At 41.9% G+C, this 288358-nt stretch overlaps 12 protein-coding genes across 22 annotated transcripts in view; 7 read left to right on the top strand and 5 right to left on the bottom strand.

The window, feature by feature from the left end:
- Positions 1 to 2790, top strand: part of abcg2d (ATP binding cassette subfamily G member 2 (JR blood group)) — a gene marked incomplete at its 5' end in the record, with an annotated part of 11739 nt that extends 8949 nt beyond the window's left edge. Inside the window, 5 exons of the mRNA XM_079279263.1 lie at positions 339 to 460; positions 691 to 845; positions 958 to 1047; positions 1860 to 1951; positions 2169 to 2790. Coding sequence (XP_079135389.1) covers positions 339 to 460; positions 691 to 845; positions 958 to 1047; positions 1860 to 1951; positions 2169 to 2316 — 607 coding nt within the window. The 3' untranslated portion in view covers positions 2317 to 2790. The remainder of the gene's footprint in view (positions 1 to 338; positions 461 to 690; positions 846 to 957; positions 1048 to 1859; positions 1952 to 2168) is intronic.
- Positions 2791 to 3619: 829 nt separating this feature from the next.
- pkd2 (polycystic kidney disease 2) lies at positions 3620 to 11986 on the bottom strand (the record flags this gene model as incomplete). 2 transcript variants are annotated; one of them, XM_079278892.1, is made up of 15 exons in its annotated part: positions 3620 to 4580; positions 5087 to 5234; positions 5739 to 5902; positions 6024 to 6141; positions 6234 to 6355; positions 6750 to 6848; positions 6949 to 7069; positions 7153 to 7334; positions 7436 to 7606; positions 7698 to 7926; positions 8552 to 8776; positions 8895 to 9145; positions 9845 to 9978; positions 11116 to 11229; positions 11563 to 11986. In XM_079278892.1, the coding sequence occupies 15 exons, from the start codon at positions 11984 to 11986 to the stop codon at positions 4371 to 4373; spliced, it is 2712 nt and encodes a 903-aa protein (XP_079135018.1). In that variant the 3' UTR covers positions 3620 to 4370. The 2 variants fall into 2 exon arrangements, with proteins under 2 accessions (XP_079135018.1, XP_079135019.1); XM_079278893.1 differs by having other exon boundaries at positions 5739 to 5899.
- g3bp2a (G3BP stress granule assembly factor 2a) lies at positions 11853 to 24237 on the top strand. Its single transcript, XM_079278894.1, has 13 exons — positions 11853 to 11997; positions 16407 to 16525; positions 16610 to 16691; positions 17157 to 17330; positions 17602 to 17692; positions 17808 to 17913; positions 18036 to 18216; positions 18677 to 18778; positions 19539 to 19641; positions 19744 to 19803; positions 20017 to 20148; positions 20293 to 20411; positions 21079 to 24237. The coding sequence occupies exons 1-13, from the start codon at positions 11977 to 11979 to the stop codon at positions 21355 to 21357; spliced, it is 1569 nt and encodes a 522-aa protein (XP_079135020.1). The 5' UTR covers positions 11853 to 11976; the 3' UTR covers positions 21358 to 24237.
- A 1632-nt stretch (positions 24238 to 25869) lies between these two features.
- Positions 25870 to 40158, top strand: uso1 (USO1 vesicle transport factor). 4 transcript variants are annotated; one of them, XM_079278837.1, is made up of 26 exons: positions 25870 to 26098; positions 27034 to 27120; positions 28052 to 28116; positions 28206 to 28282; positions 28783 to 28836; positions 29588 to 29688; positions 29786 to 29888; positions 29991 to 30046; positions 30572 to 30692; positions 30835 to 31013; positions 31122 to 31262; positions 31360 to 31448; positions 31558 to 31712; positions 32448 to 32653; positions 32804 to 32824; positions 34411 to 34521; positions 34820 to 34938; positions 35688 to 35869; positions 35960 to 36081; positions 36185 to 36323; positions 36501 to 36661; positions 37389 to 37445; positions 37686 to 37784; positions 37879 to 37983; positions 38146 to 38361; positions 39325 to 40158. In XM_079278837.1, exons 1-26 carry the CDS (start codon positions 26033 to 26035, stop codon positions 39388 to 39390), a joined length of 2898 nt encoding a protein of 965 aa, XP_079134963.1. In that variant the 5' UTR covers positions 25870 to 26032; the 3' UTR covers positions 39391 to 40158. The 4 variants fall into 4 exon arrangements, with proteins under 4 accessions (XP_079134963.1, XP_079134965.1, XP_079134964.1 ...); XM_079278839.1 differs by lacking the exon at positions 28783 to 28836; XM_079278838.1 differs by lacking the exon at positions 32804 to 32824.
- Positions 40159 to 42492: 2334 nt separating this feature from the next.
- coro2aa (coronin 2Aa) lies at positions 42493 to 73982 on the top strand. Of its 2 annotated transcripts, none has more exons than XM_079279526.1 (12): positions 42493 to 42671; positions 61492 to 61692; positions 64526 to 64642; positions 65546 to 65695; positions 66247 to 66426; positions 67325 to 67441; positions 68725 to 68829; positions 68917 to 69013; positions 70057 to 70169; positions 70304 to 70394; positions 70869 to 71128; positions 73024 to 73982. In XM_079279526.1, the coding sequence occupies exons 1-12, from the start codon at positions 42657 to 42659 to the stop codon at positions 73162 to 73164; spliced, it is 1587 nt and encodes a 528-aa protein (XP_079135652.1). In that variant the 5' UTR covers positions 42493 to 42656; the 3' UTR covers positions 73165 to 73982. The 2 variants fall into 2 exon arrangements, with proteins under 2 accessions (XP_079135652.1, XP_079135653.1); XM_079279527.1 differs by lacking the exon at positions 42493 to 42671 and adding an exon at positions 55645 to 55909.
- Positions 73983 to 79021: 5039 nt separating this feature from the next.
- On the bottom strand, positions 79022 to 85400 carry anp32b (acidic (leucine-rich) nuclear phosphoprotein 32 family, member B). Of its 4 annotated transcripts, none has more exons than XM_079278340.1 (7): positions 84729 to 85400; positions 82276 to 82425; positions 82066 to 82188; positions 81361 to 81553; positions 81039 to 81178; positions 80881 to 80944; positions 79022 to 79260 (listed from the first exon to the last, which is right to left on the bottom strand). In XM_079278340.1, exons 1-7 carry the CDS (start codon positions 84780 to 84782, stop codon positions 79169 to 79171), a joined length of 816 nt encoding a protein of 271 aa, XP_079134466.1. In that variant the 5' UTR covers positions 84783 to 85400; the 3' UTR covers positions 79022 to 79168. The 4 variants fall into 4 exon arrangements, with proteins under 4 accessions (XP_079134466.1, XP_079134464.1, XP_079134467.1 ...); XM_079278338.1 differs by having other exon boundaries at positions 81054 to 81178; positions 84729 to 84797; XM_079278341.1 differs by having other exon boundaries at positions 79025 to 79257; positions 84729 to 85393.
- A 1312-nt stretch (positions 85401 to 86712) lies between these two features.
- Positions 86713 to 89249, top strand: hemgn (hemogen). 2 transcript variants are annotated; one of them, XM_079278343.1, is made up of 5 exons: positions 86713 to 86969; positions 87081 to 87155; positions 87488 to 87578; positions 88020 to 88633; positions 88748 to 89249. In XM_079278343.1, exons 2-5 carry the CDS (start codon positions 87092 to 87094, stop codon positions 88858 to 88860), a joined length of 882 nt encoding a protein of 293 aa, XP_079134469.1. In that variant the 5' UTR covers positions 86713 to 86969; positions 87081 to 87091; the 3' UTR covers positions 88861 to 89249. The 2 variants fall into 2 exon arrangements, with proteins under 2 accessions (XP_079134469.1, XP_079134470.1); XM_079278344.1 differs by lacking the exon at positions 86713 to 86969 and having other exon boundaries at positions 87054 to 87155; positions 87488 to 87566.
- Positions 89250 to 90806: 1557 nt separating this feature from the next.
- On the top strand, positions 90807 to 94454 carry trmo (tRNA methyltransferase O; the record flags this gene model as incomplete). The annotated part of the gene is made up of 6 exons (XM_079279262.1): positions 90807 to 90895; positions 91140 to 91291; positions 92122 to 92296; positions 92852 to 93009; positions 93236 to 93784; positions 94219 to 94454. 6 exons carry the CDS (start codon positions 90807 to 90809, stop codon positions 94452 to 94454), a joined length of 1359 nt encoding a protein of 452 aa, XP_079135388.1.
- Positions 94455 to 95620: 1166 nt separating this feature from the next.
- spag5 (sperm associated antigen 5) lies at positions 95621 to 106491 on the top strand. 2 transcript variants are annotated; one of them, XM_079279427.1, is made up of 25 exons: positions 95621 to 95660; positions 96200 to 96268; positions 96346 to 96474; positions 96560 to 98730; positions 98848 to 99040; positions 99218 to 99334; positions 99491 to 99583; positions 99670 to 99804; positions 100790 to 100909; positions 101005 to 101097; positions 101366 to 101500; positions 101644 to 101737; positions 101839 to 101986; positions 102105 to 102155; positions 102609 to 102783; positions 103049 to 103182; positions 103449 to 103617; positions 103854 to 103998; positions 104845 to 105079; positions 105188 to 105320; positions 105469 to 105549; positions 105640 to 105789; positions 105882 to 105956; positions 106122 to 106202; positions 106331 to 106491. In XM_079279427.1, the coding sequence occupies exons 2-25, from the start codon at positions 96230 to 96232 to the stop codon at positions 106400 to 106402; spliced, it is 4968 nt and encodes a 1655-aa protein (XP_079135553.1). In that variant the 5' UTR covers positions 95621 to 95660; positions 96200 to 96229; the 3' UTR covers positions 106403 to 106491. The 2 variants fall into 2 exon arrangements, with proteins under 2 accessions (XP_079135553.1, XP_079135554.1); XM_079279428.1 differs by lacking the exon at positions 95621 to 95660 and adding an exon at positions 95785 to 95822.
- A 1598-nt stretch (positions 106492 to 108089) lies between these two features.
- On the bottom strand, positions 108090 to 109979 carry foxe1 (forkhead box E1). Its single transcript, XM_079278054.1, has 2 exons — positions 109861 to 109979; positions 108090 to 109692 (listed from the first exon to the last, which is right to left on the bottom strand). Exon 2 carries the CDS (start codon positions 109671 to 109673, stop codon positions 108570 to 108572), a length of 1104 nt encoding a protein of 367 aa, XP_079134180.1. The 5' UTR covers positions 109674 to 109692; positions 109861 to 109979; the 3' UTR covers positions 108090 to 108569.
- A 29562-nt stretch (positions 109980 to 139541) lies between these two features.
- On the bottom strand, positions 139542 to 178825 carry sh3gl2a (SH3 domain containing GRB2 like 2a, endophilin A1). The gene is made up of 10 exons (XM_079278823.1): positions 178673 to 178825; positions 150293 to 150361; positions 149332 to 149404; positions 148253 to 148396; positions 147840 to 147973; positions 147570 to 147728; positions 146665 to 146768; positions 146363 to 146478; positions 144060 to 144074; positions 139542 to 142184 (listed from the first exon to the last, which is right to left on the bottom strand). Exons 1-10 carry the CDS (start codon positions 178715 to 178717, stop codon positions 141988 to 141990), a joined length of 1056 nt encoding a protein of 351 aa, XP_079134949.1. The 5' UTR covers positions 178718 to 178825; the 3' UTR covers positions 139542 to 141987.
- A 10122-nt stretch (positions 178826 to 188947) lies between these two features.
- cntln (centlein, centrosomal protein) lies at positions 188948 to 269125 on the bottom strand. The gene is made up of 27 exons (XM_079278851.1): positions 268946 to 269125; positions 268565 to 268652; positions 264648 to 264736; positions 261444 to 261528; positions 258351 to 258488; positions 257144 to 257323; positions 254996 to 255129; positions 254233 to 254395; positions 253286 to 253612; positions 244572 to 244712; positions 240768 to 240887; positions 237663 to 237784; positions 234040 to 234156; positions 227183 to 227283; positions 224582 to 224679; positions 223128 to 223657; positions 220279 to 220354; positions 218534 to 218615; positions 217910 to 218181; positions 213576 to 213791; positions 212101 to 212198; positions 209142 to 209268; positions 208690 to 208827; positions 207904 to 208089; positions 203179 to 203373; positions 198733 to 198807; positions 188948 to 189655 (listed from the first exon to the last, which is right to left on the bottom strand). Exons 2-27 carry the CDS (start codon positions 268643 to 268645, stop codon positions 189545 to 189547), a joined length of 4002 nt encoding a protein of 1333 aa, XP_079134977.1. The 5' UTR covers positions 268646 to 268652; positions 268946 to 269125; the 3' UTR covers positions 188948 to 189544.
- Between the last annotated feature and the right edge of the window lie 19233 nt (positions 269126 to 288358).

Raw genomic sequence — 288358 nt, 5'->3', positions numbered from 1 at the left:
ATTTTACAATGTTACGGGACGTGCAACAGAAGTAATCCTGGCCAGTCATAAACCACAGAACAGCCCATCTGCAAATGTAAATAAATAGAACATATTCCAACGGTGTAATCCGCGGCCTCGGTATCGGACAGATTAATCAGTTATCAGCTTTATCCTGCTCCAAACTATAGTTATAATATCAGCCTTTCAAAATCCAATAGTCGGTCGACCTCTAGTATGTATTCTGTCAGGAAGTCGTGCAGGACACTGACATCATGATGACATCTCGGCGGAAAATTCTAACATTTTTGGAATAAGTGGGTTGAGATGGAATTTCTGCTTTTATTTTCTTGTGACAGGCATGAGTACATCAGTGGCTACTACAGAGTGTCTGTCTACTTCCTCTCTAAGATCCTGTCTGAAATCACTCTGCAGACCATCAGCTCTGTTATCTTCAGCTGTATTATCTACTTCATGATCGGTAAGATTGACAGATGTATGAACTAGTTAATGTGTGGAAACTTGATCGAATACTGAATTTAAATGCAGATGGCTCTGTATTTCAGTCTAGAAACTAGAAAAGTGCTCTCAGTAGAGTGCAGATCTCCGCCAGGTGCCTCTACCTCTGTGTGTGTGTGTGTGTGTGTGTGTGTGTGTGTGTGTGTGTGTGTGTGTGTGTGTGTGTGTGTGTGTTTCCGTCCGTCCACTCAGGGTTCAAATTTGCAGCTGCACCCTTTTTCACCTTCATGCTGACCGTGACTCTGGTGGGTTGCACAGCCATGACCATGACCATGGCCATCTCAGCTGACCAGAGCGTCGTGGCTGTCGCCAACATCTACATGACCATCATCTTTGTCTTCATGATGGTGAGAGACACAGAAAATGGGTTTCAAATACAATTACAGCTGTTAGCTTTTCCTTTAGTGATGTCAAAATGTCAGCTGAGAAAAAAAGCTTCAGTTTATGTTGTGTTTGTAGATTTTCGCAGGTCTCCTGGTGAACTTACCCAGCGTACAGGACTGGCTGGCTTGGTTGCGGTTCTTTAGCATTCCTCGCTACGGCTTTGAAGTAAGTCACATTTAAATAAAGGTTTTGACCTGCAATAAAACTAATAGTAAGAACTAAATGTTTATAGTTCATATATACATATAGCTTTGACGTTTCACATCTTCACCGGGTATACTTACACATAATATACACAGACATTTTTGGTAATGATATTAAAAGTAATTCTTCATCTTGTGATCATATTTGACAAACTAATGGTAACTCAAAGTCCACTTGCTGGACTCTTACCGAGCTTTCAGCCCGTGTCACTATTTCCTTCTTTGCTGATGAAGACTGTGAGATGCACTAGCTCTCTGGTCAACAAACTGTTTGTAAATTATCTCATTTATGTTCTCCCATGTCTTGTTAGTTATTGTTCAACAAAAACAAAACACTGATGCACCTGCATTGAGCTGATATCAGTCTATATATTGGCCCTGATTTATCAGGCTATATTACGTTCACTTCTTTCTCCCTGTTCACATGCAAAGTCTACCTGATAATGACAACGTAATATTGTCATACTGATAAAAATGTTGGATTGTGCATACGCTACACTACAGCCGAGTAATATTTATAGCAACATCTCATTTGGCTAGTAGGTTTTGACATCCAGTACAAGCATTGGTGTTTTGGTGCATAACAAACAGAGCAAGAGAGAAATAACAACTACTGCCAAAGACACGTTTTTTGGGCAATGATAATTAATAATTTGATGGCCACATTTTTCCATTGATCAACACAGATCAGCATGCAGTCTCAGTCTAGAGTCGAATCTACTATATTGACTATGATCTGCTCAGCATTTTATTGATTACGTCGTCTATGCTTAGGCCTTCCAGATCACTGAGTTTGTGGGTTTGAAGTTTTGTGACGAGGATGTGATCCGAAACACAAACCGGAGTATGAGCACAGTCGACCTGATGTGAGTAGACCTGCATGCTTTGTATATGCTCTGGTTATATCTCACTGGTTTATACCACCTGTGACAAATTAGGACCAATCAGCTAGTCCACCATGTTTCATGTTAAAAGTGGACATTTTCACAGTCATAAGCATCATTCTAGTTGAAAAACATTTTTTAAATATGCTTAAATATTGATATTTAATGTGTAAGTGACCAGTTGGGATTGTTATTTCAGGTGTACAGGAGAGCAGTTACTGGACTACATGGGAATAGAGTACACCACCTGGGGACTGTGGCAGAATCATGTGGCTCTGATCATTATGATGTCCATATTCCTCATCATCACCTATCTGAATCTCCGCTACCTCAAGAAATTCACTTAAATGTGTGATTATCTTTGCTTTTTTTGCAACTGAAACCACTCTCATATCTAGATCTGGGAGTATTGATCTTCTCATCCAACTCAAAGTGAATCACCAAATTTTTCCCAAAAATGTCAAACTATTTCTTTGAGTGTGTCTGCTTTGCACGGTATAGCTTTGGATTAAAGCGTCTGCTAAATGACTGTAATGTAATGTATTGCGGCAGCAGGGTGGTAAGTTTACGGTTTCATGGGGGAGATTGTCTTGAATGCTGAGCTGAAATCAGCAAACTTCATTCTGATGTACTTGTTGTTATTTTCAAGATGAGTGAGGGCCGAGTGGAGAGCAGTGGAGACGGCATCCTCTGTGGATCTGCTGGCTCTGTGTGCAAACTGGTAAAGGGTCCAGACTGGCTGACCGCTTGTAGGCGGGGCAGACTTGACAGCGGACTCTTTGTTGAGGAGATCAAAGCGAGTATGAAAGACCTCACACATGATGGGGGTGCTTCTGCTTTTGTAACCTGTAACATTCTGGATCGCCTGCCAAATATCTTTAGTGTTGTTGGTGTTGAGGTTTCTCTTTTGACGCCTCCCCTTTGCCTCTTTGATACCAATCAATCTTGTTCCCGGCGATGCTTTATGCTTCGTTGTCACCTGAACAAAAATCAGCTTTGGATAGTGTCCTCACCTCTCCATTCAACAAGGCTTTCTGGTTGGGGACAGATTTAGTTGTCTTTTTGATCACCACATCATCAACACATTTGCTGATATGTGATGTCACCGTGGATGTATATTCCTTAAGATTGATGTTGTTTTCCTGGGTGACGGCGTCCCTGAACATGTGCCAGTCTGTACAGTCTGTAGCTTCATCTGTCAACAATTAAACTGGGCTTTTTTCTGATGGTTTTGCCCATTTATTCAGCTGGGAGTGTAGGCAGGCAGCAGAAAGAGGGAAACATTTTTCAACGGATTCCTCTGGTGTACATTTACAGTCATATTTAATTGTTGCATTACTTAGTTTTCGGTATCTTGGGGCATGCATTAGCATATGAAAGGAAGGAAATGTGATCATAAGATTAAAGAACATTTCCATTCAATAAACTGCAGATGTAGTCTGAAGAAAATCAAAGAACAATATTGATTTTGCACTACTATAATCTAATGTTATCATTTATGAGTACCTTATCCGTAACATTATTTATATCACATGCTTTATATATTAACATTTTTGATAAAATTTGGTTTATGGTTGTTTTCTTGTCACTTAAAATGAATCGTAATCCAAGTCAGAGAAACTGCAACAAATAAAACAAATGTATATTTTAATAACACTTTATTTGGCATAACAGATTACAAAAAGAAATATATTGTAAAAAATGTAAGGCACAGAGGAAAATAATAAATGCATGGGTTTCCCATGAACACTAGATGCACTCCAAATCGAAGTTTGTTTTAAGTTACAATATGTATCATAAAATGATAAGCTATTTAATTTGAAGCTTAATTGATGTACAGAGGATAAGTAAATATGACAGAGTGTGCCACACTTGTACCTACTGTGTATTAAAATTATGAAAACAATAATCAGCATAATTAACAGAAATGCATTTTTGGTATTTGTGTAAATGCAAAGATGTGTGGATACAGTAATCAAAAGCAGGTGAGCATATTCCTCATGGAATACTAAAATCATACGCTGTGCATTCAGAGTACAACTGAGTATGGCTGCAGGCTGGTGTATTATATCCAATACTGTATCTAATACTGTGATAAAACACTTTACTCTAAATCCTTTGTTATTCTTCAACCTCTTTCCACATCTGTACATTTCCTTTCATCATCCTGTTAAAGTAATACTTGACAATAGCTTTAGTGAATACATTTAGATGTCTCGCAGGAGAACCTCACTCACTTTCAGTGCATTAAAGTATTGGAGGTAAAGTGCGTTTGATTTTGTCACTTCCTTTTGTAATACCTCATGAAATATTATCTTGGTTACTTGTACCACTGCAGGGATATTTCCAGTAGAGAGGTGTTTTTTGCCAGGGTGGAATATTCTTCACTGGGCCCCGGTCCTCACACATGGCTGCTCCCGTTTGTGCTCATGTCGAGGCCGTCGGTGGACAGGGAAGAGGACGGGCGGGGCCGGGGGCCGACAGGAGTGACAGGCTGTGGGTGGCTGACCTGTGAGACCATATCGTCAGACTCGCAGCGCTCCAGTTCCTCCCTCACTAGCCTCTCCATCAGCTCACTGTGGACGTCTGTGTCCCGTCCCAGACGCTCATCCTGACAGACAACAGTGGATGGCTTGTTTACATGAACATAAGAAACCAGGTCACGTAAGATATCTGACAATGTTCACTGTTGTAACCTGATTAATATAGATCTGCATATACAGTTCCTGCAGCAGGACAGTATTCACATTTCTCGCCGACGGCCAACTTAATTATGCCACATGGCTTATTTATGTTAATTGTGTTAATGATGTAAGATTCACAAAGAAATCTGCTTTCTCCAGGACAAATCGAGATGAGGAAATCAGGTTTTGCTTTTCCTCGATTACAGAAACTGTGTCTTGTAATGCATTTAAGAAATCATTGCAGAAAGGCGGCTGTAACCCAGTTACTTAAACCTATGATAACGGATTTTTCAGCCACTTGGGGGCAGCAAAAACAAGCTGTATAAAGTGTAAACAAACCACAGACATCACCTTTTAAGTTGATATTGCTAACTAGTAATCACTTGCCCATTAACAGATCCAGCAGATACGGAGCAGGATTCATGGATCTCACCTCCATGACTCCGTCCAGCAGTCTGCCCAGCACATCTCTCCTTTTGAGTACAGCTCTCTCCATGGTTTCCAACTTCACGATCACAGCATCTATTTTGGACACTATGCTGCCGATTGAATGCTCCATTCGGTCCACACGTCTCACCAGCCTGAGAAACAGAGAGACGTTAGTTCCCTTTATAATATTACATGAACAGGGATGTTTTGACTAAGAGGGGACCTCAAAGTAGAGCCAACATTATTGCCCATAAGCAACATGGAATCACGGACGCAGGACAGTTGAGGTCATTTCGGAAAAAGAAAAATCTCTGTTACACAGTTCGACTACCATGGAAGCACTGACAAGTTTAAATTGGTAAAGTATAGGCTGTTAAATTTCCTGCTCAATAGGAATCCTTCTCAAAATGTGTTTTTGTTTAAAAATGAAATCAAATAATATATTATATAATATAACATATTATTATCAGACCTTTTAAAGTCAAATGTCAATATTGGTTAAAAAAAGTAATCTAGTAACGGTAGGGCTATACCTCGAAGATAAACACATGTTTTCAAGCTGATGCCACTATTTCTATTATTCATAAGTAATAGTTCAGTATTCATTCACAATTAACCTGCTTGTAAGTTATGGTATAATAGTAAAAGCGCCATACACTTGAAACTCTTCGTAGGAGACACCCCCCGAGCTGCTGCCGCGGCGGCGAGAGCTGTGGCCGCTATCCTCATCATCGTCTTCCTCCGAGTCTTCCTGTGTGCGAGGAAAGTTCCGCCCGCTGCTGGGCCTAGTCAGCGAATTGCGTTCCAGATCCAAGTCCTCCTGGCAAGCGAGCAGAGACACACTGAACATCCGCAGTGTTGTTTTGGCTGAGCGTAAATTTGCGACATACATGCAGGTGTGTTGTGTTTTTCCATGTGTTGCTGTTGGCATCGTCACTCACTCTCTCTTTCTCCAGGTCGTCTCTCATCTGCTGGTGTTCATGCTCCGTCAGCTCCTGGTCGCCATCGTGATCATACTTGGCAAAGATGGCCTGAATCTCTGCGTCTGTGTGGCCCTTTCTGAGGACAGAAAACAATCAAAACACTCTCAGGACACGTCGTATTAAAATAACATCATAATAGTTCATAGCTGTAGTTGAAGTTGTCTTCACCCTTTAAGATCCTGGCGGAGTTCATTAAAGTTGAGTTTGCCCCCGGCCTGACGCAAACTGTCGGAGATGTCGTCTACTGCCGTCTTCTTGAGTCTCAACTTCATCAAAGCTTTGTTACAGCCCTGAGAGAGAAGAATCCTTAAACTTACATTTGGACTTACCTAAACAAATCAGTCACAGCTTAAAGTAATACACAAATTACACACCAACTGGCAAACATGTTCTCAGGATCAGATGACAACCTTTGGTACCATTCTGGTGTGCGATCTGAAACATTCAGGGTTTCCTGTCGTCAACTTGAGGCTTGACTCACATCGGACGAAATTGTTCTAATGTTCTTTTTCTTTTCTGATATATATTCTAATAACATCTTTCCAATATCTGTAATTGTTAGTAGATACAACCAGACCCAAAGGAGTAGCTTCTGGAGCGGCTCTGTCATTGCCATGGCTGCTACTGTTGATTTAACGGATTTAATCTGCCAAGCCAAAAAGAATGATACATGTAGTTCAATACCTTCTTAAGGAGATCTGTCATTTCCATCTCAGACCTCTGCTGGGACATGTCGGCCTTCACCTCGGAGTATGTGTCATTGATGATGGCCAGGAACATGTTCTATACAGAAAGGATGAGAACAGGTGTTCTTGTGTTAGTGAGGGAGGGGATGTATGTAAACAACATGAACAAACACAACAGGCGACTACACCCTACTCACCATGAGGATAAAGACAATGAAGAAGACAAAGGTCATATAGTAGATGGGTCCAAGCACTGGATTTGCTTCCTCTATTTCTGAGAACTCAAAGTCTCCCAGAATGATACGGAACTGTGTAAATCTACAAAAATAAAATGTTAACAGGAAAACAACAGTTGTTTCAGATGTTTTTGTACAGTTTGGAGTTAACTTCCAATTACATACATGCTGGCTTGGAAAGTGCTGAAATCGTTGACTTGGGTTCCAAACACCAGGTAGGCCAGTTGAGCATACGCCAGGAAGATGATGAAGAACATGATGGCAAAACCCACGAGGTCCTTGGCACAGCGAGACATGGTGCCGGACAGCTGGCTCATGGTCTTATTGAAGTTGATGAACTTAAAAAGCTACAAGAATGTGAGAAATGATTAATCGGCAGTACAGTATTCGGGTTCTTCCGCTCTGGTGGTTTACGACTGATTATGAACCAAAGGGGAAATATTTGCACCTTGACCCAGGAAAAAAAGACGATGACCGCAGCCATGTTGTTGAACTGGATCTGCAGGTTGGCCAAAGGCTCAAAACTAGGGTGAGCAGTGTGGTTCTCCAACAGGCCTTTCAGACGGTTCCCAACCATGGCTGTTCTGGTTATGTTCATAATAATCGCAACGACACTCAACTGAAGAAAGAGCAGACAGAGAAAACAACAAACTCAGTCGTCAGTCTTGTTAAAATGATTATCAAATGACTTGAATAACTGTGATACACACCACGACAATGAGGACATCCAGACAGTTCCACAGGCTCTTGAAGTAATGCAAGCGGTGGATGCGGATCTCCAACACTTCCTCCACCATGTAGTAGAGGATGAACAGACAGAATGCCACCTCACACAGACCCACAAAGTAGTCCCAGCTGGACACATATCGTATCAGACGCACTGTTTGGAACTGCCAGGAGGTCACCACCCCGCCAGTAGCAGGAAACTCCACCAACAACCTGACAAATGCATACATTTTAAAAATAAAGCACGGGGATGTAAATCAAAATTGATCAAGGATGAAGTATTCATTTTCCTTCCCTTTTCAGGCTGTAAAGGCTATTGAATATTTGTTTTTGTCAAAATTTTGATAATTAATGAATTATTTGTCAAACAGAAATACCAAACATTCACAAATGTTTTATACCTTTTCTCTGTTTCATATTCTCTTAAATGGAATATCTTTGGATTTAGAAATGTTTGTCAGACAGAAGAAACGATGTGAAGACGACAACTCCGGGAAATTGTCATGTCCATTTTTCGATGTTGAGTTTTTTCTTGAGATTAATCGTAAAATGAATTTAAGCAACTGATTTATGTGTATCAAGGGGCTAGGACGATACCCACTATGAGTTTTTCAACGATTTTAAATGTTTCAACTGCAAATTTTCTGCAGCAAACATAACCTTTTGTCTTTTTTCCAACGTTGGATAAACAGTAAAATTAGGTTCCTCAAATATTTTTTGTTGCATGTCATAACTAGCGGGTGCCAATATTGTACTGTATGTTCTTTGTATTCCGTATCATGTTAACAAATCTGAAACCTAGAGATAACATTGTAAATATGTGGTTGAAGATTCCCACCTGGCGATGCAGAAAAGGTTGATGTTCCCATTGTAGACAGAGAAGTCGAGAAACACCGCTCTGGTGCCTCTGTCCAACCACAGCTGGTCTTTGAGAAACTTCAGTTGGGTTGCTGACTCCTCTTTAGTACGAGACAGGTCTTGGTAGTATCCTCCACCTCCATATTTAGATATGTGGCCCACATAACCGCTCCCGTTCATGTCACTCTCTGCTGTATACATCCACCTAAGAGACAACCGAAAAACAAGATTTCGAATGTAGACATTTGTTACAGACCTAGCCTCCTTGTAAAACTGACAATATAATATAATTGAACGATATCAAATTAAATGCATGGACTTACGCGGTTCCATTCTTGGGGCCATAGGGGGTCGTCTCCTCGTTGGTTGGGGTGTACATGTTGAAGCAGTCCATAACCTCGTCTCGAAGGTCTTCGTGGATGGAGCAGGACTCGTTTCGGACTTTGACTTGCCTGAGCCGTGGCACCCCAAGGAGGAGGTTCTCGTAGTAGATGAGACTCTGATTCTCTGGCAGGCTCTTGTTGTTGTACCACACCTCCCAGTACATGCCATTGAGGAAAGGTCCCTCTGTGAACTATACGTGTAGGAGTGATCAGAATTAGGACACAGAAGAGGTCAGGCTGAGGCATTCAGAAATGAGAGATACACTGAAGGTATATTATTGAGGTTGTTTATTACCAAAAATACCTTTATTGTCAACCTTTCTACAGTACACATTGTGAAGTTTATTATTCAAAATCAAGAAGAAAATGTGTATTGTTCAAAGCTCAGCTGCTGACAGTTCACGGTTGGTGATTTTTCATGTACCGGTATACATAATGTGTACAAGGATTTTGCTATAATCTGACTACAGTCAGACTTTCTTAATGTGTTTGAGGGTTACAGGTGCTGCACCTTTTTCCAATGCTAGAGCAATATTTATTTTACTTGTTTTACTTCTGATATGAATTTTCACTGGAATGTATTTCTACTGAAATATAACTGTGCAGAACCAGGCTAGCTGTTTCCCCATTTCCAGTCTTTATGTTGAGTTAAGCTTGAGTTAAGTTGTAGCTGTATGTTTAAAAGACTGATATGAGAGTGTTATCCAAATTCTCATCTAACTTGCAGCAAGAACGCAAATATGTGTATTTTCTAAAACGTTTAACTGCTCCTTTATATACTTGCATCCAACCTATATGTACAGGGGCTTCTTTTCTCAAGATGTAACACAGTTATACAAATGATATCTAAAATAGAAGACATTTGAGTTTACAAAACGTTTGCATTTTACCTTCCAGAAATCGTCCATGGTTGAGAGGCTTCTAAAAGAGGAAGGGTCCCCGGCAGACAGCGGTGTGTCCAAAAAAAGCTGAGACATGACTTTGGTATAGTAGTACATGTTGGCACTCACCATCCCATAGGTCACTGCAGAGCAAACCACAATATAACATAACCATTACTGCAAGTTATATTCCTATTAGCACTACATTACAAGCCCTTGTTACATTGCAGAATACAAAGACAATAATTAACAGAGAGTGAATGCTTTCTGTGGATATTAATGTACGCTTTACATCTGGTAAGACGTACCACGATGCAAAGAAACAAAAAACTCAACATTTAGTTCAACTTTTTACATTTTGTTTCACCTATGCATTGCTATTCTCTGTAGCATTCAGTAGGGAGCAGCTCTGGAAACTGTGTTTAATGGTCAAGCTCTGCTTGGCAGAATGTGCCTCAATCTAGTCTGCCAAAAAATCATTTCCTGATCCACCCTAAACCATAGTTTGGCAAAAAAAGAGTAGAGAAACGTTACCTCAAGTTTTCTCATCCCACACATCTTAAATTTGGGATTTCCATTACCTTTTTTAACCATCTCAAAATGCGCCATTCAAATTGATGCTGTTGTTGAAATCTAAGTCCCCTGAAGAGTGTCAGAGTTCTGATGTTCAGCTGCCAAAAACATGAAGCATACACTGTGAGCTTGGAAAATAACTTTTCAGCTATAAGAAAGGTGCCCAGGCCGGGATAAGTGCTTGGATCAACTGTCAATTCACTTCAGTCCTGGACTAGCTTTTAGGGCACTGCTTTATATTTTACTTCATAGATATGTCACCAAAACCACATATTTGGTGGCGTGATCCTTAAACAATGTGACCAATCTTAAGCTATGGTTACACCACATTTCCTAATGCCCAGTGTGTGTATACTGTATGTTATTAATTTTTATAGTACACTTATTTCAGTTACTGTACAATAAATCATACTGTCTTGAACTAACAAGAAATTATGTAATGGGTGCAGAGTGACATACTGGTTAATACTGTATTTTTGGATACCCGAGATCTTCCTGTTGACCATGAACAATTTATTAAAATGTTTTGCCACTTTAAAAATCAAGCTGATTTAATATGCATGCTAACTGTTTTGAGAATACCTACTTTTGCAATTTTTCTGGTGTAATTGGGACACAGTTTAAGACTGGAAGGTGGGCTACATGCCGACCAACCGTGTTCAAGAATCTCATGTCATTTTACAGCCGTGTTTAAAGTGGTTACTTACAGATACAAATAGTGATGAGGAATGTGATGTATGTAATCATCTCCCTCAGCACGTTCCTGAGGTACCTCTCTCGACTGCTGTCACTGTCCTCCATCAGCTCTGTGCCCCACAGAACTGCAAAGAAAAAAACAGAAATTCAACATGAACGTGAACTGTACAGTATATAGGGAGACATGAGTACATAAATATTGATGTAAAACAGTATCTAGACTCAGCGATGGAGCTAGAGAGAGCAGAAGTGCATGCTACACTAGGGATTCACACATATCTAAAATATTAGACCACAGACACACAGGGTTGTGATTTATGAAAAATGATTTTGTTCAAAAAAATCACTTCTTAAGGGACACTTTAATGAAAGTCTCTATCTTATTATATTCATCAATTATTAGATAAGTATACACACTATTCTATGAAGTTTACAGAGCATAAAGTAAAGTGACTAACTTCTGATCCTTTGGAGTATCTGCTTCATACAGCTGCGCTGGTCATGCCTGTCCTGCTGCCGGGCATCCACAGTCGGGGTCGGGTAGAGTCCTCCTCGGGGGATCTGGGTGCTGCTGCCCGCTCCGGTGTAGCTGCCCAGGCCGCTGCTGCAGCTGCTGCTGGAGGCCGTGGACACCGACCTCCTCCCAGGACTCGCTGGAGGCCAGTCGGCTTCCATGATCTCGTCCTCAGGCTCAAAACCCGGGTTGTCCCGACTCCACGCTTGTCTCGACGGAGGGGACGGGGTGCCTATCACTCCTCCGAGACCCAGGTCTTGATGCTGGATGTTCTCCATCTCTATCCCTTCGCTTGGGTCGAGTCTGTGCGGGGACCTGTCAGTCTGGCTCTGCGGTAGCTGCTGCGGTCTGACTCGGGATGAAGTCATGGTTCACTTCGGTTGTTTTTTATTTATCTAGCGTGTGCATGTGAGCAAAAAGGTAACCGTGATGTAAAAACGCTAAAACTTCGGATAAATGTTTACAGCGGCTGAAACATTTCGGGCATTCGCTTTAGAGATACTACGTTAAACTCCTAAAAAAACACAAGCAGACAGATGAGTCAAATAACTAAGACAACATTAAAGGTTATGTTGTATGTAAAAGTCACAATCGATACATTTAAATCATGCTCCTAATAGCCAGCTTTAAGTAAGTTTTCACTCTCAACAACCCGTTAAGAAAACTTTCCGATCTTCAATTCCGTCTCAAAAAACGATGTCCTCCGTTATAAAGCGATGCCTTTAAAGCGTTTAAAGTTGTTGCCTAATGAGCTATTAGAGTTATTTACCCAATGAGCTATTTACATGGCGCCGATGGTCGCATTAAAATGCCGTTTTTAATGTGGAAGAAGAAAGATACTTTTCTTGCCCCAGGACAGCCATCTTGTTCTCGAACTCCAAAAAACTCTTTCTCATTTGTCCTGGACTCAGATTAGAAGTCATGGCGTCGCAGTAAAGGATGGAAAACACCTCTGTGGAAAAAAAAAATCATTTCTGACATACTTTGAGTTCATTTATATATATGCACTTGGATTAACGGTTTGCATTTCCATCTTTTAGTTTATTTGCTTGTTTTTTGTTAATTCTTACTGATCAGAATTCTGTTCCCCAAAAGTAATGATTTTCTTTGAAAGCTTTTTTAAAGCCTTCTGAGCCCTTTATCACGACCAATAAGCGTTGCATTTACTTTAAAATGCTTAACACAGTTAGTAAGACGAATGTATAAATTGTAGCATTACGTAACCTCTGTGTGTTTGGGTCAGCGGTTGCCATGTCAACAATGCATTTAGGTCTGCGAAACCAAGGGGGCCACGTGAGAGTGTTTTGCACTTTTTTTGTTGTTGTTTGCACCAACAGTTGTGAGGATGAAAACCACAACTTCACGAGGTTGTGTTTTTATCCTCACAACAAAGTATGGGATTGTTAAGAGTTGAGGTACAATTAATCATTAAATCATATTGTACTCTTCATCAGAGCAGCAAAACAAACTAAAAAACGGTTATATATTTTATTTATTTTGATTTCAGTGGATGTTGTGAGAGTACTTTCGTTTTAAAACTTTGTTTACCAAATGATGTGCAAATGAACGGTCTGCTTCACTGTGTTTTAGTCTATGACGTCAACAAAAGTGTAAGTTATTTTTGACCACTTGATGGCGCTCAATATCCAAACTTGTAAAAGCTGGGACTACACACGTGACTATTAAAAACATCAGGAATATTACCATTTCTTTGCGTGTATGTACATTTTCATCAAAGCACTCTTGTTTAATACAACATTGTCTGCATAGCAAACAGGGCAATGGGGCAGCAGGTTTGAGTGATGTTTCATATTAATTTTCTTTGAATTCATATATTTGCCTATTGAGACATGGAAGCAGCTTTACTGTTCTGGCTGTCTGTCTAATATCCACCAAAATAACATCAGATAAACTCTTGGTCACCATTATTGAAACAGCTTATTCCCCCTCTCCCTCCCCATCTCAATACTGTCAACTTATAACACGCCACGTTGTTGCCTACTTTCTTGTGTGGTCTTAGTGGGTTATGTGTCTTTTCTCTTTCTCTCTCCCCATGCTGATGTTGATTTGTATGCCTGTTGTTGTTTTTTGTTTAGGTTGGCTCAGCATGCTCTTTTAACAACAGAGTCCATTGATAAAACAAGAACTGACAGTTAACAAAGTGCAGACAGAGAAAATTACTTGAGAATGGTCTTGAAGTCATAAATAAAGCTCAGATGAAAGTAACACGAGTGTGATGTTCAATACTACTACTAAGTCTATAAGACTATAACTCTGTTACACTGTCGTTTGTTTGATGTTGGTTAAAAAATCTTTGCACTGCTGTTCAGTTTGTTAATTTAAACCTCGCACTACTGTTTAGTTAGTTCATTAATATTATTTTATTTCATTGTATACATTGTGCATTGTTTACATTTAATATTTTTACTCTATTTTGATGGCTTACCTGTACCTATCTATCTATCTGTCTATCTATCTGTCTATCCATCCATCCATCCATCCATCCATCCATCCATCTACCTATCAATATTCTTTGGGACAACATTAGTAGAAAGTTCGGGGGGCGTGTTATATGTCTGTCGTCATCATTTATGGTGCCTAGTGTAAACAGCCCATTGGCTGAATCTTTGTGATGGGGGTTCCCTGCCCCAGATTGCAGGGGTATAACAATAAATAGAACCTATCGCTTTAAATCTGCAATCTCTGGGACAGCAGAGATCATAAACTGTTAGTTAGTGAAGCGAGGGAAATATCGCTATTACCTCTGGGATATTTCAGAGCAGTTTACAGTCGGTTTACGCGTTGATATTTATTACAAATAATTCTGTCTACATAGATAGGTCTTTCATAAGGTAAGTGAGCCTCCTCTAAGCAACGCTATGAGACGGTTGGCAAGCTAACGTTAGCCGCATTGTCGAGCTAACGTTGGTCTAAACCACGACTAGACAGACAGTAATCGCACAACGTTGCCATCTAATTAGGCATCCCGCTACTGTACAAAGAGCCCACACTCGATATTTAGTTAAATAGCACAAGTGTCAGTTAAATTGGTCAAATCTGCCTTTCCTTTGTTTTCTTTGAGCTAGCATAGCACTCAATTTGTTTCATTGATTATGGTTTGACAGTCGATGTAAGTTGGGGGTCATTTATTCTAAAGTTTGAGGCAACTTTTATATTACCTACGAGTTGTATCTAATATGATTAAATTGATTAGAAATGAGTAACGTTAGTATATGTGAGTTGTTGAGCCTCACTGGTATGACAATACTTTATTGGTGCAGTTACAATGGCTATCACCTCAACGTTGTGTCGCCTTGGTGGTTTTCCCCGCTTGCAATCAGCGTGTAAGTTGTGTCTGTGCGATAGTACAGCAAAGTAACGTCTCGTTATGTGTCACTTTGTCTGTGTTTATCGACACTAACTATGTGTTTCTTGAAATATGTTTCTCTTGCAAAATAAAAAAATGTATATAAACCGGCTGAAGAAAAACCGACGACGCCACAAGTTAGCTTAAGCCAATGTTAGCTAGCCAACTAGCATATCGCAAGCTTCGCGTTGCTTTCCTGTTTGCCGAGCTAACGTTAGCCATTTGAGATGACAGCAAAGAGACCAGTAGTTCAGTCTGTAGTACTTCCGTTGTTTTTGTAGTCTAGAAAACGTTGATCTAACGTTTGCTGACAGTGTAGACGCGCAATTTCTAGGACAGGAACCTACAATACAAAGTATGAATCCGTCATGTAATTTGGCTAATATACATGCGAGAAATGGCTAAATGTTGTTAGCATGGACATGAAAGGCCTAACGTTAACTAACTCATACAGTAGGCCACCTGTCTACAAAGGGATGCACGCATGTGTTTGACTCGTATGTGATGTACTATATATTGTTTAAAAGTTAGATTTATTTGTAGTAAAGTTAGTTCTCCCCGCTGCCAAACTTGAACACCTGCATCAATCGCTTCCCTTTTTTATGTACACCCGGTTTCCTTCTTTGTCTCATTGGATGAACGTGATGGCGCAGTTGTGTGTTAGCTCGTGTTAGCCAGCTAGCTTAACAGTCAAGTGCCTTGCTTCTGCAATAGGATTGATGCGGATCTAATAAAACATAGCCCTAATGAGACAGAAAGTGGAACTTTGTTCTTTAAAAGCTGACGTGATTGACCTTTGTACTTCCTGTAACGTTACTTGCTCCTCAAACCCAACTGTTGTTTACCTGCGGTACAACCAGCTTTCATGAAAACTAAAATGGTCTTCCTTAATAAAATTGCCTGATAACGTTGGCGGTCTAACTAACTAAGCTTGAATAATATCCTACACTCCAATTCGTTAGGTATGCCTAGCTAAATTATTAGAGTCCTGTTCAAAAGCTTTGCAACAAAACTAACTTTTAAGAAAGTTGATTTTTGAAGTGTTTCTTCAACTATATGGTCATTTCTTTAGGCTGTAGTTATTATGTGGTGCACTTAAATTGTCTTATTACTCCAAGTAATAAGATATTAAGATACAATCTTAGAGACCTCAATATAATGCAATACAATTCGTGAGAACCCGTCAGCCTCCAAAATGACCAAAAAGTCCTGTCAATGTCTCTCCTGGGAAACAAAAACTATATAATTCAAATAAAGACTAAATTACCTTTTTGTGAATGTAGTGTTGATGGCAAGGCTGTAGTGTTGGACTGCATAGTTCTTTTTAAATATTGTGCCTTTATAAACTGCCAACTGAGTGTGTGTATTACATCTCTAGATGTCATTTTTACAATGAATTCCTTGTTTATCTTCTGTTTCAGCACTTAATATTGTTTACCAAAGAAATGGTGATGGAGAAGCCAAGTCCCCTGCTTGTAGGGCGGGAGTTTGTGAGGCAGTATTACACACTCTTAAACAAGGCACCAGATTTCCTGCACAGGTAACTACCAAAATGTGATGTGGAAGACACTAAATTTGTAGGTTTTGGTCATGCTGTGTAACCTTCCTATTGTTGTGCCGTTAGGTTTTATGGGAGGAATTCTTCCTATGTTCATGGAGGACTGGATCCAAGTGGGAAGCTGGCGGAAGCGGTGTACGGGCAAGCGGTAGGTGCTATGGACCAATAATGAAGATTCACATTGCAAACACTGTGTAATAGGTATATAGTACGAGATTATTCACTTTGTTGACGAAATAAGTATTCATTTTTAATGAAAATTAATAATTGACACCATTTTAGAAAGGAAGAAACGATGTTGACAGGATTGTCAAATCGTAAACAACTTTCTGCCCTTTTGTGACAACTTTATATTTCCATATATCAGTATTTCTGATGATTGAGTCAGACATACAAAATAAACAGCATCCCCCTGCTTTTGGGGTTGAGCTGAGTAATGACAGTAAACACACTGGCGGACCTCAGACCGTTGCTAACTGCCAAATTCTTGACATTCATGGGAATCAGATTTTACAGCATGTTGATTTACAAAAGGATGTTGATTTTGACGAATTTGTCCTCTACTTTTCTCCATTAATTTTTCTGGTTATCCACGTGTCTCTGCATCTCTTAGGAAATCCACAAGAAGGTCATGTCCCTGCAGTTCAGCGAGTGCCACACAAAGATCCGGCATGTGGATGCCCATGCCACATTGAGCGATGGCGTGGTGGTTCAGGTCCTGGGAGAACTGTCGAACAACGGTCAGCCCATGAGGAAGTTTATGCAAACGTTCGTGCTTGCTCCAGAAGTGAGTACTCGTCTACCTTACAGTACTATTAACATACATAGAGGTTGAGTGGTAATAACAATAGCAAAGATTTCTGGCTCAATGAATGGAAATGGAAATTTTGGACAGTGCTGGTACCTGGAGTTACTGTTGCTACAGTGAAATTACTCCAAAAAATAAGAGATAATTTGAGTCATAAATGTGTGCAAAATATATTTTATGGTCCTTTAATTTAATGTCAATGGCTTTAATTTTTATAATGGACACTGTTTGCATGACGTCTTTGGCTTAGGGTTCGGTGGCGAACAAGTTCTACGTCCACAATGACATCTTCCGTTACGAGGATGAGGTTTTTGGAGACTCTGAAGCTGAGCTTGATGAAGGTAAGATTTGAACAAATATCCCAAACGGTCCTTTTTTTTAGTTGATGTTTACATGGTTAAATGTGAGGGTGATCATTCAATTAATTTCCTAATTGTTTTTCTTTTTCTTATTTAGAATCTGAGGAGGAAGTTGAAGAGGAGCCAGAGGAGAGACATCTATCCCCTGAGCCACTCCAAGACAGCCCCAACAGCACCACTTATTATGAACCTCACCCTGTCGCGTATGTTAAAAACCTCATCATATCATTTTTAGAAGAAATAAAAAGATCGTGCATGAAGGATTTTTCCATTTTTTACTTATTGTATCTGTGTAAGTGACCACATGCAGATTTGTGTTCTATAGTAATGGAGTAGAGGAGCCCATGGAGGAGCCGGCTCCAGAGCCTGAGCCCGAGCCTGAACCAGAGCCCAAAGCAGAGGAGACAAAGCCTGACGTAGATGAGAAGGTTCTGGAAGAGATGGAGGAGAAGGCACCGTCACCTGCCCCTGTGGAGTCCCCACCAAACACCCAGGAGCCTCCCAAGGTAAGCCTGATGTATCTCTATGGTTATCAGGGTTAACAGTTAGAGTTCACTAGATCTTGGTAAGTCTAAACTAAAGAGCCAAAATGACTGTCCCTAACGTCATCCAGCACAAACGGCAGCGCCGGGAGTCACAGCGGGCTGGTGCAGTGCTGGTCTAACTTCTTTATATAATAAAAAGACTTTTTAAATGAATAAAAAGCTGTTTATTATGGATGTTGGGCAACTTGAGGGTTTATTTTTAGTCAATATTTTACATTATGATGAAAAGATATAAATTAGTAAGTACTAGAATCTCAAGTTGCATAAATTATCAAAAGTATTTTGTGATGCACAGTCCAGTACTATATCATCCAATTTAACAGCGTTGATAATAATAACATGCCCAAAGATGCACTGCTAATGTTGGAGTACGGTGTTGAGTAGTTCTTGTTGTAAACCGTGATCACTGCATCCTTCACAGATGTTCTCGTGGGCCTCGGTGACGAGTAAAAACCTGCCTCCTAGTGGCACCGTCCCCTCCTCTGGAATACCACCCCATGTTGTTAAAGCTCCAAGCTCACAGGTAACCTACTATTGAGAATCTTTCTAACGAAATCAAGTCTGAGCCCATTAGAAATGGGTCACTATATAAGAAACTACCACAGTGTTTATTTCAATCATGCATTGAGGATTAGATGATGGTCAACAGCAGCAATAGAGGAAGTTTGTGGCGAGTAGGACTCTTCTTCTGTTGTGAGTTTTGGACCATTAGGGTTTGCACTTTTCAAACCGAGTCCCTAAAGAAAAGAAACAGATGGTATGATTAGAATCTCTGATGGTTGGCAAATTTCTATCATGTGGTTTATACTATGTGGTCATATTGCCCAGCCCTACCTCTCTATAGTCAAACATAAGACCTTGTTTCAAGGACAAAGGACTTTGGCAAAAACCTGAGATTAGAGAAGAAGTCAATCACAGGCTGAGGTATATTAGGACCGCTAACAGACATTGGTCAACACAATGCACAGCAGAGGCAGCCTTAAGTGGTTTAAGTTGTTGGCACACATTTACATACAGACTAGTGAAATACAGAGTGGCTAAAGAGAGTTCAACCTACAGTTTGAATTCTATTGACCAAGATGTCGTATGTATGTTTTAAACCATTAAAAGGGGAAAGATGTCTGTTTTGATTACTCAAAGCTATTATAACTGCAGCAAAACTAGCACAAGTTGGGTGATGTAAACTGATGCTCTGGAGCACCATGTAAAAGCAATGATGAAAAGAATGTGTGGTTGATGTGGCCTTTTTTTGTTTTTTTCTGGGACGCCCCTCCCCCACACAGCCCAGAGTTGACGGCAAGACGGAGACACAGACAGCACCTCTTAGGTCCAGAGACCAGCGCACACGCGACAGACCGGTCTTTACTGCGCGGGGGCCCAGGCCTGGTAATACCAACACTCGCTCCCCAGATTAAGGGTTTCACTTTTTCTTTTCTGGGCTTTCCATTTGTTATATTCTCACGGCTTGTACCTCTCTGTCACTATTAGATGGTGTTGCGTCTTCGGAGTCACAAACAGGGAAACCACACTTGAGTTTTGTTAACAAAGGTAAACATGACCCTTTAAGTCACTTCTCAATCTTCTTAATCTATAATCCTTTTTTTGATTTTCTTCAAGCACTCTGTGAGAATATTGTTCTAGTTGTTGTCGGCTCACGGGTGGTGTGAGTTTCACTTTCTTGATGCGGGGAATTTAGCATTCCTGGATTTAGCTGCAGATTCTGCATGTGAGCGGCTCTGATGTGTTGTTGTGGACCTGCAGGTGGCCGGGGAGATGCTGAACCTGGAGACATGGACAGCAGGCGGATTGTCCGATACCCAGACAGCCACCAGCTTTTTGTTGGCAACCTCCCACATGACATTGATGAGAGCGAGCTCAAAGACTTCTTCATGAGTATGTTTCCTCCAAAAAGCAACACGTCGTTAATACATTTTCCAATGGCGTGTACAATTAGTAAACGCAGTTTTTATTTTTTATGTGAATACATTTTAGTTAAATTACAGTATTTTTTTTTTAAACTTTTTTTTTTTCTTGCAGCATATGGAAATGTTGTGGAGCTGCGGATCAACACCAAGGGCGTTGGTGGGAAGCTGCCCAACTTTGGATTTGTGGTCTTTGACGACTCTGATCCTGTGCAGAGAATCCTGGGGGCCAAGGTAGAAGGGGCATGTATTGAGATTCCATTACCCACTTTTATCTGGTGGTGGTTTTGGTGACACCTTTCTGCAACTAGTCTACAATGTGACTCAGTAGAGGGGGGGGGGACCCCACAGGAAATGCCTAAAGCCATTGTTTGTTATAATACACATATAAGGCTATGTTCAGACCAACTATAGCATTGAGTGAAAAAAACAAAACAACCTGCATTTCATCTTAACCCTGCTGTGGTAGAAACTCACTGGTGTCATTGTTATGAATGAGGTGGATTCATTTTGTCTAAGTTGCAGATAATAACTTTCTTCACAAAATAATCCAGCTTTAAAGGTACCTGACTCTCAAAGTAAATGCCCTTTAATAACCTGGGTATTTAATATGTGAAGAACCAGACTTTGTCTTTTTTCTTGTGACAATCTCAAGTTTTACAAAGTAATCCACCAGCAATGTGTGCTTGCATGTATTTGATGTATGACATTTCATCTTTAGCCAGGATATACTTTTGTGTGAGCAGAACTTGTCTGGTCAGACCAGTGTGACACAGCAGTGCTTACACGGGGTCTGGCACAGATTGACAAACCAGTGAATGAAGTGGGCTGTGAAATGTATCTGGGGAAATAATTCAGTGCTGAAGTTTCTCCGGAATTGACCGTGCTCTTCTCCCTGCAGCCCATCATGTTTCGAGGCGAGGTGCGTCTGAATGTGGAGGAGAAGAAGACGAGGGCGGTGCGTGAGCGAGAGACCCGCGGTGGAGATGATCGCCGGGACATGAGGCGCAACGACCGAGGCCCCGGAGGGTCGAGAGGCATCGTGGGAAGCGGAATGATGCGAGAACGTGACGGCAGGGGACCACCACCTCGGGGCGGCATGGCCCCTAAACCTGGCATGGGCTCCGGAAGAGGCTCCGGAGGCCAGGGAGAGGGTCGCTTCACGACTCAGCGCCGCTGAGAAGAGCACCACCTGCAGTGTGGAAGTAGTACCGTGTTCTTCATCTTCAACCGTTCTCGTTAACGAAAAGAAATCTTCATGTATGAACGTATATATTGGTTTATGTTTTATTTTTTTATTTTTTTGTTCCCTCTTTTGCTTTGGAATGTGACAGCCTGTCAACCTTTTGTTTGTGAAATAGACAAAATAAGCAAACAAAAAAAAAATGCGCTTATTAGTTGTGAGCTGAGCGTCCTTTTCGGGTATCTCAAGAATTCACAAACTTTAATTTGTAAATTTGTGGAAAAAAGGCGAACCAACCAGGAGTAATCTGCCACATTAGGAGGGACTGATAAGACTTTTAACTACGATGGTACAGCCCATCATTTGGAAAAGAGATTATATGCCTTGACTTAACTGGGGCGCTGCTTCACGAAATCCCTCTATTGCACATTTTATATGGTAGTTTTCTGCCCGTTACTGTCTGAAAAGAGTGAGATGCAAAATTTGTGCAGTTCCAGGGGAAAAGCTTGCCTTTTACTTTTTCCTTTTTGAGAGACCACTGCTTCAAAATTGCATAATGCACTCATCAATATGCACTAATGGGTACTTTTCTCGTATTACATTGACGTCCACGCTCGGAACGCAGCTGGACAGACCGGTTTTGTCTCGAAGCGATACGACTTTCCGGGGCAGGCCTTCGCTCACAGCCTGTCTGCTGTGACCAATGTACTTTTCACACTTTTGACCCAAAACAAGCTTCAATTACTGCTGGATGGACAAGATGACGAGCAAATCTACAATATATTTTTCCTCATTTATAAATCCAAGAAAAAGCTAAAATCCTGGACTTTCACCAAATGCGTGGCGGGACAAAGGCTCCACAAAGTTGAACAATAGAAGAGTGGTGGTAATGATGGCGGCTCGCTCAGTTTTTTCTTTTGATTCCAAGTTTGGTTTTCTTCGTTTGTTTTCCCTGCCAGCTAGACCGTGAAACTGGGATGGACAACGCCTTCCCTCCCTTCCTCTCTTAAGTGCGGAGTAACAGAATAAATGTACAGCAGAAATCATAGTTTACTGTATGTTTTGTTTTCATTTCTCTGAGTGGTGCCTTCTACTTCACCTTTTCCAGTCTTACTAGAGTAAAGCGGCTCGAGGCTCTCTGCCTCCTATTATTGAGCTGCTCATTTTGAACTATTGTTTTTGGGATCGGATGGAAAAAGATATTGCAGTATTCACAAGTTTTAGGTTCGGTTTTTCAGGTGCATATTTCATTTTTCCATACTGTTTTACTACCTAAGATGATCTGCTGTGAGTTTTGTACATTTGTTTTGTATCGTGTCTGTTCTGGGTTTTGTAGAGACAATAGGCGCCTCCAGTTCTGTTGTTAAATGGTTAAGAGGTGTATCTGAAGAACAACCCCCCCCCCCCCCCCCCCAAAACAAAAGGTACATTAAAGATTATGCGGGAAAATGCTTGCTTCTTGGTTTAACAAGTCATTGCTCTACACAACAATGATTGTGTGAACTAAGCTTTGGAAAGGACAAATGTCTGTGTGACTCAGATTCTGTTGATACTTTTAGTTTGACCATAGTTTGTGGGACTCATGGTAGCACTTGGGTTCGTCTCTGGACTCACAAGTTGTCAGACTGTTCTTTTTCTCAGCAACAATTTTGTAAAGATCTGTGTTGGTGGGCTGGCCGTAGTTCCGGTCTACCGACAGCAAACAATTGTGCTCTTTTCTAGCCGTTTATGCATTTGTATTTTCATATGCTGATTATTCATTGTGCTTATTTGTGGTCTTATAGTTTTTCCAGTCAAGGCAACTGTGATTTGAAAGCCACACCGGTCGTCTCTTGTCCTCGAATGCGGTTTTCTTTTACCACTCTGTAGAGAGGGAAGGCCTTCTGGTTTCAGCTGAAAAGTGAAAACATATTGTTTTGTTATCTTGCACTGAAAGGGGAATCTGAAATTGATGTAGCAGTTTTCTGGACAAATCTATCTAATGAGGTCTTCCTTGGCTGGTGGTGTTGCACTATTTACAACATTTCTGGGACAATCTGTAATTTTGAACACACTCTAAATTGCTCATCTGGCAGTGGAAAAACGACCATTAAATGCTCATCTTGTTATCCGCATGACATCATATTTGCTTTCCTGCAGTTAAAACCAGATGTACAGACATGGCATATTTAATGTAGTTTTCCACAGTAATGCTCGGCTCTTGTCCTTTTTGTAGTTGAGATTAAATATTTTCAGATGTGAGATTAGTTTTCAATAGACCTTTTCATTTGTTACCATCAGTCTTTGACCTAATATTACAGGAACGCTGCAGCTCTTTGACAGTCAGTGTTTTTATGATTGGTACCTCTACCCCGAATGTTTATTTGTCAGGTAATCGCTTAGCTAAAGCACTTGACTGCAATCATAAGTTTTACAGCGACGGTCAAGGAAGAGGTTTTAAGAAGAAAAGCAATCATGCTTTCCGACCAATTTGGTTTTTTTTGACATCGTAATGGTGGCAAAACTTCCAGTTTGACAGTTCTCTTTTTTCACTGAGGTTTTTAACCCTCTCACCTATTTTCCAAACCAAACCTTTAAAGGATCTTCAAAAGAAAAAACAATTTTCCCGTGGTTGAAAGTAAATTTGAGTGGATCCTCATTGTGAATCATTCCGGTCCCTTTTGAATGGAACTCGAAGTACCTTCTTGGCTTGAGCAGGTGTGGTAAACAGTTGGCTGCCATCTTCATTTCACGGTGTTTACCCTTTACTTGTTGCTAGTACAAAAGTGTTGCAGGTGGAGAATCTTTTTTTTAGTTTTGTTCTTTTTTTTTTCCCCCTCTATTTTGAATGTGTTGGACTTAACATACAATAAACTACTGATATCAGCACCACTCATACCGTTTGTCATGTTTACAGGTTCCTTCTTCAGAGATAATTGAAATAAGCTGTTGGTGCACGTTAATGAGCTCGCCCCTGGTAAGTTTTGCAGTAAAAGCTGTGGTGCAGGTTTGACAGCTGAAGTTTTAGTTATAACCTGATTTATAATTTGCAAGTGTTACACTGATGGTATCTATAACCTATAATAGTCGGTATGTGCCCATAAAGATAAACTCTACAGATGAAGATTTTCATTGTTTGGATTTAGTTTGGACATTTCTTGAATTCAGATACAGGCAGGCAACTACGGGTGTTTTCTGAACTTTACTTTGAGTCATCTAATAAGACCTGACGCCAAGTTTTCAGAGGTTTTAAATGTTAACATTCAGTATCAAGCTCTAAATGCTGCATCAATATTTATACAACATTAATTCAATTTATACATTTTATATATTTAGTCTAAAAATATTGGAGTCAGCCTACAAAATATGTAGAATTTATACTCTGCAGGTTTCAGCCACTCTATCTGAGGGAGGAGTCGGTGATAACATCTCTCTTGAAATGTGCTATTCAAAAAATGTGTTGAGGCTGAAACGAGTCTCACCTGTGCTTTGTATCAGAAGAAGAATCCGAGCTGCTGAAGTTATCAGGTCCATTTTGTTCCAAGAAGCTTTTAAAACAAGGGGTGACTCCTTATTTGTTTCGTTACTTTATTTGTGTATTGACTCGGGCGTTGTATCACACACTGTATATAATGCAATTATCATACAATCACACTGGATTGCATCACTGCATGAACATATTCTCAATTACTTACTGAGTGTGCGTGAATCAGCTTGGCTGTGTGAACAAAGTTCACTGAGAAACTGTCTCAGCCCAACCCAGTGTGTTGGTCCTGTGAGTGACAAAACAGGTACAAGCTGCTCAACGGCCCAATGAGTAACTGGTGAAGTTATTAGAGCAGATGGGGCTGGAGCTCGTTTTGAGACTTTTGACACTGTGGTCATGTTTCCTAAATTTGTTTTACGCTTTTATCAGTACTTAGTTACTTTTTACATAAAAAAATATGTGTTTGTATGATATGATAGATTACTAATCCAGTCAGCAGTATGCAAAGACAATCCAACGAGCTATCGATCTAGCTACATAATCTGGGGTCCACATTGACAAATTACATTAAAATGCTCTTACATGTAAGTGGTAAAAACAGAATAATGCAAAATGAGAAACCAACTGATATTTTTGATACTTTCAGTACATTTTGCTTATAATACTTCTGTACTTTAACAGTCAACTTTTACTTTAGTTAAGGATCTGACACCCACTGCCTTATAAAGGCCTACATATTTATACATCAGTAATAATATTCGAATTGTGTAATACATACTAAAATCGCACTGACTGAGTACTTCTGAATAAAACACCTGTACTAACTCTTTTGCATTATTATGCATCATTCTTGCATTACATACTATTTCTTACAGTGATAAGTGTATGAATTGGTATTTGTTTTGGTGCATGATCTTCCACACGCACTCTAATCAATGACTTTTTCTTGCCCTTTAAATAAGTGAACTCAATTGTCTGCTGATCAGCCACGTATCGCCACGTCTGAGCGCATGCGCAGCGCCCTCACATTTGTGTTCCGGGGTCGACCATTCACTGTACACACAGTACAACAAAAAAAAAACATCACTGTGGAGTTGTTTTCATTTTCTATTCTTATAGTTATCACACGGACCAGTGAGGGGGGAGTCCGGGGTTTCTTCCAGAAGGAGAGACGCTTTGATTACCACCGAGAGGACGTCTGTAGAGATGAACTTCTTCAGAGGAGTGATGGGTGGGCAGGCAGCCGGGCCGCAGCCGTCCGGAGCGGAGACGGTAGGAAACCAGTGCGGCTAGCTAGCTTCGGCTAACTGCAGCTAGCTAGCTGCGGCTAACTGCAGCTAAGCTAACATTTCCACCACTGTGTACCGAGCAAACTGAGACCACGCACACGTCAGCAATAAAACACGTGTGTTCCTTCACTGAAGGTTATTTTTTCTTTCTCGATAAAACATCCAGGATGAATGTTGTGAGGCTCGGGCCTCCCTACATGTGAGCAACGAGCTAGTCAGAAGGCTAATTAGCTAACGTAGCATATCTGTCAGTTGTATGGACATACCAGCTGTTTTCTGTACGATTAGCTGTTTAGTAATGAATGAAAGAAAGACAGACAATAAGGTCTTTTAGGAGTATCGGCTGTCTACAATATAATTATTTTGAAATAACATCTGGCAAAACAGAAGCTAAATATTCACACCCAGTATTTAGCATAAGGGGACCATCCTTATGTTTCCTGTGTTCTTGATATAAACATTGTGAGAGTTATCTTCACTGACTAATGAAGGGAGGACGTTTCAGATGCACGTTGAATGGTAACAATCCATTCAGCCACTGAGAGGTATCAATGTGTTACGAAAGAAAAAGAAAACTCATCTTTTCCACACATTTAGGGTTGTGGGTTTCAAGGAGTATAACATCAGTAGATGGGTGATTTCAACACTTGACGTTGAGAAACATACATTGCTGAGAACATAAAACCCTTTCAAAGGTTTTGTTAATGTGTCATATTAAGATGACATATTAATGTGTACTGTCATGTAGCTCTACAGCTAACGGTTACTGTCAATCTCGATACCCAGTACTCCATGCCTCTGAAATATAAGGGGACATCACATTCACTGACCGTCAACTACTAAGACATGTAAATACAGATATCTTCTCTTAAATGTATATGAGGCATAACGAATAAATAATGATTCTTCTATTGACAGATCCACAAGTTGTGTGACCGGGTGGCCTCATCGACGCTGCTAGAAGACCGCAGAGATGCAGTCCGGGCTCTCAAGTCTCTCTCTAAGGTACAGCAAAGTATAAAGATCAAGTTATTGGAAACGGGTGCCGTAGAAATACACTTAATTGCCAGCTTTTTATTATTTAAAAATAGCAACTGAGTGTACGAAGGGGTTTGTGTTTAGCCACATTAGTGATGCTTCTAGTACTTTTTTATTCAGTGTATTCACTTTTTTAATTTACAGGAGTAGCTGTCAACAAAGGAGGAAATAGCAGTGGAATTCAATTCCTCTTGCTCCGTATTGACATTTAAAATTGGGATATTTGTGAACGATTTCTCCTCTGTCACACTGTCATGGATGAAGCTCTCTTTGGTCAAACTCTACTGATTTAAAATGAACTAATCATTCACGTAAACCTCTGCCAAGCCGCCTCTCAGTTCAGTTCATGGACAGTTTTGTTACTGGCTGCCACATCAACCATGAGTCAGGAGTTTATCAGGCATGAATCAGCAGTTTATCAGGCACAGGGTTGCGCATTAACACGCAGTGGCGTCAGTGTTGGTCAAAAACACAGACACGGATGTGTTTGCTTCCTGTATTGTAAAAGAAAGACGATTCAGAGATAAGGATTCTTATTTTTCTTTGTCAACACGGATTGAAATTCCTTTTATTTTTTTAAATGTCTTGTCCTGTCAACAGTGGATCATTTATCTTGGTTGGTTTATATTATTGGTTTATAAAGCATATTTTAATGCACAACATTTCCAGAATAAACCTCCAAAAAATCTGTTTCTTAATGAAATTCCTTTTGGTAATATTCATTCATATCTTGCACTGTTCCATAGCCAGGCTTTACTATGAAACAGGAGAATACACATTTTTTTAAGTGCCTTTATTGCCTTGTGTTTATTTTATATCTCTTGTATGCAACACTTGCGTTGTTGTTGAATGGTGCTTTACAAATAATCTTGCATTCCCCACCTATTATCTTTTGTAGAAATATCGCATGGAAGTTGGCACACAGGCAATGGATCACTTGATTAACATACTGCAAACTGACAGGTCTGTTGATGTAGTTTTTTGTTTGGTCACGTTGTCCTAAACAGAGCTTTGTGTTTTGGTTTGACTGTGTTTTCTTCCTCCCTAAACAGGTCTGACTCTGAAATCCTTGGCTATGCTTTGGACACGCTGTACAACATCCTCTGCAATGATGAGGAGGAAGAGCAAGGTATTAAACGCTCAAATATATGAAATTCACCTTAAATTAGTTTGAAGATAATTCTTCCTATGTATGTGGCTACTGTGAACGGTGACTGAGCCATTGTTTTGCATCAGTAAACGAGTGATTTTTAATTCCCCTCCCCCTCTGTACACCGATAATGAATGCTTTATGTAAAGATTCTCGTCTCTCTTTTCTCTTCCATGTTTTAACTCTACAGATGAATCAGAAGGTAAAACTCTTTGACTGTGCATGATGCCCCCCCCCCCCCCCCCCCAGCACTTACAAATCATACGTTGTTTTTGGTCGGGTTGTGGACACCTGTTTGTGTTTACACCTGGTGCCGTACACAGATTGTAAATAGCTGATCATGTTCTAGGCTGTGTTTTGGTTGTTATCATATCCTCACATGAATCAGTCGGCTGATTCTACTCTTCTTCAGTGGTTGAAATGACAGCCAAGCTTTTTGGGTGAGGCTTTAAACTCCCTCTCCCTCCTGCCCCTCGCAGACGCAGTAACTCCTATCTCTGCTTCAGGGAAGCATAAGAATGTTTCCATGCCTGGTCAGTACTGAAGCCAAGCTATCGCTGCCGTAGTTATAGTCCTGCTTATTTAACTAACTTCACTAAAAACAGTCGGCAAGTGACTGGCAGCTGTTTGGGTGGTGAATGCTTCACTAATACCCTCACATCCCTAAACCTCTTGTCTGTTAGTATGTACTTTCTCGTCACACTTTTATACCCGATTGTTTTTGCACTCTTGTGGTGAAATTATATGGATTAGTTTTGTTTGATTCAGTTAGTTTGTTGGTTTTTCCCCCAATATCAGTTCACCCAAAATACAAAAAAATCATCATTCCTCTCCTGTGGTGGTATCTAGTATTTTTGTTTTGAGCTCTCTGGATTGTAAGTGCAAAAGTTCAGCTACTCTTATAAGTTGTGGTCGGATTACTAGGTGGGTGTACTCGGTGTGGTGGTGTTTGTCACATTGAAGCTCTCCGCGCTTCCCACATGATGCGTGTTTTCCGCAGTCTTCCATGCAGCTGTCCCTTCGTCTGTGTGTCACCCTTTTATCTTCCCAGAAGGCATGTTCACAAGTATCACCCTGAGCATGTGCACATTTCTCCAATGGCTTCAGATATAAAGTCATTTTTCAACAACCGAAAACCACCAGGGATAAAGACTCTGGTAAAAGTTTGCAGAGAAGTTTGCAGATCCAATTTGTACTGCTTACCAACTCAGGCTGATTGCTGTGAACAAACCAACTGGTTCGCCCAACATAGAACCGAGCTGTAATATTTATTTTCCTCCACAGATGAGGCCGCCCAGAAGCAGTCGGATGACCTGGGAGCCCAGTTCACAGAGCAGTTCGTTCAGCATGCTGAACACGTGACTCTGCTTCTCAGTCTGTTGGAGGTACTGAACTGTTTCTGCTCCAGTGGCAAGACCTCTGTGTTGTTATATTTGTCAAAAACAACTGCCTGATGTCTTTGTCCATTGATGTGATTGTTAGGAGTTTGACTTCCATGTACGTTGGCCCGGGGTGAAGCTGCTGACTGTTCTCCTGAAGAACCAGGGTGTCCAGGTCCAGGGTATCATTCTGGTCAGCCCCATGGGTGAGTTTCTCCTCTCCACATCCGATCACTTGTTTCGTAGTGTCTGGGTTTTTTACTGTCAACCACTTACTTTTTAACAGCGGTTTTCATTTCCATTCTCAGGTGTTTCCAGACTGATGGACCTATTGGCAGACTCTCGAGAAGTAATTCGCAACGATGTGAGTACTCGTCTCCGCTGTCACGTTCAGACCGACTTTAGCACGGTGTGAAGAAACACCGGCCTCTCATTCATGTCGATGAGGTCAGTCAGTCAGTCGGCTGGCAAAAAAGTCGTTCCGGCTCAATATGTGGTGCAGCGATATGTGACTTAATCCGGCAAGGCGCTGTGTTGACCGATCATAGACATGCACCGCACATTCCCGGTGAATTCCGCTGCAATGTGATTATCACATGCGTGCTGTTTACCTCTCGTTCGTTGCAACGAAAGATGAAGTAATTGCAATTTCCAGAGTTGTAAATTTCTTATCTCAATAGTTTTATAAACAGCTGTGCAGTGGTTGGGCGTTTGAGAAGCCTTCAAACTCACAGATTTGTTACTCAAACTGGACTTCCTAGAGCTTATTTCCACCATAAACAATACGCTCACAATCGACGCAGCCCCCTGTTGTGTTTTAAGGCTGATTTTGGTCTGAACCCCCGTCAAGTGTGCATGACGACCTGTTTTTTTTTTTAATCTCCAACAGGGCTTGCTGTTGCTTCAACAGCTGACCAAAAGCAATGCTGCCATTCAGAAGATTGTAGCATTTGAAAGCGCATTTGAGCGTCTTCTCGATATCATCACAGAAGAGGGCAGCAGCGACGGAGGTAAAAGGAGAATCTTCTAATCTTAAACACAGAATTGTCGCTAAAGATGTAAATGCAATCCCTCTTCTTCTCTTCCAATAACATAGAACATTATTTTTCTTGCGAGATCTGTTCTGATGCCGATCCGTTCCCCTCTTTGCAGGTATTGTGGTGGAGGACTGTTTGCTGCTGCTGCTCAACCTGCTCAAGAACAACAGCTCCAATCAGAACTTCTTCAAGGAGGGCTCCTACATTCAGAGAATGAAGCCCTGGTTTGAAATTGGCGACGACAACTCTGGCTGGTCCGCACAGAAGGTCACCAACCTCCACCTCATGCTCCAGGTAATGCAGGACAGTCACGCTGAAGCGTTGCTTTAGAGTATTTACAACATTGAACAAGCAAGAACAATGGGGGTTTTGCTATAATCTCGCACAATGTTCTGTTCCCAGTTGGTGCGAGTGATGGTGTCACCAGTGAACTCTCCTGGAGCTACAGCCAGCTGTCAGAAGTCCATGTACCAGTGTGGTCTGCTGCAGCAGCTGTGCACCATCCTCATGGCCACAGGTGTGCCTGCTGATATCCTCACTGAGGTAATGACAGAAAGTTCTACCTGACGACAAAGGCTCCTTTTGAGACTTATTGCATTGAAGCTTGTGATCTGGACACTTTTTTTCTTTTCTTTTTCAGACCATCAACACCGTGTCAGAGGTGATCAGAGGCTCACAGGTCAACCAGGACTACTTTGCGTCTGTCAACGCTCCTTCAAACCCACCGAGGTGAGACGCAGCCAATGAACCGAAACATTGAATCCCCCCCCCCCCCCATATTTATCCGACGGTAAACCGACCGAACTTTCTCTCTGATCTCTCCTTCTTTTGTCCACAGACCAGCCATCGTGGTGCTGCTCATGTCCATGGTGAATGAGAGGCAACCGTTTGTGCTTCGCTGTGCCGTCCTCTACTGCTTCCAGTGTTTCCTGTACAAAAACCAGAAAGGACAGGGCGAGATTGTGGCTACGCTGCTGCCCTCCACCATTGATGGTCAGTTACACCAAGTCGACATCCTATAAGTGGCATCATCAGTTGATTTGGAATTCATCCTGATGAGTCGTCATGTGTGTCTCTTGTAACAAACAGTTTGTAACACATTTTTTGAAGGCAGCTTTCTGTATAGCACGTTTTGAGAGAAACGTTTAAGTTTGATTAGTACTAAAACTTGGTGTAAAACTTTAGTGATTTAAAACAATCTCCCTCCCACTGTAGAATATTGATGTCCCTGCTTTTAATTATATCATATAAATTAGATTATTTGTATGCCTCCGTGCCGCCGACGGCCATGACCGGGTTGAATGCAGCATGCAGTCATTCTATTTTATGTTATTAGTGATTTTGCGTAACACATTTATAAACACTGACCGGCTGATTTGTAATGTAATGTAGGAAAAAACGAAATACATGATAGAAAATAGCAGCACTTGTGGTTGTAGGAGAAGCATCTTGCTCACAGGTAAAGGTGAAAAATCCAGTGACTCCATCAGCATCATCACTGTAAAGCTCAGTTTTCACATGGCTAGTTAAGTGTAAATCACCAAAAACTTGTATTATATGGAAAGGCAACAGTGTGGACTTGAAACTGAATGAGGTTCAGGAGTTTCTGTCACAATGCAATCACCACACACACTTCGAGATGGATAAACTATTGTATATTCTGCGGTCAGCTTTATATATTAACAACTATTCATGAACTGACTCCTTTTCCTCTTTTTCCTTTTTTAGCCAATTCCATCTCAGCGGGCCAGCTGTTGTGCGGAGGCCTCTTCTCAGTTGACTCTCTGTCCAACTGGTGTGCCGCTGTGGCCTTGGCTCACTCCCTGCAGGACAACCTCACTCAGAAGGAGCAGCTGCTGAGGGTCCAACTGGCCACCAGCCTGGGAAAGCCCCCCGTCTCCCTGCTGCAGCAGTGCACCAACATCCTCTCCCAGGTAGGGCAATAGTGGGGCCACTTAGCTGCTAGAATGAAGATCATTACAGGTCATGTGTGCCTTGGTAGGAAGGATTTTTATTTGGCAAATTTAATTCTGAAGTGTTAACAACAGTGACTAGAACGGTGTCACGTTATTGTGGTTTTGCAGGGAGATAAGATCGTCCGGCGGGTAAGTAACTTGTGTTGTGAGTGTTTGGGCGGCACCTATGCTGGTTATTTTTGGCTTGGCGGCTGTAGTCGAGGTCTCGTTGGCACACATGTTTGGGGATCTTGCTGCCCTTTTTTTAAACTCTTTACTGACACCTCTTTCGTCCTAACTTATAGCCATGACCAGATTCTTCCTCAATAGAGAGGCACTTGTCCCCACAGGTTGACTCTCACTGTGTTCACTGGTGGGGAAGTACACAAGAGAGGTGCAGAGAGAAGGGACACAGTAGCTGTTGTTTTTTGTGGTTTTGTCGTCCTAACACCTGTTTTGAGCTCTGATGTTTGTTTGTGTGCCGCGCTGTAAGCTCTCATCCATGTGTTCAGGAAGTGTGCTGCAGCAGCAGCTTTCGGGCAGTTTCCTGTCCGAGTGAGAGAGCGCCACTCTCGTTTGTCTGGTTCGCTTTCTTAACACGCACCTGCTTACGAATGCACAGTGCAGGCGCAAGAAGCTCCTATAGTTTATACTGTGCAAGGATTATTTAATCTTCACTGTGGATATGTTTTTTAGTGTTCCTAGGAGTTACTCAGTTTGCATTACTCACGCCATGCATCCCCTGGATTCTTCTCTTTCTCACACATTGTGGATTCTTCAATGGTAGTCTTTGTGCTAAAATGCATGAACTTCGGTGCACCTTCCTGGTGAAACTTCCCGCTCTCTGTTGAAAAAACTCCTTGCTTTCGGCTAGCTCGGTCTCAAGTGAGGTGACCGAGGCTGGATCAGGGAAACTGGATCCCTGACCTGTGCACCCACGTTACTTTGTCAAGTTCAGCCAGGAGCCAAGTACTGAAGGGGGAAGCACTGCGGCTCGATGTAGGAGTCTGGTGCATTGACAGTCGGGCAGCAGGGAAAAGCAGAGATCATAGCCAACTAACTCCTGATGATGAAATGTCATTTGGGAAAGTGACAGAGTCTTGAGTAAAAGCAGGACATCAAGCGGTGTTAGAAGGAGAAGTGGCCCCGATGGTAAAGCCCTCACAAATGAGACTGTAGACACGGTGAGGAGCGCAGAATATCACTCCTGCTCCTTGATGTTGAGAGGAGAGAGTGGAGGTGGCTCTGACATCTGAACAGGTTTACCTTCTGGACGCCGTCATGTGAAGGGATTTCCAGTCACGTCCAACTGGGAGGAGACCAGTTAAACCAATCCATAAGTTTGTTTTCGCTTGAGTCTTTCATTTCCCACGTGTCCTTGTTGTTCTGTTTGTGATAACCTTATTAACTACTGATGGTTGATGTGATTGAAGTGCTCCCAATTAAGGGTTGATTGGTTTATTTAACCACTTCGGTGTTTTAGTTGATTGGGAAATCAAATGCATCATGTTACTACCAACATGTCAGGATGGGAAGAAAATGTGTCTTTTTGTTAGAAATGTGGCAACAAAATGAATGCTCGTTTTAACACCGACTCATATTCAAGCACTTTTCCTATTCCTAACGTGGTTATGATCGTGTGCCTTAATGTACATAACTTCCCTACATTTGGTTCTCTAGAATATTACATATTTGGACTCATGTTGACATTTGTTTTCTTGCTTTTTTCCCTACAGGGCAGTAAAGTGCAGACCAGGGTGGGCCTCCTCATGCTGCTGTGTACATGGATCAACAACTGTCCCATCGCTGTCACGCATTTTCTACACAATCAGGAAAACGTTCCTTTTGTATCCTTGAAGCAGCCTCCAAGCCATCAACCAACTTCATTACAGTAAATGTCTGTAGCTAGTGATCGCTTGGTGAACAAACTGTTACTCAATATCCATCTAACTTCTTTTGGACGAATCTTTTTCATTAATCATTTTAATAACTTTTTGAGGAATTCAGTTAAATCCTTTTATTCAGATTGACGGCCGTGTGCTGTATAACAACGTATTCCACTTCCAGGTTTTTAAAATAACGGGCTCTTTGAGTGTGAAAGTGACTGGTGTTGAATGAATCCTTAACGCAGTGTGACTCCTGCAGCTGACTGCTCAGATCTCAGAGAACCTGGGAGAGGATGAGAGGCTGGTGCAGGGCTTGTGTGCACTGCTACTCGGCATCTGCATCTATTACAACGACAACTCGCTCGAAAACTACACCAAGTAAGTGTCGGTTCACACAAACCTTGAAAATAACTCAATAAACACATCCACATGAACTGCTGTTTTCGTATTAGTCTAAAAACCCAGTTGTGCCACAGATTGTTGTTGTTAGTCGCTGGATGTGGAATGAAGCTTTCTCATGGGAACACAGTTTGAGTTGAAACTGACTTGTTAAATGTGTCGGACTTCCTTCTGTAACGAGAGCACGGTTACAAATTATTTTCAAGTCTGTTTGGATTCAACCACTCTGGGACAACTTCGCTGAAAGCACACATGACACATTTTAAATCCCTCTTAAAAACGTATTTTTACAAGTGTTTTCACTTCAATCGGTTAAATCCTTTCTTAAAACCTATTCACTTAAGTTTTATATTGTTTTATTTGACTTATTGTACTTTTCTGTATGTTGCTCTTTTGCTCAATGTTAGCATTGTTTGTTCGCCATTTCTGTTTAGTTTAAAATATTGCGATATAAATAAAGTTGTGTCGGAAAGACAGCTACACGTGAGGATTGTTCTTTTTTTCCTCTACTTTATTACAGTGATATTTCCCTGGGTCTTTGTCATGCAATTATTGTGCACATATCGTACAATAACATATAAAAAAAACACATGTATGGATAAGTGTTTTTTCCAGAAGGGTACTTATGTTCGCCAAAGTTATCAAAATGCTCACACTTGATAAAGCAAATGAAAGATCAGGCGAACAGTGACTGTTAACAAACCTGCCGTGTCGTCTCTTCTCCTCAGGGAGAAGCTAAAGCAGCTAATCGAGAAGCGGATCGGAAAGGAAAACTTTGTGGAGAAACTGGGCTTCATCACCAAACATGAGCTGTACTCGCGGGCGGCTCAGAAGCCGCAGCCGGTGTTCCTGTCTCCGGAGCAGATGCTGTTCGACCACGAGTTCACCAAGCTGGTCAAAGAACTGGAGGGTCAGTCGGAGACCGTCTTCCACATCCAGTGACGGTAAATTTGTCAGTCAAATGTTGTTTTCATGAATTGTTGTTGTCTACTCTAAACAGGTGTGATCACTAAAGCGGTTCACAAATCCAATGAGGAGGAGAAGAAGGAAGAGGAGGTGAAGAAGACATTAGAGCAACACGACAACATTGTAACTCGGTATAAAGATCTGATAAGAGAACAGGTAAACAACACGTGCTTTGTTTTTCATTTCTGTGTATTCGATGGTATTTATATATTCATATCTCCTGTTGACTTTTTTTAAATTGTGATTGTGCGATGTTCAGGATTCTCAGATCCAGGAGCTGAAGGAGCAGGTGGCGTCCATGTCGTCCCAGAGTGAACAGATGCAGACTACAGTCACCCAGCAGCTGTCCCAGATCCAGCAGCACAAGGACCAGTACAACATCCTCAAGCTGAAAATAGGTGGGTCCACCTCATTGGGTGACTAATAACGAGTGTTGAATGAACAACAGTGATTTTGGCAAGGTATGTAATATAATTATATTTGTGTGATTTATTTATTTTTAACAACTCCACCTTCCCTGTTTCTATTTCTATCACTTTCCCACATCCTAACTGAGTGCGTGTTAACCCTTTCAGGTAAGGAGAGTCAGCCGAACAGCCAGGAAGACTCCTCTCAGGTGAACTGTCTGCAGACGGAGGAGCTCACACAGCTCAGAGAGGAGGTGGAGGAGCTACGCAAGCAGCACGCTCTCCTTCAGACACAACTCGGGGACAAAGACACACTCCTCGACACCCTGGTTAGTAGACGTCCACGCGCGGCGTTTGTTTGTTTGTGTATGCTTCAAGTGGAGGTGGAAAAATGACACACACACCCCTCCACACACAACGCCGTGGCACCCCGGGGAGCAACGGTGGTCACTGTTCAAACACCAGAATATAATGGAATGAACAATACATCCACTGAACTTCAAACCACACCTTCACTATCGTGGTAACAGCCAGACAACACAACAGTAATAGTCTCCAACTACAGTTTTCAGGCGAACCGAAACTACTGAAAACAACAAATGCATTCTTCCAACAGAACTCCCAGCTGTATTTGGTTGAGGAACACTTGGGAGACTTGAGGCTCCTGTGTTTGAAAGACGCACTGAGTTAGAGCTGCAACAGTTGGTCGATTACACAGGAAAGTGTTTTCACTTGATTTTGATGAATCATTTAAGACACTTTTTTTAAGCAAAAACTCAAAACTGAAATTGAACATCTTTGTGTTTTGGGCTGTTGGTCTGTCGAAACATTTAAAGACCTTCAGCTCTGGTAAACTTTTATGGACGCAGTTCACAATTTTAGGAATAAGAAAAATAATTTGCAGATTAATCGTCAGTGAAAATGATCGTTAGTTGCAGCCTAAATCCGAATATAATCCTGCAATTTGAACTCGATGTAGAGTTTTACTTTCATCCTGTCACAGTGAAAATGACATTACAGTGCATCACTAATGTATTTTGTTTTCACTGTTTGTAGAAGTCAGAGACGGCAGAAAGTTCAGCCGGAGGATCAGACAACACAGAACTGCTCAAGGTAGGATCATACATACATTTCTCCTTTCACCTTTCATTTACAATGAATATGTGTGTAAAGATGAGGATTTCTCTTCTTGTCAACGAATCACATGAGAAGACAAAAACCAACATAATTGGTCTGCCTGTTAATACTTTTAGACCTTCTGTCACTCCCCTTGTTCCTTGAATTTCACCAGACGTAACCCTAAGACTTCATATGTTCAGGTAATGGTTTTATATATTGCATGTTTTTTTGCAGGAGCTGGAGGCTCTGAGGAGTCAGGTCCAGTCCCAGTCGGCAGAAATCAACCACATGAAGACAGAGAGACAAGAACTGCTCACAAGAACTGAAGCTGGGGTAAATATCAAGCAAATATGATATTTTGTGCCAAATAGATCACATTTGTCTTGATGGATACGAAATGAATCGACCTCCCGCTGGTTTCTCTCAGTCCCAGGACGCAGTCTCCAGCAGTGACTGCTCATTAGACGCTGCCAAGATGGCAGAATTAGAGAGCAGACTGGCAGCACAGTCGTCTGAGACACAGAGACTCAAGGTTTGTAGAATAACTCTTCAGCGGCATGTGAAGCATCACTTCACCCTGATTTACTACCAGTGCTTACACACTACTTTGCTGTGACTTCCCATTATTTGTATTTATGGATCATTCTGTCTCTTCCTCTGCCGCCCTCTCCGTCTCCCCTACGTTGGTTTCCAGGAGGAGGCAAAGAGTTTGTCAGAGAGCCGGGCGGCGCTGGAACAGCAGCTGGCTTCAGCCACCAGCACGGTGGCCATCCTGCAGACGGAGAAGGCGAAGCTGCAAACTGAGGTCCAGGAGTCCAAGAAGGAGCAGGACGACCTGCTGATGCTGCTTGCAGACCAGGACCAGAAGATCAACGCGCTCAAACAGAAACTCAAAGACCTGGGAGAGACGGTAGACAATCAGAATTATACTTTTACATCAGGAGTCCGAACTCATCACCTTATAAGGGCTCCAAACTGGTGGAGAATGGAGCTTTCATAGAGATGGTAAAATAATGACATAACATTTTAAAAAAACCAACATCTAACATAGTATTCATTACTGCTTTAAAAAGTGATATTTTTGTTAGAATTAGGGCTTTTTTATTTACTAAAGGTCAGAACAAGCATAAGGATTAATGTGCAAAACAAAAGCTGCTGCTATGAGCCATGAAAGACACTCATTTCTAATTTAATAATTACAGTGCAGAGGCGGCTCACCTCACTCTGAGGTTCAGTTGCCTCCAGCTGCCATTGCTCTCATCTCTACATCCACCAAAATCAAATATTAGCAAGTCCAGCTGTTTTTGATGGATGTTATCTCTGCTTTGGTACCATCACACACAAGAACTGGTGTTGCTACAGGTTTGCGGAGGCTGCCTACAGCTGGAATTATGCTTTTTTTCGGATCTTCGACGTCATTGCAAAAGAGGCTGTAAGTTATGGGTGAACTGTAGGTTGCAGAGGCTCGATCCAGCCGTGCAAATGTCTCCAAATGACCCCCCCCCTGCACATGTGACTACATGCAGCACAAAGAGGTCCGATTAACAGCTTTCACACCAGCCGAAACAAACCGTACTGACGGGGAAAACGGACCTGAGATTGTTTGAACCAAACCGCTCTATTGTAACCGCGCTCTTGTCTACCTGATGACCAACATGCTGTCCTCTATATTCACTCATTCATTTGACTATCAAGACAAAAACTAGACTTTGAAGCTTTTAGTAATCTAAAGTTCTGCTCTCGGTTTAACCCGTCACCTGTGGTGGTAGTTGTTGGTACTAGAGATGACTTAAGACATCATTTTGTGTCCTGACCACTCAGCTGTATGTTGTGTGTGTTCTGCTTTAGTTAGACTGTGACACTTTCCTTACAGGTGGACGATGAAGACGATCTCGACGGCAGGGACCAGACGGACGACGATTACGAGGATGAAGACTAGAGGACAAAACACTGAAAGAAAAGGAGAGATGGGAATATTTGTCTGCCAACAGGCAAGAAAAACAAACTTTGCAGAAACACACCTGAGAAACTGAAGAATAGGACTAATATATTGATGCAGTTTTTCTCTCTAGCTGCCATGCTGTCTCCATTTTTCTTCACCCTCTGGTCACATCACATGTACATGTTGGTTATTTGGACTTTTCGGTGACAACTTAAAAAAATATTTGAACATAGTCAGTGCATTCATCTCTGCTACTTTTACCGTCAGTTTGTGATGGATTTTTACCAGTCTTGTGTTTATTGTCATGTATTGTCATATAGTTTGTAATCACAAGAATAACTGCTAGGTTAATATTCACACACAAGACATCTTGAAAAAAAAAATGTAGCAAATATGCAACTGTAAACAGATGTGATATTATTATTATATCGTAAACATGACTTATGATGCTTCTGCAGCATTGGGGTCACCTGCAACGTGTCACTGTGCGCTGCACCCTGAATTTATCTTCACACCCGAATGAATTCACGTTTTGAGTATTCCAGTATTTCAACACTCAAGAGTTGTTCCCTTTCACGTTGACGACACAATCCAACCGCTCTTCAATATGCTGCAAAACACTGACAGAAAACATGTAAAGACAAAAAAGATATTTTTGCAACTTTTTGTCCAATACTGGCAACCAGTTTATGAGCCACATTGAAATGAATAAAGAATCTATCAGTCTGTATGCCTGAACAGAGGGATTATTGTAGATAAATTAAATTTTACTAAATCCACATTTTTGTATTTGTCTTTTCAGGATCATTTTTGTCGGAATAACATGTGTAAATGTCAATACATATTGCATATGTTTATCTATGTTCCAGTATCTATCTGGTATTGTCATGTCCTCGCTACAAAACGCATTATGGCAAAAATTGGTGAAGACCTCGGGACAATTTCCGGGATGTGACAACACCAGAAAAAAAACTTGACATAATAATTAGGTCGGCAAAAAGACTGATAAACCTACAGTTAAAATGTCGAAAGTGCTTCACTGGGCGACGTCAACGCTGCAAACCAGAAGAAATTCTCCCCAATTTCTCATTTCCACGCCTCCTGATGAACATAGAAATGAGAGCAGTCATCAAAAATACAAAGTGGCTTTTGTAGAAAAGAAAGTACTGAGAAAAAAAATACAAGGAATAAACTTGCATATTTATCTGCTTAGTTGCAATATGACACTTTCATATGCAGACATTTTTTTTCTAAAACTTAAAAAATAGAGGATTTCTAAGCGTCTTCCAGTTCTTGAGAATTATTATATAGTTCTTTAATTGCTGGAAAACAGATCACACCTTAAAGTCTCCTAAAATACAAAGTGTTGGACGATCTAAAAGACCCAACAGTAAATCTTTAACAGGAATTGTTGGGATTAACCCTCTAATTCCCCAAATGCCAACGAATCTTTCACACCAAGTCATTTGAACATAAATGGAGCCCAAATTAAGAAATATAGGTTTATTATAAAATGTTTCTGGCTCCATCAGTCATAAAAAGCTCATGTTTATGCACATGTGGACGCTGCAGACACAAACCCACAACTGTGTTTAAGAAGACATTTGTCTTCGAACTTTACGAGCCAGACAAGTTGTCGGAACAGTTCAACTATTCGCCCACTTATCCTCTCGGGGACGAGGAGGCTGATTACGTAGTTCACACTTGTTCTGGGTAAACCACGCCTACAAATCTGAAGACTTCTCATGTAGAAAAAAAAAACCACATCTTGTGTGCTGTGTTTCCACACGGCTCTGCCCAGATGAGGAGGCACACTGCTGGAGCTTCACTCCTTCAGCCAGCAGTATGTCTCCATTAAATCCAAGTGACCGAGTTAAAGAGCAACACCTTCACATTACATACCAGCTTCACATCTTCATAACTACCGGTCATTTAAGGAACAAGTCTCATGAATGAAAGAATATGAGCATGTTTATTAGTGTTAATGTGAACACAAGGAGCCTGATGAAGACAAGTCAGCAGTTATTTATTTATACTTGATTATAGTTATTAGCCAATTAGTTGTAAATGAAATGAACCAAAAGGATCATCAACTCAAACGCACCTCTTTCCTCTAACGAACACAACACATTGTTTGCCACACACCAACTGGATCAACACTGTCAGATTATTGTCATCTCTTCTTTGTGATGTAATAAGTCAAATGATTGGCTGTGCAGTCTTCCTCCTGCTGTCGTGAATCCTCTTGTGATGGCGGTGTTTCAACACTGGGAGGCGACAAACGTAAAGGTAAAAATATACCTCACATAAAAAATTTTTTTTTTGGTTATAATTAGGGCTCCAATAGTCAGTATTTAAGCAAAAGACAATGTGCTGAACATCTACTTTTTCTCACCTGAGAGCTGAGAATCTGCATTCGATCAGAACATAAGTATCCCTCTCTAGCTCTAGCATGTTCACAGTGAATGTTGTGTTTATCTTCCATTAAGTTTCCACCACCAGTTACGCCTGCGTCAAGGCCCTGAGGATAAACTAAACCCTGTTGCCTTCAAGCACCAACCAAATACAGCTCACACATCAGGCTCCACACGACAGATGAACCCAGAGGAAGTCACAACACCTTTAAACACTAAACCCTCATTTCGATTATTTTACAACTACTGAAACTGCTAAAGATACACAATAGTCATGTGTATTCTATTAAAACAATGAGTCGATCTAATAGTTTTGTGAATGAAAGCTGTGTATAGTTCACATACACATGATTAACACAAACTGTTATGGAACCATTAAAGACGCAAAACAATCACCAAACACATGAAACATTGACATATTAAAGCAAACTGTCGTGGAACAATGTATGCAAGAAATATAATAGAGGATTTATTTTGTAATCAACCTGGATTTCCTCGCCACACCCTCCTCTCGTGGCATCCTGTGCTCTCATCTCTCCTCTTCCTCCGCCCTCTTCCTCCTCCAGCTCTTGTTTTCTATTTTTTTCTCGTGGTGACGGTGCGGTGTGTTCAGGAGCCACATGCTCTGGATTTGAGCCAATTCAGTCAGCTATATTTCTGGGTTGTGGGGGGGACACACTCAAGGTCGAGCCTGTCATCATGACTTTTCACTGACCACCATGCAACAACCACCGGTGTTTTAACTCGTCTTCGCCCGGGCTGCTCCACCACCACCACCACCACCGCTGCACTTCACCCAGTCCTCTCCAGGGAAAACTAACCACCACCTGCCGACGCCTCTCGCACCATATGACCGTCTCGAAGGTGAGTTCACTCCGGTCGAAACTGCTGCAGCATGTCAGCGGTCGCTTGTCATGTTGCAGACGTTTTGCGTCTGCAGCGCTGCACTATGAACGGATTGTGCTGCTGAGAGTCGGGACAGTTTTATTTCACAGGCTTAACACTTGCAGCGTGCGGCTCTGCCATGCGGCTTCACAGCCTCCTCTGACTGAGCGGAAAAACACAACTCCAGGTCTCGCGCGCGCGCGTGTGTGTGTGTAAAGGTGTTTTAACTGATTGTTTTGTGTCTTTAATGTTGTTGTTTTTTTAAACTGCTGAATCTACAAACTAATTAATATGTAGCACTGAAAAGACGAGACAACTCTGTGTTGATAACTTGATTGAAATGAAAATGAATCTCAAACAATACTGATAATTGATTATTATTATTTCTATAAAAAGGAAATGCTGGTTTCAACAATTTAAATGTGAGGACTTTCTCTATTTTGGGTTTTTGATAATTGGTTGGACAAAACAAACTGGGGCCTGCAACTAATTATCTTTTATTTAATGATTAATCTGCTGATTATTTTACAGATATAATGAAATGAACCACCAAGGAGAAATCTTCAAATGTATTGTTTTATCCCACCAACAGTCGAGAAATCTGAAAAGATCACTTTGGTATCATCTTTGTTGAAAAAAAAGGATTAAATCTTCATGTTTTAGAGGCTAAATCAGAAAATGTTGAATAGTTTTAAGTGATTTTGTTGATTCATCATTTCAGCTCTAAATAAAACAATTCTTCATTTTGTCTGAAGAGTCTTTGAAGTTTCCCCACTGTCATTCACAGGAACTATGATTATTGATTATTTGATTGAAAGAAAAGTTATCCCCAAGAATACTCCATAATTGATGAATGCTTCAGGCCAAGTTTCTTAAAACTTACATCATTGCACATTTGGGTTTTTGACAAAACAAATGATCTGAATTACCTAAAAATTGTAAAATAATGGGTTGCAGCCCCCTGATTCACAGTCTCATCCGCAACATTTTCTTCAAATATATCTAGAATAAAGTGTTTTATACAAATTCAGAGAAAGTCATCTCTATTTCTGCAACACATCATCGGTATAAGTGAAATCTCTGTGGGTGGTTGTACTCCGTCCGTCCACCAGTCCAACAGATGGTTTGGATCCATTGTTTTTGCTCACTTTTGTCTGGACGAACGTAAACAAACTTAAGACAAAATAAAAATCAGTTTGAGAGCTCTGAGTTTAATGACCCGAGTCTAATTGTCACCACATGTGGAAAACAGTGGGATAAATGTATAATTTAGTGCCAACTGGCTCTTCTAGAGTGGCATCCCTTCCCAGATGGGCAAGGTTTAACATTGGTCAGGACAATAATTCAATATGAATGTTATTTCTTATTTTCCATATCATGGCATATGTTGATGTTGGAATATATTCTTTTTGGGATGTTTATATTTTTTTACCAACAACCTGAGGCTCAGCAGGCTCCAGACCCACTAAAATAAGGAATACTATAAATTAACTGTAATTTGAGTGGCTAGACATAAAAAAAACGTTCTCTTTCCATTTATGTTTAGCAAAACTTCGACCACAGATACGTTGAAGTCAGCTTCTACATTTGGTGAGACAATAAACCTCACAGGAGAACAGCACATCTTCACGGCCTTGTACATATTTTTAATGAGGAGTTTGTGGCATTTGAAGAAACTGTACTCCTTTTCTATTTGGTCCTACTTTGTCCTCTTGTGAAATCTGTTGTGCGCTTTCATTTTGGTGCCATAAAACGTGGCCTTTTATCTCTGGCATGTTATCACACAGACTGTTAACACATACCTGAGATTCTCCCACTTTTGTCCAACATGTGACTAGTTCTGTTTGCTATGCGGTTATTCAGAAGCTCAGAAGCAGAGGCTCCATTGCTTTTCTTCTAAGTTATTTACTGTATCTCACCCACGTCAAAGGCAGCAGCTAGAGTTGTGTTCAGGTTTGTGAGGTTGTATTGTACACAAAAGGTTGCAGGTGTCAAAGTCCTACCTGCTGTAATTACTGCCGTCAATTGAAGGCGTGCTTTTAAACAAATATGCCCTTGAGCCTGAGGGCCTTATTGGCCTCTTTGTCTCGGCCAGGCTGCTGTTGTGCAATAAAGTGAACGCCGAACAACATATGGTATAACCTGTATTTGGAAAATCAGTGTGCCTTAATTACCGCAGATCATCATTTCCCTTTATGCCTCTTGGCATGTAGGACAGCAACAAAAGTCTTCCACTCCTGTCTGTCCTGGGCGAGTCGCTGGATGGCGCCCCATGAGTGGTTTAGGCTCTGCATCTCCTTCTCCACAGTTCTTCTCCATGTGTTTCTTGGTCGGCCTCTTTTTCTTTTCCCTTCTGGTGTCCAATGTAAGGCTGTTCTTGTAATATCAGCAGGATCTTTTCTCAACACATGTCCTATCCATCCCCATCTTCTTCTCATTAGGATGGTCTCCATGCATTATTGTTGGCATTTGTCATACAGGTCTTCATTTGAAATGGTGTTTGGCCAGAAAATGTGCAGTATTCGTCTTAAACTGTTGGTGTGGAAGGTTGGTAGTCTGTTGAGGTCTTCTTGTGTCATTAATTAATTACCGCAGATGCCTGTTGATTATCTGCTTAAGATTGCATGCAAGTGTAGAGTTTTTAATCTCATGGGAACATGAGACGGAATGAACAGGACGTGTTGTAGCTACTCGAGCTGAAACGGGTAGCAGTTTAGTTTGATGGACGGAAAATGATCAACAGATAATCAGTTGCGTAAATCAATAACTTGTTTGACATTGTTCCAGGTTCTCAAATGTAAATATGTGCCGTCACCTTTTGAAAGCAGTAAGCACACCTTATGTCTTTGGACCATTAAACAGATGATCTGGCGCTTTTCATTACATCACACTATTTTTGTATTGATAGATTTGGGGGATTTGGGACAGTTAAGCCAACATGGATGAGACGTTCTTAAAGTGCTCAGTAGAAATGGAAATGTCAACGTCCACATTTCCTTGACTTCTGGGCACAGACCGCCTGCTGATGAGGATCATGTGAAATGATAGAAAGCTCTGGAACCGCTACTAAATGGAACTTGAGGTGAGATTGTTTTGTCAAGGCCCAATAATGAACTTTGAAGCGAGACATTTAAAGGCATAGCCTTGGACATTTTTTATGAACAAAAGCTTACTGTAGAACATTCAAATGAGTCAAAGGCATTAGCTGACGAGAGGAAGCCCAACTGAGCTGCAGCTCAGCAGTGTTTGGACTGCAGTATGTGTTGACTTTGTGGCGTTTGATGGGTCATCAGGTGTTACTCCACACTGAGGTGAAGAAACCAATGAAAGGGTGGTTCTTGAAGTCATTATGTAACCAACTGTTGTGTGGGTGTGTGTACGGTAGGTGTGTACAGATTGCTAAATACAAAACAAATGGTAATAACCTGTCGCTTTATGATCACTACAGAGCTCTGTGACTTATTGCTTCAGTATGATCCATTAGTCTTGAGATAATTCCAAAGAGCTTTGAGAAGCTGCAACCAGAGAATATTTCACACGTTTCGGCCCAGCTAGCTTTAGCTGCGCGGATCAATGCAGATGTTGGGCGATTCACCACTTAAGTCTAGACTGAAATATCTCAATAACTGTCGGATTTATGTTGTGATCTTTTTTACAAACATTCATCATCCCAGGAGGATGAAGCCTACTGAATTAACGTTAGGTGTTCTCCTCAGTTGTACTTTGTGTTTAGTGCTAATTAGCACATGTTAGCATGCTAAACCAAGATGGCGACCATGGTAAATCAATCAGCCAGATAGCGTTGTAGTTGTGAGCGTTAAGCACCACTGTGTCTTAAGTGCAGCCTCACAGAACATGACCTGTTTTGTCCAGCTCACCCGTACATATTAAATGACAACAATGTAAAAAAATAAAATAGAACAACATTGTGAGCAGCTGGAACCAGCTAATTGATTATTGAACAGTATTAGCAAAATAAAACTGTGGGCTTGTGTCTTCTTGCAGCAACTAAATCTGTGTGTGCAATGCGCTCCTATTTGCATTTACACTGGATTATATCACTGATTTAGGAACAAGTTAGAAACTGCCTAAAGGTGAACGAGATCACCTCACATGTCCTCTGTTGCGTGACTACCAGAGTCAAACCACACTTTGTGCCTGGAGGTGGTGGAGAACCTGATGTTGCCACTAAATGCCTCATACATGACTTTACCTCCAGAACAAAGCCCCCAGGGGCCGTCCTGTCTCTGACTCCACCATCACCACCACTTCCCATGTGGCTCACTTATCATGAAACCAAGTGAGGGCCTGCCTCTCTGCCCAGCAGGGCCGAGGTGACTTCATGTTGTTGGTGCTCGTTTAAACAGATTTATTCTGCCTCTGTCAGGATTCTTAAACAAATGGAATTATCTAGAAATGTGCGTTGGATTTATGATTTTTGTCTTCAAAAATCCATTAGAACAGGAATAAATGTTTTCATTGCGTTCTTTGAAATGCAGTTGAGTAATTCAACGCTCATCGTGTAACTTTGCTGAACAGTGACGGCTCTAGAAAAAAGACGCAATGATGGTAAACACTGGTAATGTAGTGTAACATTAGAAGAGTGACTTAAAATCAATCAATCAATTCTGCATTATCAACACTAACATAAGCTTACTTGAACCACCATAAGCGAGTGGTCATACTACGAGTGGCAGTTTACATTTTTTATTTCCATTACTGATTATTCTGCCAAGTATTGTTGTGATTTGTCATTTATAAAAAATAAGAAAATTGAATAAGAAGCTCCGTTTTTGTCTGATTCATGTCTTTACCCTCTTTTTAAAAATTGTGCCTCGAGATACAAGTCACTCTTCATCAGGTGGGGCTGATTCATCATCTTTGTCGTAATCTATCGAAATGACAGTGCTGAATTTTAGTGATGAATTTTTATGTTCACTTGATGCGCTCGAGGCAGCAAACCAAACTGATTCAAACAAATCTGCCATATTTGAGTGCTCGGGCTTTATGAAGCAATCTGCTGGTGGATGTTGAGGATGATTACTGTACTCGTCCTGACAATGGTTTCGGAAGTCCTAAAACGCTCTTATGTAACCGGAGAGTCTGCACGTGACCACAGAACCTCTCAGTGCTATTGTCACAAACAGAAAGCCCATCAGCCGACCCCAAAGGAAACCAGCTCCTGCTGTTCTTTGTCGCTGCAGGGCCTGGTCATTTACACAGCGATGCTAAATCACTTTGTAAAAAGACGTGTTTGTATTTCCAGTCTTCTCTTTACATCACTGGTACTCGGATCAGTCGCGGCAGGTTGTCCTGCACGTTTCTGACATGACAGCTGTCCGACTGTTTGAGGATTATCTGCTCCCACGAGGGGATTACTTAAAAAAACGGAGAGCGAGAGAGAGTCTGTGGATTTGTGCAATGTCAAGCTCACTGTGCTCTTGTACCAGTTTTCAGGCAGCAGGGAGGTGACTCTGTGAAGGCTCGTTTTTCATGTCCACCCATTTATGGTAAATACATTTGTCATGGAAATCTTGAAATATGAGCAGGTAGTGGTTCCCAATCTTTACAAAAAAGCAAATTTACATGAGACCTTGAAGAAAGGATTTATTTTTCACCTCAGATTGTTATTTTCAGAAAGTTTTATCGGCCTAAACACGCAAAACTATGCAGTATTTCACACAAAAAAACAAAGATAAGAGAAATGTAGATGCATCATCCTTCCTAACTTATATTAATCACCTTGTATGCTCCTCTGTCCTACAACTGTTATTTCATCAAGGTTCAAATAGATGTTTTGCTCTTCTAGTGATGACGTACATCAGCAGCTATACCGTGTGTGGGTGTGTGTGTGTGTGTGTGTGTGTGTGTGTGTGTGTGTGTGTGTGTGTGTGTGTGTGTGTGTGTGTGCGCTCCTGTTGTTTTCTGGAGTCTGAGGGTTCATCGTGAAGCAGATGGGTCAGCAGAGTCTGATTCATTATTCATCAAGAGAAGTAGATGGCCTCTTACACTGATGTGTGTGTTCACCATATCGATTCCACAGTCCTAAAGTAGCCCTAATGGTTGTTCCTCAGGAAAAATGCTGTCGGAGCAAATGTATGTTTGCTCCCTGACAAGTACTGTGTACATTTTGTTTATTCGACTCAAAAAGAGCAACTGAATGAAGGCTTCAAATCTGCAGTAAATGTACAGGATCCGTAATATTATGTGTAGGTTAAAGCAGCTCATGTTGTAGGTCTATTGTAAAATAGGGATATGACTTTTAAATCCACCACTGGTGCAGACTCGAATATCTCAGCAACCATAGGATGGTCTTTGAAGAAATGTTGCACAGACATCCCCAGAGGGCGAACCCTCATGCGGTGCCAACTTCAAATGATCCAAGTTTATTGTTTTAGGTATTTATTACTTCCACTTCGATGCTCAGTTTAACAGTTGTTGTGGTCCAATTATTAGAAATCCACTACCGGTCGATAGTGGGGCCAGTTTGTAGTGCAATGTCTCTTAACGCGTTTGAATAAATTTCCATGAAATTTGGTTCCAGGCATTGACGTTCCCTCAGGATGATTTGACATAGCTTTTGTAATCCTTTTATTTGAAATCTTTGCACCACTATCAGGGCAAAATGATGTATTTATATCATTTAATTTGTCCATTATTTTTGGATTATTGACCAAATCTGCAACTGATAACATTCTAATCAACCTTAATCTGTGTTTAGTGCTAATTTACAAATGTGTGCATGCTAACACGCTTATCTAAGATGGTAAACACTGCACCCGCTCAACAGCAGCATGTTAGCATTGTCATCGTGAGCGTGTTAGCCTGCTGACGTTATAATTTAGCTGCAGCCTGACTGAGCTGCTGGCGACTCTGCAGAATCTGATCTTCCTACATCGACTGAAGTGCAAATTCCAGTATTTTACTAGGTTTTGTATGTTGTGATTGTACACTCCCCAAAGTATTCTTATTCTGACGTTTAAACTCCTTGGTATGAGATGTCGCAGACAAAAGACTTTGGCATGAGCACGTTAGCGAGCTGCTCATTCTGTGTGTCGAGTATCACAACACGCTAATGCAGTTAGCTCATGGAGGTGATCTCATTAGCGGTGGCCTCCCTCAGCCCGATGGCACGGCGTGCACTGCTGCAGTACGCCGTCTGTGTATTGTTTCTAGAGAGAGGCTGTGCCTATATAAAGGCCAGCTAATCCCCCTGACTCACAGAAAGTGAAACTCACCTTGACTACAGTTACTATGGTTCTGATGGATGCCCTTGTGCGGGCGAGGCTCACTGGCGGTGTATTAATTCAAGTGATCAGGATCCCTGTGACTTCTTTGGTCCGCTCCGAGGAACAAGCTCATCGCCTTTGCTGAATAATTAATCCATTTGTCATTTAATATTCATTGGAAATAGTCAATTCTGCAATAAAATGCATCTCTTTAACATATCAGATCCTTGAGCAGCCCGTCTTGAGCTAATTTTAGAACATCAAACCTTTTCCTTCTCCTCTTTGATGCTGAATATTTTTAATTGTGTCAGGAGCTTTTGCTGCGGAGGCCATTGGCTGTCTGCAGAGCAGCTTGGCTTAGTTGTAATTAATACTAGATAACAGAAACCCTCTGGAGGCTACGACCTGAGACACTCTTTTGCCTCTATGCTACGATGTGACATGATCCATGATTATAATTACCTCATACGAGTGGGGGGTGGGGGGGATATTTTCTTTTTCATTTTAAGTCGCCTGCAATTTCTCAACAGGACAGCGCCACATTCAGTTCAGGCTTCTTTTCGTTTTTTCTCTTCTGTCGAATGAACAGACATGAAAACATTTCTTTACAAACAGTTACCAGTTATCTATGAAAGGATCCGGAAACTACTCGTTTAACGAAGTGTCATTTTAGTTCCAGTTTCATTTAGCAAACAACTCAACAGAAGGGAAGTGCTTGACATACTGCCTGAGGTTTAATTGTGTTTGGTGCTCTCCCTGTCTGTGATTTGATCGAGACTGGACCCTCTTACCGTAAGCCAATAAGGGAATTGATTTGGTTTCCAGCTCGTCAAACCCAGCCGACGTTTGCTGTCGTTGTACTCCTGGATGCCAGACGTTCATGTGTTTGTTTGCAAGATTACATTCTACGTGTCTACAATCATCAAAGTACACACAAATGATTCAATATATAACATATTTGAACCTACACGTGAGTGTTGATCTTTAAAGGTGAAACAAAGTGCAGTTTGATGGAGTGTTTCTTTTGATGTGAATTCAAAAATGATTGGCTGTAGAAACCGTCTTTCACTGCCAAAACTTGATGCAAGCAGGTGAGTGAGGCTGTGATGTCACTGAATGGAAACGGCTGTGTTATTGCAGATATTGGGAGTGAATCAGATATGAAAGAACGAGGTGCGCTGCACAGGCATGCTAAAAATGTGACTCATGCAACGTTCATGCTGTCCTGAGGTGAGATCACTATCGCACTGTGCTTTAGTGGGCCATATGATGAAATGTGGCTTATTTTGAAACCACAGATATTAGCAACACACATTAGCTCATCTTTTTGATTTTCTTTTCGATACACTACATGGAAACAAACTTCGGCTGGCGAAGATATAATTCAATGATTGTTTCAGTGGATTTTAGTCACAGTCTTAACCTGTTGAGACACATGAGTAGATTATGATCTAAAACTTGAGCTTACATGTTGTCTTTATTTTAATTAATGTGTGTTTTTTTAATTTGAGCTTGTTCTCACAGTTGGTAGTTGTTCCTTTTTACACTTAATAATGACATCAGTCTTGTTCCCTCTTAACAGATAAGAAAGGCACTTTTATCAACGATCAAGCTACGCTGAATTTTATTGCAATAAAAGGTTTAAGATCATGAATCGCTTTTTTTATTTTTGTTTCTCTTAAATATCTGTTACACAGACTGCCAGACACCAATGACAATGAGCTCAATGAGTGTAATCTTCCCAATTTGGATTTGACTCACTGGTTTTCTTGTCTTCCCTGAAAAAAACTTGTACTTAAAATGATGTTTTGTTACATGAATATATTTGTTAATTTCCTAGTTTGATGCAACAAGCATAATGTCTGACAGTGCATTCATGTATATTGTCAACCTCGGCGTGAAAATTGATCTCAACAACCAAATACAAAATACATTTGTCTTTCCATTGAAAGAAGTTGCATCTCCATTTAATCACAGTCAACACTGAACAGTTTATTGTACAGTATTTATAACTGTAGATGTTGGAGCAGGAAATTGACATCACCATTTATAATGGAGCACCTTGAAAGTAGGAACATATATTTGTAAAAAATCAATACATTTCCGAGTTCAACATTTACTCTTTAACAGTAATGTTACATACACCTTAAACTGCAGATGATGTTCATATTGGAGTCTCTAAACCACCCTCAATCACAGCATTAATTGAAAATTGAATGATACTAGAATCTCCTAGAAAATTGACTGAATCAGCATCTTTCCGGGCAGGTGTGGCTCCTCATTTGCACTGCAAAGCAACAAGACCAAAGCATAAACAACATGCAAATGAAGGATGAATTGAAAAAGCTTGAAGCTGCCCTTCTCATGTGCTCAGTACTCTCATATCAGTGCCATATGAAGTGATGCAAACGGGTTTTATTTCTAGGCAGGTGCTGCCCCAACCCTGTCATTTAGACATTTATTTGCTTTCTGAGCGACTCGTGTAAATGAATCCGTCTTTAATGGAGTTTTCTGTGGACACAGCATTCAATTATTGACTGCACCTGTTCAGTTAAGTACTTGAATGGGACTGCACTATTTGCTCAGTTGGTGCAAACACTTGAGCATTTAAAGCCCCACATTGAAAAACGTTCGGCGCAAGTGCAGAAAGACTCACTCCAGCAGTTTAGGCTCCAAGCGGAAACATGGGATTGCACTTGGCGGTGAAAGCGGGTGTTTTACAGTCACAACAGAGTCAGGCGGCTAATCGGGAACGACAACGTGAGGAGGCGAAGGTCATTGTGTCTCTGTTGTGTCAAAGGCTCCGGCCTGTTTTCTCACAGCAGCCAGCTATTAGGTTGTCACAGTGTGATCTGTCATTAGCGAGCAAGCCTTTGTGGTTCGAGCTCTTTTGGAAAGAGTCACAAGCTTTTAGGACTCGTGCCCTGTCCTTATTGAAAATCACCACAACACACACCGGGGCTGGGCGATAATTCAATATGGTCATTTATCGTCTTTTAATGGAGTCGTTTTAAGATTAAATCATGTATCAAGATATCGTGATACACCACTAACGTCGTCTGAATTGATAATAAGCAACCAGCACGTAGTAATGCAAATTTGTCAGAAAATCTGATATGAAATATTTCGAGGGAATATCATTTTGAAGATTGTGGTTTTGTTTTTGCAGCACACTTTGACTTTGTATAACCACTCAGTTCGATGCGATGAACACGTGTATATATGGAAATATTGATTTTTTTCTTTGTGATTTTACTTGAAACTGTAATGTTCACTTTGCAATTAAGTTAAAAGAGAAAATACTAAGTACTTTTAATTTGTCAAGCATTTTATTCACTGAAATGCTCTATCATTATAGAAGATTTTGGCCATATCGCCTAGCTCTATATGATATCCATATCGTGATACGAAACTAGATATTTTCTTATCATAATATAATAATGGGCATCTTTTCTTGGTTGTAAAAGATGCATAACATTAAAGTGATGTAATTTTCTGGACTTATCAGACAGTTCTAGCTGTTCTATTATTGGCCTTTACCCACATAGTAATTATATCCACATTACATATGATTATTTATCAAAATCTCATTTTATCCCAACAATATTGTCGCAATAATAATTTTGAGGTATTTGGTCCAAAGTGTGGTGATATTTGTTTTAGTTCAAATCGCCCAGGCCTATCACACGCACTCTTTCAAGAACACACACACACACACACTATAAACGCCACGGTTTAATCCAGAGCCAAGAATTGAATGAGAGGAAATACAGTTTGTAAAGACAAGTGGCGCTTCGCCAGCAAAGTGTTCATAAATCAAAGTGGTCTGTCTGCTTTGATATAAGGAGCAGTTACATGGTGGCATTGGTCAATCACTCCACTGTTTGTCTGTCTGCTTGATATCTTGGACACGCCTCTGGCACAGTGATATGTATGTGTGTGTGTGTGTGTGTGTTTGTGTCCGTGTGCCGTGTTTGATCAGATTATACCAACCTCAGGTTTCTAAGTATCTCTAGTATCTGTATATTCTCACAGATACTTTTAAAGGTCACATTTGTCTTTTGATGTTGGGTGCGCATTAAATGTTCTCCCCCGAAAGGTTGTTGAGTCAAACTCCTGCATTTGATGAGCCAAACTCTTCCCACATCTTTACCAGTTTGTGTCCTGTTTCTGCTTATCTCAGAGACATTTTGTGACCGTTGGACTTTGTTGTGTATTTGGGGGGAGATGTGTTTGTGGCCAGCTCTATCAGCAGTGTCTACGTGTGTGGGTGGGTGTGTGTGTGTGTGATAAGTACATTTTCCTAAGCACTCGGTACAAGTTTGGGCTACAACATGCATGTTTTGAATGTAGATTTTACATAAAAAAAACAGCATCTTACAAAATATGATGCAATGCCATAGATTTAAGTACATCCGCGGTAAAAACAGTAGTTCAAATTAGCTGCTGCTCGCACATAAATTCATCTGTTGTAATAATTCAACAATATATACAACACTCTAAAAGAGGTCATGCTGCATACTGATGATGATTTTACTGATTATATTTCTGTACTTAAATACACGTTGTTTTTCTGATAAGTCTGATCAAACCCCACCGTCAAAGTCCGGCTATTGCAACTAGAAATATGTTGTTTTTACTTTGAATGTGGAAATTTTTGTCACAAATATGTCACTTTAAAAGGATGTACGAAAGTACAATTTTAAATGCAGGATTTTTTTTATTAATGGAGTATTTTACGGTGTAGATAATTAAGTTAATTTAACGTTTATTTACAATGAAATCTAAAAATAAATAAAACTTGACAAATTGGGATAAAAGTTAAGTTAACCTGAAATATGTTCACCTCACTAACCTCTAACATTGTTCGGGAATGAATGAGGATCACTTTAGAACAGGCGTGCGTGCACGTTTATGGCATCGCAACGATTGATCAGCCCCTCAGCTACACCCCCGTTTGACCGAGTGAAGGCCAGCTTTTTTTCAGCTCCTCCTCTTATTGACCCCTTAGCTTCTCCTAGCCTCTAGTGCTAATGTACCATTACATAATGCTTCAGTTTGACTCGCAGTGATGACCACCGCTGTCCAGCGGAAGCGATGTGAATGGCTGAGTGAGTTCAGTAGCACCTGGGCATTTTGTCCAAACAATCCAGCCAATTAAATTTTGAGTGTATGGAACAACAGAGGACCGATGGGTTGAGAGGGACTGCCAAAGATTCTGACTTTAAGTGGAAATATCAGTCTGGTGTGTGTGTAGTGGAGAACGTCTGGCCTGCACACAGTGAAACTTATGAATGGATTAAATGAATAAATCTATAAAACAGCGAATAGTCAGGAGTGCAGAGAAAAACACTGACTTTATCATACTTCCTTCAGAGTTTCTATTGATATTTATGAATGTTAATCAGCTACAAGTTAGTCAAATTACATTTTGTTCTTGAGCAGCAAGGGTGAAGAACAGCGTCTTTGCCTCTTTCTTTCCCTCCTCCTGTCTTCTCTTTAATGATCAAGTGAGAAATCCTGATTGAGCAAACACTGCGGAGGAGAGAGAGGAATTACCTGCTGCTCTCTCTCTCTCTCTCTCTCTCGCCCTCTTTCCTTCCTTGTAGTCACCTCCCTCTCAGGGAGTGTACGCTCTCTCCTCCCTACATGTCCACACATGCACTCGTCTTCATGCTGCACGCACACACCCACCGTCTATTCTGACTTATCTGTGAGGACTGTGCGCATCAAAGAAGAAGCCTGCTTACGACTCTGCTCGGACAGTACTGGAGTGACAGATTTTGGACTGGCTGTTTGTGTGTGTGTGTGTGTGTGTGTGTGTATGTATGTGGGGGGGGAGCTTAGAGGGAAAGTGTTGATCCATGTGCTTGAGATAAAACCAGACACGTCATTTTTTTGTGGTGTTTTTTTGTGGCAGAGACGTAACTTTTTCTCACTCACTTAAGGACCCGCCGCTCCTGTGCCAGTGTCGACTCACTTGACAGGGTGAGTGCTGCTGAACTCCCAGTTTGACTTTCTAACACTACCTCTTGCTTCATTGCACACTCTTTTCTTTCTCTTCCGTGTTGTCTGTCTCTTGATATCTTTCATGTCCTACTCCTGGATCTGCCTCTGCAATTATGTTATTGATCTTTTACTCTTTAGACCTCTGTCCACTGTGTGTGTGTGTGTGGGGGGGGGGGGGGGGGGGGGTTTGTGTGTGTGCTCAGATTTTCCCCTGGGGATTCAAAGTCGCTGTGCATGAAGACAGGCTTGAACAAGATGAAACAAAAGTCTGTCTTCAAACCAGCTCTTTGCCTTGAATATGTGCATATTTGAAAAACTATTTTTAAGAAACTTTCCCTGCACAGCACAGATTTATTTGACGGTACGCTTGTCCTGCACTCCTTTTAGTTTAATTATCCCATTGCTCAAACCTGGACAAGTGTAGCCACTCATTCGCTTCCAGAAGCGTGGAAATATTTCTATTTTTTGCTGACGACAAAAAAAAATGTCAATATGAAACTGAAGTCGTTCCACAACAATGACATCATCCACTGTCCCAGTCGAGTCATCTCCACCACCACAGCTGTCTATTTATGGCGGAGTCCACCATTAGAAACACTGCGATTCACTGAAATATATGCCTTGTGGCTTGAAGTCACAGCTGTGGAAGTGAAGCTTAGACCTCCAACCTCAAGACTTTTGTAGTATTGACCAAACACTGTGAGTGTGTGTGTGTGTGTGTGTGTGTGTGTGGCATCGGTATCGGTGTCAAAAGTTGCCATTGAATGCTCGGTCAGATTTTGCGGCTTGTTTTACTTGATTTTTGCTCTTTTCTAAGTTTGACAAAGTTCTTTATTTAACACTGATGCGTTGAGCAGACTGGCACATTTGTTTTAGTGAAAAAAGGGTTATACATATTTATATTCCCATTGATAAGGAATTGAAAAAGCTGTGTTTGGTTTGTGTAGAAAAATGGTTCCTCGACTGTTGAACGACGCACCTGGGGAACTCCAGCTTGCTACATCACTATCTTCTTTTAAATTACTTTTGAAGACTTATCTTTTATTTATTGTGTGTTTTATTGTTTTGTTTGTGTTAAAGCACTTTGTGATGCTGGTTTCAATTAGTGCCATCAAATCAACTTCATTACATAGTTATTTTAACACACAGCCTTACTGTTGGCCAACGTGTTTGATTGTGTTAGTTTCTGAGTCTTGTGTCGGTTTATAGTGAGACTCTATGCCTTTCTGTGTGTACTATACATGATAGTTTGGAGGTTATTTATATCTGTTAAAACAAGAAATTAAGTAAATTGTTAATTTTATGATTATGTCTTATAAACATCCATGAACGTTACAGACCCATTTTCTGGTTCAGCTTTGACTCACTTGGTGTAGTTGTGCATGCACACAGTTTCCCTGTCCAATGAGGGATCATTACCAAAATTCCAGGTGTACTTTTACTTCCACTTGCAATGGTTTAGAAGATAATCTGTCTGTTGATTGTCTGACGACTTATGTTTCTATGTGACTTTTTAGTCATTTAGTCATTAAGTCATTCGTTTTCATACGCACAATGAACTCTTAAAAACAAGACCCAAGAGATCATACATTTTAATAATCCTTTAATGGCAGTCCAATTCTACCAGATTTTTTCTTTGCTAAAACCTTGTGCCTACATTACCCACAATGCAACTCAAATTGCCAACATATTTAAATGATTCATGTTGTCATATTCAGTTATATTTTGTCCTTGAAATACGCTGAAAGGAAAAAAATATTTAGTTCGATGAGCTATCATACTGACCGTAGATCGTAGAAGCTGATTAAGAATTCATTGGTTCTCCAAAACAACCCAATTGCTGTCAATATTGTGAAAATACATAATGTAGATCCCACAGTTAAGTTTTTTTTATTGTATCCATTCTCACCCTGGCTAGACTCCTGTACACGTTAATCATTAAAAATCAGTTGTAAAACCGCCTTCTACAAGCCAAGACCTTTTTATGTTTGCCTGGGTTTGTGTGCGTGACTGAATATCTCTACAAACTGCGTATAAAATGTGCATAACGTGGATTGTTTTTCGGAACTGATTTACAGCTCATGTCTATGCTGCATGCAAACACAAAGCTAAAAGATTCCCCAGGCAAACAGAGTGACACACTCGGACATAGCCGGTCTTATCCTTTCACACTCATTCACACGTGTGCTCTATAGAAATGAAGCAGCTATTGGATTACCAACGTGGCTGTTATCCTATTACAACACAGAGGTTGAAAGCTGTCATCTGTGTGCGATAGCAGACCGTCTAAACCGAGGGAAGTGTGTCTCACTCACTCCGACGCACACAATGGACATGTGGACACGCTCGTGCTGTTAACACACTGGCATGAGATGTGTTCACACCTGCACATTCCCCATCTTGAATTTCACTTTGGAGCGTTTACAAAACATTGCATCTCCAGCTTCAGAAGGCGAGGTTGGTGTGTTGGTTCTATGAGTAGCGGGTTTTTGGATTCGGTTTGGGGTTGTGTGGCCTTCATTGTTGGGACAGGAGAGGGCTGAACGTCCTTGCAGACAACCAGTTGGAGGTATTGATAGTATATCACTGAGTGTCTTTGAGTCCAAATTGTGTTCCTGCTCGTAGCTTTAGGCCCAACGCTGCCTTAGTCACCGATATCTTGACACCAGTAAGTAAACTTTGAACTCCCCCTCCTGCAACATCGAGCCTTGGCAAGCCAAAGAGAGGAGTGGCTGCTGGTGTACGAGTTTATGAGGTGCTTAAAAGACAGCCTGTAGGTGAGGTATAGGTGCATATGCTTTGCACGTCTATATACAAGTACAGACCCACACAAGAACTCGGGCAGAGCAAACCAGATGTACAATATCTCTTTTTTTTCGAAAGTCATATCTGTGTTTTCAGTTTACTTTTATGACTGTGTTTACAGCCCCCTTAATGCGGTTGCTGCTGTGACTCACTGGTCACGGACTAAAATAAATTTCCCTCTGACAAAAAACAACTGCATTTCTTTGTATTTAGCCAGACACGAAGCCTGTCAAAGAAGCCTTGTGAATAAAACCGTTTTTCAGCTGTCAGTGAAACGTGCCTGACTTGTCTTTTGATCAGCAAGAAGCTGGTGTAAAAATAGCCAGAGTAGTGTTTTCGTCATCAGTTCTGTGAGACGGGCCCGCCCACCATGCAGCCCTGCTGTGTACCTGCTGCAAGACGCAGCTGAGAGGAAGCTGCCACTGGCCTGATTACGACCTGCTTTAGATGGGACACGATGTCTTAGCTGTCTTCCCTGGAAGCCTCTCCCGCTGGTCTTGTAAGCCTCAGCAATACATGAATGCTGATTATATCTCCCTGGATGTGCATTGCATAGCATGTGCTGAAGCAGGAAACTGTTTGTTTCTCTGTGAGGTCAATAGGGATTTCTCACATGCCTTCATGGGTGTCTGCTGGTTTGCATATTAAAGTTGCAATGAGGAAGTTACCTTTTTAAAATATTGGTTTTGTTATTGTAGCAGGTAACATATCTCTTAAACGAACGCACAAAGAGGTGATAATGATCAAGAATGTATTTTGGGTGCTTATGCTTGCAACACATGTGTTATTAGAGATGTTTGAGTTTACAGAAGAGGAATAACTTACTTTCTAAAGCAAATATATATACCATGTTGGTATCCTGACAGGTTAAGTGTGTGAATACTGCAGGGTGAACTGCCAGGATGGATATAGGTAGTCAGACTCTTAAACACCTGAGAGTTTAATGAAGCGTCTCTTCAGGTAGCGAGACATTCCAGTGTGACAGCAGGCTCTCTGTGACGGCCTCGGGGTAGAAGGTGAGAAGAGCAAACCGAGACATAGTCACAATCTCCACCTGTGCATTTCTGTTACTGAGAGATTTATTTTCTTTGACCACATGTTCTCCGTCTGTCAGTTTCATTCCCTGCTCAGCTTCTTTCCAGGCAGCGATCCTGTCGCCACACCTGCATCATGTCAACCAAATGCTGTCATTTTAATTTCATGTAACAATGTTTGCATCTTGGTTGTATTTATTTAGCCATCATCAGGAAGGCCAGCGGGCAGCCCACATAAAACAGGAGAATTATGTCATTGTTTTTAAGGACATGAATTGTTTTTCGGTGCGATTCGTGCTGTTCCTCCTGTTGTCTTACTTTGCCCTATTAAATTTACTCCCTTGCTCTCTCTGTGTTGTTGTTGTTTGGGTCCATTTATTTCCGTTAGCATCTTGTCCATCAGCCTCCTCCACCCCTAATTCATAAGTAATGACCATGCAGCAGGCAGGCAGGGAGCCAGGCAGAGTAGCAGAGCAGACATGCCGACTGGTCAGACCTCGTCCCAGCAGACCAGCGCCACTTATCTCTCAAAATAATGACATATGCATCGACTGGCATCAGGAAAGTGGTTAAAAAGAGACTCAGGATTTGGGAAGTCTCAAAGGTTTATTTCTCCTTATCTGATTAGTTCCATATTTTAAATGCCGGCGTGTCCTAAAAACAACATATTTCATACAGAAATCACAGGAAATATGAATCTCGATGAAGCTCTGAAGTAGCAACATAAAGAGAAAGTCATCATCACAATGACACTATCACTGGTGTTACTTAGTCACGTGTTGACCTTAAAATACAACCGCTATAATTAACAAATATCTGTGCTTGAATGCTTATTCCATTACATCGCACATTTGAACACACTGCACTGACATGCTCAGTATTATTTTGCCATATTATTTTTACTGTGGGACACGAGCAGGTCCGAATAATCAGAATTTAACTTATAGGAGTAGGGATCGAGAAAAAGCTCACATCATTGACAGATAATGGGAATAAAAGTGGGACTAAAATATTACCTTGTGGAGCACCACAAGAAATTGTCATTTTAAAGGAAATTCACTGAGCGTTTAAATACAAATGACATTGTTTGAAACCATTTTAATGTGTATTATGTGTGGAGAATGAGTGGTTAAGGTTTAGTCAAAGGCCTCTTATCCTTTGTTGGTCAAAAGTCGCCTTTTCAGCGCGTTAATACTGGGTTGTACTGTGGCTATTCTGTTTAGATTTTCTCACTATTGTTAAATGGAGGAATTACTGTAGCATGCTTATACTTTACTGGTGTACCAAACCTTCTGTATAGCCAGCTTGCATATGCTCAACCAAGACTATATTGAATTGTTCTCCAGAGATCCCTTAGTAATCCTGCAGAGAGCCAACTGAAACAAAATGATTCAAGGCTTCATCCACTTTCGTGTTATTGTATAATCCTGATTGATTAATGATCAACCCACTCAAATGGTATATTGTTCTTTTTTGTTTTGACAAGTTTTTTTTTTTTGGGGAACAGGGACCAGTGCCCTGTCTAGGTTGCTAATGTTTGGCTAAATTGATCACATCTATAGTTACTTGTGAAAAAGGAACAGGAGTATCCACACCTATATTTAAAAAATAAATAAATAAATTAAAAAAAACATCAAAATAACTGAGAGATGATTCTCCTTGACTGACCTCCTCTCATTCCCCCCCCCCCTCTCTCCCCTCCCTTCCGTCCTCTTCCCTCAGATGACATGGCGTCCTCAGTACCGCAGCTCCAAGTTCCGCCACGTGTTCGGTAAGGCCGCCACCAAGGAGAGCTGCTATGATTGCGTGCCAATCACATGCAGCGTACAGGACAACAACTTCTGTGCCGTCAACCCACGTTTCCTGGCAGTCATCACTGAGTGTGCCGGGGGAGGGGCCTTCCTGGTGCTGCCTATCCATCATGTGAGCATCTCCCATATCATGGCAGATTTTACAGACTGATGTCAGCTTTTTAAAGTGGCATGTGCACTGTTTCTCTCCGGATGTTGTTGGTGGATACTGTGATATGTTTTGTTGATATGTACTCTGAAGAGAGACAATTTCTCTTCCTACAAGGGGGAAAAGGCCTGTCTCCAGACCTCTGAATCGCCATCTTTTTTTTCATTATTTAATGATGTGTACACATCTTACGCATTTTGAGGTTGTGGTGGGGGGCATTGTACTGGACACACATTATTTTGAAAGGTACAGTGGTGAAACATTAGTCAGGCAAGAACTTCTTGCATATAAAATGTATGTAAATGGGGAACTTTGCATCCTTTCCACAGCTCTACACTTGAAATGCCTCTCAAAAGGGTTCTCATCTAAAACACAACTCAACTTTTCTACATTCATAAAAGATTGACATTGTCCTTAATTATATAGCAACATAAATGAAAAATAGCATCAAGAATTAACAACGTGAGATTGAACATGACAACTGCACATGTTGTTGCATGGCTAATAATGAACTCCTAAATCCTCATATCACGGAGATGCATCACTCATGTTAAAGCAAAACGAAACAGAATAATCGGCTGACATCAACATAATGTCAGTCAGACTAATAATTAAGTGAAATAAAATGACAATTCAGTCTGATTATACGGGCCGGAGAAAATCACTGCGGCCACTGTTCAAAAAACATTGTAGAAAGATTTGACCTGAACAATATCTCTGCAAACAAGAGAGAATTACTTATGATCCTTGTAGTTCCTCATAGTTATTATTTTGCTCCACGTAAAAAGATGGTTGATGCTGTTGCCAATGAGCATGATGCTTAATTCAGGTTTCTTCCAGCTAGCTACCTAGCAGGCACACAACAGGAGAAACAGGGAAAATCAACATGACAAATTGGACTCATAACTGAAGTTGGCTTCAACCAAAAAGCTGGACAGTTTTACAAAAGATGTAAATTCACGTCAGAAGTGATTAGGAAGAGCAGATTTTTTTAAATATATTTTTGTTGATTTTATTAGGTTCATCTGCTGACTTCAATGCCTGCCATTGTTTCCCTCTTTGCTCCTGCACACACAGCACACCTGGAAAAGACAGCTCTGCTCTCAGATTATAAATAGGACGTCAGCAGTGGAGCCAAAACAAAATCTCCAAATACCAGGAAACCCCCGGCAGCTTTTTCACTGCAACCTAAACATCACATGTGGTCTTCTTTTCCCTCATTCTATCTTATCTCACTCACAAATTTCACCTTAAATGTGATCAATCAAATACTCTCCCAGACGTTATTTATGCACATTATCACATCCACTGGTGTTATCAGTAACAATAGGGATCTCTCAAGTAAACTGAGCCAGACTTCCTCTCTCGTGTGCCGGTTAGATTTACAGTCCTGCTGTATATCTCTCCTCCAGAGCCATTCATCAAGCTGAACACCTCTCTCACTCCTTTTTCCCTCTCTCCGTCTGTCTCCATCTTTTAAATCGTATCGGTGAGTTATCACCACCCTCCTGGCATGGGCAGAAACTGCATACGAGCTTAGGAATGACATAACTCATCTTTTGACCCCCCTCTTCTCCTCCTTTAACTGTCTCAAGGAGGTGAAACGTCCCACGTCTGGCGCCCTTCACCTCTTATTATATACAGTCTACCTCCCGTCCATGTGTGTGCACTCACAGATAAGGTATTGTTCTGTGGAGAAAGTAGTTAACACGTTGAACAGAAATGCTATGGTTTACTTACTTGTGCATGCGTCAGGTTTGCAGGAAAGCACAGATAATTGTTACATCATTCCCATGTTCCACACACACACACACACACCTTACCTGCACAGTAATCTAGCCTGCAGGTGTGAGTGTGTCAGTAGAGGGATTGTTCTGTTTGTGCAAACAGCATAATTAGCGGTCTTGTTGAGGCAGAAAATCTTCAAGACTGTTGTAACAGGATCGTGGAAAACCAGGGCGTGTGTCCCAAACGTGTTGCGCCATTCCACCTTCAGTTTAGGGGGTTTCATGTTAATGTCAAGAGGAAGTCTGACTGCAAGGCAAGCTGGGACACTTTCACCAACCTGCACAGATCAACCGGACTTGTTGTATATTTCATCCGGCTATCTTTAAAGCTGCTCGAACCAATATTTTTATATGAAAGGGGAAGTTTCAATTTCATTGGTCAGCTTACAGGACTTTAGAAGTACAACTGCATATGTGGAAAAAGTTGTATAAAGCTGTCTGATGCCTTGGTTTGGTCTGAAAACGACAAATCTTTTACCGGACCTCTTTAACCCGCTCCTCATCTTTGCTTGAGGCGAGCAGTTTGAGGCTACATCAGACGCTACCATTATAACACACCCAAATCTCCACCCAAGCTGGTAGTGATTGAGTTGCATTGTGGGTAATGTAGGCAAAGTAAGATATCTCTGTATTTAAAATCCTCTTCTTTTTTAGTTTTTTAAACTGTCCACCGTAAATCTGACAACGTTATAGGAGTGCAATGCTAAATTGATTGAGTTTTATTTTAACAATAAATGACAACATGATCAAACCTCAGATCATTTGCATCAGACTCTGCAGTTCCCCTGATCTCCACGGGACCTTTCAGCATGTTTTATCTCATTGTTGATTTAATGGCCCACAACAAATTAGATGTAACGTGTTCATCGGTAAGCTGTGGAGCTACTTGTAGACAGATTTTGACATGACTTTGAACAGAGCCAGGCTAGCTGTTTCCCCCTGCTTCCAGTCTTTATGCTAAGCTAACTAGCTACATAGTTGACGGTTTTTTTTGTCCGTTTGTATATCAGACGGGTAAAGTGGATCCTCAGCACCCCCGGATATCGGGCCACAGAGGCAACGTGTTAGACGTCAAATGGAATCCCTTCAACGACTACTGCATCGCCTCCTGCTCCGAGGACACCATGGTTTGTACACACACACACACACACACACACACACAGTACATTTTCAAAATGGTTCACTGATGTGCTGTTATTTCCCTGCGTTATGAACATGTAGCAGCAGGGAGATCATTTTATTGCCTCGCTCTTTAGCCTTCAACAACAACTAGAAGTCATTCCACACATTCCTCAGCCCTGAGTTGGCAGATCAATCCCCGTACACAGAAAGACAAAAGGAAGAGTCAACAGGGTCTAAGACTGTTTTTGTAAAGTGTGCCATTTATTTTCCCTATTCAGTTGACCCTGGATTATTTCTGTAAAGGTTATTTTCATCGATTTAGAGGTATTAAGAGCAGAGTGTTTGTTTTGTGTGTGTGTGTGTGTGTTTGCAGAGGTGGAGAAAGTATTCAGAGTCTTTACTCAAGTAAAAGTGCTAATACCACACTGAAACAATTGTTACACCACGCAGCAACCTTTTGTGTCTGAAAAGTGAAGCCATTGAGGAAGTACCTTGAACTTTCATTCTTTCAACCGGCCGTCAGAGGGCGACTCCTCTGGTTGCAAAAGGAACTCAGATTGTACAGAAGTCGATAAGAAAATGACCCAACTTCTCAATTGATTTAGTACCTCAGTAAACATTGTTTGATTATTTTTCAAGCAATAGATTGAATGTTTAGTTGGTAACAATTCAAAAGAATAGTGTGCAATGCAGCCCAGAATCCAAAATTAAAACAATTCAAAGGAAAAGCAGAAGATCTTCACAATTTGAGAATCAGGAACCATGAAATGTTTCATGCATCATGTTGTATAAGTTCTTCATATGTGTTGTATGCACAAATCTTTGTCAAAAAATGTGTTCTTAGATACATTGTGTGTTTTGTTTACCTGGTGTCCTGTGTGTGTGTGTGTGTGTGTGTGTGTCTACAGGTGAAAGTCTGGGAAATCCCTCCTCATGGTGTGCTGAAGAACCTCACAGCAGCGTGGAAGGAGCTTCAGGGTCACAGCCGCAGAGTGGGCCTCATTGAGTGGCACCCGACCGCTAACAACATCCTCTTCAGTACGGGCTATGACTACCAGGTAACACACACACACACACTAACCCTAACCCAGCCACATAAAACGACAAGCTGTTACGTAATATGTATTACCATGCAGCCAAACGGGTCACAGCAGCCCAGTTCTTGTTCATATATCATGATAGAGATTGCTCACTATGACGACGCAACCCGCTGATTGTTGCTGATCTGTATTAAGTATTAAGTATAATTAAAATAATATCAAGTCGCCCCACTTTTCACTGTGTGAACAGCTGTAAACACGTTTACAGATGTAAACGATGTAATCAGACATCAAGATGTAATCAGACATCACTTCATACAAACCAGTTTTGCTTCACATGTACCCAGCTTTTAATAGAGAACTGAGTGAAGTCAGAACCAATAAGAGTCCTGAAAATAAAATAATAAAATCGTCAGTATGAATGTTCGAATCAATACCTTTTTTATTTCCCACAAAATTTCGAAGCCAAGTCTCAAGTACAAAAACTGAGTTTCTTCCCAAACTTGTTGTCGATTGTTGAATTTCTGTATGTGTGTGTATTTACATCGGTGTGTAATTTACACCTCCAGGTGATGATCTGGAACCTGGACTGTCCTGAGCAAGTGATAAAAAACCCCGTACGGACAATCAGCCACCACACAGACGTCGTCCTCTCCATGTCGTTCAACACAGAGGGGAGCCTCTTTGCCACCACCTGCAAGGACAGGAAGGTCCGACTCATAGAGCCGCGCTCAGGAAACCTACTGCAGGTGTGTGTGTGTGTGTGTTGTCTTTACCTGTTTTCAGACAATTCTGTAGTTAAATTTGAGTGCTCTAATTGTAAAGGTAGTTACTATGCTATGTACCAGTTCATCTAAATAACTGTAAAGAAAACCTGTAGTTAGAGATATTATTATTTACGGTATTTATTTTTCAACAAACAGGAATTTATTTGTTTATTTCAGATATTTAAAAAAATGATAAAAAGCACATATAAAAGAGATACAAAAATATATTTTTTAAATATACCATTTTTAGCTGAAGCATTTCTTGTTCTTTAAATAGGTTTTAAGGACTCTGTTGCATTATCAGCAGCTCATTCACCTTTTCTCTCAAACTTTGACTGGAAGCTTTTTTTAGATGCACTCTTCGTAAAAAGAACCTCATGTAGTTTAAACTGCAGTGAAAAAACTGCAGGTATTTTGGGGGGTGAAAACACAATTTTGGATAAATGGTGACATAACATCTGAAGGAAAATCAGTTAAATTAATATGTTCCTCTTGAAAAATCAAGATTTGTTTTTCAGTGAAAATCAATAAAACCTAAATACCACAAGCCTTAGATGTCTTGTACAATAGCATCTCAGCCAATATTGCATAAGTGGGAGTTCCTGCCTCGTTCCCTCTTCCCAGCCCAGGCACTCATCCAGCACCACACAGCCAAAACTGACACCTCTGGCCAGAGCAGGCACCTCTGGCCAGAGCAGGCCCATAGCATAGCTCCACTGACCTCACACACTTTATATCAGTCCACTCGCGCTACTTTGGCCTGCTAAACAAGCTCTCCTGGAAACATAAGAAGCATTACGTCACTGTGCTGTAATGTAATGTAAAGACATCAAATGTTTAGTATGCTTGCTGCTTTGTTTTAAGCCTGTTGTGTTTGCAGGAATCCAACTGCAAGACACACAAAGCCAGCAAGGTGCTGTTCCTGGGCAACATGAAGATGCTCTTCACATCGGGCACTTCACGTTACAACGACCGACAGTTTGCTCTGTGGGATCAGGTGAGATCAAATTACAGCACAGGAAGTATTTTGTGACAGAATCACCTCACCTCAAAGGTCCAAAAACGTTGCTTTTTCTGCACTTTAATGCACATTTCACGGTCTTAATCATGGTCAGCTGGATCTGGTTTCAATATGTGGCGTTTCTATTATGTGATGACGCATGCAATCAATTGTTATCAGGTGACCGGAGTGCCACACTTCGGTCATGTGGTGACACCTGAACCAGCTCCACTCACTGATACAGACCATGTGATGCAGTCTGACGCTCTGAAAAAGATTAAAGTTGGACCTTTGAGTTTGTATTCAAATATCTTGTTGTATTCGATCAACAGTCCAAGATGTTTAGTTTACTGTTGGATAATCAGCGAATGTTTGACATTTTTACTTGAAAAGTAACTGTTTTGATTAATAGACAATCAAAATAGTGGTAATAGTAACAAATAGTTAACTGGATAAAATTATGACATTTTAGAGACAGACATGAATATAAACTGCAACTTCCCTGTTTGGCGGAGAGACTGTAATTCTAGATTGATTAAATTTAACAACAATATGGTGATATACAGAGATGCCTTAACTACAGTGCATATAGACAATCCACATGAGAAAAAAAAGAAAATGTCAATAAAATGATGAGAGCAAAGACCCAGAAATAGGAATAATCCCAATAGTAGAGAATTCATAATATTTCATATTTGGGAGAGATGTCCCCAGTCTAGACGGCCCTATTTCCTGTCTCACGTCATTAAAACCTCAGAGGAGTAAAGATTCAGGATAAAAGAAAAAAAGCACGGTTGAATGTTGAGAGAAGTATAGAAAGGAAATGTTTAGAGAAAAAAGTGAGGAAAGTGGAACCTTTTGGACATAATGAACTTTGGGAAAGGGTTTTCAACAAATCATTGATTTATCATAATTAGTTTCAAATGGCCTTATGTGTGGATCAGATACTTGGAGTGTAAAAAAACCCAAATACGAACGTGTGATCCCTGCGGTTGATGCAGTGAGGCTAATGCAATGCTCAATATCAAGTGGAAACTCTCTCACAAACACAACTCTGCCATCTAGTGGACAAACCGGTGGACTTTGGTGTGTTTTGATTTGTGAGAGTGTATCGTGGGTGGAAGATTATAGCCAAAGCAGGGATTAGGGACTAAGCGCTCAGTTTTTTTTTCTGTGCCGGAGAGTGCTGTCTATGTAGTAGTGTTTTTTTGATATGAGGGAATGTTGTCCATATTGCTGGTGCTGAAGTGTTTGTTTTTGATCCTGGTGTGTGTTTGTAGGACGATCTGTCTGTGCCTTTGTCACAAGAGAACCTGGATGGTTCGTCAGGACTCATCTTTCCGTTCTACGACCCAGACACACACATGCTCTACCTTGCTGGGAAGGTGGGTCTCTGAAAGCAACTAGAACGTCTTTATACACAAAATACTTTTCATATTATTGTGACAAAGTCTTCTCTTGTCTCTTGTCAGGGTGACGGAAATATGAGGTACTATGAGATCAGCTCAGAAAAACCATATATCTACTATCTCACAGAGTACCGGTCAAACCTACCTCAGAAAGGAATGGGTAAGAAATGCACACACACACACACACACACTGGGACTATGTTGTTTTAATCAGTCTCCAAAATGTTGGATTTAACAATTTACTTGCTTAAATGTGTGTAAAATGTGGCGATTTGGAAACTCTGCCTGCCTTCTGGTCTTTCAACTGTAAGCAAAGCTGCTGTGCAAATAAGCCTGCAATATTTGAATAACCAAACCGGCTGATCAAGGTGAAGTCGCAGATCACGTGAAGTGACACGCAGTCACTCTCGTTTAGAGTCAAAACAAGGATATAGTGAAATGGAAGTAGTTGAGATTCTAGTTCAAAATGTTGCCAGGTTCTTACAACCGTGGTTTCTACATGAAACTGCTTCTATTAGACTCATTTTCAGCCTTTGAGGTAATGTTCTGAATTAAAGTCCTGTTTTAACTGAAACTTTAAAAATATAGTGTTTCCCTTAACTTCCACTACTTTGTGTTTTTAGATTATTTAGTTTTTTACTTGCTTGTTTTTTTTCACATGTTTGATGAGCCTGAGATCTAAGATTTTCACTGCCAGTGATGGCTTTTCTGCAGTTTTGGGTATATGACAATGAAGAACTTGAAATTCGAAAGCAGTCCAAAAAATGTCAGGAAATAAATGCCAAAGTCGTCGTAAAGATCTAATGAACAGAAAAGATCCATTTATTTTAATTAAGGTGGGTGTTAAAAAGCCAATCATTTCTTTACTGAACATGGTCCTGTGCTGTGGGCGGGTATGATCCTGCATTGACACTTTTTCCATTGCAATATGAACATACATGTGCGCCGGTTGAAGGGCTTTTGTACACTTTTGCATATTGCAAAGTTAATAGCGTTAATCTCTTTCTTTTCAAGCCATCATGTGATTCCACTACATATTATTTGCAGTTGTGTGTTGTTGACCTTATCTCCGTCAGTCAGCACACTTTCTGTGTAAAGTAATTGTTCTTAACGCTCAATAATATAAGTATATTATAGCACAGTAGTGCTGCAGAAAAAGTGGATTTCCTATATAACAGAGTAAAACTGTGTGTCTTCCTTCAGGTGTGATGCCAAAGAGAGGTCTGGATGTGAGCTCCTGTGAGGTGTTCAGGTTCTACAAACTGGTGACGATCAAGAGTCTTATTGAGCCTCTCTCAATGATCGTGCCCCGCAGGGTGAGAGCGCACCCACTCACACGAACACCAGAGGATATATGTAAAAGAAATGCCTCCAATTTTCAAGCTGATGAGACCTAATTTGGTGTGCGAAAAGTACGTCTGTCTGAAATGTACTGTGCATGCGTTTCTAGTCGGAGTCGTACCAAGAAGACATCTATCCAATGACTGCTGGTAACAAGCCGGCTTTGTCTGCAGAGGAATGGCTCAGCGGCATTGATAAAGGTCAGAACTAATGTGTGTGTGACACATTTATAAATGTTGGCGAGGTCTACAGGTTTGGTGGTAAGCTGCGCCAAAGTGAATCATGATCAGGGTTCAAATATACCAGAAAAGAAAATACAAGTATGGCTCGGTGGAATCAAGATCACATATTCTTGCTTGAGTTCTTGCTTTCATTTAAAAGGTTTTCATGCCATACTAAAGGTGTGTTTTGTGTCGCTACTGTCATAGTTCTGTAGTGTCTAATGTAATTATGATAATTCCTTACTCGTGGTGAAAGTAGTACGAATATCATTTACTTCAGCATTTTAAGTCGAAGTACATGAGCAAACGTTGTAGCTGGTCAAGGTAGGACTGATTTGAACTTCTTTATGTCATGTCTGGTAGTTTTAATTTGTGACAATTCATCAAGGTTAATCTCTGAGAACATTTATTCTGCTTTCAGGATCATTCAGCTCCTCTTTCTTTGTCCTCCAGGTCCGGTGCTAATGTCTCTTAAGCCTGGAAGTCAAGTAGCAGAGTCGTACTCGGAGATGAGCAAGGGATGGGGAAACTCGCTGGACACTCGCAGGTCTCGCAGCAGACCAGGCATGCTGCAGCTGTCTTACATTCAGGACCAAGTGGGAACCAAAGACGGCAGCGAGGACAGCGGCAATACAGAGGACGGCAGGAGTCGGACACCCGTCAGCAACGGAGAAGTCCTCGCACTTTGCACTCCGCCCAGGACAGAGAATGAGGTACCGGATGACTTTTGTCATTCTTCGAGTTTTGTTTTTAAGGGCAGGGGTCTAAAAACCATGCGAATGCTATTTATTTACAACCTGCGTAAATACACTTTATGGTGAAATGATATAGAACTAAGTCCAACGGAAGAATTCAAAATGTGGCTTGAATTTCTATCTTGTTAATTCACTAACCCTGAAAAATATATCGGAGAACCATAAAATTAAGATGGAATGAATTGAATGAAGTATGACAAGACTTTAAAACTTAAATGAGAAAAATCTTCGAGTCGTCACTTTGATTGATGTTTTCATTGGAATAATAAAACTGCACTGTCAGCAGTAAATAAAAATATGAATTTCAAGATGTTTTCCTCAAACACCAGAGGAGGCTGAGTAGGGTCCTGTCAGGCTGCGTAAACAAGCTCCCCCAATCACATTCGACCTGAGAAATGCAAAACCTTGGGTAAAAGAAAAGTCCAATACATACAGCTGCTTCTCAGAAAGGCTGCTGATGTTTGTTGTTGACAATATATCCCATGAACTTACCAAAACCAACATTAAAGTAATCCTACTTCGGTATTGTCTCTGTATCTAGCGACCAACATATTGTATTGCTGTGGCCAATGTAGTCTAAAAACATACAGTATATATAATATATATATGTGTGTGTGTTCCTTCATTATAATAAACACAGACTCTGTAGTGTATTTTGAGTCAAATATTTACTCCTGTTTGAGTGATGTCTGCTAAAGTTTTCAGCAGTTTTAGGAAACAACGTTTATAGAATATACAATACATCTTTGTGAACGGTTTATAAACATATACATCTCAATAGGATTCAATGGCTCGGTGCTAACCAACAAATTGTTGGCTTTGGCTTTTTCACGAGAGATAAAACATATAGAACATCATCAGCCTTACCCTTAAAGGGTCACTTTGGTATTTTTCATCCTGTGTTTTTACGTGTAAGTGACTAATGGGGACAACAGTTTTTGAAAATGGTTCAGTGGACGACAGACGCTAAATGGCTGCAATGTAATCATAGCAGACAATTGCACCCCGTCGATTTATGTCCACTAAAAGTGCTTGTTTTTGCGACTGACATGCTCTGGTTGTTATTATCTGACAGCATTATGGAAAAGGAAATACAGAAAAACACTTTTCTTACCTTTTAGTTTTTGTGTCATGTGACTTGTTGCTGGAGGATAAGGGTGGAAACGTGAGTGGAGTTAGTGAAAGGAGGGGCGAGTTTTGTGTTGCAGTACAAAACTGTCTATTAACAGTGTTAATAGAAATATTTTTCATCAGCTGAATTTGACAATGTGGATGTAACGTGAGATTTAAGAACAAGACTGCTGTGAATAACAAACAGACCGGATCGAGCAAAAGGTAAAGAAAAATGTTTTCTATCTCTGTAGGGTCATTTTTATGATGTTGTCAGACACTTATAAGAACAATCTGAGCCTGTCGGTGGCAAAAACAAGTACTTTTAGTGGACAGAATGGCTGATATGATTACACTGCAGCTCGCTAACACAGATTATTGGGAAAAATAAAAGGAACAGAACAAACTGCAGATTTCTCCGTTAACACTGAACCAATTTCAAAACGCGTTGTCGCTGTTACTCATTTAAACACAGAAACATGCGAAAAGAGGGTCCAGGTTGAAAAATACCAAAGTTACCCTTTCAATATTGCGGCGTACACTATAATAATTAAAGGGGGACCTAGATGAACGTATCAACATCTGGATTATGGCAGCTGGACAGTTAAGAGAAAACAGAGATTTTACCGAGTAAATCAAACTGAATCTGAAGCCTAAAAGTAGCAAAAAAAAGTGTACATGTCTCCCCCCGTCTCTAGTGGAAATGACACCCTTGATATATTCTGCATGTGTTTTGTCCACAGCTGCGACTGAAGTTCCACAAGCAGCAGGAGGAGATCCGACGGTTGAGGGAGCTCCTCAACCAGAGGGACGTGCGCGTCAAACAGCTGGAGCTGGAGATTAAGAACATCAAAAACTCCCAGTCTCACCAGAGCTCCCTCTAAGACTTTCCCCGCCCACGGGGTCCCCTCCACCGCCTCGAGGAACACATGCATCACTGTACAAACTTACTAACCCCATCGTCAAACCACGACACCTGTTCTTAGGATCCCGACTCACCTCTTTACCTTTAATGAGCCCTCCACACTCACTGCACAGGGGTGCTTTAAACCTCAACTTTTGTGTTTTTGTTCATTCTGTCTGTTCCACACACACAGTGCACATATTCTTTGTTCATGCACGTACACTAAAACACGGAGTCTCGCCCAGCTGTAACATGGTTTATTAAAACGATTTGCACCTGTGGACCTTGACCTTTCTTTTGTACGCTTCAAAGCTATGCAAGTTATTGTAATTTTTTGCTTTTTCTGCTCTTTGTAGCTGGCGATGAAACGGGATGTCTGTGCCTGTCTTGACTGGATGATGTGGCTAACTGCGTGTTTGAAAGTTGTTGCAGGGCAGGAGCAGACATCCTGGGTGATTGTGCGATAACGCAGAATTTTTTTATTTTTTTATGGTTGGTGATTGTTTTATTTCCAATATTCAAACTACTGTAAGTGGAGGTGGCTGTGGTGTTTTTAATGTATGCTTGAATGTGTGCTTGAATGAGAGCGATCTAAATGAATGACAATATCATGATCCCAGCTGTGTTCTTGTGTTCCATTAAGCTGCATTTGTTTTTATTTTTTTTAATTGCTGGAAATTTGAAAATGAATCAATGCGTTTCACTGCAGCTATTGTGTAAGCCAATTCTGTAACTGATGCCATGTAGCAGTTCTTCATTTTTTTTGATTTATTTTGAAATACAGGCAAAGAAAATTGACTATTTGTTCAAGTACTTGAATTCCCGATTGTAATTTTGCAACATACAGCATGCAAACATGTTTTTAAAAGGACAAAAAGCGTGCTTTAATTTTTCCTGAGGTCACTGTGATAAAAACAATTCAAAGCCATTGTAGAGCCGTAGTCCTGCACCACTTCTGGGTTAGTTTGTGTTCCACTAGCTTTTAGTCGTGAATGTATTTTCTTTTAAAATGTGTCTTTTATTGCCCTTTGTAAAAATCATGACACTGGGATTTTCTGTTCATATTTTAAGCTGAAAGAGTATCTGCTTCTTCAGTGGTTAGTGAAATATGAGCACGTCATAGCTCTGGTGAGTGACAGCGGGAGTTCAGATGGGAGATATAATATATATTGAGATGATAGAAATGTGTGTACCGTCAGAGATACCATGTAGTATCTCTGCTGTATTATTTAATTTACTGAATTAAACTTCCTATCTAGTTATTTCATTCATATACAGTTCCTCAGAACAGGTACAATGGATTTATGATATATAATGATTTCACTCTATGATTATTGGGTTTCATTTATATTGCCCATTCCTGTGCAGGACTTCTTGAATGCGAACACAAATTATTATTATTTAGCTTGACAGTTGAAAGCAGCACTGGAAAAAATGAAATCTCCATCTCATCTCTTACTCTCATGTTCTGGAGCTTTAAACGGTCTTCATTAGCAGGTCAAGTTTGTGTAAGTGGGTTTCAATGAGTAGATATTGTTTTTTTGGGGGTTTTTTGGAAGATGGACAGAGAGTTACCAGTATGATGTTTCAGCTTTGAAAGAGATCCTCTGTGTTTAAAATGACAAACGTCTAGATGAGGCTACTGGAAGAGAAGTGATCTCGACAGGGAGACGGGTCTTCATCTCATAAAATAATCCGTTTACTTACATGTGACAGGGAAAACATCAATGGTTTCTTTTTAAATGCTTAGCTGTGATGATCTGTTAATTTAAAGACTTAAATAACTAAAATGTACACACAGTCACACTGAGCACTTAGTGAAGTCCATGCTAATGGCATTTAAAAATGCATTTTCCCTCAATGAACTTCTGAATGGTGTTCAGACCACTTTCTTATATTAGTTGCCTTCAGAATTTAAACATTCCCTTGTTCTCGATGTTGAGAGGGACAATTCTCTGCCATGTAAATATGCATAGATGTTACAGAAGTGCTTGCAGATATTAGGCAACACAAACAGCACATACAGACACACTGGCCTCAATACAACTGTGGACCTTTTGACCTCTGGGAGGACCGTTCTAGCACAGCTTCATCTCCAGCTGACTTTTGTCCAGGAGCAGCAACGCACCGGCCGTAGTAAATTCTAACCGCCACTGCTGTTGGTGGATGAGTCTCCACATTCCCACAGTGCACTGCTGTGTTTGCAGCTGACGTGGACTTGCTTAAGGGCTGATTTGGTTATTTGAACACATCACAACAGATTGTAGATTGGACTTCCAGAGCCATTCCAACAAGCTTAAATTGTGTCAATGTTTCCCTCAGAATTTATTCAAAATTTGTTTTTCCCAATCCCAAAAAACTATTTTATTTGTATTTTATGATATTTCTCCTTCTGAAAGGTCTCTCTGGAAATGGACGGATGAACTGTTGTCTACCAAAATTGTGCATTTAAAGAACAGTCATTGGTTAGCTTAGTAATTCAATGCTTGATGCAGTTTATACCACAAATAAATACTGCATACCTCGAGCTAAATAGCATGGCAGCTGTCATTTTTTAGCCAATTTTTTCAGCGCCGTTTTACAGTGACTGAACTGTTAACGGCATAATTTGTCTTCTACAGTCTTTACTGCTGGCCCATTTCATACCTGTGTGACCAAAAACTATGGAAACTTACAATTTTCAACATTTAATAACAACAAAAACATGAAATAATCCTGTTGATAAATGATTTAAACAAAGCGATTATTAAAACTTAACTCATTATTGTGAAAAGAATGTGTCATTCATTTTCATGACTCAATTTTATTCGGACATCCGTTTCATTTGATGAAAGCTTTGATTTAAAAATTTTAATTTTCGTGATGTAATATTCCCTGATAACACTTTTCATGTTGAGTTTTATTTCATAATGTCAAAGAGCAAGGATGGTAATAGTAGCCTACTTCTCAGCCTGTGATACAAGTTGAATAATTCCCTCCGTCTTCTTTAAGCATTAAGCTTGTGGAATAAACTAGTTGTGTGGAAGTTTAAAGATATGGGCGTCGGCTTGTTAGGGAGGGTCAAACAAAAAAGATGCTCTTGGTTGCATCGAGGGAAATGAAGCTGCCGGACTCAGGAACAAAAGTCAGGATATTTTGACCATTCTGTGAGTTCACCAGCTTCATTGAAGTGCAGCACTAAATCGCTGGAGTACTCCTCTAAATTGATGAATGATGGATTTTTGATTTGATGTTTCAAAAGCAACACTATGACACTGAGACAACAGAATGATGAGCTCACTGCCGGCTATCAACAAATATCCACTCATATATTTTAATATTTATGGTGTACCACCCTTGTGCCAGCACAACTAGAGTATCATTTCAATTTCCACTTGTTATACATTAGAATGAATTATTAACAATAAGCATTGGGAGTGGAAAAGCAAAGTTGTTTCTTCACAAATCTTTTTTTCTTGCTGTTTTCTCCAAATCATCTTATGAATTAATCATCACAATGTTCTGCTGAAGTAATGATTACTTTGCTCTACTAAAGATTGTAAGAGATGGATCATCATTCTGTGGTTTTATTATTGATGTGTCCAATACCAAGTCCTCAGAAAAACATCTCAACAAGCCAAGTGACAACAACAATATCAATCTATTCCAGACACTGACAGTCTCTTACTTTATACTGGAACAATAAGCTACAGCGTCGACTGTAGCATTCACCGTCTGAAGACGTCTGATTTAACAGTTCATTAAAGGGTTGTTGCTGGGTGGGTTCATATAAGCCTCACTGTGCCTGGTCTGGATGCATTTTAATGCAGTTATTGTGATTTCCTTCTATTTTTCTGTTAAATGTTATGCCGTTTATTTTTATATTGTTTCGAAATGTAAGAAAAAGAACAATGAATCGCATCAAATCTATTTGTCTTCTCTAATAGGGCATACTACCTTCCTTCACAAAACAATAAATTGAAGTAAAAACATTTAACTCAATGGCTCAACTACATTAACATTTAAGCAGCTAGCTATTTCTGTTACAAAGTCAGCAGTGCTGCTTGCAGGTCCTGCAGTTCCCTCAGTAAACTGCTGACTATTTGGAGTCTCTGAGGCTGCAGCGTGTAGACGGCTAACATTGTTTATCTGTACACGATTGCCTGGCTTGTGTTTGAAATTAAAAAAGGGCTCTAAAAGAAGCAGCAGCCTGGAGAAGATCAGCAGCCATGAACTCTTTTAGAAACAAGTTGTTCCGCACAAGCACAGTCATGAAATTGAGTTGCTATTGCTGAGCTCAATGTTGAAATCTATCACTATCTTGGGGTAACATTGTTTCTGTAGAGCGTATAATTATAATTTTGTTTTAGAATATATTCTACAGGTTACAAGATAGTACGGCATTAACTTTAGTGGGAAAACTCCTTGATGATACGTTCTCAAGTCTGTCTTAAAACAATACTCGCGTGTCCAAATGTCATTCAAATCTACTCTCCAACAAGTCACAAGATGGGGTGAACAAAGATACGAAAGAAGAAACCATTCCATCATTTTGCTGTAAACTAAATGTTTTTTTCTTATCTTTTATTCTTGTGAAAAACAATTTAGCCCCTTCAGCCCCCCCCAAAAAAAAGATATTTAAATGAAACACCCAGCTAGGATTTGACAGCTCAGAGCCACAATGAAGGCTTTGATGAGGAGTCCCCCGAGCAGACATCGCTTTGTCGAGGGCTTATCAAGCCAAACGGGCTGGGAACCACCGCTGTGATCATTTTCCTTGTCCATAATGGTCATGAAATGATCCATTCCTAGTTGAAGTCCAATGTTAGAGTTGGTGGACCAAAATCTGCCGTCCTCATCCTGTGCAAAAATGCATTTAGCCGAAGCTAATATGAGACTTTGGCAGTCTGTTAGTCAAATCAAGTAAATCTTCTTGAGTCTTAAAAAATATATATATATATATCACTTTTGTTTTCACACTAAAAACACAAACTTACTGACACTGTGAAGGCCTCATACAGTATTAGGTATGGGTGAATTTCAGAAAGCATTTTACACAGAATAAGACTGGATTTTGTCTCCATCTCTTACATCGGACTCACTAGAAAAGGTTATCCTTGAGACTAGTATGGTGAGGAGTAATGGTTACAGAGACTAATAGCTATTTCCATTGGCAAAAGAGTATTGTATCAAGGGAGACTCGTTAAAAAAAAATTAAAAACCTGTCTTTTATGACCAGACATAAAGCTTTTCTGTGGACTGTTATCTACAGTCACCATCATAATACACAGAATAACAGCAAGGGGTGGATGGTGGCCGGCATTTTGCCACTTTCCGTTAATTTCGGGACACCAAAAAAACAAGGCAGGAAGAGAGAAAAGCACAAAATGTTAACATTTTATTTACAAAGTTGTTTTTTTGTCATACAGAAAGTAAAAATGTAGCTACAACCTTGATTTGTGCAACAGGCGGCCACACTAAAAATCATGGCTCGCTGGTTGCACAGCTGCTATAGCAATAATTTTATTGGGAAAAATAAAAAGGAACAGAACTAAAATAATAAAAGACAATAAAATTGAGAAATAATAAACCCAACAACAAAAAAAATTATTCATCCAACGAAATATTAAAAGCACAGACCCAAAACTAGATACCAGTCCCAAAGTCCTCACACGGGAATACATAAAGAGGGATCGACAGTGAAATTGTGGAATGCTGAGTGCTGGGCTGCCTGAGAACCTCTGGGCTGTGGGGGTGGGTGAGGTGGAGGGTGGCTCTCAGTTCCATGATAGGGGGGGGGAGGGAAAAAAAAGGGTGTGGCAGCTCCACTCGGCCCGCCCATCCGGTACAGTCTTGCCCCATAAAAAGAGCTCAGAGCTGGGGGGGGGGGGGGGGGGGGGGGGTAGACATGGATGACAAAGGCGGTGTGAGTTGTAGGAGGGCGGACGTTCGGGTTTGTGGGAGAGGAAGGGTAACTCGGTAGGCTCTCGTTTTCAGTTTTGCTCTTAATCGTCGTCTTCATCGTCGTCGTCGTCCTCATCCTCTGGCTCTCGCTTTCTCTTCTCCCCTTTGCCAGCATCCGCTGCTTCCACTGCTTCTGGGGGCAAAGAGACTTCAATTTCAGCAAAACAGTGAAAATGTTATCATCCATTGCAGGCACGACAGCCACTCAGTCTAACCCTTTCATCATACAGGAAATACATAAATATATATACATATATACATATACACATATATATATATACACATACATACATGTATGTGTATATATATATATATATATACACATACATACATGTATGTGTATATATATATATATATATATACACATACATACATGTATGTGTATATGTGTATATATATATATATATATATATATACACATACATACATGTATGTGTATATGTGTATATATATATATATATATATATATATATATATATATATGTGTATATATATATATTTTGTTTTTTAACACATTCTACATATAATATAGTCTTTACGTGTTACACATTGTATACATACACAGGGTTCTTTACATGTATTCAGTGTTAATTGCCCTCCACTTTCAGCGTGATCAATCCTCTAGTAGGATCTTAGAGCGGGTGGGCAGTGCTTAAGAATGGTCACTGTCATGTTTTGCTGTCCCTACATGATATGATGTTACACCATGGGAGCTGAAAATAAACAGTGCCAGATATGCATCTTCAGTATTGACATTTTCCAGGATTTAACCGACCCTCCTGAGATGTTTTACACTGACGAGCTCGTCGTAAGTTTTTATGCCTGAAGATATATTAACATTCTCAAACCGTTTTTTATAATTGATCCAACTATATTATGTTATTTGACTTATATTATGAATGGTCAGTGATGGGCAATTGCTATGGAAGTCATTTGATAATGCCCTGTTCACGCTCCTGCACAGCTCCCTCAGTCAACACAACCACCAGCAGGTGTCATATCATTCCTGATATTCAGTTTTTATTAGTCATTATCAAGTGCACCCACATATGCACATGTACTTACCCTTCTATGCACGCATTGCTTTTATTTAAAGCTGCAGCTTATGTACAAAAATAACATTTTAAATCGAAAGGCCGCTGTCCTTTCTCAGCCATCCCGCCGTCCCATTAATAGCAAAGCGGCTTCATTTCCAAAACTGGATTTCAGCTGTTTCAGTACATTTGACAATTTATTTTCTTTACTTTAATAACATAACAAAAAAGGCAATATGGTACTATGTAGCATTATTTTGCACTTTTATTTTTTAATAATTAAGTAAGAGTACACACAAATATGACAAATTTGTGAAATATTTGACTCAAATCTTAAGGAGTAACTTAACAGTAAATGCACTTTTGACTCACTTTACAGTTCGTACATTTTGTATCCAGTCAGTTATATGCGCATCAGTGGATTACAGTCTCAGTCTGCAGTATTCAGTGTAATAGTTCAGTTCCTTTTTAATGAAGAAACGTCTGTCTAACCTAATCTGGCAGGATAACCAATGTCCCACCTCTCACATTAAAAACACAATCCAGATCTTGGCCTTGTGGAGGGTCTAGAGTTGTGATATGAAGAGAGATGGCCGGAGTGCCGTGTTGTACTTTTACTAACAGTTAACTGTGTTGAAATAAGTTAGCGGTGCTCTGGGGTTTGAATGCATTTTTGATATGTAAAGGGAAGGGTGTCCAACTATGGCAATGGTACATACCGTCTTCGTCCTCATCTTCTTCATCTTCATCATCTACTTCCGCATCCTGAGCAAAGTCTTCCTCCTTGGTAAACAAAAATGTTTTAAAAAGTTAACAGAAATAAAAATGAATCCAAATTCCTTGCAAAAATTATTTTCTGCCAAATAATTTCAATTACGTTTTTGGGGATTACCTCGTCTTCTCCGCTGACCTCATCGTCGTCTTCTTCTCCTTCTACCTCCTCTTCATCTTCCTCGTCGTCTTCTTCCTCATCAAAGTCCTCCTCCTCTCCGTCCTCATCTTCCTCCTCCTCTCCCTCTGCAATTACAAAAGCAACAATTTGAATCAAAAATGGAATCGTGCTGTAATCCAAGTCCAACATTAGCAGACTCCGTGCTCAAAGTGAGAGCGTTGTCATTTCATATTGATATATTTCCAGCTACTGTGGACTTAAGGATCGGTAAAGCAGGAAGACCTGAGATATTGGAAGAACTTCTCACCTTCATCTTCATCGTCATCGACGCCGTCGCCGTCCACCTCTCCGTCAGAGTCGGAGGCTTCCCTGTCCTCCATGTCGTAACCATCCAGGTAGGTGAGCTGTGGCAGCAGCTTGAACACACTCTCTCTGTAGTCATTCAGGTTTGTCACTTCACAGTTGAACAGGTCCAAACTTTTCAGGTGATCCAGCTTTTTCTGTTGATCACATTCAGTGAAGAACTGCGATGAGAAACTGCTGCATGTCATTTTAAGGGTTAAAGCAGATAGTTGCTGAAGTGTCTGTGAGGTTGGCTGCTACTATATGGGCTGTAAAATTTTTGTTCTTATACAAATTCCCATATAAGAATCATATTTGAAATGCATATACTGTAAGTGGATTTTGAATTTGTGCTAAACCCTTTGAAAGGTCAGTTGAAGTGTATGTTGACTAACAACTGAAAGTTTAAATATTTATATCCGCATATACAGAAAGATGTGCACAAATTAGAAATGCATATGTTATTTGTATGCTGTTGGTTGAGAACAGTTCATTACTGTAATCACATCTACATTAATATAGTTGTGTGCATGACAAGATTGTGTATAAATACGTGTGCTTTGTCTAATAATGAATTTGGCATTAACATGATATATAATATACACATTCTGTGTTCATGCAGATAGATATGTATGTTAGTGTTGTCTCTAACGTATCTCAAAACACATACCAACGGTTCCAATGTGCTAATGTCTTTCAATTTGTTGCCACTCAGGTTTAGATGCGTGAGGTTGGGTAGTTTCTCTGCTAAAACATCAAGGCCACCGCTGATTCTGTTGTCACTCAACTCCAGCTGAAAGACAGTAGAGAGACATATTATTCCAGCTGACATTTTGTCACAATTCAGCTTTTACATGGAGGTAAGAAGTCATTTTTTTACCTTTTTGAGTTTTCCTAGTTTGGGCAAGTTGGAGACTGACATTAAGCCAACATTTATCAAACTGAGGAACTCCAGGTTGACAAACTCAGCTGTGAGGCCTTCGATTTTTCCTTCAACTGATCGACAATTGTCAAGGACAAGTTCTCGTACCTGGAATACAGAAAGGTATAATACACCACATAAACAAATATCATCTCCAGTTTAATGCATTTAGTGAAACTACACTAACAATCTATTCTAGAAGGAAAAAATATTATATTTAATTTATAAAATATTTTACAACCTCTTTTCTGAAACAAAATAATGCCATTTTTTTAGGCAAAATCATCGAGAAAACAAGCTGACAGACAACATAACATTAGTTTGTGTTGTTGTTTAGGGAAATGGCCCTTTATTGTGTGTAAAATAATCTAAAATGTATTTTGTAGTTGCTGTGAAACATTACAAAACAAGCCTGAAGGCGGAGTTCATTTGAGTCGGTTAAAGCCAACACTGGTTGCGCAATTCAATGTTGGAGAAAAACGTTGCAAAAAAAGTTAGTGGCAAACGTCAAAGATCACGATTTCTGATGTAAAACACCAAAACGGTTCTTGTGTCTCCATCTAAAAACACGCGTGTATGCTCAATGTACCCGGGCATGACGGGTAATATACAGATTTCATTGACACGATGAAGAGCAAAGCGGTGGTTTCCCGTGGCCTGCTGATGCAGTCACTAATGACAAATGCAATGATTTTTAGTGTGCTACGTTAGCTCGCTACAGGCTAGCCGTTGCCCCTTTTAAACGCTGCCGTGCAGCAGAGGAGCAGTCTGTCTGCCCGCCATTAGCCAACCCAACAGCAACGGAAAGGATTGCGAATACACCCTTAGTACAGATTTTCTTGTTTTCGTTAAACCAGCTTTCATTTGGGAAGTGGAGTATTCCTTATCGTCGAGCGAAAGACCCATATTACCAGTTTGTTACAGGGTACATCGTCGTGTTCAGGTCGAAGGAAATATACTGGGAACGGAAATTTAGTAAAAAAAAAACAAAGATGGAGACGGTTCCTTTCTCCCAGAGCTTCAAAGACGACAGAATGACAACATGGCGATTCCTGAGATACAGTATGCAGTTCTCTGAACACTTCAATGGGCAAAAACAACTGCTTATAAAGAGTAATTATCGTTATTTACACGTTACCTAAGTTATTTTCCGGTGTTAAATCAGTTTTATTTTATGCATGAGTCGATGGGGAAACGCCGACCGTCGAGTTTTTGGCTGCCCACGCATGAAGCGCGGTGCACCGGATCTCCGTGTCATTCAAGGCTCGGTTAATGAAACCAATGGTCAACAAATTAATCAGTTTGGTTGCAAACAACGACACGTTTAGCTCTGCTTAACAACCATCGGACGAAAGAGTAGTTGTGTTTTGACAGTTTTTAAGTTTACAACTGGATATATTTTGTTGTCTTTGTACAGTGGGGGTAATGTGGCGGGAACAAAAACACTAAGTTAGATGGCTGTTGTCTGGATGACTGTATCATCACTATACTTTATTAAATAAGTGCAGTATTGCGATGAAAGGGTAACGTTAACGTAGCTGCTAAACAAGCGTGTAAGCTATTTTTGGGGGAATAAATTGCTGCACACCCTTTGGAAACTTACGAATCGCAGCGTGTCTTTAAAACAACCCACGGTCACACGAATAGGTATTTGCTAGTTTGTGTCAATTTCAACTGGCTTATTGTAACAGTGGCTCAATGTTAAGTGATCAACGTATATGGATGACTCGTGAATCAAGTGACTTTTTTTTTTTTTGTTGTCGCTGCTGAATCGGACCATTTGATATTAACGTACTCTCCGGGAATTTAAAGACGTAACTCGTGATGGCCGATGGCCCGTTTACATGTAACAAAAACTCATTTTGTAGCACGGACGCCTTTGGAGTTGTAAAGAGCATTTGTAACGAAAAAAAGCGCCCCATTTTTAGCAGTTATGCTAGCAGCAAACATGGCTTCCAAGGTCTGTATGAAATGTACCGCTCTGTGAATGCCAACCGCGGCGCAGGATGCAAATCTCCTAATATATCAGCGTAAAAAGAAGTTTACTAATTGTGGTACAACCGGGGGAGTCCTTCTGAACCGTGTGCACCACTGGACAAGGAGGCTGCGAAACGGTTAAAGCACCGCAATAATGCCAGCGAGCGAAATAATCGCCGTTTCAAAGTAACGATTGAATAACGTTCATAGCTTTTCTCCTCTCGTTGCCCCTATACGCCCAATCCAGAGCGGTATAAAGGATTAAGCTTGTTGTGCGAGTGTTTTCCGCCCCATTATAAACCAGAAAACATCATCTAAAGCCCATGTGGTCACCATTACGTTAGCCACACAGGTCACTCGCAAAGCAGAAAAAGTAGCTAGCAAAGGCTAGCCAGAAAACTAAGGGTTGGTTTTTAAAAAAAAGCACGACTCACATCAGACGGTGTCCTGTTTCTTAGCTCCAAGTGGATCCTCTTTTTCATGTCCATCTTGCCCTATGAAAGTGAAACTTTTCTCTCTTGGGTTTTGGTGGGATCTTCAGTCCAAAGGCAGAGATGCCCTAATGGAGGGAGAATATAGGGCTGTATAATGAACTGAGCCAAACGCTAAGTTAGTCGGAGAGAGGAGAAACCATGGAGGGAAACGGGACTGAAACAAAATATATGCTCAACAGCGCCATCTGCGTCCAGAAACGCCCATCGCCTCTATGAAAGGCATTGCAGTCACAAAACATGACGCTGCCCCGAAACAGTGCTCTGGTGCAATTTATTTCTGCAAGGAAAATGCTGTATGTTTAGTGGAGTATAGTTTTTTTTTGTCTTTAAAGCCAATTTCATTAAATGAAGGAAATCAGCATTATGGGCACAGTTTACTGAGAGTACCATTCAACCAATTAGACGTCGATAAAGTAGGTCATATGGTCAACTTTGTTTATCTGCCTAATTTACAGTTTCATGGCTGGACAACATCCCCATGTTGATGTATTACTCGTTATAGTGTTGTGGTTTCACATTGAATGAGTGAACAAGGCGAATATCTAACATAAATAAATCCTGCTTTGATTAGTATGCAAACCTGTTGCCTTCCTTTGTTTGGCAAATGCATGATTGTAATTGTAGCCCAGACAGTGATGACTGTATGCTCCTTGTGACCATTTTGATCAATAAAGTGCAGAATGGATAACTTGTGTTGTACTTTTGGTTCATAAGTTCCTGTAGCCGGTGAGACACACGGCGAGAGAGGAGGGGTGTGTTTGGTTTGCAGTAAAGAGAGCATTGTATATGCACATGGGTGAGGAGGGCAACCCCCCCCCCCCCCCCCCCCATACTACACCCCCCTTTACTTCCGGAGACACCAGACCCCTCAAGTAGAAGTCTACTGAGTAGGAGTTGTTGCCCTTTATACATTAAAATATGAATCCCAAATTATACTCTGCATTTTTGTAGGATTATTGATACAATTCTTAGCTTAATTAGTCGAATAGTAAATATGTATCACAAATAAGCATAGGATCCAGGCTACAATGTTGTGTTTCCACTATATCTACAGGGTGCAATATCCAAACAGTCTTTGGCCTTGTGTAAGTTATTTGTTCAGACTGTTTTTAAATCAGTGTTTAATATAGTAGAAAATGTACACCAGAAGATGGCACTGTACTGTCTGCTTTCACATTCTTCACATTTAAATGGCATTGTCCAACAGTATAGGGCTGTGTGTGAGTGACAACCATTACTGCATGTGGTTGTAATGCTGATAATAATCTGTAATTTGGAAAAGATGTGCACACATGGAAGGAGTCCAGTCGTGTGTCTGTTATCAGCTGAAGAGTTAACTGCAGCCTGTGCTCTTTTTAAACAGCTGGAAGTTGACCGTGATACTGAAGGTACTGCTAAATGTTCAAGGTAGTTTAAATGAGTGAACCAAGGGACCCTCAACATTTCCCCTACAGTGCTGGAGGCAATTGGCAGCCGAGTGTTATTTACTCTGCAGGACAGCTTCTTTCTCTGAGTGGCTCAAACACACGCATCAATGTGCTGGGAGAAGATTGAGAACACGCCCCAACTGAGCAGCTCTCCATCTGTGAGATAAGATGGGTATGCCTCCACTCCGGTTGAAGACAGGATTTCTTGCTTGATGTCGGGCTGTCTAGTGGCTTTTCAACACAGCAGTCTACCCAAAGTACTTCATGATATATTGCTATATTAGAAAAAAGACAGTTTTTAATATGTTTATTGGTGATTATTATTATTTGTGCAAAAAGAAACACGCAGGGATGTGGAATATTGGCTCATTTATTTCCTATTCAGAACTGTGCAACTGTTTTGTGCCTGCCAACGATATTAGGTCATTTAGACATTGAATGATTGTCTATATAAATTCAATCACAATATGCTTTTGCCACAGCTTCACTATCAGCTGCTGGCTTGCACATAAACATGCACGCAAAACTGAATTTATTTTTATGTTCTAGTTTAATTCAGACAACATTTTAGTCTAATAAGCCTAATACTTTATTATTTCCCCCTCTACTTCATACATATTGTATCCCTATCACACACTACATGTCACACAACTTGCTCCAGTCATTTTTCTCTCTCTCTGTCAAAGCTGTGCCAACTCCACCAGCTTTACAAATACGATAAGACCAAAGCTGCAAGAACTCTTCCAGCACTACGGTAATGGTTAACCAGATAATTCATTTAGGGGTGGGAAAAGAAAACAGTCAGAAGTTATTCTGTCTTCATTTCTGTGCTCGCCCGCCTTCAATGAGTTGAATTCATTCATAGCAGGACTCAGAATGGAGGAGACGTTGCAGCAAGAGAAAGAAGTGTTGGAATATAAAAATTTGAATGAAGACCAAGGTAACTTTTACGATTTACTTCTCTTCTTTTTGAAATTAAGTCTATATTTCAGTATTTCCACACTAGAAAGTTGAGTGTGCCAGTTATTCATTTGCATACTGTGTGATACACTTTAATCAACAGCTAAGCTACTGTTAATACTCTTTCTATGTTTTTAAACCCAAGTGTGGAAATGTTTGAGTCGAGCCCGTGTGAAGCTGAAAGAAAAACAGTCTCTGAACCACATCTTTATACGCCATCAGTCACCCGCCACATTCTCTGGTCATGCATAAAAAATACTGCTCTTTGGTTTCATGCTTTCATGCTGCCCTCGTTGTTTCTCTGTTTCACAGGTGGAATCCGTCGCCGATTGCGGGACAGGGATCTTCTCAGGAAGAGAAAAGCTGAAGCAGAAGAAAAGGAGACTAACCAGTGGGTTTTTGGGTAAATTTAAAGAAAGGATTAGCCAATGTTATAGTGCAGTGACCTTACAGCTATCTTTATTTGGAGTAACCATTATAGGTTTAGCAGTGCAGACAAAATCTACAGTACAACCCAGTAATGATACAGTCCATCATCGTTTTAATGCCATGGAGAGAACAAACGTTAGCATCAGAAATGTTTAACAAGGCTTTATTAACAAAACTGCCTTCTATATAACACGATACTTCACAATGCAAGGTTACATCATTATCAGCACTCCAGCTGCTTATCATTCCTCTGCCTTATATTGAATATGGAGCAAGAGGAAACCAAAGGTTGCTCTTGTGTTTCTATTGACGCCCCAGATCCAGGTCAAGGACTTTGTACTATTAGCTTTGCAAAAGTATCACAGAAAGCTGTATTAATGCCAGGAGGTTGATTGAATTTGTTGAACTCTCTCAGGGTGGAGAGTCAGAGGAAAAGACCCAGGGCTGAGAGTGGCACAAAGAGGAGAGGGAGGCCCAGGAAGAGCGAGCCCACGCCGGAGATCTCTGTCATTCAGGAGGAGGCAGCAGTGCCTCAGGAAGCTCCTGCGGTGGTGGTCCCTGAACCTGCTGAGGTCATCCCAGATCAAACACCAGGCTCTCGATCCCCTTTACTTGCTGTGGAATCACAACCTTCATCTGTCCCTGCTGCCCCTGCACCTCGGCCACTGCTTGGATCCATCCAAAGCCCCGTCTTTGCTCCTACTCTGACTTCTCCAGCACTAGTTAACCCGACTCCAGCGCTTTTTTCATTCTCACCTCCTGGTCCATCTCCCGTCAAAGTTCTAGATACGGCTTCAGTCCCTGTTCAAGATTCAGCTCTGGCTCCAGATGCTGTCCCAGTCCCAGTCCCAGTCCTGACTCAAGCCCCTGTTCCAACTGAAGCACCTGGTCCTGCTGCAGCTCTTCCTCAGGTGGAGACCCTTTCCGCAGAGTTACAAGGCAGGGAGGCCCTTGACCAGATCCTGATTAAGGACTTGGGCCCAGATGAGAATGACTTCTCTGCATTTCCAGAAAAAAGAGCCGATGGAGGTATTTAAGAGGAAAATTAGACAGCAAGGAGAATGAATGGTGTGGATTACATTACCTATTGTTGAAGAGTTTTCATTTTGTCCTGATATGAATTGTATCCTGTCTTTTTTTTAGATTTGATTGGGACATCGTCGATCAACGTACCTGAACAAAACGAAATATTCTCAATTCCAACCTTGTCCCCGACACCCCCTCCACAAAAATATTTCCCAGGAAATGTATTGTAATTTTCTAAAACACACTTTTCAGATACTGCCTCGGCTCAGACTTGCTTCTTTTCCGATCACAGTTTGTATCCGAGTGTTATTTTAGTTAGTGTGCAGCCTGTTGGTTAAAGAGAACAAACATACTGAGCATATGTATTGCTTATTTGACAAATGTATCAATTCAAAACAAACATGTATGCTTATTTATTCTGGTTTGTTCTTCACTGCGAAGCTCATTCATTATTTTTTTGTATTTTGTATTCGGTGAACAGCAAATTTTCCTTGCTTTTATTCAAGAGTAAAGGGTATAAAATCACTGGGGATGATGTATTTGTAATTATGGATTTATTTTATATAATTTTGTAAAAAGTTGTTATTCACCTCATAAAATACACTGCTTACAATCATCTGACTGTGGTTATAATTGTCTTTATTATTATGTTAGAAATGATAAATGATACATTGATACAATATATTATATTGTTTTTTTGTACAGGCTCTTATGAAAGTGTCATGGATTTATTTGGATTTATTCAAATTATTGATTTTAAACAAATTTCAAGAATTTGTCATATTTTTTCACTTCGATGGAGAAATTAAATTACAGCGAAAATGTTACAAACATCCTACTCGAACAATACTCTACCCTATCTGATAAATGCAAAAAGTACATTTCATTATTGCTTACAGTGTGAACATACAGAGGTGGAGGATATTTGGATCCTACAGTAACTATAATGTAAAAATACTCCATTGCAACTCAAAGTCCTGCATTCAAAATGAATGAAAAATAAAAGTGTTCATTTTGCAGCAGAATGGCCCCGTCAGTGTAATATTATTATACATAATATTATTTGAATATCATTACTGATGCATATACATAGGCAGGGTTTTAATGTTGTAGCTAGCGAGGTGGAGCCAATGCAACTACTTTATTCTGCTTAATTTATAACAATACACTGTATTATAAGATGATCTTTTCTTTTATATGTTACATTTTAATCTGTAAACAAGCTGTCAGATAAAAGCAGAACAATATTTACGTCTGATATGTAGTATAGTTAGTGTAATACTCAAAGCAGCACTGACTATCCTGTACGATTTTCGGTTGGTTATTCAATTCAATACAATTTATTTTGTGCAGCCCAAAATCACAAATTTACCTCAGAGGGCTTTACAATCTGTAGGCTACACATTCTCGCATCGGAACCGGAAAAAACGGAAAAAACGGAAAAACGCTCCCAGGATGGACAGAAGTGCAATAGATGTAATGTTTATGCTGTAAGATAACAGAGTTACAACACATTCAATTAATATGACAGAAATTATTCATATAATGAAAGTAGTAAGCAGAATAATGATGGAAAAAGTACGACTACTAATAATAACATAACATTACGAATAGTAATATTCGTTCTGTATTCATTAATAAAGCTTATTTAAAAAAATAATAAAAGAAAACGAGGAGGGTGACATTACTCTTGGCTGACCTCTGCTGATATAAAACATGCAGTGGAACCAGCATGTGATGTTTGGTCATGTCGGCTATATTTGAAGAAACTGATGTATTTTTATATAAATTGATTACAAAAATACTGTGCTGTAAAAAACAATAGAAATAAAAGAACAATTAAACATGCAGTGGGCTGCAAAACTGGTGCAAATGTATCAATGACTTCTGCAACATTAATACGTAATTGACATATGTTTGCTGCAAGTCGAGTTTTCTACCTACATTTACATTACAATATACCCAATGTACGGTATCCATAAGCAGTAAATTCCCCTGCTCAGATGATCCGGTATGCTGTCACCTGGAACACTCCTGGTTGGCCAACAGGAAGTCAAACGCGTGCTTCCGCATTGACAAACTCCCACGTGTTTCATGAGCGGTTTGTTGCTGTTTAGCCAGCTAGCTGAAAGCTAACTGATTCTGTTCTTTTTGTCCTCCTTTATATTTGAGTAAGATGAGTCCTCTGTGTGACTGCTGCGGCGAGCATGTTAATAAACTGAATCAGCAGATTTCCGTGATGAGAAAGGAAATCAAGAACTTGAGGTAGAGGGTCCATTTACTAACAGCTGTAACTAACTTTATATATGTCTCTCTTCAGACATGGTGTTAATAAACGTTTTGGCTGTCATCTTCTTGAGACGTGTTATTGATATACACCGCTACTTTATCTTTAAAAATCAAGTTGTATTGCATTTCCTTGTGTTTCCTTGCTCACATGCCATTAATTACATTGTATTTGTTTGTCTTTTGACATGGCATTTACTTTTATCTGATTCTTTTTTGACAGGCAGATGTTGGACAGTGCGGTTCGAGGTCATCGCAAACACATGATATCTATTCAGTCTGCTGTGTCAAAGATTGGACTCTGTGAACCTGATAAAGACCAGACACCACCACCGTCTGCACCAGCAGCATCCCCACAGGCTGCACTAGAGCAAGGTGAATACCATTAGTACAACTGCAAAGTCAACCACAATAAATAAAGAGAAATACAAGTTGTTTTTTCAGAATTTCCTCAGAAAAACATCGACACTATGTCCGGATTTATTATCGCATATACTCAGCATATATCGCATATATATCAGATAAGAAACATTAAAACTTGCTTCGTCCCAAAGGATTTTCTGTTTTTATCGTAAAATAAATATATATGTAAACATTTTTTGTCATGATCTATTCGTCTGTTATTATTGGGATGAGTGTTAAGTGATTAGTACACCAGGATTGATGATCTCGATTAGCGACATCATCACTTTGCTTTTTTTTTTTGTCAGTCCAAAATCTGAAAATATTCAATTTGCAGTGATACGAATCAGAGAAATGCAGCAAATCTGATAGTTTTTATGGCAGTTTTGACATATTTGATAACAAATGGCACAGAAATAAGATGGGAATTGAAAAAGTGGAGCAGTTGTAGTGGAAAGCAGGAAAGAGTGCCAAAATGAAATATCAATAAAGGTGCAAGTATATAAATATCAATAAAGAGATATCCAAAATTCTAAATATATAAATTACCTAAAAAATAAACAAGGTTAATGGTACGCCTGCTTCTTGGTAAGTTGCACAAAGACAATGACTGAGATGTAGATGTCTAGTTCAGTAATACTACAAGTAGAGAAAAAAACCCTCACGTACAATAAATGAATGGTTACTGGTTACTATGTTGTACATAAGCAGTAAACAAAATTGTAAGAAAAGATGCGCTTGTGTTACACATTTATAAAAATGTTATAAATTGAAACAATGTTGTTATCTCTGTAACGCTCCAGGAAACATCCAGACACTCCCGATTGGTTACATCACTTCCTGTTTCTCTGTGAAGAATGGGACACCCAGACAGCCCACCATTTGTGGCCCCTCAAGGGCCGAACTGCGCATCCAGCAGAGTGTCTTCAATAACCCTGAGCACGCTCTGGTGGGTCTGGAGCAATACTCCCATGTCTGGTAGGTCTCATGCATGTGTTTATACTGTATATCTTTCAAAGTCCAGTCTGTTGAAGCGCTGTAAGTTTGGAGTGCGGATTTTTGAGGTGTGCCTCGACACTTTATTTAATTTGGACCTTCGGGAGTTACATATGCAGTTGGTATTAAAAGTCTATATAAAGGCATTCCATTTTATGGTTTGATTGCATCAAAGCACACTGGTTAAAATGCATTTTTAATGGAGCCATTTGAGTCCAATGCTACTGACTTTTCCTTGCTTGAATGAGTTGTCCTTTCACCTGTTTAATAAGAGCGTATGAAGCCATATCAGACTGGTGTTAACGCTGTATAAATAAACTTAGTTGGCACTATTGGCGATATTTAGTAGCTTTTTTATTCCTCTGACAGAAGCAGTCTACGTTTTTGGTTGTCTGCCGATTTATTGCTTGAGATTTATTTTCCCATTTTGTATTATGTTCTTCTGCCAATTTCAACAAAAACGCATCTGCACACATACAGACTTTGTGTATCCTCTGTTTATTTCATATGTGTGTTTTTCCCATTTGGTCTCTTCAGGATCATCTTTCTCTTTCACAAAAATGGGCACTTGAGTTACAAAGCCAAAGTGAAGCCTCCTCGACTCAACGGTCAGAGAGTTGGTGTGTACTCGACACGCAGTCCCCACCGACCAAATGCCTTAGGCCTAACTCTAGCTAGACTTGATAGAATAGTAGGTGAGTGTGATTAACAAAAATGTGTCTTCAATTGTTGATTGCGTGCAAAATGCGTGTTTGTGTCTTTGTGAGGACCTATGTACATATTTGGTGTCAAATCTTAATGCTAGACGACACTAATGTATCGATCATATTTTTTCCTGCGTGCACTTTATTTAAATATACAACAAGTCTAAATGTTCAGCTGTCAAATTGAACCTGCTGCTGTCCTATCTTTATTTTGTAGGGGATACAATACATCTTTCAAACATTGACATGATTGCTGGAACCCCAGTGCTGGACGTCAAACCCTACATCCCAGAGTACGACAACCCCGACTCCAGGATGAGCTCAGATGAGACAACAGATATATTAAACCTACAAAAAGACTGTGATGATCAGTCAGGCCTAAAACTGGAAAGGAGTGATGATGATGACTTTTGTTGTTTCCTCTCAACAGACAAATCTGAAGCTGATATTTCAGTCACAGATTCCTCTCAGTTAGTCAGTGCTCAGTTTTCGCTCCACAAAGATCTAAACGACGTGCTGGAGGAGGTCGAGGCCTATGTGACCCAAAGGGACCTTTGCCGGCTGACTTGTGCAAGAGAGGATGAAGTTTCACACTCTCCCAAAACCAAACCACCAGATGCCACTGTGGACCACCCTTGCTACGGAGAGGAGGCCTACAGTACCATTGCTGGCTGGATCAGACAGCCTCCTGTTAGCAGTTTGGAGGTGCGCTTCACTCCTCAGGCTGAGAGGGAGTTAGCAGACTTCCTTCCCAAACATCTGTCAGGTAAACCGAACTTCCAGGTAATAGGGTGATGTTGTGGTTTTGTCCACAAGAGGGTGCTGTTGTGAAAGAGATGAATATGAAAACAGTCATTCAGAATCTGCTTTGTTGGCCAAGTTTGTGTTCACACATTCATGCTCACAATGACCTTACAGACAACAATTTACAGGAAGATAGAAAAAGACAAACAACTGAAATCAAGGACGACAAAGCTGAACAAAACCATCAACAATAACAACTAGTATTTAGATAAAAGGAGGTGAAAAAATGGGTGTGAAACGCATGGTTCTGCACGGTATATGCATGTATACATGTCTATTTACAGTATATACAGCTTGCAGGATTAATATTCAAAAATAATGGATGCATGATGATTTGTGTGATAAAAGAGTGTTGCCATTGGAGAAAAAAACTCGACCAACCCACATGTCACACAGGGCCTTCTGAAAGTGACAGACCCAGGTTCAAGTTCCTTCGCAGTCCAGAGGAAGCTGCTGCCGCTATCAGAGGGGTGCTGTCAGCAGACCCACGGTCAGTCTACAGGAGGACACGCTGCAGAGACAGACTCTTCTTCTTCACCCTGGACACGGCTGACATCACCTGCTGGTTTGGACAAGGCTTTGCTGAGGTACTGCAGGTCCGACCTGTGGAGCAACACATTGCTTCAATGTGAGAACCCCTTTCAGGGAAAGCTTCACAGCCTGTCAAATGGGCCTCATCTCAACATTTCCAGGTACTTTCTATCCTGACAAATGTTTAGACCTTCTAAAATCAGACACATGGAAGCCAAGGTACATTCAATTGAATGTAAGTCGATCAAATAAAAGATTTTTGAAACATATGCTTATTCTTTTTTTCGTTGTACTTGTTTATTTTTTTATGTTTCTGACAAGAAGCCCCAATGGTGATTAAATGGTTGTACGTGTTCAGTACAAGTGATCTAGAAATACGAGTGATTGTACAAATGTATTAAATTATCAAATGTAGTAAATTATTGAGTTCTTCTCATGAAGTATTAAAAGGTTTGCCCACTTCTCTCATACATCTTCATGATATTGTTTGCACGTTTACCTTTGGTCAAGACTTGTTCTGCACTGCTGTAAAAGTTAATTTGATGTACAATTTTTATTTTCATGTGTTTTTTATATCTGGCCTTCGACCCAACATAATGATCAAGAATAAGTGGACTTTGTTAGGTTAATACTGGTATAACTGCCTAGAGACCAACAGTGACAGTAAATCCCTTTCCAGTTATGGCTTAGTGTGTTTTTGAGTCAGAGAGAGGAAGAGAGTGGTGGTGAAAGGACAAAGGAAATATTTATGATTAATCTGTTAGATGCATGGATTTACATCTTCAAAAAAAATATTGAAATTACTCAGAAAATAATTTACATAACTTGAATGAGGTTTGGCTAAGTTAAGGGTAACAATGACAACAATATTGTGACTCATCTTTGACAAATATTTAGTAACCTTTATATAATGGAGAGGGAATGATTTTGAATGTTAAACCCGGGACTTCAGAAATAATTTAACTAAATGTGTTTAAATTCATTAACAGGTAAAGTAAACAAGTATTAGCAGTTTAGCAGGTTAAATGTCAGCCAGTATTTTGACAGTGACTAATAAGAGTTATTTCTATGTTCATGCATACAATTGTAAAGAAAAACTGTGCCTGTATACCTAAAAGGCAGGGAAGTTGGCTTTAGGAAAAATCACCATAGAGTAATGACAATAACTTCCTGTTGGGGGCAGCAGTGTGTTGTATGGCGCGTTACGTCCGCCCACTGCGTCATACAACAGCAGAAGAAGACAAATGGACCAATAGCAGCGCAGACATTTGTGTTTTGAATGAAACGCGGTTGATGACTGCTTGACGGTAAGGGTTTACCCTATTCGCGTAGCTTTTATAGCGTTTGTTAAAGTTGATTGGTAATCGTTGGAAGTTAATGTGTATAACTTGGGTTCACAGATCATAGTCCATCATTTGTTTAGTTTAAAATGTCCGTTAGCTGCCGATGTTAGCTGTTCGCAAACTAAGGTAACTTACGTTAGCTAACGACTTCGGTAACGCTTTCCTAAATTAGTAGTTTGCTAGCCCTACGCCCTTGCTAACATTACTCTTAGCAATACATTGCTTGATATTTTAGTGCTACGTTTCATCATACATCTAAGCTAGGTTTGTTTAGTAGTTAGCTGACGTTTGTGAATGAGCGAATAAGCCTAAAGTTACTTCTGGCCAACTGCCTGTGACGTTGCTATAACGTTATATCGTTACGTAGCGTAATATTATTGTCTTAGCTAACGGTGGTTAACGGGACTTCTCTGTAGAAACGGACTTAACGTTAGTGTCCCACTAGCAGTTTAATTAAAATTTCAAGCACGTTTTAATAGAAGCGTTTTTGTCGTCCTTTGCAGTTGTAAAACGTTTCCCAGCACTCCAGAGTGATGTCCTCCAGGAAGTCAAGTTTCAGTGGGGAAGCCTTGGTAAGACTTTTGTGCACAATTTGTTGTTACATTATCACTGAACAAGCTAATAATACTTTGACTTCTGTTAATGTTAGCCTCCAAGCAGATGTGGAGAGCGTACCCCTCTGAGAAGTGTGCAGAATGAAATGCTGCATCTGTCAACTCCATCATCGAGGTTGAAATCCAAATCACTGCTCAGTGCTGATGTTGTGAAACCGACAAAGGTGAGGTTATCCTTATATTTTGAAATTCTATTATTGTCAATGTTTTTGTGACTTTTTCTTACCTTTCATTCATTCTAATCAACAGAGCGATGCTCCTCTCTGTGACCCTGAGGCCCCCTTACAATCTCCTCCATCCACCAAAGTGAATCAAATCAATGCTTCCACTATTGATACAACTACCGAGACAGCCGGTGGACTTGGAGATGTAACATTCAAGTCCTTCATCTGTCCCGGTGTTGAGGTTGCAGGCTTCTTGGTGTGTGCAGAAGAGAGTATTGTTTTGCCCAAGGATCAGGCTATGAAAAGCATGCATGAAACGGAAGACACTGTCATCTCTGACAGTACAATAGTTCAGTCCTGCAGTGACCACACTGAACACCCCTATTACAATCCTGCGCTGAAAGATGCCTCCTTGGTTGACTGTCTCTGTGAAGGTTCAAACACTACACTGACCTCTGGAGACTTGGATGATAGACAAGTAACTCAAGATCTCAGAGCTTTTCCGAATGACTACTGTGGAAAGAAAGACATCACTTGGAAATCCTTTGTTTGCGATGGCAGTGAGGTGGAAGTTTCTGATGTCACCAGACTACAGGATGAGACCATTCCTCTGCCCAAGGCACAGCTGGTTGAACCGTTACAAGACAACGGTGTAAATTTAACACATTTCTCTGACTGTGGCCAGCTAAGTCAAGTGGAACATGCAGATCATCCCTACTGTAGCAGTGAAAATGCTGTTTGTGCCATCACCACTTTCTCTGAGACCACAAATGGCTCTGAAAAGCCTGCCGATGGACTGAGTGAGGTGACCTTCAAATCATTTAACTGCGCTGGAGGTGTGATTGAAATTTCCGATGGCACCAAACTTGCAGATGAGACTGTTCCTCTACCAGCCGATCAAAGTGCGACCTGCGCTGAGTCACACAACTATGGTATTGATCCAAGCATCTTGGCTAGTGACCAAGACTGGCAAAACAGTAGTGATCATTTAGATCACCATTACTGTAAAATTGAAAATGACCCATTGAGGGAACCATTACCATTCAGCCTTGATGTTGTGGATGAGGTCAAACAGATATGCTTAGTGGTACCTGATAGCCAGACTGGCAGTCAAGAGGGCATCACGTTCAGCTCTTTCAGCAGTGCCAGAATTGATGCTGAAATATCCGATGGCTTGTCTCAGAAGACGTCACCTCTGCCTGACAAACAGGCCGTGATCTGCCAGCCCCTTGATGACAACAGTGTACCTACTTCTGTTACGCGGCAACACATTCAAGATGACTATGAACAACCTAAGCGCCACGTGGAAAATAAAGCAGTTGTGGTAGATGCTGACCCACCAGCTATCTCTACATCTTCACCGACTAACTCATCTTTGAAGGCATCGGATGATAAATCTGATAACTGTCAAATGCAAGAAATGTCCAAAAAGGACTCAATGCTTCATAGAACAGAGTCTTCTGACTGCTGCCATCTTCTGACTTCGGCAGAGACTCCACCTGTCGAAATGCACGTGGAACATGTATCTCAAGTGCAAATCAGCAATGGACCCCATGAATCCAGTGAGGCAAAAGACAGCGCTCTGGGTTCAACTGGAGATGGACCTGTTTTTTGCAGTTTTTATGAACAGACAAAAAACCTCCCTGATGTTTTGAAAGTGCTGTCAGAGTTTCCCTCAGTAGCGTCAGCTTTTCAGTTTGGCATCCTCAGTCCTGTTGTTCGTAGAGCCTCTGTCGCTGCATTAAAGGCGTTTAGGGGTCGTGCTTTGGACAATTTTGCTCTGGAGGGGGAAAAGAGCGTGTTTGCTCCTTTTACCAACGACCCCGCTGGCTTATGGGCAGAGCCCATGGAGAGCCCCATGCCACAACCTCGGTTTAACTCTACAGCACTAGGTTGCAAGCCTCAGTCAGACCCAGTCACTGAGCCAGTAGGGGATGTGGCGGCAAAGCCTTGTGCGGTGCCTCAGCCTGAAGTGGAGAAGCCGGCTGTGGACATACCTTTGATTCCAGATGGTCCCCTACAGCAGCAGCTTCGGCAGATGGCAGAGTTTCTTTTCTTGGCGTCGGCAAATATGGTTCCTGCTGCCGTCGTGGTCCCATCGGCAAAAGCTACTTCTGCAGAATCCCACAGTGTCTGTTTGGGCACCACTCCTGTTAAATCGTTGGACCGCAGCGTCAATACATCCGGCCAATTTGAGAGAAAGAGGAATGTCTCTGTGGTGGATTCCTGCACGCTAACAGACCCTCTCCTGTGGAAGTAAGTCTAAACTCTGGACTAGTTAGGTTTCCAATGTTTTTTGGAATATGACATGGTTATTACAGATTTCTGTGTGTTTTTGTGTCTCACGGTTTCCTTCTGTCGGTGTGCTCTCAGCCTACCTCCAGGCAGCCTAGAGTGTCTCCCCAGACCAGAGCTGGAGCGGAGGTTAAGGTCTAGCATGATCCTGGTGGAGGCTCTTGTGCAGCAATTATCTGCATCCAGGGCCAATGAAAGTCCTTCTGCAGGCCCTGCACCTTCAGACCTCAGAGAGAAACTGGTGCAGACAGACCACTCTGAACTCAGTCAGGTAAGGACACATTCATCTTTTAAGGGGCTGACGGTGGACACGTGAAGCATTTAGAGTTTGCTCTTTGCAGTTACCGTATATTCTTTTCCGTTGAAGATATCTTAGATGTCATTTAGTTTATGCACAATCTTTTTTTAATTTTTTTATCATTGATTATACATTTTGTGTTTTACGCAGACCACCATGTACAGAGACCTGTATTTGGAGGCTCTGAGCAGGATTGGTGAGTTGGAGTTGGATGGAAGTTCTCTACAGAACCTCATCCAGCGTATGCGGGACATGCAGGTCACCATGGTGAGGCATAACACACATGCGTGTTCATCTATGTTGCAAAATTGTTCGACATAAAAGGCTCTGGTAGATGCTTTTTAATGATTTACATTATTGTGAAAAGAATGCATTGACATTTCTGATTTTGCTTTTTAATACCACTGAATTATTTCCCAACAGACTTCTTTGAGCGATGACACGGATGCTGCTCTCTCTGACATGAGGCGATTAGGAGACGTTGTCAGAGGGGACCGGCAAAGCTTCGTTTCACATGTATGTAAACGTGTTTCGCATGCTTCTGTGGAATTATCTAGTGGGAACAAATTAGTTGATGTGTGTTTTCTTTTGTTGTTGTTTAGTACCGTCAGATGAAGTCTGTATTGGAGAAAACGAAGGACACCCAGACAGCATTGATGCAGAAGGTAAAAGATGCTTTTCGCCAAAGAGATGACATGAGGATGCAGATGGAGGACACCTTCACAGCCAAGGAGGCGGTAAGCACAGGGAGACATCTCTTTCATGAATTAATGTGACTTAAGTACCGGTAGTTCAATGTATGTTTTGTCTCTCGCTCCGTGATTATTCCAATCCTTGTTCAAGTGGCTCCGCTGTAGGCTGAGGATTTTCTTTAGTTTTTAGCTTTGACAAAGCCAGTTATTTTAAAAACCATCATATACTTTGTCATGCTTTTGTTGCGAAAAGATAAGTTACAATAATGTTGAGTTAGGGGCAAAGTGAGGCCTTTAACACATTTTTGCCCACAACTTACTTTTTTTTGTTTTTTTTGTTTTTGAAAGTCAAATACAGACAACAAAAAAATATACATTCATAGTATAACGCCATAAAGATCCATTTGAGACGTGATTAACAGCTGAAAGATGCTACATCTAAGTGTGCATTAAAAGATCTGACTGCTGCTGCAACAAAAGACCTTCTAAGTCGTCAGTAGAGCAGTGAGGCATCAGTAGTTGCTCACTCAATGAGCTTCTAAGTCCGTCAAAAGCATTGTGAGTGTGACTTGCTTTTTTTAATCATACTATATTTTGTCTTTTGGCACATGGGAATACTGCTTTTTTTCCCCCTATAAATAATTATATTTCGGAAGAAATTAGTCTCGTATAGCATGGTCAAAAAATGGCTTTATCTCAGAAACTACAACGTGCACGATCAAGTATTCATCTATGAACTCGTAACAATTTGATTATTGAAGATATGCAAACATATGCAGTGTATATCATTTTTTTAGTTAAAGACATTTTAATAAACACAATGTTAATGTTTTTCTTACTTGCCCAAAGGATGTCTTTACCAGATTTCAAATCTTCAGACCAATCCGAACAAATGTGGCAAAAGACCTAAATAAATGTACTGAAGTTATTATCGAGAATATTCAAACTACATTTAGAATTTCATTTATTAAATCTTTATTGTAAGCAATATGCTGTTTGATTTGAAGTGTGTCTGCTTGTCTGTTTCCAGGCCTTCAGTGCGATGGAACAGCTGCGGACACACTGTGCCACCGAAATCTCTGCGCTGGAGAGGATTGTGGGTTCTCAACAAGAACTGTCCGCTGCCCTACACCAGACCTACCCAGAACAGGTACAGACGACAAAAACAAACAGCTGCTCTAATCTATTCAGCAAAAACGTTCATCAGAAAGTCTTTCATTTGTGTTTCTTTCATTACTAACACAGGTCGCATTAAACCGGGCCCACACTGAGATGCTGAACTCTGCTTCTGATCTTTTGTCCACAACCATGGCTGAACAATCTGCTTTGCTGAAAGAAGTATGTTTGATACACGCACGCACACACGCACACGCGGTATGTAGCAATTCCTAAAAGTGAGCAGAAATGGACAGAAAGTAATGACAAAGTAATAATAACAGCAGTGTTTTGTTTTAAACCATTTAGTTTGATCTCTGACATTTACTCACAATTCCATAGTGACGCCACAGTATCTTCATATCATTTTGCTCTCTTACGCGGTGTTTGAACGGTGGCAGCATGTCCTTTGTCTTAAATGCATTAACGCTTTCGTGTGCTCTTGTCACAGCTCTGCAGAGTCCGAGCCCTTCTGCAGAAAGCGTCTCCCATGCTTCTGAAGCTGAACGAGAAGGCAGCGGCTGCTCTGAGAGAGAGGGACGAACATCTTGCTGCAAGAGACCAAGCTGTTGAAGAGAGAGAGCAGGTCCAGTGACTATGATGTCTTTAAGTTCATGTGGACACTTCCTGTCTGGCAATTCCACTTCCTCAAAGGCACTTTATCTTATATGTATTTTGTTTGTATTAAGATGATTTAAAAAGAAAAGTAAATTAACTTTTACTCAACAGATTGAAGAGGAATTTCAACAAGCTAATATGAATCTCCAAACTGCCACGGAAGAGATTAGTGATTTGAATCTGCAGGTGACGATCCTGACCTCAGGTAAAAACTCTCTTTGGTTACTTAATTTCTTTTCAACAACGTTTTCTTCTTTATCAGCCTATAGAGTTGCTTACATGTCTTTTCTTTTTGTTGAATTTCAGAAATGGGTGTGCTTCGTCAGAAGCTGACGGAAAGAGAGGAAGAGCAGGGTCTGCTGGAGAGGAAGGCGACGGAGCTGTCTGCCACGGTTTCCTCCACTTTGGCCTCCTACACTTTCCTGGAGCAGGCCCTTGCTGCTGAGAGTACAAAGTATGACCCTCCAACATCTCAAATGTGTTGATGAATATAAAAGAAAACGCACACTGAAATGCAAAAAAAAAACCCTCAATGAAATGCAACATGGGGCCTGAAAATGTTGTTGTTTCAGGTTGCAGCAGTCATGGAAGGACATCCAGCTCGCCAAGGACAGAGCAGATGAGTAAGTGGTGACAATAAATATCTCTACTCATCAGAGATGACACAATGACCTTCAGGTTGTAATGGCTAAATGGTGTAATATGAAAAGTTGAGCAAAGACAAACATGATTGAGGGAAAGTGTATTCCAGTGTCACAGACTTCTTCATACCGCTTCTTAACTTCCATAGGCCCATTCAGTAAAATGATGTATTTGCACTTCTTCCTGTTTTCATAAACTCTGTTTCGTATGTAGCGAACCGTCTGCTGCTAAAACGCTGTCCTCACAGTTGTCCATATGCAGTATATAAAGAGACAAGTACTGTATTTTAAATGAAGGCGGAAGGAATCGGCAACATTGTTCTCGGAGAGCAAACCTCGCTAACTGCCACACATCTACAAGTGTCACCTAAAACACTGCAGCTGATGCCCCCCCCCCCCCCCCCCTGCCTGTGTGCTGTCTGTGCTTGTTTGCAGGCTGGAGATGTCACTGGGTCAGTCGGAGCAGCGTGCGTCCGAGTTCAGTCGGGCTCTGGCTCAAAGCGAGGAGCAGCTCGGTCAGCTGCGGGTCCTCTCACAGTCCCAGGAGATGCAGATCCAGCAGCTCCAGGAGGTTTGCACACAGCTCAGCGGTGTGAGCGAGATGAACGAGGTTAGCTTTGGGATTTATATTCTTTACACTCGCATGGTTGGAATGTTTCTGCGATTCAAGACCGTCTTATTTTTTATTGTCTGAGAAGACTGAAGCGTGACATAATTTATTTAAGTTTGTGTACCCGGTCTGCTTGTAGTCTGGTTCTTACTCCTTATACACTTGTGCCATGAGCCAACATGAAGCTGGGTTCCAAGTAAGATGCTGTCGTCATAGTATGTGACTTCATTTTTTTGATTTTCTGTTGGATGTGTGTGTGTGTCAGTTCTTACAGGTGGAGAATGAGTTTGCGAGGGAGCAGATGGCAGAGAGTGAGCATATGCTGAGGGCCAACCTGCAGGGCCTCAGAGAGAGGAACATCCAGTGTGAGGACCTCAAAGGAGAACGTAGCCAACTCCAGTAAGTTCAAGTTAACGACACCCACATAACGATCATATGGAGGAGTGTGGATTAGATGACGGGGGTTGCATTTGTTGGGTTGACAACACTTTCGGTTCAGAACAAAAACCTTTGTATTTGCTTTTGCCTTCGAAGTTATTTGTAACTTAATGTAGGTATCAGCGAATATGTTCAACTTGAACAAAGCTGGTGCTAATCTTACAACAAGCTCAAGTTGTGTCACGGTTTGACTCTGTGCTAAATGATAACTTGTCTGTGCGACGTAGGTTTGAGAACAGGAGTTTGCAGGAGGAGTTGGAAACCACGAGGTCCAGAGCCGATGCAACCCAGCTGGAGCTCGGACAGAAACTGTCTCAGGCGGTCTCTGAAATCACTTTGCTGCATCACACACTGCGAGGACTGACCAATGAACTACATACAGCTCTCAATGACCAGGTAACGCATAAGAACTGCCTGATTCCACCTTTTGTCTCTTTCATACCTTGCAAGGCTATAACTGTACTTCAAGTCGACTGCTGCACTAGTTGTGTTCAAGTTCATTTAAGAGAGAGACTCTTCAGTTCTCTTTACCTTTGGTGTCAAACTTTACGGTTTACAAAATTAAGAAAAATACTGAAAAGAGTTGCAGATAAGTGGTACGTTTTTTTTCATACAGGATTGTGTGTTTTCAGAAACCAGAACCACAGAAGGATTCTCAACTACTCCCCAAAGTGGAACGTCGTCACCCTTCCAGCTCCTTTGTCGACAGCATCATGGTTGCATTAACTGCTGAGAAGGAGGAAGACGACGTCGCAACAGACGCACCTCCTGGATCAGGTACTGTAGCTCACCCCGCATGTGACTTGAAGCGAAGCTCATGCCCGGAAAAAAAATGCTGGCTCGGATCTTTAGAATGAAAGAATGGAACTTCACAGATTTGATTTGCTCATCAAGCAGACAGTTATTTAGCTTCTGTTTGTTTTTTAAACCGTGATCACTATCAACAACTTTCTGACACATTGATGCTGGTTAAACCCATGCTGGGTGGTCAGTCTGACTGGTTCAAGGTGCATCATCCAACCGTGCTCCGTGATCCTCCTCCCAACCTGGGTCCCGAATTGTACTGCTTTGGTAAACTGCATCTGTTTCATTTGGGCACGAGAGCTGATGTAAACATTTTAGTTAATATGGTGCGATGCAGTTTTATTCTTTAGCAGTTGCAAACGAGTGTCTCTGAACAGTGACACTCAGAGATTCCACTGTGACAGCTGTTTGATTTGAATGGCTCAAACATGGTGTTATGAGTCAATTTCAATTTTTTATTTTTTTTTAAGTGACAATGGTGTGTTCTCATGCTGTGAATGGCCTTTTCTTCAATATTATATTGCACTTATTTATTTAGTTTGCTGTTGAAATGATCAGATTTCCCCCACGGATAACAAGCATGGCCACAGATAATCTACAGTTAAAATGACCCACTGAAGTTTGAATTAACATGTCTCAGTCATTTAGAAACTGTTATTGATTTGCAGAGATAGCATCTTAGTTACAGGGACAATAACTGAAGGAAATTCTCAATTGTGCATCTACATTTAATTAAACGACTGGAATACAGTTCAAATGGGGCTTAAATGTCAACTTATGGAAATCAAAAATCGAAGTTGTAGTTCGCTGTCCCCTCAGACTCGCCCGGGCCACAGGGTGGAGCTTTGTTCAGTGAGACGAGCGCCTTCACACGAGCAGCCGTCACCCCGAAAAAGAATTTGAACTCGGTGGAGTTTGAGCCCGAAGAGGACAAGCAGAGCAGCGTGGCCGAGCTGTTCGCTGACCTGGGCAGCACCGTCTCAGAGCTCGTCGGCACCCTGAAGCTGCTGCAACAGCGTAAAGCTGCCCAGCTGGAGGAGCGGCACAACACCATGTAAGTGCTGTGAAATGTGTGGTGATGAAATAAGGATGGCTTTTTTTTTTCACACGGGAATCTGTTTGTTGTCCTTCTATTCCAACATGATCTCATGCATTGTTCCAGCTCTGGCCTGCAGGTGGAGCAGCAGGCTGCAAACAGCAGACACGACGCCGAGGTGTTTGAGCTGAAGAGTCAACTCAGCGGTCTGAACCGCGTGTTTGAGAGAGGAAATCGGGCGCTGCAGCAGAAAGCTCAGGTAACAACTACTGTACATGGTGTTGACTTCATCTATGATACCTAACAAATGCAAAATGGGTTTGAAAAGGGCACCGACTGATGGGAATTATCTTATCGAGCTGAAGGACCACTGATATGTGTCTTTTAAAAAACGTGTCTTTACATAGGATGAGAAAATTGTGACAAAGCTGATGGTGGAAATACAAGAGACCCAGGAATTGCTCAATAAACACAAGATTAACAACAACGTAAGGCACAAAATCCATATCTATGATTTAACAAACAATCCGAATACAGTTGGCCAAATGTAACACTTTTTATTTCTTCATTTTTGACAGAAATTGCAGAAGGAGGTGGTTGAGCTTCGTCGGTCTCTCCATCAGTCGAAGGTGGAGTCTCAATTCCTGCATGAGGAGTTGAGAAAAGCTGGTAGCCAATCGGCTAACCCGGCACATTTCATGGAAGAGAAGATCCAGTCATTGAGAGAGGTATGTTCCAGTCACTTATAGTGTGATAGTATAGCTAAAATACTTTCTTTTTTAAAAATAATTAAGTGATTATCTGTTTGTTTTATCTGTAGGTAGAAAGACTGAAGTTGAGTCTTCAAGAGATGGATCAGACCAGAGTTAAACTCCTTGAAAGAGCAAAAAGACACGTAAGTATCAGCTTGGTATACTGATATTGCTCACTACATACCAGCATCTTTGTTTAACTTCTTGGAATAAATTAAGAGTATCTTCATGTGTTCTAAAAGAGCTGAAGTGTCATAAATATGAGGATGTAATCCAGTGTGTTCATGATGTTGTAATGTCTCTTGCAGCAAATCATCCACCAGACCAACCAGCAGAAAAGTGAGAATGAGCTTCAGATGTTGAACAAACTCCTCAATAAAGTCCGAGAGGTGAGAGACGCTTTATATGTTGCTTCTGTGCCTTCTTCTGTTCACGACGATACTGTGTACTGTCCTATAAATGCTGAATTTATGTGTGAATATTTGAGGTACCGATGGTTTTCATTTCCTCCACACAGACTCTGCTGTCTTTGCCGGTGGTGGTGAAGAGTTGTGAAAAACTCCAACAGCTTGTTGAATACATCGGCTGACATGTTTTGTTGTCACCCGTGTTCATTGTATTTATGTCCGTATTGTTTTACTTTGTCCTCGCTAGGAGTGTTTCTATTTTTAGTATGATTTAAATAAAAGAAAATGATCTATGGATTGTCTTTGCTGCTTATATTTTTGATGTTTTTTGGACACGCTTGCGTTGATGGAATAAAAATAAAAGTTTAACAGTGTTTGTCTACATTGTGCCGGCAAACATTTAAAACTTAAAAGCGCACACAAGACACCTGACACAAGTTTTTTTTTTTTTTTTTTTTTTTTTTTTTTTTTTTTTTTTTTTTTTCTTGTGTCAGGTGTTAAACTTGTGTGTTCTACACCTGGTTTTGTTTTAATTTACTGCATTTGCAGTTGATGAGTTTAATGGCTTGTCCCAGTATTTAATTCCATCAGATGATTGGTTTAACGTAGTACTGATACCGGGACCACTCACCCTTCAGATTATCGTGTTTGGTTCTTGCTTCCAATGAGCAATATGCAAATTACAGAACTTCATTCAGAAGATGGCAACGACCAGTAACCTTTGGCACGGGTGCCTTCATAGTGTTTTCAATGTACTAATGAGTTTATCTTCAAATGTGGATGGATAGGCTGACATCTTAATTTCATTTTCTGTTGCTATTTTTGTTATTATTAATGTCCAGTAGGCCATAGAGTCTACGGCATAGACTATACCTGAGCTTGTTTAAATCTCCTTTGTTTGAGATATTGCTTGTATACCTTTTTATAGTATCAGATAATGGCACTGTGTGAATATCAACCCAATTCTTCCTAGGCTGCCATTAGACCATCACTCAGGCTGGTGTTTATCAAACACATCTGCGTTGCTTATCAGCCTTGTCTCTTTTATCTTGAGTGCAGGTCAATTATATTATTGTCCTTCTGAAATTATAATTTGACACTTGCTGATTACTGCCATCCTCATTTAATCCACATCGATTTTGAGATTCAGTGGCACTCAAGAAAATCTAGGACCCTTTCAACTATGGGAACCCCCCCCCCCCCCCCCCCCCACATCAACAAGGCTTCTTTTCTGATAGGAAAATCAAGTGTCTTCACAATAATGAAGCATTTCCTGACGAGTCTCATCTTGTCAGATATGTAGACTTTGTGTAAGGGAGGTCTCGCTTGTTGAGACAAAGGACTCTCACTACTTCACTTTATAGGCTGAAATATCGAGTTACAAGTCACTTCATTTTCTTGATTAGTGGCTCTGTGTGGTAGATTAACTGTCCGTCTGTCTAAGTGCTGTGTTGACGTCTCGACATGATAATTGAGGCCGGTCACGGTGACCGATAATACTGTGGCTCCAGACAACACTTCAAACCAGCTGAGCTGAAACAGTGAAGAAAACAACGTGAGCACAAAAGAAACAGATGTGTGAGGGCGTTTCTTTTCTGTTCCTGGAGACAAATGTCTTGATCGGTTCGTCCTTTAAAATGTATTTTATTTTTACTATTGCAAATATAACTGATATCGATTAAATATGTGACAAACTACATTTTCCCCAATTCTGGTGTAATATTTTGGCACACATGCTTAAATTGTAACAGCAATAACACATCAATATTTAAAATATTTTATTCTTGAAGAACCAAAGTGCTATATAATTGAATTTATTTCCAAAAAGGCAACCTAATATGCATTACATTACATGCAAATGTGCTGAAGCTGACGTTCTTCATACAAGCCACTTATTGCAAATGACCATGAAGCATAATAATTTATACTAATAATTCAAAGTCTATCATTTAAACTCACTAGTGTTGTAAATATTAAACTTAAACATTTAATTCATGACACAAAAAGAAGCTTGCAGCCACACCAGATATTCGACGATCGTTACACTCACATGCTGCGAGGCGGCCTTGACATTAAAATCCAAATTCATAGCGTGCATCTCAAAGTAAATTACCATCAACAATATAGAAAATGGGCTGTAGTGTGTGTTAATGTGGTGAATCACAGTTGTGTCAGGAGAGGGTTTTTTTTTTTAATCAGTCTTTTCAGTTTTGTCCTCATCAAATGTCATGTACAAAGAAAAACAATCACATTTGCGTGCAGAAATGTCTGGCTCACTGGGTGCCGTCTCAAGTCTCTGATGTCCTGTCAACAAGGTGGTGAGATGCTCGGATCTAGATTCTCAGCAGCTCAGATAGCAGACACAAACCTGTCCATATTCCCTGGGTACGTTGGGTGTCTCAGATAACCCCCAGTGTTGGCGATAGGACCTGCAGCACTGTTATACTGGGAGAAAGAGCCCAACTGCACCGGGGAGACCCTGCCGTAGTGGTCCACGGCCTCCACAGACCCGTGGGCTGAGGAATGGAGGCGTCCCGTCGCTGCATACCCCTGGGTGTGGTGGCCCTGTCCATACGAGCCCTGGTGTGTATGGTGGTGTGGGTGGCCGTGTGGTCCGGGGTAGGTGAACCCGGGATGCGTAGAGGAGCGTGAAGATATGGACCCTCCACATGGTTGGCCCTGGAAAGCTGGGGCTCCCAGGCTGCAGGGACTGGATCCGTTTGGGATCCCCTCGGGACTGAAGCTCCGTCCGGGCTGCTGCATCACCTCTGGTCCTTGACATCCCAGCATGCTGGCTGGAGTCTGGTGTCCTATGAGGTTATTGATGCTGAACATGCGGGTCTGACCAGGTCCAAACCCAGGAGGAGAGGAAGAGGGGTAATATGCAGAGGTCAGCTGCTGCCCGTAGGCCGGACTGACCGTCATGTTGTTGTAGACTGAGTTGGTATATGCGGCTGATCTGGCAATCTGGACTGGAGAGAAAACTGGTGTCTCATGGACATATGCGGTGTAAGTGCTCATGTCACAGCGCTTAAACCTCTTCCTGCGCCTCAGGAAGCTGCCGCTCTCAAACATGTCCTCTGCGTTCGGGTCCAAGGCCCAGTAGTTGCCCTTCCCCGGTCGACCCGGCTCTCTGGGGATCTTGATAAAGCAATCATTGAGAGTCAAGTTGTGACGGATGGAGTTCTGCCATTTTTTTGAATTCTCTCTGTAGAAGGGGAAGCGCTCTGTGATGAACTTGTAGATTCCCCCCAAAGTCAGCTTGCGGTCCGGGTAGTTGGCGATGGCCATGGAAATGAGTGCGATGTAGCTGTAAGGGGGTTTCCCTCGCTGGAGAGGTCTCTTCCTTCTCCGACCTCTGGGCTGCTCCTCTGACTGCAGTGGAGGGTTGGAGGCCGACAAGGTGTTGTCTGCTTGAGAGTCTTTCTCCACTTTGACCACCGGCATTGTCATGAACAGTTCAGAAATGTCCCTTAAAAGACAGAGTATGAAGTGAACTGCAAATGCTGCACTGTATTAGTACTTCCACAGTTTCGATAAAGTTCCCTCTGTTTAAATCCTGGACGGTGGAAATCAAATCAAGAGATCAGCCCAGCACACAATCCCGGTAAAAAGATCACAATTGTAGATAACAACTCACTGTCTTTATGTCCAAAATCCAGCAGTTCTTTCAGCTCATTTAACTTATTCCCAGTTTGTTGTCAGGTGAAGTTGAAGAGTTACGGTTTGAGAGCGCCATGCATGATGTTTAAGGTGTGTGTGAGAATGAGTCATTCAGCGTTGGAGTGTATTATCTCTACGGAGCACTTGAGGGGCCACACCCCCCATAGGCATCACATGCTCTTGACATACCTGAGCTCTGTAAGGGTCTATTGTTCACATTCGACAACGTCGGCATACTCTGTGGTGGAAATTTTTAAAGGATTTTTATGTATTTTAATGGAATAAATTTCTGATGTCCTTAAACGGCAAAACATATCTAGCATCCAAATCAAGTTCTACTTTTCAAATTGGGTTTTACTCAGTTTTAACTGTTGTTCTTTAAAAACTAAAGACAGAATATTCAGTGTTCACTTTTGATTGCATTTGATCTATTTACTTCATATTTATTCTATGCACGGCCTTTTTTAGTTTCATCGACCAGAACTGTCCAAACAAACTTTGTTTCCTCTTGATATTCAAATTTCCCTTTAAAGTCAACCTCAGTTTATTTTAAAAAGTCCAAAATGGTCCATGTTGTTTTGACGTTTAACACTAAAAGATCTCTTTCGTGGTAACTAAACCTACCTGTTGTTTTTCTACCTTGCTTCCTTGTTGTTTTTGCGCCAGTGGTTGGTCGAGCCAGCTGTGTTAAGAGATGTAAATGTTTTCCAGACAAAGGCCGTCCTGTGATTTCAGCATGCAAAATATAGGCCATCATCACAATCCCTGGACGCAACCCGAGAGAGGAGAATAACAAACTCTGAACATTTTGATTCTTAATGTCTTCAAGGAATCGGTGATAATATGTGCTGGACATGTGTTAGACGTTTTTTCTCTCCATTCGTCTTTAAGTGATGATTCATGCGATTTTAATCTACCGAGCCCATTCTTGGACAATCTAATCTGTAAAAGATCTGCTTTTAAGCTGACTTTAAACACTATTAAATTTCACCGGCAGCAGTGATGGAGACAATGCTGACAATCTGAGCAGCTCAGGTGATATGAAGTGCTTAATCTTTTAAACAAACACAGAGGAAAAACACGGCAGCACACTCCCACCGCTCATCACCAGGCTGGGTTAGCACTGCGGGCATGTGTCAGAGCGGGAGCGTGCTTTCGCTCAGACAAACAGCCTGATGAAAGGTTTAGTCCCGTGGCTCTCCTGGGCTTTCCTGGGCTGGACCCGCAGCATCCTGTTATAAGATGGGGTGAGGTGTATGATGGGTTAACATGAGAGAGCACACACCTGTTCGTTTGAATTCAACTTTGTAATTGTACTTGGCAACAACGAAAGAAAGTCTTGTCGTTCCAAGATTGTGCATCTTCCTAAAAACAGGGAAAAACTAAAGAAACAAATGTAAGCCAGTTGTTATAAATATACATAGATGTATAAATAACAGTTAAAGTTGCACGACAATTAAAATTTACACGAGATATCTTTATGATCTGTCCGTATTTATTCCTTTATTTGATTATTATTATATATTATGATGAGAGGGCTGCACGGTGGTGTAGGCACTGTCACCTCACAGCAAGAGGGGCCAGGGTTTGATCCCCGATCCGGGCGGTTCTTCTGTGTGGACGTTTGCACGTTCTCCCCGTGGGTTCCCGCCGGGATCTCCGGCTTCCTCCCACAGTCCAAAGACATGCAGCTTAGGGTATTTGGAGACTCAAAATTGCCCGTAGGTGTGAATGTGAGCGTGAATGTTTGTCTGTTTATCTCCCTGCAATAATGGAATGTAATTATGGTAAGATTACTATCAGATAATGAGAGAGACATTCATGACAAAGTTACAGTTGCAGAATTGTGCAATTATTGATATGATATCTGTCATGGGGGTAAGGCTATAATACACTATGTTTAGCTGACGGTGTAGAGTTATTGGAATTTAGAATATGTTTGTATTACCTTAATCTGTGATTGATACTGATCCTTGCCATCCTGTTTTTATTGTAGATGATCCAGCATGTACTTCTCTTTATAGCGCACAGACAAACTATTTTCTGATTCTTTTGTTACTGCTTGATTTACATTTTTATTGGATCACAAATGTTTAATTGTGGACAACACTATGAGTTTATTACTAACCTATAAGTATACTATGATCTGTCTAAAGGTTGTACTGTACATGTATATATTGTAGCAGGCTTTGTGTGTGCGCGTGTGTGTGTGTGCACACACATAGGGCATGCAAAGCTGCTTGACACCTCTGTCAGTTAAAGGAGTGGCAGATACACAAGCTACTGGATCCAAGAATTATTTTATTATTATACAGCCAAAATGTGAATACATGTACATTAATGCTGATATCATTCGTTGATCAATCAATTAGTCGATGGACAGAAAATGAATCGGTTTTGATAACTGTTTCAGTCTTTTATCAAGCAAAGATTCTGTAGTTTCAGCTTAAATATGAAGATTTTATATCATTGTAAATTTAAAATTTTTGAATTTGGACAAAATGAGCAAAGAGGTCATAATAAGGGATCTGGAAAATTGTGTTGGACATATGTCACCCAAGCAATGAATTAAATGAATAATCAACATATATAAAGAAAATGATCATTAGTTGCAGCACTAATGTTATCTATGTTCATAAGCTGGAATCTTAAAACTTGAATGAAACAATGGGAGTGTGGATTTTCAATTTGGTTCCCTGATCTAAATATTCCTAAAATCTAATTTAAAACGATGTAAATATACTCAAATAAAAAAAAAAGTTTATAAAGTGGTTATTAGATGCACCATGTTTCAAATAATTAACAAGTGTATATGAAATTGATAGAATTAATTAATTACTTAATTAATTCATTAAAATAGATGTTGATTTCTTATATTGTTTCCCCAATGTGTGTGCAGATCTTTATTGCTCTAAAAAAGCTGCAAAGTATCATTAAAACAATGAACATACAGTAAAGACAATAAATCAAAGAAGACAGAAAGTGCAAATATATGACACACAGTACAAAGTATGATGTAAATTAGGAATAATAACAAGTGTTTAAAGGGCCGTTTCTGTTTTATTCGAATAAGTGCATTTATTGCATTTACAATCAATACAAATTCCACTCTGTCTCAAAGAGTATGCTTTTATTTTGTATTCATTTAATTTAATATAGCATTTTAAAAGGAAGACATATATAAGCTTATGCATACAAGCATTGATACATATATGTGCATGGAAATAAATAAAACAAGACTAAGCTCAATTTAGACCCAGAGAATAGGATAAACTGATTTAAAGGTTAAAGAGTACATTTGTGGTGTTAAGACACAATAAAAACACTGGGAATATCTTAATAAATTAATGGACTCTAATCCAAATGACTGTAATCATGTGTTTGATTGTGTGGTTTCTTTACTTCAACTTCTGACAGATGTGATGGGCCGCACCCTTTACTGAAGGCAGTTTCGTATGCTTCATGGCAACGAACAATTAGTGGTGAGTAATTTCTCAGGTAGTTGTTGTTATGGGAGCGCATGGCTCATAGTTGCCATAGTTTGCTTATGCCTCACATTTTGGCACTCGAACAGCATTTATTGTTAATATTTGTTCATGAGCCTTTTATCTCAGTGTTCGTGCAAGTGGATTCAAATATGAGTTATGCTGCTGAGAGACGACTCTACTGTCGACAATTGTTGTCAAGAACATTTTAAAACCATGTGATGGGCTTTGGAGACTTAAATGATTCTTAGTTCGTGCCAAATGGTTTGTGTTGTCGTTAAGAAAGAAAACTAACTTTCACTCAAAATCAGTATTTATACTTAATGAATACAAATCATACAATTCTTTTAATTGCTTGTTTTTTTTTCATACTAAAACTGCTCTAATCACTATTTTTACATTAACAATGGATGCAATGACACTATAAAGTCAAACCCACATGACATTCAAATCAAAAGTTGCCTTCAGATCTCTGGAGCTTTAAAAAAAATCATTTTTCAGCTCATTGTTTTGGTTTTCCAGCCCAAAACTTTACTGTTCACTCTCGTCGCTCATTTTTGTTTTCAACAACAACACTCTCATAAACCAACTGTACTCTACCTGCCTTGCACCAAAAAGCAAAAAGACCAGATTAGCGACTAGCTTGAACATTTAGCAACTAAACAGACACGTATATTTCCAACAAGAGTTAGAAGAGACCAATACAGAGCTTGAGGGTATTACTGTTAGTTTTTAGTACATTTTGTATACTCTTTCTACTCTCACACTGCGACTCAGCGTGCACACAAACTGAGTCTTCCTGTTGAAGTGTACATGTACACGTTTGGCATCACTGAGTATACGCCATGGCCTCCGCCACTAAGGGCCCTGGAACCATGCATTGATGCCGCCATGAGAGGCCTCCACCTGTCCATCACAGCACAGCGTGGAGACGCAAATGACTGCTGGAGGCTGGGACAGCTGCACAGGAGAGCACGGCTGCAGCCAAGGCAAATGAAGAGCCCTTCACTTTGTGTCCCACATATACTTCTGGCTCTGCCAGAGAAAAAACGGCTCTCTCCAAACAAAGACAAACAAATTAGACATTTGAATTTGAACACTTTTGACTTTAACCATTTGATGGTTGCATGTATGCAAGTGGTAGATGACTTTAAGACCGATGCTAGATGAAAACAGGGAACATGTTCAAAAGTATAGGTGAAAGATGTTCAGATATCACTTTTTAATTTAGCGAGTATCATTGACAGGGGAATATGAAAAACATTTACCAGACAGCTAAAAAGTCAGCTGAAAGTCTCTGTAGGTTCATCATTACGAGCGACCCCTTTCAATGAATGAATGAATGAATGAAATGTATTTATATAGCGCTTTTCACAGACATAACATCACAAAGTGCTTAACAGAGCAGAAATTTAAAAGCATAAAAAAACACAATGTGACCCTAGGGTCAATGAATTACATACACAGAGAAAAAATAAAAAATAAAAAATAAAATAAAAATTTAAAACATATTTTAAGAGCAGGTCTAGGACATGGATTTTTACTCAAACGCCAGCCTAAAAAGGTGGGTTTTGAGCTGGTTCTTAAAAGTATTCACAGTGTACCAACTGGATGAATGAGATAAATCTACCTAACGCTTATTCTTATGCTACACCCACATGTTTATCCCTCTTTGGAAATGTGTATACGAGACGCACACACACACACACACACACACACACACACACACACACACACACACACACACACACACACACACACACACACACACACACACACACACACACACCAACACACTGATTTAACGGCAGGCTCCCCGGGCAGTGCAGTACTTCAGTTATGTAAACTGGCCCGGGTTTGGATCAAGTCAACCGTCAGGATTTTGCATCCTCACCAAGCCCCTGCAGCTGCTAATGCAAACAAGAAACTCTCACTTGCTTCACAGTGGCCAGACTGGGTCAGCATACACACACACACACAAACGCTTGCACATATGCATGCACGCAAACACGCGCACACGCACGCACGCACGCACGCACGCACGCACGCACGCACACACACACACACACAAACAGCAGTAGACTCAAATCTAAATAGACATAAAAAGCTCCATCTTACAACATAGCGACTGCTTGAAAAAAGGGAAACCTTCTCCATCATTTATAGTGTATAATAAGAAACAAATCATGCCTTTTAGGGAATATTGTGCATTTTTAGGAATATATTTGAGTCTTTTTTGAAACAATAAAATCTAAACTTTAAAACTATAATAAATGTTTTTCTAATAACAATGTATTGGATTGGATGGAAATGTGAAGAGTGGGAAATATGACCTGAATCTGCAGCTTTAAGGAGCTTTATAGAGAGTTCCAGCCTATTAGTCCGACCCACAATTTCACTGTTTTCGTTCACTCTTATGGCTTCGTTTTCGGGCCTCAGCAAGCAGCTGTTTTCAGTGGAAAGCTCTAAAAAAACAACAACTAGCAACTGGCTGGTTAACATTGTAGAACATTAAAAGCAGCTAAAAAGACAGATGTCTTCCTCAGACATTGGTAGAGATCCAAAACAGAGCAAAAAGGAGAGGGGATATTGGAATTACATTCATCAGTTTGTCACATACACAACCCCAAAAAACGATTTCATCTTCCTCCTCTCAGGTTTGCCTTCTGGGATGTTCAGGCGACATGTCGACCAAATATCCATGTAAACATGCCGAGACCAAACAGATTAAAACAGAATGCAACAAACACTGCATCTGCAGTCAACACACAGCATCATTTAATTAAACATGGTTAGATTCATTTGTACTGCTGCATTAGAGCAAAACCAGCTCCATGAGTCAGCCAGTGACACTCTAATCAGCACTTGTCAACTAATTATCACACAAATCAACACATACAAATAGTGGAAGTTGAGAGGTGCGATTCCAGAGCTGAAGAAAATATCTAAACTTTATTTATCAATTTGGTCTATTCATGTATTAGTAATCAAACTATCCCCCTTTTATTTTTTATCATTTATTTTTTTAAATTATTTTTGGACAGTAGTTTAGGTTACCAAGTTTACATTCGCACCAGCATATGTGGTGTCCACAGTTTTTCAAAGTTGGGTAACTTTGTACAATTTGGGAGTGTACACATAAACAAAAAATTTAAAGAAAGAAATAAATAACAAACAAAAACAACAACAGACAGGGGGACTTGAGAGAGAGCGGGATAGAGGTCTATGATGTTTGCTTTGTGCTTTTTTTACAAGCCGTTATTAAGATGCCAAACAGATATTCATCTATAAACTATACCCCTTTTAAATCGCGATTCATACTCCATTGTGGATCAGGTTTACTTTGTATGATTCACACAGAATAACTCACCGCTCACCTGATAGAGACAGTATCTCTGGCCTGCACTGTAACAGAGCACACAATTATAGTCATGCCTGGTTGCAAATGTCAGTGCATCTATGTCAGTTGGGCTCTGTTAGGATCCATGTGTCAACACCTCATAGACGTCTCAGCCTGCACAGAAAATGCATGAGCATTTTTACCCGTGCCTGCACCTGAAAAGAACCTCAGTTGCACAACAGGATCGCACATCAGGATGGTTATAGAACTCGAGCACTATCCTCCTTATTTTGTTCTACTTCATTAACACAGATTCATTTCTGTGTGTGTTTGTGTGTGTGTGTGTGCTGTCTGACTGCGAGGCAGAGAGCAGGGGGGAGGGGGAAGTGTCAGAGGAGATGAATTGTTACCACACAGAGCTCTTGTGGCTTTGGCAAAGTATTTCACCTGAAGTAAAGCTTTTGCTGTCTTTCCTCTTGAGTTGTGCGATGCAGCACCTTCTGTGTGTGGGCACGTACTGGCACGCAATTCAATGTACAAAGTGTTGTCATTTAAAGCTGGGGTAGACAACTTTGGAGAAACCAGCAAGAGTAAGATAGATTTTGGAAGTATCCAACCGAAGAAATACCGGCCCCTCCCGTCAGGCCTTCCTCGAAAGCCACTTCTCCGAAATACATGTACGCTCACTGCCTGAGTACTGTTGAAGGACGAGTCCACGAGAGAGCGTTGGGGAGGGTAGCGCAGGTATGCAGGCCGAACATTTCATGGAGGCCAAATGAACAGTGACAGAAACAGATACCAGATTTCAACAAATATTTCAACAAATATAACAAAAAAATGCTTCTTAGATCATTTTCCGACCCTAGATTTAAAAGAAAAGACGAGGACAGCACACCAATTTAATTTCTGAATATTTCCACACTGATGTTTTGGGCAAGACGCCCTTCTTCAGTGTTTATTCTGGCAATTTCTGTCCTTTTATACTATCAACATTACGTAAGAATCCAGCATTCTGTTTTAAAGCTTAATTGCGAGTTGATCACATTGTCTTTATTTCTACCCTAGCTTCAAAAGCAGGTTGTTTCTACATTACATTGTTAAAAAATACTTTTAAAGGAAAAGTCTTTTTTTTATGAAGTACGCTTATTTGCTTTCGTACTGAGAGTTAGAGTAGATTGATACCACTCTCGACAATACACAGATGCTGCCCACCGATGCTTAGCGTAGCTTAGCACAAAGACTGGAAACGGGGGGAAACAGCTAGCCCAGCTCTTTCCTAAGGTAACAAAATACTTGCAGCTCCAAAGTTCACCAATTAAAATCTATTCTATAAAATAATAAGAAACAATCCCACTCGTAACTCGAGGTGGAACAAGAACCTGCTGTTTTTATACTTTGGTTTTTATACAGAGTAAATAAATGATATATATATATATCTGTAAAATTAACAAACTAAATTATTAACATGTTAAATTGTTAGCATAACGTGATTTAATTTGACACGTTATGCAGGTCAGTACATTTTGTTACCTTTGGACAGAGCCAGGCTAGCTGTTTCCCCCTGTTTCTAGTCTTTATGCTATGCTAAGCTAAGCGGCTACAGGCTGTAGCTTCATATTTACCACACAGACATGTTATCTAGACATGGATCTATTCACGGCAACTCTCATGGCAAGAAAGCAAAACAAGTGCATTTTCTCAAATGTCCATTCTCAACCTAAAACTGTCTATCTTACTTGTAAAGAAAAAAGAAAAAACTTGGAAACACCCACCTTAACATGACATTATCATTACCAGGAGGTGTAAACTTGATTCATTACATGCTCTCCCTTGTCTGTCTTTCCTGTGTGAGAAAGGCACCCTGCCCAAATTGTATCTCCATCCTGCAGCAACAATGAACAGTTCTTTTTTTAAAAATCTTCTATCATAACTTCATCATAATCGCTGCTTTGGTCGCAGGTATTGCAATTTTTCATTGATGCACAACAAGGTCTTAGTGTGTGTCAGTGCTGACAGGCTTTCACCGCCGCCTAAATCCTCTGATTCCTAAGCAGGAAGATACAGGTATTCATCCAGCTTCCACCGATATCCTTGAGCACAGGTGTTGTGCTTTCTCAGCTGTCAAACTCCTGACGTGTCTTTTTAAGCTTGGCAGATGAAGCACTTGTAGAAAGGGCCTTGGCTCTGAAAATGCTTGTCATTGTACTTGTCAAATGTTTGTCATTGTACAATGATTGATTTGTATATAAATGAATCATAAACAGTAAGTATATTTTGTAAAATAATTGGTAATATGTAGGCTGTTCTCATTCACTGTTGGTACTTATACCTACGAAAAGTAGCCAAATGGACTATAATTTGTATAAAACGTATGTAATCATGAGTCGGGACGTGCTGGGTTGGGCGACGTAGTATAAAGAGCGACATGTCCACATGAGGAGATCGAGATGGATGGATGGGTCAAACTAACATACAAACGTTTACCCAGGAGACTTACTTTTCTTGTAACTTAGGTACTGAAATAGCGCCACGTATGTAAGTTACGTAGCAAACACACTTATTTTAACTCAAATCTTTTCCTAAAGCTAACAAAATAGTTTTGTGGCGTAAAGCGGTTCTGCACTGCAGGGGCTTGGGAACGCGCGCTGATCGCTCGTGTTGCTGGATGTTCATATGAGAACACTTTTTCCATAAGATATCAGACGGACGGTTGTATGAGGTTATGTTGAATGACGAAACTGCATAGTTTATCTATCTTTAACTATGAGGGACACAGCGGTGCACTGAGCAAACGACATCAACATGCTAACATGCTGGTGTTTAGCAGGTATAATGTTTACCATGTTAACCAATTTGGATGTCAATCTGTCCAATATTTGTCACTAGAACACACAAATGCAGGGTTTCCACCAGAAAAGCTGTTAGGCCCTGTGGCCAAGTGTGTATTTTTTTTGATGGGGGCTTAGTGCAAGCCAGCGTCAGACTGATGGCAGCATTAATGTAGGGCCAAGCTAAGCTAGCTAAAGTTGCTAGTAACGATAGCGTAAGGGTAAAGAACTCGGCTCTCAGACCTGCTGTTTCCTACAGTGTGTTCACATTTTAACCAACAGATGATACATAAAAGTACATTGAATTAAAATCCTCGATGCTAGGGCCCTGTGGGTCGCCGGGCGTGCAGTACACCGTCAGACGCCCTTAAATGTTAGGGGGTCGCCAGTCATAATGATTCATCTTCTGGGGACCATCAATGTGACACATGTTACTTTCAGCGCTTCGTGTTAACCATAGCTGCCAAGCAAGGACTGTTTGTAAATCTTCATCACAAGCTGAATAACTTCTTTGAGCTTTTTCTTCTTCTTCTTTCCAAACATGTAAATCATCTTACAGCCCATAAATTAAGAACTACACACTTGTAAAGTGTTCTTTACACTTCTGTGTGAATGTTTTTATTACTCAATTATGTTTTATAGTCTCAAAGCTGGATGAGAGTCTGCTTCGGTTCTTTGAAGGTTAAGACAAACATATCCATTGCTGTTATTAATTATGGGTCATTATTTCGTGAAGCTTCACATTTCATTGTCTGGTAACTATTTATGGCCAGATAATTAAACCTCTTTCCTTCCGCGAGACATAACACGCATGCATGGTATCGGGAGAGGCTTGAGCATGAACACTCAAACAGGATGCGGTGCAGAGCAGTGCACTTGTATCAGTGTGTGTGTGTGTGTGTGTGTCTAGAAAGGAAAAGAGAGGTAGCAGTATTTTGGGTGTTGTAGATCTCATGCATACCTGTGTTGTGTGGCGGTAGGTTGTCCTGGCACAGCCTTGCATGGCAATTGGCCAGAGAGAGAGAGAGAGAGAGAGAGAGAGAGAAATGTAGACTGGTATGCTGTTTCTTTCCAGTGCCACCTGTGTGTCTCTTACAGTGGGATTTGTACCTCCTCAATCACTGACACATGTGGATTATCTGTACTTAGAGGAAAAAGCCAATACAAGCCACATCTTGCGTGCAAGCAATCAGGCACTCAAACACAACATATCTTTCCCTTTGTGGACAGAGTCTTTTAAAGATCTGCTACCAGTATAATTGGTGTAATTATACATTTAAAAGAACGGTATTTACATGTAACCCTCCCTAATTGTAAATCGAACACATTTAAAAAAACAAAACAACACACGCATAGACACTCTGAAGCAATAATGTCTTAAAACAGTTTTAGATTGATGCCACATGTGACATAATAAGGATTTATGCTCCTGGTGCATTGGATGATAAATGGTCTTTGTGGTTTTGTCATGAGGTGCCCTGGGCTTGTGCTTGGCAAAGATAGCCGAATTTTGGTGCAAACACGGGTTACAGGTGGGTCAACTTGTTGAGGAAACATTACGAGTGAGTCAGTAAGCCAGAGAGAGATTTGAGGAAATACTGTTGAACAATGCTGATAATCTCCCTCATAAGAAACCTACTCACCTGGATTTCTCTCTGTGCAGGTGGAAGTCTGTCCTAAAGCAGACACTTTCTTTTTCTTTGTTTGGCTTTCACAGGTGTTGTCATGGTCTGTTCATCATCTGTGCTGTCAGGGCGTTTATATTAACTGCCATAATATGTCTATTATTATTCATGCTGTGTATGGAGTAAGCAGGGAGTAGGGAGGTCATCGAAAAGGTTCATACTAATAGTGTCTCTGTGGGAAACTTTGTATTCACAAAGATGTAATGCCTGATCATCCATCCATTAGCTGCACCCACTTATCTTTGAGGGTCACGGTGTTTGACACATACAGTAGAGACAAACTGTTCATGCCCACATTTACACAGGCAACTTAGAGTCACCAGTTAACCAAACCTGCTGGATCTCTTTGGAGTTTGGAAGGAAACCAGAGCACCCACGCAGGCACCTGGGGAACATGTTAACGCCACACAGTTGTTGGGGTCTCACCATATGGCTTAAACATGTGCTGTGGACAAAGAGAAGCAGGCCTTCACTGTTTCAAGCAAAGGTCTCATCCTGACTTGTAGTTTGATGAGAATAAACCTCCTCGGGAGGAATGTCACACTAGGGTGTGAATTCCCCCCCCCCCCCCCAAAAAAACTATGGTTCCTGAAGTCACCTGAATGCACCGCTGCAATCTCATTGGCCGAAGGCCAAGAGACCCCAGGAACCCTGTGGTTCAACCCCTGTTCTACAAAACTGTCTGCAGGTTCACACTTCTCCGCTTTTTCCCGTCGACCTCCGTCGAACAGGGAGCACACCACGCTCTCTTCGCCCGGACCTTCGTCCTGGACGCATGAAGACACATCGGCCTCTCCTCCCCCCCTCCAGCACGGCGGAGGCCACGAGGAAGCAACGGCCCTTCTCCCCTACTCAAACCCTGACAAGCCATTTCGCTGGACGAAACAGCCCGCGATAACGAATCTGCTTCAGCGATCTGTTCAGTGCTTTTTGTTTCTTTTTCTTTTGGTGCACACATTCCGGCGAAGGAAAGACGACAACGCCTCCCTCCTTCACCGACGATTCCCGGTAAGACGCACGGACCACGCCGTCAGCCGAAGTTAGATCACCCTCCCTGCCGCGAGGATAGATCACGTCTGCGTTTGCTCCACAGCGAGCTGCGCCACGACGGACCGAAACAGCGCCAGCTCAAACGCCGCGCTGAGAAGCACCCCCCCCCCTTCCTCTCGAAGAAAAAGGACAACTTTGCTCACGAACACTTCAACGTTGCAACGAAGCATCGACAAGTAAGATTCTTGGCATTTGGGCATAGCTTAGCTTAAATTAACGTAAGTTAAATTCAGGTCATTCATTTATCTGTTGATATTCCCGTGTTTTTGTGCGGTTAAGTTACTGTCGCGTGATATTGAGGTATTACGCAATCATTACGGCGCAGAGAAGCGCCGCTGTATTCGTGTATTAACTGCTATGACTGTTTCTTTGGGATTATTTTCATTCATTGTCTTCCACTCCGTGTGGAAGTTCTCTTTTCATTAACTCGACTCTGTGAGTGAGCTGAGGTGCGTGGCTTATCACGGCATATGTTACCGGCAGTTCAAAGACGACAGCGGTATACTTATGCGTGATGGAACCAGCAAACTCAGGCTCACTACAACGCGGACCGCGCGCAGAAGTTTGATTCATGAGCCCCCACCTTTTTCTCTTTCCTCCTCTCACGTAACACACACAGCTCCTAGCTCTACACCTGAGAAACCCCGTTGAAACGATCGCCTCACAACACACGTGCTGCCCAGGCACACGTGATTACATACAGCAGCCTAACTGCCATTTTGTCCGAGTCACTCGACTCCGCCATCTTTGTAGTTTTTAGCTGTAGTTCTTAAGGCCCCTCCCCTTTTGGCCCGCGTCACTCGACGCCGCCATCTTTGTAGTCTCTAGCTGAAGCTGTAAGACTCCCCCTCCTTTTCATCCACAGACCCCCACACACACACACACACACACAGACATACACTCTCATCCATTTTATTCATTCTTTAGTTTAGGCATATAAAATTGTATGATAACGTTTGTTGGTTGCAATATTAATTGATTTGATCATTTATTATTTTGATTCAATAAACTCTGTTATACTTTCAGGAGCAGTCGTCTGTGATTACTTGTGCATATGTATTTGATAAGACTGTATGTAGTAGCCTGTGCTCGAACTTAAAACCTTCACTGTCACTGAATGTATAGTCATACGCAGACTATTGACATTATGAGTGACTACTAATTATGAGACTTAGTTTTATCGTTTGGTTATTGGTCCCTGTTCGCAGGGTGGTGCCCCGTTTTTATTAATAATCATTAATAATTGTTACATACATTAATAATTCTATTGATGTCAAGAATTCAGTTTCTTAAATGCTGATAACCCAAACACGCTCCTTTAGTTCCCAACATAATGGTGCCCCGTGTGAGGGTACGTTATTCCAGTTTTGTTACAGTATATATGCACATTAATCCATAATTAATTTTGAATAATTAATTTTCCAAAAAATATTTTTTTCGAAAAATTATTTTTTTTTCTTCTTTTGAATGATCCAAATTCCTGAAACTTATTTCCCAAAATAGGTAGGCTTTGATCTTCAAAATCTTGTCTTATTGTAATTAAATTTTTGATTTTAAATCCAGATTTTTAATCTTAATCTTTAATTCCCTTCTCGAAATTTTATTTCGTTTCCAGGTTTAATTATTCGTTTCATTTCTTAAACTAACAGCCAGCTGTGTAGTAGATTTGATCGTTTTATTTGTAATACCTTGCTTGTTTTCTTAAATCCCTCCAAATAAGTTACACACAGCTGTCACAGGCCCAAAGTGCTAAACCACATTAGCATTTTCGCACCTCTGGCTGCAAAGCAGTAGTGATACCTCAGAGCAGCAACAGTAGAAACGTAAGTCACAGAGCTAGACATTTCACTGTGCGCCTGCATGAACCGTAACACTAACAGTAATTAACATCTAACAGTAGAAATCCTAAGTTACAGAACTAGACATTTCACTGAGAACCGTAAACACTAACAGTTTCCGTTCTAACACTAGGGAATTAACAACTACTGGGAGTCGCGCTCATTAGAGAGAATGAGCGACGAGAAATCCCTCATTCCTGGAGCTGTAGCTCCAGAAGACACCGCACTACGAGATGCGGTGGCTGATGTCCTCGGACTCACAGCAAAGGAAAGAGAGTACTTTGCAAAATACACTGCTGTCCTATGCGACGAGCAATTAGAGCAGCTGGTGGCTTATGTAAATAACCCAGCAGGTAACAGAGAGCGCCTGATTCAGAACGTAATCGGCGAAATACTGCTCATCTACCATCAGAAAATGCAGCTGCAAGCTGCCCGAACCCGGGCACAGAGCGACGAGCAGCAACGCGAGATCTGGACACTCCGAACAGAGGTTCAGGAGTTGTCACGTGACTGTAGAGCCCTACAGTCAGAAAATAGTAGCCTGCGCAGTGACCTCAGAGAGGCCAACCTAGAACTCTCTAAAGCATCAGAGAGTGATGACAAACTGAAAGCGCTTCAAGGTGTTCCAGCAACCCCGGTAGGTACTGCTACCCCCTACCGAGCCTTTCAGCCCAGTCATTTCTTGGTCTCGGCTCCCTCATTCCCCGAGACCCGAACCACCTTGCATTTCTTGAACGCGACATCCCCGACCAGGAGGAGAGAGGACCAACACCAGGTCCTAGTCGGCCCAGGTGGCTTCAAAACCACCTCAGGCGAACGCAATCCTCCACGCAGTTCACGCGCGCGGCAAGAACTGACCCCATCCCCCTCAGGGAGGGAGGATGATAGTCGTTACCACCATCGCGAGTATGGAGACTCGGACGGCCCAGGCCCCATCAACCTTGGAGGCCTGCGTACTCGACAGATTGAGTCTCTGGCGAAAGCCGTAGAGCGCTTCAACCCCGATAATCACGACTCGAGCATCGATGACTACCTAAGGGAGATCGATCGCTGCCTCCTCGACCTATCGCGCCCCTCATCGCGCGAAAAGCTAAAGCTAGTGTGGAAAACCACTGCGCGAAGCGTCCACGCTTTCGTGGAAACGCTCCAGCCGAGCATCCGCGACCGCTATTCATCCCTTTGTCACGCCCTTAGGGAGGAGTACTCCCTGTACACCGACCCAGCTTCTGCCACCCTCGGCGCCTTTGCCATTTCCCAGGAAAGGCTAGAGTCTCCGAGAGACTACTTCAGGCGCTTGAGATCTGCGTACTTCCAAGGACGTAACGCCCCAGGTCTAGAAGAAGACCATGCCTTCAAGTCGCTATTCTTGCACAATCTCCACGACAACGTGAGATACGCTGTTACTATGCACTGCAGAACGAGTAACCTCACCATGCCAGAGATTAGGAAGTACGCGCAACTTGCATGGAAGACATGCGGACGGCCGACAAATCGGTACGAAGACACCGCCATAGTCTTAGGCATCCAACAGTCGAGCGACTCCGACCTAGCGTCGGAAGACGACGAGAGGACTTGGCCTAGCGAGCCCTGGTCACCCCCGAGGAACAAACAACCCTGGCGGTCGAAAGACCAACGGAACCAGGGGGGTGAAAGACGCCCTCAAGGGCAACCCATCAGGTAACGCTGACTCGCAGCCCACCTGACTAAGCCAAGTGACCTTTCCGCCTGCTGCCAAGTCGACGTGGTAGGGGGGGGGAAGAGAACTCAGCACACTTCCGGAAATGACCACTCCCATTTCGCACCTCGTTCTTCAACCTTCTTGGGCGACCTTGTTCGCAAAGGCAATGCCCGTTATGTATAAATCTATACATATTCTTCAGTCTTACTGGGGGGTCATAACACTCTTGCTCTACCCGACTCCGGGTCAGAAACGAGCCTCATGTGTTCCCCCACCTTTTCGCATACACCTCTAGGGTGCCACAACCTTAGAGGCCCTTCGAGCACCCTTTCGAGTAGCTCGTAAGATCTTTCGTCAACTAAGCCTTCTTCTCCTGCTCTGTCAGCAGGATCCACCTCCAGCTTGTTCCACGAAGCCACCGCCTTCTTTCAGCCGAGTCATCGGCCGGTTCTGTCAAGTCGCCAGTGCCGTAGGTAACTGAACTTGACCTGTGCGCCGGACCTGTCTCCATCTCTAATTAGGAGGGTGGGGGGAGGGAGATATCACCAGCCCGCCATGACACACTCCAGAGTGAAACTGTTCGCGACATTTCCCTGGGTGCTGACGGTAACGTGGGGATATCCGCCCTCGCCACTTGAACAGCGCGAGGGGGGTGGGATCTCTGACAACAGAAACTTAGAGAGATGCACTTCACAGGAAGTACACTCTAATCTCGCCAGTGCCGAAACCAACCGGCAGAATGGCAGCTTACTATTGACTACTAACGTTTAACTGCATGCTTCAACTCACCCTGTAGACATGCACTAACCGCGAACACATCCAACTTCAACCAGAACAGTTGCATGACCTGACAAACCATTGTGACTGTAAACTGATGCTCCACTCTCATAGAGAACCCTTTGCATGCTTTATAGACTCTACCAGAAGTAACCAAAGAAGACATAACCTCTGCCGTAGCAGTCAGATTTAACCCAGGACCTCATCCGAGAAGGCTCAGCTGTCAACAGCTGGAGCAGCGAGAGACCAGCCTAGCTAGTCACACTAGCCGTGCTAACGAAATCTGTAAATCTGCTACCACTACTGTTATGCAACCCTCACAGGTACCTCTGGCCTATAGTCTTGGCAACGCAACTCCAATATCGATAGATTCTAAAACTTAGACACAGGACTCGCTCTAAATCTACCGATCAGAGAGAGATAGACGCACATATCATGTACTAATAGATCCAGAAGCGACAGACTAACTGGATTCCCTCCTATTCATAACAACACGTAGCCAACCTACGACTGCTCCGCCGACGGACTCCAGTCCTGTCTAGGAGTTGAACCAGTAACCACTGTTTGCCCCTCACCTGCTTCTTGTCTTTCTATTCTTTCCTTCTCTCTCTTTTGTGTTTTGTTTTTGTTTATTTGGGTTGTTACTTTCTTTGACACTATGCCGCAATGCTAGATTATCACAACATCATAATAGCGATTGAATTATTTGGGAATAATGTTTTGCTCACCTATGATTTGAATTGTGCATGATAGTAGATGTAGGTAGAAGTAGTTAAAGTCATCTGCCCAGATGCCACCTTAGTCATCTGCCCAGATGCCAATGAACTCTGAACTTGAACACCATGAACTTGACCACTATGAACCTTGAACTCTATGAACAATGAACACTGCCTGTTTTAACCACTGCTTTTGGTCTCAGGAACACTTGGACTGTCTCACCTCTTCAGGTTTCCCCACCACATGGATGCACATGCCAGCCCTTGGTTTGCTCTAAAGACCGAAGCCAGCACCTCGCTCTTCAGAACAAAGGGGGGATGTTGGGGTCTCACCATATGGCTTAAACATGTGCTGTGGACAAAGAGAAGCAGGCCTTCACTGTTTCAAGCAAAGGTCTCATCCTGACTTGTAGTTTGATGAGAATAAACCTCCTCGGGAGGAATGTCACACTAGGGTGTGAATTCCCCCCCCCCCCCCCAAAAAAACTATGGTTCCTGAAGTCACCTGAATGCACCGCTGCAATCTCATTGGCCGAAGGCCAAGAGACCCCAGGAACCCTGTGGTTCAACCCCTGTTCTACAAAACTGTCTGCAGGTTCACACTTCTCCGCTTTTTCCCGTCGACCTCCGTCGAACAGGGAGCACACCACGCTCTCTTCGCCCGGACCTTCGTCCTGGACGCATGAAGACACATCGGCCTCTCCTCCCCCCCTCCAGCACGGCGGAGGCCACGAGGAAGCAACGGCCCTTCTCCCCTACTCAAACCCTGACAAGCCATTTCGCTGGACGAAACAGCCCGCGATAACGAATCTGCTTCAGCGATCTGTTCAGTGCTTTTTGTTTCTTTTTCTTTTGGTGCACACATTCCGGCGAAGGAAAGACGACAACGCCTCCCTCCTTCACCGACGATTCCCGGTAAGACGCACGGACCACGCCGTCAGCCGAAGTTAGATCACCCTCCCTGCCGCGAGGATAGATCACGTCTGCGTTTGCTCCACAGCGAGCTGCGCCACGACGGACCGAAACAGCGCCAGCTCAAACGCCGCGCTGAGAAGCACCCCCCCCCCCCTTCCTCTCGAAGAAAAAGGACAACTTTGCTCACGAACACTTCAACGTTGCAACGAAGCATCGACAAGTAAGATTCTTGGCATTTGGGCATAGCTTAGCTTAAATTAACGTAAGTTAAATTCAGGTCATTCATTTATCTGTTGATATTCCCGTGTTTTTGTGCGGTTAAGTTACTGTCGCGTGATATTGAGGTATTACGCAATCATTACGGCGCAGAGAAGCGCCGCTGTATTCGTGTATTAACTGCTATGACTGTTTCTTTGGGATTATTTTCATTCATTGTCTTCCACTCCGTGTGGAAGTTCTCTTTTCATTAACTCGACTCTGTGAGTGAGCTGAGGTGCGTGGCTTATCACGGCATATGTTACCGGCAGTTCAAAGACGACAGCGGTATACTTATGCGTGATGGAACCAGCAAACTCAGGCTCACTACAACGCGGACCGCGCGCAGAAGTTTGATTCATGAGCCCCCACCTTTTTCTCTTTCCTCCTCTCACGTAACACACACAGCTCCTAGCTCTACACCTGAGAAACCCCGTTGAAACGATCGCCTCACAACACACGTGCTGCCCAGGCACACGTGATTACATACAGCAGCCTAACTGCCATTTTGTCCGAGTCACTCGACTCCGCCATCTTTGTAGTTTTTAGCTGTAGTTCTTAAGGCCCCTCCCCTTTTGGCCCGCGTCACTCGACGCCGCCATCTTTGTAGTCTCTAGCTGAAGCTGTAAGACTCCCCCTCCTTTTCATCCACAGACCCCCACACACACACACACACACACACAGACATACACTCTCATCCATTTTATTCATTCTTTAGTTTAGGCATATAAAATTGTATGATAACGTTTGTTGGTTGCAATATTAATTGATTTGATCATTTATTATTTTGATTCAATAAACTCTGTTATACTTTCAGGAGCAGTCGTCTGTGATTACTTGTGCATATGTATTTGATAAGACTGTATGTAGTAGCCTGTGCTCGAACTTAAAACCTTCACTGTCACTGAATGTATAGTCATACGCAGACTATTGACATTATGAGTGACTACTAATTATGAGACTTAGTTTTATCGTTTGGTTATTGGTCCCTGTTCGCAGGGTGGTGCCCCGTTTTTATTAATAATCATTAATAATTGTTACATACATTAATAATTCTATTGATGTCAAGAATTCAGTTTCTTAAATGCTGATAACCCAAACACGCTCCTTTAGTTCCCAACACAGTACAGCCCCAGCTGGATGGCAGGTTCGAAACCAGAACCTTTTTGCTGTGAGGACGACCTCGCCCATCCACCCAAATATCAACAAACTAAAAACATTTAAAGCCCATATGATACAGATGGAATGTATGAAGATAGATCCCTGGCTCCTCCATGCCGCATACCAAAGTGTCCGTGGGCAAGATATTGAATTCCAAATTGCTGCGCCATCAGTGTGTGAATGAATATGTAGATTAGATCCTGATGTGCTGGTGGCACCTTGCGTGAGTGATCAGAAGACTAGAAAGGCGTTATAAAAATACAAGTCCATTTACCATTTAAGTTTAAGGTAACTGTTGGGTTGTAATTGCTAAGAATAAAAGAAGTCAGCCTGGACAAGAAACAAGCAGTCAGATGATCAGACAAACAAACCTGCAGTTTAGCCAAACTTACTGTTCGGTGGAGAAAACGAAGTTGGGAAAATGATTCCACAAACTGTCTGTTGTCAACATACATCACAGTTTACAGATCTGCTACCTACTCTGCTTACTGTAGTTTTGCATCCGCAGTGTTCCTGTGCAATGAGCGATTATTACAGACGTTTTGTGTGTGCTGACTTTTGGTTTGACCCCCAAAGAATGTGGTTGATGGTGGTTTAAAATGCAGCCTGCATTTTAGTGATCGCTCGTATCAGTTGCTGTCGTAACTGATACGAGCGATCGGCAAAACTACAAAGAAACTGACAAAGTTCTAGTCAACAAGAATTTAAAGGGAATAATTGGAGACACAGAGCCAGAAATAACTAAATCTAGAGCTAAAGGAGGGATAAATGAGGCAATGGTGACAAAGGATAGGCAGAGAAGATGGCACAAAGGGAGTCAACATGTTGTATTAGCAAACCTGAAAAGATAAGGATGCAGTCCAGGTAAAGAAAATGTAACACTGTTATAAAACAGTGTTGTTCAGGAGGTTGAGGCTTTGCTGCCAGACAAGTTATTCTGGATTCTGTCATAAAATAATATACTTTATTTTCATGTCTTGGTCTTAACCTCTCCATAAAGAGTGAACCCGACCACAATCAGAGAGAATGAGAGAGACTGTTTAACACTTACTGTTTACCTGCAGATTCAGGTTCAGGCCCTGAATCTGCAGGTAAACAGTTCTAAGGTTATTAATGCACAAAATACCAAAAGCCAAGACTTTGAATTGCATGTGTGGCATTGAGTTTGCGCGCATATGTGCATGTATGCATGTACATTTATTTGTGTGTATGTGTGTGATTTGGGCTGTGCTTGTAGGGTGATAAACTCAAGCACCCACATTCTGTCATGCTTAGAGAGTTGCACAATGGCAGTGCGATGGGTGTGACTGTCTCAGGGATTAAAGCAGGAGAACAGATCCAGAAACGGATCGGTTGCACCGCCTCGAGACTCCTCCTTAACACCGATCAGAGAGATCCACTCTGTAACGACACAGTATCTGCAGCAGTGGGAGTCATGTTTAGTTTGTTTAAGTCAGAGTTGTTAAATGTCAAATTACACGTTTAAAGGTGCCATGTGTGCCCCCCCCCCCCCTCCTCCCCTCCCTCACGTTAATTGATTTGTTTGTGGATCACCTTTTTTGTTCTGGACACTATTTGAATGGACTGGTGGATTTGCACACCAAATGTTGTCCCATTGTACTGTTTTGCATGCTGTGCGGCTGGCCCTCAGCCTGGCACCATTCGTCACGATGAAAGCCCTTCTCTCTGGTTCACTGTTCACACTTTCAAACCTTTTACAGGCTAAACCACTTTTATGACCAGGAATAAGCTACACTGAAGTTAATGAGTTCAGTCCTGCCAAATAACTAAATGATTCAACACTATTTATCCTGGTGGAGTGCAGGGTAAGCAAATAGTTTAGCGTATATACGATATAACCGAACAGCAGCATCATCCCATCTGCAGGTGTTTTCTGAAGGTTTTTCTGAAGGTACTGATATTATTTGTTGAGATAACTATTTTAATCCAAAAGCTGTTTTGTTATAACTGTTATTGTTATTATTGTTGTTTACATAAATGTATATATCATTACACGTTTTTGCACCTTGGTTTGGGTATGTCTTGAATTACCTTTTTTTTTAAATACATTTTATAATTGAATTCAAACCTTTCATGCTTATGTTTTCTTTTAATTTATTTTCCACCAAAGATATATTATGCCATCTTTTATGCCAAACAGATCAACGCTTCCAAAAAGGGCAAGAAGGACATAGAAGGTTAATCTTTGGAGGAATAGTGTAAAAAGCTAAAATACTTGTTGGGAATGAGTTTAATATCTCTCATTGAATTGATTGTTTAATTACATTTATCTTATCATCATTGAACAACCTCTACCCTGCCTAAAAATACATCATTTTGGCTTTTAATGGAGAGGTTAAATATTTCAGTTGTATACTTGAAGATGGACACATATGAAGGAATTGATCACCATGACGTTTTAAATCGCAGAAATGTTGAAAATGTATACTTGTATCATTATTGACCTTTAAAAGCCTTATTTCTGTAGGTGCATCGCGTCACACCTACATTTAGTTAATTTGTTGAAGTTTTTTAAAATATTTTTATTTTACAATTAACTTATAATTAACTATATGTGCTAGTTTCCTGTGTGATGTACCTTATGGAAGTCTGTGATGTACTTTATGAAAGTCTGAGGATGGAAACACTGTGAATAAAGTGAGTAAACGAGTTCTTTCACAATCATTGTGTGATGTACTTAGTTATCAGGGCTGGTCTCTCTAACCCTTCTTGATTCAACATCCAACCTTTAAAGACCGGTCCGTACGGAGACTAAGCCAGATGAGGAGAGGTAAGGCGTGACACGCAAAGGTTATCACATTTTTCTGTCATTATTATAAATGCACGGGTTTGTGGATGCATTTTCACACACCCACTCACGCGCACACACAGACTTTTTCTTCCTCTTTTAGATTCCAATCTGTAAGCTTGAGTGACAGAGACCCTCATGGGGACAGAGCTGGTGTTGGAAGTGAATCCCGAGCCGGAAACAAACTTCACCCTCTTTCAGACTGACGGACAAGCGTGGCGTCAGACCCCCAGAGACCCTCACGGTATTATTAACAAATATGCAAGAACACATACACACACCTGAAATACCTCCTCCCTGTTTGCACTTACATGCTCCTTCCAGTCCCCGCCTTCTCTCTTTTTCCTCCCTCTCTCTGCTGCCGTGTAGGTGCTGGACCTGTCTGACTGCCTCATTTGTCATCGCCAATCACTTGCTCTTTGAGCGGCCCTGACAGACAGGGGTATTAGCTGCTTCTGTCTGGTGTTGAGAGCTGGGCTTTCCTGCTGAATAGAGAAACTATGTATGAACGCCACAGGAAAACATGTAATGACACACACTGGCACACTCCCACCAACAGCTGCTCCTCAGATTGCACGAGTGTGTGCGTGAATGTGGTCTCAGCAGTCTTAACTCCTGTCTTGGTTTATTTTCTTTCATTTCTTTTCCCGCCCGTCTTTATTGCTCTTTTCTTATACTATTTTCTGCATCTTCTTCTAAGGTGTGTGTTGTTAAGTGTGTGTAGGAGGAAGAGAAAAGGAGGATGTACTCACATACTTTACTTCAGTAAAAGTAGCAATACCACATTATAGAAATGCCAGAAAAGTATGTAATTATTATCAAACCTTTCAGATATATATTGTCGACCTTTCTGTCTGCTTCTCTCTGAAATCCCTTTTTTTGTTTTTCCAAAAATGAAACAGTATTTATTGAGTGAATGACTATTAAAGCTAAAAAAACCTAAACTGTTTAAGTTCCAGCTAAGCGTAGGTGTACGTAATAAACTGGCAACTGAGACTATTTGTGTAAAACCCTGATATGCATGGCTGTGTAATAATAGCGATAGATATACAGAGATGAAATAGATTTTTGTCCAATGTGAGCGTTGGAGTCATTTTTAGAGTTTGATGAGGGTGTTTTGTTTTTCTTCAAATGCCTTTCAAGAATTCACACAATATATTCAGTATCTATTGCATAATGCGAGTAACGAGTAGAACCACTTCTAATTTCGTGGGAGTTACCCGAGTTTGATACTTGTTGTTCCCTCGGCCTCCGTGAATGTGTGGAGCATGTCTGTAACTGGTGTGGGTGTCGTGCGGCCTGTCGTGGTTTGGGGTTGGGCCAACAGATGCAGCCTGCCAGTCATGCATTAAGAGCTGCGGCTGATTCAAGTGTCAGATATGATGGAGTGTCTGACTACACTGCCAGTTTAAGCTTGCCATGGTTGGCTAGCTGGGCGGCTGACTGATTGTGCCGCATCACTCCTCTTTACACGCAAACTAAATGAATCGTTGAATCCAACTCCTGCAGACAGGCCAGTTTAGACAGATTTCGGAGGGAAGGACTTTGATGAAAATAGCCGCTCTGATTACAAACACAAGATGATCTTTATTCTAAAATACATATAAGCAACTGATGAACAACCATTCAGTGGTTACGTGTTTAAAAGGATCCGTGTCAGTGGTGGTCAAGGATCATTTGGTGTTTAAACCCAACAAGAACAGTTGTTAGAAATGTTCAGCTGCTACGTAAGTGAGTCAGTGGCTCTTACACTGGACGAAGGGGGCAGACACAATGGCTGTGAAGGATTTGTTTCTCTCTGTGGCGCAGCGTCCAAGCAGGCCACCCACCAGGAGAGAGGGTCTGAGGAATGCTTTTTACTGGATTGCTTGTCTTGTTCCCCCCTTCTCTTCAGACCTACAGTGTGTGTGTGTGTGTGTGTGTGTGGGCATGTGTCAGAAGTGCCATTTCATACATTACCTGGAAGAGAGGAGTGTGTGTGTGTGTGTTTGTTTGCCTGGACATGGATTTCCCTCGTGCACTGTGACCACCAGTGTTGTGGTTTTAAGTCGGTGGTTCCTTTTTTCTTTTATCCATCTCGCTGACAGACTATTTAAGGAAAGACTGCACAAGAGGGCTTTCTTTTTCTTACAGTTGAAACAGACCTGAAACTATGACCGTAGTCAACGGACAGAAAATGATGTGGCAACAGTTTTGATTGATTGAAGTTGTATAAAGCCTTTTGTGCTCCAAAGGGAGCTGCAAGAAGTTGGATGATTTGCCTCAAGTGATGTGACTACATAAGGTGCTAATAGCATACCATACATACAAACTGTCGACAGTCAAGATGTATTGTGGGTAATCTAGGTGCCAGGTTTTAACAAGGGAGAATAATGCATGGAATAGAAACTACAATATCTATTGTTCTGCTGCATCAATTTTTTATCCTTTTAAAAATACAACTGGTCTGGACTCGTCAGACAAAAGAAGCAGTTTGCATATGTCAACTTCGGTAGCTGAAGTCAAAGTGAAATTCTAACTCATCAAATCAGGTTTCAAGAGACTTTCATTGTCAAACAAATTACAGTTGCAAATTTAATCAGGTGCTGGACAAGCTAAGCGATAAGAAAAATACCAAATATAAAGCCACCAAGTATTGCTTTTGTTCTTCTACCATAAAATAGCAACTGTTTGAGAAGCTTCTAAGTTGCTCAACAAACCTATCTTCTTAACACAAAAAAGCATTATAACCTTCCACTTAAACACACTGGTGTGCAGATTTTGTTGTGCCAAAATGAAAGGAAAGAACAGCTTCATGGATCTTTGGCAGCCTCTGATTCATCACTTGCTCAGTGATCGACTGCCAGTGACCTAATCGATAGGAAAAGGGTCTGAAGGACTTTTATGTGTCATACAGTGTGAACTTGCTTGTACATATCAGTAATTGATAGTGTAATACTTGTGTCTTTTTTTAAATCCTTACTGTGTTATGGATCAGTTATCCCCTTTATTTTATTATTTTACTCCTCCCTAGCATATAATGTGTTATATTGTGAATGTATCTATAAAAATACATCTTTGATCCCGTGTGTGTAACCCCACACTGAGCACAGTAAGTTTTCCACCACTAGAGGACACTTTACTTCTAGTTGAATCTTTACCCGGCAGCAGAGTGAGTGTGACTCTAAAAGATAGCTGGCACCGTTTCAAACACAGCATTTAAAAGGCGACGCCCTATATTCACAGTATCCACCTGTACACACATTACAATGGCAGCCACTGTATCTTGTGGTTGCCACAAGTGTTTGTAGACTCATCTAACGTGCAGAATGTCAAACAAAATGTGGGCTGTGTCTATATTTACACTTATCAGTAGGACGACAAGCTCAGGGTGTGTGACTGTGAGGGTGACACGCTCTAATAATGATAAAAGGACCTGGCTGAATTGGACTAGTGGCATCGCAGCAGTGCGCCATATTTGTGTGTGTGTGTATGTGTGTGTGTGTGTGTAGCAGGGGAGAGTAGGGTTAAACTGTATGAACAAAGAGAGGGTGTAGTCAGATTGGCTGGTGGTGACAGATAATGGGTGGTAACCAAAAGGTGTCATCCCAGGTTTGATGTTAGCAACTGTCATACAGTTCTGAGCTGGCTGTTGATTTGTCTCGCAGTCCCTCATATCTGATGCATGCAAGCCGGTTAATTAGAAACTTAATGTATATTTATCGCCAATTTTGATCTGATTAGTTGTCACTTTATGTTGTCACAATGTAGGTGACACCTTTGGCTGGAGCAGCACCAGCTCTGACTGCTGCTCGCTTGCTTGTTTTTCAATTCAGGCTCCTCATATTCTCTTCGCTGTCTCACACACTTTACTGTAAACACACACACGCACGCATGCACGCACATGCACACACACACACACACACAGACACACGCGTTGTTAACATTCAAACTTTCATTTAGTAGCAGGTCCTTTATTGTACCCACAGCCTAATCAATCAATGTCTACTGATTTTCAGGACAGGCAGAAAGAATGGATGGCACAGTTAAGGAAAAGCGAAGCTTTGTTTTGCGTTCGTGCCTCTTTATTTCTTAGATGGAGAGGTCCGTAGGCCTACCAAGTGCTGCTATTCATGAGAACGAAAGGTGGAAGGGAAGCCAGAGTGGACATATGCCACAAGGTACAGGAGAGATCCAAACGGGTGAAACAACGGCACGGAAGAGTGCATTACTGGACATCAGGAGATGGAAGAAGCGCGTTAAATCTTGTCTTTATGATACTGCTTCACTAGCATAGCAGATGATGATGGACTCTGCCGCTAACAGAAATGTGACTGTTTGACTCTAAGGATTTGGGTGATGAGTTCAATAAGACTTTCCAATGTTGTCATTTTTCAGGTCATCACTTACCTCCTTTCCCAGATTCACAGAGGGAAGCAGTTTATTTTATGGTGTCACAGGTCAATCTATATCATCACGCTTTAAGTGATAATATTTCTGCTCTTCATAAGGTACTGAGAATCGCACATAATACAGAGGTTACTTTCAACCCCATCAAACTGATTCCAGCAACAGACTAACTGCTCATCGAAGACAGGCTCAGACCAATTTAAAACAACCAACGTGACTCCTTTGCTGAGAGTAAATGCATTTGTTGAGACACTTCATTTGAAAAATGTCATGTATGTGACGTTGCTTTATTGTAGAATCTCTGTAGGCTTAGATTAGAAGGAAGAAATACAGATTGCTCCGCACCCTTTCAGTGCTAGATGATCATGACTTGAATGAATGAATCATTCTCTTTTTGCGTTACATTTGCACCCAAACCCTGTAGGGTACAAGCACAGTCCAATATTGGTAAATTTAGGAACTAATCAGTGTTCTAATATCGCCAAAATATAAGTAACTTCCTCATATCCTGTTTCTGAATGTGTTTACATCATACCCTGCAGCTGATTTACTCCATGATACAAGGCGCATGTCTGAATTGCATAAAGTTCATGTATTTGATCCAATGGGTGACCTACTGGGATTATTTGGGTCTTGTTTTGTGATGGTGCTAATAGTGAGTGTTGATGATGTTTTTCACCTGTGTATCGGCTAATACTAAAGAGATTTTGAAGAGTTACTAATATTATGGTAAATAAAAAATGAAGAAACCATTAGGTTTTCCCCCGATTAGAATAATACTCTACTTCCTTTTCTCCTGTAATATACAATTGTTTAGATAATAATTCAGATTCCACTAATGAGCTGTTTATCATTACAGAGTTAGTTAGGATAAATTCAACTCAGAGTTCAATCTCTAGAAAATCTATTGTATATGTAAACCGATTGAGAGCCGAAGGGGATGTTTTCATACATTAAGTGCAATATGGGTTTTCCTCTTTTTTTCAACAAAATAATATGCTTTTCTGACTTTTTGTAAAGCCATGTTTTTTTGAAAGATTTTTTTCTATCGCATTATACTATGACTTTTTCAATGCATGCTATATACTGTATATACTATATATATCGTTAAAAGTTCATAACTTTTTAACTATGTACTATAATATGAATTTTAATTTATATTGTTTTTAATACATACACCACGACTTGCTATACGATGACTTTTTAGACTTGCTATACTGTGACCTTTTTATATTTTTTCGAGATACGGCATTTTTCACAAAACACATTGCTTTATCTTTTGACACACCATACTATGACTTTTATAATTTTTCTCGACTTGCTATAGTATTAGCATTTTTTGGCATGCTATACTATAACTTGAAATGATTTGGCATTCAATGAAATATACTATGACTTTTTCTTTTTTACAACATGTAACAATGACTTTTACAGCAAACTATACTATGACATTTTAAGGACTGGTTCCATATTTTCTTTTGACATACTATCCAATGTTTTTTTATTACATACTACATTATTATGTTTTTACAGCATGCTATACTATGTCCTTTCTTTCATTCATTTTGTTTCAACATACTATACTATGTCTTTTTTACAACAAACTATACTTTTATGAAATTACTTTAAGAATATATACTATACTATGACATCTTTATGGCACACTATACAGGGACTTTATGATTTTTTTAAAGCATACTATTTTTTTAATGAAATTCCAAAACTTACTTTTTTATGACCTATTTTACAATAACTATTTTATGACCTACTATAATATTACTTTTTTAAGACATAATATACGATGATACTATCTGACATTATTATGACCTACAATACTATGACTTCTTATGGTATTGAAAAATACTATTCCATGACATTTTTGAAGGACATTCTAGTCTATAACATTTTATAGACATATTATACTATGAATTTTTAAATGATATTGTTTATGGCATACTACACTATGACTTTTTAATGTTTTTTTTTATGACATTTAAAAATGTATACTATAGTATAGTATACTATAACTGTTTTATGATGTACTATATTATGACTTCAGGATAAACCCTGCTATTAATCTTTATTTGTACAGAACATGTTTTACAAAGTTTGTATGTACATCCCAGCTAACACATGCCTATGTTCATATCTTTTTTCGTCATTAAAATGCTTGAAGTTGTAGGAGTGACTTTGACAGTGTTGCAGTAACAGGATAATTCAAACGTTTCAATCGTCTTCGAGGTACTAGGGAGAGATTTTCTTACCTGAACTTTTCTCTCTCTTTAGATTCTTGCAAGAGGGCATGAAAGAAACCACCAGAAAAATGAATAAGGCATTTACCCTCTTCCTCTATTTTGTGTCCCTACTGTGTGCACTCTATATTCTGAAAACAACAGCTGGAGATAGTGGTGAAGGAAAATAGATAAGCAAGATGTCAAATTATTTCACATTTAGCTTGGGTCTAAATCAGGAGTCTTCAATGTTTTTCAGGCCAAGGACCCCAGGGACCCCCGACTATATATATTGTATAAAATTGTGTTTTATATTAAGGGTCATGCATAAAGATACCCGTTATCTTTCATACAATGCTGAACTATTAAAATAATGGACAGATTCATGTTTAGAGAATTTTCTTTTTTTTAATTGTCTAATTAACCAAACATTTCGGACCCCCTGCAGTACCTCCTGTTGAAGACCTCTGGTCTAAATCATTCTGAACAGTCCTTGTTTTTCAGAACAGACTTTTGCCTGAGACTTATTTTTTTGGCTCGAGTTTGTATCCATGAAGAGAAAGTCATCTGGGCAATATCCATTTCTTTGTCTTTATTTGAATAAATTACATTTACTTATCACATTTTTTCTTTACATCAAGCATACAGTCTTAAAATCCAGTGCAAGAATAAAATAAAACAAAAACAGAAAATCAATCCAAAGACAATCATGTGCAGCACAGATAATCCCTCCTTTCACATTGCTTTTGGATAATATATGGTGTATATACATCTATACTGTATGTGTATACTCTTGTCACAGTTACAAAAATAAGATACGTTACTGTGGATGCGCGATTATACACATAAGGTTAAAACAAAAACACAGAAAAGCTGTACAGTCCTCATTGAGGGCAAAGATACACACAATTGTTAAAAAAAAGTGAGAAAAGAGAAAACGAAGGAACTGTTTCGCTTTAAAAAAATAAAGTCGTGACCTTTAAACTGTATCGTCATTCTTCGTCAGCCAACAAGTATACTGTCCATTACAGTTGTGCTTCCCCAACACTTAATAAGGGTATCAGCCGATATTGCATCATTTATTGTAATTCGACATAATATAATGAATTCATCCTTTGATTAAAGAGACATCCATGTTTGTTTTAATGTGGATCACTGTCAGAGACAGTATATCTTAAATACCTCAGCATCAGAGGTCCTCTGCAACCCCCGTCCCTGTGCATAACATGTACTGTATGCAAACCCAAACCCCTCCCCCAAAGTACACGCACAACATTACTACAAGATGGGTGAAAAATGAACTGCTGCACAGAATGTTCTGCAGTCGGGTTCATACTTTATCGACATCACAGAGAATAAAACCCCAGGGACAAAATGTACTGTAATAACTAAGTCTGGTTTGACTTCTAAATTATCAGTACATAAATTAAACATTAAATCCCACACAATACTGCATACAACCATATAGCTGGTGAGAGATAATTAAACAATGTATATAATCTTGCATTTTTTCCGAGGACTTAAATGACATGAAAAGGGTAAACCAGCAGCTTTTAGTCGATATTATGTTGGAAAAAAGGGTTTTTTTTTTTTATGTAAGTTGCATCATTCCAATGAATAAAACCTTTCCACCAAGACGAAATCAATTCTCATTCCATTCAGCCATTTGTGCACTCCTGGCTATGTTTAGTTTCACCTTAATCAATAGCTTATAGACAGCTAAATGACAGAATACTAATCGGACTAGTAGGGATGCAGCAATAAATGCTAAACCTCCGGCTGCAGAAGAAACAGTTGCCCCAATGAGCAGTTAAGTCCTATAAGTTATGATATCACAATACATCAACCATTTTTCACACAAGCTGCTGATAAAATACACATTGGAGGATTCAAACTTATGCACCATAGTTTTCTTACATCACTTCAAACCGTTTAAACTGCACAACTTGTTTTTTGCAAATCATGTCATCACTCCACTAATCACTGGCTCAGATAGGTAATGTCACATACTTAAGAATACAGATTCCCCCGTCCTGATTCAAATACCAAAGAACTACAGATTGCAAAGTTTCGTCCTGTTGCTGCCAACAGATCCACTGACACTGTGCTGTCTGAAAATGTTGAAGCTAAAATTGGAGTTGACTGGTTATTGCCAGTAACTTTGGTATGTAAATCACATATAACCAATCACGTGCACATCTTGATATGTATTAAAATAAAAATAGAATGAGTAATCTTGGTTGTTAGTTATCAATTCGATGAAACTAGTCGACAATTTTTGTTCAAACTATGAATAGTCAAAAAGGGGAGGACATCCTTTGGACAGATTGTGGACGCCGAGAGACGACAACCATTGAAACTAGAGGAATATTCAAACAAAACTAAATCAGCTCAACATGTTTTTTTATTAGATAAAACGTTAAACATTTGAAACCATGCTTGACCTAGAGTCTCTAACAAACATGAAGCACGTGGACCAATTCTTTTTTCCTAGTATGTGAGAGAAAAGTTTCTATCTACTGTAGAGGTTTCCACAAAGTACAGTGAATGAGAGAAAAGCGTGATTTTGCAAAGCTGCTCTGATAAACTCACAAAATTATGACGGACTGACAGCCAACTCAAACCAAGACAGAAGCCGGGACTGTAATGGATAGAATGACTATGGAAGCCTGAATGTAGCTCCTGGGATAAGGGGGAAGCAACGACATACACGCAGATTTTTCCTCATTTAAAGTTTTTACGCTCAATTGGTGCATACTTGCTTTAATTCGTCATCGATCTTCGTTTGTTATTGTGTTGTTGTTGTTTTGACTCCTTTAAAGCGGAGTACTGGTGGTTGGTAGGAATGTTAAGGAAAAGGTTACTGGGAATACTGGGGTGGGGTGGTGGTGGGGGGGGGGGGCTCTGTTTAGTCACCTTCGCAGACTCAGGTGGTAGTGGTGACGTTCTAGTGGGGCAGCGGCACCAGGATATCCACATAGTTGATGGGGAAGAAGCCAGAGTTGCCGTGCAGCATCCCCTCATACCAGTTGTCGTCGATCTTATTGGTCAGGGTGATGATATCGCCTTCCTTGAAGCCGAGCTCACCTTCATTCTCTGGGTCAAAATCGTACAGTGCACGACAGCAGGGCTGGTCCAAGGGGGCTGGGGAACAGAGGTTTGGAGATAAGAGAAGAAAAACAGATGGATCTGAGACTAGAGGTAAAAGATAAGATGCTGCATATAGATTACAGACATAATGACTGCTTGTGAAAGGCTCACCTGGAGACCTGGCTGAAAGAGGGAAAGAGAAGAGGAAGATGCAGAGTAGACAAAGCAAAAGAGAGAAAGACACAAAACGTGACTGTCAGTTACCAGAAAATAATAATGAGTCATGCCATGGTTAGAGGAACTGTTATACATTTAAGATTTATGCTTATTCTCTTTCTCGCTTGTAGGTGGACAGGAAGATTGATACAATTCTCATATCGGTCTGTTAAGGCTACAGCCAGCAAGCTAGCTTAGCTTAGCATAAAGACTGGAAACAGGAGAAAGCATGTGTCATACGCTGTGTGAGAGACGCAGTGAGGCGGCTCTGTGTGCTGCTCTTTAACAGAGATCGGGAGGTTAATTAACCAGACGTACATGTGCCAAACCAACCAGTTAGTCTTCATACTTCAAGTTTTCTTTCTTTTAAAAAACAAAAACGATGACTCATTGTTGCCCCTTGTGGCCATTGGGGGAAACCAGCTACTTAGCTGCGTTTCCCACCTACTATCACTGAAGAGACAGCCACCAACAGGGCTAGGGGAAACAGCAGGCCTGGCTCTGTCCAACTGTAAGAAAGCCCGTCTATACCAGCTTCTCTAAAGCTCACTCAATAACACGTTATATCTTGTTTGTTTCATTTAACCAAATTGTAAAAAGGACAATTTGCCATTCTAGGGAGACTCTTTTTTTTGGCGCTGGCACATCTTTGCTCCTGGTCAAAAACTAGTGCAGCACATAACCACCCATAAAACGAATTCATTTGTGAGCTGCAGGTGCTTTGGACCCTTGGATGGAGCCACTCCCCCTGTTTTCTGTTGTTATGCTAAGCTAACTGGCTGCAGCTTCATATGTAGCGTCCAAACATAAGAGTTGTATTAATCTTCTAATCAAACTCAGAGTAAATAAGCTAGTAAATTAATTTCCATAATGTCAAACAGTTCCTTTAACAATAAAAGAAAGATGGAAAAAAATAGGGACAAAAGAGAAACGAGGGGTTATACAGCACAGAAACAGCACTGCAGACGAGCTGCACTGCGAACATAAATACACAGTCAATAAAGAAGGGTACAAATAAGAGTGATAGTGAGATTTTGCATCTCCTCCCGAGTCACCCTTGCTCACCTGGAGATCTTGCTGCAAAGGCAAAACGAGAAAACAAAGGTGAACAAAGAGCAGAAGCGTTTACTTGCATTTCTCTAGATGGATAAATGATGAATTGATGGGTATATGCAGCAGGCGGAGGAATGAAAAGGTCAATAAATAAAACAAGAAGAAACAAGTTGGAGAATGAATTGAAAGAGAGGCTGACAGACAAAGAAACAGGAGGATAACACTGATCAGAAGATTGACAAGAGAACAAAACAGAAACAGCAAATGCTCGTCCGCTGCTAAGCTTTTCATTGGTACTGTAGGTCGGTCATTCTTTGAGCAGTGAGTGGACAGCACTTGCTTTTCTGTTGTTAATTTGTGTTATTTGACTGCAACAATTTTCTTATGACAAAGAAACAAAATGAGAGACGGACAAAAAGTGACAAAGTGATGGAAGAGATATTGTTGTATCTCCCCGGGGGGGATTCACTTTTGTCTCACCTGGAGACCTTGCTGCAAAGAGGGAAGAGGAAACAACACCAGGGGGAGGCGGGGAAGGGAAGCAGTAGAAGTAGTTTTGAGGTTTTCATTTTGTGTAAATGAAGGATGACGTCCACGAAATGAATTGGTGAGAATACAAGACAGAGAAACGTAGTGATAGATAAGTTTGACCTGGCTCACCTGGAGACCGGGCCCCTGGAAGAATAAACAAAAATCATAAAGGGGACAGAGAAGAGCGCAGAGTTGTATTGATTAGTTCTGGTTTGAGGGATATTCTGTTCAGTAAACATAATAACGGAAATGTTGAGAACTGAAAGAGCCGGGAAAAATAAAGCAATTAGCAAACACCATAAATTCTCAAATATCTGCCTTTTCACTTAAATAACGAAAGCACTGCTTTTATTTTACTTTTACAATATAATTAGATAAAAAAACTAACTATGTATATCTTCTGCTATTCTGCTTCTGGATTTGTCTTCTTTAATGTGGAACTAATGTCTATCATGTATGAAAATGATGTGTTGTCATGTATTTATACGTTTGTCTCTGCTCATACGTATTACATTTGTTATTGTGCACAAATATTTAAAAAAAATAGATCTCAATGAGACTGTTTAAATATAAGATAAACTATATTTTTTATCATATTTAAAAATACATTTTTTTGTCGTATTGATTTGTTATCATCTCCACCCGGCGTAAGCAATCTACTGCATTTTGTTTCTCACCCACCAGCATCAGTTGGGGCTTTTATTTGAGAATTTATAGCACAAATCAAAAACAAAGAAAGGGTTGTTAAAAGAAATAAGACCATAAATGAATAGAAACAAGCCCAGAAACAAACCTTCCTTTACAGGAAAATACATCAACAAATGTTATTGTTCTTACTTCACATCAGTTTAAACAGAAACTCACGAGATTTGCCAGTGAGATACTACCAGTGGTGTATAAAGTACCCAAAAGCCATACTTGAGTAAAAGTAAAGATACCTTACTGGAAAAATGACTCCAGTAAAAGTAAAAGTCACCTATTAGAATACTACTTGAGTAAAAGTCTTAAAGTATCTGATATTTATTGTAGTTAAGTATCAAAAGCAAATGCATAATATTATGTTCAGCAAAACATATCCACTTGATGATCAGGTCAGTGTTTAGAGAAAGGACACCTGCCTTGTAAACTCCTGTGGGCCTGATTTGAACACAATAGGCAAAGGTTTTGCTCAAGCTGAATCTGCAATTGGGCGACTGCTGCCATCATAACTCCATCTGATCATCCACAACATGACTCAAATATCAAAACATGATCAATACTAAAGCAGCACTGAAAGTAACAACCCAGTCATTACTTGAAACTGAAAAATGTCCTGTTCACCATCAAAAGACAATTCTATTAGAATGTAAAGAAGCTACATTGTATTAATGTAACTTCTTTACATTCTATTGGAATGTAAAGACGCTACAGTGTATAGAATGATTCTATTGAAGTTATTCCTTTTTAAAATGTTTTAGACAGTCACAAATCACTTTAAAGGAGTGATTATAGCTGATTTAACTTACAGACATGAGATTGATCGTCTCATGTCACTCTCTTTATACAATGATATAAATTCATCCCCGTTTTATTGATATCTTACGAAAAGTTACTCCTCATTTTTCGTGCGTTTTTCCTGCAAAAGTCCAGCAACATGAGTCTGTTTTCGCTTGTTACATGCATACTGTCTTTTCAAAATAAACTTCCATCTTCACAGGAAACAACGAAGGTTTAGGCGATGAAACTACTTAGTTAGGTTTAGGAAAAGATCGTGCTTTACGTTAAAATATCTACGGAAGTGGCGTTGCTTAAGTACGGAAGTCACGTCACAAATAAATCAACGTTGGCTTCTCGTTTCACACACGGCACAAACTGCGGCCTCCTGGAGGAAACACCAGTGTTTGCTTGACCCAACCACCTCTCCTCATCCCACCCGTCCTGTGTGGAATGCTACTCATGTTGTCGCTCGCTAGCTTATAGCATGTAGCATCCTGGGCATCACTGGGAATCAAAACACCGCGACTTTGAGAGCACTTGTTTGAAATTGCGCATTAACGTGATGAACCAACGATTTAACTTGCTGCTAGGACCACTGATTCACAAACCTGCTTGCTTGCAGTCTGTGTTCCACCACAGTCCCCGACGCTGCTCTCATGATTCATTTGTTTCTAAAGATAGATTTGATTTTGTAATGAGTAACGAAGGTTTCAGGGGAAATGTATCGGAGTAAAAGTACCAGTTTTCTTTGCAAAATGTAGTGAAGTAAAAGTAAAAGTCAACAGAAATATAAATAGTAAAGTACAGATATAAAAAAAAAAAACGACTTAAAGTACAGTAACGAAGTATTTCTACTTCGTTGCTATACACCACTGGATACTACAGTGTATTTACAGTTCCAGGACTAGTTTCTGGCCATGTTTCTGAGCAATGAGCAAATGTCCTCTGGGTCTCACCTGGAGAGCGGGCACTGTGGATGCCTCCATTGTGGTTCTCACTGATGGAGAAGTCCAGAGACGTACGTGGTTTAGGAGTGAACTCTTTCCTCGGTTTGACAGTAGTGTCCCTTATCCTGCAACAACACAGAATCCCCCAGTGAACAAACAATAGAGATTAAAATAACCACAGTGTACAGTATTTCTGAGGAAATGCTGCAATGGAAAACTCTACATGTTATTGTTAGTACATCCAATAATGTACGGTAAAATAAAAAAATAAATAAAAAAAACCCTGTGAAACAGGCATTATGGGTACTGACCGTTCGTCGATCTTACTGGAGAGCTGTGTGAGGATCACAGCAGCGCGACTGTGGTACTCCACCTGAGCATGTACCAGTGCAGCGAGCTGGCTCACCTGTTCAATCTGTTAAAGAAGTCTCCTGTTACTCATTGACACAGTGACTGCTGGTACACTTCACCCATTATTATGACTGTTACCGAGACCCTGGACTCAAGTTCCCTCAAACTCAGGTACTAAAAGTAGTAAACAGTGTGCTCTTTGGGGATTTACAGGATGACTGGTAGGACTGTTGAAAGCACACACAGGATTGAGATCACAGTTCATTTTTTACCTTGGAAACAGCAGTTGGACAAAACATTCCAACTGGACAAACGTTGTGTTCTAAGGTATGTTGTGTGATTTGATAGAAAGCTCCAGAGCAGCTATTAAATGACCTTGTGGTAAGATGGCTCAACTAATATTCCTGATAGTTTTACAACTGTATTCATTTTCACGTCGGTTAATAAATTATTATTATGACATCATGATGCCACATCCAGTAAACACAGAATCGTAAGCATTCACTGGAGTCACGTTTCAGTCCACCTGGTGAATAGAAGACCGACATTTAGTCCATTTTCTGTTTTTCTTTTGATAAAATAATTACCTGTAATGGGTTACAGGTAATTATTTGATCAATTGTTTGTATAGAAAACAAGAATAGGGTGATGACCCCCCGTGATTAACATGGTTTGCGGAGGACAAAGGGAATAAGTAGAGGTAGTGGCCATAGCGACGGTAGACATTTTAAGTCAGAATAGTAAATTAAATGTGTTGACAGACTCAACAAAACACCAAAAACAAACCAGAAAAAGCCAGCAGTGTCCACGTTGAATGCAAATTATGCAATTAATAAAAGGGACAAGTGATAAAAATAATCCTTACATCACTCTCCAACAGGTTGAACATGCTCAGCTCGGCAATCTCCTTAGAGTCATCGAATTTCTCGAGTGCCTGTTTGAGCTCGTCTTCTGTCACTTTGCCCTGACGTTTCTTCTTATAATCAAAGTCCAGACGACGACCCTGCATCTTCTTCAGGTGATGCTGCAAAAGAAGACCAGAAAGTAAAGCTGCATCTTTGACCAAGAAATGACTTCTAGAATACTGGTTGCATTTTTCTTTTTATGCTTGTTCATCAACGTTCCGCGCTCGTACCTGAATCTCCTTGAGATCTTTTTCGTGGAGGTTCTGCATTGGATCAATGAAGTTCTGCTTGACCTCCATGTCCAGAGCGTCCTTAACCTCCCCAAGCTCACGCATGGCTTCCCCAGCATCAATCAGAGCAAGGCCTGGAAAAGTAAAGACAAATTTAGACACTAAAACAGAAAACATGAACAGCATTACAGCTCAATGTCAGTGTAAAATATAAAAGGCTCATCTGCAGTAACATTATCTCATGAAGACAGGTATTTCTCTTTCATACCATCACTGTCTGAAAAATAGGCTCATGCATTTTTCATAACATTAGGTAATAAAATGATTCCACTTTGTTCTTGTGAATATTCTCTATTTATATATATAAAGTGTTCTTCTGTTTCTGCAAGGAGCTTTAAAATGCTGCAGCTCACCAAAGTTAGACTCCTCTCTGAGCTCCCTGCCAAACCTCTGCATGGACTCTCCCAGGATGGCCTCGGTCTGCGTGTAGCCCGGTCCCTTCTCCTGTCCCCGCATACGTGACATGGAGTTCATCATGCTCATCTTGGCTCTGGTGGCTGGGATGGCAAAGCACGAATGAAATCAAGCACCACAACATGGCCAAAAGTTAGGCCATGTTTTAAAACAATGCCTGATGTGCCAGATTTAAAAGAAATGATTCGTTGTAATTTGTTGTTTACAGATGACGTAGAGTTTTTTCATTTATTCTAAACAGATTCCACAGTAACTGGATGGGCTGCTGAAGTAGAGTATAATACAACATTCAGTTGCTCTACTTGGAGACATTCAAAGGTGTAAAAGGCCAATGAGCATCCATAACACACTGGCCTGCATTTCAGTCATCACATGCAAAACCGATGATGCAAAACTAGTCCAGCTGTCCAATACCTCGTGTGATGTGATGACATCACGTGATCGATCAATCAATTACACCTGCTGAGCTGAATCAGGCACACACCTGAAACATTTCCTCTGACGTTAGCAGAGGCGCTCTTTAACTCATGTGGGGAAACCCCGTCACTAGTGCGAGATAAACATTGCGTCAACATAAAAAAAACTAAACTCTTTACAATAACGTACTCAAAAGAAAATATTCACACAGTGGTTGTATAGGGGTAAAATACGTATGTGACTATGTATATATATATATACACATATATATGTATACATATATATATGTATATGTATATATATATATATACATATATGTATATATTCAGGTACGAGCGCGGAACGTTGATGAACAAGCATATGTATATGTATATATATATATATATATATACATATATACGTATATATATATATATATATATATATATATATATATATATATATACATATACATATACATATACACACATATATATATAATGTGTGGGGGTGCATAAATACTACATCGTATATTTTCGAAAATATTTGTCTTCAAATATTTTAATATTGACTCCTGGGAGTAAACAATGCGTCACATTATCGTCTATCTGGTGTATGTCACCTGGGTTTGGCTGCAGATACTCGGTAGTCTTGGTCATGATGTCCAGCACTGCCCGGGCAGTGGTGTCCATCTTCTGTAAACCACAATGTCAAACAACAAGCAGAGGGAGACAGAAATAACCGTGAGGAAAAGATGTGGATAGAAACAAAAACATGTAATGACTGAAAGATTGCGGGAGCGGATGAGATGAATACAACAGTGATAGAATAATTGATGCATTGCTTTGTTCTGCAGTGTGGCGAGAGAGACACGTGCAGAGCTGAGAGCTGGCCATGATGTTCTTCTGCCTCTCTTTCTGCAGCACACTGGAACTACTCACACATTAACACACATGACGGCATGTAAATACACACATGCACTGTCATCATGTGCTGATAAGCACCGACATGTAGACGCATGTATTTATTTTTGCACACATAATGAAAAGAGTCTGTAAATTCTGGAGTGAATACTGTTCATACTAAATCGTGGCCATGTTGTGAGTCAAGAATAAATCAGTGACATTGTTTTGATTGTTGTAGGAGGATTTCTGGAGAAAATAAATGATTTAAATGACAAAACTCGCCATAATAATAATTCCAGAGGATTCAATTCAATACAAACACTGGTGCGACACCTTTCTGCTGTTCACCTTTCTCACCAAAGAGTTGGTAATTGTTAACCATGTTTAGCACATAACCTGTGTTTCTGGTGACCCTCCATTAAAACCCAGATTCACAAAATGTTAAATTTTAAGAAATGTTTCCCATTTTAGATCTGAAACGAACAGGAGAAATATTTCTGTTATTTCGGATGATCTAATAACTTGACAGCAGTTTTCCAACAGCACAGTAGATATGGATATATCTAAGACACAAGTCTGTTGAAATCCACAAAACATTTGAATACGCTTCTGGTAAACTAATAATAAGCCAAAGCACTTATTTCTATCAAGGTGACAATTGAAATAGTTAAGACTCGCCTTTTCCATTTCAGTGAAGTCGTCATCGAGCTTCGTTCCTTCTGCACCTCCAACTTTCTCACTCACTTTCTGCAAAACAAACAAACACAAAAACAGGTTGAAAGCTTTTGTCAGCTAAATAAAAAACAATGACGGTGCATTGGTTGGAAATGTGAAAATATGAAAATGTCAGTCCACGTCTACAATATGCTCAATACTGAAGTCAAGCTCAGAATTGAAATGACACAAAATAAAGACCTCTGCAAAAACACATTGGTGACCGGTCGAGAGAGCATCTTCAAAAGTACTACAAGCATTGCACATGGATACTTTGCACAGAAAAAAAAATGAAGAAAATCCCACAGATTGGAAATGGTACGGGGGTTTTCTTTCTCAGCCTGCATTTGTCACAATAGAGATGTTCATATCGTTATATTATGTTTATATTATAAACTGCAGCCTGGCTCACAGGACTATCAGGGACTAGTCAGATGCTTATCTGCAGTAAATGACATGTTATGTGATTTGATTTATGCAACATCAGGGTCACAACGTCTCCATTGACATAATGTCAGATATCAGCTTGACCTTGTGCCTCACGTAACAGAAAACCCATTTCATTACCACCTCCCACTGCAGCAACACCGGTGCACATGGATAACAATGTCAGGAGTTAGTAACTGATCTTCCCATCAGTGTTAATGATGTTAAACGGATTAGAATGGTATTAATGTGTTATAAACGGCTGTCGTGTGTCTGCAGAACTGACAAAAAACTCCCACAGCTTTAGTTGCTGACTCCATTACTGCTGCAGACAGTTGCAGCAGCAGAGAGGAAGATACAACTTATGGGCAGCAACAAGCTAAGAGCGTTGGCCAGTATAGCTTCAGACATGGCACAGATCCACGTGCACAGACATAAACACAGAAAAGACTCCTTTGAGCTCCTGTCCCCCCCCTCCCTCTCATAATATGTCCAGCTCTGCGACCATCCAGCTCCAGTCTGTGATGTAACCAGATGGCTTGAGGGAGCAGCGATCTGACACAAGGAGGCCACACAAGGCCCTCAGAGGATGGACTGAGGGAGGTGAAAAAAAAGAACGCGTGACTAAAGGAACCATGAAAGCTAAGGTCAGTGGATGAAGCCTTTCCTCGAGTATAGGCCTGAAAAATCACACAATACATTTACTTATTAAGGAAATCTTAAGTAAAGAGGCGAGGAATTGTGTACTACCTTGTCATTTGCATGTGCCAAGTTATTTCCACATATATATACACATACTAAATATTATCATTATTGTCATATATTTTGTTCTTTTGAACATCAAATCACAAAGCTCGTCCAATCATGTTTCTATCACCTCGGAAATATTGCAAAAATATTTCCCGCCTGTTTCAGCCTCTTTACAATGGCTCTTTAAGATTGATGAAGATCTTAGTGATTCAGGCTCTTCATGACCTAGCTCCAGACTATATTTTAGACCTCTTAATCCCTTATGAACCTTTGCATAGTATGAGATCCACAGGCAGTGGTCTTATGTCTCTTCCATAGTCCCATCTTCCATAGTTTTTCTCTCTGTGAAGCACTTTGTTTTGATAAGTGCTCTATAAATCAACTGTGTTATTTTCTTGGAGTGAATTATCTCCTCATTTCAAACAATTCAAAGATCCTCAAATAGGGAAGTAGCTGCAATTAAGCAAGTCAAATCTGTAAAACACAAGAGGGGCGTCTGTGACAGCACTTTATGTCGCGCAAGACTTTCTGAGGATCGCTGCTCAAAAGTATCCTCTGATCCCACTTGTGAAACAGCTCAATATTCTGACAGCAATGCAAAACACACACGCAGTATGAGTCTAACAGCGAGCTGCTTTTTCTGTCATTAGCTTCACCTACACATTACTACAACGTCTTCAAATCCTCCTTGAGCTGGTTGCCATGGAGACAGGTAGCTGCACCGTGCCTGGCTTATCGGGTACAGCGTGTACTGTGCGTCTCAGCATCGGTGACTTCCTGTTATTTCTCTCACTGTTTGTACTCTATTCTCTCTGTCAGACCTGACGATCAGAGACAAAATAGGGAAACAAAAGCCTCACGGTGGAAAAACGACACCGCCGCTTGGAAGACCTCGACAAACTGCAGCCGTTAAAGATGGAGGTGCACATGTCGAAAATATGGCTGTAAAATAGCAACGTGTAGTGTAAATGTCTGACATGGGCCATGTTTGTGTGTGTGTGCTGGTGAGCCGTAGCTGTGCCACCAAACGCGATGTACGTAGGGACACTTCTGGTGTTCAACCAAGCCGTCCAATCACACACTGTACTGTCCTACATTACACCTGGGATACAATGTGACTGGAGTTAGAGTACACTTCTACCTGGTTTCAGACGATATATGTGACGTGGATGTACAAAAAATGATTGGCCCAGGATGATGATTTATATTTCACGCCAGGTTGAACAGCTTCAAGATGGGTTCGGGTTTTATCACGAAACAATTCACGCTACGCAGGGTTTTAAACATTTTGAGTAGGTTTACTTAGTTTCCTGTCCATAAGCTTACATTTATCAATTATTTTTTTGCTTTAACTGGAAAGATAAGGTACTCAGCAAATCAGAAGCCTGCATACTGTAGTATGTACGTTAGGTCTATGACTGACAATCATTATGTTGTCAATTAATCAGTTCATTTTTTGCAGTTAATTGAGGAGTCCATTGTTCTATGAAATATTAAAATTGATTTGAATAACAAATAAATGCAACAAATTGATGACCTGTCAATCATCTTATAAACTAATTGAATAATTACATCAACTATAGTACAAATTATCTAACAATATACCTCCATTTCATACTACATTTCTTCCTCTTCAACAGCTTGTTTAAGCATGGAAACACTTACATTCATCAGAAAGGGCAGGTATTTAGTAATAAGCACGTAAGTGGTACGTGGAAGAGCACCAGTAGAACGTCTGAGGATCAACAGTATGAATAAACAGTACGAGTGAAGCAGAAAGACCCACCTCTATGCAAAGCTCTGAATTCAGCTGCACTTCATTTTTGTGTATGAGTCTGTGTGTCCCCCATATCTAAGATTTATTTGGCTCAGAGAGAGAGAGAGAGAGAGAGAGAGAGAGAGAGAGAGAGAGAGAGAGAGAGAGAGAGAGAGAGAGAGAGAGAGAGAGAGAGAGAGAGAGAGAGAGAGAGAGAGAGAGAGAGAGAGAGAGAGAGAGAGAGAGAGAGAGAGAGAGAGAGAGAGAGAGAGAGAGAGAGAGTCGAGGGTTTCAGAGGAAGTCAGTTATTTCGTAAGCAAAATGGATGAAAAACAACTGCAGGGACATGCGTGTATAGCTTGGCAGGGGAAGAGCAACTGAATGATTAAAAATGAGCTGTTGGTGGCTGTTTGGAGTAAATGGGACAGCCCTGCTGCCCATGGCTGCTATCAACACATGTTCAACCCCCAGACACTTGCAAAGTGGAGAGCAAAGACGGAACCAGTGTTCTGCTTTCATGGCTGCAAGCTGAGGAGACAGCATTTTAGTACAGCGATGGGGAATGCATGACAGGACAAACATGCACACACTCAGAGGCACTAAAGGACTATATAGCATGTCACAGGCAATAACCACGGGACTAAGGATTGATCCTTTACTCGCAGTGAGTTCCTACACACCAGATAAACGTAAACCAAGCCACTAATCTCGCCTAACGCCCAAGAAACCAGCAATCTAATTCCTCCCGGGGAAGCAGCACCATGACACAACTGATCTGTTTTTGTCCCCATTATCTGTCCCTCATTCCACGAGCAACCTCATCCTTTCTCTCTTGGCCCTCCCACTCTGCTTTCTCCCTGCAGGGGGAAGGACACAACAAGGTGAACTGCGCAGCAGTAGAGGCAGTGTGAAGTGAACCTTAGAGAGATGAGTAAAATGCGCAGTTGCCTGCTGGGAAATAACAGCAGCGGCACAGATGATACGTAACCGGGGGACGTCACAGGCTGCTACGTCATATGCAAAGCACTCGTAGTAGTAAAGGATGTCATGCACGGTGCCGATAGATGCACAGTAAATGCACATGCAGCGGATTTGTGATGCTTCCAGACAAAGAGGCAATGCAGGGATAAGGTTTCACTGCAGGACGAGGGCTGTGCTATTCCAAATACGTTGCAGCAATTGTATTCCAACATGATTGAATTCCCCTTTGACATATTTCAAGACGTATAAAATATTCTCTGCTTTGATCAATAATTTGTGCCCAAAATATATATATATATATATATATATATATATATATATTTCTTTTCACAAAAAGGTATCAAATACCTTGATAACAAAAATCTTCTTCCTCACAGAAAATTCCAGAATATATGAACATATATTCTTCACCAATATTGTTCATTTCGAAGTTTAAAATGTTCGACACAAGATGTCTCCTACTTCACTGAAGAGTCCATTCTCATTGTATGTGCGCTGGTGGTTTTAAGTTTTAATATCACACTTATGTAAGCTGCCAATTAAATTGCGACTCACCGTCATACTAATTCGCCCACATGATGAACTCAGATTTAAAGTGAGTAGAAGAAACATTCCTCCTTCAGCAAATGAGTGTAAAAACAACCTTCTATTGTCAAACTATCCACATTATTCTGCACCATGAAGATCAGCGACAACAAGCTAAACACATGTTTGACTGGAGGGGAACTTCAACACGAATGTGAAGGAAGCCAAAGGGACATGAACAAAGTCCTCAGTGGGACTCATTCACGTAAACCAAACCGGACCAGATTAAATGTGGAGAAGAAAATAACCCAGAGATTTGGCCAGAGGCTGCTGGGCATCCTCCCCTGGCTGTTTGTCGCAAAATCTCTTGCATCATCACCACCCGGGTCAGACAGCAGGAGTGTCCTGACATGCTCTCACAGTGGATCTTTAAAAAGGTCAGCATTGAGAGGCTGAGGTGACAAAACAAGCTGAGAGGAAACCAGCTCGATGTAACAGGTCGACTTCAAGTGCATTTACTGCTGAGAGGGATTCTCTACTCTCAAACCCAAAAACAAAGTCATGATCTTCATCAAATTCCTCAACTAACAGAACAAGTTGTCGTATCGCCTTCTTCTTTAACTTGCTTAATTTTTGTTAAATGGATGCAAGTGTGTTACTTTTTCTAACTTGCATTACTTTTCATTTTTTTTGTTATTTACTGCAGATGGAAGAGTCTGTCGTGTCTTGCCAGGCTGCAAATTGCCCATGCAGGGCAACAAAGACTGAACAATGAAATGATGTGTTGTTCAACAGACACCACATTATCTGAAGGACAAGAACATTCAAGAGTTTGTAAAACTAAATACAACGACACAATTGATCTTTGGCAGTCTCATGTATTTATATTAGAATGCAATTCAAATTTAAAATATATATTTAGCAAGACGTTTGATGTACAAACTGACAGGATTAATGCATATATTTCACATCAATATAAAAACATTTTATAAAAAAAAAAAAAAAAAAAAAACCATTACGGTTTTAAACAATACTTCAACATTTGGAGAAACACACTTATTCACTTTCTTGACGAGAGCTAGCTGAGAGGATAGAACTCTAGTGGTATTTAATCTTCTCATAACTCTCGGCAAGAAAGCGAAAAAATGTATTTCCCAAAATCTTCCTTAAAAGGAGAAACTGTTCTTTTGTGTCTTGCACCAAACTTTCAGGGTTTCAACACTGATAGATGATGTAATTAATCATTCTGTCCCCAAAATAACAAACCATTAGCAGTTACCGAATCCCTCCGTGTTATATGAAACCAGCAGGCCAACAGTATTTACTTTTCCATAAAGCGAACTGCTCACACAGATGAATTGAAACACAACAGGAAAGTTTAAACACAGTGTAAGACACCCTGAGCTAATGCTATTAAAGTGGCTGAGGAGGAAACGACCAGAGACCTAAAGCGTCTGCTGTTCTTAAACGGAAGTCCAGGATTAGATTACGCGTGTCACTGCAGAACACAGTGTGATCAATACTATAAAATCATATCTATACACACACACACACACACACACAAGCCTGAGGTTATGATATTGGCTCATTTGTTCTTGCGTGTCTTCATCTGTTTTGAGTTTTTTTTGTTACATAAATTAGATTTTACAAACAATTGTGGATTCGTGGATCCATCTTTACAAAAGAAGGGATCTAAGGGGAGCACGCTCTTCAATTGAAAGTTTTTATTTTTTTGCATTTTAATCCATTACTTCTTAACTCGAAAAAGCCTGTTTGTGGGCTCAACCTACTTCATATATTGTTCCTCCCTCTCTCTCGCTCAATACGCTTTATGTAGTAAACTTCCACCCTGGTGTTGTGTGCATACATTATACATGGTCATATACGCAGCCGTAACATAATACATTTAGTTTGCTTTACTTGATATAAATAAAGAAAAATGTTTTTTTTTCCCTATTTGCATGCCAAATATGCAATTGCTGTGTTTTGGGGGGAAAAAAACACAAAAATAATTTCTGTGTCTCCGTTAATAAAAGTACCAAGTACAAAGCATCGACTTCAGTAATGTATGAACAAACTGTGCATCTTTGGATGTATTCCCTCCTTGTTTCCTTAAAATTGTGTTGCCTGTTCTTTTTAAATGTATTTCATCTTTACTTTATTAAGAGTAAAATAAAAATGTAGCCGACGCTGTACGTCAAAACAGGATGAAAACTAGACTGACTGCCAACCAGTGAAGTTGCAGTTTACATCCATGTCAGTCCAGACACATATAATACATGTATGTAGTGAAGACTTTATATACACCTGCTTTGAAGGAAGGCGGCATCAATAATTGGAGGTCAGCAGTTTCAAAAAGCTATAGGGGGTCAGGTTGTCAAAGCCTGGGAGATGTTTCTCATCCGAGTCGAGGGTCTAAGGATAGAGGACGTCGTTTGCTGTGCAGGTTGTGAAGCCCCTTGAGGCACGTTTTTGATTGGTGATATATATATATATATATATAAATAAAATAGATTTGACTTGACTTTGAATGACGACCAGAAAAGTGTTCTTGCAGAACATTATGATGTTCCTGAGGTTTGAGTGTTTTTTCAATAATGTCTTTACTGCTGTGCACCTAAAACACAACAGCCTTGTGCTAGCCTTTATTTTTAGCATTCACAACTGTACTGTTAGCATTAGCATCAGTCACATGGAGCCCAATGTGAGGCGCACATGGAGTGTGCTGCTGCTCTCCTCCCACCCCCCCCCCCCCCCCCTGCCTCCCACGCTTCCTCCTCCCCTGCTCGCTAGTCTAATCCCAGGCCAGGCGCACGGAGGCCGTTACTTTAAATACGCCCAGGGTGGAAGAGGGAGATTAAAAATGACAAGAGTGATTAGTGAGGCTATTAGAAGGACAGCCTCTGCTGCTGGACAATAACGGGAGGATGTGACGCTTCCTGACAGCATTAAAACCCCGTCTTTCTCCACCTACATGCTTTTACTCCTGTGAAAGTCCTACTTCTCACCTTCAAACTCGCTATTTTCACTTCCATTTTTTGCGGGAATTAAGGACAGAGGTAGAGAAACAGGAAGGCTTGGATCAGTTGGGATGATAACAATAAACTGCCAAATCTTGAAAAGTCAAAAACCATTGCGTACAAAAGCCCAGAAGATCTTTGTCTTGTCTCCTTTTTTTCAGATAGCATGTCTTGTTGTTCCTCCCTTCGTTCCACACTCCCTTTTCATCGATTCCCACCTCCGAACACCCTCGAGGCCTCGCTGTTGTCATTGTCATGCAACACTGCACGAAGTATATTCACTGCTGGGCTGTGACTCGACGGTATGTCGGACTACATTCCTCCGAATCTACACTGCCACCGTTCAACCTAGACATACTATATCACAAGAGGGACCAAACTGTGGATGGATAGTCATACTTGATTTAGAAGCAACCTAATAATTGTACCTACTGTCCTGAGAATAGACCTGTGCTCTCGTGGAATCAAGGAAAATCCATTCGTTATTCTTAAAGCCAATGTGGTGGTGGCTGGTTCCTGCACACACTTCCAGCTGTTCTCCCACAGAGCATCAAGGCCTGGGGCGGCATTAGAGGGGACACAGTTCAACGCTCCGCCTGGTTGTAATGTTGTACAAAACAGAGGAACAAAGCGGTGACCGTTTTACTGGAAACAAAAAGTGGAACCCTCAATTGGTTGCTCAGATCAGACAATTCAATACCTGCAGGACAAATGGGCATCGAGTACCAACTGACTGGACCCACACAGGACAGGGTTGCCAGCGTTCCCTCTGTTCACGGCAGCATCCGTCCACTGGCTCTCCATGTTGCTTCACTGACCTTTATGCTCTCAGAGTGTGTGGCATGTGGCTGTTATAATCTGATTTGTAAGTCTTTGCATGGCTCTTATGTAACAGCAGCAGGGATGAGTCTGTAGCTGGGGAGATGTGTGCACACTCAAATTCATCCATGAGTATTTCGGTGAATGGGGGGAAGGGGGGGGGGGAGGAAGGGGAAGGGAAACCAGCTGGCACCGTGTGTGTGTGTGTGTGTGTGTGTGTGTGAGAGAGAGAGAGAGGAAAGCGTGTCAGAGGTTGTGTGCATTGGGATACATGATGATGGTGGTGAGACAAAGCTGGGAGGATAAATAATGACACACACGACATGAATGATGGCTGCGAAATGTCGAGTTTTTGGATCGGATTGATTGTTCAATGCATCTGAATCCATTTACTGCACAGTCTCGTCAAGACAATTATTTGTTTTTAGGTTTCGTTGTTTTATAGCATTTTTCCTGTTTTTACAATTCATGGCAAGACAGCAAAACAGATCTGTGTATGCAGTTTCTAAAAATGAATAGGGTAACACAGGAGTGTACTATTTAATAGAACTGTAAGTAAAGAACATAATCCTTCATCCATTGTGCTTACCTTTGCAGTTGTGCTAAAATTGCTTCTACAATAAACTGTACTTTGCTGATGCTTAGCATCTCGGTACTCTCAGTTACTCTGCCAGACCACCTACAGTTCTGCCCGGGATCCATGACAAGGTGTGAAAGACTCAATGTGCTCTCTTTTAAAACACCCACTTTCCTCTTGTCTTTTCTCTCCATAAACATTCATACTGAATAATCACGGTCTGATAATCAGACAGAATTGATTTAATTATTTTTACGTTGGTCATATGAGCCAATTTAAGAGTTTTTATTTCTGTAAATACATTTACCCAAAGTTGTACAGTTGTGTCAATCTTGTCCATGCTTATCAGTATACTTCATAGGTGTAGCCAGGTAGCTAACTTGCAATGTAGGAAGCTGACACTCCCAGTCTCCCTTCTAAGCTCTGCTTGGTTTCTCCAACTGCATCAAACAGCCGTCAACGGGGGAGGGGGATTCAGAAGTCTGAAACCAGAATAGAACAATAAGCGAAAGACATTTAAGCAAAAAAGAAGAAGAAATAATCCAGAAAGAATCAATATTCAGTTGCAAACGGGCCAAGACTGTGGTTGTCCTGGTTGTCCTGGGCAGCATCAGGTTTGACTGTGAGTGAAGCAGGACGCTGCAGATTTGTTCTTTTGCATTTTTGCTTCATGAATGTTTCTTTCATCTTAAAATAAAAAAGCAGCAGTGAGAGGCTTTTTTTACTGGAGACAGCCTAGAGGAGGAACAGAGCACTTGACATGTTCCGGCATCACAATGAGACCATTATAAGAGAATTCCTATTTGCACAAAATATCAGCCACTAGCATAAACATAACACAAAAAAACAATGTCTCTCAATTCCATTCATCACCAGCAGACAGAGAGAGAGAAGAGTATGACCCTGAAAACAATGATTTATAAATGATATTTTATCCTCCCCATCGAGTGACTCACCAGCACTCAAACACACTCCTGGACAAACATACCGTAGAAGCACAGACGGCTACATAAACAACACACTTCTCTCCTTCTCCGTACTCGATTGCCACTCTGCAATTTCCATTTCAAACACAAAGTGTCTCTCCCAAGAAATAATGACAGAGCTTTGAAGCCTGCAGAGGACCTGCAATCTGATCAATCTGATTTCTAGAGATTTCAGAGAGCAGGTGACCTCTTTTACATAAAACACATTGATCTTCATCACAAGTGACCCAGTGGGATTCAGCTCGCTCTACATAAAGGCTTTCATACACGGGGTATCCGGAAAAGAAGATATAATAGTTCTCAGTGGACACAGCAGCCATTTTATAAATCTGCTGCTTCCTCGACTTGTTGTGGGAAGTCATGGTGTTAGTTTTCTATAATTTCGGTCTCTGAGGGAAGCAGTGAGGGAGGTTCAGGAACGCTGCTGCCATGTGTCTCCGAGCAGGAAGCCCCTTGCTGCTTTATCTTCCTCGTGAGCTGTTCGACCTTTCACACAAAATGCTCTGTCTCTTTCACACACATACACATACAGTCACACTGAACGGTGACGGCAAGGCTCGATATGTGCCGATATTAAAAACGCAGCAAAATTCTCACCTAACACAAAAGCGTAGCTTCACTCCATCAGTCAATGTCAAAACCCATCCTCCCACAGAGCCCAGCAAAAACAAGTGAAACTCACTGAAATCCCAACCCTGTCTCCATACAACTAAACTGCACTCTCAATTACGCTTTGAGGAAAACTGAACAGAAAATTGAGACTTGGTTATGTTTGGGCAACAAAAGTACTTGGTTCACGCGGGACACCACCAGCAAAAGCCCAGAGTCTTTTTGACCCATCCACCACCCCGACTTCCTGTCGCTGACTCATCGGAAACTTATTTGCGATACGTCAAGAGCATAAGCTTTGCTCGAACTGTAATTCAAAATGCAGTTTTGTTGTATGCCAAATCATTTTTAGGAGACCAGGCAGGAGATCCACATTGAGGAATAGAAGTAAATAGAAGTAAACTTCTCATTAGCTCCATTTTAATATCTAATCAAAGAGCCAACACAGCAATGAACCATATGATAAAATAATCTTGACTCAGGGCCCAGTTACTAACTTTTTGTGGATGTTCCAAACACATCTCATTACCTACATTAGCATGAGATCATCCGCCCTCTGGAAACAACTATTTAAGGCATTTGCATACGTGTAAAAAGAGAAAGGAAGAAAAGTTAAGTGTGTGAGACAAAGAGAAGACAGAAAATGTGTGCACAGCAAAAATGTACAAAGAAAATAGAATAGTTTTTAGCTTTAATAACTGATAAATCAAAATTGTATTTTTATATTTTATAGTAGAGCTAAAACCATCAGTAAATGAGTTGACCAACCAGTAACAGTGAAATATCCTTGTTGCAGCGTCATAAATGCTTTTCTTGGCCTGATGTGTTTGCAAAGTTGTATTTTCTGACATTTCATAAAACAAACACTGTGTATCTGTACATTTTATATTGCACATTAGCTCAGTATAAAGTACAAAATATAATGTAACATATTTCAAAAAATAAATACATTTTATAATTAAATGCACAAAAAAAGCAAATGTGAAAAAGGTGTTTTGTTCTTTTGTATCATTTAACTTTGTTGTATTCAAGTGCAATAAAGCAAACATTAAAGCTGGTTCATAATGTATCATGTGATATAAAAATGATGAATATAAATACCATTAGAAAAGAGCGCTGATAGGTAAGAGATATAAGATGAAGAAGATAGAGTCAGGCTGTGTATTCTGTGACAACATGCCTGCAGAGAGACTGTGTTTGCACCATAAAGGGAAAACAATATTTCACCAGAAAGGTACAGATCGTTCCTGTGGTCTGTGAAAGCGCAGGAGACACCAACGCTCCACTCGGCTCCCTGAACTCAACACATCGTTTCACAAGAGCTGTTCATACAACACCAGACTGGACTGGAGCAAATGCTGCCTCGCCTGAAAGAAGATTCATTATCGGTGTTGATGAAGATAAATGTCTTTCAATGCAGTCGTGCTTTTCCACAAAAATCAATAAAAAAAGGAACAAAAACAGATCAAACTGATGTTGTGCCCTCCATACACTATCACAGACTTTCAATCATGCTGCACACAATTCCTCTCAAAATAAACAACAATATGAATACATCCAGAGGCCGGCATGAGCCATTAAAAGAGAATTGAAAAGCCTCAGCAGACCAACATCCTCTATATTTGATATTGACTATCTGCTTTTCAACAGTGGCCTGATTTGATTAGATTTCCACTCCATGAAGAAGATCACATCAGGAGGGGACCAGAAATAAAATGACACCCAGAATACTGATGGTTACTGCAGAACCCTTACATTCATACGAGAGAAAATGTTTTTCAACACAAATATGATTATAAATAATAATAATATTAAGATCTGAAACGATTACTTGACTTATTGATTTGTCTACTGACAGAAAATTAAGTAATAACTAATTTTATTATTGTAATTCATCGAAGTAAAAAAAGAAACATTTTCTCAAATGGGCTGATTTGAAGCTTTTTTTTTTTTTCATGATCTCATCTCTTTAGGTTTAGGATTCTTGGTGAGACAAAATAAGCAATTTAAAGATCTAATCTTGTCCGCATTCTATAAACAAAAACGTTAAATGTGGAAAGAATCAGCAAGTTAATCCATAGTTGGAATTATAGTTAGTTGAACCCCCAAAACAGTCAGCAGTGAAAAAAGAATTCCCAAATAAAGTCCAGATAATGTTTCAACAGATTATCTTTGAGGGATCGACACACGGCGTGCATTGTGACCTTGTATATTACTGCCTCTACATCAGTGCATTAGCATTGTTGGTTAGAGCATGTTGGAGAGGGGTGGTTCTTTTCTTTCAGCCTACCCGCACTGGCAGAAACAATAGAAACTCCTGTCAGTATAACACAATACAATTAAACAGCACACAAATGATCGTCTTTAAATGACCACACAGTTGAATCCACACCTCCATAAAACAGTTTCAACACAAACTGACCATTAAAACCTTCATGCGTGTGTGATTCATTGAAGGTGTAACTGCATTAGTTTGAGCTGTAGGTGCACTTAATAATCTGGTAGTGTAGCGGGTCAGCAGTGCTTCAGAAAATGAAATATATAAAAAGAAGTACGTCTGTGTTTGTGCCCCACGCTCAGAAAGTAGGTTGAGGATCAATCATTTATGGATTCAAGCCCAGACACGACGTGTGTGCTTTTTTACATGCTTGTGTTTTGGGGGCTTGAATGTAATTCATATTGAAAGCTCTGCTGTGATGAACTCTCTCCAAAACCATCAGCGGCACCTTACAGTTTGCAAACTGGGAAAATGCAAACTCGGTAAAAAAAAAGGTAGAACATTTCAAGCAAACGGTATTTATTAATGTACACTTGTTTGCTAACAATCATTTGAAATACTTTACATCATTGCAACTGTGTTTTACTATTATCATTTATTATCTGTTTATACACCAACCTCCACTTATGGGTGCTCACAGGAGAAGTTACAGTTGTTGACAAATATATCAATAATATATCTTCTACATTATAGTGCATTATAAATGATTCTGAGTGTTTTTATACTGGTTATGAGTTCTAAATAAGTGAACTTGAAGGTAAAGTGCAAATTATATACAGAATATTCAAATTTTCAAAAGAACAGTTTGTTAGAACATCCTTTTGTAGCCGTAAAGAAAATCACTACACATATTGTACGCATTTTATATTATTTAGATGTGTTTTATGCAGGAGAAAAAAACAACTAAAATCGAATCAATTTAATTTATATTAAGACTCATTTTCTCCCAGGGCTGTCATACTTCCCTGGGAAAACTGACCTGCAGGACCTCCAGGTCCTGCAGGTCAGTTTTTATCAGAATTCACAGACTTTCTGACCTCTATTATCAAGCTAGACAAAGTGCTTCTGGTTGGTGATTTTAATCTGCATGTCAATGATACCACAGACTGTATAGCTACTGAGTTTCTCAATATTACTGAATCTTTTAATTTCACGCAACATGTTTCTGGCGCCACTCACAGGGGTGGTCACACCTTGGACCTTGTGTTTTCTCTGGGTCTTGATATTGATAATACCCGTTGTGAGGACCTATTGATCAGTGACCATAAATGTATTTTCTTTGATCTTTCTGTCAATGCTGACCCCTTGTGTCTGAAACAAACATTCCACTCACGCATTATTACTCAGAGTACAGCTGATCAGTTCTCGATGCACTTCTGCTGTGACTTTTACACAAATCTCAATGATGTTGAACACTTGATACAGTCCTTTAATGAACATTGCACCACTTTGCTGGATAAAGTGGCACCTCTTAAGGAAAGGACCAGGGCTGCCTATAACACTACTCCGTGGATGACAGAAGCTGTGTGCAGCGTGAGACAGAAGTGTCGCAGGGCAGAGCGACTCTGGAAAGCTACTGGGCTAGAAGTGCATCGTTTATATCTCAAAGACCTCAGAGTTTCTTTTAATACCACAGTAAAGGAAGCTAGAACTGCTTATTTTGCCAACCTAATCTCTTCTTCAAAGAAAAATCCCAAGATTCTGTTTGACACAATTAGAGGAATTGTTTCACCACCTGTCTCCACTGTACCATGCTATTCTGTTGACGATTGCAACAAATTCCTGATCTATTTTAATGATAAGGTAACAGGTATTAGGTCTGGCATTCGGCCTGGGATCTGTTCGGCTACTTGTAGCTCCTCGCAATCTCCTGCTGTTATGGGCTCTTTCCAGCCTATCAGCCTTCAAGACCTGATGGACTTAATTAACAATACAAAGCCATCAACTTGCCCTCTGGATATAATTCCATCCTCTCTATTTAAGAACGTTCTGTTAACTATTGGCCCTGCAGTAACATCTATTGTCAATTCCTCATTGTATACAGGAATTGTCCCTTCCTATTTCAAACATGCCACTATCCAGCCCATATTAAAAAAACCTAACTTAGATCCAGCTTTGCCCATGAACTACAGGCCCATATCAAAACTGCCTTTCCTGTCCAAACTTTTAGAGAAAGTGGTGGCCAAACAACTTACTGCTGCACTGGAGAGGCACAATATGTACGACAAGTTCCAGTCTGGGTTTCGTAAGCAACACTCTACTGAAACCGCTCTCCTGAGGGTTTCAAATGACATTCTCATGTGTGCTGATGCAGGTGACTGCTCTGTGTTAGTTCTTCTGGATCTCAGTTCTGCATTTGACACTGTAGACCATGACATCCTGATTAAGAGGCTACGTGATTGGGTGGGCATAACTGGCATAGCGTTAGACTGGTTTACATCTTACCTCAGTGACAGAAGTTTCAATGTCTCTGTGGGTGCTTTTGTGTCTGTTACCTCTCCACTGTCTTGTGGTGTACCGCAGGGCTCGGTTCTGGGGCCTCTGTTATTTTCACTTTATCTGTTACCTTTGGGGCCGATCATAAAAAGCTATAATGTGTCCTATCACTTATATGCAGATGACATCCAACTCCATCTGTCATTCAAACCCAGCGAGGCATTCACATTAACTAGGCTCCTGGACTGTGTCAATGCCATCAGAGACTGGACGGCAGAAAACTGCCTGCAACTCAACGACTCTAATGGTGCGTTCACACCGGTCGCGCTGATTTTTTGACGCGCGTCGAGATTACATACAAAGTCTATGCACAGACGCGATGAGACTGGCGCGCCTCGATTTTGCGATGGCGCCGCGCGTTGGACGCGTTATTGCAGTGCGGTGGACGCGGTGGACGCGTTGGACGCCGCAAAATCGCCAACGCGCGAGTTGAAATTTTTCAACTTCAGCGACATAATCGGGTGACGCTGTGGCGCGATAGCCTATCAGCGTTGAGTTGCTGCCCCCGTCATCAGTGCCGTAGCTCCTGCGGTGCTGAATCGTAAACAATGGAGGACAAATTAATAGTGGCGGTTTTGTGGCTTCCCCGAGCTCTACGATACGTCGTCGTATCTCTACCGCGACCGAACTAAAAAGGATATGGCATGGAGGAAAGTAGGTGAGGACGTCGGACAACCTGGTAAGTTATTATTATGTCTTTGTTACTTGATTCTAGCTATCGGTTGTAATTTACTAACTAGCTATATGAACCATGTTAGCATGAAAGCTAGCCCAACCACCGGCTTTCACACTAAATACGTTATGCGTTCCTTGTCAGATGAGATTTGCCGACGGAAGTGGAAGACTCTCAGGGACACGTATTTGAGAAAGAGGAGACAGAGAGAAAGAGTGGCTCAGGAGCAGGGCCATCAAAGAAATGGAAGTACTCTGCGGTTATGTCTTTCCTCAACCCCTTCGTGACTCCCAGGGAGAGTAGCGGTAACATGGGGAGGGTCGAGGGAGACAGTACCGCAGAGTACTTCACAGATGCAGGACCAGACCAGGACGACATGTCAGAGGCAGCAACAGGGCCATCTGAGATTGACAGGAGAGGTTTGTTGAAGTGAAGACACAAAAGCACAGCATAGTTAAGTCATACAGAAAATATTACTACAGCTGAAGTAGTAACGACAGGCCAAATCAGTGCAAGAGGTTTGTTTTTTTCATTTGGCAAAGCCTGGTTCTGTATAGTCTTCATACTTATTAAAAAAAATGTTTCATGAGCAAAAATAAATTATAATAAAGGAGCTTTGAACTCTGGGCTCCGGATCTTAAACCACTATACTGTCATAGCTTTGAAGGCAAATTACTATTCAATTAAAGCAGCACTTTTGAGTCATAAAATTGTTTTATTGTTCATGTTCAAAGATGAAACAGCTTGGTCATCAGAGGACGGTGAGGAAGAACCTCAAGGTGCTGCTGCTGCTCCTCCTCCTGCTGCTCCTCCCGCTCCTGCTCCACCCATGGGTATGTACATCACAAAAGTTGGATTGCATTTTTTTGTATGAATACAATTTATGCATTCATGGTATGTTTTTCACAATTACAAATATTTACTTTACAAGCTATTGTAGTGATGGGATGCAATAGTTTCACGAAATATGTTGTTTCCATGTCATACAGGAAAAAGAAGGGCCCCAAAAAGGCCAACAGGGATCGAGAAGCAGCAGGAGATAGAGAAGCGCCTTCTGCAGGCATTGGAGAGAGACACCCCCCTGCTCCACCAGCTCCACCAGCTCCACCACAATCTGAGGATGAACTCTTCATGAGGAGCCTGGTTCCTTCCCTGGAAAGATTGCCACGCCAGCAAAAGGAATATATAAAATTGCAATTTCACAAATTAATTTATGATGCCAGCACTGTGGTGCTGAATTTGGAACATTTGGATTAGACATCTGGGGGACAATCTTTCCAGGGAACGAACCAGGAATTAAAAAAAAACAATTAGTTTGTATTTTGTAAAAATTAGTTTGTTTTTGTATATGTTTTTCTATACATTTTCAATAAATCAATGCACTTCATTTCATGTTACTTTGTCCATGTTCTTTATTGTAGTTTTACAAGAAAACTTAAGGATACAACTATATATATATATATATATATATATATATATATATATATATATATATATATATATATATATATATAGTGAAGGACACACTGCTACAACATATATTAAGTAACATTGCAGGAAGTTTGCTCAGTAGTAATGTGTGGGTGGCTCTTAAAAGAGCTGTTTTGGATGTGCTTGAACACGGTGTCTTGCCATGGGAAGATCTGGAATTAGCAGGGGCTTTGAGGACAACATGCTTTCCATCCAGTGCTCCACAGCAGAGAGGAAAATTCCACCGCTCCTCAAACTGCACAGCAATTGATCTCCACTCCTCTGTGGTGAGCACAGCCATGAACTCCTCCACAAGGCAGTCCCAAATAGCTGTGGCAACATCTGGGACAATACCGGAGACAGTGGAGACCCCGACACGGAAGCTGTTTGCGATGGTCCTAAAGGAGTCACCAGTAGCAAGATATCTGCAGCACAGAAGAACATTCAATTTAACAGAGTTATTGAACATACTGTAGCTGCTAATAGAAGTAGTTTTTATTGATATGACTGCACAGCTGCTGTCATGAATAATAAACATCTTAAATGCTGGTGATTTTCGTAAGATTACGTTATTTTGAGTATTGTCGGACTTCGGATCCATCATGGATCCAAACTCCATTCAGAAAAACTATGTTAAAGTGGCTTCCTTGCCCTGTTGTGGACCGACAAAGCCTGAACTTATTTCATTCTTTCATTAATTCATTTTATGGAACTGCCACTCACCGGAGACAGACGGACAGGCGCTCCGCAGCTGAGATGGAACGCCTGTAGTAGGTGTCCAGTCGACAAATCCTGGGACCGACCCGAGCCAACAGGTCATCAAACTGGCTAATGGTTAGCCGCATGTAGCGCTGGAAGCGGTAGTCATCCAGACGTAGTTCCTGGAGAAGTCTGTGAAATTCACCGAGCTGTGTTCGTCTACGGATGCTGTTATGGACCCAGAGACGACTGCGTTTGGCATTCCGACGTTTGAGGGACTTCCACAACACGTACAGAGCAGCAATTGTCCTTATTCCTGTCATGGTTGACGGCGGAAAACAATGGCGGCCAGATGGAGGCTTCCAGGACGATAAACCACGCCCCCTCTCCGGCGCTACGAGATTTTGCAGCGACCGGTGTGAACACAACCAGCGGCGCGTTGGACGCTTTTTTGCAGTGCGTTGGACGCTTTTTTGCAGTGCGTCAAAAAATCAACGCGACCGGTGTGAACGCAGCATAAGACGGAGGTCCTAGTTATTGCTCCAGAGGAGTTTGTCCCCATGATCAGGCAGATTATTAGTCCTCTCTCTTCTGCTTCCCATTGCAACCTGCGCAATCTTGGGATTTTCTTTGATCGCTCCATGTCATTTGACCCTCATGTTAAGCAGCTGTCCAGGTCATGTTTCTTCCATCTAAGAAATATCAGTAAACTGAGATCTGTATTATCAACGCCTGAATTAGAAATGATCATACACACATTTATCTCCTCTCGCATTGACTACTGCAACTCACTTTTTACATCACTCAGTGTATCTGCTCTTAACCGTCTGCAGGTCATCCAAAATGCTGCCGCCAGATTACTCACCAGGACAAACCGACGGTCTCACATCACCCCCGTACTCCGATCTCTCCACTGGCTTCCTGTAGCATCTCGGATACACTTCAAAATTCTCACCATCACTTACAGAGCACTTCATGGTCAGGCTCCGACTTATGTAGCTGATCTACTTCGCCCCTATTCACCCGCCCGCACTCTCAGGTCAAACGCTCTAGGTCTTCTGTCAGTCCCACGCACACGATTTAAGACCCGTGGTGACCGAGCTTTTGAGGCAGTGGCTCCGAGGCTCTGGAATGCTCTGCCTGCAACTCTACGCCTCGCAGATACTGTGGATACTTTTAAAAGCCAGCTAAAAACCCACCTGTTTAGGCTGGCGTTTGTGTAAAAGTAAACCCATGTCCTAGACCTGCTCTTAACATTTGTTTTACATTTTTATTTTATTTTAATTTTATTCTTTAACATTTTTTATTCACTCTGTGTATGTAATTTATTGACCGTAGGGTCACATTGTGTTTTTATGCTTTTAAATGTCTGCTCTGTTAAGCACTTTGTGATAGTACTGTCTGTGAAAAGCGCTATATAAATAAAATTCATTCATTCATTCATACTTCCTTTAGTCCCATGCAAAACGTACCAACGAATTAATATAAACTGCAAACAGCTGCTTACATGCCTGTGCAAACACACACACACCTACATGCATGCTGGAGACAATCAAATTAAAAAATATATTTTTCATTTGCATTTAAGTCAAGGTGTCTAATCCACAGCTCAGTCTGTGGGCGGTATTTGTCACATTGAGTCTGAACAGCAGAAAAATGACTTTGCTTACCCAAAGTCTGGAAGATGATGAAGAGGCTTGTTTACACAAAGCCCCAGCGTGACTCAATTATTCATGACTCAACAGCACGGTAAACAAAAACATTAAAGCAATGACACATAACTGTGCGAGTTTAGTGATAAGTATTTATCATGTAATAAGACATGATAATGTTTTTCAGTGTAAAGCAACATAAAGTAAGGGGAAGTGGTGACTTATAATGTGAAAATAGATCGTAAAATCAGCACTAAAATCCAGAGAGGAAATCAACTAAAAATATATTTTTAAAACCAGCAACGAAGATTGGTGAATCTCTGACCCCGGCACGTGGTGCAATTGGCGGCCTGGTCCGCCACATGCACCACGTTTCACAGATCACTGCTGAAGTGCTCTGATTCTGACTCACACAGCTCCAATACAGGATGCAAAGTCACTGTGCTCTGATTAATCTCAGTATAATCCCTGTCAAACCATTCAGTCTCAGCTCTGCAGTTGGTGGGAGGACGCTGTGTGTGTGTGTGTGTGTGTGTGTGTGTGTGTGTGTGTGTGCACAGGATTTGGCGAGTTAACTATGTCCATTGGCTACATCAACTAACATGGCTTTTTCTTTACAAAGGGAAGCATACAAGCACAACAAGATACACTCTGTCCCCCCAAAACCTGCTGGACACTCGCTTTAGCAAACATGTTTAATACAATACAGCACGTTCCGTTTCCTCCCACCCTCGTTACTGTCCTCTCATGAGCCAAATTAGCATTAGACCGAGCGCATGATGCTGCAGCTGCCTGAAAGCAAAGCCTCCTCTTCTCTTTTGTTCCCAACATCATCTTCCTTTCTCCATTACTTCCTCCTCTCATCTATTCCTGCTCTCTGCTACGCTCCATCCCCTCTCTGTATCGTGTCTCCTCCCGCTTTCTTACTTTCTGTTCCACACACCATGTCCTCTTCACATAAATGCGTCATCTACAATATAAAGCACATGCTGTGTCATTCTATTTTGCTTTTAGCAATGCTAACGATAGGTTATAGGTTATTATACTGTGAAATTGTGTGCAGACATTCATAGTCCTCAAAGGATGAACCCTTCTTACATCAGGTGGACATTTTGATTTTTAGTGAAATATCTTATAACTGCCATGAAATGAATCCATCATCTATGTGTTTTTGTGAACTTTGGTTATCTTCTGATGGTCCAAATTTGTATTTGTCCCACAAGTTGGTTATCAATCAAAGTACAGCCTCAACTGTACTCTGCGCTTACTGATCCTTTGCATTGATTACAATGCTGATGATGTTTACGCAGAAATGACAACCAGTCCCATACATATTAGAAATAGTTTTTGTCTAAAGGTTCAGAACGTCTACAGCTCATGACAATGTAACCATGCTGAAATTAAGCAGGTGCAATGTTTACTGTGTTCACCATCTTTGTTTAGCAGGTTAGCATTCTAAATGAGGTAATTATCTCTAAACACAAAGTAAATCTGAGGGTGATGGGAATGTTATTATCTTTGTATTTGACAAGTAGTGGACCAATTTTGACCCGATGATGGCGTTGACAAATGTCAGCCTCATGGTTTCGCTTGAGTAAAGGTCAGGGGATCATCAAAGTCATGAGGACTGAGTCAACAGGCACCGTCGTTATGTGTATAACATTTTACTGCAGTCGATCCAACAGTTATTGGGATATTTCAGCAAAAGCCATAAACGTCAACCTTATGATGGGGCTAAAAGTAAAGTGAGAGGATCACCAACGACACTGTGATTCATCCTCTGAGAACCACGAATGTCAATCTATCACCTTCATCACACAAATAATAGATGTACTACTGCCACACACATCTCCTCTCCCAACCTGCTATGTGTTGCCCATGACCTTTATTCTGACATAAGTTAACCCTGACAACATTTGTTCTGTCTAACAATTTGTTGATTTTTTTGTAATGCAATGTGCAGCTAGATTGGTTGTACGGTGGTTTTGTCCCATCTTGTGTTGTTTTTTAAACATCATTATATGGTTTAATTGAAACAAAAAGTCTTGAATGAAAACGTGATTGGTTTGGGTGACTTGGCTCATGACCTGTGTCTGGTCTATGACCTATGACCCTGAATAAATGCACCAGACATCACAGACAATACCTTCACAAGGTCTCTGGGGATCAATATCTGCAAATTACGTGGCGTCGCCCCTTCATTATATCCACAACACCTCGGCAGTTACAACAAAAGCCAATAATCAACATGGTGAACGGGTTTCCAGACGAGTGAATGTGAAGATTTCTGGGTTATAGATTTTTGTAATAAATGTGACCTGAAGTAGAAGTGCGTTTGTGTTGAATTTAGTCTCATCGATGTCCGAGCCATTTCCAGGCATTAGTCGTGTTTTAATTCCTGTTTTTTGTTTAGTTTTGTTCCTTCTGTTTTGCTGATTGTGATCTTGTGAATGCTTCTTGTTCTCAAGACTCTCTTCTCTCTCTAATCTCAATGAGACTGACAACTTAAATTAGGATTAAATAAATAAAATGAAAAAGGAAACTGGTTCACTCTCTTGCGACACATTAACTGTGGAATAATCATTTGACAAAAAACCTAATGGTATTATTATATTGCATAATATTACTGGACTTTGGGCAAATAAATGGTCAATACCTTTCAAATTTTAAGGTGAAATATGCAGAATGCTAAAGTACCAAAGCTCATCCTTCTCATTCATCATGTCTGATAAGACAAACCTTTACCCATCACTTAATTACAGGTCCTAGGAAATACCCTTTTCCAGCCCTAAGCCATCGGCCGTCTCTCCTGCAGTGGTTGATGCCCAGAATATATAATATGCCAGTCCTGAATAAAACATCAACCATGGCCTGAATACTGATGTTGGGAGAGAGAGGTAGGATAATAAATAAGGGAGTGGAAAGGAGCAGAGAGAAACCACAGCTCACTTTCTATAGACAAACCAAAACCACTAATGCGACCATCGCCGTCAAAACGAGAATGACTGAATCTGGAGGACACCAATGTTTCCTTCACTCAGAACATCGTCGGCCAATCACAGATGTTAAACTGGCTAAACATTGTTCATTCACATTCCCTATTTGAAACCTGCGGGAAGGGAGCAGCCTTCAGAAGCTGGGATCCAATATCTGAGGAAAATATACTGTTTGCACATGTCAGAGGGCTAACAGAAATGTATGGCTGCTTAGCAAGCCCAAGCAAAGGGCCGCAGAGTGTCCTGACGGAGACGTATCAGAGTCAGGGCTCTACTGTGGGGAGGGGAGAACTTGTTTTTAAGCTGGAAGCCAAATAACAAGCAAGAGTGGAAGAAAAAGAGTCACTGTGAGGGAAGGAAATAAATCACGATAAAAAGATGAGCGGTACATTGCTGCAGGGGACTGGACTGCTGGACTGGATCCAGTGCAGCATCACTTTTGCTGCATTGCTGATCCACAGTTGGCCAAAAACTGGAAGCACCGGGTCGGTTGGGACGAGTGCATTCAGCTCTTAAGTGATCATTTAAAAAAAATTAGTCTCCGTCCTCTGACTCGTGAGAAAATAACAGACATGACACAGCACGCGGCATCTACACTTGATACTCAGCCCAGGATGCCTCAAAGTCACGCCCATGTTGGTCAATTCTAAACCTCATGATTTACATCGAACGCCAAGATTCAGTCAGTGCCACTGCAACGTACGTAGTGAGGCACGAAGTGAGGGTGTAGAGGTCGGGGGGGGTGTTTAGTTGAACTCTGAGGTACTTGCACATTACTCTCTTTGTCACCAACGTGGTGAATGAGTTACCATTCTTCATTAACATCACGAAGATTCTCAATCCTCGATTTGCAAAAAATTTATTCAGAACAAATTTGAATAATTTCCAAGAAACATGCCAAAAATATTCTTGTTTTAGCTTCTCAAAAAAAAATTGCTTTTTTCATAGATTGAACTAAACTGAATGTTTTGGGAATTTGAACTGACTACGTCAATGCAAAGAGCTCTGGGGGATTTTGATGGGCATTTTTCACTTTTTTAAACAGATTAATTGAAAACATATTTGGTGAAAGCAATCGTTAGTTGCAGCCGACCGGGAATCATGAGTAAAAAAATAAACTGGCATAGTACCAATATCAACTGATAAAATGTAGTTTCTCCTAAAGCTTCCAAGAAAGTAAATCCCGGCAGATCGAGCGTCCTCCACACTTCCTCCTGTTTGACTTGGCCGAGTCCTTCCTCCTGCTCTCGCCTCCAGCATCTCTTGTCTTGAATTCTCCCTTTATCTCTCTGCTGCTCCCCATTACTGCTCAAGGCCGCTTTCGATCTTCTCTTTCCACTTTCTTTTCTTATCCCTCTTTCCTTGCTCCGCTCTCTTTGTCCCTCCCGACCCATCTGTTATCGCCCAGCTGGAGCTGTTTTACTGCAGTAGGCCCAAGTGAGGATCCAGGCTGGATGAGTCACCCACTCACAATCTGCTACCCTAAAGCCCCGCAGGCGTCCGTCACATCCAAAGACCCCATTGCTGTCCACGGGCACACATGGATGTCCAACTATGCACACTCATATGCACATTACCCTGTTCTGAGGAAAGTCAAGCCGGAAATGCCTCTATCTACACTCATACATGAAGAATTCACTTTAAATGGACCACGAAATTCCTTAATTAATTAAGACTGTTTCCAATTGCCAAATCATAATGCTAGACACAATACAATGAGAGTAAGACGTGTCGTACTCGTTAGTATTCAGCACACACACTGGGAAACCTCCAGTCGAACAAGGGCTGACTACAAAATAAAGGATTACTGCTCTGTTACCCACTGTAAGAAATATACAACATCCAAATCTGATCGCCGTTTCTTACCTAAAAGGAGACCGATTCATCATGCACTGTAGCTGCTGTGCCTTGACTGATAATTTTGTTTACATACAGAGCACTACATTACATAACACTTCATGCTGTTTCCACAGCGGCACAGCGATGGTGTCTTGGCCATGTTTTTAGATTTTTCTCAGTCTCATGTTGAAATTAATTTCTCAAACATAAAGGGGGGGACATCACTACCTGGAGTTCACCATGGGATGCGTCTTTCCAGTCTGCAGATGTTAATTTCTAATTTGGGCTGCCAGGAAATTCCCATGAGTATTTCATTTCGAATTTTAAACACCAAGTATCTCAATTTGGAAGGAAGTGTATATGGCGTTGACTCAAATCTGGTGTCACTGATGATATACTGAATCAGTTGTACTGACATCCTAAATTCATCGGCGCAATTAGATTTCATTTCATGACTATGATTATTGTGTTAAAGGGTAATGGAATCTTTCTGACATTGACAAGAAGCAAAGCAACTATTTTATCTGGAAAATAAAGACTTATTTTTGTTTCCCTCCTCTCACTCTGGCACACTTTCTCTCGCTTTCTTGCCGTCCTCTTCATCTCCCTCATGCAGTTTCTATTTAATGAACATATTTGTGTCTTCCTGCTGGCAGCACACACTCACTGTACAGAGATAAAGTATTCTCTCTGCAACCGTAAGACAAATATAAAAATACAGTTTTTAAAACTGGAGTTTGATTGAAATGTAACAACAAGCAGAACTGTAAAATACCCACAATGCAGTTTACCCCATTTCTCCATTAGTTGAGGATATAACAGCCCTGAAAAATAAACTTCACCACATTAACACTTTCGCACGCATACGTGACTCTGTCCATGGGAACAGCGCCATCATGAAAGTAGCATCTGCTCAACACATGACTCATTTGACTCTGAGGGGAAGTTGACTTGTGACGTAAAAGGCCAGCAATCGCCACCTTTATAGAAATATGCCAGACTGAAAGATTGTCTTAGCTTGAAATGATAAGGGGAGTAGAAGGTGTCATTTTTTTTTATAGCCGGCTGATGTTATTTTGAAAGTACAAATAGTCTCATGGTATTCAAATTACTGATGATTATTTAACAAAATATCATTGTGTAAATATTTTGTTAAAGCACCAATGGTCAACCCTACAATATCAACATATGTGATTAATAATATTGTGACATTTAAATTTTCTCCATAACACCCACCCCAAGTCTGTTAAGTATTCTATTTCAATTTCATAGCATATCTAAAGCTAACAAATTAGCATGTCATATCTTGCCTGTTTAGTCCATACAGAAACCACAGTGTAAAAATGACAAGTTTTCTTAGTGCTGGGTAATTTCTTGTCTTGGCCCAGTTTTAAGCAGCGGAGACTCCACGATACTGGTCCCAACCAAGACATAGTCCAGCACATAGCCACCCCATGAAACAGGGTTTGTTACCTTGAGACAGAACCTGACGAGCTGTTCCCCCTGTTTCCAGTCTTCATGCTAAGCTAAGATAACATGTTGCTAGTAGGTAGCTTTACCGTATTTACTGTAAAGACATGCAAGTGGCATCCATCTTCTCATCTAAATCTCGGCAAGAAATCAAATAATCATATTCACTAAAAATTCAAACTCTTCCATTTATGCTGATTCTGCCAAACTCCTGTCTGATTCTTTTTAGATCCCTGATCCCATCCCTTAATCCCTCTGACCGCCTCCTCATGTGTTGGGGTGGGAACACTGCTATGGTCTGGTTGGAGGATGTGTGTGTAACGTGTAAGTAGCCAGATTGCTGGGTTGCTGCCTTGGTGAGTCTGGGCCTGGATTACAGGGCTATGGCACGGAAACAGAGGGGTTGATAGGAGCCTTCTGCCACTGGGAGTCTGGGACGATGACTCTGTGTGTGTGTGTGTGTGTCTGTGTGTGTGTGTTGGGGTGTGTGTAATGTTGAGGAACAGCCGACAGGAGACCACAGAGACAGCTATCTCTGAGCCTCGAGCTGCCTGAAACGCATTGGGAGTAAAACTGTAATGAAGACTGAAACAAATATACAAATTCAGGCGCATTTCCTGCATATTTACACATTCAACCACACGTCTTGATGCATGCACACTGAGAGCCACATAACTGTATGTGTATTTACAGATATAAACGCTCTGACGCACACACACAGGCATTTGAGGCTGTAAAGGAACATCTGCAGGGAGAGCCGGGGCTCTAATAGGTGACAATACACTCATCAGACAGAATTAACACAATCGGTGCAGCCATCTAATGTTATGTGTGAGCTGCTGTCTGCTTCCAATCTGATCAAATGAGCTTTAAAACCGAGAAGTGCATTAACAGCAGAACACAAGCTTTTCCAATTGTTCTTCTTGTTCAATGTTATGAAACTCTCAGATACCATTTTATTCTGATCTGCAATTAACTCCTGTTCTCACAGACTGCTGCATTTGGTCTCAGTTCTTCAGGTCCAACATGTAATAAATAGAGTTTCAACATCTACAGACGCCAACCTTCAAGATATACGCTGTTGAGAATTATAAAAATGAGGAATGAAGCCAATTGGGAGCTGAAACTAAAGGCCAATTTGGAGAGTGGGTGAACTGGAGAACAAGGACAGGATCAAGCAGCCTGTGTGTGTGTGTGTGTGTGTGAGGACAGTGTGTGTGTGTGTGTGTGTGTGTGTGTGTGTGTGTGTGTGTGTGTGTGTGTGTCTCAACCAGGCTCCGGGTGTCCTGCTGTGTGAGGCCTGAAGCTGACTCTCAGTGTTACTGTGACTCACCACGAGCAAAAACCTTCCCCAAACACTCCCAGCTATCACCGGAAATAAGCGTCAACTCAAAGCCCTGGAGTTAGATGAAGGCTGCGGGGACAGATCAGTCTTGGACCATCAAGATCCCAGAGGTGACCTGTGGTGACCTGCGGCCATGACTCTGATGGCCTCCAATGTTACAGAGAGTCCAAAATAACTAAGGGATGGATCGAGGAAGCCTGTGAGTAACCTTGAACTGGTCTCATGCATTAGGCCTACGTCTAGAAATATCACGTGATTCAGCATTAGAAATGGAAAACTTGCTTTAATTCAGCACTGTGTCCTGCAATAAAAGATAAACTGCGTTTAGAGGGCGCCGAGGTCCTGGCGTGTCGCTGCTGGTTTGAGCGGATTTCCGCCAAGGCGCACTTAACGATTGCATAACAATGGTGCGCGTCGGAGTTCCCCCTGTGGTTGGCTGAGCGAAACACCGATTTAAACCGCCCTTCGTTTGGGCCAACAACTTGCGCATCAGTGCAGCTCTGGTGCTTTCTTTCTGTGCGGAATGTCATCTGAAGGGTACCGAGAGGAGCTGACATCCCCGAGATCACTCATCCTCATCATCCTCATCCTCATCATCACATCGTCGTGCCACCTGCCTCCCAGACGGCCAAACAGAAACAGGCCCGAATGAATGAATGAATGAATGAATGTCTTCGGCGTTATGCATCAAATAACCTCGGTGAATTACAACGGCAAATGCAGTGCAAAACACGAGTAGCCTAATACATTATTCCACTGGTGCAACGCTGCACCATCTTTTCAATGAGCAAGTGATTTAGGCAAGTTTTTATTTTAGCGGTAACAGATGGAGAACGATTACAACACGAGCTGTTAAATTGAGACAAATCTCGACTGTCCAAAACGCCACGCCACTGTTGTTGTTTTTAACAATAACACGCTCCCAACATGACGATGTGAGGAGATCTGGCGTTCAGGGCGTCGCGTGCCTCTCTTACCTGAGTGGCTTTGTGGAATTGCTTCTTCAGCCCCGCTACAGACATGGTTGCTGCACGGTGGTTCTAGCTGGAAGTAAATTATGGACTTGATGCTGCAGGTTCGTGAGGGAGGAAAATCTCGGCCCTAATTGTATCTGGTGATGATCTTGCAACCGTGGCGAACCCCCGTCTACGCTGGTCTTCGGCAGAGGGATCTCCTGCGGGAAAGGGGCTGACTAAAGCCCCGCTCAGGCTATTGGACGTCAGACCCACATGTCTAAAAAAGTGCGCTGACGTCGGTGCCAGCTCCTCTTAAAGCGGCCGCCTCCTCACCACGGCTGAGTGTGTGGCAGGAGGCTGAGCTGTTTCTAATCTCAACGGGTTTATGGACGAGGACAAACTTGGGGAGGGCGACATCTCTTTAGACCGGTGCTGGACTGTAACCGAGTACATTTACTCAAGTACTGTGCTTACAAAGTCGAGGTGCATGTACATGAGTATATCCATTTTATGCAATTTCATACTGATGACTGAAGATACTCCACTACATCTCAGAGTTCAGAGCTATGGCCTCTCTACTCCACTTCATTTATCTTACAGCTTTAGTTACTTTTCTGATTGCCATTTTTTTAAATACCCTTCCCGAAAACTATGTAACTACAAATTTCGTGATTTTGGATTCTTCTGATAAACTGAAGGACGAAGTGTTCCTCTGTGTTTAGAAAAATAAGCAACATAATTAAAACCTTTCTTGGATTAGCTGGGAACTGCGTTGAGCTGAACACGGGGCTATTTTTCTTATATGAAAAGTTGACTTTTTAGATATACAGTGATGTGAAAAAGTATTTGCCCCCTTCCTGATTTTTTTGAATTTGTTTGCATATTTGTCACACTTAAATGATTCAGATCATCACACATTTTAATATGAGACAAAGATAACCCGAGTAAATACAAAATGCAGTTTTTAAATGATCATTTAATTTATTAATGGAAAAAAAGCTATCCAAACTGGCCCTATATGTGAAAAAGTAACTGCCCCTCCTTGATAAATCATGAATGAACTGTGATTAACCACATGTTTTGGAAAGCTGAGTTCAACTTCACTAGCCACACCCAGGCCTGATTACTGCCAGGACTGTTGAATCAAGAAATCACTTAACGAGAACCTGTCTGACAAAGTGAAGTAAAAGATCTCAAAAAGCAACACATCATGCTGCGATCTAAAGAAGTTCAAGAGCAGATGAGAAACAAAGTAATTGACATGTATACGTCTGGAAAGGGTTGCAAAGCCATTTCCAAGGCTTTGGGACTCCAGCGAACCACGGTGATAGACATTATCCACAAATGGAGAAGACTTGGAACAGTGGTGGACTGACGAGACAAAAGTTGAACTTTTTGGAAGGTGTGCGTCCCGTTACATCCGGCGTAAAACTAACGCATGTCATAAAAACAACATCATACCATCAAAGATGGTGGTGGTAGTGTGATGGTCTGGGGCTTTGCAGCTTCAGGACCTGGACGACTTGCCATATCATTGATGGAACCATGAATTCTGTTCTCTACCAGAAAATCCTGAAGGAGAATGTCCGGCCATCAGTTCGTGACCTCAAGCTCATGCACACTTGGGTTATGCAGCAGGAAAATGATCCGAAACACACCAGCAAGTCCACATCTGAATGGCTCAAAAAAAGCAAAATGAAGGTTTTGGAGTTGCCGAGTCAAAGTCCGGACTTAAATCCGATTGAGATGCTGTGGCATGAACTTAAACAAGCCGTTTCTGCTCGAAAACCATCCAATGTGGCTGAATTAAAACAATTCTGCAAAGAAGAGTGGGCCAAAATTCCTCCACAATGATGTGAAAGACTCATTGGCAGTTATCGCAAACGCTCGATTGCAGTTGTTGCTACCAAGGGTGGCACAACCAGTTATTAGGTTTAGGGGGCAATTACTTTTTCACATAGGGCCAGGTAGGTTTGGATAGCTTTTTTCCCTTTTAATAAATGAAATCATCATTTAAAAAACTGCATTTTGTATTTACTCGGGTTATCTTTGTCTAATATTAAAATGTGTTTGATGATCTGAATCATTTAAGTGTGACAAATATGCAAACAAATCTGGAAGGGGGCAAATACTTTTTCACACCATTGTATATGATTGTTAAACATATCCTGATCTTACAATACAATATTGTGCAATGCTGTATATTAAACTACCCAACAGTATATAAAGTACAGTCAAAATGATCTACAATGCAACATCCAGATCCATGCAGCAGGAATATTAATCTCAAAACATCACATTTAATAGTAAAACACTGTTGGTTGGCTTTTTATTACAGCATGAGTATTTTTACATTGGATCATTTCAGTACATTTTACTGATAATACTTTTTACTTAAGTCATGTTTCTGACTGCAGGGCTTCTACTTCTATTGGAGTATTAGTAGTTGTACATCGGTAAATAATCTGAATCCTTCTTCCACCACTAGTTTCGACGCTCAGTATCAACATTGATAGACCACGCTTTTGATGTGCTTTACTGCATGTTTTGTTGTCTTTACTTCAAATCAGATGAAGGGGCTTTACACAATACCATCACCTGAGAAATAAAGACAGAAACACTTGGATATACAAATAGTTTTCGGTGCTCAAACATTTAATGAGGCAATGACTTGTAAAGAGAAACCTGACAGCTTTAACAGGCAACACTGCTCCAGCACCATGGACAGCGCCCATCAACAGAGAGACAACTTAGTGACGTTCCTCCTATTCCATCAGGGAAACCGACTCTACAGTACAAATAGAACAACGAATGAAAACTTATAAAAGAAAAGCAATGAGGCTACATCTGCACACTTTCACACACTAAAGTGAGCTGAGAGAAATACGAGAATATATATAAAAAAAGAATACCTTCGTTTTAATGATAATGATTAAAACAACATTTATATTTGACTGTAGCTTGAGGAAGTTTACTGAGATCCATGCTAATTACTGAATTTATGTCGATATCGAAAGTTCATTTTTGACCCTGGAAACAGCTGGAATCAGCGGTTTTCAATCTCACCACACGGTCCATGTGTTCTGGAGCTTTGGATCGTATCACACGATCCTCCTCAAGAATTTGCCCAGTTGTGATGGAGTAGATGATCATATTTCTGAACACTTAAAGGACCTTATGGTGACATTGTTTTTGTCAGCTATTGACAGCTTCCCACACTGTGGACAAAACATAACTCAAGTGTCTAACTTTCAGTGAGTATACCAACACGTAAAATCATGACCCTGTGCCATCTCGTGCCATCAATCAGTCAACTCGGATAGCGCCTATGGTGCGTAAAGGCACAATGTGCTGCTGTTGTATCATGGCACTATGTTGGATACCTGATTTATTTCAAACAAAACTGAAGGTGAGTGTGTCGGAATTCATTCACAGATAATAGCGGATGTGGGCTTATAAGTGTCATGCAATGCGCATAGAGCTAAAAGACATTGTGTAGTAAAAAAAAAAACGCACATTTCTGCTAATGCACACGTTTCTAACCGCACTGTACCGGTCCGCTAGGCCCACCCAAACTCAATCCCATCACGATATCATTTGGCTGATAGGATTTAAATCCTGCACGGATCTGCGGCACAGCCCTGGAATAAGACTCGGAGTGACGATCACCAAACGGGCTTTCACGTCCTAAATACAGCCATATCTGCGACTGTCAAATGTCCAAATAAACCAAATAAAGGCTGTATATTTCGAAGCTGCTTCCGTGTATGAACTTAATTCATCCAGTCGAGAGACGCAATCTTTAGGATACAGCAGAGTTGTGAAATGTTATATTTATGACCTTTCATCTCGGACCTCCTCCTTTCTAACATTGGTAACGCGTTTACACACAGCTCGTCTCTTGATCTCGACGCGTAATTGCAAAGCAAACACAATGTATGTACACCAGGCCAATACACTCCTGTAATTAACGCATGCAGTGTACATAATCGTCACCATTAGACCACACACTGGGTGTAAGAAATACAAAACACACGCAGGCTATGGACCAATCCACACAGGATGTGCGTACGTTTAATATGAACAGTTAATTACACGCACACATCCTCTTTGTATGTTTGTTGTTCCACAACTCCATCATAATCAACACTGCGGTTTGACTGCTTGATCTTGCTGGGCTTTTATTCTCACAGTGTTTAATTATGTACTCATGTGACGACCAAACTCCACCACAGCGGATTATTTAAAGAGGCTGTGCTGGTTAAGGACAAACATTTGTTATGTTAGTGGCGCCATCCTGTGGAAGAAGAAAGGAATTGTCAATCTATCCATCGATCCATCCGTCTCTCTCTCTGTCCGTTGCTCACACCAAACAAAACTTGTGCTTTTAATGAAATGTCAAAAAGTTTATCCTGAAAATGGGTTGCAAAGGCAATTCAGTCATTTACAAACCACTGATGCACATATCCATCTTACTTACTTAAGATACCACCACATGCAGTCTACGTCACAAACATGCACGACTTCAGGGGTCAAAAGTGAAAAACATAATCACTGAGGATGTCAAAATGATAATTATAAATAAGATGTATATAATATGTATAGGGGTGTAACGGTTCACAAAACTCACGGTTCGGTACGTTTCGGTACAGTAGAAAACTATAAATGCCAGAGAAATGTACTTGATTTTAAAATATATTTATTCATTACAACTAACATCATGAAGTTATTCTTTGACTTTGAACAATGATGGAACTATACCTGAGTGACCCATCTTCTGGGGTGTCTTCTTAGCAACACATAAGCATAAAAAACAAAAACTGCTCCTTACTGTTATGTAGTATTGTTACTTACATCTTGCAAAAGAGATTTTTTTATCTCAATGGGACTACCTGGTTAAAAAAGGTTTAAAAAATAAAAAAATAAATTATTGATTTATTTATTTTTTTTCAAACGTATTCGGTTCGTCATGCGTACCGAACCGTGAGCCTCGTACCGAACGGTTCAATACGAATACGCGTACCGTTCCACCCCTAAATATGTATATAAGTCCTGTTTTTATACATTATACAGCTCAATAATTCCCAATCTATGATGCTTTGCTTCCACCTGGTGGTAGGAAATGATGCAGCAATCGAGATGCGTACGGGTGTAAGAGGGTGAAAACTGCCATTCGAGATTCAACACATATGGTTACAGTATGTTGCATGAATCAGATCAGACCAGCTCCACAGTGAAAGCTGCGTACGTATGAGGGTATATTGCAGGAGCACCCTGAACACCTGTTTTGTCTGAGTAGCTCTTGTTGGCTAACAGAGGACAGTGACCTGAGTGCAGTTCTTTGCTCAGTTTTCCTGCTCGCCGGCCTCGGCGGGGCAGCTCTGATAAAGTGCTTGGTCCCACGGCTCAGTGATCTGTATGTGCGCGTGTGTGGCCTGAAGTGAGTGTCCATTTGTCTTAACTCATGAGGCGATAAATCTCACCTGCACTGAACAGACAGATGGAGGCTGAGCTCAAAAGAAATATGAGATCGTTGCCATTAACTTTATTACACTGACCACCGGTCTCATTTTTTGTCATCATCTCTGACTGAAAGTTGGAACAGCATGAAGTTTTCTGATTAACACACTACTGACACGTTCGTGTTTTATAACAGAGCGACGGTGATCTGTTTATAACATGTATGACAGTCGTATTTGTACTTTTAAACTCTTTAAAACAACATCCTAATATTCCTGGTTGAGGTCAACAGTTCTCCTCCACCATGAGTGCCCAACCCGAGTCGCCAGAACCTCTTTCAGGCCAGCCATCAATCAGGGGCGTAAATATAGACATCGCAGGCAGTGCGGCTAAACTGGGGGCGTTTAGATGGGGGCCAGGGCCATAAACAGAGCGGGACCTCTAACAATGTGTCAGGCAGGAAATGGGCCTCAGTGTTCAAAGACAAACGTTTGCTATATATCTCATGTCATTCATTCAGTAGCAATCCATGAAAAAACCTTTAAAAAAAATGAATCATTTCATGTACAGATACAGATATGCAATGAGGATTATTGGGTAAAATTGATGTCAAGTTTCTATTTGATCATGTGACGAGACGGTACGATATACGGTACCTAGTTTAGGCGCAAAATCTGTCAAGACTGACAAGCTGAGCACATCTGCAAGCCGAGCGAGCAGTCATACCTTTGAAACATAAAAGCGTCTGTAAAAAAAAAAAGGCGTGTGTGAGCTTCATAACTAACTAGTGTGCACTAGGGTCCAGCATAATATTGTGCACTGAAATCAAGAATGCTCTTCGTAGCAGTTTTCTGGGGTCAACCAACTGTGAGGAGGCAGAACACCCTAATTCATTGTTTACTTTAATTTGCTACGGTCCCTTTAAATGCTGTGGAGCACCTGTTCTTGCACTCACAGTCAATTGTATAAATTGTCTGCATCTGTGAACTAGACACATTTCCAATGACATCTTCCTGCTTGTTTCTGTTCACCTTTGAGGCAACAACCCTCAAGAAACTCAACTTTCACTCCTTTAAATTATCCACAAAACCGGAACAAATTGTCATGTTTGTACCGCATCATACATGAACACCCGTACAAGTTGCGTCCACAAACGCTGCCGTTGCATCTGTGAGGAAAATGTGTGCGTAGGTGCAGGTGGAAAACACAGGATGGGCTGGGACAGCAGACCCGGGGTCATTTGTCACACATATGCCAGTCGTGTCACTGGAGACAAAGCACGAACACACACCAGGCCATGGTCGTGTGTTCATGTGTTTCGTAATGCCTACCAATCCCCATGCCATCCCACTCCACTCAAACATGCTAATGTACCTGTGCTCTGCTCTAATTGGTCCCAGTGATGCTCGCCCTGCTCCACCTGTGTTCATGGGAAGCCTCCAGTCAGTCCTGCAGTCAGGCCCCCGCCACTGTGTGCGAGCGTGCAGTGCTAATATTATGCAAACAAACACTTCTTTGTTGTTTGGCACTCTTTGCACCGACCCGCCACTGTGGAAGAACGGGAGCAGGTAAGTAAAGGGAAGAGGAGAAAGGAATAAGGGGTGGGTGAATGGGGAAGGGGGGGTTCTTGAATTCATTAATGTGATTACCTGAGGTGTGCTACTTTACAGGGGGTGATCTGCCAGCCCGCTTCTTACCCTCCAAACTTCAGCCAGTCCGCTAATGAGCACTTGGAAAAGTTAGTCAAGGTGGAGAGGTGCTTTGAGGAGCTATACACCGCAGACTACGGTCTTATTATATATGCTGGAGCAAAAAACAAAGGATGCTCTCTATTTCATAACAGCTATGAAGACTGATACTGTTTGAGCGGTTTATTTTGATTCTGAATGCACGAAACAAAACGGTCCTGTGGATAGCGTGCCAGTTGGTGAACTCAGAGCCTCACAAAAAAAAAATATCCCCCGCTTCGAAGCTTGGCATATTTGAAAGCATGAAATCGCTGATGACAATAAAGTACACCCAAGAATGAGTTTGACTGAACTGTGATATTAGGCGACGCATCTTCTACTTGAGACAACATCCCAGATTAGTCACAAGGACACCAGAGGGTTCAGCGAGTCGCATCCAACGAGTCGCTTCTCTCTGAGGTGATGTTGCTGGACTGTAGCTTCCCTTCTACGCTGTGAGAGAATGTGGATTAGAGGCCAGATCAACCCCTCTCCCATTCTTTTTTTCCTCTCCCCAGGAGCTCAGGCCATGGCTTTAGAGAGACAGGTGCCATGAGCAAGGCTTAGGACAGTCCACGGGGACGGAGAAAGTGCGAGTGTCAAAGAACAAGAAAAGTGCAGGAACAGCTTGGTTACGATGGAGAAGACAAAGAGGTGAGAGGGAGGGGAGAGAAATCCCAAAAAGGAAGCCAAAGGAGATATATAATATATATATATATATATAGATCCTGTAACTTTCCCCTTCCTCTTGCCCTATGCCTCTGCTTTATCACACAGCATCAAAACATAGCTCTAGTCCCCTGAGTGGCTGGCCTTTTTATCTGCTCCCTAGCTTCCCACGGCGGGCCGCATCCACCCATAATCTGCTGCTGTTTCATGTCTGCAGTGCTGTAGAGGAGGATAAGGGACTTGTTGAAGTGAAGATCAATGAGGTTGTATACATAGCATATGTGCATCAGGAGAGTGTGATCCCTTTTTTTCTTTTTAAGGTGGCATCTGATGTAATGAAAAAGAAAACTACACACGGACGCATTGAGGAGTCGCACCGTTTTCTGTGATCTAAAAGTTGAACAAATAATAATTAGGCTCTTGACTAAAAACAGTCAAGAGATAAATACAGAAGCGCGCTGAGATTTCTGTCATGAACTCAGCATCTACCTTTTGTTTCCACAACCTCCTCCCTGTGGATCAAACATGAAGGATAGACACAATGAAAACAGTAAACATCTTGCATTATACATTTGTCAAGAACACATTTGGCTGTATGTCACAAGTACCTTGTTCTTTAAGACAGTGCCAAGTGTCTGCGCGTGTGAAATCAAAGCAGATTGGTACATTGGCAGCAATAGTTGGGTGTGAAACTGTGTCAGTGAAGTAAGGGAGATCACCAGAGGCTGTTTTCTACTCACTCCACAGCTGGTTGACGAGCTCTTGCGAGAACTAATTGTGCGTCAGTTGGAGGCTGCAGAAATTCTCGGTTTGTGCTTTGACTGTTCTTTCTCTGAAAAAAGAAAGTTGGATTTGAAAAGAAGTCGGGGCGAGAGAAAGAGATAGAGACGGAGAGAAACACATGACACCAAGTTGATTGTGTTGGAATGAATAAAAGGGGAAGGAAGGAGAAGTTTGCATTTGGAACTACTGATCAAAGTAATTCCCACAGGAAAGCTCTCTTAATGAGAGCTGTACGAGAAAAGAAGGGTGGAAGACAAGGAGTGTGAAAGAGAAGAAAAGAAGGGAACGGCCCGCAATTCCTACACAGAAAATAAAGAGATGAATCATATACGGCGCCTAGTGGAAGACATGGTGTGTGTTGGGAGGGGGGTTGTTTGAAGGGTGTTTTCAAGATCGTTTTAACGTCTTCACTGAGGGAGCGTCAGAGGCAAGGCCAGGTTAATTAAACCCAAGGGAGTACCAACTGAGGGGGCCCACATTTGAATATGTCATAGAAATAGCACGAGTGTGTCAGCCGAGGCCGGGGCTCGGCGAGCAAACATGTTGACTATGCATTACACGCTAAAAGGAAGAGAGAGAATTAGAGAGAGTCAGACAGCAAAGGGCGGGGGCTCCGACATAATTTGCGCGGCACCGATGCTTTGCTCTTTTATACCCACTGCGCCACCGGATTTCTCTGAGTTATTAATGTTTGTCATTAGCTGCATTACCCTGGAGGACAGTGACTGGGGGGAAAAAACTGCAGCAATTTATATGGGACAAATATTGACAATGGCTGGCTCCTGGGTATTAGAGAGGAAGAAAAGATGCAAACTATGTTAATGAATGGTAATTAACCACAAGGGTTTGTCTCTCCTGGATCCTAGCTAAATTGGTCCCCGAGTTGCAGCGAGAGACAGTCCCGGCCTAATCCTTTATTATAAAAAGATAAAGGAAAACGACATCATTAGCATATATTTGAGAAGGGAGGGGGGATTAAAAAGTGGAATTATTTCTTTTTAATTCCTTAACGGAGGATTCTTCACACCATTGTTAATTATACATAACAAAAAGAAAGGGGGAATGAGATGAAGAGGAAAACAAAAGCTAGGAGAGGTATAGAAGGAGTCAAAAAAAGAAAAGAAAAAAAAGAAGCATGACTCGAAGGGAGGTGTGTGTGGTCTCTTGTGTAGGATGCCAACTCAAGGACAGAGGAGACCAGGATTATAGTTTAATGTTGAAAATGAATAATACGGGAACCAGATAAAAGGGGGTTGGAGGTAGTTATGTTAAGGATGTAACCACTCCTCTAAAACACCCCTGTACTGTGCTGTGTGTGTGCTCATGTGGACCCTTGTTAATGATGTCAACAGCAGGGGTCACATGTTACAGACAGGAACCATGCCAACAGTCAGCTGTCAATCATGAGAGAGGTGTGAGAACCCTGCTGTCCACCAGAGCACCCTCAGTTACCATCGCACACTGACTGACAGTCCTTTGAACTGCTGGAAAAATAAAAGACACCATTTAGAAATACGACCATGAAATTCAATAATGCAGTCTTTGAAGACAAAAAGAAGAGAAAGGGGTTTTTATTTTGAAATTTGGAATAGCTTTACAGCAGAAATCATTGATATTTCACATAATTAACTACGAAATTATCAACAAATAATCCACAAACAGATCATTTCCTTCAGTGCATTTGCTGAATACAATTCAGGGGGCTTCAATCATTGCACATGTTCTCTGAGAGCAGTGTGGTACCGGGTCTGATGAATGGATCCAACCTCACAGTGAATATTCTGCTCTGTGCTGCACTCTTGACTTTCTCAAAGTGTTGACTTGGCATTGCTAGGTCAAGTCCCTGCACCCTAAGGTCCTTCAGGTGCCAAATAAATTAGGTGGAGAGGAAAAAGAGAGCAAAAAAAAAAAGAAGAAGTCCAACTTAAACATTCACGTAAGCATTTGCCTTATCACCCCAGGTTGAGAGTGGCTGCGCTGTAAATTAGCTTGGCGCTAAAGGGGCCCTGTCTGACAGACATAGTGCACTGAGCGCTAACACAGATGTCGAGGGCTCATTTACAAAAGCCAGGCTGCTGAGTTGAGCCAGTGGACCAGAGTGAGTCGACAGCGCTTTTCCTACAAATATTGGTTCTGCTACCCCGGCTCAGCTTGGCTCAGCCCAGCTCCCACTGAGTAAGAACCGGGGAGGGAGAGAAGAAGGGAGGGAGGAAAAAGAAGAGGATGACAGTTTTCCCAGCCTCAGCCCAGGGAGTCAGGCTTTTTCGCTGACTGGTGTTACGAGCGTGGCCAGCTCTTCTGTCAGCACTTTCCTCTCCTTCATCTTCACGCGCACAGCCTCCATTAGCTGGCCGGCAGAGGGGATCTGCAGGGGAGGGAAAGGATAGAAAAAAGGGTGTGGGGGCGGTGGTAGTAGGGGTTAGAGAAAATGGGGAAAACACACAAATGCACCACTATTAAAAAAAGAGCCCGATTTTTGACACCTGGCAGCTTTTCAGAGAGCCTTTGTGCTGTTTTGTGAAACAACAGAAGCTCAGATGGGGCCTGAGGACTTGTGAAACTTTTGAGGGACCGTCCATGTCGAGTGTGTTTTGACAAAGCAATTCACAAAACAGGCTACACAGCAGACGCTTCAACACCCAATCCCACACTTTACTTGTTTTCTAAGATTCCATCCTCAATCAGTGGTACAGTAATGTACGATTCTTAAGTATTAAAGCATAGGTTCACATTTTTTTCAAGTCTGTCTTAAAGCAACACTCGCTTGTTTGACAAAATCCAGAGCCAAACGCAGTCCAAAGTGTTGTAAATAGTAATGTTTTAGGGAAGATGCATGTGTTTGGATGTACTTAGCATACGACTGGATTATGAGACTTGGATTATACTGCACGAGTTGTGTGAGAGCTTGTATACGAATGTTTTGATGTAGTTTTGCTGTTGTTAAAGGTGGCTCCCGTTTATTTCAGTTCATTGAGACTTTTCTCATTTTGATTCTTCGTTCACCGCGGAGACCTGCGAGAAAAACATTTTCTTCCAAGAATTCAAGGTAACATGGGGCGCATAATAGACATTTCAAATAAATGACCAGTTTGTGGTTGAAGTATTCGTTGAAGGAAGAAACAATGGGGGACATTTTGTACAAAAATGGCTGTAACGTTGGATCCCCACTCGATTTAACAAGCCTCATATGAGCATCAGCTACATGTGGGAATTGATTTTGCATTGAAAAGGGTCTGTGGGTTTTGTCCCTCATTTTACATCGTAATCGTGTCGGAAGAGGATCTCTTCTTGACCAATATGGGCAAGGGGAACGATTACGGCGTCCAAAACATCTTCTCTCTCTCCAGAGGGAGGAGTTGATCAAGGCATGATTAAAACATCAAGATCATCACCGGGGACATTCACAGCATTGTTGCGTTGTTATCGGACTGTGTTTATGCTGGGAATGTGAGAGGATGGGAACTGATGTCCACCTAATCATACTGGATTACAAAGGTTTAAGGAACTATATGTGTTTGGCTGGCTGCTCCTCCGAGTTCTGGCTAATTTAGTTTTTCCTCTGAATGAACACAAGGATTTTATGGTCATTAGGGCACAGGGCAAAGGCAGGCATTCATACTGTATCACCCATAAATATTCACTTCAACTTATGAGCAGCCTTTTACAAGCGCCTTCTTCATGCAAGGGAGACAAATTCATTCCCTGAGCAATCTTCTAAGTCACATGGCGTGAGATGAGACATGGACTGGCCAAGCTGAAAAATAGTGACTTCCACATCATAAAATCTTGAACTTTTTATCTCTAAAAAGAGAATGTGAAAACATAAGCTCATTGAACCATACACAGAGAGAACAGGCTGTCACAAGTCTGAATTGCTGTAACAAACTTCACTGAGTAACATCTGCATCGGGGAATACAAGGTATTGTTGCTTTGAAATGATTAACACACATGCATATTGGAATTAGGTCTGCAGCTGACATGTTTTAAGGACATTTGAAACGATCGACTTATCAATTTCCAATGCGTCTGGAGAGTACGAACTTCAGAAACTAAAACACATGCAGTCCCCATGCCCCTTGACACATCTCTCCTCTTCATTAAAGGTAACAGGAGCAGGGAACACGGGGTCCTGTGTGTGTGTGTGTGTGTGTGTGTGTGTGTGTGTGTGTGTGTGGGGAGTCAGTTCCAACAGCACTGGATGCATCAAACACACAGCGCTATTCCTCAGGGAACCACTACGCTGAAGTAACTGCTGAGACATCTCCCTCTGCCTCTGTCCTTCAGGGACAATTCACTCTCCCTGTCTCATGCACACATTCACATCGACCCACACACACACACACACACACACATGCACACTTTTCTAATCAGCTAATTGCACTTAGAGCCACTAACTATGCAAAAAAACGAACTAAAATAGAGACACAGCCGCACCACAAGGCTCTATGGGACAGCAAAGAGGGAGACTGGATCATTAAAAGTAGTGATATGGGAATATGGGTAAACAAGACTAACAGGTAAACATGATCTAGATAAACCAAATGGAGTGAAATTTAAGTCTGAAACAGATTAAACGCCATCTACTTTTAATCCCCTCATTCATATAAACTGGGCAAGTTTTTATCTCAGTCAGAGACGATCAAGACACAAGGGAAAGAGAGAGAGAGCCGGGGATGTTGCAGTTACCCACATATAGATACGACGCCATCTTTATAAACCTTCATTAAAGTTGATCAAAGTACATTGAGAGAACTCTTCGTCTGTCTCTTGGTTGATAAACTATTCTGTTGTGTTTGATAAAATACCTCTCGTTCAGATTCGTCTCCCTGTTGGTGTGCGACGTACGTCAGCACATTTTGGCACAAGCGCTCACACACACACACACACACACACACACACACACACACACACACACACACACACACACACACACACACACACACACACACACACACACACACACACACACACACACACACACACACACACACACACACACACACACACAGGACAAGCGGGAGGACCATCCTTTAAATCCATCCAACAGCCACATTTGCTGGGGACCGGTACCCTGCAGGATGGTTGTGGGTAAGCCGTGATGCAGCTGCTCCACTGGATCCCCTGGGCTGCTTAAGGCAGTGTTAGGAACTGCCGCTAATGTTATGCTACAGTTGATTTCGCTGGGCCCCTGTCCCCTTTGGCGGAGCTAGCCAACACCAGCGCTAAGCAACGCAGCCGCTGCTTTGCAAGAGGCCCTGTCCCCTATGGCAACACTAAAAAAAAAGCTACTGTAGCATTAAGCCATGCTAACTCACATCATTACCATTCAACAGGCCCTGCAGAGCAGACCTTTTGTCTAGGTGTGATTCCATGAACATGTTTCAGAAGTGAACTGACATGTAAAGCCACTGACAAGTGTGTGTGTGTGTGTGTGTGTGTGTGTGTGTGTGTGTGTGTGTGTGTGTGTGTGTGTGTGTGTGTGTGTGTGTGTGTGTGTGTGTGTGAAGACAAGAACAAGAGCTGCAAGCAAAAGGTGTTTTTAGGAGCCAATTAAATGACATTGCTATTCTATAGCCTGGGGCACACCTCAAGGCAAGGAGCAGCTCAAAGTTGCAGCACTCCAGTGACCATTGTCTGGCAGTGGCATTACACACGTCAACTTTTTTCTTCTTCTTAAAAGATCGATCATCCCAGCTCTTTTGTCTTCTCCCCCAGAACGGGTTCGCGCAATTATTTCCAAGGGCCCAATTTGTGAGCAGATGTTGAAAGACTGTGTCAGGCTGCTGGATATCTAAATGAGTCCAAATGTAGGAGGAGGGGGGGGGGGGAATCCGAGAGCCTAAAAGCGATAGAAGGGGGTACTGCATTCATACATGCGATCAGCATGTGACTACCAAGTGGTCTTTCTCAGCTCTTCACTAGTTTGCCACCGTATCAATAGAAATGTGACAGCCGCGTATAATAAGGCAGAAACGAGTGACATCTGGCTCCTTCAAATGTCCTAAAGCAGTGACCTGTAGGGAGCGCATATACCTGACAGTGTATATTTTACTGGAACACACTGTACACTACAGGTACATTTGATAATAACCATAAAAAATGAATGTTTAGGATTTAACTGGTGTGACAGGAGCATTATCACAGTGGTGATGGATTCTTGCGATACATCTTTGTCCCTGGCTGGTGAGCCGTCTCCAATCTAGGCCACTACTCAAGGTAAGGGAGTAGTTACAGTAGTGTTATTACAGTGGGGGGTAAAAAAACAGCTCTTTGATCTTTGATCGTCTCACTTTTGTTTGAAAATCAAATTTATCAAACGGGGGAATAACAACAACAGCAGCATGATAAATAGATTTTTTTTTTTTTAAAGCCCAAGCACAAAGGCACCGTACTGAAAAGTCTTGCATTTGATTATCTCTGATAATGAATATGTCACATTTGCAAAAAGGGGCTCAGGTAAGGAAATCACGAAAGCACCGGCAAGCCTATTCTCTCCCTCTCCTTCGTAATTACCGACCCCTGCAGCGGCGCAGATCCCACTCTTCTCTCCCCTTTAGGTCACTAGAGACTGATATGAAAGGGAATTGGACACTTGGGGCCACAAATACCGTAATTAAAAAAAATCTCTCCTTTTCTTGATACGTTGTTTGGAAACATCATTTCAGTGTGCAACATGCATTTGTTAGGGATCTGACCTAAATACACCCAAGATTAAACACAGGAAAGCACCGGGTCTTTGTTTCAGGTTCCTACTCATTAAGTGTGAAAATTAGATGATTCCGGCACGATTGGGGTGTAAATATAGAAAGGTGATATCCATACAACACAGAAGCAATCTTTAGGTGGATTCAGCAATCAAGAACACACCCGTGATTAACAGTATGGCTCATTGGCCGAGGTAATGTACTGGGAAAGCAGTTACAATCAACAAAAGTGGCTGTGCCTGCAGCAAACTGTCACATATAAAACAGGAAGGTGCTAAGAATTGTTGTTTGTTCACTGACATAAGGGAATTTAACACATCGAGTCATCTATTCAATGAGGAAATGTCTACTTTCATCATTAACTCTCTTCCTGTAGTAACATAAAGAGCGAAAGTCCACTACGCTCCGAAGGACGACCCTCGGGTACAATCAGACCAGCAGTAACCTTAAAGCTCCGAAATAGCACCATGACTCAAGAATAACAGAGATTATTCACCCGGCCGATTTTAATTCATCTCCCGAAATGTGCTATTTGATATTTTCTAGCTTGCCTGGTTAAGTAATCGCCCCAAACAGATTCATAGCGAAGAAGCAGCGGCAGAAGGCTGCATCTGCCGTTTCTATTTCTGTGAAATGCAAGTTGAACTTAACGAGTCACAGTGTGCTCTGGTATTAGCAAAGCCTCCTCCAGGGATCCCCCCCCCCCCCCTTAATCCCCGCCACTGCTCCAGTGACATATTTACAGTGCAAAGGCTCGTCGCGAGTCCCCTACACACACATACAAACACACTCACAGAGACAGAAAAAGGCTGGCTGATTTAATTAGCTCAGTCATTAAATAAGGCTTAATTAGAGTCACTGTCCTTCAGAGAGAAGTGGGGGACTCAGAGCTGTTCCTTGTCATTACAGAGGCATAATGAGCCACACAACACGACGCACTACCCATCACCCTCACAGCGTCGCAACAATAGAAAACTTTCCCACTGCATTAGCACCGTAAGGCATGGAGCCGTTGCACTGTTTAATGCTGAGGTTTAATGACGTAATACCCGAGGGAACCGCCCAAGTGATGAGAGGCTTTGACAAGAGGTGACATGAATAAAGTCTGTTATTTGAATTTAGATAAATGATGCCATTAACATCACAGCAATAAGCAGCAGCAACCCCTCCCCAAAGTTCAATAAGGTTTTGAAATTACAGGAAAATGTTCAGCCCTGTAGTCCATCCATAAACGTCTTTGATGTTTTATAACAAGTCCAGTCCAGATGGGTCTGGCCTGTCTCTACTACTGTCTTAATGTAATGTTCACCTGCTTGTTATGGTTCGGAGGCTGATAAGAAGTGATGCTTGTACGTCTCCCTCGGGTGTGATTGTGAAGTAAATATTAGCAGGCCCTCAGCGCCACCCCAAACCACTGTCCTCTCGTAAAGAAAGCAACAGAGTCAATGACTTTTTAAATGTTATTATGCTGTCATGAGGCTTGAGATGGGTACGTGTGTGTGTGTGTACAAAATGAGTCTGAAAAATGATCTGGAGGGAGTGTGTGTGTGTGTTTGCATGCATGTGCACACGCTTGCATGCACATGCTCCTCCTGTTCATTATTGGCCAGCAGCAGAAGCCAGTCATTTCCCTGTCTTCATAAAGACTTGGCCCATTAAATTCTACCTCCAGTCAATAATTAGGACTCCACAAATAAACCAAAGGCAATTAAATCAATGCTTCCCCGGGCCGGTGCCTGGACCCCATGGCCCACATGGACACTCCATCTTCTCTGCTGGCCTTATTCATGGTGGGTTGCGGTGGAGCCATACAGTACACCCCCTGGCCTGCTCATGATTATTAGATAGCGCCGTCCCTCGATCCTGACTATGGAGCGCCGCTTATGGTGGCTCTCCACTGAGAGGCGTAGGTTTTGATTTCATTAACTCACCAGAAGAGGTGAGAGACGAGGAAATGAATGCAATGTTTCATTTGCCACTGCTTCAGCATGAAGGGAGCAGTAATTCAAAGCACTCACACACACACACACACACACACACACACACACACACACACACACACACACACACACACACACACACACACACACAGTTTGCCAATGTGTTGTGGATGTCTCTCTTTCTTGTTACGATGACATGTGGCACTGCACAACAGCGATGGCGAGCAACAGCCCACACACAGAGACACACACACACATACCACTCTTCAGCTCTTTCAAATCTGAACACACACACACACACACACACATGCAGAGTGAGTGATGGGTTTGCTATTGACAGGGCCACTGAGATAATAAAGTGCTGTCCCTCTGGCAGCTCCATTAGGCACTGACAGTGAGAAGATGAGGCTGTCGTGAGAGCGCACATGCACACACGAATACGTACACATTCTCAGACATACACGCCGATGGACGCATCCTCATCCTCCTTCAGTGACAGCCAGCCAGTTAAGGACATGGATCTCTCTCTCATCTTTGCTTTCACTGGGTCTATTTCTGTCTCTGTGTCTTTTTAACCAAAGAAGTGTAAGTGTGTGTGTGTGTGTGTGTGTGAGTGCAGCTCGGGGGTAAGATCATATCACTGTTAGGGGAGTGTGTTATTAGTGTCACAGGCAGGGTGACAGGCCAGGCCATTCCACTTCACAGATGTTCTGCTTGGTGAGTCTTTCATAGGCTATGACAGAGAGTAGAGAGGCAAACGTGGGTATAGTATGAGAGTTCTTTAAGTATATTCACTCACGACGAAAACGCTCGCTTCTCAGCATCAGCGGACATGTGTAGTTCAGGCACGTTATCGTAGGGGTCTTCAAAGCTTCAAATTGGGAGATCTACCTTAATCAACCCACAGACCGGCACGAAGAGCGTCTTCATCGAGCCCTTCGCCCGGTCTCTTAGTATGTGAGATATCACACCAGCCTGTCAAAAAAAAAGACAGAAAAAAAACGAGAGGCACATGCAGATACAGAGTCTGTTGGCCCTCTTGACACGACGGCAGGCTTTTAAAAACCAGAAGAGATAGAGAGAAGATGAAAAATGTAAAATAAATAAATGAACAAAAAAACAGAACAAGATGGACTTGAAAGGGGATAGAAAAAGTCTGTTGCAGGGAGGGGGGGGGGATGACTGCGGTGGTCCCAGCGGTCCCCACAGAGACCTAGGGGCGAGTCTCAGCCTTGTCATACTCCACTCTTCTCCTCCACTCCCCACATCAGCTCCTCCACTCCCCCCCCCCCCTTCCACCACCCCTGTTCTGCCCACGGAAAACGTCGATAGCAGGCTGCTGGTGCCGAGGTCTCTGGTGGACACTAGCTCATTCTCCCGGCATCGACAGGCCCGCCAAATCAATATTTAGTTCCCCACTAACAAGCTGCCTCGGGGTCTGAGCCAGAGAGAGAGAGAGAGAGAGAGCGAGGGAGAGATGCAGGACAGTGGAGGATGGCGGAGAGAGACAGAACAGGGACTGAGAGCTGTCCAGCTAGAAGGGAAAAACATGGATTCAGTAGAGTGTTGTGTGCATGTGTGTGTGCGTGTGTGTGTGTGTGTGTGTGTGTGTGCTAGTGTGGGAGGGGGAGAGGAAGGTGGAAAGGTCAGGAGAAGATCTGGGGAACAAGAGAACAGTGTCTGGTGTGTGTCGTGGTGCGGAGGCGATGCATGAGTGCCTTCGGCAGTCGCTGACAAGAACACAGACAAGACACACATACACACAGTCGACACTCTCAATCATACACATATCACAGCGAGCAGACGTTGACAGCACTCGAGTAAAGCTCCAGCAGAGCACTCACAGATGAGTGGCTGTGCACACAAAGACACACACGCGCACACACACGCACACGCACGCACACACACACACACACACACACACACCGAGAGGATGTCGTTGCTTTTCTTTGTTTTATCTTTTGCAACATTGCCTTTTGTCAGAGCCTGGAGCAGGACACATTGGTGTGGGAATGAAACATTTATTATCCATTTACTGTTTTGGGGTGAAACTGGTGCCCAAAATGTTTGCCCAAGACTGACAAAGCAACACATCTGCAATGTTGGGTTAAAATAACATCCAAAGAATTATGGAAATGCTTCATTCAATCCTTAATTGGAAATTAAACTTAAAATGAATTATTCTCAAACTAAATAATCAAACAAAGAAAGAGTATTGTTCTGTAAAAAAAGATATACATCTTAACATCTGACTATTTGTAAAACAATCAAGAAAAACGACGAAATAATAACAATAGAAAATAATTGATAATAATTCATTTGCCCTTCGACCAGTTTAACTTCTGTATGTCACTGATACTGAGTGAGTAAAAGAGAAAATCATGAAATAGTGGTGGAGTGATAACCTAACTATCGTCGTTTTTACTTATATAAAGCAAATAAGATTATATTATAGATTTTTTGCACATTTTTGAGAATTTGTTGATTTTGATACTTTTTCTGTTTCATTTCAATTCATTCTTGTAACGTTTTGCCAGTTTTATGATACCCTTTGACACAATAGTTGTACAAATCTACACCTCGACAAAGAGCTTTGTGTATCCGCCCCTTGATTCGGATCTGCTCCATTTAATGGGTTCTTCCAAGGGCCATGCGCCACCCTTTTACCAAGTTTCATGAAAACCGAGTTAGTAGTTGTCCCGTAATCTTGCAAACAAATAAACTGAACCGAAATAATGAAGGGAGGCAGCTAATATCTAGTGTGTGTGCAGGAATGAGTAACTTGTGTGAGCCTGACCTTCTGCTGGAGGATGTGGTTAAGGTGGTCCAGCCACTCCTGGTCTCTTGGACTCTCTGAACGGGGCTCTGCTCCCTGCAAACACAACAGCAAAGAAAAACCACTCAGTGAAAGGATGGAGACTGAAAAATGCACGTAAAATCATGCCAACTTTGAGATAGAATACCTGCAATAAATCCTAGGAATCCTAGCGCTTTGTACATGGATCAAATGTAATATTTCAAGTGAGTCAGACAAGAGTCACTTGACGTTTCTAGAGAGAACCCGCTGCTGTATCTTCAGATAGGCCTCCGTGAGTCTCCTGCTTAAGGGCAAAATTGTAGCATCACACCAGCAAGGACCTTGAAGAAGCTCTCTGGAAGTCTCCAGAGAGCTTCGGCTCAGCTTCAAGCTCAGCTTGCCACTGAGTCCAGTGGCAAGGTACGCCGGAATACGTTTGCATGCTACTCTTGTATAAAGACCGAACAGAGTGGTGGCCTTGTTACTGCTAATGAACAGAAAGAAGAGCGACGGCCTGGCCATGTACACCTCAGCACTAATGCGTTACCTCTTCACTTCAAACCCCAGGTGTAGCTGCTGGAAATGATGTGACGAGCCTTGTACTGCCTCACAGGGAAGCGGGGAGGGCAGGAGGGGGGGGGGGGGAAAGAAGTGTGTGTGTGGCAGAATCTGAAAGTCCCTGCTCTTGCAGACTGCCTGACCAAACAGGCAGGTCCTGTGAAGTCTGGGACGGCAAGAGCTGTCAAATGCCAAAAGTCCACAAAGGGGGCTCATGCAGACTTATGTGAACTTTGATCGGGTGCTGACCATGAGCACCATTGAGTGTACTCTGAATATCACCCACTATTCACAGCAATGCGAGTCAGACAGGCAAATGTTGACTCATCTAACAAACAAAAAAATCTGATCACCTGGGTTTTTTTTTTTAGGACTGTCAGCTGAGAAAATGACGAGCAATGTTAATGCTGAGCTTTTCAAAGTCATGGGAAGTGGTACAGCGCCTATTAATCATATTATTTCATCTAAAGCTACTGATGACACAAATGTCTCCAATGTGACGAAAACTCAGCCCCATAAAAGGAAATATAAAATCCATCTTTCGATCTATTTTCACGATCTTGTGTATGTGACGCTCATCTGTCTTGTTTTTACTGTACACACACAATAAAGTTTTTTTCAACTTTTATACTACATAAAGCAACGTACCCTTTCTTATGAACAAAACTCAAAACAATGCACAAAGATACGCAGTGGCCAGGCTGGAACTGTTCATCCATGGCAATTAGTGAGGTCTGGAGGGTTGACATTTGGATTAAGGATGTCTTTCTCCCTGGTGTCCCCCCAGCTTCCTGGTACCCTCTATTGTGTTATCCTTGGTAGCAGCAGTTGGTCTGGGCTCATTTCAGTGGATGCCTAATTGTGCCTGGTGCTCTGAGTAACTGAGAAAGTAGGTAGCGATCGGGGGTGGGGAGTGTGCGGTTATGATAGCGAGAGAGAAAAAGAGGGTGAAATAGGGCGCCCTTCTTGTGACTACCGCCTTCAAGCCTCCCGCAGGGGTGAACGTGGTGTGTGAAACAGTGCATGTGCTTGAGAGTGAGTGTGCTAGCCCACCCTTGGTAGATATATAACAAAGCACTGACCCTCCATCAAACATTAGGTGCAAAACAAACTGGCCTGGCAATTACAGCCTTATTACATCTGGATCATTAACTCCACAACAAGTTGCCAGGGGAGCCTGGAGCTGCTCGGCCCTCTCTGGTCCTCTGTTACACGCTATGGAATGGACAGAGGCAAATAACAGTGCGCAGCGCAATACATGTGTGTAAGCACGTGTGGAGCGCTTATGTTCGAGCACACTTAAGATGCCTTCTTTGCATCTGTATACACACACACACATCACATTGATTTTGTGGGTTTGCATATGTGCATAAGGGAGCAGCTGTACGTTTCTGTATGACTCTTAAAAAGCTTTGAAAATCAATTATTACATTTAAAAAAATACAAATTCCACATTCCCGTGAAATAGCTGAAAACACTTCCAGTGTTATGTCTATAAATACAGAACCAGCTGCACAAATAGCCTCGACACGACTGCATTCCAACGCCTCAGGGACAAATCAACAAATCAAGGAGGACAGAAAATATGGTTTGCAGCATTTGGAAAAGATGACGGTCATAACACGAAAGTCCTCCAAAAGTACAACCACAACAAGGAATAATTCCTAAAGGAACATTTTTATTTGCATTATATTCAAAAGTACATTGATTTCAAAACCAAGCACCAGTGCACTTCAATGTTAAAAACTTCTGCTGGCATTGTCGGCAAGCCAAATCTGCAGAATTAAATAAAAATAGCTGTGTTGGCAATGGAGTGTTCTCATTTAAAAGTAAAAATGAAGACTGAAACCAAACCCCATTAAGCCCTGGGTTCTAATTCAGCACACTGGTAGCACACAACCAAGTGAATAAATGAATACACTTGCTGTGTGTGGGACTTGTTGAAGACTGCTGGGAAATCCTGATAACCTGATGTCTCGTGACGTCCTTAAGTCCAAAAGAAATACGTACAATCTACAAGGGTTGTGCAAAAGCTCCTCACATCTTTGACTGAGGGGGGGGGGGGGGAGATATCACAGTTCTGAAACAAGTTCATGAAACTTCAACTCTGTGCCAAACTTTCAAATTGTGAAGAGTTTGTCGTCCATATTTCATGTGTTAAACACTCACAAGCAGAGAAGCATCGCGTGCACAGCTAAAGCTTAGTTAAGTTCAGACTGGTTTAAGTAAGGTGCACTGAATCTCTATGGACACACTGACACTTCCATACAGATATGTTTAATGTGTCCAGAGAGTTTCAATGAGTGCATATAGGAAATAACCAACATTTCTCAATGACACTCACCTCAACACACATCTGTCCAGACACATACCACTTTTCTCGTGATCTATTACCAACATTCAAAGTCCCACTCAGTCACACGCCTAAACTATGAACCGCACTGTGACGAAAAACGTACAGTTCTCTGGTGGCTGTGTGCCTTCTGTGATTTATGAATTAGGGACGCAGCGATCTGACTTTCTCAGTCCCGATAGCGATACCTGGGCTCTGGGGATTGCCTGATACTGAGTACCGATCCGATAGCAGTGTTTAATTGATAAACCGTAAGCCTCACTGTGTAGAAGTGACTGGGATCATTTTTCATCACGTTTTACTTAAACATCACTTTCTGAACTCTGTCAAACACAATATAACAAAAGAATACATAGATATACATGTATGTTATTGTTATTTATTAAAATAACAGTATCTGATACCAGACCGCCCCATTGTCACGATACTCAAGATATCAGTATTGCTATCGATGCATCTCTATTATGAATGTTCAATTAACAGAACAGGAAGAACGCATCCTTCATGTTAGGGCACCAAGCAGCACGCCATTAACCACCATCACTGCGAGAGAGAAAACAAGTGGTGCAGGGAGTGTTTTCACACGCAGATGTTTCAGCTCTGATGAGGGGGACTTTTTGTCAGTTGAGGAACTGTTCCCTGTCATCTCCTGGGTAGAGCTGAGCTACAAAGGGCTAAAATTGGTTTCAAGTGTGAGTAAGTGCCTGGAGCGCCCTCTCTCATCTTGTGATAGATGGGAGGAAGGGGGTTGATTGTAACATGGTACTGCTAATTGATGACAAAGCTGGGTATGATCTATGGTAGAGTTGGGGAAAAAAAAGTGTGAAACTCTTGACTTTTGCAAGCAGCCGACCGTCAATAGCAAGGGTTTTCAGTTCAATGAAAAGAGTTGTACTTCCTCAACTTGTGCTGTATTAAATCTTACATCAAGTTGATAGGTGCTGCAGGTGTTGATGGGTTTTTGATCTCGTCGAGAGCAAGAGCACCAGCTATAAACACGAAGCCACATCCTCCTCTGTCTTTGGTGTGTGTGAGGCTTTGCAGCTCTGGCTGAGCTGCATTATTTGACGCATCGCTGTGAGAATGTGTTGGTGTGGCCTTTACAGTGTTCGACCTTGCTAACTCTGCCGTGATCCATCTACCCGTCAATAAGAGACGGTGAGACAGAAGCAGAGACCTCAAGCATTCTGTCCACCACCGGGCCCCCTCGTCAACAGATAGTCTCTCCCCCCCCCCCGGGCCTTACAGCCTTTTTGGTGGAAACCCTGCACCTGTTGCCAGATGATGGCCACAGTGACTGTAGCACCTCATTTAGTCTCAATTAACGAAAGAAGATACCCAAAGCTACGAGCTGATATTGATGATGCAATGTCTTTCCCAGTCTTCTGGTGCGATCACTAAGCCGAACACCTTGAAACCTTTTCGCATGTTTTACAGTACAGGAAATCTATTCTAGGTATGTTGAGCGCTCCAGGCGTAATCTAGACCCGATACAGCGTTTATATGAATGTTGACTCACGGTCCCTTGGCCTTACCTGGTCAGTGTCCATTATGTCCGCAAGATCATTCTCTGACATGTTGAGGATGGAGGCAGCGATGGACTTGGCTTTGATCATGGACTTGGCTGAGAGGCCCTTTGCTACCACATCATTGGCCTGCCTCAACCTCCTCCTCTTCATCAACTGCTGCTTGACCTCTCGAACGTCTAAAAGTATTTCACTGGCCAGGGCCTGAAGGGGGGAGGAGGAGAAGGAATAAAAAAAATTAAAAAAAGGGGAGAGAGATGATGAAATGGATATAGAAAAACAAGAGGGATAGCTCTGGCTGGTCGATGAATAAATGAAATTGATCAAGCATGCGCCAGAGAGGCCTGGTACATTATGGAGGAATATTGAGTTTGACACACTCAGATTCTCTTCAGTTTCGCCTCACGCTCCCCTTGTAGGAATGCGGACCTGAGGGTTTGTTGCCCTGTCGATTGAAAGCTGAGGGAACACAGCTTTGATACCAAATGTACCCCAAGTTTTGCTAAAATCTCCAAAGAGAGAGAATCATGCACCAGAGAGAGAGAGACACAGTGCACTACTGAAAACACAGCCATTCATTTATTTATTTGCTTTCTGAATGTCTCTCCGTACAACAGGGCAGCATACCACTGTTAATAATTAAGCTACGAGGGGCCGCTTCAAATGGTGCCCGAGTGAATGGCAAGCGAGACGAGGAAGGCCTGGGATGGCACAGTTGTCGGGCACTAAATGGGAGTTTGCTCTAAATACAGAGAGACAATTAAATGTTAAAACTGCCACTGTACACGAGAAAGTCAATAAAGTAAACTCCCCTTTGCTTCATTTTGAGCTTATTGATCGAGGCAATAATCTTCCGTATCATTCCCTTGTAAGCCTGCTGAAAAGCTGACCTTGGAATAGATGGTCAGATGAGAGAAAGAAAGCTAGAGACAGAAGAACTTGGTGTACACAAAAACAAAATAAAAAAATTAAGTACAACTTAGACTTGGACAGTACACAATATATAGCCGAGCAAGGAGGACGCACAGCGTGCGCACACATACAAGAACACAAGCACAAACATACGAAAACACTCAAGTGCATGACGGTAACACGGGTAATCACACACGAACAATGTGGAATTGCAGGCAAACATCTCCACTCGTCTCTCTTAATTTCACACAGGTGGACCAGGTGCTGTTTACGAAGCAAGTGGTGGTTCTCACAGGAGAGAAGCGGAATGAGTGGTTGGAGGCTCGCAGCTGGAGTGTGCGGAGTGCTGCTATTTGTCCGTTAGCAACATGAAGTGTACACAAAGCAGAGCCAGAGACCTTCAGAAATTCAAAGGAGACATGTCGGAAAAACCAACAGGAAGACATTATATAAAACCCATACAGATGACAAAAAACAATATACCGGTAGGTTCTATAAATCAGCTCATAGAGCTAACGCAGGTTAATGTATAAACACTTTAAAACAAGAACAGAAGAAATATTTTAATCCAGCTGCTTTTGATTTGAGTGGGTGCAGTTTCATTTTAAATCCCGTTTCATAGGCCTACTACGACTATGTCGTTGTAAAGTAATTAGAATAGCACCGATAGAACAGGACGAGCAAAAATCCTAACCACCGTCAACCTCCTAATGAAGGAAGGCAGCTTCAGCTCTTTTTGGTGATCTGAGAGCTGTGCTTACCCTGAAGGAATACACTGCTCATTAACTAACAGTCGGAGATCCTATTCTTTTATTTACAGCCTAATAGATATTCACTGTCACTATTCAAGGGTTACATTCAATTGACCTAAACCCTGCATGTGGAAGAATCCAGAAAGAGATTAAGGGGTGAATTTATCACTCATTCTCAGCCCTGGGAGAGACAAAGGGTGGGAGGGGGATATGCAAGCATTCTCACACACAAACACACACACACACACACACACACACACACACACACACACACACACACACACACACACACACACACACACACACACACACACACACACACACACACACACACACACACACACACACACACACACGGTAGGTGTTGTGTCCGTGTGTGCTTGCTAAGAGCCCTTAGCCTGACTACACAATCACAATTGCCAGAGGAGCAATTTAGACAGGAGGAGGATTAGGGCAAAGAGATGGGGATCAAATGAGCAGCAAAAATATATCCTCTTTAATAACTAGCTACCTCTGAACCTCTTCACACACATGAGGACACAAAGGGCCATTCGAAAAACATAAAGAGCAGAGCGGGAGGAAAGAAAAATGCTTTTATTTTGTTATGCTGTTTACTGTTGTTCATGTATCCTACAAACTTCAGTAAGATCTTGAATTACGTCAGCGCCGCTTACAGAACAGCTATATGGAAGGTAATCACAGGTAAATGTGTTGCGACGTCATTGGTGTATGAAGGGTACTTCATATCGACTTCATATTCCAGCAATCACAAAAATACTCACACGTTCCTTTAAAAAAAAGAATAAAAAAAGATAACACTCATAGGCTGCACAATCCTGTACTTTTCAGCAGGGATGACAAACCAAAATATTCTTTACAAGCGAACTACCGGAAACTTTAGTGTGTGTGTGTGTGTGTGTGTGTGTGAGTGTGTGTGTGTTGAGAAGTAGTCACTACATGCAGGGCCACTGTTTAGCAGTTCAATAGCAGTGCTTACAGCCTGGGGCGTGTGCAGGGGCCAAAAGGGTTTGCTGGCACACAATAAAAAAAACTAAAAAAACCTCCACACACACACACACACACACACACAGAGAAGCACATACAGGCACAAAGGACAAAAAAAAAACAAGCTCATAAAGACACACACAGACACATCTATACACACACGCGCGCAGCCCTCCGGTCCTGATCAATACATGACAAGAGTAAATCTCCTCCGGACGTCAGGCAGTCCAATCAAAGGGCTTGGTGTTCTTATAGGGAATCACAGGAGCCAGGGGGAGGCAAACAATGATGTGAATCCTCAACAACAACACAATGGCCCCGCCAGCCTTGGGTTATGGGAATGGAGGAGAGCAGTTATAAGAGCGTGAACTGTCTTTCTATGCATTTTCTATACACATTTGCTTTCACATGTAATGCAGCCTCTATTTATAGGTTATTTGTACATTTCATGCATGTGTGTCTTCTCATAAATGCGTGAGGTTATACTGTGTGAAATAAATCAGAGGTTAGGCAAAAGGAAACTAAATAAAACACACATCCTATCCACCTCCAATTACCCTTATATGTAAGGGAGCCATACAAGAACAAGAAGAGTGTCGGTAGTTTCTAATATTTATGGCTCGTGAGGACTAAAGAGAATTGCCATGAAACTGTGTCCGTGATCTGCCACTTGATTTATGTGTGTGTGCAAATACACTGCCATCCCTATCTATCTCTGCCAAGCTGTTTGCTCCTTTGATAGACAGGTGTCAGCTGAACAGAGCTGATGGACGCTCTTTATCAGTCTGTGGCAGACCCACACGCAGACTGACACAGACACACCTCAAGGTGATGGATTAGGCCGAGACAAAGACAATAGTGCCCATTCCCGTTGGGCACACAGTATTTATCGTAGTGGTGGCCTGTGTTAGGTCCTGGTGTCTGCAGAGCAAGGCAGTGCTGACGTCCTGCCCCCTAGCCACATCTCCAAGCCGCTCCTGGGGGATCCTGGGACTTGGCCAGGCCAAGTGGGATGTGTAGTCTTTACCAGTGCGTTATGGGTCTGGGTTTCCTCCCCAGTTGGACATTCCCAGAATTTGCCTGATGCCTGAATTCTCTCAACTGGTTCCTTTCAATGCGAAGCAGCAAAGGGTCTAATCTGGGTTCCTTCTGTTAATCAAACAATATTTTTCTCTTGATCACTCCCTAGACCTCGTGTGGCTTAAATGTCAATTGTCATCTAAATTGAGCGCTTCGCCTTGAGGTTAAGTTCCCTCTACACCACAACGGTCTGGTACAACGCTTGCATCATTGGCGACACCACAGTAGTTTGATACTCTCCTTCTTGAATGGCTGCAGCTCAGGAGGAAGGGCTGGGCAATATATCTACATTTTATTGATATCGTGATATAAGACTAGATATTCGATTTTGAATATTGTAATATGGCATACGTGTTGTCTTTTCCTGGATTAAAAGCTGCATTATAGTAAAGTGATGTAATTCTCTGAGTTTACTAGACTTTTTGTAGCTTTTCTATTATTTGCCTTTACCCACTTTGTCATCATATCAACATTACTGATTATTTATCAAAAATCACACTGTGTAAATATTTTGTTACAGCACTTAATGATCACGCCTACAATATCGAGATATTCAGTAAAAAAATATCATGAAATCAGATTTTCTCCATTTCGCCAAGCACTATGAAGAAGTAAGTTGGTGGTTCAATTCGATGTCAAAGCGTCCTGGAGCAACATAACAAGCTCCAATTTCTCCTGATGGTTAAGCGTGTGCCTGGCATGGGTGAATGAGAGGCAAACTGTAAAGCATCCTGTCAATCACGAGGTAGCCTCGTCCTAAAGCATTCCCTGCTTTAGTGTCTATTTTACACTAAATGAGACCATCATTTACCAAATGAACATTATGCAGTATTGAAGACGACTTGAAGCTAACAATTAAGACCATAAACTCATGTTTAAATTGTTCACCGAGGTAATAAATCAAGGGAGAAGTGTAGTCATTTTCCCACAGACTTCTATACATTCTGACTTTTTTTTGCAACCCACTGCCCCTTTGGTAAAGTACCTTGATGAAAGAATGAAGCTGCTCCAGCTGGGAGAAGGCTTGGCTTAGCTGTCTCTGAATCCTGTCCAAGGCACGGGAGCTCTGCTGGGTCAACCCCTCCATTTGCTCAGTGGCTGTCTGTTCCAGTGCAGCCAGAGCCTGCTCACTGGCTCCCACTCGAGCCTGCAAGGCATGCATGCGCTGCTCCTGTAAAGACAAATGTGCAGGCAGAACCGGTGAGCTAAAGGCAAAACAATCTTTAGAAAGTAGAGAGTCTGTATTGGTCTGTGAGACATGTGTGGCAAATGTAGAATTTCAGCTTCCAGCTGTATCGGAGTCGTGTTATGTGGCTGCCAACCCAACATTTCTTCATTTTTTTAATGACTTTTAAATGAGGAAATAACGGGTGACTTTAATTGTGAAGAGCTTATAAAAAATGAAATGTGTTTATCACCAAATGAGCGGAGCTTTGTTAGTGGCTATATTTCAATAGAAACAAGACTACTAATATACTGCAGAGTGGAAAAACAGGCGACAAGCTGCAAATATGACAGTCAAACTAAGCCAGCGCCTCACAAATCGATTTGATTCAGAGGGCTACGATGCGATTATAAAACAATGATCCATTCATCTTGATGCAACAGGAATAAAATATAAATAAACACTCCGGAACAGGTGTTTACTGTGCAGTTAAGTAGCTGAACTGAACTTGCGTCACAAAATAATTTCAAACTAAAGTTCAAATTTATAAAACAAATTTGAATGTTCCTTATGATATCATTCTAGCGACAACTAGCCGCTTCCTACCTTTTTTTCCAGGTCCTCCTTCAGTTTTTTACAGGAGGCTTCATATTGGCTTTTCTCTGTGGATGCAACACTCAGTCTCCTCTTCAGAGAATCAACGAGGGCCTTCCTGTTGGTGGCCTCCTCTGATAAAGTCTTCCCCTGTAGAAAGTTGAAACAAAGAGGAAACAGGAAGCTGAGCAATTGTGTGGGGGGCACTGCAGTTCTGTTAAGTTGAAGGTACTGACGACATATATAGTAATACGTTTCACTCAAATCAATGAAGTATCTATTCTATTAGTTGGTTCAACAGTAACCACAATTAATTATTTTGCTTCTAAGTCATCTAGGAAACATAATATCCGGGATATGAGAAATACTGAGCACTGAAATACCTCATCCTCTTTGTCATTCTACCAACGAGCATCAAAATGATTTGGATGATATGACAATGGTGTCTGCTGTATCTTGTGTACCTTCTTCTCCAGCTCCTCCACCTGTCCACGGTAACCTTTCTCCATCTCCTGCAGGAACTTCAGTCTCGTCTTCAAATCCTCCACCAGCTGCCTCTTCATGGTCACATCTCGCTCTGTGTGGCTCGCCCTGGGAAACACGCACACGCACACGCACACGCGCACACACACACACACACACACACACACACACACACACACACACACACACACACACACACACGGTATGAAGTATAAATCAATGTGCATTTTCCAGATATTCACATTCATGCACAGGTACACACACTCACATAAAGCATCTACATAGCAGAACAAACACAGACACACACTGAGACAGACACATGCACATACACACAAAGCTGGCAGGCACAGTGTCCCCATGCAGTGCATCAGGCATGACAGCTCATTATGACAACTAAATACACTGGCATGCTGTTTGGGTAAGTGGGGGGGGGGGGGGTGAAATAAGGTTGCATATATAATTCTAACTGGCATATATTAGAACAAGTGCTCTGGCGGGGAATGCCGCACTAAGTGTGACTGGGGAGTCCTTTTGACAAACGGCATTTTGAATCAGCAGTGACACTACTTGAAAGACTGTTAACAAGTATTTAAATGTTTATTATTTGCAGCTCAGCATTACACCAGTCACATATAAAAACACGTCAGCAGGGGGACCTGGCTGGGGAAAGACTGATTATGTTCTCAAAAATATTGTTTGTTTGTGTGCTGTACTGTGCTGATAATACTTCCCTACAGAGAGGGCGATGTCTCCGTACTGTAAGCTATTCATGCTGTAACCGTTGCAAACAAGCACCCTGTGTCACTTCCTATTTTGATAACTTACGTATTGACATGCTTAATATTCCAGCATCCGTGAGGCCTTGTACTAAATGGCCTCAGTATGTTAGTATGTTTTATTCTGTTTTCATAAAAGGCAAATATCAGGCATTTTTCATGGTTGTCTTCACCTCGGGGAATTAGAACAAATAGAATAAAGATCATAAGCATGCAGTTAATTAAAATGTTTTTTCCCGTTTTTTTGTATTTCAAAGATGTAGTGGATCTCTTAGCTCCCATACGCATCACGGCTTGTGTGTTTTGAATAAACAGATGACGAAACGTTAGAGCAAATGCTTTCGTGTAAGTAAATGTCCCCGTCTCCCTCGGTGGATGAATGCCTGAGGGCAGACTGGCTAAATAAATGTGAGCTTGTCCTATTGGAGTGACATTAAATTAAATGAGAGGAGTCTAGCCCGGGGTCTTTGGGGGAAAGTAGCGCTGGCTGGTTACTCCATGGATTTGGCCATTAATGAGAAAACCCATATTGAACCTTTCAGATGACTGTCTGGTGTTGACTTAAAGATGGAGAGCAGCAATAATAGCCCCAGCCAGCTCCCTCTCTCCCAATGCTAATGGAAATTAGATCGACAACATTTATTTTAGATGTTCTCGTCTTCTGCACCCCAAAAAGAATCGAGGATAAAAAAGAATGCAGGAGATGTGCTGCTCCTGCCAGAGCGTGTGATCTCTATTTATGAGTGTCAGTGGAAAGAGGGAAAGAGAGCCTCAAACTATATCCCAATCACTCGCACGTTTGTTCCCTTTGTTCCGTGCTTGTTGGCAATATTGTTCATCAAACATGCGTGTATTGTAATGATAACAGTCAGTGGTCTGAAAGTGTGAGTGCATAAGAGAGAGCGAGAGCGCCCCATTTCTGTGTATGTTGTTAAGAATGAAGTGCGGGTGGACGTTTCATGTGGCTGATAGACAACAGGGCTAAAGATGAAAGAAGCTGCTTCATAAATAAGGCAGGGCCATAGTGCCGGATATTGACTGAGGACATGCCGGTATACTTTGAAATTCATTTCTCTCTCCCCCCCCCCCTTCTCTTCTTTAAGGCGAAGCAGCCTTGCTCCCTGTGTGTGTGTGCCGAGATGTATATTTCAGAGACGTCTAGACATGTCTTTCATTCTGAGAAGGGGTCCCTCCATGGAGGCAAATGGTGAGGTATCGGCAAGAAAAGATGGCGAGTTAGTTGTGTGTGTGTGTGTGTGTGTGTGTGTGTGTGAGAGTGTGTGTGTGTGTGTGTGTGTGTGTGTGTGACAAGAGCCAGAGGAGAGAGTAAGGCTGTCGTGGAAAGCGAAGGGATGTTCACTCTGTCTGCCTGTGATCCGCTGTGCTTTGGTCACACACAAACACCAACCCGCTGCGATCGTACACATGCCCTGGATGCATTATTGAGAATGGCAGGCAGAGGACACAGCATACCAGACAAAGAGAGCGAGAGGGAGGAGAGCAAAGTTGTTCTTTGTACCTTTCTCTCACTTTAAAGATGAGGCACTAATGCAGAATGATGATATACGCCTTTCACAACACTGTTTAAATCTTGACAGTTTCCCTGAGTGAATTGTTTATGGCTCTACATTATGACTTTGTAACGCAGCGATTGCTACAGTAGGTGAACCATGTAACTGATTAGGGCTTGTGGCCCACAGGCCAGAGCGATGCTGTGTGGGTTTTAGTGTCACGGGCCAAAATGGTCCCGCCTGCGGCACACAAACAATCAATACACTGCTTTGATCAGCACTCCGTATCTGCTGCCCACATAAGTAACATCGCACACTACATGACACACAAGACACCCACACGCTCACATGTGCACAGGCACCAATTCCTGCAGTGATATGTATTCACTCGCTCATGAGAACGTGCATGATTTCACCAATGCTTCACGCAGAGGAGAAGCATGCCTAAGTGGAGTGCAGCAGACAGAGTGCTGCCACATGGTGGAATCAAACACTGCAGATGGGAGCTGCAGGGAATGTGCAAACATGCAGACAGACACACAGGGAGACAAAGACAGAGGGAAGCATGCAAAAAGGAAAAAGCAAGAACTGTTCTGCAGAGAAACACAAAGAGAAAGAAGTGATACTAATGAAGAAAAAGGTGTGAAACTAACTTGTCCTGCAGCTGACGGAGCTTGTCCTCCTTCTCCTGGAGTTGGCCTCGCAGGGCTTTGTTAGCCGCCACCTGCCTTGTGACCTCCGCACTTGCACTCTGGGGGGAGGGCACACGGTGCGTGTGTTTGTTAATGTGTTTGAGTGTGCGATGGGGGGTGGGGGGGGGGGGAGGTTTTCGCGACACGGCTGATGACAGGTCAGGCACAGCATGCCTCCTCATTATAGCTACAGCGGGAGGGTGGAAGGTGCTAAAAGAGGTTAAAAGGAAAGCTGTATTTTCCAAAGTGGATGAGAAGAGGGGAGTAATGTGAAAAAATAACAATGTATAGACCTAAACCACGGTATATATTTCAACGGAGACTATACTGTATGTAGGTGAAGAAAAAGACTAATATGTTAAACAGGTTTAAAAAAAAATCCAACAGCAACATTCAATCTTTATTGTTAAAATGTCTTTTTTTGTTTTGATCTTTTAGATCTCTGCACTGCGACGTATTAAGACACGCGCCTCATGACGACAGCCTGACTTCTGATCATTCGCATGATGGATATTTGAAGGTGCATGTTCACTTTGGTTTAACGGGCCCTGTGTCTCTTGTGGGAAATGTAACAGTACAAGCTTTTGACAACGTGCTCACTCAGTGTGTGCACCCCCACAGTGCATCCCTCGCCTCTCCCTTTTGCTGTCACCTGACATGACTTTCTTGGCTGTGTGTAATGACAGCAGCAATCTGCTCGGTGACACTGACGAGCTGGCTGCAGAGAGGGTGATAATACCGTGGTACCACTCGCACCTCATTCCCTAAGATGTTGGGCACGTCTCTAACTGTTATACCCCATTTCTCATCTTTCTGACAGGTACCCCGTAATGAGATCAAACGATAAGAAATGCTAATTCATGTCGGAATCACATGCAATTTCAGGTGATGTTGAGTGTAGATTGAAAGGCTCAAGAATTCGGTTTTTTTTATGCTATGTGATTTGAAAGTAAAAACCTTGACAGAGTTTCTAAACCCCTCAAGGAAAGCAGGCTATTCAAACAAGTGAGACGTTAAAGTGACTCAGAAATATCAATGTTTGATAAAATACCAGGGAAATGTTTTTTTCTGAATAAAAACATTAATGCCAGCACTGGTAAACTGTTTGATACTGCCTCATGAGTAAAAAGGGCAACAAAAAGAAAATTAAAAACCTTTACTTTCTTACTTTTTTCCATCAACTTGCCTAAACGGATGGAAATTCCTTTTCAATACATTTTTGACAAATATGTTTTGAGCCAAGTAGCATTAAAACACGTTTTCAATTCCTTGTTATTCTCGGTATTATCTACTCAAGCTTCAGTGCACAAAATTGGAAATGAACACAATCCTTAATACCATCATCCTATTAAGAGATTTATCTCATAAGGCGTGCACAATGAGACAAAGCATGAGGCCCCTTCATTACCACCAGAGTTCTGCTCTGACCCACTCACCTTAAGTCTGGCTTGAAGTTGCTTGACCTCAGCCTCCAGGGCCTGGTGGGCCGGATTAGCCGGGGCGGTCATGGTCCCCCCGTGGCAGGAGCACTGTGCGTGTACTGGTGCTGCTGGTACAGTTTGCTGGGGTAACGTGATCTGCCTCCACTGCTCCAGCTCCATCGCCAGAACCTTTTTCTGCTGCTCCTTACCAGTCAGGTCAGAGGTCAGCTTCTGCAACCGACAGAAATAATTGGTGGTCAAGGCTACTGCTAATGATACTTCAACTTCAAAGTTTTGTCAACTGTTACTAAACCAAGGAAACCTCATTTTTTGTTCTAGGATGTCGAGTGCAACAGTAAAAAGTAATGGGAGACATGATATAATGTTTTTTCTCTTAAGATGCAAAATAAAAAGTATGACTGTAAGAAAAGACTTAATTTTGAATTCACATTCCATGAATGTGATAGACGCAGAGACAAAGTAAACACAATATGTTGGAAATACTGTATGCGTCAGCAACAGGGGGGCTTTGCTTTAATATCCAGTCTGTGATAAATCTCCTTTTCTATGCTAATTAGGAGGCAGATGAAGCCGTTGCCCGGTCAATAGGGCCTAATTCTCACCGTGATTGGCATGCACAATAAAGCCATCCTGCAGAATCAGAAAGCACTTTGGGACGGAGTGAGTTCAGTATTTAGTGAGAGGATGGGTTTTGAGTGATGAATGATAATGGCACTAGCTGATCATGTACATTGTACAGTGTATCAATGATTCTAAACATAAGCATCCGAGGTGAAGACTTTTAACCACATGTGAGCGATGGAGCTCAAAAGAAAATCTCTTTGTCGGCTTATCAAGAAAATATGGCGCAGAAACACGTCTGTTTGGTTCAATACTGCCACAATTAGCTGACCTGGTATCATTTCAAACATCAAGAATGCTTAATGGCACAAATAGGAGACATGATACATGATGCCGCACACATGGGGTAAATGCTGAAAACACACACACGCACACACCAAAGTGAAACCACAGATTCCCCGGAGTTGGCTCCCTGCTCTGCATACATGGAGGTTATCGATATCTGGTTGCTGGCTGACACCTTTTAATAGAATCCCTCTTGTTTTAGGTTTCCTCTGCTCTGTTGAAGACGCACATGCCATATCCCCGGGGGGAGGGTGGGAGAGATAGAAGTAGCAGCGATAGAGTGGGAGAGAGGAAGGAGCGGAGAATGAAAAGCGGGGCTATGGCTGCAGTAGCCGCGGTGCACGAATTAAGAACGGCATTGATGACAGTTCCTGTAATACAGGCTTTGATTTCACGGGGCATTTTTTTTTCAGCCCTGGTGAGAGATGACACTGACATGGGCTGATTTACTGGTGGTCCATTAGGCTGGAAGAGAGGACACCTCTCTCTCTTTCTCTCTCTCTCTCGCTTCTGAGCAGTGGCCTCACTGATACCTTTCCAAGTGATACTCAATCAGTAGCAGGATAAATAAGGAAAAGGCTGAAACACAGCTGTAACATAAACACATGCACAAATCACAGTGTCAGCGTAAACCAACCAAGATAGACACTAGTGTAACGTCTACTTTATGTGTTCCTCAATCACTTTGTATTCATCCTGTTGGCCAGAATTTCGATGTGATTTGTTGTGCAAATATCATCAAAATTTAAATAATTTCTGGATCTTTTGAAATTCAGTGGGTTGTGTCTGTTGCACCCACTAATCCTGTGATAATCCCAGCCCCTTACATGTCAGAGGAGGGCAGTACACTCATGCAACGAGATAAAGCTGTGAAATGTGCGAGGCAATGTCACAGTACACTGCAAAAGTGGAGGAAACGGGGAAGTAATGACTGAGTGAGGTAGATCATCCAAGCAACAAAATGATCCCGTATTTGGATGATACGCATGACTAGCACATTTCGTCAGGAGCTAGCCTCGGTAGAAATAGGAGGGCATGCTTCACCTGTCACCCGCGTTATTTAAGCTTCTTATGCCACCTTAAAAGGATATTTCCAGTTTATTACAGCTTGGGTCTTATTTTCGAATAGTTGCCTTGTTCCCAGATCTCAAAGTGAATCGTTGTCAAGAAACACGGCTGGTCATACAAGCTGATGGACAGTAATGTTTTTTTACAGTCACCTCCAGGTTATCCAAACTCATTTGACAGGGAAAACTAAGGTGGACATTGTGAACATCAATCACAGTTCACACACTTGTGTTTCCACTTTGACCTACAGTACTTGCCGTAGTCGTGAGTGCAAGCTTCCCTGAGCAATGAGGGATCATTGCTGACATTGCAGGGGCACTCGCTTTAGCTTTTACCTCCAAATAAAGTGGTCGAGATCATCTGCCTAAAACATTTGATGTGATTGTCTGACTGCTTGTATTATTTGCCACATTGGACTCTGTTGCAGTGATATTGCCGCGGCCCCTCGATCTCAGCAATGGCATCATTGTGCTGGGGACTCGGTGATGAAAGTTTCACCATGCCGTTGAACACATGTTCCCCTTAGGCTGGGACATGGAGAGCTGAGAGCAGCATTACAAAGCACATCACACTTCTCATGTTAAAGATTTAAGAGCAGCAAAATGTCGTTTAAATCGCAGCTATTAAATGCAGTTGTTAAGACGGTTAGAAACTCAAAACCCAAACTCATACAAAGACCACTTAAGGGAAGGTGAATAAAAAAAAGAAGCAGGCTTAACAATGAAAGGAGGTAAGGAAGGGAGCAACAAGGGAGGGACAGAATGGCTGAAACATCAGGAAGACAGCAACTTGAGGTCAATGGATTAATCGGTTTGGCCGATAAATGTGTGACAGACTTATGTTTTTAAATGTGGAATAGATCATAGATGAGAATAGATGGAATGTGCATTCTCCACATCATAACTCCAAATACCTACAACCTGTATTCTTTCTAGCGAAAGAGTTAGAAAAAGTGGGTCCAGGTGAACAGCCGATTTTGCAACAAGCGTAAAGATGGTTTTGGAGAGTTGTATTTAGTTTCCGTCGAGTTTGAATGAAGAGTGTTTTACGATGCCCTGCCGCTGGAACAGACCGGACGATTAATCTGCTGTCAGCTTTTTCCTGCGCCAAACTTATTATATCCTTTAAAAATCCACTATCGGTCTAAGTCTAACAGCAACACAGATAAGTTTCTGAGAAACTGCCATGCTACTTCTCACATGATGGCCCCTGTGGAGGCTGTCCTAAGCCAATTACAAGCAGAGAGTTTTAGTTAGAAAGTTGGCAAGGACCGCCTGGAACAATCCCAAAGTCCATCACCTCTTGTCCTTTCCAGAGAGGGCAACAAGACATGGCTTTGACCAGTCGGCTCCAACTTTCTCTGGTGGAGTGGCATTAATACTGCAGGAGGGAAGAGGAAACTAACAGGAAGACAACAATTCCCTCTCTGTCCACTCAATCACGGTGTGTGTGTGTGTGTGTGTGTGTGTGTATACTTGTGTGGCTTTGCTGCTGTGTCTGAGTCTAAGATCTCGTTGGGCCTTAGCAATCAGATGCCTGGGTGGGAGCACAAGGGCCACTTCCTATGGCAGCAGCACTATGAGGGCTGAAGTCTAATATACTGCATCTGTACTATTCACTCAGTAAACATACGGACATACAGACACATGCGCCTAATCAGGCATCCAGTGGGACCTCGCTGGCTGCTGCTATGTCTGAATTCTCCAAAAGAAGTCTCCTGCCTGTCCGATTAACGACTGTACCTGTCTAGGTGTTGGTGTGTGTGTGTGTGTGTGTGTGTGTGTGTATGTGTATGTGTACAGTATGTGTGTGTACATATGTTAGTTTGTACAAGGAAACCCTGGCAGGCAAGGTACGGTTTAGGGCCAAATCGCTTGGTGTTTTATTTATAGTCTATACCAAGTCTAAGAGTTTCCTACCTGGAGGCAGGTACTAAATAACTAAATGAGTGTGTGGCAGTGGTCACCGTGTGTGTGTGTGTGTGTGTGTGTGTGTGTGTCTGCACACGCAGATGCTTGTATTTGGAGAAATGTAACTGCTAGTGACACAGATTGTTGAGGAGGACTGCCTTGTTGAAACATTCAGCGAGACGAGGAAACAGCAGAGTCGGAGAGAGGAAAGGGAGAGAGGGGGGGAGATTCTCGTCCTCTCCTCTGCACCGTGGCGCTGACCTCCACAGACGAGGGTAGCACACTTATTAAGCATGATATGTGTAAAGGACCTGCTACTGCTGCACTCTCGGTCCTCAGCAAATACAAAAGAACCACAAAAAGAAAGACGAAGACAGTAAAATAAGAAACTTATTACAGGCTTTCCGATTTACTCATATCCCTGTTCCCCCCCCCCCAAGTTACCTGTGTGAGCTGCTCGCTGCTGCAGAGCTTCTCAGTGAGGGAGTTGAGTTGTGCCGTGATCTTCTCATTGGCCCTTCGCAGCTCTTTGGCAGACAGCAAAGCGTCTTTCCTGGCACTCCGTAGTATGTCAATGTGATGCTGTAGGGACTCTATGCGCTGCTGCAGAGAAGAGGAGGAGCAGTGCTGGGTCTTCATTAGCATCCTCTTCTTCCTCCTCCACCGCCTTTCCTCTCCTCTCGTCCCTCGGCCCCAGGGCTCGTGCTGTTCATCGTCTAACAGGAGGAAGTACACGCAGGCACCTCAGAGTTGACAAGTGCACAGAACAAATCCCTATTTAGAAGCTACTGGTGGGAGTTAACAGGCTTATGTAAAAGTGTCTCTGTGTATGCACAAGTGAAAACTGTGATATATTTAACCACTTGAATGATGAACATTTGCCATTTATAACCAATTCAGGAGTGTCAAGTTCTGAAAACAAAAAAAACAACAAAGCTTGTTAACTTCTTAAAAACTTGTTTCCGATCGACAGCACGCACATACATTGAGTGTTCTTCCTGCTTCAATTAATAGTCGATTAGACTTTTGTAGTTTTGCATGGGTGTGAAAAAGGAGAACTCACGCTACCTTGGGCCAGAACATCGGGTTGTCTTCTGTTGGATGTTGCTGCGGGTGCCGCTGTGCTGGAGCTCTGTGAACACCTGTAGGACTGAAAGAACAGAAAAGTCAGAGGCAGAGATGAAAAGCAGCTGTTAGATGCAACACAACCGCTTGACATGTTGTGCTTCCTGAAACGCAGCTCATAGTGACACCATGATCACAGGCTGTGCTCAGTTTAACGCGACAAGACATCATCAGCCTGCGCTTTAATAATTCACCTGAGCGCGTTCAACTGACTTCAACGCAAACGCGTCTCAGCCCGGATATTACTCCTGACAGACGCTTGCAAATACCGCCTTTGTTCAATCACTGCGGAAGAGCCGTGATTCACTCTTACAGTATGACTCGTGTGTGTGTGTGTGTGTAGTCATTTGCACGCATAAGTGTGTGTGCGTGTGTGTATGTGTGACATCTCCCAAATGCACCATCGTTTGTAATGACATCAAAGAAGGCACCCCCCCCCTTCTTCTCTGCCTGTTTCCTTTGTATAAAGGGTCAGGTAGGAGTTGATCAGTGCCAGGTTTGATCACACAGTGCCTTGCAGAGAGAAGAGTGGGGGGGGGGGGGGGGTGAACCCTCTGGTTTGTGACATAGCGTGTCGTGAGGAGCCGGGGCTGTCACAGCGATGAGCCCGGGAGGAGCTGATGGGCACATTTAGCGGATCTGGAGCGGTTAAACTTAAAGGGGATCTGAGAGTGAGGGTCCTGACAGCTCAACAACAACCGTACTCCTCGTCTCCACCTTCTACCTAGCTCCCCTCCTCTTGGAAACAGAAAGCGAGGGAGACAGAATATCTTTCAAAGGTGCCCCTTCTTTCCCCACTTCTTCTCTTACTTGACGGAGATATCTCTCTGGGGTTTGGAGCTGCCATGTCCTGCTGTGAAGCGGTTTGATACGGACGAGAAAAAGGGCCCAGGCCTATTGATCGTAATGGTGTGGAGAGGAGACGGTGAAAGAAGGAGCAACGACAACCACACATGGGCAAGACTTTGTGAACGCAAGAGCAAAGGGAGTCGAGATCACATGAACCTCTATAACTGTGTTACCTTTATGGAAAAAAAGAAGAAAAAAAAAGACATGAAGAACATTAAAACATTAAATAAAACACACTCCCTTCACTATCAACTCGCAACAAAAATACTTCATCTGCTCTCCTACAACTCTCATCATCCTGTCAGAATAAATGTGTGGACATTGAGGACATTTTAGTAAATAGTACGTTACTCAAATGACTGTATAAGGCAGAATGAAACATAACACAGATTTTGTCGCTGTAAATAACTGAAACATTCTGACTTAAATTAAATCAAATTCCAGTTTTAAGGTTTGTCAACAGATTCTGTCTTAATAAATAAGTATCAATTTACTCAGAATATGCTGAATATCACATCTTAAAATTGTGTATCATCAATTTATAATTTTGTAAACTGTACAGATACAATGTATTCTTCAATAACTGAGTGATGATTTAGAATCAGTGTACGGATTCAGACAGTTTTTATGATCGTCCTTCACCCCTGAAATAATGGCACAATTAAAACAAACCTGTCACAACCCGAACAAACAGCTGTGTGTGTGTGTGCTCTCATTTATAGGCTGTCTATTCACACACATCCTACTTAAATGTTACTCTTGCAGAGGTCGTCTGCAAAGGAACATACACACATGCCATGACTGTAGAAGTGTATTATTCGTTCCTTTTTTTGACCAACCTTTTTGTTCGAGCGCTGTCTGTAAGGCATTGTCCCTGAGGTCACACTGTTGAGACTGTCCTCGTACTCCTCACCACTGTCGGTGCACAGAAAAGTGAGAAGGGTTATTACAGGCCAGAAGTTGAACCCGCAACCCTGCATCTGAAACTACCACAACTTACCTTTTATGGTTGATTTAGTTGACATCAAGCTAAAATATGTGCACCCACCCCCCCCTGCCTTCCAACAGAAAATCAATGTCCCATCCAATTTCCGAGCTGGAAGTGTAAATGTGGGTGTAAATGAAGTGAAAAGCTGCGGTGTCTGGTGCTGATGGTGAATGCATCAACATGTATGAGAGCGGCTGTGGCCTTCATTAGCCCTCTGTGTGTGACAGACGTGTGTGAGAGGCACGGCTGAGCGGAGCCAAGCAAAGTTGCATCTGATGGACACACGGCGAGGCTTCCTGGGACACACATACACACACGCTGATACACACACACACACACACACACACACACACACACAGGTTTATTGACAGTGACCTTTGACGTGAAGGTGGAAGCCAGTGACATTTACGCTGGCGGGTTTATTAAGGTGGGGCCTGGGAGAATGAGTGGAGGTAAAGACCACGGAGAGAGGATCTAACTGGAACATGACAGGGCTGCGGGGCTAGTTAGGGTTAAAGCCGGTCTGGAAGGGGCACGGGCACTTGCTGAGGATCACTAATCACCACCGGTAAAACCAGCGTTTGATGAAAAACGATACCCGTTTCATGCTGGTGAGGCAGCTAAACCGGTCCTACTTAAATGTTTGCCTTGTGAATACAAGTCTGAAGTCATCTCACTGAAAATTAGAAAATACTTTTCTACTGATGACATGAAGATTCAAATTGACGAATACCACAGACAGTCTCCAGCTGTCCACAGTGAACAGGAGGCCAATGAGACTACAGGAGTTACGGTAACTGCACCCGCAGTCCTTCAGAGCTCCCTGGATGTGTTACTACCAACAATACAGTTAAGGATGTTGTGCTGGCATGTTATGGCGATAGCATGTGTGTTGTGCAGTTGTAAAGATTCTTCGATATGGGACACATTGGGTGTGAGGAGTATGAAAATGAATGATGCCTCAACAGTCACCAGATCTCTACCCTGTTTAACGCAATCATGAACACACACTACATATTCCTGCCAACAAAACAATTCAATATGTTTCTGAGCACTATTCCTTCTGCCCCCCCTGCTCTCATTCTGTCCTACTCCGGAACAGAACTGCTGATCTGCTCAAAATGGTCAGCTGCCACCAGCAGCTCAAAACTTGAGAGAGGGAGCCAGAGGCAACGATAAAAAGGAGGGGGGAAAAAAACAACAAAGACTTGTCAGCAGCCTTAACGAGTCTGACATCTTTATTTGGCACTATTTAGGCCAAACCTCCTTAGGCAGAAATACTGTATTTCCGGGAGCGCCTACCAGACGTATTGCTGGAGAAGACCCGCTGCAAGATAAGACAAGCAGACGGCTTTACAGTAACAAATCAGTTGACAGGTGCCTTAAATAAGACAACATCTCAGTTTAGACCCCTTCTTCACAAATCCACTTAGATCCTCCTCTCAGGTAAAGCCTATATTAGACTGCTGCTTATTAGCCACATGGAGAGGGCATTAGGAAAGCAGGGCATAGCTGCACCCGGTCCCTGTTAAACAGCCTCATGTGGATTGAGATGGGGTGGATTACAGCCTGGTGAATTAGTTGGTGAAGAAATGGGGAGTTAGTAGGATCGAGCAAAAGAGAGAGAGAGAGAGAGAGAGAGAGAGAGAGAGAGAGAGAGAGAGAGAGAGAGAGAGAGAGAGAGAGAGAGAGAGAGAGAGAGAGAGAGGATAGAGAGAGGCATACGAGGAGAGAAATAAATATCAGCGATAGCTGTGAGTGTTTGAAATCAAATCATTCCGACCATCACTCAATAAATGTTGTCTCAGTGGCTTTTTTGCATAAAACATACATGAAATAATTACTGTCGATGGTTCTTAATTTAGAGGGTGTTAAACAGCTTGTAGACATCTGGTACTGAGCAGAGTGGGGTCATTCAAAATTTATCCAACTAAATTAATGCGAGAAGGGTGGGTAAGATGGAAAGGAAGTGTGTGTGTGTGTGGTGTATGCGTTTGGAGGGGTTTATAGGGAGGAAATAAGAGTAGCGCGCACACACATTTGTGAATTGACATGCCACAAGACATCCAACATGACTAGACGCAGGGTGGGGTTACCTTCTATACATGTACGGTTGTGTGTGTACGGGTGGAGCGTGGGGGTGGGGCTTGCTACTTGCAGGGGGATCCTTAGCGCTGTCAAGGGGGGGTTAGTGAATATGCAAAGGACCAGTAAATTAAATCAAGCTGCCAAACTGTCAATTTCGAGGTAGCGTGACTAGTGCATGAAAATGGCATCACTGGAATGGTATCGGAGCTTTGGGCGGCCCCCTTATCCCTGGGCTTTGCTGGCATCGGTTCAACTTTTGTGCGGAGAGGTGGCTAATTTTGCATGCAAATTTCAGTCAATAAGCTCCGAGCAAGGCATCCCAGGATATTTCAAAGGATCTGACAGTAGTTTCCCCCTCCTCTCTCCTTCTCTCTATCATTCTTGCTCGCATTCTTCTTTTGGCTCCTGAATACCAACTAGACAGCAGATGAAATTCAATCACCCATTTGCTTACACTTTGCATATGCACGTTGTCCCCTCGATGCTGCGTGGGCCCCCCCCCCCCCCCCCCCCACAATTCTGCCAGCCCACCCGCTCCACTCCTACCACCAAAAAAATAATGAGGAGGGTGCCTGTGAGAATAAGTGCATCTGTGTGTGCGTGTATCATTACCTATCGACACTCATATCCTCCCACTCGTCCTTAGTGGGACTGGGGCAGCGGCCTTGCCAGCTGATGGCTTGATTGGGGCCGACTGTTCGGTGGCTGCGCTGGTGTAACGGACCTCTGAGCCGAGTTGTTTTGAATTTGACCTTGCAGCTAATGTTGCTTGGGATCCCGCCCGCCTGCGCTGGTGCTGCAGCACGATTCCTGAAGAAGTCCCTGGCTGCCCTGAGGATCCCTAGCTCCTGTCTCAGCTTCAGCAACTGATGACGGAGCTTGGTAGCCTCTTTCTGAGAGCCAGCCAGCCGGCCTTCTAAAGCCATGATCTCGCTGCGATGCCGCTGCCCCTGGGCCACGGCCTGGGCCTGGGCCGCCTCTTCACGGACAGCTTCCTGGGTTTGCAGATGATCCAGGGAGGCTTGCAGTCTGCGGCAGTTGTGGGCCAAGTCTTCCTTGGCCTCAAGTAGCTGCTCTCTCTCTTCCCTCAGCCCCTCGGTCTCCTCCTCCAGGGACACCATCCTCCGCTCCAGCTGTTCTATCTGAAGGAGTCAGAGATATGGGGCCTCAGTGGTAAAACATAGTTTTTTTCCTTGCACATCTGTTGTTTTTACCATAAGTACTCAAACTTCTGAACATGCTGCTTTTGGAATGCTATGAAAACAACAACATGCAAAGCTGTGAGTTTGCCCTGCTATCCTGTATGTCAGCAGAGGAAATTTCGATTCGACACCAGTTCCTGATTTGACCTGTGTGTGGTAGCATGCACACAGTGGCTTCCCTCCCCAGACATTTTCTCAAGGGTGTATGTGCCAATGCATATATACGCTGTGTTGAACCAATGAGGGTTGTAACACCCTCCTCTCCAGCCTGGCAAGGCTATGGACATCTAACTGGCACCCCCGCACTCTGATCACCCTCATCAACCAGGAGCACTTAGTCTATTTGTTAGATCTTTGGTGGGGGCTGTTTAAGAGAACAGTGCATGCCTGCTGGGTTTGTGCCTCCAGGCCATTTTCCCCTTTTATTTGGTTCCCACTCTGCCTGCTGGTGCAGCCTGGTACCTTTCAGACGAAATTAGATGGCTATCTCCACTCTTGATGATTCACTGCCGTGAAGGTAGAAGGTGACGTACAAATTCATGCAAGCGGGGGTTTTAAAAGCACGTGTGCAAAAACATGTGCAACCAACAGCCAGCTTGGATTCAACATTTATGTTAAATTACCTCCTTTTTTCTGGGATAACTTAATACAATTTGCTGTGCTCCACCCTTAAAGTTATTATTTGTGGTCATTTGTAGAATGTTTTTAACAAACTACTTCCAACATGGGACACAGAGTGAGGACAATTTCGAATGGTTCTTGATCGAGAACATTTCCTGAGAGGCATTGTGCTTAGTTACGGCTCCGTCGGGTTTCTTTTATCGGCGATGACAAAGAACACTTAGTGACGGCACAGTGCTGTACCTTTTTAAATGACTGCTCCATTCGCTCTGAAGAAAGAGAAAGCTTTTTCGGCGTGCTGCTTTTGACCCGGCGCTCCTCCAGCACTTTGTGAAGCAATTCTGCAAAAGGGAACAAAGCTCGTTATTGTGACACGATGTGTCAAACTCAGACGGCTCCAATCAATAGAATGATTATAAAGAGGGTACATTAAATCAATTAGCATGACTCAGGTCTAATTTCCTTCTGTGGTCCAGTTTCTTTTTTTCTTCTGTTGTCAATTAAATCAGAAGGAATGCAGGATCCCTGATGCTCTTTCATAAGGACTTGAAATCTTCGCACTGCTAAAACCCACCACCTGTTTTAAGACCTTATCAAATCGCCTTTTTTCCCCCTGATTAACAGAAAGCTGTTTTATTTAGCAGTCCACGCGGAAATAGGAAAACAGTGTTCAAAAGCACACACTGGTACATGCTATGTGCAACCTCTCTCTCTCTCCAGGGATCTTAAACAAACGAAGAGAAGTGCTTGAATCCCCCGTGAACACACTGCCCCAGGCTGCACTGCTTTGTAGTCCACTGTGTTTCCCCAATGGACGACTAATCTCCGCAGACTAACATGCTGCTTTATTCTGAAGAACTTCAATAGTGGCCTTGGCAAACATATGATTTAGTCCTGATGATAAAAACAGAATGAATGCAGTGCACACTTATTCATGTGCACATACCACAATCCCACAAGCCTCAGTGTCACTGTTTGACAGTATAAACCTGTAGAAGTATCGGATCTGCTCACCTAGATGTAAAGGGCAACCGAAAACTATTTCAAACTTTCTGCTTTTCATTCTTTCCCGTTAAACATTCATGACGGGACGACCAAAATAATTTGTACGATGAGGCTGGAAGAATTAAATAATCAGGCGCTTGACTTTTCAGGTGAGTTGATCTTTTGGAGAGCGAGTTGGCAAGAGAGGTCTTAGAAGGGAGAGACTGGAGGAGTGAGGGCTCGGTTGTGAGGAGCTGCTGCTCCCTTGCTTTGCATTTGACGCGTTGCCCAGGGAAGTTTGTTACTTTGAATTAGCCTGCTCTTTTGTCTTCCCAGCATGTCACATCCAATCAGACAGAGCACCAAATAGGACAGGAGGGCTGCTGTGCTCGCTGGGTACATAACCAGGTCGGGAGACAATTATCCAGGCTTCAGTGCTGGTGGCTTGGGAGTTGGCACCTCAGCACTACCTTCATAAGAAGACGTGGTGGCTCCCTAGTCACCCATGGTTGGAGGGGGTCCTGGCACTGCGGCATACATTAACGTCCCTGCCACGTCTCCTCATGGGCTGCAGCACAAAGACCCTGTTCCTTTCATCTGCTGCCTTTCGTTAGTGTGATCCCGGCGCGAGCGTTTCAACCCTCCGTCCCTTTGATCGGGTCACAGAGGTTCCTCAGGAGCAAATGTTTTGACCATTCACAATTTTATTTTTGTTACAAATGTTGAGCTTACTTCCTATTGACTCTAAACATATTGGCTTTAGTCCTTAAGTAAATATATACAGCCTTAATTTAAGTACAAAATAATGGAACAAAGCTGACGTTTATTCATTCACACAGTTTATGGTAAGATTATCTTCTCCAAAATCATTTTGAAACTATATGAAATTAAAATTGAAATCAACTGGCAGTGCCTCCATGACGTTTACTTCAAAAACTTATTGTGACTGGTTTGGTTTTGTGCCAAGTGTCCATTTTTTATACTGAGAGAATACAACTTAAACATTGATGGTAATACAATTAAAACAGAAGTACTAGAGAGCCCATTGCATAAAGCCACTCTCTGCAGTTGGCATGGATTTTGTTAACATTTGCCGTTTTTACCTGATAGAAACTGGAAAATGATTTGTACAAGAAGACACATATTGTCAGCCTTTTGTGTAACATTTGTATTCAGTGATTATTTGTCTGACAAGATGTGAAACTAAGTAAGTCCTTTAGAATGGGCTCATTTCCTAGTATTCCTGACTAGACTGTCAATAAGAGAGGATCCACTATTTCAATTAGTGCCATCCTTTAAATCACAAGCTTGCACCTCAACAGTCACAATCATTGGTTGAGAAGAAAATGAAAGTGATGGAGGACAGATTTGCTATTGAACGAGTTAATTAAAGCAAACGGTTTCGGTGGTCAACGTCTGACAAAAGGTTGCAGATTGGATTAAAAGTGATGTGCTTTTCAACATCGGGAACACTACTTGATCTCTCAATCAATTTGCAAGGAGTTGATCAAGTCTTAATTGAGTTTTCGTATTAATTCCACAGGGAGTTGTCATATTAATTCTGCTCACAAATAGACGTGGCCCGGAGGTAAAAGGATGGCTTAAAAGTGATACATCCAGTGCCTTTTATTAATCTTTCTACTTTAAGCCTGTGGCTTAGATCGATGGCATTGTAGAGAACAATACAGTAAAACCAACGCAAGAATAATTGCATTCGAAAAATTTGGGGAAAATATTTCCACACCAACAGAAAGGAAAAAAAGAAATAGAAAAAAATTTAAAGACACAAAGTGACTTTAAAGAGTCAAATTCCCTTTTTTTAAGTCCCTAAAATAGTTCAAAGAAAAAAAAAAGGTTCACCTTGGTGTTCATTAGCGAGACACACGTGGAGCTCCTTCACTGTGGCCCGGTCCACAGCAGCCTGGACCCGCAGCAGGTCCAGCTCCTCTTCTACGCCGGCTCTGCAGTCACACACAGAATTCACTTTTCTTCATACGTCAAATCTATTCTTCTACAAATATAAATGGCACAACAAAATTTGGAATAGATAAAAATGAAACCACTACCAACACAAGCATTGTATATAACGAGCATCTTTCTGGATTCCACTATGGACTCCATTATTATAGAAACTTTGATTCCACATTTCAACTTGAATCTTATGAACTGGCTTTCTCTTCCCAACAGAAAAGACGACATTGTTAAGAATCAACTAATTAAAATGCTTTTTAATTCATCTGGAAATCAAAGTGACAAGCAACATGAAACGCCAAGGTAGGAAAGTACAGTGTGTGTGTGTGTGTGTGTGTGTGTGTGTATCACAACAGACAGACTGGAAAGTGTGCCCAATTACCTCTCTGCAATTAGCTTGATTCCTGCTAAAGGCTAATTATGTGGAGCCATGCTCAAGACTTTGCACTTTCAAGTTATTATTAGGACCCCAACTGAAGTCTACTGAGGATACACACAAGCCCACTGAGACAACCACACCTGAAACACACACCTCATTCCCCTCCCCTCTGCTCCACAGAGTCAGAGAGAAACACTAGAAACAAGCTCTCCTGCTACTGGTGGCATTCTTCCCTCAGTTAACCTCATTACAACAGTAGGTCTCCCTCCTGGCTCACTTCTTAAGGCGTGCAGCGTGCGCGATACACTCACAAGTGTTTGAGGACTAACAGGGCATTTGTGGCTATGGTGAACTATGATGAGCATGATGGCAATTAACTCAAACTAGACACCTGTTTCCACCAATCTAATATTGTCAGATCAACCAAGAGATTTTTCCATACGTATAACCAAGAAAATGACTTGGGGAAAAGTTATCGCCATAGCACAGGGAAGAAAATTAATAAGCTTTTTAGCCCACACGCTCCAGGAGAGGCCTTTTCTAATGGCTGACCGCAGCTTAAATAAGTACACAAATGACTCTCCCTGAGGAGGAGGAGGGGGGGGGGGAAGCAGATGGATATGTGTCGCTCCTCTATAGATTTTCCTCCAGAAATGAACTCCAGAAATGAACTCCAGTCGATGAGGCACCGACACTGCCTTGTGTGTCCAGGCTGTTAATGGGACAAAGGAGCTGAAATATGCAGTGTGTGAAATGAGCCTGTTCCATCTCATGTTTCTCTTTTATGCCTTTTCGGATGCTGATGGTATTGACGCTAAACCAAAGTTCATATGCAAAACATAAAATTTTGTTGAAGGATCAGCATACTTCGTTGGATGGAGAAGGGATTCGATTGCAGATGGAGCTCATTGGCCAGAGGCCTCCGGTTTCACGTCATAACAATTTGGAGATGGAAGACTATTGCGTCCTCATTCAGTTATGTGTGCACCAGTCTGCCAAAGATTGGGAATTAGCGGAGCTTGGGATGCTGCAAGAGCAATAATACGAATTTGGTGACTTATCTTCAACATCTGCCAAGGTTATTGAGGGAAAGAAACAATAAATACAAAACTAAAGCAATAGATTTAATCCTTGATTTGTAGGACAATTTGTATTGTTATTTGTAATTTTGTCACATTTGCTTTAGTTTTGTAGTTCAATGACATGAGTCACAATGTTACAGTTCAATTTACAATTACAGGATCTCTTTTTTTTTGGCTAATTTGATCAATGATGGAAAATTCTCATTCAATTACACCGTTGAAAACAACCACATCTTTCTCCAGTTTCCTTGAATGTTTGCACCAATCCTCCCATACAGTCTTACTCCTCACACGTTGCTTCCCTGTGTGAGTGCATCACGTTTGATAAACAGATGTTGACTCGCTTCGACCTATTGGTCCTGATGATGAGAAAAGAGCAGCTCTGAGAATTGAAAAATACCGAACCTTTTCCACACGTTTCCTGCAATTTATCTGAAATGATAGCGTGGTCTCCGGTCATATCCCCGCTGTCACAGAGGAGAAAAGGTTCTCTACAGCCACACCTTCTACAGCGCACGCAAAGTCTTTTTCTTTGCTTTTTTTCCCCCTCCAATCTGAATACTAAATCAAATGAAGCTAGTTGAGCAATTTTCAATTCCCTCTCAACTTGCCGCTTCACCTAAGGTAGAATAACACTCAGCAGGCATAAAAGCAAAAGCAGTTTCTCTGCAGAAAGCAAACTAAAGGCACTAGACAGGTGTTACTGTTGGTAATGATGTGGTCTGCAATGCAAGTCTGTGTCTCACGCCGCTCTTTTGAAAACATTTGCTCTCTCGTGCAGCACTAGAACTTGCGCCCTAAGCTATCCACGCCATGCCATTTGATCTCGCCTCTACCTGTGTTGCACCTAACACAGCTTAGAGCACAAACTGCCAGCCTCCGTCCACAAGGGTGTACAACACAACACCATCTGCAGCCATTGTGCTTTCACATGCCAGCATTCTCTTATAGTTTCTTGCTCGGCACACAAAAATACACAGGAACAGCAGGGAATAGGGTGAGAAAGCGAAGAAAACCTCTGGCATTTTTATCGCTGGGGAAAGAATCTTGTTTTGGGGTGTGTGTGTGTGTGTGTGTGTGGGGTGTGTGTGTGTGTGGGGTGTGTGTGTGTGTGTGTGTGTGTGTGTGTGTGTGTGTGTGTGTGTGTGTGTGTGTGTGTGTGTGTGTGTGTGTGTGGGGGGGGGGGATTCCCCTCTGGTTAAACTCAGGCTAGAGGGCTGTTAATTCATGGAGGGAGTTTGGGTGGATAAGCCACCGCTGTCAGCAGAAATGGTGACTGGTGGAGTTCTGTATTTTCGCTGTGGGCGAGCAGCAGCCACAGAGGGTCTAAGAGTGAGGTTCTGCTGCCACAGGCCACTGATACGAGAGGTAAACGGGGATTCCTGTAACGACCACTGGTGGAAACAACAGAGGATGTCCACAATATTCTCTGTTCAAGCGGCGTGTTGATGCTGCGAGGTATCCTAATATGGAATTTAAAAAAAATCATAATGTTGTAATTATTAAACACGAGGAACAACTAAATACCACTTCCGCAGTCAACGACTATTCAAAGACGAGCGGACCGAGGCACACTACATTCTCTCGTCTCCTGCATGTTTGGTTCTTTGAAATAACTGTGTTCTTTGTGCTCAAATGTTATCTTGTTATGGGACTAGTTAGGACTTGATGGCACACTAAAGCTTGCATCAGAATTACTAAGTGTAAAGCAAGTTTTTTTTTGCACAATAATTAATTGACCAAATAATTAATGGAGGAAAAAACCGTAGTTGTCTGATTAAAAAACATGCATAAAACATGATGTTTGTGTGTGTTTGTGTGAGCAAATGTGTCCCCTCCTCCAACTAAGCCCTGGTCCGGGGGGCAAAATACTCTCATTACTTCTAATACCTTTTAGCAAATCAAGATGAAACGAAAAGAAATAGAGGAATATGAGGAACATCGGGGTAAAATGTATTCAACTTAATTAGTGTCAACGTCGCTTATTGGGGAGGTTCACGTTGGTAATGGTCACTCTCTATAGAGGAGCTTCCACTGCCGCTGCAGTGCAAATGATCGCAAAGGCTTTTTCCCGCAGTAATCGCGAGCTAATTTATGCTTTGATGTCTATGAGTATAGCATCTTAAGTCTGAGGGTGCACTGCATGTGTTTATTCTGTTTATGGTGCCTAAATAATCCCTGCCTCTTTTTACCAACAGACCTTGAACAACAATTAACAAGCACAGACACTGAGTGCCGCAGACAGATAATGAGGCAGATAAAATGATCCCACTGAAAATGTTCTTGCCCACCCTGCCCGTAGTTGCTTGCCAGAGCGATCTACTACGACCAGAAGGAAATCTCAATTAAATTCAATTAAAAATTGGTGTCAACTCGTATATTTCATTCTGCATCTAAGAGGTATTGTAAACTGATGAAAGGTTGAGCTGTCGGTCTTCATGTCAGATTCTGCCAGTGCATAATCACATGACTATAAAAAGGAGAGGCTACTTTACTTGTGGGATTGTTCGCTGACTATGTAATGAAAGCAACAGGGCAGTCCCGGACTATCAAGAAAAGTTAAACTCATGAAATGAAATTCAACCTGGTTATTATGGTTTCTAATCCACGCTAATTTCTGAGTTTGTCAGGATAACTGAATTCTTGTCAACAGCTTTTCAAGTGACAGAAAGGATATTAAAAAGGGCTCCAGAGCGCGACTATTTTGGCACATGCGACCAAACATTTGTCAAGTGTGATGCTAAAACATACCGGTAGCTCAAAATGAAGTAAACTATTGATTATTCTTGTGTCAAGAAAAATGCTGCAGTGCCCATAAAACCTGTGCCCGGCCCTGACAGGCCCGACATCAGCGGTGGAGGTAACTGCTCCACCACCCGACTCCCCTTCCCCTGTCCCCGGTAACAAGACAGCAATGTGCATGAGAGCTGGAAAAAAACAAGGTACAAAATTTGGGGTGCACCTAAATTTGTGCTGGTGCAAGAAATGTAAAAAGTTAGCCTGGAGCCCTGCATGGAGCAGAAGTTCAATTTCTTCAGGAAGCAGAAGGAACAAAAAAGGAGCTATACGCTGTATTCACGCCTGAGATACAATGTTCAATGAGCACATATGGGGGTTCTGGTGTTCACACGCTTTTGACCATGTAGTCATGTGTTAGCTGTGTCTTTTTTTGAATGTACTGACAAAATAATAAGCATATCTTAACAATGTTCAAAGAGACACCAACCCACACAAGAAACCATCCCGCTAATAATTTAATTTTCTTGTCAAACAACAAGCAAGTTGTTGCTTACTGCATCCCCAAGTCAGCTAAAAGAGCAGACAAACAGACCCGTCTCTCCTTCTCGCTCATCCTCTTGCTCAAGTGCAGAGCTTGGAGGGGGGCCTGGGCTTCATAAACGTATCTTACCACCGTGGGGACCCACTGTGCGGGACTTACACCAGCAAAACGGTCATTTGGGCCCCAAGATGGTGTTTTACAAGCGCTGTTTTACAGAGAAGGTGAGAGGGAGCATCTGTGCACCACATCATGACAATAAGGAGGAGCGATTGCGATTATAGAGACTCTCCTCTAAAGCCAGCCACTTGGCATCTAAAGCTTTATAAGGGGTCTTCATTTGGCCCTAAATTCTTCAGCTGCCAGGAGTTAATTACCCATTAGTGGATCATTGCTAACACTTATCTAGCATAACCTTCACAAGCGCAATCATTATAACACGATCAACGGAACAACAAGCTGCAACTGCTTTCCCCCCAATAGTGTCCTGGTACTCTCGTTGTTGTTGTTGCACTGTGATGGACACACTCTTGCCTTTTTGTTGCCTCTCAACAGAAATGTGCATCGCATGGAAGTGAAGCTTGTTTGGTTACGCTGGTATGGTATGGAATAGAGATGGGCAGTATGCTTTCGCTTAGTTCAACACACCGAGCTGTGTGCAGATGCTTGCCCTGGAACGGAGAGTTTTTTTTCTAAAGCACAAGTTTAAAGACCCCAGCCAAGTTTACTTTGCATCAGCCGCCCGGGCAAGGAGGAGCCCTGGGGGGTGGGGAGGGAGAAGATGAGGTGGAGCTGGCCAGGGCCACATGAAGGGGATCAACACCTACCCCGGAGAACAGGCCGGTTACACAGCTAGGGATGAGGCAAGCCGCTCTCCGTCCCTCGTGGTTTCCCTCGCAGGTCAGATCCGAGGGCCCTACGTGTTCACAGTAGTCTGCTCACCCCCCCCCCCCCCTTCCCTTGCCCCACCCCCAGACCGTCCAGCGCTCGGCTTTAGTCGTGGCCGGGCAGGCAGGCAGACGGACGGACATCCCTTAACAGGCAGCATCAGCGGCACTAGGGCTGCTAGCCTGTAATTAGGTCGGACAGCTCAGGCTTGGAGAGAGGCAGCCGGGCTCTATCATAATGAGCTCAGCTGGGATTAGGAGGACAGGGCAGGCGGGTGAGCAGAGGGGAAAGCAGTAGAAGGGGTGGGAGGCAAGTGCCAGAATTCTGGCCTCAGCCTACTGCCGCATTACAGAGGACCAGAGGGAGGCAACTGGGAAGACAAGTCGGAAGAGGGGAAGAGGAGGGTACAGAGGCATCGGATAGAGGAGGAAAGAGGTGAGGAGAGGTGAAGGCTCGGGGAGATGGGGAGAGGAGACTGTGGCTTTAGGCCAAGCTTTGTGGAGCATCATAGAGGGTCAGCGTTAGTGGTACGGTTACAGGGGCTTCTCTAGATCAAACAAGACAATGACTACACTACACCCAGAGACAGACTAAAAGACAAAGACAGGGAGGGAAGAAAGACGAAGAAATTAAATAAAAAGCACCCATTTCAGAAAAAAGTCACACTACGAGTAAAACACCAAACAAAGTATGTAAAGTATCTCATTGACACTCACTTAATTACACCTGCAACATGACTACAGTTTGGCATAAATGTTCCATTTAAAATGCAATTATTTCACAAAGACACCACCAGGGATTCTGATGATGTGATTTTACTTTGTGCACTTATATTTGTGAATTTCTGGGCAGCCAATTTTACAAATGAGCACCGAGTCTAACGATCTTGCCTTGGCCCCTGCTGGCCGGTAATGATGTGGAGAGCTAGGTGGACGCCGCGAAGTTGGGAAGGGACGCTCAAATGTTAACACACAAACAAGTCAGGACTGTGGAAGTGCTGTTTGGTATTAGTGTTACATGTGCAAGACACAGAAAGAAACAGTTTCAAAAGGATGCATGCACAGTCAAACGTCCAGTGGCGGTATTATCTATGATGCAGCTTTGACAGCAGGTGACTTACTTTTCAATAGAGAGTTTCCTGGTGAGGTTTTTCAAGTAGGCCAGCTCATTCCACACCGCATCACTGTTCTCTTGTCTCAGCTGCCACGGCTCTGCACGCTGCGTCCTTCCACCTGGCCTGGACACATTTACACAACATATAAGAAGACAAAAAGTAGAAATGAACACACACACACACACACACACACACGTAAAGCCAACATACTAACAAGGGAAAATGGTTGGGACTGTATGTTATCTTGCTGCCTCCGGCCAATTCACATGGGGCTAACAAGGCCCCTTATTCTCACTCTGTTTTTGTTATTCAGCCATCTTTAGCAGTATTCAAATGAGCAGCCTTGACTTTGACATTTCAGTGGCAAATCATGTACACACGTATGCACGTTTGTTAAAGCCCAGGGCACTGCCCGTGTGGCAGGGCGTTGGACCATTCCCTGTGTGCCATGCAAATGTAGATAATGGCAAAAAACACACTCGCAAACGAGGTCATTCAAATGTCTACACCTCACTTATGAATACTTAATGACACTTTGTGCTCAGTGGCTGCCCCCTCCATTGAACTTCACCCTTCAACTCGCACACACACACACACACACACACACACACACACACACACACACACACACACACACGCACACAGTCCCTACTGCGCTCAACTGCATCCCCGCTCACACCCAACTCATCAATCAGTCTTAGCCCAACACACTCAATTCCAATTAGCCTTTCATTTGCAAACTAAAATGGCTTTTAGTGAGAAATCCACCGATTTCAAAAGTAACGGATGAGAGTGTAATTTTTGTCTCACACACAAACACACACTAGAGTTTCTCATTTTGACTCACTCAATGAGCTGGATGTGTGGAAATGGATTGTGAGGGTCACTGCTATTGCGGAGGGCACCTTTTCCTGTGGTCATTATTGGCTATGTAGATACAGCCACACTACGCTAATACTACTTAAACCCTGGTGCCTGGGAGTTGGAGGCTACTGGAGAACGGCAAATGTTTTCATTTAATACTGCTAATGCCCCTGTGAGCAATTTGGAGCCCTTGAAATTCTTCATGGTGTATGCGTGTGTGAGTTTATATCTGTGTTATCTGTGGGCTCGGGTTCGTTTCCCAGAGTGCAAAGCTACTGAACGTATAATCTGGCTGTATGGTCACAGAGATTGATACACTTTTACACGTTCGACAGCAAACACACAATGAATTTCAGCCTGAGCTATCTTAACACTGCCTGGAGCTGTAAAAGTACATGATATTTTACCCAAAGCTCTGTGTTAATTCTCGCTGTGTGATTTCTAAGTATGTAGTGTATCAACTGCATTCCTTATGAAAGGTGTATGAAGCTTTAGTAAGTCACGGTCAAGCTTTTTAAGGCATTTTAATTTGTTTACAGTGGGCCAAAAAGCTGTTGAACATGGAGCCATGAGAGAGCTATCTTCTTCAGGCCTCAGTGCTTTCTCCCCTACGGTATCCTAGTTTCCATTATTAAGCAGGAGGAAATAGAGAGAACTTTTCCGCGCCGCTGCGGCTAATTGCTCTGATTCAGGGGGAATCTGTTTATGGGCGCAACTTTGATCAGAGTACGGATGCTTTAATAACCTTTAATTTTATTTGCTCACCCTCATCATCCCCAGTCTGATTAAAAAACTTTTTCCCTTCCTTCATATAAATAAGAAGTTGGCTTTTTTTTTCTCCCTCCTCTCCTTCATGCTATTTTGGGAAAATAACGTGGTAATGGTGAATGGCAGGATGGTTTCACTGGGACTGGCCAACTGCGCAGCACCTGCATGCTGATGAGCCAATGGACCGTTTGTCTGCTTTGTGATTGGCTGGCAGTTCCATCTTGAGCGGGACAGGTTATCACGCACACCGGTGATGTACAGCAATCAATTGTTTAATTCCATACTTAATTCTGCTGATCAGAGGTGAATATTTATATTCGGTAAACGAAAATCTGGTAGGTATAGAAACATGATATTAGTGTCTAACACTTAGATATCTTAGTCGACGTAACCAGTGTATATAAACGTAAGCATTTGAAAGTGCAGGCATGTGTGTGTGGCAGGTTACACGATGAGGGGGGGTGGGGGGGGGAGCAGAGAGAAGGGAAATGAAAACGACCCCCTGCATCTTCCCAAAAATGCAACAACACAGCATGGAAGCTACAAGGAAATCCCTAACAAGCTCGAAATGCAATGAGACCCGATACCTATCCCCACTGACTTGTTAGGGCCCTGATTTCCCACCACTAATGGGAGTATTTAAGTCATTTTCTATTGTCTCTCATCCAGGATGGCATTACCCCAGTGGGTTCAACAGCTATTTAAGGATGGGGCTTAATGCCAAATGAATGCCAGGATCATAACTTTGAGTGACTGGCTGGTGCCATGGAGGGCTCGGACTGAAAAGGGCAAAGCTGCCTGTCGCATCAATTTGATGTCAAATCAGTCATGAAATACAAATACTCTGACATTGAAACTACAAACATAGTATTATGGATTGTTTGGTCTTCTCGACGCTTTACTCTTAACCCCAGCCTTGTTCGTCTTATCATAGGAACATACATAACGTCAAGGCAGTCCACCACGCAGCACTTCTTTGATAACCTGCTAAAATGTAGAACAACAGCAGCACAACTGGTGTTGACTCTGAGAGTTCTCTCTCTCTCTCTCTCTGTCTTTGTTCCCACTGTCTGAGACACATGCTGTTGAGCCGCGCTGAGCCGACATGAGCCGAGCCGAGCGCTGAACACGCTCTCTCCCTCGCTCCACTTTCACACGGGCTCACGTTGCACTGCTGTTTTCTTTAATTAACCCAGCGAGAAAACAGCTGACGGGGTCAACACTTCGCTCCCGTGCGGCCACCAAAACATATGCACCTTTCGTTACATTTTTTAAAAATGGACCCAATGATGCTGCTGGAGGAAAGAAACGGAGACAGAGAAAGTGGGGAAAAAGGGGCTGGGGGAGACAATGGAGAGAAAATATCTTTATGTTAATGACGTTTTCCAGCACATTTTGCGCTTTGTGTAAAAATCCTGTGGTTTCTGTTGAAGATAACAGGTCGAGGCAGGAAATGGATCCTCCTCTCCACTCCTCCTCCCTTCTCAAACACTTGCACCCCCCCCTCCCCCCACCCCACCCCAGGACCAGACACCTCCAGCCTCTGGCTCTCACATTCTAATGAACGCTGGGGGAGAAGCGTGCACAGACTTGGCACAAAAAGGCCCAAATTGACTGGGCTTAAAACCTCAGAGCTTTTCAAAGGCAAAGGAAGGAATTTCTCCCACTATCCCAAATCCGGCAATCAGGTCTCGTCAGACAACATGTGGAGATCTATGAGTCCCTAAGACTCTTTGTGCGTGGTTTCAGAGGGTTGGAGCATTTCACAAGGGCTTTTAACATCAGGCAAGGTGAGTTATGTGCTTTGAAACGTCGCTCACTGGCTGCTGCTGCTGGATGCAGCTGGAAGTTATCCAAGTTACTTTTGGTATGCAGAGGTGCTCTGTGTTTTATGAATCAAATGTGTGTACACCAACAGATCCTTAGCATTGAGTGAGTGTACAGTATTTATTGTGCCACGTATATATAAACTGCGTTGTGTGATGCTGTGTACTCACACGCCATTTGATTTCTCCATCTCTCTCAGCTGGCCTCGGACTGTCTTGTAGTTGGTTTGAATCAGACACAGGCGTTCAAGCCGCTGATCATGAGCCCTCCTCAGCTCCTCATTCTCCTCCATCTGTAAGGCACAGTGACAAGATTATTCGTACGTGTCAAATGAAACATAACTTAACTGAAATATGGAGTCAGCTTCATTCACACTGGCACAGCAGTGCGTCAGGGAAGCTGAGAAAAGCCCCTCACCGTCTACATATTTAAACTGGTGTGCAGCTGAAACACCTTTGCCTGACAGGAACCAGCAGGTTCAGATTCTTTTCTGTCTTCGCCTTCCTCCTTGACAAGTGCTTCCACTCTCACCGGGCAACTGAGACATCATTAAGAGACGACATTTACACAAAGAGTCAATGGGGTCACAGAACACCGAGCAGGCACACACACACACACACACACACTCTTTAACCAGCAAAGAAACGCACTCGCTGGAGTTACCAACTGATGACCAGCACGTGTTGTGTGTGTGTGGGGGGGGGGGGGGGTTTGCTGCTGACACTGTTGTTGACAGCTATTAAAACACTGCGAGATTGGGCTCCAGCTTTAAAGAGGGAGCAAGAGAAGACAACATATAGATTTTTCTTGTCAGGGGCACCCCTCTTCCCCATCACACTGACCTTAACAGCGAGGGTGGTGGAGAAAACACTTTCAAAAGGTAGGACAAACAGAGGCGGAACGAGAGCAACGGAAGAGAGAAAGACAGCTCATGAAAATAGAGGAAAGAGAGAGAACAGAGAAATTAGAAAGAGAAGAAAGAGAGAGAGAGAGCAACGCAAAAGAGAAAGTGAAAGGAAGAGTGCAGGACAGGTTTCTGCTTGAGTGGCCAGGGCTAGGGAGAGTTGTCGAGCGCTTTCTGAAGGGAAGGAGCTTGTTTACTGCTGATATGACACGGCTGCCCTGCAGAGAGGGAAATGCGAGCCCTCAGCCCTGTTATTATTAACAAGGACAAAGAGAACAGAGAGCGCACAAACATGCACCAGACACACAACAGGTGCACACACACACACACATAGATTTTCCCTGGTGCGGATTATTCACAGAGGACATCTGCAAGACATCCTCGGCCCCTTCGAGCTGCCCCCAACCTCTCAACAACAAGGCTCTAATGAAAGGGGCCAGACCGGGGGTAGTGTTAGCTGGTGGAACTAGGAGCTGGAGGAGGACACAGAAGAGTTGAGGCTGACTGATGGAGGGGGGGGGGGGGGGCAGGGCATTAGCCACATCATGGCTTCTCAGGCTCCTTCCAGAGCTTCCCCTGGGCAGCCCAGTTCTGGTCATCAGGCCACAGACCCCTGCCCACAGATCAATACACCCCCTTACTCAGCCAGCATACACATCCGTGGACGTTCTCAAGCTGAAAAATAATTACACAGCAACAGCTACTGTTTACTTGAAAGTGTGCAGAAGTAAAAAAAAAAAGAGAAAAAAAAAAGAAAGAGGCCATTATTATGAGAATTGTTTGTTTGTCTGCTGCTGTTAGCTGCTAAGGTCAAAATGTCAATGGTACAGGCTGGATGTCCCAATTTGAAAGGCATTCTTTTGGAAATAATTCGATCGGATCAACTGGAGAACAACGGACCGGACAGAGTGAAGTGCTGTCCTGGACGATCCTAGAGGTCTCAGCTGTAGCTGATGGAGGGCTTTATTCTCAATGCCAGGTCCAAGCAAAGGACACGACCACTAAATCATAATCTGAACTAATGCTTTTGTTAATGTGGCCACAGATGTGAGTTGCCAATCACAGTTTTTCTGCGCATACCTTTGCTAAATGCCCCTCAACTGGCAGACACATAAATGGCACCATTACCCAAGACAGTCAAGCGTGTCGTCTGAATCTACGTTGAGCATTCACGTCTGACTAGTTGTTTTCCAGTGCTATAATTCAGACACTTCAGATCTGACAAGAAAATGATGCCTAATGTGTTCAAAGGGAGATAACCTCTACATAATCACTCACTCAGTGGTCAGTCCGAAATACAGAAAGGGTAAAGAAAGGCAACAAAGGAGGACAGCTGTAGGGCAAAGTCTAAATTATTTTTAAAAAAAGGTCATGGCAGCGGAAAATGTACTCTACTGACATAAAATAAAAAAGAACCTTAAAAGACAATATAGTGGAGAGGTGAACATGAAGTGTATTTTGTTTGCAGTGGGTTTGAGAGAGAGAAAAACCAAGGGAATGAGGAATTGTGGGAGAACGACGTCATAGAGCACGTGAAGGTTAAAAGACCAATAAAGCTGATTCGTTTAAGGGAAGAAAAAAAACCTGCTGCATCCACTTTCACCAGAGCAGCTCCTCCCCTGCTGCTTCACTGCCTACGCGCTGTTTATGTGCACACACATATGTATTTGTATGTGTGTGTGTGTGTGAAAGACACTGTAGGAGAAGGTCATGGAGGAGGCAGTGGCAGCGGTAGTGCAATTGAGCCCTTTGGAGACCGTGACTCTTACAGAGCTGCAAACCTTCCCACAACCCAGCGGCTGATAACGGCAATCATATGTGAGATAGTGGCCCGAGCAACAAGCAGCTCCACTATGCCGGTCCAGTGCTCCACACTAACAGCTGGACACCACTGTGTCATTGAATGTGCCCAATTCAGCCAACAATACCTCAAAGTGGTTCATATAGTCCCTGGCAGTCAACAGCCTCGGTTATACTTTCCGCACGGACGCGAGCTGACGCGGCACAGTGAAGAGGAAACATTAGGACCTTTCACAATCGTGTGCGGGTTTCTACTCATGGCCAAACCGATATTCTCAAAGCTCCTCAAAGTTCTCCATTTTCTCCGCCCATCGGCGGAGTTAGAAATTGTTGTTTGTGCACGGACAGGTGAAAACTTGCCGCACAGGACTTATGGGACAACTGGCAACCCTTGCGGATGCAGGAAGCCTAAATCAAGCCTTACAACACAAAAAGCAAAGAAGTTGATGCGGGCTGCAGGAAACAAAGGACATAAAGTGAGAATAAACCCCCCAAAACAGAATGGGGATTGCTTGATTTCTGTAGATATGTAAAGGAGAGGATATTATGTGTATTCGTCTATGTCAGCTACCTTCAACTGCAGCAGCTCCTCAAGGTCTTGTTTCCTCTGTTCTGCTCCTCTTCTCTTCCCGCTACCCAACTTCACACCGCTGGCTGGGGACAAAGACCTGGATCGCTGCACCGGTGCACCCTGGGACAGGTAAGCAAAGAAGCACTGGGGTGAGAACTTCAGCACACTTGCCTTACACAGACACAGGCACAAACCCATGCATCAATTAGCATCTGCAGAAACACTGAGTGAATGCCAATAATGGAATAATATCCATGTTCATTCCATTCCCCTCACCTTGAGTAAAACATGAACGTTGGTTTTTTTTCCGGCACACACATATGCACACACAAACAAACGTGCTGTCGGAGGAATAAAGCAAGCTGGCAGGAGCAGCAGTCCGCAGAAGCTGAAGGGAGGAGGTTCAGTTTTGTGTGCGCGTGTGTGTGTGTGTGTGTGTGTGTGTGTGTGTGTGTGTGTGTGTGTGTGTGTGTGTGTGTGTGTGTGTGTGTGTGTGTGCGTGTGTTTGGAAGTGGGAGTTGCAAGCTGAGAGCGGCAAAGGTTTCTCCTGCGACTGGCTAATGAGTATGTTCATTTACATTTACATTGTTTCTTTGACAATAATGATGTCCCATTAGGGGAGACTAAAGGGGCTATAGATTCCAGAATGTGCTGGGCTTCATTACAAGAGGTGGGCAGGGAGGCCGCTCTAATTGCTCTACTAGGGGCCTCCAGGTTACACTTGATAGAAGTGCTGGGGCCACGCTGTAGAGAAGCAGTGGGAACAATATGCTCGTGGAATATGAATATGGGAGGATAGGAGGCCCCATGCGGTGCCTGGCAGAGCTGACCAGATGGCAGGCTGAAATATGCAATGCGACTAAACGTACAACAGTCCTTGGGCTGGAGTGGTTGAGGAGTACAGGAGGAGGAAGGGGCGGTGGAGTGAGGAGGTTTATGATAGGACGGTGGATAGATAAGTGCCCTCCCTCAAAAAAGGGGTTATTTTGGCTCTGTTGTCTGTTAAAGTTTGTGGTCTAATCTATCTGTATAAAACTACAGATTGGAAAGTGCATTTAGTGTAACTCGTACATTAGTTTATACTGCAACCAAAGAAACTGTGGGCGGTGAGGATTCTTGTGTGAAGTTGACTAAAAGAACACAGTCAACAATGTCGTCCGGCCTGCATTATGTAAAATGCATGAATACAATGGCTTTTGACTGCATCACATGTACTATGTACCTCATGCGTGGGCATGCAAATGTAATCCTGCACAGCAGAGGTGAATGCATGTCATTTACAATGATAACACTGAAAGGCAATTATTCAGTCAACTCAGAAATTATTCATGGAAATAAAAACCCCAGTCAAAACGTGCATGGGGTTTGATGATTGTATCGCTGTTATTATATCTGACAAACATTTCTAAGTGTGTTCGGGAATGTGCCTCGAGGCCACAGTTGACTCCAGTGACCCGGTGTGCCCGGTTCTGCTATCATGCCTGCATGGGTGCCAACCATGTGTTCTGACGCCGCCTTAATGGCTCCATGCAACTAATTAGCAGATTGAGCTGCGTATTCCTGATGAGTGGCCAACTGGCTTAGCCTGTATGTGCGTAGGGGACACCGAGAGGCCAAAAAAGGGGGAATCCAGATCAACTAAAAGTCCTGAACTTTAAAGTAAAGAGGACTAACTTTAAAGTATGACTTATTGAGGATGAATTCTAAATAGGTTTTCAGATAGAGGTACATTTTGGGGAGGATTGATTTATCAACGAGCTGAATATTCCATCATAGCTGTTCCTTTGTATGTGAGAACCAGAGGACATAAACTGCAGCGTGTCCGAAGGCGTACAGGGGAAGATGACAAATGACTGAGATTTGCTGCAGATGTTCTCTCTGCCGCAGGTACACGGGGCACATGAATGCTTTCTGCTTGTGTGGGAAGCTCTCTGCTGTGACATTGTTGTTTCTGTTCCACAAGTAAGGCCTGAACGATACAAATCTGATAACACGAGGCAAAGAAAGACGTGCCCGCTGTCAAGCTCGGCAGCTGGTTTGGCGGCCATGACCTGACCCGCACATCGCACCCTGTTACAGCTCTGTAAGCATGAAAGTGCAATGCAGATGGAGGGGAGGAGGGCATCCAGTACGAGGGAAATGAGGAGAGAGGCCCCGAGTCTGTATGCAAGGAAGAGTAAAACTCTCAAAGAAGAAACATTTCATCGACTCTCTCTCTCTCTCTCTCTCTCTCTCTCTCTCTCTCTCTCTCTCTCTCTCTCTCTCTCTCTCTCTCTCTCTCTCTCTCTCTCTCTCTCTCTCTCTCTCTCTCTCTCTCTCTCTCTCTCTCTCTCTCTCTCTCTCTCTCTCTCTCTCTCTCTGAGACTGGTATCAATGGGTTTCTTTATGATTGCAGCAGCACGTCATGTGTGCGTCTGGAGCTCTCAAAGCTGACCTCGTTCAGGTTCCCGGTAATGTTGTACACACACACACACACACACACACACACACACACACACACGTCAAGGTGTAAACACATGGGTGCACACATAACACAAAGCAAATGTACTCCATTTAACAAAAGAAATGTATTAAAAGGAGGACATTGGATTCAAAAGACCAAGATACACTGCAAGATACTTCACAAATGTAAGAGCCGGTGACCTGAGAATATACAACCACGGTGAACCCACACTGAGGACTGAGCGCACAACAAAGATGCTGTGAAAGCAGATAAATGTGTGTGGGAATGCCCAGCTAGCAGTGGCACAAATACTACTCATAGAAATGCCCCTGAACAGGGAACCATGAGGCGAGAAGAGGCCCACGATACAAAGAGCTACATACACATACAAAGAGTTTAAGTGTAAAACCCAGAAGGGACAGGACGCTTCCCATCATCAGATACCAAACAAGGTACGAAAGAGAACTGTATAGGTTTGATTCAAAGTTAAACTACATCATGCTCATAGTGGACCACTGAAATAAATAAATGTATATATTCCAGATGCTTTTTGATTGGCTAAATATTAATAAATGTAACTTTTATTAATAATTTAAATACCAATTTACACTTTTATTAACAAGACTATGATTCATGTTTTTATTCAGCGTAATAAGGTATGAATTGTGTGAAAAATACATGTCCCACTTTAATTTAAAGCATTGGCACGAGAATCGGAATCATTAATAGTAGGTCTGAATCCAGATAGATCAGGTGGGTGTGTGTGTGTGTGTGTGTGTCCTAGAGCAAACACAACAGTGCCTCCAGAAAAGCGAAGCACATCGAATAATGTCAATACTGTTTATTTATTTTGTACAAAGTAATTTCACCACATGTACAAACTGCCTGAACAGAAGCACCTCCATTGAAGCGATAATGAGGACAGCTGTATAAATGAAACAATGTGTCTCCAGGCCAGCTTTAGAGTGAGTGAGGTCATCTAGAAGTATGCATCGCCAAACTTATGAGTGGAATACTGAGAAGATCAAAAGCTTCTTTCTTGTTCATAATGTACTGTTGAAGCGGTAAATTAGCCAGGGCCTGAGCCCAAGGCATGCGTGAAACCAGTAGCACACGCCGGGCTGGTCACAGTGGGAGGGGCATCCTTGTGTGTGTGTGTGTGTGTGTGTTGGAGAGTTCAGGACAAAGGTTGGCAGAAGCAAGGTCTGATAAATCACATGATTCTCAACAGACCGTTTCCCTCGTATCCCTTCTCTACAGCTTTGATCTCAGCGGAGTGGTAATGTGTATGCGTGGGCATGTTAGCCACTCCACCCACGTGCTGTCTCTGACATAATTGGCTGTAGTGTGTGCTAACCTACCTGCTGTCCTCTGACAGAACTGGTGGACCTCTGTTGAAGGGTCTTATCCTCCGGCCTGGGATCGGAGCCTCGGCTGGGGGCCCAGTCAGAATCAGGGCTAGACCTCTGAGCTGCAGCATCAACCTGCTCCGACACCACCGCCTGTAAGAAAAGAGAGACGGTGCATGTGCATTTGTGAGCGAGGAAGACAGAGAACAACAGAAAAGTGACAAAACTAATTGGGGAATCCAACAGGACTGACGCCTCGTAGTCGATTAGTCGACTGATCTGTCGTTTTGGTCTTAATCAACTAAGATTTCTTTCGTCCATTAGTCGTTTCGATGCTTTTCTCATGCTGATTCACTTGTGAGCACAAGATTTAAAGTGGTGCTTCTGTGCGATTCCTTGGGGAGAAACTTAAGCCCGGCTCAGACTACAGGAGTTTTAAAATCCTAACCGATTTTGAATTTGGGTTGCATCAAACACATAAAGAGGATCTTCTCAGATGTTTCGCTCTCAAATCTTAAACATACACACTCTACAGGATTTGACAATAATTGTGCATCACACACTAGAGGACATTATTATGATTATCGTGCCAGAGCGAGCAACACACCACAACCATCTCATTGGGAAGCAGTTGTAAACTAAATGGACAGGGTGCAACAACTAAATCATGCTTTGCAGCGTAAAACGGCTAAAGCAGAAGGCTCAGCGTCTGGGTGGGAAAATAGCCCGGGGAGACTTGTCAACGTGGGTTGTCCATTCTTCAGTGTCAGTGTCCTTGTAGCAGACTTGACTCTCTCATGACGTAATCATAACTGTTATCATCAGATATGTTTGACAATGACTGGGGTGGCCCCAATGGGGCTGCTAATGGTTTGGAAGGTTTAACACTGGATCTGTAAACCCCTCACATTACCAGAGAATCTGGGCCGAACAGGATTTCGGGGTTAAATCAGCCCAACACTCCTGAAGTCTGAGCCCGGATTTTGTTTCACAGATCTGTCAATTACATCAAAACCATATGAGTGTTAGTTGACCCGAGATTAGACCCAAGTTAGAAAACCCTAGAATCCAAAGTTTGGATAACTTGGCTTGCTGGGCAGCTGTTATTTTGTGAAGCACATTCAAGAAACAAGAATAATTTACTACAATACACTTCAAACTTATCTTTATATGAATATTTGTGTGTACAACGTAACAGTAATCTGGCACTTTAAATATGAACATATTCAAAAGAATGATTAATAATCCATAATCTGTGGCATGTTATCATACTTTATTTAAAAATTGAATACTAGCCTCAGCTTAACCAAAACAGTTTATAAACAAGAAGTGAGTCTGGATCTGACAGGTTCACTGTCCAACTGTTGGACACATTTACAAGCATTTGCACCAAACAGCCATTCAGTCACTTTCTGGAAAATATAATGGTGGTAAAATAAATAAATATCATTGATAGTTAACGCAAAACATGTGCTTGGAAACAAATTGTGGTTACAATCCAGACGTAAGATAGGTGAGTTGAGGTCAGACAAGTCCTCTCTGCAATTTCAGAAAATTGAAGATCAAGTTTATTTCTTAGTATACTTACTAGTTTACTTAATGATGATAAAAAATGATAGGAAAGTATAAAGAAATCTAGAAGGGCGCAGATACCAGTTTGAGTAAGAGACAAGCCCACAATCAGATCACAGACATGCTCAAGTCTTCACCAACTAGTGGGCGACCAAGCAGCCCGTATTCCCACCTTGGATTGAATCAACGGCGAAATGAATTCAGGGAAATGTAGGAAAATCACAAGCTGACAGAGTCTCAAGTAGTTCAATCGACCTCCGCTTGTATCATGGATGGCCACGTGACATTTTCATATGCCGAAGTCAATAACCAGATGTGCCATGTGGCAGTGGGACAGGTATCTACCACCCCCAGCATTGTGGTGCGTGTGCTATAATGGCCCATCTATTTATCAGTATCTATTAGCCGGTGTCTAGCAGCATCTGCACACCTCAGCGCACAGCAGAGACTACCAAAACAAACTGAAGGGGACAATGATAAAGCAGATGACCCACCCACAGAGGAGCAGGGTGTGATGCGCGCGCACACACACACACACACACACACACACACACACACACACACACACACAGACTCACGGGTGCACATTCCACTATTTATCTAGAAGTTAACACTCACCCACACACCTCTTGACTCCATCACCCTACTGCATACATTCTCACCTTTCTTTTCTTAAACCTCACCTGCTGCTATCAACAACATGTCTACTGAACACATTAAACCAAAGCCTTTTGACAAACATTCACAACTGTGTTTAACTGGGAGGCCAGGTGAAGTCCTGATTGCATTATCAGAAACCTGGCATCTGGGCGTGACCTTGTTAACTGCCAGGGTAATCAACTTTAACCAAAGGGGAGGAGAGGGGATGATAAATTATTAGTGAGGAAGATTTTGTTCATGTTTTATTAAATTGGCCTGTCAAAGGGGGTTGGTCAAATTATCTGGGGCCTCGTTTATTGGAGGCCGGCCATATTGGCGCATCTGTTACAATTATTTATAATTTCCAGGCAGTCAGGAGGACGGACTGGGTTTTTCGGCATCAGCCACATAAAGCAATTTAGAAATGAACTGATGCGGGAGTGTCTGAGTTTTTTTTTTCCTCTCACAATCTCTCTCATCCCCATCTTGGTTTTCATCCAGAAACAAAAAAAAATGTTTTGTGAAACTTTGAGAGAGTAAAGTAGCAAGGATGCAAAAGGGGGGGAAAAAATAAACATACAACAAGCAGCTTAGTGAAAGCAATGGACTAGGAGCGAGAGCATGAGATTGAAAGAGAAGAAGAGAGCATGCAGGTGCAGTGAAAAAAAAAGAGCAAGAGATTGTGGGGAGCTGAGGGAGGGAGGGGGAAAAAAAGAAGAAGAAAAAAAGCCAGTCTTGGTAATTACTGAACACGATTAGGTTCTTGGGGGGAACTTGTCTGGCACTCGCGGCCCTAACTGCTGAGGATGCGGCAGGCAGGACCATATGGAGGGAGGCTTGTGATTGTGCTCCCTGAAGCTCGTGACCCGTCTGCTGCCGAGCCCTTGAGCTGAATGTGAAATGAGACTTGCCAGGCCTAATGTTCTACACATGCACCATTTATGCCACAAAACAAATCTGATCACTGTTAATTATGGAGCAGCTATAATCAGGAGGGCCCCACCCCCACCCACCCACACACAAACACGACTACATGCATACACAAATACATGCGCACACATCTGTGGAGCGACAGCATTTGTGAAAGTGATTGGATTGGCTTCAGGAGTCAGGGTTACAAGGTGCAAGCCCCCCCCCCCCCCCCCCGGGGGTCAGGTGCACTTTGCATTCAAGATGGTGGTTCTTCAAAAGGATGTGTTTGAATATATGTACGAGCATGTGTGTTAACTGAAGAGGAACTTTGTAGAAGGACAGCACACAGTGAGTAGGATGAAGAGTGCATGTATGTTTTTGTGTGTGTGTGTGTGTGTGTGTGTGTGCCCTACCTGCTTGACCCGAGTGTATGTGCTTGAACGAGTGAGCGCATGTGTCTGCAGCGGCACATGGCTGTGCTTCATTAATGAGGTTCTCATCGAATGAGAGCGGTTGAGCCGGTAAAACACACCGCTGGAGTCCATGTCATTAGTATGTCTCTGGCCCCGGACATGGCCCAGCTCCAAAAAACACGCTCACACACACACCATGTTGACCATGTTGACAACACGGGTAACAGCAATAACACACTCGGTATACACAAGATCAGACCATCATGAAACATTTATCAGACCATAATTCTAAAATATTATTTGAATGTTTAATCTTCACACAATGTCTTCATAACGGAAGGATGACTGATATGTCTGAGGAGGAAAAGAATATGTAAATACAAGCAGCAGGTTGCACTAAATTTTTAACATACTTCGAGGGAGGTCCTGACAGTTAAGCTAAAGGAGTGCCGTTCCAGATGGGGAAAAACTGAAGAGCAGCCAGCGTCAAAACAGGACCCATGTGAGAGACAAATCAAAAATATGGGACTTACGCAAGCTTTCCATCACATTTTACTGAAACATCGGCAGAGAAGACTAAAAGCATACTGCGCCGTACTGCACGGAGTACATCAACACAAAACAACTCTCTGGCTGACTCCAGTCTGTTTGCTGAGCTCCTGGTTGACAAAAATGTATTTCCACGTTTCTTTGTATCATTATGGTTTCATCGTTTTTCACTTGATGGTTGCTATTAATGATGATGATCAAAAGAAACGCCTCACCTAAGGCAAACGATGACCCCGCAAAGCGACGGGTGCATTCATCAGCACGTGTGTGTGTAACTAGCACTTTAATTATACGTCTAAAAGTGTTTGGATTGGCTAACATCAATAACGAGCCGGAAGCAGATGTTAAAAAAATAACATCTCAAAAAGCTATGGGAGATCAGAGCTTCTTCCTTTTTTTTTTTTTAAAGTCTGGTCACCTTGGGGAAATTATGTTTTCGTGCCTGAAGTTCGGTCTATGAAACCCATATGAGGGACTTTTTGTGTATTGTTTGCTAAAACGTATGCATAAAAAAGTAAATGCAGGTGCACGATTTCTCCATCCTTTACAGTACATTGTAGGAAATGGGGTGGCTTGTTGTTGTTTTATACGGTAATTAGTGTATGAAGAGGTCCTTTTCATAGAAGACATTTTGACATACTAGGAATAGCACTGACGTTACCAATAACACTCATGATGGCTCTGTTCTATTCAAAGCTAACAGTGCGATAGTGAGTCATCGTGCACAATACCAGGATCCTGAAACTGGAGCAGCTAAATGGAATTCATCCATCAGTATCTTTCTATTTACTGTGCGTTTCCTACCGTGATATGTCAAAATGTTCTTTTGTGAAAAAGTCTATCGAACATAAAACAAAGTTGCAGTATACATCTAAAAGACACCTGGCTTCTTTCTGTTATGTTCATATGAAACTTCTCTGGAGTGAATTAAAATGCCTAATCTTCCCGTTCCAATGCTGATGAGAGAATAACCAGCGCTTTGAACGACTGCCCACACAATTAACAACTTACCACTCATTTACTGTGGTGAAGGTTCCAGAAAGCCTGAGGTCTGCTACGGATTCTAATGTTGGTCTTTAATCACCGCACAGCTCTGACAATAGCCAAACACTCGACTACAATAAATATTTTACATTCGTCCACTAATGAGGACTCTCTTCCCTGCCGCTACGTTGTGATGGTGACCACCCAACCTGGCAACCCAAACCTCCCCGACCTGGCAGTTTTTATCTGAATCTCATTGTGTGTGTGTGTGGGGGGGGGGGGGGGGGTCACCCAGGTGCCTGATGATCAGCCAGGCCCTACAGCTCGAAGATCAGGGCGTGAGGCCATCTCCAGGCTGACATTATGGAGTGTGTGCAGTGCACACACACAGAGACACATTACAGAACATACAGTGTGAGTAGTGCTGAACCCATTAGTGGGTTTGTTGACTGACCAACAATCATTGTGATCATTAATTAAAGTTATTTATGAACACTCTCTGGTTCTAGCTTTTCCAATATGACGATTTGCTTTTTTTCTTCGTACTTTCTAAATGACTTCACATTGAATATTTTTCACTCCGGCAAACTGTGATGTGTATTTCCTATTATTTTTCTACCATTTTATTTTTACACTGAATGACAAATAATGAAAACAATCAACAGATTCATTTGAAATAAAAATGATCGTTAGTTAAGACCTAGGTATTTTTTTGTGAAGCCTTTTAGTGCACGTTGAGAGCCGTGTGGTGGCAACAGATATGCTCTGAAGTCTGAAAAGAGAACCTTTAAACTCGTGCTGACCTTGCAGGTTAATTGATATAAGAGGTAACATTATCCAAAAAGCACAGCGTGACTCACATTAACTTAAAACTAGCAGAATTGTAGCTTTAAGCCTTCGTAAAGTCTTCTTAAGCTTCCTGCAAAGAGTTAACTTGACATAAGACAGACAGTCAATCTTGGTGCACAGCATGGACGTATAACACACAATGGGTGTTATTCCTCTCACCCACCCTCCTCCTTTATTCCTGCCCCCCAACCCCCCAAAAACCACTGTGGGAGGGGTGTTCAAAGCCGTCGCTCTGGTCCATATTCAAATGAGCGCTGCATTCCCCCCCCCCATACGCTCCCGTTGCGATCAGCACTTTGATCGCCTCCACTGGTAACTTCCACCATAACATTTAAAATTAAAATCAAATCTGCCTTAACAACCTGAGCATTAGAATTGAACAGGTGTTCGGGAGGAAGTTGTTACAGAATTTGCGATTATATGCTCGGATACACACACCTTTAGTCAAACACACACCTACGCAGTCGCACGCACACGCACAACCTGTCAGTGAAATTACAGAGTGGGAAACAGAAAGCCCTCCTGACTGAGTGCTATACCTTGGGATACCTGATCTGTTCACTTTGATGTCAGTCGGCAAGAAAGTTAAAGAAACAAATCAGCCAGGCAGCAGCTACATGTGTTCAGAAAACAAAAGTTGATAATATTTCTTAGCTTAGGTTGTTATGTTCACCGTATGTTTGTAATTACATCTCAGCCCTGCAAACAAATGTGTGATGAGCTTTTTTGTTAACTGTGGGGACGAGACATGGGGTGGAGTTCATGTTCAGTGTGATCAAATAAAACAAACACATAATATATATATATATATATACACACAAACTCACATACTCATTCACATATGCATATATTCACGCATGCATGCGCACACTACACACACACACACCACTAACTGCATCTTCTCTAAATGTAGTATTAATTACTGGGGGAACCACTACAGTACTGTATTTAATTACTGACTAAATGATCCATTTATATTTCACCGCTGGTTAAATTAACAGGGTTAAGTGAGACAGGGCGATTGTAACTCACTTAACATTTGAGCTGATATCTTTTAACCTTCAGTCTGGGGGCAGCACTGTCAGAAAATAGCAACCAATCAAATTAAACAATTACAGTCTGTGGAGGCACAGACATTACTTAACTGCTGCAGAAATAGTATCTTCCACTGCGTCAGCTTACAGAGATGTTTGATATGCAATCAGTCTAAACTGAAGTTAGAGTCATACTGAGGAAACAAACAAGAAGTGCAGTGCCCTACCATGTTGTGTGGATATACGTACCTGTTACTATTCTCGTCGTTGACACTGTGTGGTCCAAGAACCTCCTATCACCATATCCTTAGGAGTCGTTAAAGCCCACTTAAAATGAGGCTGCGGCATTAACTTAGTTTATACTAGAGCCTCTATTGCCTTGGACTACATCTTCAGAAACATAACTGGGCTCCAATTAAATCACCTCTCTCCACCTCTTATCTATCTCTGCATACTGACGAGAGTGCGTTAAAAAGGACTTCCAGGTACTCGGGTGGGAGGATAGAAACGAGACGGATGGAGTGAGGGAGTCAGAGAGTGCGTGCGTGCCCAGGACAGAGAGCTGGAGAAGATCATAAAGTCGACATGAAAGACGCTGGTGCTAAGAGAGATGCATGTACATGTATCGAGGGTGGACGAGAGCGATATTAAGAGAGCGATGCTCAGTTAAAGACCAGCGCCACAGGCCATGCTGGGGCCTGTCAGTCATTGCTGGGCCTACTAATACACCTACACCTCGCTGCCTCTGTACCGCAGGACAATTAGGCACCATCTCCGCTACGGTGATTGAAAGAAGTATCATTATATAATGTCTTTATAACATAAGAGAAAGCTACATTCATTAGGCTGGGCATCATACGCATACATATTTTGTTGTCCACACCCACATAAATGCATAATGCATATATGCTGTATATCATAGAAACACTGTTTTTAGCCTGGATTTGCGATGCGCTGGATACACTGGATGAAGGAGAGGGCCTCTGTAGGTGGAGATGGTGAAGATTTAAGTTCTGTTCACATGTGGAATATTTGCTGGCGATTTCTTTTTGCATTCAAACGACCATTCTTGTTCCGTGCATTCCACTGAAAATTAGAGTTTGGCGCTGTCACACCATAATAGATTCACAACTTGTTTTTACTATGATGAACCCAACTCTACAGGCTCGTGACTCCAAGTGTGCAGAGCTGTGCAGAAAAGTCACAATGTGGTCCTATGAAGCACGATATTGTAAATTTCGTTTTCGTCACTGATGACCGGACTGAATCATACGTAGCCTGTGTTTATCATGTGACATATATGGCCAATACAAAGCCTCATGGTCAGTTTATAATGGTCAACATATAACAGCCGACCTACTTACTAGAACTTACAAAAACAGTACTACGACTTCCCCCGATGTTGTCTTTATGTTTATTGTCTTTATAATCCTTCCTTTGTTTGTGAAAGAGGACACTCGTTTGCGAGATCAATATTCATATTCTTGTGTGACGTATGAACAGAATTATGACATTGACGGGCCGAGAACATCTGTTGATCGTGTGAGCAAAACTCATTTTAACGGTTGGCTCTGCTTTTATCGGCATTCGAAATATGCCGAAATCGAATAAATCTGTCTCGTAAGAAAACAACCTACTGCACTGCAAAATACGAAAAAGTTTTGAATTCGGTGTGGATAGGCTCATGTAGATAGATATAGATACATATTTTACTTGATCTAGTTGCACAAACCTTTCGTGTTTGGTTTGAAAAGACCTGAAGAAGGGTCCTTACCTTAAAGTTGGTTTGTCTGTTTGGTGAGGGGTGTTGCTGCAGTTGTATCTGTTCCAGTTGTTGCTGCTGCAGTTGTATCTGTTCCAGTTGTTGCTGTTGTTGCTGCTGCAGTTGTATCTGTTCCAGTTGTTGCTGTTGTTGCTGCTGCAGTTGTATCTGTTCCTGTTGCTGCATTTGTATCTGTTCCTGCTGCTGTAGCTGGGCCTGGAGTTGCAGGATGTGTTGGTCTTTCTGAGCCAGCAGGCTGCTGAGCTTCTGGTGACTCTGACGGAGGTTGGCCTCACCAGACACAAGGGCCTGGTAGCACTGACTCAACTCCTTGTACAGCTGTCGACAAACACAAACAGGACACAGGGTTGCAGCAGCAGGCCAGGAGGGGAGGTGAAGAGGGAATGGGTCACGTCAAACAGAGATGTGACGTCAAATGGAGGAAGATGAGACAAAATCACTCCCGAGATTGGGTGACATGAAGACTGACATGTGTTGTCATATGGGGATGTTTTTTTTTATTTCCATAGTAACATGAAAGACATACAAGTAAGGGGAAAGAAAAGGAAAAATGGAAGGACAAAAAGACAATAAAAAGAAGAATATCATATGAAATGAGACCAAAAATGGTCCTTTAAGTTCATGTTTTATGACACATAATTGCTCCAGATGTCTCCCCCTACCCCCTCCCTGTGTAGTGCTGAGTATGATGCAGTGGTACAGTCATCAGATAGAGTGGTAGGTTGAGAACCCATTCACAGTAACAGGATACGGGGAGAAAAGTCCTTCTTTTCTGGCACCAGTCAAATAATTGTAGGTTACAGCTAGCTTGGAAATAAATCACCACAGCGGGTGAGGCCTGAGTGGAGGGCAACAAAGTGGTTATAATAATGATGAGTTTGAGCTTTGGCATGTGTGTGTGTGTGTGTGTGTGTGTGTGCGTGAGTGCATGTGTGTACCCTCTGATAGGAAGTGGTGTCAGCAGTATGTGCCTCCTCTTGGTTCCTCAGGACTCTCTGAGTGTCTAGGTTGAGTCCTTCCAGTTGCTTGATGAGGTGGCTCTGCTCTGCTGCATGCTCCGTACTCTGTCTGTACAGGGTCTGCACCTCTGCAAGCTCACAACTACACACAGGCAACATGTTAAACAAATTCACACTGTACATGCACTGTGACTGCTCAGTAAAACATTGTTTATCCATACACAATAGAGCAGGACTGACATTCATTTCTCCATTGTTTTGTGTCCCGTGGAATTACCAGAAAGTGGTCTACTAACTAACGAGGACATCCTTATTCACCTCGCTAAAACCTAAAGAACGGTCTCTGGTGGTGATGTGACTGACATGTAAGAGTGCCTCTGGCATTAAAACAGAAAAGTCGTGAAAAAAAAAGGTTGAGATTGCAAGTAAGGCTCCGACGGTTCTCACAGTTTTTATCATATCGACTAAAGCTTAGCCAAAGCCTTCAATGTTTCCCTTTTCTTTTAAAGCACATCCACTATGCAGGGCTTATCAAGTGGCTTTAGGTGAACCAGAGTGGAAGAAATCGGTGTCACCCCCAAGCCTCCCAGTGTAGACGGCAAGATAGCAACTGCTCTACAGAGCAACCCAAGTGAAGTATATGTCTAAGCACAGGACAGACGCCTTTAACGAATGAAATGGCTGTTACACGAAAAACAGACACTGAGGTGTATCGGGCAACGCTGAAGTTGGAAGGGCTCACCGGAGTTGATTGAGTTGCCCCTCTTTTGCCGCTTCCTCCCTCTCTTTGGAAGACAGCCGAGCCGTTAGATTGCTGCTGTGGCTCTGCGAGCTGGACAACTCCTGCCATGCATTGTGTAGCTCCGCCTCCAACTCCTGGCGTAGAAGAGTAAGAGTTTATTTATATTTCAGGAACACATGTTCCAATGTGTTTGCAGTGATTGAGGACTAGGCCGTGTGAATGCAGCACAGACTTTGCTGCTTACTCTGCCCTGGAATCAGACTGTGTAAATGTTGGATATCAAACAAGCCCCTGTCTGATACAGTCCACGCTGCACATGTCTCCGCCATGTTTTTCTGTTGTCCGTCTCTCGTCCATCTGATGGAACAGGTACTGTCCACACAGTTGTCTACACTGGCTGCGTAACAGCTCACATTTCTGTCACACTAGCATATTTTAGGCTCCAAATCTATTTACTTCCAACTTACAGATGTAACTAAATTGATTGTGCATTGGGCTGTAAGCAATGTCACGACACTTTTGAGTGCACAGCAGCCTTGTGACTGAACAGATCTAGTGAAGAGACAGACGTGGGACTGCAGCTGCTACTGTGCTGCTTTCGCAGTGCAGCAGGTGTGGACAAGGTGTTAGTGACAGCTTTTTCTTAATAAGAACAAAAACATGAGCGCAGGGGCAAGGTCTCGAAACCTTGATAAATTAAATGTAATTAAAAAGCGTTTCACAGGGCCAGAATAAACCATATGCAAAAAATGAATTAGTCTTCAGCAATTACAAGAAAGGACATGAAACGATGCCATAATACTTGTGTGTGTGTGTGTGTGTGTGTGTGTGTGTATGAGTGCATAAAAAAAGCAATCTTTTTTCATTTAGTGTGTACATGGAAGGACAAAATAACCAAAACACCTGACAGTAGACTAGTTACCCTGCAGGAGAACGCACAATGTTTGGATTTGAAAGAGAATATTTGTGTCATTGTCAAGCAGGTGCTTTCTTAAATATTTAAATAAGTGAACATAAAAGGAGGATCACTACATTTATGTTGGCTTTAGGGCTATCACATTGTGTTTCTTTCATTTTGTCCACCCCCTGTAGGTGTACCGTATCTACACACACACTGGAATACAATGTAAATTCCTTGACAAATCTTTTCTATGTAAAACAAAATTGTCATGATGTATCCACCGCACACGCCCGATGTTCTCCATCTCCATCTCTCACATCAATGTATGATACAAAAAAAAACGAGGAACAGGTCGGGTGTATTAGGCTGTGATGGATGTGCATAGACTAGTTGCTGGGCTCCATCTTGTCCGAGTGTAATTACTCTGCAGCCCTGACTTATTGAAGACTTCCTGTCTGACTCCATTTGACTAGCGTAGCAATATGTTTCATAACAATTAGTCTATAAGGAAGGGGAGGAATGTGAGGTGATTGTGATTTGAGCCTTTTTCTGCAGCCCCCCCCCCCCCCCCCCCCCCCCCAACCAATCCTGTAAAGATGTGTGAGCTTTGATGTACTCATAAATAGTGAATGACTCCTGAAACTCGGCAAGTGAGCGGCCACTCGTTCCTGACTTCTCTCTCTGGAATGTAATGCGTATTATATTTCTTAATTATATCATTACATACTTACTAATCATTACTGAGTGCTTATAGCTACATTTCCACTCCCCCATTCAACCCAGTGGTCCATGTTTAAAATAACAACACTGCTGTCACGGTCTAATCACTGTATTTCTCGTGTCCAGAGATGGAAAGTATTGATTTATACCAATGACTGGAGCAATGGACAGATTCTGAAAATGACCTGCTCGCATTTGGAGAGCATGAATGACGCACAACAACAAAGAAAATGACTTCACAAAAGTTCCTTGTACTTGTGGTCAGCCCAATTCATTTTTTTACCCCACACAAGGAAGCAGTGTGTCCTCCATGTTGAATAATAATTTTTTCCTTCCTTTGAAAATAGTCCCTGCATATTTAAATTGTGTGCTTTGCAACAGAGATCTTTATATATTCACATGCTGAGGAGGAAAGGGGAATGAGGGATCAGAGAGTTCAAGGTGTGCAGAAGAAATGTAAAGCTAGAGGACGGTGCCCTTCCTGTACAGCTATGTGTGTCTGAGCGGACTTGTCCCCGTGTTCATACCTTGACTCTGTCCCGGGCAGCATCCCCCTGGTCTCGTTGGCTGTTGGCCTGCCTCTCTTTCTCCTCCAGGTCAGCTTGCAGGGTTGCACAGCGGGAGGTTAATCCCCCTTTCTCCTCCTCTAGAGCCTGCACCACCTGCCGCTCCTCCTCCTCTTTCCTCCTACACTCCGTCTTCATTTCCTGGATAAGAGAGGTGTGTGTAAGGAGGAGAATGGGGGGGGGTCATGAGGGCCAAATAAACAACAGTGACGGAAGGAGAGAAACCGAAAAAAGTAGCAATTCAAACTGAGAAAATGAAAAGAGAGCGATGGAGAAGTACAAAAAGAGAAGCAACCCATGGGGTTGAGGCTGAAATGTGTCGGAAGGAGAGAAACCGAAAAAAGTAGCAATTCAAACTGAGAAAATGAAAAGAGAGAGATGGAGAAGTACAAAAAGAGAAGTATCCCATGGGGTTGAGGCTGAAATGAATATGTAAACAGTGGGCCGACTTTGCTGCGGGAGCCCCCTGCATGAGTTGCTGATTGGCCAAGGTCACCTGTGCCGTATGACTGTGCCCACACGGCCTGATGTTGGCCGGCGCGGGCCGAGCCGTGACGCAGGAGCTGGTCTCCTGCAGGTACAGGGGCCAGTGTGTCGGCTTTAATGACAGGCTCCTAATGAGAATAGTGCTTGCTGCAAGACCCATTAGACTCAACCTAGGTCTCCTTTGATGCTGTCCCCCACAATTTCTCGCCATGAGACCTCACCAAGACTGTGTAAGAACCATTCCTTTATCAATTAATCATAGCCAGGTCCCAACTCAGCATAATTAGGGAGAAGCCACACCATCACATGAACATCATGAAGTATTTATTTGCAAGTTAACAGGCTGCTTTCGTTTCTCTCCCTCTTTCTCTCTCGCGCACACACACACACACACACGCGCACACACACACACACACACACACACACACACTCTCCAGCTGTTAAGTATTCTCTGTTGTCAGTAGCAACACAGAAAGCTAAAAGCAAGAAAGGGTGCGAGAGGAGAAGACACAAAGACAGAGAGATTGTGTTCAGGAGGGCTGAGCAATGCTCGTTCTCTTCTAAATGATTCAAATGCCGGCGGCTATTGCCACGGGGGGGACTTGTCGTGTTCGTTGCCACACAGAACAGAGACTTTTTGACTCTGAAGCCCAGACCGCCACAGAAAATGTGTTCCACCGACCTTAAGTTCCTGGCTGTTATTGACCAGTTGTTCACGCAGAGCAGTCAGCTCCTTCTTCATTAGGGCGCTCTCCTCTTCCACTGTGGTACTCTGCCTCCGTCCCAAGTTGTTAATCCCCTGCTGCTGCCCTGTCACTGTCTGTGGCAGACAGCGAGACAGAAAACAGACAGGGAGCGACGCAGAGAAAAATAAAGAGAGGGAGAGAACGAGTGCCCCGGGTTTTATTAGGAATTTGAGTCTTATCAAATACATGAGCTTGTCCTGACCAGTTCTGAATAACGTGAAACCAATATGTTTAAATTGACCAGGCATTCCGACCTGATAGCCCAAAATGATATCTTTAAGTCGATGAAGTGTTTTAAATATTAGAAAACAATCTGTGATTTTTTTTTTTAACCTTGAATGTGTTGCAACAGAAATAGGGTTGCAAATAACAATTATTTTCCAAATTGATTATTCCACCAATTATTTTACATTTTCTTGATTCATTGTTAGATCTATTAAGCCTCAGAAAACAATGAAAAATGCCCATTGCAATTTCCTAGAGCCAAAGGTGATGTTAGTAAACGTCTTGTTTCATCCAACGGACAATCACAAACATTTTCCTTTCTATTTCAAAAGTTACACATTAATAAATCACATATCGGTTAATCCACAACCCTTAACAGAAAGCTAGCACATACTATTAAGATGCATTGTGAGTCAGAACATATCTCAATGCTTCATGATGAACAATTCAATGTTTCGTAAGGTTAATCACACCAGACCGGGCACAAATTATTCAATGATTTTAATGACCACCCACTCTTGGTGCTGGTATGTGCTCACGTCATGTTTTTTTGGCAGCCTTTGTTGCGTTAGCAGGAGGAGGCTGGCCTCTTAACACTGCATCAGCTGGGGTTTGGTTTTGGCTGGTAATCCACAGCCTTCTGTGGGTACACCCTCCTCTCAAATAACGCTGTGCTTTGGGATGCAATTAATTGCCATGTTGAGGGAAATCACTGAGATATATCCAGATAGTGGATTTAGCGTTCCTCGCTACTCCTAGCTCGCCGTGGTAAGAACAGAGGGGGCTTTAATAGAGATTTATACTGGAGAGCAGAAAATAAATTCAAATGTTGATAATGAGGTAGGCAAGAACAATTTGAACCCCGGTAGTGCTCAATTGATAGAGGAGGGGAAAAAGGGGGATTCCGCCAAGTTAGCATTTGAAAATTCCCAGTGCTGTTCAAAAAATGAAAGCTAATTATGTTATAAAAATGGAAAGGAGTAGCGAGGGAAAGTGTATAGAAGTTGGAGAAGTTGGAGAATGGAGATATCAAGAGGAGAGTAGGATCCTGTGTGGACTCAGTCGACCATCACATCTCCAAAAAAAGAGAGGAAAAACCAATTAATCACTTTTTGGGTGTGTAAGGCCCACGACTGTGGGCGAGATGATGACGGTCAGAGGGCCGCATGACACAGCACAGAGTTCAGTGCTCCTAATGAGATTCTCAAATAGCCCGTAAGGAGAACAAGAGACTTTCAAAACGCAGAAGAAGCCACAAGCAAGAATGAAAATGGAAGATATTCGTGGCTTTTCTGTGAAAGCCACTTTGGAATGAATCAGATCAGCGGATTAGACATAGATGGGTTCACACATTTACTTTCAAACTCATTTGAATTACGAGTAGTGGATGATGAATGAAAGAATCACTCAATTATAACAACTGTTCGTGCAGAAGGTGTGACAAAATGGTCAAGTTGTCAGAAAACGATGTGTGGCTACTGCCAGCTATTAGTTTACGATACCAATAACAGTTACATGATTACAGATCAACACAACATGCAGTTCACCAAAGCCTTGTTTAAATCAAGCAGACTTCACTGAGATGTCATAACGTTTAGAGTTTTGAGTGAACCCTTCCGGCACGTAAAAAAAGGAAAGCATTTCATCTTTAAAGTGGCGTTCGCAAAACAACACAATGCATTTTACAATACTTCCGCACAGTATGCAATAGCAGACCTTTCTTGGATGACATAATAATAAATAGATCCCACCTCATTACTTTCCCGCCCTGCATACCTAGTATTGCCTAGTAAGTACCACTTAAACTCAGTAGTTACAGTAAAAATATTGCAATTCTAACATACTCATTACCGAGTGTCTCACACTTGATCTTATCTTCTTATTTCTTAAATAATTGTGGACAGTGAGTTTGTTTTCTCGATACAGCTCCTATTTCCTTGGCTTGTGTGGCATTGTGGATGGCGTCCTACACTGTACTTTACTCAATTCAATCCAATTTGCGCTTGACTGTCTTTGTACTTGTTCTCTGTATCTGTCTGGCACTATGGGCAACCTGTGTTGACTGATTGCACTGTTTTACTGCCCTCAAACTAAAGGCCCAAATAATACAGAGGAATAAAGTTTGACATAATCACGCATCTTGTGCTCCTATGAGTTAATACTGTAGCTACTGTATCGACTGGATAAAGATGGCTGAGGAGGGTAATTTAAAAAAAAAAAACACTGGCAAGCTGATGACTCCATTACAGCCTGTCTCATCAGGAATGAACAGGATTCTGGATGAGGGACGCTAATGAAGGAGGCTGACAGATGCTTCAGTGAGGGGATGATGATTTGGAGTAAATTACATTAGTGATGTCATTATTGTCAGCCATTATGCCGTCGAGAAATATTGCTCAAGGCGTGGCGCAAAGGAAAGCAGGTAAGAGAGCGAAAGAGTTTAAAAGGTGCAAGTTCAGAGATTGGGAGCATTTTGATCGCCTCGCAACGGCTCTCAACATTTCGACGGCGAGCCGGCGGCTCATGGCTAACAGCGGGAACAGCGGGAACAGCGCGAACTATGGCGAAAGTGCTGACAGAGCTAACAGTGTTTATGGGAACCGGAGGGTGGGTGCTACACGGTCGGGACAGTGTTATCAGCTGTAACTGCTGTAGGGCAGCAGTGCAGAGCAGCGCCCATGAGCTAACCAGTTGGGCACACTCATAGGCACTACCCCCCCCCCCCCCCCCCCCCTCCATTAATGTGTCTGAGATCTAACAGATGAACACAGTAAGTCACAGTCTGTAACTAAATAGTACTGTACCTGTTCCAGCTCCTGTATCTTGTAGTCTTTGGACTGGAGGATCTCCAGCACTTTTCTGTCCTTGATCTCCGCTTTGTGCTTCTCACTGGAAGAGAGAGAGAACAGTACAATTGGACAGTACAAAGTATGTTATGCCTACATAGGGCTGAAAGATAATTCAATACAATCATTTCAATGGGATCGTATTGAAATAAATTCACATGTCGCGATATTGTGATACACAATTTCGTCGCCTAAATTGATAACAACAAGCAGATACTAACTCGTGTTTCTTTAAATAAAAAATATTCATCTTATAGGAATGTGAAGTGGGTCAAGTCAGTGTAGTTAAATCTAACTGTTATCTTAATCTGATTACTCTGTGTGCATCCGTTTTAACATAGTCAGTGCATAGCTGGAAATATTGATTTTTTCTTTCTTTAAAATTTCACTTAAAAATATTATGTTGATTTTACAATAAATGTATTTATAAAACAGAGAAAATACAGTACTTATTTCACACAAAAAAAGCCGTTACCATGTGTTATTTCACATAGATTATCTATTGAATTATTAGAAAACATGCTATATTTTGATATATATGGCTATCGAGATATGAAATGACCTATATCTTAATGGAAGATTTTGGCCATATCTGCCAGCCGCATGCTGACAAAAATAGACCCCAATCCCCTGTAAAATGATTTACTGTAATTGCTTTATAACTTTAAGAGACAGTGGGTGTTCAGTACATAGAGAGAGAGACAGTATGCCTTGTTAGTACTATAAAACATTAAGTGTTAATCCTGCTTTTTGTAACCAATGTAAATTTCCTACTATCAATTTCTAATTTCTACCTGTTGAACTTGGTAAATAAAGAATAACCCTTACATATAAGCGATTTTTTTTTATTTTATTCATATATTGTTTATAAAAACTATTCTTTCAGAAAAGTATTATCAATGTAAATAAAGAAGGAATATCTGTTATAAAAATGTGAGCTACTGTACAATCCTGCTGCTCCACCAAACTCTCAACTTTCCTCTTCAGCCCACTTAGCCTCTTTCATCATAATGAACTTTTAGGGAGACAAAAAAAAGGCATCAATTGGGGACCTGTTTGTTTCAAGTGCTATGGCCACCAGGGGCCAGCCATTCCCCCCACTCATCTCTTGCTCCTTCTACACCTCCCATCTGTGAGGCCTTTTCTCTGGTTTCTTTGCCTCTTCTGATCAGCCCTCTCCCCCCGGTAGACCCCGAAATAAGTATCCGATGTCCCCGGAGGAGCTGGAACGCAGGGCTTGGCCGAGCTACATTTCCTTGTATATTGGGCTGTGTTCGCCATGTCCTGAGCAACCAACCAATCACTCTACAACAGTGATTCTTAACCAGTGGGCCGCGGCCCAATGGTGGGTGCGATGAATAAATGTCTTTGTAATCATCACATTGTATCATCTCATTTATTTGACAAGGGTTTTGCTTGTTAAACTGTACGTGGATTTAATATAGTCATTGAATACAAATCAAACCAAGAGTGAGCTCAATTAGTTAAACGAATACAGTGTTAATATTTGAATGGGCGCCGGGCCACTTTGTGTTTGAAAAGTTGGGCCCCGAGGTCAAAAAGGTTAAGAATCCCTGCTCTACAAGATCCGCACAGGAAGGGGAGGGCAGGCTCCCAGTAGGCACCTGCGCTTGACTGGAGTCGACACAATTACCATGTCAATATCCTCCTGCGCATCAGGTGATACAGTACACACACACTCTCCGGCTGCATGTTCCCCCGCGAGTCTCAGCGGACCAGCATACTTTGATGGGTTTCCCTATGGGGCTATAAAGGAACTGAAGAGGGTGTGGGGAAGGAATGAGACGCATAGGTACTAAGGAACTCTTGGCTCGCTGCTACACTGTGTTTTACCCCCATTAAGGGTCTTCACAGACCTCAAAATGTATGTGATATGCACCCACGATAGGGAAAATATCGTTCTAAGGAATCCTCAAAAGAGAAAAAAGTCAGGAAAAACTCGTCCAAGTATTGAAAAAAGCGTTCCATTCATTTCAACATATGCAAGTGGAACAACTGGTGTTCAAACTGCAGCAGTAGCATCATCAAAGACGATGCACCGATACCGATAGCAGTATTGGGTACCTCATCCGGTACCGTGCTCATATACTCGTACTCATAACTACTCCAATGCGACCGCACCCGATACAACTTTACAGCGACGTGACATTAGCCAACAAGATCAGCGGTTGAAGTGCCTAATAGGCTGCCCAGTTGCAACGATAACCTGATGCACCAACAGGTTAATTCCATCAGTTACTGGCAGCTGCAGTTGTATGCACACAACAGGCCCCAGGTCAGCCGTCCGGGAGAGTTGGCAGCCACGGTGTATTGTCGAGGACACGTGGAGCCACTTTAGTCTCCGCCACAGCAATTAGCGAGGTTGTCAGCTTGGCGTAACGCTAGCGAGTGTCCGGTAGAGACTGTGAAGCCTGCAGTACCAGAACAGCCGTGAAGGCGGCAGTGCAGTGTGTGTACAGTTTGTCGGTGAATTAATGCCACAACTCCCTGAGACCCAAGCCAAGTTCCCTTGCCTTAATTGCTGGTGCTACCTGCTGATTAAAGTGAGAGGGGGGGGGGGGGGGGGGGGGGGTTAGCCGCGAAGTTAGCAACAACTCCGGCTTAGGCGCACCTTAGCTGGCCTGAGCTTTGAGGTCGACCTGTAAGGAGGTGACTTTTACGAGTGGTATCGGTGTATCCCTAATTTAAAGACAAATATTTATTTCCGAAACAGAAGGAATATGTTTAATTTATCCAAGTATGCATCAAGTGTGAAAAAGGCCTGAGCCTCTGCTCTTCTCTGAAAGTTCCCATGCCAGTGTTTGGTGCAGCTTAGCTACCCTGCAAAAGAGGTCATGTTCAATCTCACTATTTATCCGATAAAGACAAGTATTTGGCAGGAGTGCTTCAAGCGTCCAGAATGGGCGCAGTGGAGGAGTGTTTTCATTAAAAGGGTTTCCATGGTTGAACTGCTAGACCGGGGATAAGAAGGCTTAAATCAGCATCCGCACCAGATTCCGTCGTAACCCCGGTAGAATGGCCAAGGTGCCTTAAACACCCCTTGGACGACTTTCACACATATTTCTCTTTACTTGTGGGATAAAGGAATTTTCAAGCTACTGAGCCTCTCAGGTAGCAATTTGAAAAGATGAATCTACTCACCGCTCAACCACCAAACTGACAGCCTGGGTCAAGTCTGGATTTGCCACTTGCAGGCGTTTCCACAGGGACCACACAAACTCCTTGTCTGCCTGTGAAAATAAAAGAATCAGCGAGTCAACAGCAAGTTATTCTTAATTGACGTCGATAGCTTTTGATCAACTCGTCTCAAAATGCAAACGAGGCCGACAAGACATCTACTGCTTTACTCACTGAAAAACAAAATAAGAAATAGGATGCTCAATGACACCATCACACGACAGACGTCAATCAATAATTCAAATATCTCGTACAGAATAATAATTTTAATCCGGCCTGCCCTCTCTAATCACGAGCCTCTCTTAACAGGAATTTTCATGGCTGAGATGTGACCTTCGACTCAAGGGGAGCCAGCATTGACACTTGTCATTATGCACTATTTATGACCGGGGAGAGAGCCGGGATCCAAATCAAAACACAGCAGTCGAGCTTGCATCTTCTTTATTAATCAGTTGCGCCGCGGATATGTTTTCCACTACAGCTCCAAAGTAACTAGCCCCAAAGAAACTCAAAACTGATGACAGGGAGAGTCATCTTCAAGTAGAGAAACCCAGCCAGCATCCCCCCCCCCGACATATTTCCAATTCAAATTGTCTCGCTGTTTTTTTCAAACATTTTTTAAACTACATTACATTTAATGAGGGACATCTAAAAAAAAAAAAACACATTTTCTGACATTAAAAGACAGAATTATACCAAATCGACTTAATATAAAATTATCTGATAAATTATGTTCACATCATCAGAAGATAAAAAGTCATCCCTCCCACTGGAATCCACTGGTCTCCAATTAGTATATGAATTTTAACCCCCTTTTCAAAAGTGTCTAATCAATTATTTACTAAAATGGCAGAAGCAGACCTTGATAAGACCATGAGCTGAACACATAAGTGGAAGGACTGTAGATCTCTGTCTCTGTATGCATCTGTGTGTAAGTGTATGTGTGTGTGTGTGTGTGTGTGTGTGTGTGTGTGTGTGTGTGTGTGTGTGTGTGTGTGTGTGTGTGTGTGTGTGTGTGTGTGTGTGTGTGTGTGTGTGTGTGTGTGTACAGAGTGAGAGCAGGATGAAGGAGGATAGAGATCTCATCAAATCAGGCTCTGCAATGCAGTTAACGATGAAATTAAGCAGCGTGGATGACTTGAAATAGGTGGTCTCCCTCTGCCTGGCCTTTGGCTGCCATTAGCCGTTCCACAGACAAGTGTTCTAGTGAGGACCCTCATCAAGATCTCTCCTTTGCCACATGTGCACTTAAAGATGTATTGAATGTGTGTTTGATGGAGTCTGAATTATTCATTTTGAATCCAGACACTGAAACACCATGGGCTAAACATACCAAAGAAAGTATCTGGAATGCAGCCACATATTAATAAAATTAGCATGGTCTAGTAGGAACATTTTCTGGCCGACAGATGAGACTCTTTGTAGTTAATGGCTGTCCTGAAGAACATCTTGCAAGAGACTTAAGACATCAGTGGTATTCAAATGCCACTATTTAAATTGTAAACTTCACAACTAAAGGTTCCCATTAGATAGACAGAATCGCTGATGTTCTACTCCAGACCAGACCACCAAGGATGGCTGCGGTGTTCATTGTAGGGCAGCACTAACTTTCTGAAGTGAACAAAATCTCACTGGTAAACTAGATAGTACCATAATGTAGTGACATGAACATTTTAACACATGCGTTACAGTGTTACAGGTGCTCTTATTTGCTTGACAAAGGCCTACTCAGTGCTATTAATAAAAAAGTGATGCACAGCAGTGCAACACATTGTTTCATAAATTCCAATTTTAAAACATTAAAAAAAGGCCTCAGACATACATGTGACTGCTATAGGTGTTTTTTTTTTAAATTTTGATTCGGTATACAGCAATTTAGCTGTCAATTAGTCATACTCAGTATAGTGAATTGGAAGCAAAAATGAATAAAGTTTTTTGGTTTATTGAATTACGTAGGTGCATGCATGGATTTGCACCACTATGGATGCCTTGTGTTTGAAGGTGTGAAGATGTCAAAGTAATTTTTCTGAGTAAACTTAGTTAACTTCAAAGTCAAACTTTATATAAAATAAATAGGGTAACAGGCACAGGTGTGGTTATTGCCCAACAGCACCACAACAAGTGTTCCTACCCCATGTGCCATGTGGTATCTAAAGTCTAATAAAAACCCAAATGTAACACATCATCTGCTGAACCCCACAGCTGTCTGTCTACGTACCTGTAAAGCAAGGTACTGTGAATATGCAAAGTGAGAGATGCTGGGTTAACTTCACTCATGTTATGAGGCACCACCTGGTGGTGAATATGCAAGAACACCTTCCCTCAATCACTGACTTACAAAAGGAAGATGAAAGGCTCTCAAATCTGCTCATGAGCAATTTCTGTGTTTATATTTATTTGAATTCATAGAAAGATGGGGAATATTTGCTGCACAGTATTTACTGTCTTTGCTGAATGTTTTAGAAAGTGTGGTCAGGTAACTTATAGATTTTTGCAGCCACACGGATAACTAAAGAAATAGAATAAGCTTTATGCAATTCTGTCAAATCAACTCATCTTTAAACAGCAACTACTTTCCTGATGATAGACTTCAACTGCTAATCATCAACCTGAAAACTATAACCACGAGTCCATGCCTTATGAGTTGAAATGTGTGGAGGTAACACAGATCTTGGATCTTAGGTAAATCATGAGCATCTTTCCAAATTAAAAATAATCGTAATTAAGATGCCAAATGGTTTGGAATTGAATAAAGTGGGCAGTCATTGTCTGATGGAGATGACAAACAGTGAAAAAGAAAAAAACAGCTTTGCACACAGCATGTACAGCGAAGCAAGATGTGCTGGCAGCTGTACATGTAGTCAGACAAAATAAAGCATACGGTTGTGGTAATGACTGCACACAAAATATATGATCAAGAATCTCACTCGTTGCTTCGTCAGGCTTATGAAAAGCTGAAATGTGTGAAAATAACAGCTCAACAATGAGACAAATGACAAAATAGTATTTACAGTATATTGAGTGAACAATTGTCAACACATTTGCTGACTGAACTTGCTGCAATCAGTTCACTGATTAAATGTCACTATTTTAGAGAAATCCCATTGTTATTGTGTTTCTAAGTTATAAGGAAGCGAGCCTTAATCATTCGTGTGTCAGACACACATTCATACAGTGGTGGATAAAGTACCCAAATATATATTGATATTAAATGTACTTAAGTATTGAAAATAAAAGTACAAGTAAATGCTGTTAATAAAAAAGCAAAGGGTCAGAATTGTGAGAATGATGAAGTTTATTCTTTTAAGTGCTGTGGCCACCATGACCAAGGACATGGAGCTGTGTTGAACATAATTGGGTTGGCTGTGATCCATCCAGGAGCAACAATGTTCAACATAATATATTGTACATAAGTATACTTTTGCATCTACTATGAACTTATCATCATAATTCTCCGAAAAGCAATTTGACACTATGAAGGAGTTATAAGTCTGCTCATTCCGACTAGAGGATGTAGAGGACAAATGCATAATATTATGTTCAGCTAAAAATATCCACTTGATGCATCAGGTCAGTGTTTAGAGAAAGGACACCTGCCTTGTAAACTCATGTGGGCCTGATTTGAACACAATAGGCAAAGGTTTTGCTCGAGCTGAATCTGCAATTGGGCGACTGCTACCATCATAACTCCATCTGATCATCCACAACATGACTCAAATATCAAAACATGATCAATGCTAAAGCAGCACCGAAAGTAACAACCCAGTCATTACTTGAAACTGAAAAATGTCCTGTTCATCTTCAAAAGACAATTCTATTAGAATGTAAAGAAGTTGCATTGTATTAGAATGTAGCTTATACACCACTGCATTCATACATACCTGGCATTGCATTAACTCATCCGATAAACTCTCCACTTGCTCCTCCAAAACCAGGATGCGAGTGTCGTCTTTGGAAGACATGTTGGCACTGAAGGAAGCACAATAACAACCGAGGTCAGTTTGGACACTTTAAAAACGTGTACAAGATTACACAGCTAGCAGGTCATCATTATGCAAGTATGATCGTATTTAATCGGCGATGACACTGTTGATGAAAACGACTTAATCTCGATATCGAGTGGGGATTTGTATCTTTAATCTGGCGTTAGCTAAAGTTAGTCAACTCAATTTAAGCTACGAGTCTTTATGTTGGCAGGATGAGACAATCGAGCTCAGTAGACGCTCTTTAGGAAATGTTTAACCACGCAGTTTGTGTCTTACCTCTTACGATAGCTTCCCAAACAACCAGAGCTCACGGTACACTGCAGCAGCAGCTTTACAGCACTTCCCTAAAACACCATAGTGCTACTGTACGTTAGCTGTCTTAGCTAAAGTTAGCCACCTAGTTAACAAACTATCATATTCTCCGTTTCTCGTCTGCCGTTGACAGCCTTCCGCGTTAGGTTAGAACAACGTCACTGCACGCTTCAACTGTAGAGCTTCACCATCCGTTAAAAGGACCATTTGTAGACTTTTATACAAAACCAAAACAAACTTTATCAATGAATCACACCGTTGTCAATAGCTACCGAAACGCTTTCCTGTTTCAAACAAGCCCGCTGTTTTTTCCTGTCGTCGCTACAATCACGTCATTTTACGGCGGCTACAGTTGACTTACGGTAGAGTGATCCGAATGCAGTGGTCCGGGTACCATAACGAGTCCTTATGGTTGTTTTAGGTGGTCCTCATCACAAACAAAGAATGACACTTTAGTTCAAACTTTCACACTTTTCACACTATGTTTTTTTTTAACTTAAGGACACTAACATTATATACAACAATCGTATGTACAAGATAAGCCTAGTAAATGTAGACCCTTTGGATTCATTTTTTTTGAGCACACACCTAACCTAAAAATTGATAGAATATTTGATTACCTATGATTACCGGTAAGCCTCCAGTTGGCTGGATGATTGGTCTGTAGTCTGTGTGTTTAAAGACTCAAATTAGCAGCCTGTTATAGCAATAATTACAAAACATATTTGTTTACCTTCTTCATTGCAACAGGAAGCAATAACAAATAATATAAATTGTGTGCATGCATGGTTTGATTCAATTATGCACCACTCCAGTTTTCCAAGAACAGCATTAATCCTTGCTATTCATTGCATACACAGTATTACATTATTTGTTATGCAGGCTACCGATTATATTGTTTCAATCTTCTGAAACTCATTCTATTATCATTTTCTCCGTTTTTCATTTCAATTCTCTGAAACGTAGGCCACGCATGTATTGTTTTATTGTTTATCTTTTTGTAGAATATTCCATTTTGTTTGGTTATTTTATTCGATAGTATTTTAGTCCTTAAATTACTTAGTTATATGCTTTCTGAAGCTATAGGCACAAACAAATGTCCCTGCACATTGTGTTGTGTATGGTTGTGTGTGTAATCAAAGTGATTGAATTTGAATTTTCCAGAGAGCATGACTTAAAATCCTGGCAGTGACTTCTTCCACCAGCCCATGCCTCCCACTGGGCCCTTATCAGAGGCACATTTTAGCTGACAGACCAACTCTGAGCAACGATTCAGATCAAGACCAAACTATCATGGGTCAAATCTATTGGCTCTAAATTATATATAAAAACATATATGAGAAAGAATTATTAATCATCTGTGGATGAAGAATATGCTTCAGTACGTGCAATGATTCATTTGTTTTCTCTTCTCACTTTTAGGCCTATCCAAGCTTTCCATTGAAGGGCGGGGCCTGCTAACAAGCTATTTAGAATATTAAATCCACTTAACTTGGAGTGTATGAGAAAAATTTAAAATGAATGATGTATCAAACTAATTTGGATAATATTACAGTTCCAGTTCTTTACAGAAGACATTTTGACATTTCAGTCGGAAAAGTACATGACGTTTGATACATTTTATTTTTTTATTTAGTTTGTCATAAAATCCGACTTCAATTAAAAAATTGCACTCAAATCTTTAAGGGTAATAAAATGTGTTATTGAATTGATAAAACCATTTAAATCACAATGAAATGTAAGGCCTTTAAGTTGTTATAGCAGCTGTATGGGCTTTGACGAGCACAAGAAGAAGACTACGTGTGCCGAAAGATAAAAGAGTAATTGAAAATCAAAGGTGGAAAAATAAAATGTCACAGAAATCGCCAGAGAATTATTACTGCGTGCCAAAATTACAATGACATTAATATAACATGACAACATATCATAGGGAGAGGTGCTTTTGTGCTATTACAGACACACACACATCCGCACACACACACTACATAGAATGAGGGTTCCCTTGTGTCTGTAAGTGCTGTTTTACAAGCCTATAAATCCCTGCTTGTATATCAAAGCCCAACAGTCACACGAAAGACAGCAAAGAAAAATGACAATGAAAGATATTGATCTTTAAATGGCAGTTTATGTTTGTGTTTCTTCTTATAATAGACACACTTTCTTCACCCCTGTTGATATTTGCCTGATTTGATATGTTTTTAATGATCTGCTGTCAGGTCAAAGGCATTATGCACAATACATTTTGAATCTCCGAATCCTTAGTGGGAGCTTTGAGATCTGGATGCAAGCGAGGGAAAATGAAGAAAGACGCGTGCTCGACATCTGTTTTGCTGGTGAGACAAGACAACTCCATATTGTGTGGCTAATGTACTTAAGTGTCCAGCCAGATTTGGAGCGCAGGGTGAGAGAGGAAAATGAAGAAATATGAGGACTGGCACTCCTCTTCAGTCAGACAAATGTTGGTTCATCTGCTCCTTGCTTCACACACGCACACACACAGAACGAGTAAAGATGCAATTGACTTAGCATAATGAGGCTGTTCCTTGACCCACGAACACTGCCTCTCGTTAAGATCCTCATTTGCGGAACAATTTTAGAAGCAGTAGACTGGTACATAATGCACAACATCTGCCTGCCCCCTGTTTCTTGTTCAGATGCACAAACTGACACATGGTATCTATGAATAAGCCTCTCTCTCTCTCTCTCTCTCTCTCTCTCTCTCTCTCTCTCTCTCTCTCTCTCTCAATGACCATCATACAGCTGCAACAGGGTTTTGAGTCTGGTCCCTGCAGTTGCATCTTCATCTCCAGGTCAAAACTCATTCGAAAATCCACTTATAAGAAACCTTGAAAGGGATTAATTACATTCAGTAAGAGGCAGATCATATGGCAGAATACGGTCCATAGAAAGTCAAATGAACACAATTCTCTCTGAGGAAGCTGGTAACTCAAAGGGATCATTTCTTAACCATCCCCTCTTTCATCATCAAATGCGTGTAATTTGGCCCCAGACATTTCCAGTTGCTTGCATGTCCTACACAGGCATGTTCCACCATGTTTTTGACAGTGCCTGCTGCTGGCTGCTCTTTCCTAAATCTGAAGCAGACTGTATCTCCCTCTTTTAAGTGTTTGTTGTCTGTCCCACTGATGACAGATTAAACCAGATCTTAGCGCATTCTAGGTACATAAAAGGCAGATCTCTGGCAAGCACTCTTTCATATCATCAATGACGTGTTTCCTGCGTGAAAAAAGATGATCTCACACTCACTTAAACCTTTGTCATTGTATGATTCCACTTCTTTCTTCTAAATGCTTTTATTTGGATGTATCATTTACACTCTAACAAATTTTTAAAAAATGTACCTAGGATAGGGATTTTTTTATTCTGTCTTTACATTTATTTGTCCATTAAAACTGCCTTTTGGGGCCAGCTTACACTACTTGGGCAAATGATGCTGTAGATTAGTGTCATTGAGATCAAACACTGTACAAAATCCCACCATAAGCTTATTCAAGTTAGTTTTCCTGAAATGTCCCGTACATACTTAAAATGCAAATTACTATCATGGACTGAGTCAAATATGATGCCGAATGGACACACGGCTCAGCATCCTTCAAAAACGCACTGTTAAGAGATGTAAGACAAGAAATAGAGAGTGTAAATGTCTGGATTTGCTGATATTAAGTGGCCCACAGTTGCTGTATAAAGGAGCACCAACACATCATACAAAATAAGAATCTCCAACATAGGCTACCTACCTTTGATTAGTGAGAACCAGTCTGCGTGAATGAAGAATCTTTAATTGAACACTCGAGCGTTAGCTTGTATCCCGGCAGTCTTGGGAATAAATAAGATCTCTGAAAACTGATATCTGTTGACATAAATCATAGCTCAAAGGATGTTTTTACAGTAGGTTCCTGGTATGGTCTGTTGTTTAAGAAATGGTCAAGTGATTAAACTTGCTCATCTGATTATAACAGACCTTTCTTGTCATAATAATATAATTCATAATACAGCTGGAATAAACAGGTTGTTTTGCTGGTTTGCTGAGATTATGCGCCCTATGCGACTAAATGACATACGGTGTCAGTAAAAGTGCACAGCATGGTTCGACTTCTTTACTGGATGCCACAGAATATGACCGACTTGGACGTGTAGCTGCAAATACAAACAATACAGTAGAAAATGTAACCCGGCCCGAGTTTGAAGATGTCTCTGTGGGCCTCTCGTGTCTAATTGCCCAACAGTTAATACGTGAAGAGCCACCCCTTGAAACAAGACAGCTCTTGCATTGACAATCCCAATAAGCATGCTTGTCTCACTTCCGTTCTGCCTCAGCGGAGTCACAGGGAAGTTCATGTGCTCGGCAGCATTTCGGGGGGAGAGAGTGACACAGAACTGTGATCATGCAAATGCGACCGCATGAAAAATTCAAGAACCGAATGACAAGCCGACGCTGACAGAGGAAGGAGGAGAGGCACGTCCCGGGGAAAAAAACATGACACTCCATGGAGAGTTGTGAAAGCACAGTCTCCGCCTGACGCCTCAGGTAAGTGGGGATATTGTCTGCATTAATGTGGCCTAGCTTTGATGCTGAGGGAGGAAAGAACCTGAGAACTGCGGGAGATGACAATAGCTACTAAAGAGTCACAAGTCCCCTGCTTTAAAGGAACTTTGATTGTACAAATGCCATCTGGGACGTCAAGCCTGCACAGTGTTTAGCAGAACATCACCCCCGCTGCATGGAAATGAGACAGGCCGCAACATGTGGGTCTTTGAACACAGTCACTTTGTAGCGTGGCTGACTGCTCTATTTGTTGAATGTCTGATGTTTTCTTCTTCAATAAAATTTGATTGCAATCATTTGTTCACTCACCGGGTGCTTTTTGAAGTTGAAATTGTCCGTGACAAACCTGTGAAATTGCCCACTGACTTCATGTTCACTCGCTGACATTTTGTTTGTACACATTTCTATTCAAGCGATGGCCCCAGGAAGGATGTTATATCTTTCGCCGGAGTCAGTGGGAGAATTATCAGCCACTCTTGACCTCGAGCATGAGCCATCCTCATGCTGAATCCTGTGAGACCTTGGACTGCCTTACAAAACCCCAGGACAGAGAAACCATTGATTACCAGTCTTCCCTCTTTTCAGCCCTCAGACACACAACATCTGTGCACCAAAATCAGACAACTCCAGTTCAAAACCTTCCCTCATCACAAACCTTACACTCTGTCTTTGCCATCACGTGCATTCCTGAATGCACGTGATGTCGCTGACCTTGCATAAGCAATCCCCCCCCCCCCACCACCACCACCACATGCTGTGTGCACAAGCCCCCTTGTTCGTGTCCTAACCCTAGCCCCAATGAGATGGCGTGGACCTCTGTTTGACTCCCATCTGATGACCTTCTGGTCGTATCCTCAACAGACAAGAGCTCTAATAAAGGAGGAATTGATCCACACAAGACCTACCTCTCAGAGGCAGCAGCCTAGTCTTGCATGTGTGTGTGTGTGTGTGTGTGTTCGTGTGTCCACACTGCCATGAACCTCACTCACGGCTCACCCAACTGGCGTGCCATCCCAACCCCAGTTAGGTCCCTCAGGATGTGTGGGAACAAGGAGTCGGGCTATTTCCCTGGGGCTCCTACTGGAGAGCTTGTCCTTTGCTTGGTGAAAGGGTAAATTACGGTGGTGAGGTTGTATTTAAGTTCATATTTCCCTTGTGTATAAGAGAGGAGACTCAGGACATGGGACATTGATCTCCCTGAGTAAATGGTGTCCAGTCAGAAAACAGCTTTTAGATGAGAAAAGTATTGGTCTTATTTCCAGCACCTGTGCTTCCTTCTTTCAGAGTTAGGAGAACTGTGTCTGTAGAGTTGTACTTTAGTGTTGCTCAGTGGATCTTTTTCTCCTTTCATTATCAAATATGACACCTAAATGATCATGATCCCTGTTTTGCTGTTTGTGTTTGTTGCGTATCCAAATTGAGGCTGGAAGAATAGAGGGTGCTGTTTGATACACAGATTGTATGACACCCTCTGAGGCAAATTTGTGATTTTGAGCCATGAAAACATACATGATGGCAGCACATCACTTAATGTAACGAGAAAATACCGAGCTACAATAAGTGTGATATTGACAATGGCATTAGAAATATTATACCACTAGTAGTCGTAGTAAAGAAACACACTCGAAGCCATCAATTGCCTCCTGATTTGAGAAAAAGCCAGTCCTTTGAAAAGTCTCAACGGTTCTTCGGGATGGTTAAACGGACCTTTCTGGACCTGTCTATGCTTTAGCAGTGACTGGAACGTAATGAACAGGAGGACCTCTGTGGATTTGATGGATCCGCGAGTGCGGTGTACTCGCTGCCGATGGTCTTCCCAGGAGGTGGAACACTTCAGTAGCAAGTTCAATAACTCATTATCAGTGGTCCCGCTGGATAATTAGTGAACAGTGGGATTCTGTCACAGGGACAAATAAACACGTACTCTCCTTCTCTATCAAGCGGCCTTTACTGCTTACTTACAGTACACATGTAAAGGTTCTCTATACGATATTCAGACCATTAATATAGCAGCAAACAACTATTTACGATGTAACGATATATGGAGTGATGTTGCCTTGAGCAGAAAATAAAGACGCTCTCTCTGTGTGTGTGTTGTGATCCGAGTTTCTTCATGCTTTGTTTACACAGCCGGGCCAGTGGTAGGTGCTCTGCCCCCTTACGTCTGATAACGCCATCCCGACCCACGAAGTCCTTATGCAAGAGTATATATTTGTTTTTTAAAGGGAGAGTCCGCCCCAAAATCAAAAATACATATTTTACCTGTATTGCTATCAATCCTTCTAGATTGTTTTGGTGTGGGTTGCCTATTTTTTTTTAGATATATTGGCCTTTACAATATAATGGGACTCTATGGCACTCTCCTTGCGGCGCTCAAAGTGCCAAAAAAGACACATTTGACAAACTCAACAGCAAAGTCTCTTTCCAGAAATCCTGACCCGGCTCCTCAGGATAAACCACAGACCTCGTTGTGAGCAGTTTTATGTTGGAACTATTTTCTTTCAAGCACAGTTGAAGTTCCTGTTTATGTTTGTTTATTCCTTAAATAGTAGGGGCCACAATATGTACTGTATGTGACATTTTACAGTGAAAAAACAAACTTGCGAGTGCTCTCTGGATGAGTAACTGTGTCCAACAGAAACTGTTGTCCTTTGTTCAATCAAGGATCCTGGATCGTTCCATCACCAAATGTATGATAACAACCTAAACATAACCACATCAAGCATGCTTTAGTTGCTATGAGCATATATTGTATTGAAAGAGTGGATGTTGTCGGAAAAACAAATTCAATTGTTTGTCACTAAACATGTTTCAGATGTCTTTTGTTTGAACAATTTGTTTCCTCATGTTGTTGATTTAAAAATAAGTTTCTCCCTACATGTGTTTGCTGTCGCAAACTACCGGTAGTGTAAATGTTGTTTCTAGGAGAGGAGGCTGTACCCGAAGCTTAGATCTAAACTGTCATTCCTAAATTAACTTTATGCTTCAACAACAATAGGCCATGGGGATGATTGACCTGCTCATGCAGCCCACCCAGCAATACAGAAGCACAATTCTTTCAACAATTATGAACTAAAGAAATAGCTTGAAGCTGAAAATACGGGATCGCTACACACCCACTGTCATAACTATGCTATCACACATCTTGTGTGCAGAGATGTTTTGATCTGATAGTTCGGCAACAGCAAAGAAAATGAGGGTCATGTTTTGCTTTGATGTGTGCAGTTTATGTCATATTACTCATCCAAAGCCCCCGGTGTCCATATGGTTAATCAACACTGCTGGATAAAAAAAAAACACTTCCTGAGTCAAATTAAAGCAGCATCAAAGCATTTCAAGGACACGCAAAATGATTCAAACAATCCGTTAAAGGCCTTTTGTTTCATTGCTCACATGTGTAATGTCTCCTTTAATTAGAAATGTAAGCCATCTGACAAACAGGCATATGGTCCTCTCTCTCCCACGGCCTTGGCCAAGGAATGAATATGCATATCCTGGGACCTCAGTAGCTTGTTACCCTGGAATGAATTCTCCACAAGCCTAATCCCTGATCTATTATTTACCCCTTGACCAAACATGCAAGTGGGGCTTCCAAACGCTTGACTGGGATTCTGCTGCCTCTCTCAGCCCAGTGGAGGAGTCAGGCTGAGTAGGGCTGTATGTCTCTCTTTCTGCTCCACTCTATCCTCAAACACACACACACACACCCCTCACTCCTTCAACTCTTCACTCTTGAGATGTCTCAGTCAAATGTTGAGCGTTGAGCAAATCCTCATAAAAACAAGCCCACAATGAAACTTTAATGAGCGCGCCCACTTCTGAGGCATATGAGGGACACGACTTAGTGTCACATCCCTGCAGTACACAGAGAAACCATAAACTATTTCCAACTGCCTAAAACACGCGGGCGTGCGTGCCAGTGTGTGTGTACACACTGTGCAGAGGCGAGCGTGTACTTTACCCGCGAGAGCAGAGAAAGTGAAAAACAGTGAAAGTTTGCATTGATGAAATGCAGCTTGTACCCCCCCCCCCCAGAAAAGTTAACACAGCGTTTCAAAGATAGCAGGCAATTCAAAAAAACGTGTATTTATTTTGTACTATTTGGGCTATTTACTGTTGGGCTGCATTTGACAGATTTTCTTGTTGGTGGTATTGTTTAAAATACAGATTATTTTAACGACAACACATCTAAACTAAACATCACAGAATCCTCGCTGCTTTTCAAGTGTTGCTTTGCGCTGCGCGTCTCTTTTACCGATTTCTCATCTTGAGGCTGAGGGGTTTTTGCCACATTTCTTTCGCACAAAGATGTTACTCTTCCTCCTGACACAACATCGTAAATCAGCTCATCGGGCACAGAAACTCTGCGGACCCACAGTCACTCGGGTTACAGTCACACACGGCGTGTAAAACACTGGTCTGAATTCACAGCAGCCACCTTCTCTCCAGCCCGGACCGTCCGCTGCTCTCCTCGGCGCACTGCGCTGACTCTGCAAAAGGAAACCATCGGGGGAGTGTAGGAAGGCGTTTTTTTTGGTTGCGTTTTTCTCAAGGTAGGACAAGAAGTTACAACACAACTTCTGGTTGTCAGCGATCCCTATGTCTATTTGACTTCTTTAGTTTACGGTAAAGAATAGTGGGACCGAGTGTCGTGGTCGTGCGTTCGTCACCGCGAGACCGGCGCGTTTCCAAGCGTCTTTACGCGCGTTTCTTCTCGGTGGAGAAGCTCGGACAGAGTGATTCTCGGATTAAAAAAGAGTGACTGTTTTTTGTTGCAGACTAAAAAACTGTCATAAACGTCGATGATACGTTTGTGAGAGGAACACCGACGGCGATTCAGCTCAGCGCGTGCAGCATTGAAGAGGAGAAGGTTCCCCACTTGAGGGCGAAATCAGACGTTTTTGAGGACGCCAAGTTTTGAAAGTGCCAGGAGTCCCGGGGTCTGTCAGTTACGACATGCAGCAATGGTAAATATGTTTGTTTCTGCTCGTGATAACTTAAGTTATTATATTAATAGAATAAATTATGGAATTGGGAACTCTTTTTTATTTTTATTTTTATTTTTATAACTACTCTGTTGGTCGGTCATCTGCACTCATCGCAGCAAGAAAAGAAGTTAACAAATCTTTATGAGTACTTTATTTCCCACGCGTGTCTCTTGTCATATCCACACTTGTCTGGATATGTTTATATGCCTGCATTTAAAAGAAAACTATTTATTCTGCTTGTTGTGATGTTTTCCTTTTCTTTCTCTTTGTCCTACACAATCAACAGTAATCAATTCCAGTATTTGGAAGCATATTAAGGCCATAATCAGAAACGAGACCTACAACATTACTTCGCTCAATAGTTTCATAGTTATCAACAGGCCTTTACAGTGCTCTTTTCTCCCCATAGACAAATTAAAAACGTTTACTTGACATTAGGCGACAAGTCATTCACTCCAGAGCGTGTCAAAAATGATTTGATTGTTTATTTATGTCGTACGTCGCTTGATGCTACCTGTAGATTTGGGCCTTCACATTTACAAACGCACACAAACCACTGAATGCAATGTCTTCAGATAGCAGACACACAGAAACGAGGCTGATAGAAATGTGTTGTGTGTGTTTACTTCAATAAATGTGAGCAGACTTCATTTCATAGCTGGCAGCAACATTTCTCAAGTTATTTTTCAGGCCTAAAATCCCGCTACACCTCTCTGCAGAATTCCTTCTTCTACTGCATGCTATTTGTCTGCAACTTTTCATTGATTTTCCTGAAATATTCACTGTCTTGTTTCAGGTAATATTTGGTCTGTGTGTGTCTCTATCTTATGCAAAAACAGACATGTTTGACTGTGTTAGATGTCAATGCAAACAAAAGCTTTAGGTCATTTAAATTGCTGCCTTTTACACACAATTTGACAGATGTGTTCCATACACTTGTTTCAGTGCCTGTCTAACCCGGTGCTACGGCACCTCGAACGCAAACTCGGGGAAACACAAGCAGAAGTACATATAGGCATTTCATGTGTGGAAGACATTTCCGTGTGGACATATCGGAACGCTTCGGGAGACAGGGAAGATGGAGGGAGACGAGTAGAAAAAGAGAAACAGCGATAGAGAGAGATTGAGATGAATGGCCCCACTTAAAAGCACCACAAAAGTACCTTCACACTTATGTCAGTGAGATGTGTGTGAGATTAATGTTTAGCACAGTATTTTGGCCTGGTCTGAGTGTGCGTCAGGGATGTTTCACGAGCCTGTTCTGGTGCTGCGACTACACTGAAGAATGCCAATTTACATTCCTGGGGTGTCATTTCATTACTTTTATCTCCATGCTGCCCTCTCCCTGCCAGACCAGTCAGGGGTCTGTCCAATTCAAATGTCCGTTCCTGCACAAATCACACCAACTAAAATGCAAGTATTTGTTTTTTACGTGTGTGTCTCTCTCTCTATAAGTATGCACTTATTACCTTCTCAGAGTTATTGACAGAGAATACGTGCTGGTGTGTTGCTGCAGGACAATACATAAACCAAGAAAAAGAAAGGCGATAGAAAAAAAGGTTGGACAACAAAACTCCACATTAAAATAATGGAGAAAATGTCGAGGCAAATGTCCTCGTTATGCACTGAGTAGATTCCGCCTATAGCGCTGTTACGTGAGGTTAAGGAAAAAGTTAAAGTTGTCAGCGAGGCTGCAGCTAGGTCGTGATTCCTCTGGGTCTGTGGGAATCAGAGAGGGGGGAGTGTGTGAGAGCGTGTGTGTGTGTGTGTGTGTGGGGTGGGAGCCACTGGTTAGTCGGTTCAATAATCTGCTGGACAGGTAGGCCTGTGACGCCCCCCTTAGAGAGGCTGCTAATGAAGAGAAAGGCTGCTTAGTGGTGCTCCGTTCTGACCCCAGCACCCCTCCCTCTCCCCCCTGCTGGCTTCCTCTGATTACTGCTCACATGGAGAACTCTTTCTTCCTCTGCTCCCTCTACTTCATCCTCTCCATTTCCCCTGGTTTTCTTACTTTCTCGCTCCCTGCCTCTTTATTTGAAAAGAATGGGTGCTAAGAGTATAAAGGAACTATTGATAACTCTTTTGGTACATTTATTCATTTTTCTGCTCTTCTTGTTTTCCATTTGTGTACTTGCTTGTTCTCATATGTTGTGTGATTAATCGAGGGGGATAATCACCACTTGACCTTCATGCTCGGACCCTTTTTCTGTGCAATTTTAGTCACGACGAGGCTGCACTCTCATGTGTAGAGCTTAACCCCGGTGGCGCACGAGTGAAAGGAAATGTGTGTAAGCGCAGAGCAGGACGACAAAAAACAAACAAACAAAATGTATTTTAGATGAAGGGAAAAATGTACTTTCACTCACACTAACAGGTATAGATATTCAGCCTCAAGAACATCAAAGCAACATTCTTGCTTTATTTACCCAGGAGTGGGTCATTGCGGCACCTATATGGTCCTCTCTATCTGTCCTCAGCCCCAATAATCTCTCGAGTGACTGATAGTGTGTGTTGGCAGTGACAGAAAAGGTAATATTTTGAAAGAGGGAGTGGGGTCATATACCTAGTGGTGGCTTGAGATGGAAATCTTTGAGCAAGACCCAGTAACCGAAGCTGCAGGCTGTAGTGACTAAACAAGAGACACTGTGAAATGTTCAAATAAATTGGATGGCAGGAGTCCTAATTTAATAAAGAGCACAGTGTGAGACATACTTGATTTAAAACAATATACATAAAGTAGACATAATTATATTTTTTGTACCTCGGCAAACAAAGTAAGGAACTAAATCTTGACACACTCACGCTCATGAAAACTCTCCGGTTTCCTCTGAATACATTATGAAATTTGGTCTGTGTTCCTGTGATTCTTACATTTGAAAAAACACAGAAATAGCAGTATGAGGAGAAGAGGTAATGAACAGGGTTAACAGCTGTTATGACATGAACCTTTAAGATGTGTTTAGTTTTGTACTATCAGACAGATTGATCTCGCTCAGTGTTTTTTATCTGCTAAACTACAGCATTGTCTCTGTAGTGTGACTATAGATCACTCTTGCAAATGGCAAAGTTAATGAGATTAAAACCAGGCTCAGTGCTGCAAGCTGTGTTTGAACTGTAAGCTGATACTTGTACTTACATGTGTTACATTTTTTGCGTCATTTTCTTTTTTTTGCGCGGGCTTCATTTCACATGCTACTCCAAACACTATCAGGCTCCTTAAAGAAGGCATCAGGAAAAAACGTTGGTCTTCGTTCATGAACACACCCAGTGTGTGCAGAAGCCACACACACACACACACACTCCTTCGGTCTTTATTTGTTTAAAGTGAGAAATGATAAAACAGATTTTTGCACAACTCAGCTTTTAGAAAATACACCCACCGCTGCATTTTTCTGTCTACCCAGACACGGTCATGATTCTTACATTTTCAGCTGTAATTTTGGGTGGCCTTAATTGATTCTGTCCAGAACTAATTACTGACAACTGCGTAAAATAAACTCTTCAGTGTCACTGGGTGGCAACTGTCCGATCGGTAGGGAAATCACATCTCACTTGTAATCCATACGTTCTTCAGCAGGGCTAGAATATAATTCATGTCGACGCTATAGTAATACCAGAGACGCTGGACTTGTGTAACGAACAGGAGTATAGTTGTAACCAAATGGCTCAGTTGGGAGGTATAGGGTTATGTGGTATAATTTATATTTTATAGCTCCCTCCTGCACCGGCTGCACTCCAGAATAAAGTTGTTCGATTTTGTTCCATGAACAGTGAGTGAGAAAATCTGGGATTTCACTTGTGATGGAAACTCCAGAGACCACTTTGTTCCTTGCTTTCTTCTTGTGTTTTTCATTTTCCTGTTGAGTCTCATTTCTTGCTTTCATATAAAAAGACACCTAACTGCTGCTGTTTCAATACATGCCACATATGTGGATGTTTGTTTTGTAGGCTTCTTTCATTTTGTGGGTTTGTGCATTCGTGGCCCCTGCCTCAGTGACTCAAACGGCATGGAAAGATCTCTTCAGGGCATGCAGAGTGATTTGATTAAAAGAGAATAATTTGCCCTAAAGGTGTCTTTTCTCTTCCCTGCAAAGAAGCTAGTGGAAGAAATCTGATATGACAAGTTCAGTGGTGGCTCATGAAAAATTCCTGAGGACTGAGACGTAGCATGTTGACTTTGGAATTATTGCCCCGAGTGTCTAGTTCTTTGCTGGTAACTGTGCCTGACAATGTTATTTTTTACCTGAGTAGGCTTTGATTCCTGATGTTCTCTATCCCAATTTCTCTAATTTATAACCTGTTAATGTACTGTCCAAAGACAAGACCAAGTAGATTTGACACTTCATTCCAGACATTTACACCAAAGTAGTCTTTAATGGAATGGTATCACATGGTGTTATTCCATACCGTTTGTTAAAAGCAAATCAATACCTGTTTGATAAGAACAATGTTCATGGTGACTTGAAGGACTGTAACAGTTGAATGTCATACCTTTAACCGGATCTGTAGGCTTGTCCATTCACTCTAGCAGGAAGGGGCGCTGATATTTCATGCACTGGTTCAGCCAATCAGGATGAGCCAAATAACCTTCTAACCCCACTACCAGTTGAAGATATGGCCGTCGTACCGTAGCCCAGTTTCCAAACTTTCCACCGTATTTCAGCAATTGAAAAAGCAATGCAACAAGTGAAATGATTAACTGTGAGCAAGTGTTTCTTGATGCAACGCTCCCCTTCCTGCCCTTGTCTTACCCTGGCATCAGGTGATGTGTATCATGTAGATATTGGTGATAGCATTGGAATAGGCAGGCTGGTTTTGGGGCCTACGGATCTGGGCTTCCAATTCTTATTCCGCGGCTCCTGCAACAGCTTGCACCTCTGTCCATCCCTCTCACACCAACACTGACATCGGTAAGAAGGGAGGCACTTTCCTGTCCTTTCACCTGTGACCTGTGAGGACCAGAGGTCCTCCTTTCACCCGACCTATCCTTTATTTCCAACAGTCACAAACTTTAATTTAATGACTCTTGTACATGGACGCTCAACACAACTTTCCCACAGATGTATTTCAATTGGAAGCATATTTCGCGTCCGTCAGGATGACATTACGCAACAAAACTTTTAGGTTTAGGAAAACCATCAGGAACATGTCACTTCACACTTGGTGACACGCAGTCTTGTGTTTGTTTGTCCCATCCACCCCCCAACTTGCGTAACCAAAAGTGATCTTTCTCAATAGTTCATACTACGTCACTAACTCTGACTGTTGCATAGTCACATGGTTGCATTTAATTTGTATTGTCCACCAGGAAAAATGTCCTCGTTAAATTTCCGTTGGCATAGGTTTCTTGCTGAGCGACACGGAAATAAAATGGAAAACTTGTGTCCATGTAAACAGTCAATACCAGGAAGCATTGGTGAGTCTGTCCTGAATGGCAAAAGCATTACATGAAAATTTCATTATGCGACTTCACTGGAGTGATTTAGCAAGCTTATAGAGCCCATTAGTGGACTCTTGGTGCACTCATATAACAGTGGTGACAGCGTGTTACCCTTATTTTATCACAAACAAATTGCCTTGACATTGCTGCATACAATTTCCTAAAGTACACCGTACAATATCCAGTCCATTCAGTCATCCAGTATCATGTCAGACTGAGGCTGTGTTGGGACTCTAATGTGATTTCATAAATGTGTCACACATGAGCAATGCAAAGCTCGGTTAAATATTTTAAACATAACATGGCATTGTGTACTTTGTTGGTGGCATGTGTCCCATTTGACAAAAAAAAAAGACAAACCCTTTTCAAATGTTTGGATTCGTAAAAGTGAACAGAAACAGAGCCGAAATTCAACACAAATGACCAAAAGGGAGATTTGAGCCCCTCGGCAAAATCTTCATGAAGGACTTTGGCAATTCCTGGTATGTACCGAAGGTTTGATGTTCTTACTGTTTCATGTTGTTATTACGAAATAGAGAGGGAACAGAGACGTATAATTCCAGTGTACAATAACTGTGTAATCAATCTCCAGCCATTGTAAAACTTAATATATTACATTACAATTGTTTTGTAAAATGCATTATATTTTACATTTAGTTTGTCCTTATCCAAGCCAAACAAGGCTACAGTCAGAAAGGAAGAGAACAGAGGCTTAGAAAAGAAGAACATCTCTATCACTCACGATTCATTATAGATTTATTATTTCGTAACGAGTTATTTGTGTGTTGATGAGTAGTAACCAATGTATGAATCGCATCAAGAGGGAAAAGTGGTCACCTTGGTTTTTCAAGACTTATAACTTTCACCAAGTTTTATCTGACAATGAGCGTTATTTGAATATACTGAATATGAATCAGACACACTTGTAACCTTGTGGGCTAAGTGTATAATCTAGCCTCTATTACCCAGTCTAAATGGAATTTGGTCTCTTTATCCTCGTATGAATGATGTTATTGACTGGATATAACTTTTAAAAGATTGGTGAAGGATGTCAGTTCATTGAGTGTATGTTCAATTACATTGAGAACATTTTCATGTATTCACATGCCCAGTGGAATCTGTGCAAATAACAATGAGACTGTCCTCCGGTCAGCAGCAGTCGTTTCAGAAAATCTTCCAATATGACGTTCACTTGACAAAGCCCTCTAGTGGTCATAGGAGTTATAACATTTGTCTGTCGCAAGAAAAGGAGGAAGTTGACTGTAGTACATTGCCATGAGAAGTTGCTGCGCGCACCGTTTCCAGTACACAGTCAATGGCGGCAATGTTTTTTTTACCTTAAACCTGCAGTGTGGAATTTGTATCTCCCCCTAATGGCCGTAAGAGTAATTATAATACCAATGGTGAGGCATGCTTACGACGTATGCCTGCAGGTTAGCTCGCCACATCTCCCCCGCCCACCAGTAGTTCTCTCTTCAAGTCTTACCATTCACGCTTAATACGAGCGCTGCACTAGTATTACCAATAACAACCTGTCCAAGAGCAGTAATGTGGCATCCGTGTCTGTCGTTCGTCCCTTGCCTTTTTTAAGCATTCTGCAACAAGTAAAAGCTACACCAATAGAGATCCGTTTGTCTTCGTCGTTTTCTTTTTTACTTTACTCATTCCTCTGAATGCCAAGTTTCTTTTTTATCAACAACATCTAATCGGAGACATTTCTTGGACGCTTAAGGTTGTCCGCCATTGCTTCCGCCATACTCCTAGCTGCTGCTCCACTGCTTCGGTCTCTCTCCCCTTCCTGACCCCTACAGCTCTGGCTGGTTTACGTAAAACGCATCACCTCCAGTGGGCCTAAGCTGGTAAGTCACAAACACCACAACTCCGTTAAACTGCAAAATACAGAGAGAGCTTTCCCTGGGCGGCGATAGGCTTGAACAGCCTTGTGTGAACTTGGTTGGCACGGGCTTGGTTGGCACCCACAGCCATTCCTGCTAAGCACTCAACACAGTGAGCATCTACATTCATTTTGTTTGTAGTAGGTCCTGACCTCACGGTTTGGTAGCAACACATGGATTTACTCTATAGAACAGATTTGATGCAATCTCATAGAAACGTCCTTCAGTCTGATACGTCATATTTAACCTCACTGTAACATTTGCATCTTTAATTCCCTATCTGTGTCTCAATCAACGTCACAACTTCCATGGGATATGCACGTTTAATTGATCATTCTGCATCTATTGCACTGTACTGTAGCATGCAATGCATCACCATGAACCTGGATGACATGTTAGAACCCCTATCCTGTGATTGTTGGTGACAAAAGTTGCTATTTATGGTGATAATCACAGTAATTAAGCAGTCTAAGGATGATGGGCTTAAGTGTCTTTGTTTGGTCCTTAGTTCACTTTTCCTGTTTGAGGGAAAGGAAACCGCACGAAGGGCACATCTGTATATGTGTGTCGATGCCTGTGTGCATATGATTGTGTCCGTGTGTCTTCATATGTCTGTGTGTGTCTTTGGAGCTGACGGGAAATCTGCTGACACGTAGTGTGTCAGGAGGGGGACAGTAGCGCTTTTGAGACAGACACAAGAGACGAGTCTCAGAGAGAGGGGGAGAGAAAGAGGGCCTCTTTCATGTGACTCTGCATTCCACCAAGGCACAGGCAGAGAGAGGTACAAGACGAGACATGCGTCCCCCCTCGTCACTCCCTCTGCCTCCTCCCCCACTGCACCCGCTCTCCCGCCCTCCCGCCCTCCCCTCCCCATCCAGCCTCCACCCTTACTCTCTGCCAGTGACCTTAACATTTATCAAAAAACCCCATGCTGGAATTCCTCTTGAGCATCTGTGTCCTGGCGGGACAGTCAGAGGCACACACATACATGACACACATGAATGTGCACACACACCCTGTCGCTGTCCTTGTTGTTCCCTGAGCTAAAGGAGGCTGGCCTTGAGACACTCACACACAAAGACATGGACACATGCTTGCACACACATTCTCTCCTCCATCTTGTTTCTTTATTGTACCTCCTGTCACTTAGTCCTATTCATTTAACCTTTCATTAGAGCCAGCAGACAGCCCTGTGTGTGTCTGCACAGCTTCAGGAACAATGCCAAAAAAAAAGCCCCACTGTCACAGTTATTAGATTCCTCTGGCTCCCCTTTACCCCGGCAACTCAATATTAAGAGAGGGAGAGTGAAAGAGGGGAGGCAGGATGAGGAAGAAAGGGGTAAAGAAGGGGTGGCATGGGTGCCGCTGCATAGCGTACAACTCCTATGGAGAAGTATCCTCTTACCTTGTCAAGGACATGTACCACATGTTAGTAGACAGGTCTCAGGCAGAAGGAGGACGGGAATGTTGACCACCAAAAGAGAGACGGAGAGGAGAGCATAAGCGCGGTGTGACGGCCAGCAACCTGGAGGAGTCTGAGCTGAAAGAGTTTCTGAGGTGATTTCATGTGGATTCACACAGAATCCTTCCCGGTGGCACCGATGACGAGCATTAAGAATGTCTTTATAGAAATAGCCAATGTTCTCGCTGATGGTCCAGTTGACTTATGTAGGTCATTTAGAAGCATCAGTATTAAGTTGAGACTGTTTCATAACCAGTTCAAAAGTTCCTTACAGTAACTTTAAAAAGAAAATGGTGCCAATCGGGAGTGATTTCAAACTGAACCCATAAAACGGGGTCTTTTACTCGCATCCTACTGACGAGGTCAGAGCAATTGTGAACTTTTAACAGTGAGGGTGACTTGTGGTTGCGTAATGTTGCATTAAATTAGGTGACACGTACCAGGAAACATGTTTGAAGTAATCAGTCCTGTGGGCCTTGATTGAAGTAAATAGGAGACAGAGCAAATATTCCTAAAACAGAATAGCTTCAAGTCACTACATACTTCTTCTGTACTAAACCAAGCCCATGAACGTTCCCTATAACCTAAAACAAGTGCTGCCAGTTCATAACCATACAAAAGTTTAATATTGCTGTAGTCACTACAAATGGACAATATATTTCTATATTGGAAATTATGGCTGAGCAGCAACATTTTATTTTATTTTTTTCATCAATGTAATTTGCTGGAATAACAGAACTTCATCAAGTTTTTAGTGTACTGAAATTTTCATTTAGCCGGGTTCAAGTAATACCTGATAATATCTCCCATCTCAAATCCACAAATTCTCTTTGCACAGGTCTGGATGATTTCTAATTTGCCACCCCAAACTGAACTTTGTGTAAATTGTGTCAAAGTTCAGCCGTTTGTGGTGAATTTGTACACTGAACACGGTGATTAAACGCCTTTGGATCTGCTTTGATGAAGGCTGTGCTGCCTCTCTGGTAACTCTCAGGAAAGCCCAGTGCAGACCAGTGAAGCTTCAGTAA

The sequence above is a fragment of the Melanostigma gelatinosum genome, assembly GCF_949748355.1.
Source record: "Melanostigma gelatinosum genome assembly, chromosome: 11".
NCBI classification, from domain to species: domain Eukaryota; kingdom Metazoa; phylum Chordata; class Actinopteri; order Perciformes; family Zoarcidae; genus Melanostigma; species Melanostigma gelatinosum.
The sequence above is the reverse complement of the archived record's forward strand: the minus strand, read 5'-3'. Positions and strand labels throughout refer to the sequence as shown.

Bases quoted from the DNA above. Each gene is read 5' to 3' on its own strand.
- cntln (XM_079278851.1), bottom strand. From the start codon at position 268,645: ATGTCTTCCAAAGACGACACTCGCATCCTGGTTTTGGAGGAGCAAGTG. The intron at 244,713-253,285 runs GTAAGGACCCTT...CTTTTCTTACAG, and splicing joins ACAGACAAACCAACTTTAAG to GCGGTGGTGTCGGAGCAGGT. The intron at 240,888-244,571 runs GTAGGTTAGCAC...TACCTGTCCCAG, and splicing joins GTTCTGTCAGAGGACAGCAG to GGTGCACCGGTGCAGCGATC.
- coro2aa (XM_079279526.1), top strand. The intron at 69,014-70,056 runs GTAAGAAATGCA...GTCTTCCTTCAG, and splicing joins CCTACCTCAGAAAGGAATGG to GTGTGATGCCAAAGAGAGGT. The intron at 70,170-70,303 runs GTGAGAGCGCAC...ATGCGTTTCTAG, and splicing joins CAATGATCGTGCCCCGCAGG to TCGGAGTCGTACCAAGAAGA.
- spag5 (XM_079279427.1), top strand. From the start codon at position 96,230: ATGTCCTCCAGGAAGTCAAGTTTCAGTGGGGAAGCCTTG. The intron at 99,041-99,217 runs GTAAGGACACAT...TGTTTTACGCAG, and splicing joins ACCACTCTGAACTCAGTCAG to ACCACCATGTACAGAGACCT. The intron at 105,080-105,187 runs GTAAGTGCTGTG...GCATTGTTCCAG, and splicing joins GAGGAGCGGCACAACACCAT to CTCTGGCCTGCAGGTGGAGC.
- g3bp2a (XM_079278894.1), top strand. From the start codon at position 11,977: ATGAAGTCATGGTTCACTTCG. The intron at 16,692-17,156 runs GTAGGTGCTATG...TGCATCTCTTAG, and splicing joins AAGCGGTGTACGGGCAAGCG to GAAATCCACAAGAAGGTCAT. The intron at 17,331-17,601 runs GTGAGTACTCGT...TCTTTGGCTTAG, and splicing joins CGTTCGTGCTTGCTCCAGAA to GGTTCGGTGGCGAACAAGTT.
- sh3gl2a (XM_079278823.1), bottom strand. From the start codon at position 178,717: ATGTCTGTAGCGGGGCTGAAGAAGCAATTCCACAAAGCCACTCAG. The intron at 150,362-178,672 runs GTAAGAGAGGCA...TTTGTTTTGCAG, and splicing joins AATTCCACAAAGCCACTCAG to AAAGTGAGTGAGAAAGTTGG. The intron at 147,974-148,252 runs GTGAGCTGCAGC...TTACTTTTCCAG, and splicing joins CAGAGAGGAGTCTAACTTTG to GCCTTGCTCTGATTGATGCT.
- hemgn (XM_079278343.1), top strand. From the start codon at position 87,092: ATGGAGGAGACGTTGCAGCAAGAGAAAGAAGTGTTGGAATATAAAAAT. The intron at 87,156-87,487 runs GTAACTTTTACG...TCTGTTTCACAG, and splicing joins AAATTTGAATGAAGACCAAG to GTGGAATCCGTCGCCGATTG. The intron at 87,579-88,019 runs GTAAATTTAAAG...GAACTCTCTCAG, and splicing joins ACTAACCAGTGGGTTTTTGG to GGTGGAGAGTCAGAGGAAAA.
- anp32b (XM_079278340.1), bottom strand. From the start codon at position 84,782: ATGGACATGAAAAAGAGGATCCACTTGGAGCTAAGAAACAGGACACCG. The intron at 82,426-84,728 runs GTGAGTCGTGCT...TCTGTATTCCAG, and splicing joins GAAACAGGACACCGTCTGAT to GTACGAGAACTTGTCCTTGA. The intron at 81,554-82,065 runs GTATGTGTTTTG...TGTGATCAACAG, and splicing joins TTAGCACATTGGAACCGTTG to AAAAAGCTGGATCACCTGAA.
- uso1 (XM_079278837.1), top strand. From the start codon at position 26,033: ATGAACTTCTTCAGAGGAGTGATGGGTGGGCAGGCAGCCGGGCCGCAG. The intron at 31,263-31,359 runs GTAATGACAGAA...TTTCTTTTTCAG, and splicing joins CTGCTGATATCCTCACTGAG to ACCATCAACACCGTGTCAGA. The intron at 34,939-35,687 runs GTAAGTGTCGGT...TCTTCTCCTCAG, and splicing joins TCGCTCGAAAACTACACCAA to GGAGAAGCTAAAGCAGCTAA.
- foxe1 (XM_079278054.1), bottom strand. From the start codon at position 109,673: ATGACAATGCCGGTGGTCAAAGTGGAGAAAGACTCTCAAGCAGACAAC.